At 43.9% G+C, this 249784-nt stretch overlaps 1 protein-coding gene across 3 annotated transcripts; it reads left to right on the top strand.

Annotated features, from left to right (window-relative positions):
• Positions 1 to 26743: 26743 nt before the first annotated feature.
• On the top strand, positions 26744 to 147952 carry LOC121280132 (constitutive coactivator of PPAR-gamma-like protein 1 homolog). Of its 3 annotated transcripts, none has more exons than XM_041191809.1 (17): positions 26748 to 27502; positions 58347 to 58593; positions 79428 to 79510; positions 86271 to 86399; positions 88473 to 88575; positions 89765 to 89865; positions 92250 to 92566; positions 95801 to 95933; positions 96458 to 96703; positions 105601 to 105775; positions 113733 to 113982; positions 116267 to 116381; positions 121757 to 121966; positions 126208 to 126391; positions 130124 to 130262; positions 134940 to 135042; positions 146007 to 147952. In XM_041191809.1, exons 1-17 carry the CDS (start codon positions 27029 to 27031, stop codon positions 146352 to 146354), a joined length of 3357 nt encoding a protein of 1118 aa, XP_041047743.1. In that variant the 5' UTR covers positions 26748 to 27028; the 3' UTR covers positions 146355 to 147952. The 3 variants fall into 3 exon arrangements, with proteins under 3 accessions (XP_041047744.1, XP_041047743.1, XP_041047742.1); XM_041191808.1 differs by having other exon boundaries at positions 96455 to 96703; XM_041191810.1 differs by lacking the exons at positions 105601 to 105775; positions 116267 to 116381; positions 121757 to 121966; ... (2 more) ...; positions 134940 to 135042; positions 146007 to 147952 and having other exon boundaries at positions 26744 to 27502; positions 96455 to 96703; positions 113733 to 113885.
• The last annotated feature ends 101832 nt before the right edge of the window (positions 147953 to 249784 follow it).

Raw genomic sequence — 249784 nt, 5'->3', positions numbered from 1 at the left:
CACATCTTCAAAGAACTCTAGCAAATTAGTCAAACATGATTTACTCTTCATAAAACCATGCTGACTCTGATGGATTGCATTTTGACTTTCCAAATGTCCCATTACTACTTCCTTAATAATGGATTCCAACAATTTCCCAACGACAGACGTTAAACTAACTGGTCTTTGGTTTCCTACCACTCTATCTCCAACCTTCTTTTCCTCTCAATGAACATGCTGCTTCCCAAATCCATGTCTATATTTCCCAGTACTCTGTTTAAATCCCTCCAACTGGTTCTCCGTCCCTGTCACAATTCTGAAGTGGCCCTTATCAAAGTCACAAATGACATATGACCATGACCGTTGTAAACTATTCATTTTTGAACTGCATGCAATCTTTGACATGGTTGATGATGTCATCCTCCTCCAATGGCTCTCCTCTGTTTCTAGCCAGGCAGGACTGCACCTGGTTCAATTATTACCAGGGAATCAGCTATGTAAGGACCAAAGTGGAGTTTTATTGGTGGAGACGGAAGGTATGGCTGAGATTCTAGATGAGTACTTTGTACTGGTGTTTACCATTCTAGAAGCAGAGTTATCAAAGCTATGATAAATTAGGAGGATTTCAGGATACTGAGTAAGATAAAAAATAAATAAAGAGGTATTAAAAAGGTTGGCAGTACTTAAAAGTAGATAAATTACCTGTTCCAGATGGGATGCATCCTAGCTTGAATAGGGAAGTAAGGGTAGAAATTGCCGAGATACGAACCACAAATCTCCAAACCTCCTCAAATACAGGGGTTGTACTGGAGGACAGGGGGATTGCAAATTTTACAACTTTTGTAAGAACCTGGCAATTACAGCCCAATTAATTTAATCTAACTTTTGATGTGGGGAAGGTATTGGAAACAAACTGCAAAAGAAAACTATCAGCCATTCGGGCAAGTATGGATGAATAAAGGGAGCCAGCATGAATTTAAGGGCATATCTTGTTTGACTAAATTTCATTGAGGGTGGATGTGCCCAGTGTAGTTGATCTTGGGTATAAGGACTTTCAAAAAGCTTTTGATAAAGTACCACATATTGGATTTGTTAGCAAAACTGAAGTCCATGGGATAAAAAGCAGTAGTAGAAGCATGGATACAAATTTGGCTAAGCGATCGAAACCACAATTTTATGTTTTCTGACCGGTAAACAGTGATGTTCCCCAGGATCAATACTAAGACCATAGCTGCTGTTGATACACACTAACTTGGGATACAGGGCAAAATTTTAAGATAGCATGAAAATTAAGAATGTAGTAAACAGTAAGGAATATGGTAATAGACTTTAAGAATGGGTAGGCATGTTGCAGGTCAAATTCAGTGCAGAAAATTGAGAGCTGATGTATTTTAGCAGGAAACACAAGAAACAATGAAAGCTAAATGGTACTATTTTAAAGGGGTGTAAGAACAGAAAGACCTCCGGATTTTTGGTGAACAAATCTTTGGAAGTAGCTGGACAGTTAGTAAAACACGTAGGAACCTGGGCTTTAAGAATGGAGACATAAAATACAAAAGCCAGGAAAAACACTAGGTTCAGCCGCAGATAGAGTATTGTGTCTGATGCTGGGTATCACACTTGAGGGAGGGTGTGAAGGCTTTGGGGAGGGCACAGAAGTGATTTCCTAAAATGGTTCCAGGGATGAGGAATTACAGTTAACTGGACAGACTGGAGAAGATGGGGCTGCTCTCCTTAGAGCAGCGAAGATTAAGGGAAGGTTTGATAGGTGTTCAAAATCTTGCATAGTTTAGGTAGAGTAAAGTGATATTGCTTATAATGGCTGATGTGCTGATAACCAGAAGGCATGGATTTAAGGTGATTGGTAAAAGTACCAGAGATATGAGTAAAATCTCTTATGCAATGAATGGTAAGGATTTGGAATGCACTGTCTGATAGGATGGTAGATACACATTCAATAGTGGCTTTTAAAAGGGAATTTGATAGAAGGTTAAAAATTGCAGGGATTTGGGGAAGAGTGGCGAGCTAACTGGATTGCTGTTTGAAAGAGCTGGTGCAAACTCAATGAGCCAAATAGCTTCCAATGCAATACTACTATGATTCAATGTTTTTTCTTCCCACTCCTGCATCGTAACCTCTGAAGTCCCCCCTATCCTAGCCTCCCATTTCCAGTCGACAGGCTGTCCCCAGCAACACGATTTAAAAACATAATGTCAGGTTTCACATATCTGCTGATGAAACCCAGCTCTAACTTGGCACACTCTCTTGATCCCTCCACTGTCTCTTAATTGTCTGACATCCAGTATTGGCTGAACAGAAACTTCTTCCAACTAAATATTTGGGAAAATTGAAGCCATTATTTTCAGTCCTGAATACAAGCTCTGTTCCCCAGCCACTGACTCCGTTCCTTTCCCTGGCAACTGCCTCGAGGCTGAACCATACCATTCATGATCTCGCTGTCATATTTGACCCAGAGTCAACTTTAGTTGTCTATGCCCTAAGCTTCCAACCACATATCTGCTCCATCAACAAGACCACTTACTTCTGCCTCCATAATATCATCAGTCTCCATTCCTCCTCAGCCCATCTGCTGAAACCCTTATCCATGCATTTGTTACCTCTAGATTTGACTACTTCAATGCTGTCCTGGCTGTCCTCCCACTTTCTATCCTCCATAAACTTGAGTTCATTGAAAACTTTGCTACCTGTGTCCTTACTCGCAAACATTTGCTTACCCCTTATTCTACCTCTCCCACCCCTGGCTTGCTGACTTGCATTGGCTCCCAATCCAGCAATACCTTAATTTATTTTAAAAATCCCCATTCTTGTATTCACATCCCTCCATGGCCTTGGCCTACCAATTTGTGTGACCTCATGCCGCCCAACAACCCTCTGGTTCTGACCTCTTGCACATCCCTGATTTTAATCACTTCATCATTGGCAGCCATGCCTTCAATTGCCTAAGCCCTAGGCAATGGAATTTCCTCTCTAAACCTTTCCATGTCTCTGCATTACACCACTGCAGTTATGGAAGGTCTGATATTAATGTATTTTTTTTCTTTTTACCCCTCTGTCCTCTTTAAAATTCCCCTTAAAACTTACCTCTTTCATCAAGCTTTTGCTCATATGTCTAATATCTCATGTGACTCTGTTGTTTGAAATGTCTTTGGGTGTTTTCCTACATTAAAGGCACTTTATAAAGCACGTTTTGCAGCATAAGCAACTTCCATTCAAGGTCTGAATTCTGCAGTGGGAAGCTCAGACTGCAGCTATTGTGGCTTTGGATGCCACTGTTCAAAGGAGCTCCTAGGATATCACATCAATATGTTCCCTAATAGATCAGCAAGATTGCTGAGGTGCCATTTTGGAGTGCATCAGTGGTTCCAGGGAACACAAACTTTCTTTCCCCCTCAGGATGAACTCCCAGCCTTGCCACTCTGCCAGTGCCTTTGCTGTTGCCAATCTGCCAAGGCCAAGATGGTGTAATTTGAAGCCAGGCCGTCTGGACACACAGCCACTTGAGGTCCTCTTCCAAGGTCGTTAGGTTTCTACCCCACATGCTGTAGCCATAGGAAGCACTGGGATAGGCAAAGGCACACAGAAAACGGACACTAAGGGAATTTGCAAGGGTGAATAGTCCAGTTTTGTGTGCATTATATCATTTATAGAACTGGAATAGAATGTGAATTTTCTGGGGTTTTTTTAGTTGTTTGTATTTTTGTGTTGGAAAGAGGACAATGCGATGGTCAATGATAGAGGATAGAAAGCACTTCGAGCTACTGCTTTAGCATGAGGAAACTAGGGAGGAGGGAGCTCCATCTCCATCGCCAGGAAATGGTCAGATCTTTTCATCATGTCTTGGACCCGTTTCCTCAGACACTACCACTCTGGCCAAGTGAAGAGCTGCCTCTTCCATGGCAGTCAGAATGACTAGATGTGTCACTCCACTACCTGCCTGAGCCTGTTCTCTTGTGTTGTGCATTCTTTACTCCTGCAAGGTTAAGAGGGTGAAAGTTAGGACCATAATATGCTCCTTCGCTACTTCCAGTTGTACTACCACATGTGATGTTACTGTTGTCAGTGTTGTTTCCTTCTGCTTGTGATGAGTTTTTCTCACAGCTCTGTATTGCTCCTGGGCACGCATTCTGGAGGACTACACACCCTCAGGCTGCTAATCTTGTTTGTATGTTTGTGACTGCAGAATTGGAGGCCTGTCATCTGGGTGCAGCGTTGCAGTCACCTTACCAGTTTGCTGGTCCTGGAAGTGTTTGCGCCACTGGATCCAGGTCCTACTCACCAAATTGCGACAGCTCATTTCCTCTGCCTCATCCAGCCAGACCTGCTTAGTCTGGTTGGTTCGCCATCTCTTGTCACAGTCTGGTAATAAAATAACACGACCTGATGTCACTGCCTCTACAATGATCTCAAGGGAGGCGTTGCTGAATCACGGGGCCGCTTTCACGTGGCTGCCTGTCGTTTGGCTTAGCTGCTCTTCTCCTTCCATTTCATACTGTACCAGCAACCACGAGCTTTTTAAATTGTGCGTGCCTCGCTGCTCTCCCACCTGTTCTGTGTTTCTTCTGCCACTAATTGAATGGTGACAGTGCGACCTAAGCAGGAATTGGACTGCAATGTTAAAAAGACCACCAATACAACTCAAGGTCAGAAACCAGAAATGCTTTCAATGTTGGGGTCCTGACCCCAGAACAAAAATTCAGGCTCATATGTTTAAATTCAAGTTGTGTGGTTTGGTTCCTCTCTCAAGAAAACTGCCTGAAGACAATCAACTAGTCATCAAATATTGTCCAGATTTAATTGAAGACGCATTTGCCAGTCTTTAAACTTATTACATCCTGTGACTGAATTGAAGAACCTCATGCTAAAACGTAGATAAAATGCTATATCTTTTCACACCTTGCTTAGGCCTCTTTTGCATTGCTGGGCACTGCCAGACTTTGAAACATATCAGCGTGTGAATCATCATAATTAATGTGCAAATAAGCTAGACGCTTCTGGCATTTTGCTGCAATAGTTTGGCCATTTGGCACTGTTCCAACATTCAAATTGACAGAAATTTTACAGTGCAGAAAGGGGCCATTGGCTCATTGAGTCTGCACTGGCTCTCTGAAAGAGCATTCTACTTAGTCCCACTTCCATGCCTTTTCCCCATAACCTTGCACATTCTTTCTTTTCAGATAGCAATGCAATTCTTTTTTGAATACCTTGATCAAACCTGCCTCCACCACCCTCTCAGGAAGTTCGTTCCAGACTCCAAGCACCCTCTGGATGAAAAGATTTTTCCTCACGTCACTACTACTCCTTTTGTCCGTTATTTTGAATCTGTGCCCTCTAGTTCTTGATCAAGCAGCATCACCCTTAACCACCTCATCACTTTTCATGAAGTTGCTGCAATTGCACATTAACAGAAAAAAAAAATCACAACTTCCCATTAAACTCTACGTGGAAAGTTGTTTTGTGATAAATAGCATATGGACCCTATTACTGTTAATTGTTGATGACTGCCAATCAACTGCTCTTGCTCAGAAAGTGAATAATTAAAAGATGGAATCTCATTCCTCCAGGTGATGATTTATTAAAGATTATTTAAAAAAATCACATTTTTAAATTTAATTTGACATTGAATTCACTCACTCTAATTCATCCTCCTTATCAGACCTTCCTCTGTGTATTTCTCAGTCATTTAATCTTATTGGTTAGAGAGAAACACTGTTTATTCCATTATTCACCAATTCACAGGTGCCCTGGTGCCCTCATAGCGCTGTTCTTAGCTCACACTTTCAGCGACTATGTGGGTAAAACATATTTAAACCCACCTACACAAGCAAGTCTCACTAACAGGGTGGACCAGGAGTGCAAAATTTGATTTGATTTGAAGCACTGTCTAAATAGGCTGGGTGGAAGCACACCCTTTTGTTTGACTCCATTGCAATGGCGAAAGACTCAGACAACAATATTAGCAGTTACAATACCAAGTATTCCTTCATAAAGGTGACTTGTCATTCTGATTGGAAATTGAGGTTTCTTTAGAAATTATGGATATATTTAAGATAGTACTTTTCAGTGATGTTCAGTTCTTAGCTTTCATCCCTTATTTTAGTTTTTTTTTTCTTTTAGTAGTCTTTGCAGTAGAAAATGTTGAAATTTCGTGTCTTACAGATTTAAAAGGGTTGTTTTTATAAATTCAGAAAGTGCATCAATGAGGGAGAGGAGGAGGGAGAAAATTAATACTGTTTGGCCATACCAACCAGGTACAGGCAGATATAACTGTATCACTTACACATACAAGTTTCCCTGAGACCAAGTGAGTCCAGGTAGAGTTACCAAAGTGAAAGGTGAATTTTCTGTGAAGCAAAGGGTTCAAGAGGAATGCATAGATCGTCTACTGAGTGAGTTTCATAACTAGAATGTCTCATTAGCCTAACATCATCTTCCCAGAGGAAGGCAAGACAACCAACTATTATGCCAGCATATACTCAAGCTTCTTTAAGCTCTGGAAAATTTGCTAACTACAAGCATATGGTCTTTAATCCATGCAATAGGTGGACTATTTGATGCTGTTGAGGAATATAATGTTAAATTAATCTCATCGATGTTCATCAACCTTGCACTGATCTCGACCATAAATATAAAAAAGCAAGCAGTTAATGCTGAATTATTATGACGTAACTGAATTGCCTTTTAAACATTTTTATTTAAGTAATCCCCCTGACCCTATGATTATTTGAATTTTCAATATTTAAATGTGATTCTAATGTTTATGAATAATTGTTAATTCATGACTTTGTCTGATTTCTTTAATTAGCAAGAAGTGGCTAATTTATTCACTCTGCTTTTGGGGATTCTGATGCTAGGTGAATAGTGTAAATGCTCATATAATATGTTGATGGTAAGACAGTTAAGTGAGTCAAATTTAAGGATCACTAGGTATAAAGCAAGTAATTAACCCCAGACAATTCTTAATAAGGAGTTAAAGTGAAGATTAAGGATTTGTCCAGAGCATTTGATGAATATTCTTATTGCGGTATTAATCCAATTGTTCTTACATGATCCTTAAAGGCATGATCAGAGAATGTTTCAAAACATATATATATTTGTGTAGCCAGGAGCATTAACTCTTCCGGCCCCACAGATATTGCCTCCTTCCATGCTCAACCAGCAGTGGCCCTTCCCTCAGATCGTTGCCCCATTCCAGCATATCTCACTTAGAATTTGCAGTGGGGCCATCAGACATTTGACCCTATCAGAATGGTGAGTTGTTACCAATGCAGAATCAGCTTGGGATAGAATGCTTGTGATTCTCCTACAACTTTCTGAAACACAGCCAAGCACAGGTAAACAAACAGTTGCTAGTTTACTATGATCAAGCATCACAAATGGAGTATATACTCTATTTGAAATGTTGAGATCCAATTCAATAAATAATAAATTGTTTCATGCAATTTAAAGTTATTTGGAGCATCATACTGATGCTATTTAGTGTAATTATGTTGTATTGCTTAAACTTTGGAAAATAAATAATTTTATATTTAATTTATCTCTGCAATGAATGTAGTGCTCTCGTAAATCTTAGTACTTTGATCATTTTTGCTTTTATCTTTAGTGCTGTTCCACTCTTTCATTCTCAGTAGAAAAATAACTTGTAGCCAATTGTTAAAATGGCTGAAACGCTTTCCGTGAAAATATTTTTAAACAGTTATTGACTTTTTAGTCCCTTTCCATTAAACAATGCACTCTGATATCGTGTATTTAAGTTCAAATGCAAAGGTACAGTTAAAATATTAAATGAGTGGAAAGATTTGTTTTACAGAGGATATACAGCAAATTCGATCCAACCAATCCATGCCTTTCAGTTTTAAAATTAACCATCCTTTTCTTTAGGTTTGATTTTAAAAACATAAGGAATTACATAACTTTCTGCTGATGAAGCACGGTATGTTTTGTATGGTCCCTCTGATCTGTGGACTGTCAGCATGGTTCTTGGTTATTGGTATGCGTGAGCTATCTTCCCATATACAGACAGTAGTCATACTCTGGCACTTGTTTAACACTTGTTTATTAGTACTGTGTCTAAATAGGTTACAGAGTAGGCATTACAGACTTCTGCTGAAAGGTCATGAGGACTCGAAACGTCAACTCTTTTCTTTGCCGATGCTGCCAGACCTGCTGAGTTTTTCCATGTAATTCTGTTTTTGTTAGAGTAGGCATGTTACTCCTAAGCATGATGTGTTCCAACCTCTCTCTCTCTCTCTCTCTCTCTCGAGAGAGAGAGAGAGAGAGAGAGTCTAACACATGACTGACAGATGATATATCACTGACATCAATCTCCTATATTAGCATATCCATTCTGTTAACACTACAGCTCCGCCCCCCCAAGTATGCAATCTACTTTTAAACAATAACATGAAACAGTGTCTTTAACTATTTACGTTGTATTTCTATAAATCCCTTTTTACAACTATAGATTTTACCCAAGTCCAACCCTTGCTCTTCCCCCCTTCCCAAGTCATGGTCCTGAGGGATTCAGTCTCCTATATTATTCTCCACCCTTAGTGAAAATGTCTTGAAAACATGAGAGCTTTCTTCTTTTTCTTGGAAGACGACATCATCAGCAGAATGGGACAGCAATTTTGCAGCAGGACTACTGAACTTGAGAATGAGGAGTCTTTTGCAATGAAAGACTGATCCAAGAGAGAAGACTGAAGGGCATCAATCTTTGGACTCTGGGACTAGAAGAGAAGAATTACGGCTCTCTGAGAAATGAATTGCTTCATTGCAACACACGGGGAAAAAATCTTTAGAAGACAAATGATCTTCAAGACCAAAGAAGAGCCTTACAGTGCCTCTTATTCACTGCTGCATCGAAGACAGAAAAGATATTGAAGATTCCAATGAATCTGGATGATGAAGGACAAAAAGACAAAATTCAAGTAAGCCTTTCAGGAAGAGGAAAAGAAATGATTTACCAATGATATTTTGGAAGGAATGTACTTTCTGTAAGTAGTGGTAACAGAGCCACACTTTTGTCTGCGTGAGGCTGCTCCACCATGGGCAATGGGAAGAATTGTTGAGGATATGGAGATAAGGCAACACCATTTTCTGCAATGGGATGAATTTCAACAAAATGAAAATGAATGTCCTGTAGATGAATAACTTTGAGATAAGTTTGCTGTATAGGATTGTAAAGCATTAAGAATGCTGAAGATTCTGCCTAAGCTTCTGAGCTGTCATACAGCTCTAGAGGGAAGATTATTTTCATCTGGGACTGAAGTATAGGTCTCAATTGACTTTCATCCCTGAAAATAGGTGCTACTGTCTCTGGCAATGTGATCCTCTATGGACTCTAACATGGGATCAGGCAAGGCCTTCTCTCTGGAAGACTCTTCATGGACAACCAGCACTAGACTAGGTATTACATTGATAGATTCAGTGGAATAAGGATCTGAATGCTGCTCAACCACCAGAAACATGACTGACTTCTCAAAAAAAAGACATTAGAGACTTCATATGGTGCGTCCACTGATTGGAATAATGGACCAACCTCTAGGACCTCATCTTCCAACTCAGTGCTGTACTGGCCTCTTCCTCATTACTTCAAGAAAGAGCCAGCTCAGATGGTCACCATCTGCCACAGTGCCTTCTGTATCCACCACCTCTGGCCTAGCTTCATAAAGAACTGAGAGATTCATAACCCCAATCTCTGCCCAGGGTCTAGTGATAGAAAGGAACTCCCTGTTGATTGAATAAACCTCCTCAGCTGCTATAGGCTGAAGTTCCAATGGTTGTAAATAAAAGGCTGAAGACTGTACCATGAAAGACATTGAGTTCAACTACTGGTGGTCATCTGTTTTTTCCAGAATTCCTAGAAGTACACCAACGTCTCCACACAATAAGGATGTGTGTTGATTGTGGACAACGTAGAGAGAAGCAACGATCTGTCACTCCTTATAATGAAGAGGAGCAATTATTCTGCCATTGATTGGGAGGTTTGTGCTACCTGGATCTTGCAATTTGATGTGTGATGAGTGAAGGGGTATTTGCTGAAGCCAGTCTAGATCGTCTGCTATTATGTTCACACCAGCTCCGGTATCAATTTTAAAGTGGTATCGAAGCCTTTAACTTGCACTGTAACTGACCAATAGTCTTGAATAAGACCATTAATTTCCTCACATACTAGTGTTTCATAAATATTTTCTTGTTTTCTACCTTGATTAAAGTTGTTGGATTTGCAGAAATGCTTGACATGTTCAGTCTTCTCACACTGGAAGCATTCCGCGACCCCTGCTGGGCAGGCCAGGCATGTGTTTGTTCCTCCCTCTGCAACGTAAGCATCGCAAAATGGCAAAATGCTGCTGTGGAGTTTCCTGCCCTTCTGCCCATTTTGACGGGGCTTTCTAGTGGGTGGGGCTGCTGCCCATGACCCTTCCCAATCTACAGAGTCATGTGAAGTCTCAGAGACACGCCACATTATATTTAGTTTATTTCTCTAATCTTGGCCTGCCTTGCATTTTGGACCACTTGGTCTAAAGTAAGGTCATCTTTGGTCTGCAGAAAGTTGGAGAGTTTTCATCTTGGACTCTGATCATGGATTGGCTTGTCTTTCAGCACCCCGTATCCATAAGAACTAGCTAGATGATGTAGGTTGTTGAGAAATAATTCATCTGATTGCCCACGTCTTTGGAACATTTGTTAAAATGTACTCGCACTTTTACTAAGTTTCACTTTGGGCTAAAATAGGCGTTGAAGGCCTTGACAATGGTCTCAAAGTTCACGACGGACTCCTCCACCCCCTGCCTCAGGAGAACATCGTCTGCCACTGGACCTACAACATAAAGAAAGAAACTGATTTGATGCTTTTGCTGTTTTGTGTGAAGGCCCGATGCTGCCTGATATTGAAGGAAATGGTGTTTTAATAACTCCCACTTTTGGCCTCTCTGCGGACCCTCGAGACAGGCGTAAGGGGACTGCTCAATGGGTAGAGTCATTGTTACCTCTCTCCAGTTTGCATCCTTCCGTTGAGTTGTATGAGCTGCTATCAAGTTCTTCTTCACGTTCTGGCTGCGTTTCCACTGATGGCGCCAATGTATTTCTTACATAGATGTCTCCACTGCTGCCACCATGTTTTGGATGGTCCCTCTGATCTGTGGACTCTCAGCTTGGTTCTCGGTATGCATCATCTATCTTCCTTAGACTGTACTCATACTCTGGCACTTGCTTAACACTTGTTTATTAGTACTACATCTAAACAAGTTACAGAGTAGGCAAGTAGCTCCTAGACATGATTCAACCTCTGTCTCTGTCTCTATCTCTCTCTCTCTCTCTCTCTCTCTCTCTCGTGTCTAACACATGACTGACTAGTGTCAGTGATACATCATCTATGTCATACATTAGCATATCCATTAACCCTTACAATACATAGTATAGGACCCCAGAGAAACTTTAGCATGACCTAATACTGTATCCTTTACAATGTATAGTTGATATAACGATTAGTTTAAGACGTTTTTGAATATCTAAATAATAGAGGTTTATTTGAAACGTTGTCTGCCTCCTGCTTATCATTAAATGGGGAACAGGTTTGAAAAGGTATTAAATCAACCATTAAGATTTTTAAAAATTCTTCATGGTTTTCCTACTCTACCAGAGATGTTGATTTGTTACTAAATGGCTTCCACGTAAGAAGTATATGGCTGAGCATTAGCAGGGCAGTTGCTATTGGTTACTAGGGGGTTACAGATACAAACCTATTTCTTGCCACTCCATGGCACCATATGCTCATGCTACATGCAGTGGGTTGCACAATCACATTAGCTGTGGATTCCTCTATATCTTTATATTTTACCTGATGAACAAAATCTGGAAGGAAGAAATTATTGCCAAATAACCCTAAACACAAATTAAACTGACTGTAAAACAAACTAATAAATAATAAGAAACAAAAACAGAATTACCTGGAAAAACTCAGCAGTTCTGTCGAAGGGTCATGAGGACTCGAAACGTCAACTCTTTTCTTCTCCGCCGATGCTGCCAGACCTGCTGAGTTTTTCCAGGTAATTCTGTTTTTGTTTTGGATTTCCAGCATCCGCAGTTTTTTTGTTTTTTAATAAATAATAAGGATGGATCTATCGTAATATGTAATAGTTTGATGATTCTTCCATTTAAAGTAAAAGGTCTTGCATACATGACTGGGATTTTTTGAGGGTGCACGATAGATAACTGCTGACAAAATGCTGGGCTTCAACCAGAGCTAGTATGATGCACAACTGTGATCATTTCTGCTCAAGTTTAGCAGTGATTAGGAAGCTGAATCATTGTAGCATATAAGAAAAGCTAAGCCAGAACTGTTAAGTATGAATCATTAGTTCGTTTTTAATAAGTCTAATGAGTAAGATTGGAACATTAGAATTTTATTATTTTATCCGTATTGGCTGTGTTTATTCAGATTCCAGTGCATGTCTCAGAGAGACATTAACTTGTTGCCAATCATTCCAAAAAAAAAGGAACTTTACCAGAGATGAGCTCATAGGTGCACATATCAGCATCATAACACCATGCACTATTCATAACCTATAGGGTAAGAGCATTCAGTTAAATCAAGTTATGGCCCAATTTTTAACAATATTTTTGTTTAGCTTTGAAATAGATAAACTAAAGGAGGTGTTTTAAAATTAGGGGGCACCCTTTTAGGAAAGAGATGAGAATTTTTTTCTGTGAGGGTTGTGCGACTTTGGAATCTGTCGCAGAATGTGGTGGAGGCGGGGTCATTGAATGTCCTTAAGGTGAAGGTAGATAGATTCTTGTTAAGTAAGGGAATCTCAGGTTATTTGAGGTAGATGGGAATGTGGAATTAATAATGCTAACAGATCAGCCATGATCTTATTAAATGGTGGAGAAGGCTCAACGGGCTGAATGGCCTACTCCTATTTTGTATGTTCACATTCCACAGAAAGTGTGATTGCGTGACCTAGTGAAGCACAAGCACATAGCACCATGAAGTGGCAAGAAATAAACTTGTACCTGTTACCCTCCAATTACTAACTGGCAACTGTCTTGCTAGTGTTAAGCCATGTACTTCCAGTGCTCAAAAACAGATCTTTCTATTGAGCTATCTAAATATCTATTATAAGAAGCTGTTGAGATCAGTGACTGATTTATATTTTGCTTTTGTTCCCTTTGACTTTTTAGTGGGTTTCCAGATGTTGCAGGCACAGTCTTGAATCCTGCTTTCTCATCAGAGCACACTTCGCTATCTATATGACTTAAACAAATGCAGCAGAGTTAGAATAAACTTGTCTGCTACCAGCCTGATTCATGATGCAACATAATCATCATTCACCTGAAAAACCAATAGACATTTGGATTTGTTCTTTTTGGCTCCACCAATTCCTGCATTTGCTGAGCATCTCCACACAGGGGGTGATGCTGGAAGTGAAGATTACAGATACAAACTAATTTCATGCCCTAAGCGTTTGTAATTCTGAAATAAGAAGGGTCATTCAGGCCCACAAGCTTGTTCCACTAATCAGATCATGACTGATCCATACCCCAACTCTACTTAGCCACCTTTCATCCATAGCACTTGATAATCTTATTCAACAGAAATCTATGAATCTCAATTGTTAAAATTTCAGTTGCCACACCATCCCACAATCTGATTTTTGCATGGAATGTTCTCCATCCAGAGGACATCAAATGACACATTGACCTAAGGACTGATTTGTTCTTTGATTTGTTTTGGATACTATTTTCTTTGGCTAGCTGGATATAATTTGCTTTGTTGTGTCCTGTGAACCATCTTTTGCCACTTTTTCTTGTCACAAGCGGCACGTCAGTTGAAATGCCACATTTTTTCCAGATTGGTCTTAACTTAATCTTTAGATCATTTGAGCTGGCTGTCACATACGTATTTACCAAACTTCACTCTATAGAATACCTTCCTGGGTGCTCTAGGAGCAATTGTTTTGAATAAGTGACCAGCCCACCTTAGCTATGTCTTTATCTTTATCTGTCATATTTACTCTCCTAAGGATCTCAATGCCATTACCAAATTTTCATGAACTGCTGAGGCAACCTGGGCGGGAATGATTGAGGCCTATTGGAAATTGAATGAGAAAGGGTAACTGAAAACATATGGGGTAAAAAGACAATGTGAAAACATGGAATAGTGAGTTGGCCTGCCAAGGAAGCCCGGCCGAATGAAGGAAAACTCACTCGTCTCAAGCCAGAACCAATTTTAGCTACAACGTAGGAGGGCTTTGCAATGGCCTAGAATAGAGTACCCCTGGATGATTTTCTGAGGACAAGTATTTGTATAATTCTCAAAGTAAAATGTTGAAAATATGCAACAGTTGGACAGCTTCTGAAAAAGTTGAACACTTTGACATTTAGACTGAACCCTCTTATTATAAATTCTTTATTTAACAACTAGTTATCTGAAATCATAGAAACCTATCTAAACGCTTTCAGCCAAGCCAGGTAGAAATGTGCACCGGTAGTGACCATAACATGATCGAATTTTACATTATGTTTGAAAGTGAGATAGTTCAATCTGAAGCCAGGGTGTTAAATTTGAACAAAGGAAATTATGAATATATGAGGGGCAAATTGGCTGAGGCGGATTGGGAAAATACATTAGTATGTAGGCAATGGACAGTCTTTACAAAATTATTACACAGTTTACAGCAATTATACATTCCTTATAGAAAAACCCAAAAAGGAGAGTCAGTCAACCATGGCTAACAAAGGAAGTTAAGAATTGTAAAAGATTAAAAGAAGAGACCTATAAAGTTGCCAGAAATAGTACTAAACCTAAGGATTGGGACAATTTTAGAATACAGTAAAGGAGGACCAAGAAACTGATAAAGGGAGAATAGAATATGAATGTAAATTAGCAAAAACATAAAAACAGACTGTAAAACCTTCTATAGGTATGTAAAAAGGAAACGTTTGGCTAAAACAAATTTGGATCCATTACAGGCAGAGTCAGGAGAATTTATAATGGGGAATAGAGAAATGGCAGAGAAGCTAAATGATTACTTTGTGTCTGTCTTCACGGAGAAAGATACAAGAAGTCTGTCAAAAATGGAGATCCTAGGGACTAGGGATAATGAAGAATTGAAGGAAATTAGTTAAAAAATTGTACTGGAGAAATTAATGGGACTGAAGGTTGCTAGGTCCCCGGAATCTGCTGTTTTGATAGAGGTAGCTATAGAGATAGTGGATGCATTGGTGATCGTCTTCCAAAATTCTGAAGATTCTGGAACAGTTCCTGCAGATTGGAATGAAGCAAATATCATTCCACAATTTAAAAAGGGAGGGAGAGAGAAAACACGGAACTACAGACCTGTTAGCCTTACATCAATAGCAGGGAAAATGCTAGGAACTATTATAAAGGATGTGATAAATGGACACCCGGATCATAATGATCTGATTGGGCAGAGTCAACATGGATTTATGAATGGGAAATCATGTTTGGCGAACCTGTTGGAGTTTTTTGAGAATGTTACTAACAGAATTGATAAAGGGGGAGTCAGTGGACGTAGTATACTTGGATTTTGAAAAGGCTTTTGATAAAGTCCCCTACAGGAGGTTGGTTAGCAAAATTAAAGCACATTAGGAGGTAATATACTGACATGGATTAAGGATTGGTTAACAGACAGAAAACAGTAGAAATAAACATGTCATTCTCACATTGGCAGGCTGTGACTAGTGGAGTCCCATAAAGATCAATACTCGGGGCCCCAGTTGTTCACAATCTTTATCAATTATTTGGATGTGGGGACCAAATGTAATATTTCCAAGTTCACAGATGACACAAAGCTGGGTGGGAATGTGTGAGGAAGATGCAAATTGGCTTCAAGAGGGTTTGGACAGACTTAGTGAGTGGGCAACAACATGGCAGATGGAATACACAGTGGAAAAATGTGAGGTTATCAACTTTGGTAGGAGGAACAGACGTGCAGAATATTTCTTAAATGGTAAGAGATTAGAAAGTGTAGATGCACGAAAACACCTGGCGGTCCTCATCAATAAGTCACTGAAGGCTAACATGCAGGTGCAGCAGGCAATTAGGAAGGCTAATGTTATGTTGGCCTTTGTGGCAAGAGGGTTTGAGTACAGGAGTAGTGAAGTCTTGCTTCAATTGCATAGAACCTTGGTTAGACAGCACCTGGAGTAGTCTGTGCAGTTTTGGTCCCCTTACCTTCGGAAGGATATTATTGCCATAGAGGGAATGCCACTAAGGTTCACCAGACTTGTTCCGGGGATGGCAGGTCTGTCCTATGAAGAGATGGGGGAAACTGGGCCTGTATTCTCTAGAGTTTTGAAGAATGAGAGGTGATCTTATCGAACCTACAAAATACCTAAAGGGAGAGCCGGGGTAGATGCAGGTAAGATTTTTCCCCTGGTTGAGAGTCTAGAACCAGGGAACACAATTTCAAAATAAGGGGGAAGCCAGTTAGGACCAAGATGAGAAGAAATTATTTTACTCAGAGGGTTGTGAATCTTTGGAATTCTCTACCCCAGAGGGCTGTGGAAACTCAGTCATTGAATATGTTTAAAGTAGAGATTGACAGATTTCGAAATGCCAATGATGTAAAGGGATATGGGGATAGTGTGGGGAAAAGGCATTGAAGTGGATAATCAGCCATGATCATATTGAGTGGTGGAGCAGGCTCGATGGGCTGAATGACCTATTCCTGCTTCTATGTTCCTATTGGATTTGTTTTTTGCTGATGTGGAGGGCTCATTTCCTCTCCATAGGGATATCCTAATTTACCTCAACTCGGAGATAGTGAACACAGGTTGGCAGGAGCCAAGGTGAAAGAACTCTCAAGTGAATGTGTACGTTGTGGTGGAGTTTATACAAAGAAATTGCATTAACATAAGCACATTTCACATTATGAAAGCAAGTGCCAACAAAATTTGAGATTCAAGTCCACCTGAGATGGCAGACATGTCTTCGGTTTAACATCTGAAAGATGACACCTCTGACAATCCAACAATCCCACAGTACTCTGCTAGAGTGACAGCTACATTATGTGCATATCTGGAGTGGGACTTGAATCCATGACTTTCTGCCTCTATGCTTTCACTGAGCTGAGGCTGAACCTGCTGAAGGCACACAGTTCACTAGTATATATCATTGGTAAACTTCTACCGTTTGTCCAGCCACAAGTATTACAAAACTGACTCGTAATGTTATCGGGATTTGGAGGAATAGATCACAGTCCACAGGTCTATCACTTCAGCTCCCATTAAAGAGTTTGGTTGACTGATCAATCTTGAGTTGTTCCCTGGTGTAGAATAGTCTAAGCCGCCTCCAGTATGCTGTATATTTGCAGAATTTCTATTATACCTTTCCAACATTTGCCATTTTTCTTTGCAATTTTAAAAATTGGTATCAGTGATATTTTTAGTATTCTGGAAATTACAAAAATAGAAGTTGCATTTACATAGCACCTTTTGCATTCTCAAAGTACCAAACTGCTTCATGCCAATGGCTTTTGAAGTGTCAATAAACATGGCTGTCAATCTGCACAGAGAGGTCCCACAAACAGCAGTGAGATCAATGACCAGTTAATCCCTTTATCATGGAGCTGGTTGTGGAATATCGAGTTGAACTTTAATCAGTGAATAAGGTCAATTCAGGGAAGAATGCTAAGTAAAAATTAAAGGTGCTTTTTCTGAATATACAAAGCATTCCTAGCAAGACAGGTGAATTAATGGTACAAATAGAGATAAATCTAAACAGAGTTTAATCTAATATCCATTACAGAGACATGGTGGAATGGTGACCAATGTTGGGGACTAAATATTCCAGGGTACTTGATGTTTTGACAAAAACAAACAAAATGGGAAATGAGGGGTGAGGTAGCCATAAAGACTGCAGTAAGGAAGGATCTTGGCATGGAGGATCTTTAAGTAGGACCGGTACAGATGACTGAAAAAATAACAAGGAACAGAAATCGCTGATGGAAGTAGGCCTCCTACACAGGGTATTAATCAAGAAATAATAGTTTGCAATGATGGCAAAGCAATAATCGTGGGTGGCTTTAATCTGTATATAGCCTGGACAATTCAGATTGGCAAAAGTAGTCTGGAGGATCAGCTCATGGAATGCATTAGAGACAGTTTCCAAAAACAACGTTGTGGAACCAACCAGGGAAAAGGCTAATCATATATCTTGTGTATATACACAGGGTTAATTAGTAAGGGAAATGCTATAATTTCAAATTGAGTTCAATGTGTTCATTGATGTACATAAGTCTGAAACTACATGAATTAAACTTGAATAAAGCCCACTATATGGGTATAGTTGGCTAAGGTAGATTAAAAATTTAGATTAAGGTACGATAGCGGATAAGCAGTGGCAACTATTTCATAGAATGCTTACAGTTCAGAAGGCAGGCATTTGGCCTATCATGTCTGTGCTGGCTCTCTGAAGGAGCAATTCACCTAGCGCCATTCTCCTTCCTTCTCCCTATGGCCCTGCACATTCTTCCTTTTTGATAATAATCCAATTCCTCCTCGAGTGCCTCGATTGAACCTGCCTCCACCACACTCTCAGACAGTGAATTCCAGATCCCAGCCGTACACTGCATGAAAAGTTTTTCCTCATGTCGCCATTACTTCTTTAGCAAATTACTGTATCTTAAATATCTGCCCTCTTGTTCTCAATCCTTCTACCACTGTTTGCTCTGTCCAGACCCCTCATGATTTTGAATACTTCTATCAAATCTTCTTGTAATCTCCTCCAATGAAAACAGTTTCAACTTCTCCAATCTATTGACATAGCTGTAGTTTCTCATCCCTGGAAACATTCTCATGAATTTTTTCTGTACACACTCTAATGCCTTCACATCCTTCCTAAGGTGTGGTGTGCAAAAATGGATGCAATACTCCAGTTGAGGCCGAACCAGTGTTTTATAAGTTTACAAGTTTAATGTTACTTCTTTGCTTTTGTACCCTGTGCCCCTATGAAAAAAGCCTAGGATGTTGTATGTTTTATTAACTGCTCTCTCAACCTGTTCTACCACCTTCAATGATTTATGCACAAGTACACCCAGATCTCTCTCCTCCTGCACCCACTGTAGAATTGTACCCTTTATTTTGTATTTTTTTCGTGTTCTTTCTACCATATGTCTGCCCATTCGACTAACCTGTCTGTCTTTTTGAAGTTTTACATTATCCTCCTCACAGTTCACAATACTTCTAAGTTTTGTATCTTCTGCAAATTTTGAAAATGTGCCCTGTACACCAAAATCTGTCCTTTATATATCTTGGGTCTTAATACTCACCCCTTCCTTCAGCATGAAAACCATCCATTAACTGCTGCTCTGTTTCCTCTCACTCAGCCAATTTCATATCCATGTTGCTACTGTCCTTTTTTCTCCCCATGAACTCTAACTTTGCTCACAAGTCTGTTGTGCAGCACTTTATCAAATACCTTTTTGGAGTCCATGTACACCACATCAACAGCATTACCTTCATCAACACTTTCTGTTACCTCAGCCCTTTAATCTGTGCTAGCATTCCTTAATTAACCTGCATTTGCCCAAGTGATTATTAATCTTGTCCCAAATTATTGCTTCCAGAAGCTTTACCAGCACCCAGATTAAACTGGCCTATAGTTGCTGGGCTTATCTTTACACCCTTTTTTGAACAAGGGTGGAATGTTTGCAATTCTCCAGACATCTGCCACCATCCCTGAGTCTAAGGAAAACTGGAAAATTATGGCCAATGCCTCTTCAATTTCCACTCTCACTTCCCTCAGTATCCTTAGTTGCATCTCAACCAGTCCTGTTTTTGTATAAATTTTTAAGTACGTACAGGCTATTGAATATCACCAAAAAACCATTCAAGTGTCTGAACTACCTCCTCTTTCACCATGACTTGCACAGCATGTTCTTCCTTGGTAAAGATGGATGTAAAGTATTCATTTAAAACTTCGGCTATGTTCACTGCCTCCATATGTTAACACCCTTTTTGGTCCCCAATCAGCCCTATTCCTCCTTTTACCACCTTTTGAGTATTTATATGCCTATGGAAGACTTCTGAATTCCCTCTTCTGTTAGCTCCCAGTCTCTTTTCATACACACTCTTTGCTTCTCTTATTTGCTTTTCAATTCCTCTCTGAATCTTTTATATTTGGTCTAATTTTCGGTTGTATTATCCACCTGGCATCTTTCATAAGCACCCTTTTCCTTCATCATCTTATTCTTTGTCATCCAGGGAACTTTGTATTTGTTTGCCCTACCATTCCCTTCATAGAAATATACCTTGCCTGTCCCTGATCTACCACTTTTTTAAAGGCACCCCAATTTTCAGTTAGTTTTGCCTGCCAACCTTTGGTTCCAATTTATCTTGGTCAGATCCAATCTTAACCCATTGAAGCTGGCTTTCCCTAGTTAATTATTCTTACTCTGGATTATTCATTATCCTTTTCCACAGCCAAACTAAACCCTATGATACAATGATCACTATCCCTTAAATGTTCTCTTATTGACACGATCCATTTGGCCTACCTCATTCCCAAGAACCAAATCTAGCAGTGCCTCCCTTCTCGTTCAACTTGAAACATACTGCTTTAGAAAATTCTCCTGAACACACTCGAGGAATTCTTGCCCTCTCTGACCTTTGCACTGCTATCCTAGCCTGTACTTGGATAATTAAAGTCCCCCATTATAAGTACTCTATAATTCTTGCACCTCTCTGTAATTTCTTGGCAAATTTGTTTCCCTATATCATTCCTACTAGTTGATGACCTATAGACTACACAGAGCACTGTAATTGCACCTTTTTTAATCCTTAGCTCTAGCCAAATAGATTATGTCCTCGACCCTCTATGACATGTTCTCTTTCCAGCACTGTAATGTTCTCCTTAATCAGTACTGCCATCCCTCCTCCTTTCCTTCAAAGAACAAAGATAAGTACAGCACAGGAACAGGCCCTTCTGCCCTCCAAGCCTGCACCGATCATATTGCCCGTCAACTAAAACATTTTGCACTTCCGGGGTCAGTATCCCTCTATTCCCATCCTATTCATGTATTTGTCAAGCTGCCTCTTAAACACCACTATCGTACCTGCTTCCACCTTTCATATCTTTCCTGAACACCCTGTGTACAGGAATATTTAATAACCAGTCCTGCCCATCTTTGAACCAGGTCTCCATTATAGCCACATTATCATATTTTCCATGACTGTCTGCACCTGTGCCTCCACAATCTTATTTATCATGCTTAGTGCGTTCATATACATGCACAGTAACCCTAATTTATTACTTCCCCCTTACCCTACCTAATAGCTTACTATTTCCTACACTGGTGCTATCTATCTCTCCCAGTATTCTGTGAACTTTGATATTCCTCTCTGATGTTACCTCCTGGTTCCCACACCCCTGCCAAGTTAGTTTAAACCCTCCCAACGGCACCAGCAAGGAAATTGGTCCCAGCTCTATATAGGTGCAACCCTCCCTGCTGGTACATGTCCCATTTCCCCCAGAGCTAGTTCCAATGTCCCAGGAATCTAAAGCTCTCCCTCCTGCACCATCTTTCCAGCTATGCGTTCATCTGTTCTATCCTCCTATTTCTATACTCGCTTGCGCATGGTATGGTGAGTAATCCAGAGATAACTACTTTTGAGGTCCTGCTTGCTAATTTCCTACCTTTGCTCCCTAAATTCTGACTGCAGGACCACATCCTTCTTTCTAGCTATGTCGTTGGTACTGCTGTGGACCGCAACTGCTGGCTGTTCACACTCCTCTCAGGGTGCTCTGCAGCCATTCAGTGAAATACTTAACTCTGTATCAGAGAGAGATAACATACCATCCTGGATTCGTATATGCAGCCACAGAAAGCCCTGTCTGTTCTCCTAATTTGGAATCTCCTATCACTACTCTTCCAGTCTTCTTTGTGCCCTTGTACAGTTGAGCCACCTGTGCTGCCATGGAGTTGGCTCTGGCTGTACTTTCCATATGAATTATCACTTCACCAGCACTCAGAATTAAATACTGGTTGGAGAGAGGCACTCAGGGGTCTCCTGCACTACCTGCCTGTTTCATCTTGACTGCCTGCTGGCCGCCCATTCCCCTTCCAAAACAAAGAGTTCAAGCTGCTGCAACTGACAACATTTCCTGCACATAAGATTATCTAGGACACAGAAAGCATCCTGCCATTCCCACACAGCACATGATGTGCACTCGAGGATGGAGCTGCCCTGCCATTCCTCTATAGGGTGATAAGCCTTGATACTAATAATAAACTAATACTGTAAAAAGAGACTCACCAGCTACTCATTTCCCTTCTGCTGACATTATAGGAAATTATAGCAAAACTGAATGCTTTACTTATTCCTTTTTTTGTAAATTTTTAAAAATTGCCAGATGCTTAGACTAACTCCCTAACATTGGAGTAAAAGAAAGACACCAACAATACTCACTGGCCAATCAACTAACAGCCTCCCTGCAATGTCACAGTTTGATTATTTTTTCACTTTTTCAAACCCTGGCTTGCCCAGGTCCACTCCAGCTCCCGATTCTCTCCTTAGGTAAGTGATGGGCCCTGAGTCTGGGCCTCAATTTATCCTCTCCCCGGTGCTCCCAATTTCTTTAGGAGTCACTCCAGCTCCTGATTCTCTCAGGTAACTCATAGGCTCCAAGGTTGGACCTCAATTTATCTTCTCCCTGGTTCTCCCCATATATTTAAATGAATATATTGTAATTCTCAATGAATAAATACTCCATTGAGAATAAAAACTCTGGAGGAAAAGTCATCCATCCATGACTAACTGATGATGTTAAGAGTGGTAATAAATTTAGAAGATGCTTATAATATTGGCAAAAGGCTGAGGATTGGGAGAGTTTTAGAAACCAGCAAAAGATGATCAAAAAATTCATAAAGAGGGGGTAAATAGAATGAGAATAAGCCAGCAGGAAATACAAAAAAAAAATTCTAAGAGGTTCAACAAGAATATTATAAGGAAGAGAGTTGTCAAAGTAAATACGGGTCCCTTGGAAGCTGAGACAGGAGACATTTTAATGGAGGAGAAGGAAGTAGCAGAGATATTAAACAAACATTTTGTCTATCTTCACAGTGGAAGATGCAATAAAATACAAGTAATGGGGAACCAAGGATCTACGGAGAGTGAGGAACTTCAATTAATTATTAGTAATGCAAAAGTACTGGAGAAATTACGGGGATTTAAAGCTGACAAATTGCCTGGATCTAATGGCCTACATTGTAGACTTTTAAGAGATGACTGCAGAGATAGTGGATGCACTGGTCCTAAATTTTAGAATGACTCCAGTGATCTGGAAGGCAGCAAATGCAATACCACTTTCAAGAAAGGTGGGAGAGACAAAACAGGGACCAAAGGCCAATCAGCCTGATATCAATCATCAGAAAAACGCTGGAATCCATTACTAAAGATGTGATCGGACACTTAAAAAAAAAAGTCATAATATGATTAGCAGCGTCAACATGACTTTATGAAAGGGTATTGTGGTTGACAAACTTATTTGAGTTTTTTTGAGGTGCAGCCAGCAGAGTAGATAAAGAGGAGCAGTGGATGTAGTATATTTGGATTTTTAGAAGGCTGCAAAAGCTAAAGATTCATGGGATTTGGGGTGATATATTAGCATGAATACAGGATAGAAAATAGAGAGTAGGAATAAATAGGTCATTTTGCAGTGTGTTTACTAATAGAATGTCACAAGGATCAGTGCTTGGGCCTCAGCTATTTACAATCTATATCCGTGACTTAGATGAAGAGACCGAGTGCAACGTATCTAAGTTTGCTGACAGTACAAAGCTCAGTGTGAATGTCAGCAGTGAGGAAGACCACACACAGTTAAAAATTCAACTAGGCCTGTTGGCGAGCACTGTTTGCTCCACAAACTTCCTGGTAGCAGGTTGACTGTCATAGGTGTGCTGTTCACATGTCATTGGGTGGTGGCATGGACACATAAGCCAGGTGCAGAGTGTATAGCCCTTGTCATGAAGCAGCCGACCTCTAGCTAGCTATGGTGGATCAAATGTGTCCAGTGTGGCTGACTGCCATGGTTTGAAAGCATTGTGGCTGCTGCCAGAATGATGGACATTCACCGACATGTTCTACACACTAACTCCACATTCAGGGATAGGACCAGTTGCAGTACATCTCCCCATTAATGTGGGGCTCGCGTTCAATCAATAGCTTCCTACGCTGTTGCAAATCCTGCTAGCCTGGCAAAGCCATGTGCCTGTTCTTCTTGCTTGTCTCTGATAAGAGTGAAGATTATTGTCTTCTCTGCTGGCATACAGGAAATCCATACCTCCTTGATAGAGTGATGCCACCATTTCATAGTTTTTTGTGCAGTCCTCTGGCCGATGGGATCTGTTGTAGAAATAGCGGGCTACCGTGCTCTTCATTGCCACTGGCAGCACCATCTTTGCCCGGCTCTGCGTCTGCTATTCCGGTTGTAGGAGGTGGCATAGTTCAGTCACCTTCTCCCTGGTGAAGTGTAGTCATCTTGGACACTGCTCCTGGTCGAGGTGGAGGTAGATGAAGTGCTCCCTAAAGGCTCTAGGTTGGGGTAGGGCTTTCAGTAAAGAGCCCTCCTCCTCCCTTTGTATACATATGCTTTGTAACTGGATCTGCAAGGTACAAAATGGCATATTGTGCACCAGATCAGTGTTAGATGCTGTTTGATGTCATGATCTGCCCACTCTGCCTGCTTCTGGTGCTTGCACAGCACGTCTGCACTAGCGCCCTTACAATCATTGAATGCTGGAAGCAATGCAGCTGCCATTTTACAAGCTCCAGGCTTTCATAGCTCCAGGCTTTCGTAGCACCAGCACAAGTAGTGCAATGGAATCAAATTTTGCAGCCAGTATGTAAAAGGATGTAGCTACTGCAGGTTAGTGTTCAAGAAGGTGGAAAATGGGGTATAATGTGGGGAAATGTGAAATTATTCATTTTGGAATGAAGAACAGAAAAAATATTTTTCAGTGGTGAGAAATATTAACTGTTACTGTTCAGAGGGATTTCGATGTCATTGTACATGAAATACGGAAAGTTAGCATGCAGGTACAGCAAGCAATTAGGAAGGCAAATCATGTGTTGGCCTTTATTGCAGAGAGGTTGGAGTACAAGATAAGGCTGTTTTGCTGCAGTTGAAGGACTTTGCAGGACTTCCTGAGAAGGTTTATAGGGTCGATGCTGAGAGGCTATTTCTCCATGTTAGAAGGTTTAGAGCTAGGGAATATTGTCTCAGGATAAGAAACCAGCCATTTAGGACTGAGATGAGGGGGTTTCTCAACTCAGAGAGTTGTGGATCTTTGGAATTCTTTACCCCGGAGCACTGTGAATGCTCAGTCATTGAGTATATTCAAGGTTGCTGAGATCAATAGATGTTTTAACTAAGGGAATCAGGACATGGGAACTGAGGCTGGGGTGGAGGAAGAAAGCAGAGCTGAGGTCAAAGGTCAGCCATGATCATCAAATAAAGGAGTATCCTTCAGGGTTGTATGGTCCACTCCTGCTTCTATATCTTAAGTTCGTAACTGTTGGCCAGGACTACAGGAGCAACCATTACCTTCTTTGAGTAGTATATCCAAGATCGTTTATGTCACTGTTAACCAGTAATTATGTCTGTCTTTAGCATTTTTTCCAAAAGAGAGCACCTCCAACAATACAGTACTCCTGTACTACATCGACATGTCAGCCTCAAATGAGTTCTCTACCTGGAATAGAACTCAATCTTAACTGAGCAATTCAAAAACAGCCTCACTTTCTATAAGCCATTTAGTTCTATAAGACACTCAGCTCTACTTCTCTACCACCACTGTCAACTATTTCCATCTGCATGACATTGCTCAACTCCACCCCACCTCAGTTCATCAGCTGCTGAAACCCTCATCCGTGCCTTTGTTGGTTCTAGTATTGACTATTCTAATGCATTTCTGGACGGCCTACCACATTCTATCCTCTGCAAACGAGGTCATCCAAGACTCTACTGACTGGTTCGAACTTGCACCAGGCTCACTCCTGGTGAAGCAGTATCCTGATTTTAAAATTCTCATACTTCTTCACCCCTTCCTATCTCTTAACTCCTCCAACCATACAATGCTCCAAGATATATGCACTCTTCTAATTTTCAATTGTCCTACTGTTGCTGACCATGCCTTTTAGTTGTCAAAGCCCTCTACTACTAAATTCCCTCAAGTGTCTCCTCTTTCTTTTTCTATTTAAGACGCTCCTTAAAACCTACATCTCTGACCAAGCTTTAGGTTATCTGATCTAATATCTCCTTATAGTGTTGAATTTTGATTTATAACAAAGCATTTGGGACGTTTTATTACCTGGGAATTAAAGCTTTTGTTCAAGGTGCTTTACAAATACAAATATGAGCAAGAGCATCGTGGATGCTGGAAACCTGACGGTGGCTTGACCCGAAAAGTTAATTCTTGTTTCTCTCTCCACCAATGCTGTTAGACCTGCTGAGTATTTCCAACATTTACTGTTTTTACATAAATGCAAGGTGCTGAAGAAGTAGTTAAAATAAAATATCACACTAATGTAATATATGCGTTATATACTTGCAATTGCCGTGTTGCTTTTATTTTGCTTTAAGTGTAAGGGTTGCGTGACTGCGTGTGTGTTGTTGTTGCTTGTGCCCTCAGTGCTGGATGATTGACAGCCGCCCCTGAACCTGACCTCCGAGTGGGTTAACGCTGACGTCAGGGAGGCGCGGGGAATGCGCCTGCGCGCCGGCTCTGACAGACATGGCGCCGTAACAGCACATGGCGGCGATCGGTGCGGTCACTCTCAGCGACTGGCAAAGTGCGGTCAAATCCCATCGAAAGCCTCCCTGCAGCACACGGAGCTCGGCCCAGGGACCGCGCCGGTGATCCGCTTCCCCCTGGGGTTTTTTTTTCCCTCTCTCTCTCTCTCTCTTTCCCCGGTTCCTTTTTTTTTTCCGCGGCCCTCCCTCCCTCGTTCCCTCGGCCGGCCGGGGCTGCCCCTCTACCTGGAGAGAGAGAGAGTGAAGGCCATGGGGGTGCAGGGCTTTCAGGAGTACATCGAGAAGCACTGCGCCAGCGCCGTGGTGCCGGTGGAGCTGCAGAAGCTGGCCCGGGGGAGCCTGGTGGGTGGAGGCCGCAACCGGCCTCCGCAGAGCCCGCTCCGCCTGCTGGTGGACGCCGAGAACTGCCTGCACCGCCTCTACGGCGGCTTCTACAATGACTGGGTGAGCGGCGGCCAGTGGAACCACATGCTCAGCTACCTGGCCTCACTCTCCAAGGCCTGCTTCAGCGGCAACATCGAGCTGGTGGTGTTCTTCAACGGCGCGCTGGAGAAACCCCGCCTCCACGAATGGGTGAAGAAGCAGATCAACGACAGGCAGACGGCCCAACAGATCATGAGCCACGTCCAGAACAAAGGCACCCCGCCGCCTAAAGTCTGGTTCCTGCCTCCCGTCTGCATGAGCCACTGCATCCGCCTCGCCCTCCTCCGCTTCCGTGTCAAGGTAAATGCCCCGGCAACGGGAAAAGCCCCGGACATTGTCAAATATTTCATTGTGTTAATTAGCCTGAAGGTTCAACCTAACTTGCTGGCGGAGATCCCCGCCCTCAGTTTACGTCTCTTTTTGCCCTGATCGTCCTTTGGTGTTTCAGGTACCGGTTAGGAGCCAAGATTGGATGCTCAGCATGTCATTCAATTGGAGGGGCTCACGGGACTTCCGCCGGAGGGTTAGTTGGTTAAAATACCACCCCCCTACTCGTGCCAAGGCCTGTGGAACTTAACTGGTCCTGACACAGATTAACATGCACAAAATCTCAGCGTCAGGCTATTGGAACTGATCAGTGAAAAATAAGTAATAATTTCACAGAAGGAAGAAATGGCAACTAAATAATGCCTTTCACGTCAGCAGGACGACCCACAAGGCTTGGTCAATGAAGTACTTGAAGTGTAGTTACTGTTGTAAAATAGGAAATAAGGCAGCCAACTTGAGCACAAACAGCTATCAGATAATGACCAGATAATCTCTCTTTCAGTGTTGCTTGAGGGATCAGTATTGCCACCTGTTCTTGGAAAAGTGCTGTGGGATCTTTTACATGCACCTGAAAGGCCAGACTGAGCCTGGGCTTAATGTTTCATTCAAAAGTCTGGCAGTACATTGAAGTTTGAGCCTAGATTTACACTCAAATCTTTGGACTGAGGCTTACAACTGTTACCTCTGATTTGGGCAAGAGTGCTACCAATTAGCCACAACTGACTTACATACCTAAATATGTTTATGCTGTTTGCTAAGTCTGTTGATATATTTATATATTTAAGGTTTCCAACTTGGTGAAGGAGATACCCTGTATGTAGATCCTAGAGTGTTGCATCTAGATTTTTGCACATTCAAAGCAGTACAAAGTGCATTTTTATGATACTGTTTAAGGCACTTTTGTTTGTGTAAACATTCATTTTCAGACAATTTTGTCTGGTAGGTGTAAGCACGATTGGCTGAATCCTAATTGTTGAGTAAGAATTAACTGGAGCAAGCCAAAAATAAAAATGGGAGGGACTTGTGGAATTAGAATATATTAATTTTTAAAAACATTTGAAGTAACGAGTGGTACATTTTGCAAAAATGTTGCAAAACTGTGAGATAGTCCAAGGCTCCTATAAGTCATTGAATTAGTCAATACTGTCACTATTAGGATGCAAAAATGTGGCAGCTAATGTGTGTAGCAAGACACCACGAACAGCAGTTTGATAATTACCAGATCATCTTATTTTAAAGTGATTTTGGTTGAGGGCTAAGTATCAGCCAGTTCACTGGTGGGAACTTTCTTTTTCTTCAAGTAGCACAATGGGATCTTTTACAGGCAGATGAAGTCTTAGTTTAATATCTCTGCTGAAAGATTACACCTCCAACAGTGCAGCACTACTTCAGTACTGCCACAGGAATGTTGGCCTCGATTTTATGTTTAAGTCTTTGGAGTGGTGCTTGAACTCAGCCTTCTGATGAGGGTGTTACGACTAAACTTTTGTTGGATATGCTGTGCGCAGCTTGCTCATTTTCTGAAACCTTGTGATGCACACTGCAGTATATGTAGACTCTTATAAGATCCTCCCTCTGCAACACATTTCTTAATGGCAATTTCTTGAAGAAAATCTTTTAATAACTTATGTGGCTACTAAAAAAAATCTTATTTAGGGACTGTATAGAATCTTTAATAGTTCTCCATATTTTCAGTGAATTATAGACCAGTTAACATTACATCTGTTGTTGGGAAATTACTTGTATCTATAATTAAGGATTGCTGGTGAAAGAGCCAGCATGGATTTGTAAAGCTATGCCATTTCTGATGAGCTTGTTTGAAATTTTTTGAAGAGTTGACTAAAGTAGTAGACTGGGGAATGTCTATGGATATTACTTGTATGAATTTCCAGAAGGCATTTGATAAAGTTCCCCATAAGAGATTGTTAGTTGAAGCTCATGAAATTGGAGGCAAAATATTGACCTGTATTAGAAATCGATGCAGTTTCAGGAAATAGAGATAATGAGCACGTACTCCAGTTGTCAGAATGTGACTAGTGATGTTTGCAAAGATCTGTGTTAGACCTCACCAATTCACCATATTTATTACTTTGCTGAGATAGAAAGGTACATATCCAGATTTGCTGATGACGCAGGTGCCAGTGTAGGTGGAAGAATAAAATTACAAAGATATTAATAGCTTAAGTGAATGGGCAAAGCTGGCAAATGGATTTTAATGTAGGCAAATGTGAGGTAATCTAATTTGGACTTAAAATAAATGATGGAAAGTTAGAAACAATGGAAGTCCAAGGAGACTTGGGAATCCAAGTTAATAGATCATTAAAACAGCATTGGCAGGTACAGTTAATAATCAAAGAAGGTTGCAGGCCTTTGTATCTAGAGGACTAGAATACAAGTGGCTAGAAGTCTTGCTTCAGTTCTATGAAACCTTGGTTAGACTACACCTGGAGTACTGAGAGTAGTTCTGGGTACCACAGAATATATTGGCCTTGGAGGGGTGCAGCATAGATTTACCAGAATGATAGCTGTGCTCCAGTGGTTAAATTGAGGGCAAATAGGTTTGTATTCCCTGGAATTTAGAAGGCTAAGGGATATTTGTTCAAAGTTTTCAAGATATTAAGGGAACAGTTTGTGTAGATAGAAGCAGTCTTCTGTTGGAGAATCTGAAAATTAGTCAGATCTTTCAGGAGTGAAATTAAGAAGCACTTCTAGATACAAAGGATTGTAGTAGTTTGGAATTCTCTTTCACAAACTGCTATTGGTGCAAGTTCACTTGTAAATTTTAAATCGGAGATTAATAAATTCTTGTTATCCAAAGGTATTAAAGGATATGGGGAAAGGTGGAGATATGGCATTAGATAACAGATCGGACAGGATCTCATTAAATGGCAGAATGGGCTTGGGGTTCTACCTGGCCTATTCTTGCTTCTATCTTCCATTCAAGTTGAGCATAAGAAATAGAAACAAGAGTAGACCATTCAGCCTCCTTGTCATTCAATAAGATCATGGCTGATCTTCCACCTTCTCTTCACCTTCCCATTATATCCACAAATTTCTTAATTCCTTTTGCGTTCACAAATCTATCGATCTCTCTCCTGAACATATACAACAACTAAGATTGCACTGCTCCCTGGGTAGAGAATTCCAAAGATTTACAATTCTTTGAATAAATTTCTACTTATCTTTGTCCTAAATGACTGTTCCCTTGTTATGAGTCCTTGACCCCTAATTTTTAATCCCCCAGGCAAGGAAAACATCCTCCTAGCATCAAACTTGTTAGATCCCTTATCAATTTTATGTTTCAATGAGATGACCACTGATTCTTCAAGGGAATAAAAACCTCATCTACTCTGTCTCTCCTCGTAGTATAATTCCCTCACCCCAGGAATCAGTTGAAGTGAACCTTTTGTTGCATTCCATCCAAGGCAAGTTTATCCTTCCTTTGTTTAGGAGTCCAGAACTGTACGCAGTACTCCAGGTGTGAGTGATATCATCAATGACCTTAATAATTGTAGTAAGAATTCTTTATTCTTATACTTCAGTCCTTTTGTAATAAGGGTTAAGGTCCCATTTGCTTTTCTAATTGCTTGCTGTACCTGCATACTAAGTTTGTGATTTGTGTTAAGAATACCCACATCTCTGAATACTGACATTTCCAGTCATTCGCTATTTTTAAAAAAATTCTGTTTCCCTATTCTTCCTTACGAAGAAGGAGCAGGAGGAGGCCATTCGGCCTTTCGAGCCTGCTCCACCGTTTAATAAGACCATGACTGACCTGATAGTAACCTCAAATCAGCATCCTGTCTACCCTGATAACTTATTACCCGCTTACTTATCAAAAATTTATGCACCTCTGCCATAAAATATATTCAAAGAACCTGCTTCCACCTTTTCAGGAAGAGTTCCAAAGACTCATGACCCTCAGAAAAACATTTCACCTCGTCCCTGTTTTAAATAGACATCCCCTTATTTTTAAACAGTGATCCCTAGTTCTAGATTCCTCCACAAGAGAAAGCATCCTCTCCACATCCACCCTGTCAAGACCCCTCAGGATCTTATATGTTTCAATCAAATCGCCTCTTACTCTTCTAAACTCCAGCAGCAAGCTTAGCCTGTCCAACCTTTCCTCATGCGACAACCTGCCCATTCCAGGCATTAAGATAAAAGCAAAAAAACTGCGGATGCTGGAAATCAAAAACAAAAATACCGGGAAAAACTGCCAGCAGATCTGGCAGCATCTGCGGAGAGGAACACAGTTAATGTTTTGAGTCTGAACAGAACTTCAACAGAACAGGCGTTAGTCTGGTGACCTTCTCTGAACTGCTTCCAACGCATTTACATACTTCCTTAAATAAGGTGACTAATACTGTACACAGTATTCCAGATGTGGTTTCACTAGTGCTCTGTATAACTGAAACAGAACCTCCCTGCTTTTGTATTTAATTCCTCTCACAATAAATGACAACATTCTATTAGCCTTCCTAATTATTTGTTGTACCTGCATGCTAGCCTTTTGCAAATCATGAGCTAAGGCACCCCGATCCCCCTGCATCTCAGAGCTCTGTAATCTCTCACCATTTAGATAGTGTGCTTCGCTTTTATTCTTCCAGCCAAAATGGACAATTTCACATTTTCCCACCCTGTACTTCATTTGCCAGATCTTTGCTCACTCACTTCACGTATCTATCTTTTTGTAGCCTCCTTATGTCCTCTTCACAACTTACTTTCCAAAGTGGGTAACTTCACCCCACATTTTATTCTGTCTACCACCTTCTTGCCCACTCACTTTTAAACTGTCTATATTGTTGTGCTGCCTCTTTGCATCCTTGCAAATTATTTTGCATCATACACTAATCTAAGTGATTGATTGATAAAGTATATGTAGCTGAGGCCCAAGTACTGATTCTTGTGGTATCCCCAAGTTACCGCCTGCCTCAGCATGGCCTGTTTATTCCTACTTTCTGTTTTCAGTCTGTTAACCAGTTATCAATTCATGCTAATATATTACTTTCAACCCCTAATTTTGCATATTAACTCATATATGCCTCTTTATTGAATGCAAAAATTACATACTCAGGACATTGGGAAGACCTACTCTACTTTTCCAATTTAGACCAAGCCTTGGTTTAACTAGAAATTTAAAATGTAACAAATTTAACCTAACTCACCAGCATGAATTTCCATGGGGTTGGGTAAGACACTGGTTTTTCACCCCGCCTAACTGTACTCTCCATTGATATACCCTCAACCTCTTTGAAAAATGGCTTCTCCTGCTACCTAGATTTGTTTTATGCTCAAGTCTGTAGTGTGGGACTTGAAACCCATAGCTCTCTAATTAAAGAATGCTGACCCCCCCCCCCCCGACACCTTGTAGTTACATATAATAGATATGATCATTTTCTTTGTACATTGCTTAGTGTTTAATTCTTTCAACACGATTCTAAAATTCCAATGCTTTTGTGTTTTTCTATAGTTTAGAGTATAAGTTGCTGACTGAAATAGTATTTAGACAGTGTTGGTCTTGGTTTGTGGGTTACAGTAAAATTCTTAAAACTTGAAATCTTTTCGTGTAATCCTTTCAGCCATTCAATGGAAGTTTGAAGCCTTAAAAAGTTATTGGTCTCCATGGGGTTTGTAACATTTTACAAGCTAGCAGATAGCGAAAATTGGCCAATGCCTTTGGTTACCCCTACTCATCCTCATTTGTCTGCCATACCTTTCTTTGGCCATTGTAGAGAAACCATATGATGAAATCTTGACTTTAAAAATGGGCTGCTTGTACTCATTTACAACTTGTATCAAGTGTGTTCGTTCATACGCAAGCATTTTTTGTCTCACTTTTTTAATCCAGATTTCTGTACAGCAGCGAGTAACATGAGTGGGAAGGAAAATGTTCATTGCAACAGCTATTTTTGTTTTCAAGATATGCAAGATTCAAATGAGGCATTCATGCATTTATTTACTGTCTTGTCCTTGGACCAAGCTGAGTTAATCTTGTTTGGAAATTGCAAACAGTAATGTCTAGAAATGGCTTGTTCACTGTATAGTGTAGTTGGTGTAGAACAATTTTAGTTATGTTCATGAATCAATGACCATTGACGGCAGGTTCAGCTATTTCATGATTTTGTAACCTTTCTTGAGCCATGCGATGGATTGCTACACTTACTTCGCCATCTCATAATCAGATGTGATTAGTATCATTTTCATAGTCATATTTGTCTCCATTACAACTGTGTGCATAAGGCCAAAACATTTTAATAAATTCTCTTGGACCATGGGTTCATTTTCACTCCGATTAATTTGAGTTTAAAATATTGATTTGGAGCTGTTCTTAACACTTGAAACTCAAAGGTTACAGCCATTTTGTCCTTATGTTTTGTAATATTTACAGATGCAGTGAATCTTAAAATTAGAATTTGTGGTTAGTTTCAAATTTTATTCTATTATTGTCTTCGCAGCAAGTTCCCAATCCCAGTTATATCATTTGGAGATAGTTTACTACATTAGTAACTAATTAACTAATCAAATCATTAAATAAGATGAGGTAGATGTGGCAGGACAGGTGATCTGCTGTACCTGCAGCATGTTGAGAGCATTGTGATCCTGGACAGCTAAGGAAGTGTCTGCAGTTCAGAGCTTTTGAGCTTGAGTCTGAGTTGCAGATATTGTTGGACGTTTAGGGAGGGGAAAAAGTTGCATGATACTTCGTTCCAAGGGGCAGTCACATCCCTTTGGTTAAGTAAAGCTTGAGAGCTGGTTAACGATCATGGCCAGGAGTGTGATACGGCAAGTATGGGGATCCAGGATGTAGTGATGGAGGTGCCTCGGCCCTTGATTATAGCCAACGTGTATAAGGTGCTTGTGATCTGTGTGGATGAGAACAAGGACTGCAGGGTAGGTGGGCAAAATGACACGATGCAGGAAGCCATGCAAGTGGGGGGAGTTAAAAGGAATGTGGCAGTGATAGGGGACAGTGTAGTCAAGGAGGTAGACATTGTTCTCTGCAGCCATAGCCTGGTGTTCCAAATGTTGAGTTGCCTGCTTGCTGCCAGGGTTAGAGACATCTCCTCATGACTGGAGATGAACATTGAGTGATCCAGCTGTCATGGTCCATGTAGGCACCAATCACATAGGTAGAACTAGGAAAGATGTTCTATTGAGAGAGGTGCGTCCAAATTAAAATGCAGAACCTTAAAAGGTAGTAATCTCTAAATGGTTATCTGAGCCACACGCCAGTTGACATAGGTCAAGCTAATTAGAGAATTAAATGTGTGGCTGAAATAGTGGTGTAGGTGAAGGGGTTTCGCATCATGGGACATTGCCGCCAGTACCAGGGAAAGACGGAGCTGTTCAATTGGAATGAGCTGCACTTAAACTGGGCTGGGGTCCATGTCCAGATGAAACATATAACTAAAGCTGTAAATAGCAGACGGAGGGAGGGGTCAGGTGGCTAACAACTTATGTTTATATAGTACCTTTAATGTAATAAAACATCCCAAGATGCTTCACAGGAGCATTTTAAAACAATATAGCATTGAACCACAAGAATTTAGGTTGGAATTTAGCTTGGCCAAAGAGCTAGGTTTTAAGGAGGTTCTGAAAGGAGGAAAGTGAGGTTGGGGGGGTACTCCAGAGCTTAAGGCCTAAGCAACTTTAGGCACCGTCACCAATGATCGAGCAATAAAAATCAGGGATGCTCAGAGGCCAGAATTAGAAGAGAGCTAGCTCGGAGGGCTATGGGGCTAGAGGAGATTACTGATAGGGAGGGGGGAGGCCATGGAAGGATTTGAAAATAAGAATGAGAATTGTAAAATCAACGTTGCTCAACCACTGTAGGTCAGCGAGTACAGCGGTGATAGGTGAATAGAACTTGGTGCAAGTTAAGACATGGGCAGCCAAGTTTTGAATGACCTTTATAGATAGAATATGGGAGACCAGTCAGCCTTGCGTTGGAATTGTCAAGTCTAAAGGTAATGAAGGCATGAAATGGGGGTTTCAGCAGCAGATGAGCTGAGACACGGCTGGAGTTGGCAATCTCTTGGAGGTGGAAATATGAGGTCGGAAGCTCATCTCGAGATCAGATATGATACCAAGGATGCGAACTGACCTGGTTTAATCTCAGACTGTTACTAGGGAGAGGAATGGAGTTGGCAGCTAGGGAATGAAGTTTGGAATGGGGACCGAAAATAATGGACTCAATCTTTCCAATGTTTAATTGAGGCATTATGGCACAGCCGATGGCAAATGCTGAGCTGCTCAAATCCCAAAGGGAAACTTGAAACAACTGCCACAACTGTTCTGCAATTTGTATATTTATTTCGGGATGCGTGCCTTGAATTCAGTAGTAATAAGTCTACTTAGTCTTAGGGGGTTTTTACAAACCAAAAAAAACATAAATAAAATAAATAATTTTAAGTATACATACAGAGGTCTACAAATTACTACTATGATAACTCCTAGCTCCCCTAATTAATCTGACTCCCAGTTACACCTCCGTTATGGCAACAGTAAAACACATTGAATTTAAAAGACCCAGGCAAAGTAACATGATATTCTGAACAGTCAAATTCAAAGTGAGTTTTCTTAACTTCAGTTCTTGTAGACAGTAATTTGGCGAATAGAGGCTGGAGACTTTTCACACTTGTTAGATCTTAGAATGCCTTCTCCTCACACACAACCTCATCTCCATTTTACATGTTTCTCCCTTTTTAATGTAGATCCCATTGTTTCAATATGTCTTTGGACTTTACCTTTCCAAGAATAAAAACCTTTCATAGTATCAATTTTATCAGTAAACTTTGGGAAAAATAAACACACTGTTTGGCTTAGCCTCTATTGGCTAGGTGTAACACCTTACCACCTCTTTGAAATTCACTACTCGGGTTTATATAAAAATGCAAATTTACCTTTTATGCCTCGCATTCTGAAACTTCAACCATGTTTACTTGTTTAGCATTTCAAACTTAGATTCTCTTCTGACACATCAAAGCCTTTAGACCAGCTGTCTTTAGTTCAATTAAGTCCCACACACACAGACTAACCCCACTATTCTTACTTTATAATAAATCCCAATAACATTATGAAAATTATTATATTTTCATGATATGAGAAAACCTTTGCTCATCTGGTGCTGGATAACGGATAGGCAGTCTGATAAGTTAGTAACAGTGGAGGAGTTGAGAGAGGTGGTGCTGAGGTAGAGCAGGTACATGTGAAAACTAATGCTGTGCTTTCGGATAATGTCACAGAGGGTCAGCATATAGATGAGAATTAGGTGCGGGGTGAAGGATAAATCCTTGGGAGACACATTACAGGAGTGCAGGAGCAGGAAGAGAAGCCATTCAAGTGATACTCTGGCTACAATTAGATATGAATGGAACTAGGTGACAGATCCACCCAGCTGGGTAACTGGAGAGGTGTTGGAGGAGGATGATGCGGTCGACCATGTCAAAGGCTGCAGACAGTTTGAGAAAGATAAGGAGGGAAATTTTATCTCTGTCACATAGGTGAAGGGAGATTTAGAAATTTACAGAGAGTCGAGGCAATAGAACAGTATAGAGATTTGAGTAAAGAAAAGCAGAAAGGGACAGATAAGTAACAGTGCACCAAGAGTAAGATCTATGCAAAGAATATTGGTTAAAAAAACAATTATAGGCTCTATCTAAATGCATAAATCGCTCGTCGCAAGATAAACAAACCAGCAGCAGCAATAGAGATAAGTGGGTTTGATGTAATCGCCAGTATAGAGACATGGTTGCAAGGTGATTGAGGTTGGGAAATAAATATTCCAGGGTGCACAACATTTCAAAAAGATATGTGGATTGGAGAAGGAGGAGAAGTAGCCCTGATAATATAAAAAATGATATAAGGGTAGTAGATAGAAGTTCAGGAATCAGTATGGGCAGAGATTAGAAATAACCAGGGTTAGAAAATGCTGGGAGTAGTTTAAAGGCCTGAAGAGTAGTTATACTGTTGAACAGAGCATTAAGCAAGAAATAATTGGATCTTGTAACAAAGGCAATGTGATAATTGTAAAGCTTTAATCTTCATATGGACGAGACAAATCAAATTAGCAATGGTAGTCTGCAGGATGAGTTTGAAGCATGCTTTCTTGACAGCTTCCTAGCATAATATGTTGTGGAATCATCTAGGGACAAAGCTATTTTTGATCTAGCATTGTGTAATGAGGCACGGTTAATGAGTAATCTCATAATAATAGACCTGCTGGGAAAAGGTGATCATAATACAATTGAATTTCATATTAAGTTTGAGTGACGCATTCAAGTTCAAAACAAGAACCTTAAATTTAAACAAAGCCACTTACGTAGGTATGAAGGGAGAGCTGGCTAAGGTTGATTAGATAAATAGACCAAAAGGTATGGTGGTAAATAAAAAGTAGGAAACGTAAAAAAAAAACAATTCAAGATGTTCAACAAAAATATATTCCATTCAAAAAAAGCTTGGTGAGATAAATCCACCTTTGGCTTACTAGGGAAGTTAGGATAGTACAGGATTAAAAGAAGAGGCTCAAGAAGGCATAGATTTAAAGTAATTGGCAGAAGAAGATTATGAGCAGTGAGTGGTTAAGGTCTGGAATGCACTGCCTGAAAGTGTGGTGGAAGCAGATTCAATTGAAGCATTCAAAAGGGAATTAGACTGTTACCTGAAAAAGAAGAACATGCTACGTTACAGGGAGCTTCTATGCTGTAACGTTTCTGTGATAATGTTGCAAAGAATAGTAGTAAGCCTGAGATTGGGGGGAATTTTAGAAACCAGCCAAGGGTGAATATGATGTTGATAAAAAGGGGAAAAAAGAATGTGAATAAACTAGCCAGGAATATAAAAGTGAATTGTAAGATTTTTTATAAATACATAAAAAGGAGAGTAGCTAAAGTAAGTATTTTCCTTACAAGCAGAGTCAGGAGAAATTATCCTGGGGAATGAAGAAATGAGAGAGACATTGAACAAATATTTTGCGTCTGTCTTCTACAGTGAAGACAGGCACAAGTAATAAATCAGAAATTTTGAGGCTAATCAAGGGGCTAATGAGAGCAAGGAACTTAAAATAATTAATATCTGTGGGAAAAAATGTTTATAGGAACCTAAGGGACTAAAATCTGTCAAATCCCCAAGACCTTTATGTGCCTACATCCTTGAGTTCTAAAAGAGGTGGCTGCAGAGATAGTGGATGTTAGTCAGGCTTTTCTAAATTCTAGAACAGTGCCAGGGGTTGGAAGTTAGCAAATGTAACACCACTATTCAAGAAAGGAGGGAGAGAGAAAATTGAACTATGAACTAGTTGTGCTGACATTGGTCACTGAGGATGTGCTGAAACCTATCACTGAGGAAGCCATTATAATGAACTTAAATCGTAGTATGATCAGACAAAGTTAGCGTGGTTTTATGAAAGGGAAATCTTGTTTGACAAACTTATTAAGAGTCTTTGAGAATTTAGCTAGCAGGGTAGTATAAGTGTAGCCAGTGGATGTAGTATGCTTGCATTTCCAAAAGGCATTCAATAAGGTGCCACGTGAAAGCTAATATGCTATTTAAGGGCTTATGGAGCAATGATTATTGGCATGGATGGGGGATTGGTTAATGGACAGGGAGCAGAGACTAAGGATAAAAGGCGCATTTTCAAGTTGACAGGCTGTAACTAGTGGAGTGCCACAAGGATAAGTGCTGGGGACTTAACTCTTTGAACCTGATTCCACCACATATTCAGGCAGTGCATTCCAGACCCTAACCACTCACTGCTCATAGTCTTCTTCTGCCAATTACTTTAAATCTATGCTGCATTAAGCCTCTTTTAATCCTGTACTATCCAAACTTCCTTTGTAAGCCAGAGGTGGATTTTTCTCACCAAGTTTTTTTAAAATATTATGTTAGATGGTAAGACCAAAAGTAACTCATCCAAGTTCACTGATGATACAAAGCTAGTTGGGAATGTAAGCTTTGAGGAAGATACAGGCTGCAAAGAGATATAGATAGGTTAGGTGAGAGGGCAACAATGTAGCAGGTGGAGTATAATGTGGGGAAGTGTGAGGTCATTCGCTTTGGTCATAGCAACAGAAAAGTAGAATGCTTTTTAAAAGACGCGAACCTTTTAAATGTTGATGGTCAGAGACTTCTGCATTCCTGTAAAGAAAGGAAGAGGACTGGAATATAAGAACAAATAAACCTTACTAAAATTGTTTTAAAGCTTTGGTGAGACCACACCTGGAGTACTGTGTGCCGGTTGGTCTTTATATTTAAGAAAGAATATACTTTCATTAGAAGTGGTAGAGTGAAGGTTCACTGGATTGGTTCCTGGCATTAGAATGTTACTCTATGATGAGACACCTGAGTAAATTGAGCCGAGACTCTCGAGTTTAGAAGGATGAGAGTTGATCCTATTGAAGCATACAAGATTCTGAAGGGGCTTGATAAGGTAGACACTGAGAAGTTGTTTTCCCTAAAGGGGGCACAGCCTCAGGATAAGAGGGCGATCTTTAGGACTAAGATGAAAAATTTCTTTACTCGAGGTTGTGAATATTTAGAGTTTTCTATTCCAGAGGGATGCGTATGCTCCATTGGAGGATATATTCAATGCTGGGATGGACAGATTTTTGACCTCTCGGAATCAAGGGATTTAGGAAGCAGGTAGGAAAGTGGAGATATGGCAGAAGATTCAATGATGGTCCAGTATAAGACCTGGAAGGAGGGTGGGCCTGCTCAGTATCGGAGATATTGATGAAGTCTGTGCTTGTAATCTATATTACAGTTCTAAACTTTACGATACAGTTTTGCATATATTTAGAAATTGTTTATATCTTTTCCTACATATGGAGGTTGTTTTTATAGTTTGTTCATGGCATCATCATCTGTGCTATTTTGTCCTTATTGGGCTCAATTATATATACACTTTGTAATTTTGGAGTAGATATATCTGTACAATCAGATACCAACTATGTACTACATCCTGACTTTCAGTCAGAAGTTGTTGCAGCTGTATCTTGTGAAGGATTGGATCAAACAGGAGGGAACAACATTTTTTATTAGTGATATGGATAAAATCTATTTTTTCTTTTAAAAGTATGTTGCACTTTTCTGAAGTGTATGCCACAGGCTGTAAGATGTTTCTAAAGATCATTGACAAAACATTATTATAATAAATGTTATCATAACATTAAGTCCAGAGTTAAGATTATTGGATATATTCAAGTTTGTTTTCCAAATTTTAACATTGGGGTAAATCATGCTGATCCTGTTAATTGCTTGTGGAGCTGTAGGAGTAGGCCAATTTCACCTCAAGGCTGTTCCACCACTCGAGATCATGGCAGATTTGCAGCTTAACTCCATTTACCTGGCTTTGCTCCACATCCCTTGTCACATTTGGCTAACAAAAATCTACCAATCTTATTTAAAATTAACAGTTGATCTACAGGGAGGCAGCGGCATAGTGGTGTTACCACTGGACCAGTATTCCAGAGATCCAGGGGCTCTGGGGACTCGTGTTCAAATCCCACCATGGCAGTTGGTGAAATTTGAATTCAGTAAAAATCTGGAATTAAAACTCTGATGATGTCCATGAAACCATTGCAGATTGTTGTAAAAACCCATCTGGTTCAGTAATGTCCTGGTAAGGAAATCTGCCACCTTGTGACTTCAGACTTAGTCTTATCCCAACCTATAGTTAAATTATAAAAGTTAAATCCCAACCCCTACTCCATCCGCCATTAAACCATTTTGCCTTTGCTACATGCTTGCACTGTCTCTGCATTTATACAACCTACTACTCCAAAGCTGTGCTACTAGCGGGCCTATACACAACTCTTGCTACAGTCTCAAATTCTCTCTATTTCTTAATTCTACCCATAAAGCGCCTATTGCTGAGGTGGCCAAACCAGGTCTCGCGAGCCATATGTGGCCCTTCTACACACACAAGAGCACAGCTCAGCTGTGAAACCCATTAAATTACATATTGGAGGGAGGTAAACAGCCGGATGTAGTTTGGCCATGAACAGCTTCAGAGGGAGAGAACCAGAGAGCAGGCAGCAGCACTGGGTGGAGGCTTAAGATCAACGATTCGTTCCAGCACCATCACGCGATTTCTTTCATGGTTTCCCGCCGGTCTCACATAGGGCCATGTGACCCTCAGCGACATTTTCTCTGGCTCCCTAACCCACCCTCTCACTGCTGATCCTCCAACTTGCAGCTTCTGTCTGGAAAGGGAGGAAACGGTTTAATACAGATCAGGATGTGAGAATGTATCATATTGGGAAACAGGTAATCTGAGATAAATTTGTTGTTTAGTAGGTGGTTGCAACTTTTTTTTCAAGTAAATCAATCTTTTAGTTTAGCAGTGAGCATGTGCTGGCTCTGATATGTGTCAGTAAAGCAGATTTGTTTTTCCTACAATCTGAATTGTGTGGGAAGGAAGCCTGGAAGATTAGAGAGGAAAAAGCTGAAGGTTTCCCCACAGAAGTGTGTGCAATAGTAATAAAATATGTATCTGTAAACTGTGCCCATGTCTTGCGGCTCTCAAATGTCTGAAGATTATCAAAATGCGGCTCTAAGGTTTAGAAGATTTGGCCACTCCTGTTAAATTGCCTGCTTACTTCTCATTACAATCTCTCTTATAATTAGAGTGATTTCATGTGTAATCATTAAGGCTATCCCTCCCCATCAACCATTTTCACTTTCTTTCCTGTAGACCTTATGACCTGGTATATTTAGTCCCCTGTCATGACTGCCTTGTGGTCATGTCTCAGTAATGGCTACCATGCTGTACCCTCCAGGTTGAATGTGCAAGTTAATTATTTCAGTTTGTTCTGAATACTCTTTGCATTTATATAAAGAATGCTTCTTTGGACCACACTCCACAACCTATCCTTCGTCCTGTTTTACTTGCATGTTCTGTTCTTCTTTCCCCTGGTTTTAGTTTTTTAGTTTTCCCTTTTATGTGTGATGCCCAAAGCACAATTTCTGATTGTTAACCTACTGTCTTCAGAGATTATAATCTTTGAGGATCTGTTTTTCAAGTTAGTTCCTGGTACTTCCCAAACAGCAGCTCCTGTCGACTCTTCCCGATGTTATTGGTTCCATTATGGATCACAATTGAATCTTCCCCCTCCCTATCCCATATCCTTTCAAGCCAGTTCAAGAAGTCTTTCAGCCTGGTGCCAGGTAGACATACATATGGGACGGTGGGTCCTGCTTATAAAGGATGCTCTGCAGCCCCCAATTACTGAATCTCCTACAAGCACCATATTATACTTCCACTCCACTTCCCCCCCTTTGGACAAGCAGCTGCTCCAAAATGCCATGGTCAACTTTCGGACTTTCCTTCCGACAGCAGTCTTTAAACTCACAGGTAGAAAATACATTGTACCTGTTGTATGGGATCAGTTTCTGCGGATCCTTGTTCTTCATCTCATCTGGGGTCCCCTTACTCTGTTCACTCAGTCACAACAACCCCATTCTGATTCCAAACCTCTACAAAGTGTGATCGGAGTCTGAAAGAAGCTGTCTCGATACTTCTGTCCTTCCCCTATATGTCAGAGCCTGTCTCCAATTTGTACTCCAGTGCAATGACTCTGAGCCTATGAAATGCAATGTGGAGACAACCTCTGCAGATGTATTCACTTGGGACAGTTTCACTGTCCACATCCTCCCACACACTGCAATTCATGTCCACAACCTGCTCTGCCATATTTTAATCCAAATCATTTTTATCTAGTTTAGTTTGCAAGATTTTTCTTTTTCCACACACTAATTTTCACTAAGCACTGAAATACTTTACAAAATTTTACATATTGAGTGTATTAAGCTTGTACAAACCACTACACTTATTGGAAACAAAAAAAAAAGTATCCCTCTCCACACACACCCCCCAAGACTGAATTCCAAACTTTTATACCCTATCTACCACGTACTCTGAGACCATGCTTTGAGTCAGTTGGAGGATTTCTGTTTCCGTGAGACTGGCAGGTGTCCATTCCACTGTAAATAGATCCATAGCACCCACTTTCCCCATCTTACTGAAAATTCTGAACTCTGGAACTTGCCAGTTATGTCAGAATGTCCAGCCCTCTCTGTAGACCTCACTTAGTCATCCATTCAGCTCTTTGTGAAAGGGGAATGATCCTAATGACAAAAAACAGTCCTCATTTTCAGGGCTTCAACTCTGTTTCTAAACTGGTGAAGCTAGCACTTTTCCTTCCGGAGATTGACGCTTCTCATCTGACATGCTGGGTTTGTTTTGGGCTAGCAAGTGGGAATTTCCAGTATAGGAAGTGTCTGGCTCTCCACCCACTGGTAGGGTTGGTCTTCCAAGTGACAAGTGGAGACTTTTCCTCTTAAAAGCTCATTCAAATTTCACACCTTAAGTTTATCCATTTCCTGGCCATTTTCTGAGCTGTCCTTTTGGACTTCACTTGTAATAGTGAGATGTCTGAGGAAATTTGGCACCTATATATTTATACATACATAGGTGACAAGAATGCCTTTTAAAAAATTTGTTCCTGGGATGTGAGCATCGCTGGCAAGACCAGCATTTATTGCCCCATCCCTAATTGCCATTGAACTGAGTGGCTTTCAGAGGACAGTTAAATGCCAACCACATTGCTGTAGATCTGGATTCACATGTAGGCCAGACTGGTTAAGGGCAACAGATTTCCTCCCCTGTAGGACATTGGTGAACCAGGTAGATTTTTATGACAATCTGATAGTTTCATGATTACTAACAATGAGACTAGGATTTTATTCCAGATTTGTTATTTACATTTAAATTCCCCTAGCTTCTGTGGTGGAATTTGAACTCATGTTTGCAGAGCATTTTCTTGGCTTCTGGATTGCTGGTCCATGCTATGTTACCATCCCCCTAATGTATTTTGCCTGAGAGAACAGTAGTTTGTGTGTTTTACACCCTGAATTGGTATGCTGAAGTTTTACAGTTGCAACCATAGATGATGATTTTTGTTAAGGCAACGCAATGTTAGGATCTGTTTTGCTGATGTAACAAATTTGAAGGCTGAAGTTCTATTAATTTAGTAGGACTCTGAAGTTGATGCTTTACTATTTAATTCCAGCTATTATAAGACAATCTACAGCTTGTCTTATAACTTTCATTTTGTTTACAAACCTGTTTTTGGAACCTTTGAATATGTTTTTCATCTATCTAATGGATACTACAGTACATTCAGCTTGAATGCTGTATCCAGGCCAATCAGGTGTAAAATCATCTGAAAATAATGCAATGTAATGCACCCATCCTATTTCAGTTTCTGTCAAAGGTAAATAAAGCTGCATCTTATTGCTAACTTCCTTCTCAAGCTTAATTCATGGCATTTTGTTATGGGAAAACTGAAATAGTCTCTTTTTCAGTTTTAGAAATGATTGCATCTATTCATTTTAAACTGTGTACACACATTCAAATTTAAAATAAATTTTAACAGTGGTCTTTAGAATTTTGGTCTTGATTTTCATTTATATAGTACTTTATCACATTGGTATAGCTCAAAGTTCATTGCTTGAGGTGAATTACTGTTATGTTGGCAAAAATAGCTTGTAGTGTAAATTGTGATTGTTTGAAATTTGGCATTCCTGCATTTGTCCTGATGAGTGCAAGATGAAAGGCTTCAGCAATATGTCTCTCTTTTCAGCAATATTCATGTTCTGTATTACCAAGTAAATAATGAGTGGAAAAGCAGTCATGTGAAATTACTAAAATGAGGGTCAGAAAACTTAAATTGACATGAAGTAAAGGTGTTTATAGTGAATTAAACTAAAAATAGTATGCAAAATCTTAGTCATGATAGAGAAAGGCTTTTAGTATATTGTATAGCATCATTGGGCTTTCTGTGACTTCGCATGTGGTGAATAGGAGGACATTCATTTAGAATGGAAGCATTGAAGCACAATACCGGATCCCCCATAGCCCTTGTTTGTGGTGAGTTGCAGCTTTCACTGTTTTATCAACAATGGGACTGTAATGTTAGACAAAGTAAATGTGACCACTTACAGAAAGTGCATGCTATATACAAGACTTAATATTACTGTTGTGTATGATGATTTGGAGGATATACTGTTTCCGAACAGGAATGTTAGGGGTGTGTAATGCATGAAATGTTACAGGAAGTAATTGTAACTTTAGGATCACATGCTGAGACTCATTTTTCAATAGTTAGAAGATGCAAATGTTCTAATTATTGACACTATAGAAACGGTGTTGTCTTCTTCCTAATTTGAGTTTTATAAACAATTCCGAGAAATAAAGACTACATCAACAGATTTATTGAAAACGTAAACATTCTAATGCTGTCACGTTTTAGCTAGAGGCAGTGACACAGAGAGGGTCAGTAAGAACTTCCACAAATAAACTTCACACAATACCAAATTTTTTCTGCAAAGGTCTCTTGGAGAGTTGCAAACCAATGCTGACTATCTGGAACATCCATCCTCCTTCACTGCTGACATGCACAAGGAGTCCACTAGTGAGGCAAACTCTATTCTCCTACAAAAGCAAAATACTGTAGATGCTTGAAACCTTAATAACAACAGAAAATGCTGGAAATAGCAGGTCTGGCAGCATCTGTGGAGAGAAAAACAAGAGTTAATGTTTCAGGTCTGTGACCTTCCGTCAGAACTGAGGAAAGGTGTTCTGATGAAAGATCACAGATCTGAAATATTAACTTATTTTGTTTCTCTTTCTGTCTCTCTCTGCTCCCTCGCTTCCCCCCCACCTCACCCACAGATGCTGCCTGAAGTATTTCCAGCATTTTCTGTTTTTATTCTACATTCCTCTCTATCGTTCTACCAAAAACCACATTGTACCTCCATGATGGTGACAGCCCAAAGGGTTCCTCGTGCTAGAAATCTTAGCAGCCCCGTTACAGTGTTGCAAGATTTCAGGATCTCTATCCCAAATTCTGCCATTGCCTAACATTGTTACCAGATGCTAGCTGTTTCCCTTTACAATAATAAAGTGAAGGATTGTCCCCATTCACCCTATTCAGCGCTGCTATATATTACCAGATATCTCACATCCAACAGGTACGTCTTGCACATCATCTTTTCTTTGTATCTTTGACTTTAAGACTAAATGCGCGTAAAGGGTTTATTTAATTATGAATATCGTTCATTTGATGGTTTTCATTGAGTTCCACCACTCTCCATTATCCTATTACCAAAGCAAGTTTTAAAAAAACATTTAATAAAGATAGAATTTGACTCGTATCATTTAATCAGCGACCCTGATATATTATATAGTTTGGCATATACACTCCTGTTGTTATAAAACCATGTATCTTCTGACTTTGAACAGTATCACAGGAGAGCTATAAATCTGAATATCTTTTTTAAATACTGGTTTGAAACTAACATTTCAGGTGAATTTCAAGCATGTGAAATAGTATAAAGTTGATAAACTTTAAACATTCACCAAATATTGGAACTCAAGGTTTTAGCCTAAAACTTTCTCATTTTAAAATAAGCAAAATAATTTCAATGAATTAAAAATTCTGAAATAGTAGTTTGTAAGGAACTATGCTTTCTTAAAAAAACTGTTTAGGTTGGCATATTTTCAACTACATGGAAATTCCATATGAAAAATCGACTTTTAACCTTGTAAAGTAGTTTAGAAACAATCACCAACAAAAATGTGCTGTTTTTAAAGAGTATTCTGAATTAAGCCCTGTGGTTTTCATTAAGTTAAAATTAGGTTAAAGTGTCCTTTGAGCTTTGGTAAGATTTTCTGGGCAAGGATGAAATCACAATTTTATTAGAGTCATTGTCCAAGTGGTTATGTTTATCAGCTAATTAGTCAATCAAATACACTGGTTCTGTAATTGTCAATCAGAGTAATGAAATGGAAGTACAATAAATATGTCAAGGCTACCTTTGGGTGATTAGATGATTGAACTTGTATTAGTAACAATACTGATACAAAATGATGATGTAAATGGTGCATTGGCAAATGGAGTTTAAATGCTATTTGCTCCCTAACTTGGTCTGTTTTGTGTAGAAGTGACAGGATGCTTTGATGAGTGTTCTGAAAAATTGTGGTTGAGCCAAGAGCAGCACACTGGAGTTAGGTGAAGTTTGGCTGCAACCCTTTTTTTCTGGCTACAGTTGGCTTTCATTACTGCCACAGTCAAAAGCAGCAGGAAAGCCAAGTCAGTACATTTTTGGATGTTAATTCATGAAATTCATCAAAAAATTTGATTTTTGCAGTAATTTTATTTACTGTGGCAGAAATGAGCTCATTTGGCTTTATGTTTGTTTCACGCTGCTCCTATGAACTGCCTTCCATGATTTATTATGTTAAAAGGCATTTATAAGTATATGTAAGTTGCTGTTGTTTGATTGCGCAGAACTATTAGGGTGAGATAAGTTCTGTAGTGTCACATTTCTGGCTGTGATGGAGTATGCAACAGTATCAGCCCTAAGGACCATTGATAATTTTGACATTGTGGGTCTCAATCCATCTGCTGCTGAAACCTTATCAATGCATTTATCACATCCTTATCTGGCTAGCTTCCCATTCTGTCTTCTGTAAACTTTAGGTCATTTAAAACTCTGCTGCTAGTATCATGTCCCATTCCTCTATTGCTGCCTCGTCCCTGATTTACTTTCGCTCCTGGCTCACCAATATCTCAAATTTAACATTCTCATTCAACACCCCTCCTGTGTTTCAGATCCTCACAGTGAACTCTTCATCCCTTTGACTGTATCCTTTGTTGCATCTCATTCTATTGACCGTCACCATTGACTTTCAGCCACCTTGCTCCCACCTCCTGGAAATCTTTCCCTGAACCTCTTTTCCTTTCCACCTCTCTCTCTTCCTTTAAGACCTCCTTAAAACCCAGCTCTTTTTCATCAAGCTAGTATTTGCTTTTAATACCTCTTCTTTCGAACTGGTATGATGTCATTGCTGTCACAGAGACATGGTTGAGAGAGGGGCAGGATTGGCAGCTCAATATTCCTGGATATAGGGTATTCAGGCGAGACAGGGAAGGAGGTAAAAGGGTAGGGGGTATCGCAGCATTGATCAAGAAATCAATTACAGCAGTAAGGAGGGGTGACATCTTAGAAGGCTCCTTAAATGAAGCCATATGGGTAGAACTTAAAAACAAAAAAGGAGCAATCACATTGCTGGGAGTGTACTATAGGCCCCCAAACAGTCAGAAAAATAGAAGAGCAGATATGTAGGCAAATCTCAGAGAAGTGTAAAAATAATAGGGTAGTAATAGTGGGGGATTTCAACTTCCCCAACATTAACTGGATTAGTCATAGTGTGATAGGTTTAGAGGGAGTGGAATTCTAAAATGTATCCAGGAGAGCTTTTTATGCCAGTACGTAGAAGGTCCTACAAGAGAGGGGTCCTGGACTTAATTTTAGGGATTGAAGCCGGGCAAGTGGCAGAGGTATCAGTGGGGGAGCATTTTGCAGATAGTGATCATAACTCCATTAGGTTCAAGGTTGTTATGGAAAAGGACAAGGATGGGCCAGAAATTAGAGTTCTAAATTGGGGGAAGGCTGATTTTAATAAGATCAGATATGATTTGGCCAGAGTGGACTGGGAGCAGCTACTTTTAGGTAAATCTGCGTCAGAGCAGTGGGACTTATTCAAGAAGGAAATAGGGAGAGTACAAGCCTACATATTCCAGTAAAGACAAAGGGTGGGACCAACAAATCCAGGGAACCCTGGATGTTGAGGGATTTACAGGATTGGATAAAGAGAAAAGGGGAGGCTTATGGCAGATACCAAGGGCTCAAAACAGTGGAAGCCCTAGAGGCGTTTGGAATGTATAGAGGGGAACTTAAAAAGGAAATTAGCAGAGCAAAAAGGGGGCATGAAAAAACATTGGCAGGTAAAATAAAGGAAAATCGAAAGTTATTTTACAAGTACATTAAGAGTGAGAGGATAACAAGGGAAAGAGCGAGGCCCATTAAGGACCATAGGGGTAATTTTTGTGTGGAGCCAGGAGACGTAGGTAGGGTTCTAAATAAATACTTTGTGTCGGTGTTCACAAGTGAGAGGGACGACGTGAATATAGAAATCAGGCAGAAGAACTGTGATATAATTGAAGAAATTAGCAAAGAAAGGGAGGAGGTTCTAAGTGGTCTGGCAGCCTTAAAAGTAGATTGGCCCGGATGAAATGTATCCCAGGCTGTTGAGTGAGGCAAGGGAGGAGATAGCAGGGGCGCTGGCAATTTTCACTACCTCCCTGGCCATAGGAAAGGTGCCAGAGGACTGGAGGACAGCCAATGTGGTACTGTTTAATCAAGAAGGGAGGAAGGGATAAACCAGGGAACTACAGGCCAGTCAGTCTGACCTCAGTGGTGGGGAAACTATTGGAAGCAATTCTGAGGGACAGAATTAATCTATACTTGGAGAGGCAGGGATTAATCAAGGACAGTCAGTATGGTTTTGTTAAGGGGAGGTCATGTCTGACCAATTTGATTGAATTTTTCGAAGAGGTGACCAGGTGTGTTGATGAGGGCAATGCATTTGACGTAGGCTACTTGGACTTCAGCAAGGCTTTTGAAAAGATCCCGCATGGGAGACTGATAATGAAGGTAAGAACCCATGGGATCCAAGGAAATTTGGCAAATTTGATCCAGATTTGGCTGAGTGGCAGGAAGCAGAGGGTGATGGTCGAGGGGTGTTTTTGTGACTGGATGCCTGTGTCCAGTGGGGTTCCAGAGGGATCGGTGTTGGGTCCCTTGCTGTTTGTGGTATATATAAATGATTTGGACTTGAATGTAGGAGGGTTGATCAGTAAGTACACGGATGACACGTAAATTGGTGGGGTGTTAAATAGTGAGGAGAATAGCCTTAGATTATAGGAGGATATAGATGGGCTGGTCAGATGGGCTGATCAGTGGCAAATGGAATTTAATCTGGATAACTGATGTGATGCACTTGGGCAGGAAAAACTAGGCATGGGAATACACGATGAATGGTAGGATCCTGGGAAGTAACGAGGATCAGAGGGACCTTGGTGTACATGCCCACCGGCCCTTTAATGTAGCGGGAGAGGCAGTAAAGGTGGTTAAGAAGGCATATGGGATACTTGCCTTTATTAGCCAAGGCATAGAATATAAGAGCAGGGAGGTTATGCTGGAACTGTATAAAACGCTGGTTAGGCTACAGCTAGAGTATTGTGTGCAGTTCTGGAATCCGCTATAGGAAAGATATGATTGCACTCGAGAGAGTGCAGAGGAGATTTACCAGGATGTTGCCTGGGCTGGAGAGTTTAATTATGAGGAGAGATTGGATAGACTGAGGTTATTTTCCCTGGAGCAGAGGGGAGACATGATTGAGGTGTATAAAATTATGAGGGGCATAGATAGGGTAAACAGGAAGGCACTTTTCCCCTTGGTGGGATCAAGAGCCAAGGGGGTATTGATTTACAGTAAGGGCCAGGAGGTTTAGAGAGGATGTGAGGAAGAATTTTTTCACCCAGAGGGAGTGGGAATCTGGAATTCACTGCTGAAAGGGTGGGAGAGGCAGAAACCCTCATAACATTTAAGAGGTATTTGGATGTGCACTTGCAATGCCATGGCATACAAGGCTATGGGATTAGAATAGTTAGGAACTTGTTTGACCAGCACAGACTCGATGGGCCTTTTTCTGTTCAGGTGCAACCTGTCTGCCTTGTACAGGTCCCACCACCCCCAGAAATGATCCCAATATCCCAGAAATCTAAAGTTCTCCCTCCTGCACCATCTCTCTAGCCACGCATTAATCTGGCTAACCTCCTATTTCTATACTCACTAGTGCATGGCACCGGAAGTAATCCAGAGATTACTACCTTTGAGGTCCTGTTTTTAAATCTGCTTCCTAGCTCCCTAAATTCTGCTTGCAGGACCTCATCCCTCTTTCTACCTATGTCATTAGTACCAAAATGTACCATGATCTCTGTCTGTTTGCCCTCCCCCTTTAGAATGCCCTGCAGCTGTTCAGTGACATCCTTGACCCTGGCACCAGGGAGGCAACATACCATCACATCTGCGGCCACAGAAACGCCTGTCTGCTCCCCTTATTATCGAGTCTCCTACCACTGTTGCTCTTCCCCTCTTTTTCCTCCCTGCTCTGCAGTTGAGTCACTCACAGTGCCATGAGCGTGCTGCACTCCCCAGAGGAACCGTCAGTCTAACCGTTTTCCAACACACAAAAATGGTTTTCGAGCGAGATGCACCCTGGGGATTTCCTTACTACCTGCATGACACCTTTCTTCTGACTGATGGTCACCCATTCCCTCTCTGTTTGCACTTCCATAAGCTGTGGGGTGACATCCCCTCTAAAAACGTGCTATCCATGAAACTCAGCCTCGCGGATGCACCTCAGTGCCTCCAGTTGCCGCTCAAGCTCTGAAATTCAGAGCTCAAGTAGCTGCAGCTGGTGGCACTTCCTGCACATGTGGCCGTTTAGACCGTAAGGAGCACCTAGGACTTCCCACGTGTTGCAGGTGGCACATAGCGCAGGACTGAGCTGCCCTGCCATGCCTCTAGTTGAAAAAAAACCCTTACTTTAAGTTAAATACAGTAAATAAACATTAAATTATTTATGTACTTTAAATAAAAACTAGAACTCTTACCTTTCCTTAGCTTAATCTATTTTAAACTGGAGAAAAACACTTACCCACTACTTGCCAACCAGCTCTCACCTTTGTACTGACATCACTTTTTGAAGCTTCCCCACACTCGAACTGGTTCTGATCTCTCCACCACTCTCTTGCACTGTCTTGTGATGTCACTCTTTTTTTTGCAAAAATATACTTTATTCATAAATCTTCAACAACATTTCAAACCATTTCAAAATCACCATCACAAAAATACAATGAGGTTCAACTTTTACAACATGAATCACAAGGTGTATCAGTACAAACAATGAATATTACTATCATTGGCAGACATTCATTTTGAGCTGTACATCCCGAGGGGCTTTACACAGTTCCCAGCCCCTCGGTGCACTACGGCAGAAAGGTCTTAGGCAGCGACCCTTCCCCATTGCGCCTTTGCGGTGGCTGCCCCAAGCTTTAGTGCGTCCCTCAGAACGTAGTCCTGAACCTTGGATGTGCCAGTCTGCAACACTCGGTCGTGGACAACTCTTTGCGCTGGAAGACCAACAAGTTACGGGCAGGCTAAAGAGCGTCTTTTACGGAGTTGATGATCTTCCAGCTGCGGTTGATGTTTGTCTCGGTGTGTGTCCCTGGGAATAGCCCATAGAGCACGGAGTCCTGTGTCACAGAACTGCTCGGGATGAACCTCGACAGAAACCACTGCCTCTCTCTCCAGACTTTATTTGCAAAGGCACAATCTACAAGGAGGTGAACAATTGTCTCTTCCCCCCCACAGCCACCTCGAGGGCAACGTGCCGAGGGGGTGAGACTCCTGGCGTGTAGGAAGGATCTGACGGGGAGGGCCTTTATCACCACCAGCCAAGCTACGTCTTGGTGCTTGTTGGAAAGTTCTGGCAATGAGGCATTCTGCCAAATGACTTTGTCAGTCTGCTCGGGGAACCATCCCACCGGGTCCACCCTCTCCGTTTCCCTCAGGGCCTTTAAGACGTTACATGCCGACCACTGCCTGATGGACTTGTGGTCAAAGGTGTTTCTCTGCATAAATTTTCCCACGAGGGACAGGTGGTGGGAAGCAATCAAGGGAAACAGCAAGAGGTTTTTCATCTTCAAAGGCACCCAGAAAGCTAGAAAGGAACAGAGGGAAATGTCCCGACTCCAGAAAAACACGCAGAATCTGCTCCGGCTGCAGTCAATGGGGGTCGATGTCAAGGAGGAACTCCAAGAGGTGAAGAGCCAGCAAGCCTCGCTCTTTGCCTCGGAGGCCTCCAAGATCATCTTCCGTTCCAGAGTCCTCTCCGTGGAGCAGGATGAGACGTGCTCACGTTTCTTCTTCCAAAAGGTACACAGAGAGAGCTCTGTGATCAGCAGCCTGAAGGAAGAAGACGGCTCAGTAAAGTCATCGCAGTCCGACATTTTGAGAATCAGCAAATCCTTTTATGCCGGATTGTTTGACGTGAAGCCCACAGACAGCATGGCCTCCCAGTCCTTCCTGTCCTCTATCACGGAGGTCTTAGACGACAGTACACGGGAGAGCCTGGACAAAGCGCTAACTCCTGATGAACTGACTAAGGCCCTTGAGTCCTTCAGGAAGAGTAAAACTCCCGGAAGCGACGTCTTGCCGGCGGAGTTGTATTCGGCTCTGTGGGTCTGGATTGGCCCGGACCTGCTAGAAGTGTACGAGAGTATGCTCCTGGCCGGCAGTATGTCAGAATCCATGAGGAAAGGCATTATCACCCTCATCTACAAGCACGAGGGGGAAAGGGAGGAAATTAGAAATTGGTGACCCATTTCACTGTTGAATGTGGACTATAAAATTCTGTCCAAGGTCATCGCCAGTCGGGTCAAATCCGCTCTGGAATTGGTGATCCACCCTGACCAGACCTGCACTGTGCCGGGCAGGAAGATCTCTGACAGTCTCGTGCTGCTCAGGGATACGATTGCCTATGTACAGGACAGGGGTGTGGATACCTGCCTCATCAGCCTGGATCAGGAGAAGGCCTTTGACAGAATATCGCACACTTACATGGTGGATGTGCTCTCCAAAATGGGGTTTGGGGAGGGAATTCACAATTGGATCCAACTGCTCTACACTAACATCAGTAGTGCAGTCTCAATCAATGGGTGGGCATCAGATAGCTTTCCGATTAAATCTGGAGTCAGGCAGGGCTGTCCTCTCTCGCCTGTTCTTTTCTTGTGTTGCATAGAACCCTTTGCTGAGTCCATCAGGAAGATCCGGGCATAAGAGGAGTGATGATCCCAGGCAGTGGAGGCAATCAGGTCAAAGTCTCCCTGTACATGGACGATGTCGCCGTCTTCTGCTCGGATCCCCCGTCGGTGCGCAGACTGATCCACATCTGCGACCAGTTCGAACTGGCCTCGGGAGCCAAGGTAAATCATGGGAAGAGCGAGGCCATGTTCTTTGGGAACTGGGCTGACCGATCCTTTGTCCCCTTCACTGTCAGGGCTGACGGCCTGAAGGTGCTGGTGATGTCACTCTTATTATTTTCAACAAGAACTAACTGCAGGACACTCTTCCTAGCCTGCTTCACAGTAATGCTGACTGCAGGACATGCTTCCCAGACGGCTTCACCATGATGCTGACTGCAGGACACTCTTCTCAATCTTTCATAGTACCAATTTTTTCAGTAAGTTTTGGGAAAAATAAACACACTGTTTGCCTTCTTCTGGATAAGTGTGACATTTCACCTCTTTTGAAATTCAACTACTCTGGTTTATCTAAAAATGCAACTTTTCCTTTACATTTCATATTTTAGAACTTCTGCCATGTTTACTTATTTAGCATTTCAAATCTAGCTTCTCTTCTGATACATCAAAGGCTTCGGACCACCAGTCTTTAATTCAATTAAGTCCCACACAACATACACACGTACACAAACTATCCAGACCCCACTATTCCCACTTTACAATAAATCCCAATAACATTATGGAAGTTATTACATTTTCATGGCAACATTCAGTTTGAGATTGAGAAACCTGGGTCTGAAGCTACTGTCTTAAACTTGAATAAAGGCAATTATAAAGATCTGAAAACAATTGGCTGAAGTCGATTGGGAAAATTGATTAAAAGGTATAATGGTAAAGAACAGTTGCAGACATAGTAAGTAAAAAGAGAGTAACTAAAGTAAATGTTAGTCTATTAAGGATGAAGCTGGGAAATTAATGGGAAGCAAGGAGATTTTGAGCAAGTATTTTGTATCTGTCGTCACGAAAGAAGACTTTAAAAGTATCCCGATAATAGTAAAAAAAAAAGATCAAGGGGCAAAATGGAGGATGGAACTTACAGCAATCATTTTCACTAGAGAAGAAGTACTAGGCAAACTTATTGGTCTAAAGGTTGACAAGTCCCTTGGACTTATGGCCTGCCTCCTAGGATATTAAAGAAAGTGGCTGTAGAGATAGTAGATGAATTGGTTGTAACCTTCCAAAATTCCTTAGATCACAGAAAAGTCCCAGTGGATTGGAAAAATGCAAATATTACACTCCCATTCGTGATAGGAGAAAGAGGCAGAAAGCAGGAAACTAGTTAGCCTAACATGAGTAATGCTGGGAATGGGAAAATGTTGGAATCCATTATTAAGGAGGCAGTATCAGGACATTTAGTAAATCATAATACAATGAAGCAGAGTCATCGTGGTTTTGAAAGGAAAATAGTCTTTGACAGATTTATTAGAGTTCTTTGAGATTGTGATAGATTTTTGAATTAAAAGGGGAGTCAAGGGTCATGGTGGAGATAATCAGATCAGCCATGATCATATTGAATGGCAGAGCAGGCTTGAGCGTCCCTATGGTCTACTCCTCCTATTTCTAATATTCTAATGGACAGTTTCAGGTGTGGTGCAGCTTGTACATCTTGTGGAAAAATGTTGCTTGGTTGTGCTTTATTAATTTATGTTTTTTTAAGATTTTCTTGAAACTTGGACTTCAGAAATTGTGGCATGTTAATGCACGCTTTACTGGATAAATTACTCATCGTGCTTAGGCCGTTGAGATAGTGAGTGGAACTGAGGTTTTCCTTAGGAGTGTTGCCCATTATTATTACAAGGCTTTTTTAAAGTATTGATATTTTGCTTTTCAGAATTTTTTGATATTTTTGGTTAAAATGAAAAAAGTGACTATTTGAATGTTTAAAGCAATGAATGGAATTCTTCAGGAAAAATAATGGCATGTTACCAACATATGCCATTTAAATTGGCCAGCAAATTGAGGGATTAAGAGATATGACCACAACTTGCTGCTGATTTACACTGCTCTGTTGTTTGCTTTGCATAAGCAGCATCTTGCCCCTGAGAACTTGCTGGATTTGTACACTAAACTCGCTGCAGAAAGTTAGAGCTGGTGATTAAGAGGATAAATATCCTTTTACTAACGTAATAATTGTTAATGCAATACCAATATCTCCGCTGGCTCCGAAAGGGAATAATTTAAACTCCTCAATGTAATTCCAGTGGATAGTAAATTGTTACACACTTTGAAAATGTCAAATTTTATTTTTTTTACTTTTCCTTTGTTTCGCTTTTTTCGCTCTCATAATCCAATCTATCTTTTTTCTGTATATTTCTCTTTCTGATTTGACTTTAATTCACTCTCCTTCTCTGTTGTTTCTTTCTTTCTTGCTTAATCCTTAAATCTCGTTCATTAAGGATATGTGCTGTTTACTAAGGTCCCAGATGCCATATTAGCGTTACCAGCTTGCACTCCAGAAAGTCACAGTGCAAAACAAAAGAAAATTTGTTCTGAAGAATGCAGGAAGAAGTCTAACTCATGTCATGTGCTGTGAGATGCCCCGCTCCAGGAAGATTTGGCCCCTTGTATATTCGGACATATTTTAAATCTAAGGTGCGAATGAGCTAGTGTTAATGTTGTCTCTCCATAGACTCTTTGTAATAAATAAGTTGATGCACTAATTTGGCCATCTAGACCATGGCCAAGTGATGAGCTCTTTTCTGCAATGGATATCATGCATAACTGTGCTGGTCATGGCTCAGTAGTTTCACTCTTGCTTCTAAGTCAGATGATGGTGGGTTCAAGTCCCATTCCAGAGCCTTGAGCAGAAAATCGAGGCTGGCACTACAGTGCAATACTGAAGGAGTGCTGAACCATTGGAACGGCAGGATGTGACATTTTACTGTGACCATATAATGCCCCCTCAGCTGGGCATTAACAATCCCGTGGCAGGAAAGGCAGAGGATTTATCCCTGGTGTCCTGGTCAGCATTTATTGCTCTTCAACCAGCATCACTAAAACAGATTATCTGGTCATTATTGCTATTTGTGAAACCTTATTGAATGCAAGTTGCCTGCCTGCTATGTTTCCAACATTATAACATCGACTACACCCCAAAAGTACTTAATTGGTTCCAAAGCACTTTGGAATATCCTGAGGTCATGAAAGGAGTTATATAAATGTAAACCTTTTTTCACAAAGCTGTTGTGCTTTGTACAGACAATTAATGTGTGTGCATTTTATTTTTTTAAATGTTAGCGGCTTATTGCAGTTCTTAAAAACGAATGACCTGAATTGTTTACGATCAGCTTAATTTCCCCAAGTATCATTTTTATCCCTGCTGTTTTTCCTTCCATCTTTCCCATCCCCAGCACATTGTGCCACCCAGTCAAAAAAAAATTGAGAGCAAGCTTAGATTTGGTAGGTCACTGAGCAGGACCGAGAAAAGTTGCAGGATTAATTTTCTCTGTCTGACTTTCCAATCAGCACCATTTGGGTAGCGGATTTGATATTTTGCTGGGGGAATAGAAAAATCAAATGAAGATTTATATTATTCATCTTGTGACAGTTAGCAGAGATGTATTTTATTAGAGTTAGACAACAAACCAACTGAGACCCTGGGGACCTGTAAAAGTGGGGAAAAAATTGGTGATGAATCTTGTTGCAGTGATGAATGCTGCAACCTAGAGGAAAAGTTCTTGCAGCATTTTAACATTAAACTCAGTTGTATTGCTGGTAACTATTTTGGAAACAAGTATTTTATAGATGCTTATTTATCATCATATTCTATGAAATGTATCAGAAATCTAAATTCAATTAAAATCTTGTCTATGGAATCTCAGGCACACTTGTTATAATCAAAAAATATACATGTGTTTATGATTTTCTGTAGTTCATCTCAGAATCCTTTAATCACCCTGTGGCTTATTCATATAATAATTTACTAACTGTTCATGTCCATTCCAGGTGATGTGTAGATAAAATGTCTGATTATTTTGCAGGTTGCACAGAGCATTGAAGATCACCATCAGGAAGTGATTGCCTTCTGCAGAGAGAACGGTTTCCATGGCCTACTTGCTTATGACTCAGATTATGCGTTGTGTAACATCCAGTACTATTTCAGTGCCCATGCCCTTAAACTGAGCCGGAATGGCAAAAGCCTCACTACCAACCAATACCTGATGCATGAAGTTGCCAAGCAACTGGATCTGAATCCTAGTCGCTTTGTTATCTTTGCTGCACTCTTAGGTGGGTGAACATATTTACTGTAAAAGCATTACTGAAAGCATGCTAATTTGGATGGGAAAATAATTTCTTGTCCATTGTTTGGGAATTTCATTGGAAATTATGCTGTCGAAATTGTTAAATTTAGATTTTATTGTAGTAGTTTAAATGTTTTGCATTTTTTGAAACATTTGAAGGCTAGTTTTTCTTTCTCTTAATGGACACCCATCTTTCTCTCTTTAAAATGACTGCTTTGCTCCACCCATGGGTTGCTTGCCATTCACTGTTTGTCCATTCTGTTTTCTTGGTGCCATTTTTTGGTTAGCACAAAAGCAACCCAGTGCAACTAACACTTACTGTCTCTATAATATATCCCTTCTTTAAAGAAAAAAGTTAAACAGTAATCTCTCCTTTCAGTTTTCCCTCTAAAAATTAAACATTTATTTCAGAATGATAACGTTCTGCATTTGCTTTGTAAAGGTAATTATTTTCCAATGACATAGCACTCTACATGTTGGTAGAATGGTAGAGTGCGAAGGTGCACCTGTTCTACAAACAGAGAATTTTTAATCTCAGCTGGGCTATAGAATCCAGATACTTTATCATAGTGGGTTTACGAAAATGTTACTATTAAAGAAAAATTACAGCTTAACTAATTTTTTAAAGAGTGGGTGTGTTATAGAATCAGTAAGCAAGCTTGAATTTGGCTTTTTTGTGTTGATTGCATTTTAATTGTGTTACACTGGGGAAGCATTTTAATTTATACATCTGTTACAAGTTACACAGCGTTCCATAAATATGCTAGTTTCTGTAAAATGAGAGCAATTTCCCCCACACCAAACACTAATTTATGATCTATTTGTATTTAACAGTCAAAATCTGATTTTAAGCAACTATCATTTACACTGATTTAAGTAATTGTGCTGAGGTTTGTGTTTTAAAATTAGAAAACCTATTATTCTATGTTGTATGGCTGCTAAGAAGCAGATGCGACTCACCAGTTTTAAAAAAGAGTATTTGTGACTAGCAATCATTAAGCATGGACTATTGTTAGGGGAGCATGTGTATTAGTAGGATGGATAGTAGGATGCTTAGTGGGCACTTAGTACAAATTGTAAGTAATATTAATACTGGACCAAGACTTTGAAGTTAGAAGAGTATATATTCTTAAACACAACTGTTTAACTATTTGTTGTAAATAGTTTATTCATTTATCTTTTACAGTTAAGAATGGCCCAAGTTATTATTGGGGGCAGGGGTGGAAAGGGGAAGGAAAAGAACATAAAGATCTTGTACTGATGAGATGTTTTGGTAGTATTGTTTCATGACTATCCTCTTCCTGCTGGACCTAATGAAACATTTAACTTTCTCCTTAGCATTTTCTTCCTTCGTCGCAATTATGTTTCTGAGTAAAAAAGTAAACTATACATGTCAAAAATAATTTGTTTGGCAAGCCACTTGTCCATAACACCTGACTTGTGAGATTTTGCAATTAAAGCATTTTATTTTGGGGCCATAGTCAACTGTTGCACATTTTGTTGCATATTTCAGAGGCCTCAAAATTGTGAACCCTTACAGCATTTTCCTCACCTCTACAAAAGATGGGGAGGAGGTGGCATAGTGCTATTGTCACTAGGCTAGTAATCCAGAGACCCAGGGTAATGCTCTGGGGACCTGAGTTCAAATTCCACCATGGCAGATGGTGGAATTTGAATTCAATAAAAATATATGGAACTAAAAGACGAATGATGACCATGAAACCACGTCAAATGTTGTAAAAACCCATCTGGTTCACTAATGTCCTTTAGGAAATCTGCCACACTTACCTGGTCTGGTCTGCATGTGACTCCTGACCCACAGCAATGTGTTGACTCTAAATACCCTCTGAAATGGTGTAGCAAGCCACTTAGTTGTATCAAACAGCTAAAAAACAAGACGTCAATAAGGAATGAAACTGGATGGATGGCCCAGCATAGACCGAGGCACCGGAAAGATAACTGCAACCTCAGCCCTGGCAACCCTGCAAAGCCCTCCTTACTAACTACTGGGGGCTTGTGCCAAAATTGGGAGAGCTGTCTCACAGACTAGTCAAGCAACAGCCTGACATAGTCATCCTCATAACCTACAGATAATGTCCTTGATTCCATAATCACCATCCCTGGTTATGACCTGTCCCACCAGTAGAACAGATTTAGCAGAGGTGGCAGCGCAGTGGTATACAGCCAGGAGGGAGTTTCCTGGGAGTCCTCAACATCGACTCTGGACCTCATGAAGTTTCGTGGCACCAGGTCAAACCTGGGCAAGGAAACCTCCTGCTTACCATATAGTGTTCCCCCCTCAGCTGATGAATCTGTGTTCCTCCATGTTGAACACCACTTGGAAGAAGCACAGAGGATGGCAAGGACACAGAATATACTCTGGGTGGGGGACTTCAGTGTCCATCACCAACAGTGACTCAGTATCCTACTACAGATTGAGCTGGCCGGATCCTAAAGGATATAGCTGTTAGATTGGGTCTGCAGCAGATGGTGAGGGAACCAAAAAGACTGAAAAACATACTTGACCTCATCCTCACCAACCTGCCTGTCACAGATGCATTTGTCCATGACAGTATTGGCAGGAGTGACCACCCCGCACAGTCCTTGTGGAGACGAAGTCTAACTTCATGTTGTGTGATGCCACCACCATGCTAAATGGGATATATTTAAGACAGATCTAGCAACTCAAGACTGGGTAACATTGAGGCGATGTGGGCCATCAGCAGCAGAATTATATTCAACTACAATCTGTAACCTCATGGCCTGGCATGTCCCCCACTCTACCATTACCACCAAGCCAGGGAATCAACCCTGGTTCAATGAAGTGCCAGGAGCCAGCACCAGGCACTGCGAGACAGCTCTTCCAATTTTGGCACAACCCCCCCAAAAGCTAGTCAACCTGATGAAACTACAAACAGGACTACTTGTGTGCCAAACAGCAAAAGCAGCAAGTGATAGAGCTAAGTGATTCCACAGCCAACGGATCAGAACTAAGCTCTGTAGTCCTGCCACATGCAGTCATGAATGGTGATGGACAATTAAACAACTCACTGGAGGAGGAGGCTCCACTACTATCCCCATCCTCAGTTACGGGGGAAATCCAGCACATCAGTGCAAAAGATAAAGCTGAAGCATTTACAAGAATCTTAAGCCAGAAGTGCCAAGTGCATGATCCATCTCTGCCTCCTCCAGAGGTCCCCAGCATCACAGATGCCAGTCTTCAGCCGATTCGATTCACTCCACGTGATATCAAGAAATGGCTGAAGGCACTGGATACTGCAAAGGCTATGGGCCCTGACAATATTCTGGCACAAGTACTGAAGACTTGTGCTCCAGAACTTGCCGCGCCCCTGGCCAAGCTGTTCCAGTACAGCTACAACACTGGCATCTACACAGCAATGTACACAAAAAGCTGCAGAAGTCCAACCCAGCCAATTATTGCCCCATCAGTCTACTCTCGATCACCAGCAAAGTGATGGAAGGGGTCATCAACAGTGCTTTAAGTGGCTCTTGCTTAGCAATAACTTGCTCACTGATGTTCAGCTTGGGTTCTGCCAGGGGTCACTCATCTCCTGACCTCATTACAGTCTTGGTTCAAGAATGGACAAAAGAGCTGAACTCCAGAAGTGGAGTGAGAGTAACTGCTTTTGACATCAAGGCAGCATTTGACCAAGTGTGGCATCAGGGAACACGAGCAAAACTGGTGTCAATGGTAATTGGGGAAAACTCTCCGCTGGTTGGAGTCATACCTAAGACAAAGGAGGTCAATCATTTCCGTTCCAGGGCATCATTGCAGGAGTTCCTCAGGGTGGTGCCCTTGGCCCAACCTTCTTCAGCTACTTCATTAATGATCTTCTTTCCATCATAAGGTCACAAGTGGGGATGTTCGCTGATGGTTGCATGATGTTCACTATTTGTGACTCCTCAAATACTGAAGCAGTCCATGTCCAAATGCAGCAAGACCTGGACAATATCCTGGCTTGGGCTGACAAGTGACAAGTAACATTTACGCCACACATGTGCCAGGCAATGATCATCTCCATCAAGCGAGAACTTAACCATAGTCCCTTGACATTCAATGGCATTACCGTTGCTGAATTCCCTGCTATCAACATCTTGGGGATTACCATTGACCAGAAACTGAACTGGACTAGTCATATAAATACTGTGGCTACAAGAGCAGGTCAGAGGCTAGGAATCGTGCGGTGAGTAACTCACGTCCTGACTCCCCAAAACCTGTCCTTCATCTACAAGTCAGGAGTGTGATGGAATACTCTCCACTTGCCTGGATGAGTGCAGCTCCAACAACACTCAAGAAGCTTGACACCATCTAGGACAAAGCAACCCGCTTGATTGGCACCCCACCCACAAACATTCAGTCCCTCCACCACTGACACACTAGCAGCAACGTGTGCCATCTACAAGATGCACTGCAGGAACTCACCAAGGCTCCTTAGACAGTGCCTTCCAAACCCATGACCAATAACATCTTGAAGGACAAGGGCAGCAGACTGATGGGAACACCACTCCCTAGAAGTTCCCCTCCAAACCACTCACCAACCTGATTTGAAAATGTATCGCTGTTCCTTCACTGTCACTGGTTCAAAATCCTGGAACTCCCTTCCTAACAGCACTGTGGGTATACCTACACCACATGAACTGCAGTGGTTCAAGGAGGCAGCTCACCACCAGCTTCTCGAGCAATTAGCGATGGGCATTACACCCCATGAATGAATAAAAACAGTGGTCACCTGCCAATCAGTTAATAACAGCTTTGGGAGCTGCCTGCATTGGTGCAGTTTTTGCTAGGGTCGAGTAAGAGCAGCTCAAAAGGTGGAGCAATTATTAGAAAGACATTAGGGGCAATATAAGGGTATTGTAATCCACCCTAGAGGCTGTAAAGAGCAAAGGCCTAGTTCAACATCATCTGCAAATGTGGGAGAAAAACATTCTCTTGTCATTGCCCCCCTCCCCCCCCCTTTGCCAATGTCAGTGTAACCCAAGTTTCATACTTCCTGTTCTAATGTACATTACACTTACATTTGTATTCAAATTTACTTAACATTAATTTGTTCAAGTCAGTCTGAATACTAGCAGCTGTGGCCATGCAACTTGGCGCAACCAGATTGTATGATAAATTGATTAGGAGTATTTTCCATATCATTTATGAATAGTGTGAAGAGCAGGAAAGCCAGAACAAATTTCTGAAACTGTACTAGATTATGTCTTTCTCTTCCTCCCTGACAAGAACTCCTAGATTTACCATCACTACCTATTTTGTTTTATCAAGCCATTTTTATGCCAAAGTAGCTAATTTATCACTGATTCCCGAACATTTATCATCTCAAATGCTTGCAGGTGGCTCATCGGGAAGCATTTTCTCAATAGCCCAGTGCATAGTGTTCACTTGATAGTCCTCATAAGCCTGTTTAGTTACACTCTCAATTCCAGAAAATTTCAGGCAAAATCTGTTGCTGCTAAATCAATGCTTACTTATGGCTGATGCTTTCTTTAATCGAATATAGGAGATGGCTGTCATTATTTGACATACCCTGTGCTGATGGTACCTGCCTTTTGATTTTTGGCCTGGGAAACAACTTTATAACTTTTTGAAACAAAAACAGAATTACCTGGAAAAATTCAGCAGGTCTGGCAGCATCGGCGGAGAAGAAAAGAGTTGACGTTTCGAGTCCTTATGACTCTTCAACAGAACTAGGTGAATCCAAGGAAGGGGTGAAATATAAGCTGGTTTAAGGTGTGTTTGTGTGTGTGGTTGGTTGGGGGGTGGGGGTGTGGTTGTAGGGACAATCAAGTAGTGATAGAATCAGATCATTGTGACATCTTTTGATGATCTGCTTCTATCACTACTTGATTGTCCCTACAACCACACCATCCCCTTCCACTTCTTTCCTCCCCCCCGCCCCCCACGCACACACCTTAAACCAGCTTATATTTCACCCCTTCCTTGGATTCACCTAGTTCTGTTGAAGGGTCATGAGGACTCGAAACGTCAACTCTTTTCTTCTCCGCCGATGCTGCCAGACCTGCTGAGTTTTTCCAGGTAATTCTGTTTTTGTTTTGAATTTCCAGCATCCGCAGTTTTTTGTTTTTATCTCTCTGTTTATAACTTTTTGTATTGTTTCATGTTTAGCCGGGTACTTTTCCAAATTCTAGGTTTTTAGTTGATCGTCTCTACTTTGACTAACAGGAGGGAGTTGTATATAGGTTCACAATTACTCAGCATATTTGTTTCAGAATGTCATATTTCAGGGAATAAACGTTCCTTCCATTTACCCATCTCATTCTTTAGAAAATTTATATGGATCCAAGCATGTGAATACAAAATGTTCCTTAGAATAACACACTGAGACAAGAGACTAATTTATGTAATGAGTAGTAAACTCAGCCTTGATGTCTAAATGGAAATGCACCCTATACATTGTGAAATATGCTCAGTCTCAAAAAAAAAACTGAATGAGTTGTATGAGTAGAATTTTCACTTGAAACACTCATCATTCGTATGTTTGCCAAACATTACTATTTGAATCTTTACATTGAATAGGATTTTCTTTCTGTTGGATTGTTTTTTAAGGCAAGTGTTTCCTTGATATATGGATTGCAGAAAAAATTAAGGTAATAATTTTATAGAAGTGTCTTCATTCTTGGACTGAAAGTGTCCTCTACCTACTACTTGGCTGTGCAATGTTTTCCTGAATGGAGAACATTGCACATTTAAAAATATATATTGCATTCACAATTTCTGTTTGGGATGATACACCATCCTGTGGTGAGATTGTCAGATTAGAGATTTTTTTTTTGTTTAAGGCCCATGCACACCAAGACCTGGATTCAGACTGTCCTAACTCCGTTAACACAGGACTTCAGCAACCAAAAATGTGGGCTGGAGTCGAATCCGGTTTTCATAATGGTTTCACCTGCACAAAATAACAGTTGAACTTATTCCTTGAGTGAGGAGTGATAAGCTTTAGTTTAATTTTTTAGCAACATGTTATCCAATATGTGGATAATTGCATTTTTGATTAAAAGGTAGATAAAATGAGAGTAATACACACTATCAATGCCCAAATGATTTCAGTACTCATGTTTGCATGACATATGCTTGTATACTTTAACTTCTTTTGTGTGTTTGTTGGTAAAATGTTGAGATGAAAAGCAGAATGCATGTTCTTTCTGATCATTGCGTATGCATTACTTCATTGGCTACTGATTGTTGGTTATCAGCTAAGGTGGTGTGTAAAATGGATAAAAAATGCCAGACTTTAACTCCATTGGAACACCAGCAACATTGTATGGATAGGGAAACAATCATCATGGTTGGCTCAACCAATAGAAATAATTGCTCCAGGCCAACAGAAGAAAGCCTGCCCAATTAATAAAGAAGAACTCTATCAGAGCATGTCAGGGCAAAGGGCAAGCACCAGCCACACATGTTCAGAATGGAGAGTAGGGGCAGGCCTGCTGCATCACAGTGCAAGTCAACGCTCTCAGCAGTCAAAGTTCCATTTGGAAATACCAGACAAAAACTGAGAAGCTGCAATGCCTGCTAAGCCCATACCTGGAAACCAAACTTTGTTGAAAGGGAAAGACTGCAAAACTTTACACTGAAAGGCGATAGATGTTCGCTAAGTAAATATACATGTGAGGTATTTTTACTGGTTTTCTATGTAAGGCGTTTCCTTGTAAAGTTAGTGCATGTGGCTAAAACAGTTTTGCTATAGCTACACCAGTGGCTAGTAAGTGATTTCTGGTGTAGTACTGCAGCTGCCTGTTTCAAGGCACTTTTGATTAGTGGGTGGTATGGCTGGGTTCAGATTACTATCCAATTTTCAACACATTAGCAGAACTCTATTTAGGGAGGCAAATTTACATCTTTGTCAAAATGAGGTTTGTTGTTGACATTAAATAGAACAATTATCTGTTGGGTATAGCATGGCTAGTTGCTAAGTATTCTATAATTCTTCCCAGCAAAATATTTTAACTAGAAACTTGGAAAAGCACCCTTTAGTATACAAGTGTGATTTTTTAAAAATCCCTTTATTTCATACCAATTATCTTAATGTCTGCTCTGAGATTAACAACTAGCTGTTTCTGCTGGGAGTCCATGGAGGCTGGAAACTGAGTTACAGTGACCAAAGGGATTAATGGATATGTTACAAAGACATGTATATGGAGTTCAGATGAAGATCATCGACATTCTCATTGACTGATGGAGAAAGTTTGAGGGACTGAATAGCCTAATCCTGTTCTTATGTTCCTTCCTATGTTCTCTGACTAACTTTGAGCGGTACTCCTACAACTAAGTGGATCCCTAAGCATTGGTTGTGCCAACCTATGCTTAAGCTCACTGAACTTTGAGGGGTGTATCTCTATAGGGAAAGGAGTGTGTGCTTTTTGCGGGGTTGCCAGAAATCCAGTCTACATGGACTTTTGAGTAGCTTGGAGACATTCAGAAATGGGTTTCCATATATATTGAGTATCTAGTTAACTTACAGAAGTTTATTGAATCATAAAGGTAGGGGAGGACCAAAGGCATAAAATTTTGGTACCTGGTAAAGCTGCACTATTGTCATGCATCTGGTTGCAAACACAATTCTGGGAACAGGCTTTTTACTGCCCTACGCCCTTGGCAGAGGAATGGTGTGCTCCGCATGGGGATCTAACAGTAATTATTTGCAAGCAAAGCGATTTAAGTAAAATGACATTTGGAATGCCATATTTAAATAGGTGCATAGCTAAACAGTGTAGATAGCCAATTCTCACCTTGTTGTAGGTAGGTTCCCAGAGATGACAGTGTTTCGAAGATCCTCCCTGTCCAAGATGGTGTTACAAGACTACACTGAAAACTCAGCAAGTTTCACTAGTTAAGGTTTCGTCTTCATGGAGGAGCTTGCTTCAGCAACAACCACAGTATTGTAAGTTGTCTGTTTTACTATCTGATAGTTGAAAGGAGAGATGTGTGGGGAAGTTTAAAACCGGGGAGATGATTGCGGTTGATGTTGATAAGCATAAGGCAATACATATAGATGTTTAACTTGTAATTGTCATTCTGAACTGAGGGAAGCAGGAGAATTGTAATTAATGTGATTAGTGAGATTGACAGTTTGTGGTTAGGTAAGGGTATTAAGGGGTATAGCACCAAGGCGGGTAAATAGGGTTGAGAAACAGATCAGTTGTGATGCAATTGAATGGGTGAACAGGCTTGAGGGGCTGAATGGCCATGTCCTATTCTTGTGTTCCTCTGAATATTATGGACAACTGAAGGACTGTCCGGCAGAGCCCCTCCCATTATCCTTAAGCAAATGTGGGACTTTGACTTTGTAGATCCCTATAGCTTCTTCTGAATACCAGCACAAACAACAGTGACTTAAATTTACATAATGCTATTAACGTAATAAAATGTCTCAAAGCACTTCACAGAAGTATTATAAAATATGACATTGAGCCACATAAAGAGATACCAGGGCAGGTGCCCTAAAGCTTGATCAGAGAGGTAGGTCTTAAGGATTGTCTTAAAGGGGAAAATTGAAGTAGAGAGGTGGAAAGTTTTAGACAGTAAATTACAGAATTTAGGACCTAGCCAGCTGACGGTGCAGCCACCAATGGGGGTGCAATCAAAATTGGGCATGCTGGGCATCTAAGTCTGGAATTAGAGACGCGCAGATGTCTCTGAGGGTTATCAGGCTAGAGGAAATTACAGAGATAGGGAGGGGCCAGGCCAGAGCAAAATAGTTGCAAGTAAGTTAGCTTTCCAATAGCCAGAGCTTAGCCTTAAATACATGAACGTAAACTGGTTGCCGTCTTGCAGCTTCATGTTGAGCGTTCAGGTGGCTTATGATTTCTATTAGAAATAAAAAATCTGCCACCACACCTTGTAACAGATATCTTGTCAATGGCCTTTCCTTTTAGACAAAGGCCTGGATTTTTCTGTCAGCGGTAAAATAATGGTACTTGACACTGACCTTGAAGAAAGCTGCCCACAAAGATCTAGTGTTCTCTGTGGCATGGTTTTCCCCTTTCCTGTCAACAGTTGAAATCTTGCGCCCAACTAAGTGGATCTCTTGGTGTACAGTAGCAGTGATGTCAGCAAGCAGGTAAGCAGCCAATCACATTGAAATATTGACATCCAGCAAAAAAAGAAGTTAAAGAACTTATTTAACCTTCAATTTTATTTCGCCATCTGAAACTTTAAGTTATATAGTTATATAATAAAGATTATAAAACTTTTTTATAAATAACGTATTTTTAAAATATATGAAATTTTTGCATGATGATGGAAAATCTGGCATTCCGCACACAACAATATTAACTCCTGGGACCAATGAACATGTTTAGCAGTAATTATGAAGTTAGTATGCCTTTAAAAACCCAGGTACCCCTCATTCAGCAGCATGTTGTAACTTTTTCAAGCGGTTTTACAGACTATCAGTGTAAGAATGGAAGTTCTGTCAATTTGATTGATTATACATTCCTTAGGGTGCCTCAACAGTGCATAGTGTGCTCTCTGGAGAAGTGTGGGAACATTGACATTCGGTTGCAGATTCTGGTGGATAGACTGCTGCTGCTGCTGATGGCCCACAGATCCTCATAGATTCTTAGTTTTCAGCTGATTAATCTGTTCTTAAATTATCCCACTTGGCAATGCGCTAGTGCCACACAACATGATAAAGTGTGCCTCAGTGTAAAGATGGGACAGATCTTGCAAGAACTGTGCTGTGGCCACTCCGACCCCCAATGCTGCCATGGACAGATGCATCTGTGACAGGACCTGTAACAAGACCAGCCTGTCAGTGGTGGTGCTCCCAAGTCACACTGGCAATGGACTTTGAAGTCCCCACCCCCCCACAGTATATTCTGTATCCATTGCTACCCTCAGTGCTTCCATCATGATCTGCAACATGGAAGAATACGGATTTATTCGCTGGCGGTCAGTGGTAATCAGCAGGACGGTTCCTTGCTGATGTTTGGCCCGAAACCACTAGACTTCATGTGGCTTGGAGTCAAGGTCTCCCAGGTCCACCCCTGTGGCTGTATATCACTGTGCCCCTACCTTACCTATAAGATAGGACATAAATACCCAGGGAAGATAATGGGACAATAAGTCACTTATCCAAATAGTGATGTTAATTAGCCTTTGAAGTGGCATCTTGCATATCAGATAGTGATTGTGTCTTCTCCCACATAGTAAAAGTGTAGTCAGCGAAAGACAGGTGGCTGAGAGACTCTTAGTATGTAGTATTCAAACTATCATAAATATATATAATTACAGAGGCTTCCTGAACAGTTGAAATGCAACCAGACCTCCATTCATAGATCTATCACTATGAAAGAGTCACGTAATGTGAATTACTGTATTTGAAAATATATTAGATCTGGGATGAGATAGTGGAACTTTTAAATAATTCCAGTGTATATTCTCAACCTGAAATAAACTTGATGGACTAAATTAAAGTTCAATTTTGTTCTTGATTGTGATCAATGTACCTTCATAGCGTTCTTCTTCGCAACTGTGTATGCCCATTGCGGACTATAAATGCTGCTGTTCCACAACTTATTTTTGCCTATCATAGTCCACCCTGCCTCACTGATTCTTCATTTAGGTAGAAAAATATAGCATTATCACCCAGTTAGGGTAGTTGGTAACCATCTAGCATTTTCTACCTTCCGTTGCGGAAAAGGCCATGTTGTTTCTTGGATTGAATTTAAAGCCATGTACTGGATTCAGTACAAAAGAAGTTTGACTTGGCATTGGTTACTTATAGCTTCATTTTTGTGAATATTTCGCAAGTTGTTTGGTTGAATTTCTGTTATGCTCACTTTATTATGAAGCCTTTATTCTTCCTTCATTATTTTCTTCAGCCAAGCTGTTCCATTGATTTAGTATTGTTCAGTTAAAGTCTTAATCTGATTTCCTTGACATTGATTATTGATTGAAACTGAAAAATAATCGTGAAAGATAGTATGGCATCACTTGATCAACCCACAACTAGCAGGACTGTGAAAGTTTTTGTGGTTGATGTGTAAGTTATCTTGGTCAAAATGTTTTGGCTGTTGTGCACAGTAGCTGATCATGTTAATTCAAAAACACTTCATAAGTACCTTGGAATATTTTTTCTCTTTTTAAGTTTCTATATGAATGTATGTTGTTGAATAATGTTACCTGAAAAGCTCAAGAAGGTGTTGGAGCTCCATGTAGTACACAGAATCAGCTTCAGGTGTTGCCAAAAGCTTTCTTTAGTTGTTTCAAAGTAACAAAAAATTGTACTGTTTCAAAGGGGTGCAATAACAGAAACACCTGAGAGTTTACATAAACAGAACTTTGAAGCTGGCACAGCAAATGATGCGATTGTTAGAAAAACATATAGGATCCTTGACTTTAAACATAAGTGTATAACAGCAAAGTAATGGCAAATCCTTATATATCATTACTTAAGCCTCAGCTGGAGAATTGTGTGCAATTCTAGAAACCACACCTTAGGAAGGATGTCAACACCTTGTAGAAGTTGGGAGGCGATTTACGAGAATGGTACCAGGGAAAGGAGAGGCTAGTGAAACTGGGATGTGTACCTTACAGCAGATATGGTAGAGGGGAGATTTGATAGAGCTGCACACAATTTTAAGGAATTTTGGTAGACACTGTTTCCTGTGGCAAGTGGGTCAGTAAAGGTCATAGATTTAATATAATTGGCAAAATGATGAGATGAGATTGTGTTTTACACAGCAACTTGTAATGACCTAGAATGCACTGCTTGAAATCTTGCTCAGAAATGCAAACCTGGAGCTCTTATACCACTCGAGAAAGCTCAATTAACTGTATTTTTTAGTGATTCATTGTTGATACTTTTTGTTCAGATGAAATGTGGCAAATAATTTAAAAAATGACACTGTTAGATGTCCAGGATAATGCTCATGGAACGCGAGAGATGTGAATGGCAACTTGCTATTGTTGGACAGTTAATTAGCATATATGGATTTTTTTCCAGGTTGCCCATTATTGCAACAATCAACAGTTGCAGATCTTGAGTCAGAATGCAGTCTTTAATCTGGGTTTTGATCTACAGAAATGATCTACAGCTCAGAATTTCATGCTTCCAGGATACGTCTCTTTTAGAAGAGATAGGCAAAATGGAAAAGGAGTAGGGTTGACCTGATAATAAAGGATGGGATGAAGACAGTAGAAAGGAAGACTTTTATAGTGTTGCCAAAAAAAAGGAGTAAGCCTGTGGATTGGGGTGACATTAGAATTCAACAAAGAAGTGCTGAAAAATTGATGGAAGAAAGAGAATATGAGAGTAGATCAGCAAGAGACATTAAGCAGATTGTAAATACGTCTATGGGAATGAAATGAGGAAGAGATAGTGAATGTAAGCATGGACGCATTGAAGGCAGAGTGAGATTAAATTATATCTGGGAGAAATGGCAGAAACATTAAACAAATATTTGGTGTCTTCACATTAGAAGACACAAAAAAAATTTAATAAATATTGGGGAATCAAGGGTCTAGTGAGAATGAGGAACTTAAAGAAATCATAAGTAAAGAAATAGTACTGCAAAATATGAAGTTAACACACAAAATTAGGGCTCCTGGAACTGAATGTAATATATTGGCACGGACTGAGGACTGGGTCATGGACAGAAAACAGTAGGAATAAATGGACATTTTTGGATTAGCAGGCTGTAATTAGTGGAGTACAGCAAGGATCAGTAGTTCGACTTCTTTATAATCTGTATTATTGACTGAGATGAGGGGACTGAGTGTAACGTATCCAAGTTTGCTGGCAATATGAAGTTAGGTGGGAAAATAAACGGTGAGTAAACAAGCTGGGCAAGCGGGCAAGACATCACTGATGGAATACAATGTGGTGAAGTGTGAAGGAAGGAATAAAGTGAAGGAAAAATAAAAAAAGGATACTGAGTGGTGAGAGACTGGGAAATGTTTATTTTCAGAGAAACCTGTATGTCTTTGTGCAGGAATCACAAAGTTAGCAAAGATACAACAGGCAATTACCAAGGCAAATAGTGTGTTAGTTTTTGTTACGAAAGGCTGGAGTATAAGAGTAAAGAAGCCTCAGTGCAATTATACAGGGTATTGGTGAAGCCACGTCTGAAATAATGTATGTAGTTTTGGTCGTCTTGCCCTAGAGGGAGTTCAACGAAGTTCACAAGACAGATTCTTGGGATGAATGTGTCGTCTTATAAGGAAAGATATGATAGACTCAGCCCATGTTCCTTAGAGCTTAGAAAAAAAGAGTGGTGATCTAATTGAAACGTATCAAATTCTGAAGGGCTTGACAAGATAGATGCTGAAAAAATGTTTGCCCTGGCTAGAGAATTTAGAATACAGGGTTGTAATCTCAGAGTAAATGCTCAGCCATTTAGGACAGAAATGAGGAGAAATTACTTCATTCGAAGAATTGTGAATCTTTGGCATTCTTTATCCCAGAGTGCTGTAGATGTTCAGTCACTCAAGACTGAAGTAGATAGATTTTTGGATACTAAGGGAATTAAGAGATATGGGGATAGTGTGGGAAGGTGTAGCTGAGGTAGAAGATCAATTGTGATGTTGCTGATTGGAGGAGCAAGCTTAAAAGGCCAGATGGCCTACTCCAACACTTAGTTCATTTGTTCTTATCTTCCTTATTAGTTTTCAAATGAGGCTGTTAGTGATTTCTTGCATGTAACATGCATAGATAACATGTTTTGGATTGGGAAGGGAGGAGGGGAAGTGTTGAGAAGATGATAGAGGTTGTGAAGCATAGTAAAATTACAAAATAGTATCAAGTACAAGGTCTAAGGGTGGTTTAGGAGTTGACAGAGCCAACAGTTGCAAAACTGGAAAGGTATTGCTTTTGAGGTAGCGAGGAATGCATTCATATCTCTTTTCAAGGACACAAACAGACACATCAGTGGTCAGTTGGGAAGATGACATCACTCCCTTTCTTTCCACAAAAATGTTTTATTGCAGCTTTCTGGAATGATGTAGTTGTATGTCTTGGGCCCACATGAACAAAAGAAAATGAGAGACGGAAAAAGACTTGGATCTAGATTTTGCGGTCTGTAATGGAGTGATGGCCCTTGCCTCTGACCTGAACGCTACCCAAAACACTGTAGAAATCTCTGTAGCCTGAATTTTTATTTTTCCTGACATTAATGTGAATCTGGCACCAGGGCAAGGTAATTTCCAGGTGTCCAGCAATAGTGATGTCATTAAGCAAAGTAGCTTCAATATTGAAGAGTTTTCTTAGAAACTGAAGAAAGAAGCAAAATGCAAAAATAACCTTTTTGCAAATTTTACAAAATGTAAAAATTGGGGCAGGCACATTAGATGCTGAACTATAAATGTAAAAATGTTATACTCTTAATCTGAAATTTTTATCATCGTGGAAAAAACTGATATTACACAATTATAAAATTGGTTTTCCAGGGCCAGAGAGATTGTTCAGCAGTAGTTATAACTTAGTACACCATTAAAAGCTGAATTCACCTCTTTCACAAAGATTCAACAGTTTGGGTGATGTGAGCGATTCTGTGTTTTTGAATTTAATTTGTATGTTTTTGAGGCTGGTCCTAACTAAATAGAAACTGGGCTGAAAAAGGAACAGAACAGATAAACGTAGATAGGAAACTGACCATCCCAGTTTCTAAAGAAACAAAAACAAACTCAGGTTTAGAAACCAAAAATATTTGGGCAAACTGACCCTGGTTGAAAGATGTGTAAGAGGACACAGATTAGTCAGTGCTGGACAGTAGCAGTTGATGAGTCCGATGATGCAGTTCAGGAGCTAAAGAACACAGAGGCACGACTGGAAGTTGAGAATAAACAAAGATATAGTTACTACAGCTGCTTCTGATACTTGAGCAAAGGTGGATAGATGCCATCCAGGTCAAGTTGAGCAGGTTCTGCAGATGTGTGCCGTTTGAAGACTGTGTCGGTAGAACTCTGGTTAGCTGTGCGCTGTTGTCAGTGAGGGATCGGTTTAGCTCCTAGAAGGAGAACTGAAATTCCTCATGAGGAAAACAGAGTTTGAATTACTTTGTGACTGAGTGTGACCACGGAAGTCTGAGTGGACTGATCTGTCTTAGTTGTATCTGTCACTGTGCAATTTATAGTTTATATTTGATCACAATTTGCCTTTTAATTCGTGTTTAATTCATGTTAATTCTGGATGTTAAGACTATAGGGTAGATAGTATTTAGTGTTTGCTATGTTGACTCTTGTACAGTAAAAATGTTTCTGTTTTAAATTGGAATCCTGTGGCTTATTGTTTTCGTAAATAACTGGGATTTCGAAGTTCATCTACCTTGCTAAAAATAAATTTACTGGTCTCTATTGAGATCGTAACAGTGTTTTTAAGAGCAATATAATACTGTCAGTTCAGTGATTTCTGAAGGTTGCAACCTGTGTAGATTTTAAAAGTGCACCTTGTGAAGGAAGAAGGAATCACAAATAGCAACTTCTGGGTTTCTGCATTTAACTGCACATGTATGGATGCCAGAAGTGGCTGTTGATTTCACAAGGTAATGACAGTGAAAGTTGACAATTTCATCATCATTGCAACCACAAAAAACAGCCTTCTTGTTATCTTCAGCCTTTCCCACACAGTTGTGATGTCTGATATATCACAATGCATACACTCACCATACTGAGTCATGTAATCTGGGAGAGGCAAAGAACCAGGTAAAAATGCAGGCCAATTTGGGACTGGAAAATTTCTCTCTGATCTCGTTAGTGATTCAACACAAGCCCACGAGATCACATTGACTTTGATTTACCTTGCAAGATACCTGTGTCTTGTACAAAGTGATCTATGCCCAAGCCAGAAACATACCCAGCTCTTGCTTAAAGGGATACAGTGAATCTGTGCGCACCCCACAAATCTGAAACCTACAGGTCCTTTATTCTCTTGGAAAAGGACTTCCTAACATCTAACCTAGTTCAACCCTGAAATTAATAGTGGCCATCTTTGTTGTGCTGAGCAAAGACATTTTTTGAGGCTGTTGTGGCTAAGCCTTCTTGCATAGTAGCCTGAAACATTCCAGTATCAAATTAAGGATCACTAAGAAGTTCGGTGATATTTCAAACTTGTCAGTTTCCTGATTGGATTCACTGAATTTATATGCATGAATTCAACAGACCCACTTGGAAAATTAGATGAAGATTTCTGAGACCAGTTTGCAGTTAGCTACAATAAATTAAAACATAGTAATGTGATGGCATCATATATTGGATTTTTCTGCACATTTAATGCTGTTTCAGTCATCTGCCCTTATATGTAGGATGCTCAAGGTTTCTTGTTAACAAGCTGCAAACAGAAATCCGTTTAAGCAAACCAATGTTGAGAGGAAACTTCAAGAGGCCATTGCTGAAGCATTTCTCTTGAGTTTTCCCTCCCCCTTCCCTGCTGTGACTGATCTCTTCGCAGCATCATAATGTAGTTTGTTGTTGTGCTGCCTTTTCCCTAGTATCTATTTTTCAGGAACAGAAGTGTTGTGCAGCACTTTAGTTGCTCTGTACCCTCTCTTTCAGCATCCCTGTTCCAGAATATACAGGTGTCAACTTACATATCTTGTCTCAGAAGCAATACTGATTCACTAGGGGCTAGTTATGGCTGTTAAAATGCATGATGGTTATTTCAAGTTGCCACTTGGTGAATATTTGCCTATCAGTTGTACATGATGGCGTGAAGTAAGTCATATGATTTTATTGCATGAGAGTCCGAGTTCATACCATTGGCCCAGGGACTGCAAGAAGAAGCATGAAAAGTCTACTACAGTTTTACCAAATGATAGAATTCAGAAAGCCTTCCCTTTTCTGTGAACTTCCCAAACCTGAGCTTCCTCACCAAATTTTGTATGCCTTGGTTGACTCTAACCCTACTTCCAGTCTTTGGCATGGTGGCTTCTGGATGCCAAGAGTTTGAGAGGTGACTGGCTGCTATGTAAGAGCTTCTTGGAATTTGTGCTCCTGCTTCTGGGAACCGAGTCCTGCGATGAACACTGCAGGTTGTGGCACTTCTATTATGTGGGTAACCTTGGCCTGTTGGCTTACTGACTTCTGGGTATGAATGGAGGTGCTTATGGGTGGGTCTCTATATGCTGGTGTCCCTACGATCATACCCTGACGATTAAGCACTGCTTCACCATTGCCACTGATGGAACAGACGATCTAATGGCAACGATGGATCAGTGAAGCTCTGATGTAAAGTTCCAACCGATCTTTCTTTAACTGGTCTCTTGTCGCAATCAGAAGAGCTTTCCTGTTTGACTGGTGCCCTAGGCCTCTGTGGCTGCAACCAAAGTATTGAAGGATAAACCCTTACTCGCTGGAGGGTCCCTGTCATGGGGGTAATAGTTAAATGTTCTTGGTATTTACCACACACTCCATAGTGATCTGCAATGTTACAAAGCTGTCCAACAAAGTAATTAGGCAAAAACAAAAATAGCTGGAAAAAATCAGCAGGTCTGACAGCATCTGTGGAGAGGAACACAGTTGATGTTTCGAGTCCGAATGACTCTTCATCAGAACTAAGGAAATAGAGAAATGAGGTGAAATATAAGCTGGTAAAGGGGGGTGGGACAGGTAGAGCTGGATAATGGGCCAGTGATAGGTGGAGGCAAAGAAGAGATTGCCAAAGATGTCATAGACAAAAGGACAAAGGAGTGTTGACGGTGGTGATATTATCTAAGGAATGTGCTAATGGGGACATTAAGGGTAGCAAGCAGGACAAGCAAGTGGCAAGAAGGCCCTAGTGGGGGTGAGGTGGGGGGAAGGGATCAAAATGGGCTAAAAGGTGGAGATAAAACAATAGATTGAAATAAATTTAAAAATAGATGGGAAAAGAAAAATATATTTTTTAAAAATTATAAATTATTGGAAACGGGATTGGGAAGGGGATGGAGGAGAGAGTTCATGATCTGAAGTTGTTGAACTCAGTATTAAGTCCGGAAGGCTGTAAAGTGCCTAGTCGGAAGATGAGGTGCTGGTCATCAACAGCATCTCCTCATCTTCAGATCATGAACTCTCTCCTCCATCCCCACCCCCTTTCCGAATCCCCTTTTTCCAATAATTTATGCTTGTCCTGCTTGCTACCCTTAATGTCCCCATTAGCACATTCCTTAGATAATATCAACACCCCTTTGTTAACAGTAGTGTTGAAGTAAACCCCATCCTGCGGGTGACATTCCAGAAATCTAGACGTCCCCATCTCAGATCCGGGCTGCTCTGTGACCTACCGTACTCCCTGCAAATAGTTTCGGCTGATATGCTCGCTGTTTACGACAAAATGTCTTTAAACTGTTGGAGGGCTTTAAATCCTGTAGCACAACCACTTCCCATCCTTTCCTCACTTGTGTGGGAAAATCTATATTTGGAGCTTACCACTTTGTTGCAGTCAGCCCAGAAATTTGAGAATGAAGGACTAATATAACCCTGATTCAAGTTTGCAAATGGAGCAGTCAGTGCTCCCAACCATTCAAATTGTGTTGTATACAATTTGTACAATGAAGTATTTTTGTATATTCAACAAGGTCCTAAAATGAAAATTTTTCACAAATAACCAAAAAGAGACAAACTATAGAAAAGGCCTGAAGTTTATTTTCATTCAAAACAAATAAATAAATGTATTTTTATTTGAGTTTTGATGAAAAAAGAGACATACTGTTGAAGCTCCTTGTCTTGTACTCATCAGGAAAGACACAAAAATGCCAAATTTCAAAAGGAACAGCAATTTATACTGCATGAGAAGAGGGTTGGTTGGCAAGTCAGCTCTGATTGGTTGCGACGTTGCCAGAGCAAATACACTAGGGAATTATTGTCCTTCATGCTTTTGTTTATTCAAAAAAGGTACAATGTCTGGATATTCCTTTTACCTCTAGAGGACAGGACTCTGCATATGAATATATGTAGCTTCTAGCAAGCATAAGTGAGATACATTATGATCTTAAATTGGTTGTTGGTGTAATTAGCACATTCAGGATTGTTCAGCAAGTGCTGTTCTATCACAGAATCACATCTAATGTTTGACATTATGATCTGAGCTTTGCGAGCACGGATTGGTTGAGTACGGTCAGTGCTCTGCCTGTTGTGAACAGCCAAAGGGATGTGCTTTTTGATATGATCCGCCAGTCATTGGGAGGTACTGCGTATGTCCCAATGGCTTTGCACTGGCACTGAAATTCATATACCACATTACTCATTTGTGTAATAAGCAGAATGCTGTTTTGGCTTGACGGCAGCATCCTGTTAGTGGAAAACACCACTCGTGTTGCTATTGCATAATAGCGGTGTATTCTCAAAATTTGAGATACTTTACCCTTCTAGGGTAATTAAAGATAGACTGACATTTCTCAGGTCAAAAAACTGGCAACCTTGGGCCCAACTGTGAGTGTGCGTAATGCACAACCAGTGGTGTTCTGATCAGGTTGACCATTATTCCACAGCTCGTGCTTGCTAGAAGCTACATATATCCATATTCAGGGACCTGTCTTCTGCAGGCAAAAGGAATATATCCAGACAGTGCACCTTTTTTGAATAAACAAAAGCATGGGGGACAATAGCTTGCTCGTGCATTTGCCATGGCAATGTCTCAACCAATTGGAGCTGACTTGTCAATCAATCAGCACCCTTTACTCATGCAGTATAAATTGTTGTTCCCTTTGAAATTTGGCATTCTTACATCTAGCTTGATGAATGCAAGATGAAAAAGTTCGACAGCTTGTCTCTTTTTTCATCAATATTCAAGTTTTGTGTTATCAAGTGACTATTTGTTTTAGTTTTAAGGTTTTTCTTCTTCTTTGACTTAGGCAACCATATCCTACCTGATGAAGATCTGGCTGCCTTTCATTGGAGTTTACTTGGTCCAGACCATCCTCTAGCTTCATTAAAGGTAAAGATAATCATGATGGTGGAAGTGTTGATATTAATGGATGCAGCGTGTTGAATCTCCCATTTTATGACTGAAAGTGCTAACATTTATTGAGAACTGTTGCCAGACTATTTCAGACTGAAGCTTTTATTTGACTAGAATTTTCAGTACATAAAACTTTCTGTGGAGCAGGCCCGAGGAACCGAATAGCCGACTCCTCCTAATTCTTATGTTTTGTTTGTTCGTAAAGCAATGGTGGTATTTCAAGTTTATTGTTATATTTCTACCTCCTTAAACTTATTTCTTTCAATCTTTCTCCCTTTTACTCTCCTCAACCTCCTGGTCTCTAGTGCTATGCACATTTCTTGGATAAAACCATTTTTTTTAGTAATTCACTTCTGCGAAGACTTTTGACGCTCTTGTCATTTGTCAGCTGCTCCAAGGCATAGATAAATGGCCATTTGGAGGTGAACGAGAATGAACTGAGTGATTCTCCTAATCTTTCCTCGCTTCACACTAGGAAAGAATTTAACTTTCATTCTGTCTCCTGGTGACATCAGTTAGAATTGAAAACTGACTGATGAATATACAGGAGAAACTTGGACAGTCTTGTTCTTTACAACTAAAGCCACCTTTGTTCTGCCATGGACTTGCATAATCTGTGGCACTGTTTGTTGCTGTAACAAAAAAGCTGCTGTAATCTGATTGGTATTTATCTTGTGATATCCAATGAGGAAAACCATTTAAATGATCTTGGTTCAGATATGCAGAAGAGCCTAAAGTTTCCTTGCCGCCATGTCCACTTCTCCCAGTCACGGCATTTAATTGTTACTTAACTGATTCCAGGTTTTTGCTTCCACAGTTCCAACCAGAAGTTTGTCCATTCTTATATCGATCACAAAACAAAAACAGAATTACCTGGAAAAACTCAGCAGGTCTGGCAGCATCGGTGGAGAAGAAAAGAGTTGACGTTTCGAGTCCTCATGACCCTTCGACAGAACTAGGTGAATCCAAGGAAGGGGTGAAATATAAGCTGGTTTAAGGTGTGTGTGTGTGTGTGTGTGGGGGGCGGGGGGGTGTGGGGAGAGAAATGGAGGTGGGGGGTGGTTGTAGGGACAAGCAAGCAGTGATAGAAGCAGATCATCAAAAGATGTCACAGACAACAGAACAAAAGAACACATAGGTGTTGAAGTTGGTGATATATCTAAACGAATGTGCTAATTAAGAATGGATGGTAGGGCACTCAAGGTATAGCTCTAGTGGGGGTGGGGGGAGCATAAAAGATTTAAAAATATTTAAAAATAATGGAAATAGGTGGGAAAAAGAAAAATCTATATAACTTATTGGAAAAAAACAAAAGGAACAGGGAAGAAACAGAAAGGGGGTGGGGATGGAGGAGGGAGGTCAAGACCTAAAGTTGTTGAATTCAATATTCAGTCCGGAAGGCTGTAAAGTGCCTAGTCGGAAGATGAGGTGTTGTTCCTCCAGTTTGCGTTGGGCTTCACTGGAACAATGCAGCAAGCCAAAGACAGACATGTGGGCAACAGAGCGGGGTGGAGTGTTGAAATGGCAAATGACAGGGAGGTTTGGGTCATTCTTGCGGACAGACCGCAGGTGTTCTGCAAAGCGGTCGCCCAGTTTACGTTTGGTCTCTTGTAGACCAAACGTAAACTGGGCGACCGCTTTGGAGAACACCTGCGATCTGTCCGCAAGAATGACCCAAACCTCCCTGTTGTTTGCCATTTCAACACTCCACCCCGCTCTGTTGCCCACATGTCTGTCTTTGGCTTGCTGCATTGTTCCAGTGAAGCCCAACGCAAACTGGAGGAACAACACCTCATCTTCCGACTAGGCACTTTACAGCCTTCCGGACTGAATATTGAATTCAACAACTTTAGGTCTTGAGCTCCCTCCTCCATCCCCACCCCCTTTCTGTTTCTTCCCTGTTCCTTTTGTTTTTTTCCAATAAGTTATATAGATTTTTCTTTTTCCCACCTATTTCCATTATTTTAAAATATTTTTAAATCTTTTATGCTCCCCCCACCCCCACTAGAGCTATACCTTGAGTGCCCTACCATCCATTCTTAATTAGCACATTCGTTTAGATATATATCACCAACTTCAACACCTATGTGTTCTTTTGTTCTGTTGTCTGTGACATCTTTCGATGATCGGCGTCTATCACTGCTTGTTTGTCCCTACAACCACAACCCCCCCCTCCACTTCTCTCCCCCCGCCACCCACCCACACACACACACACACACACACACACACACACACACACAGACCTTAAACCAGCTTATATTTCACCCCTTCCTTGGATTCACCTAGTTCTGTCGAAGGGTCATGAGGACTGGAAACGTCAACTCTTTTCTTCTCCACCGATGCTGCCAGACCTGCTGAGTTTTTCCAGGTAGTTCTGTTTTTGTTTTGGATTTCCAGCATCCGCAGTTTCTTGTTTTTATCTTGTATCGATCACATTGTGTTAAGAGCTTTCTGGAAAGAGCTGGAATCTATTATCAAGGAAGTCTTAACAATACACTTAGAAAATCTTAGTATTATCAGGCAAAGTCAGCATGGTTTCATTAAAGGGAAATCATGCTTGACAGATTTACTAGAGTTTTTTGAGACTAACTAGTAGGATAAATAAAGAGCAACCAGTGGATGTAGTATACTTGGATCTTCAAAAGGGCATTCAATAAGATGCCACACAAAAGCTTAATGCAAAAATAAGGAGTTGGGGGGGTTAATAGATTAGCATGGTTAGAAGATTGGTTAATGGACTATAATTGGTTAAAGCAGAGTATGGATTAATGGGGCATTTTCAAGTTGGCAGGCTGTAACTAGTGCAGTGCCACATGAATGAGTGCTGGGGCCTTAGCTATTTACAGTCTAAATTAATTACTTACAGACAGTGAGAGTAATGTATCTAAGTTTGATGATGCAAAGCTAGGTGGGAATGTAAACTGAGGAGGGCGCAAAGAGGCTGCAAAGAGATGCAGACAGGTTAAGTGAGTTAACAATAGGGTGATAGATGGAATATAATGTGGGGAAGTGTGATATTATTTTGGTGGTAAAAATAGAAAATCAGATTATTCTTTAAAAGGCGTGAAACTTGTAAGCATTGTTCAGAGGGAATTGGGTGTGATCGTACAAGGAACACAAAGTTAGCATGCAAGTGCAGGAAGAAATTAGGAAGATAAATGGTATGTTGGCCTTAATTACAAGGGGATTGGAGTACAAAAATAAAATTTTGCTGCAATTGTACAGGGCTTTGGTGAGACCCTGCCTGGAATACCTTGCGCAGTTTTGATCTCCATACTTAAGGAAGAATCCACTTATGTTTGAGGCTGTGCAGCAAAGGTTCACTAGATTGATTCCTGGGATAGGAGTGTTGTCCTATGAAAGGCTGAGTAAACGGAGCCTGTATTCTCTGGTGTTTAAAAGAACGAGAGGTGATCTCATTGAAACATATAAGATTCTGAAGGGACACCACAGGATAGACACTGAGAGGTTGTTTCCCCCTGCAAGGGAATCTAAAACATGGGGGCACAGTCCCAGTGTAAGGGACTCATCCTTTAGGATTGAGATGAGAAATTTCTTCATGCACAGAATTATGAATCTTTGGAATTCCCTACCCCAGAGGGTTGTGGTGCTCCATCGTTGAATATATTTAAGGCTGAGATGGACAAATCTTCGGCCTTTCAGGGAATCAAGGGATATGGGGAGCAAGCAGGAACACAGAGTAGAAGCCAAAGATCAGTCATGATCGCATAGAATGGCTTGCAGGCTCAATAGGCCATCTACTCCTGCTCCTGTTTCTTAAGTTCTTACGTCAGTTTGTGTTCCCTTTACCAGTATCAATTAGTCCTCTTGTCCTGCTGTTGAGATGCAAATTTAAGTTATTATGATGCTCTACGTTCTACTTAATTAACTATCAAAATACAAGGTCACCACCCTGTCACTTTTTTTATGGCTGAAAAGCTATGGTGTCTCCCGTCTATAAGTCCACCCAAGTCTTTTGGTGCCAGATAACCAGCCTTCTAGCTCTTAAAACTTCCTCCTTGAATGTCTCCTATTTTGATGTCCAGAATTTGAGACAAGTATTCATGATGTTTTCTGACTATATGTTATACAATTAGATTAAGACTCCTGCCTTGTATTCCTTGACTCTGAGCTCTAAAGACAACAGTAGCTGAATATAGTGCATGGTAGCCTTTCATCTTACCACCCAGATAAAATTAAGGCTATGGACAAATCTGCATTTAGAGTTTCTTTTCAAAAAGATAGAAAACATTTTATGAGTTTGTATTTGAAACTTTTGAAAGCAAACATAACTTTTGAACATTGTCAACACCGTTATATTATTACATTGAATATTACTGTTTATACTGCTGCTTTATTCACAGCAGCTAAGTCTTTAGTCTAAGATGGGTAAATCAAAGCTGTATATTTTAAATAGACAACTACCCTAAAGGTTATTTTTGGCTGTCTTCAATACCAGTTTATAAATTAAATAGGATTGGAAAGTACAGGAGTTAATTACAGCTGATGCTGGAAACTGAAATTTTAAAAAGTGCTGGGAATACTCAGGTCTGGCAACATCTGTGGAAAGGGAAACAGTTAACGTTTCAGGTCGAGAACTGAGAGCACTTAGAGATGTAGCAGTTTTTAAGCAAGGCAGGGAGAGAAAGAAAGAACAAAAGGGGAAGGCCAATGATAGGGTGGTAGGCAGGAGAGATTTAATAACAGGGATGATGGTGCAGGGCAAAAGGAATTGTAATGGGACAGTTAAAGAAATAAAAGGTGGGTCACGGGTTGTGTAAATGGAGAAAGCAGAATCACCAACAGCTGCTATTAAACAACAAAAACAAGTACAAAAAGAAAGAAAACTGAAAATAAGAGCAGAGGTCACAGTCTGAAGAAGAGTCATACGGACTCGAAACATTAACTGTATTCCTCTCCGCAGATGCTGTCAGACCTGCTCAGTTTTTCCAGCTATTTTTGTTTATGTTACAGTCTGAAATTGTTGAGTCTGAAGGTTATTAGGTGCCTAGCTGAAAGATAAGATGCTGTTCCTCAAGCGTACGTTGAGCTTCATTGGAATAGTAGAGGAGGCAGAGGGCAGGAAGGTCACAGTGGGAGGAGGGCAGAAAATTACAATGATGGGCGACTGGAAGTTTGGGGTCATGATTGTGGACTTAATGGAGATATTCTGCAAAGCAGTCATCCAATTGGCGTTTGATCTCCCGGTTGTAGAGGATTGGAAAGTAGTTGTTTTTAACAGGTATTAAGAAAGTTTTAAGACTTTATCCTGCTTGACGTAGATATGTTTTAAGTTTTGTTTAATATCTAGTATGTACCCCTGTATGTTTTAAGATTGGAGTTAACCTGATGTTCTTTCTCGGTGGATTACACCTAATGGGAAGTCCAATGTGGCAAATTGATCATTTAAATCTTACCTGCGCTCTTCCTGTTGCTTAAATCAAGAAAGCCTTAAAATGTTAAGACACTTAAGTGATTATTAGCAACATAATGCATTTTCAGTTAAGAACAAGAGTTTTACAAAATTGAGGTTTCAGGCACTTTAAAACAATAATGAGATGTTTAACTAAGGTCACTCAAGTGGAAGTAAAATGTCACATATCGCTATTTAAAGTCGAGCAGCAGAGTTCTTCCAGTGCCCTGGCCAATCCCTCAACCAACATCAGTAAATCAGATTATCTGGACATTTATCTTTGTTTGTGGGATCTTGCTGTGTTCCTCTACATTACAACAGTCACTACACTTCAAAAGTACTTCTTTGACTGTGAAACACTTTTTAGTGAAAAAAGTCTTTTTTTCACTGTGCGCATGCAAATTTATTCTTCTCTACCGCAATTACATACTGCCTGTTGGTGGCGACATCCACGTGTACACCCAGCCCCATCTCTCTCAAACGCTCCACTACCTCTGTGCTAGCAGGCTGCTTATTCAACACACAGTCTTGTGTGAACCTCAGTTTCCTCCATTTACCATTAGGATGACTGAAATCCACCTTTTGAGCCCTCCCACCAGATTTTTTCCCCCAGCACTTCCTAGTTCCTGTTTCACTTTGAATGTGACTGCTCACAGCCTCAGTGTCCAATCTATCCTTAGCAAGCTTCCAATTCCATGCACCCCTATCAGAAAGAGCACCTGCTACCACCTCCAAAACATCACCTGTTTCCACCCTGCGTCAGCACATTTGTTGCTGAAACTCTAATCTGTGCTTTTATTACTTCTATACATGATCACCCCACCAACCTCCATGCAAACATGTCTGCTCTTCCAAAACTCTGCTGCCTACGTTGTTTTCAGCAACACGTTTTTCTCACCAGTAAGTCATTTTCTTGCTGACCTACATTTGTTTCCATCCCTCCAGTTCCTCCAATTGAAAATTCTCATGTTTCAATCCTTCATGCTTTTGCCCCTCCCTATCTCTAACCTCTTCCAGCCCTACAATCCTTCCAGGTGTCTCGATCTCTCCGTTCCTCCCTCTTTTTGTCTGTCACTGGCAGCTGTGTCCCAATTATTAAGGCCCCATGCTCTTCCAAAACCTACCTCTTTGACCAACCTTTTGACATCCCTCCTAATACCTCCTGCTTTGGCTCCCTGCCCATTTTGTCTGAACCTGCTTCTATTACGTTTCTCTGTTAAAGGTGCTATGAAAATTCAAGTTGTTATGATAACGTGCTACGACAATGAGTCGGACAGTGGGAAATATTTTACATACTTAAATTTTGGATTTGTTTACTTTCAGGTACGTGCACACCAGCTTGTTCTACCACCTTGCGATGTAGTGATAAAAGCAGTCGCTGAATATGTTCGCAACGTTCAGGATATTGGTGATTTGGATGCAGTTGCAAGAGATGTTTTTAAGCGTTCTCGGGTATGTAGCAAATGAAAAAGCCGTCGAATGACATGTTCTAACTTAATGAATATGCAGTATTTATTCTTTTCTTTATTAATTTTCTCCCCTTTGCTACTTTTAATGTTGATTTCTTGTTAGGTTGCAGTACCATGAATGATAGTTGTCCATTGGTACCTTATTCAAGTGACCTTTATCTGTTAGGTGGCCATTTGGCTGCAGTATCACAATTAAACTTGATTGTCTCACTGGATGTTTGTGTGCATTCACAGCAAGGGCTTCTGGATTGTGTTAGGAACCCTCAGTAGAGGCCATTGAACAGTGTTCAGGAGTGGAAATCTTAGCGGATCCACCCCACCCCCCTCCCCCCACGACCCATTCTTTGAGGCCAATTGTAATCTGGCTGTAAAGCGGATGGATGGAAATCAGAAGGGAATTAAATAATATGAGTGATGCTAGTATGAGATAACGCTTAGGCATAATAACTGAAACGCAGTGGGCAAAAGGCTGAGGAAATGAGGCATGGCAGAAATGGAAGTATGAAAAAGTGACAAAGCAGAATAGGCTGTAACAGACCGGGAGCCGTGCTCTCTACTTTGAGGAAATCAAATGCAGATTAGGTGACCACTTTGTCAAGCACTTCCATTCTGTTCACAGGTGCAACCCTGAGCTCCCAGTCAACTGCTGTTTCATTTCCCTTTCCCTTCCCCTTCCCATTCTGATGTCTCCATCCTTGGCCTTCTACATTGCTCAAGTGAAACTCAACACAAGCTCATGGAAAAGCACATTTTTTTAGGTACATTATAGCCCTCTGAATAACTTTTTGTTAATTTTACTACATAACCCTAACCACCACTTTCTCTTAAACAGCTTCTGGTGGAGATGGGAGGGCAGTGTTGGCAGAAGGATTGGTGTTTGGTGTAGGGCCCCTCCAACAGAACACTATATTGGCAGAGGTAGATTCCTAGGACTGTTTGTATTTGTGAGAGTGTTTTAATATTTGTAAATTATGAAGAAAACATTGGAAATCATTGTTGTGCATTATTTTAAAAATAGTGCAACAAAAGGCTATTTAGAAAAATAAATTTTGAGAATGACGTGTTCATGAACCCTGTGCACCCATTGCAGAATTTGCATTGTTATGCAGCAAAATTTGGTTGGGCTTGCTGCAAAAATAGGCTTCGAGGTATCATGGAATAGTATAAATCCTGATCCGTTCTTTACCTATCTTTGGAATGCTTGGTGCTTGAGATTGTGCCATAGATGGAAGTAATGATCCATCTTCATTCTCACATTCTCTACAAGCACCAGGAGTAAGTTCAAGTTATTACAACAGTTATATGGACAAAAGTATTCTTTCTCTTTTCGATTACTTTATGTATTTTCTTTGAGCATGCACACCGATGATCTTATTCAGGGAGCTGGCTTGAAAGAGATGATTAACTGAACTGAATGGGAGAATTAAATTAGTATAATTTGTATGAAATCACAATAATTAGAGCACCCCGATGAATGCTCTCTGATGTGAATTCATACTCACCTTTCCTGATTCATTATCTCTATCAAGCTGGATCTCTAATGTATTATGCCACACAACTTAAGGTGCTACTCACAAAAAATACTATCTGTGAGCCATGAACTGGTATTTGGGGGAAAAAATCTGGGGTGAAGTGTTACACCTTTTAATGAAATGATCATCTCAAATGCTAGTAGCCCCAATAATTATCAGCTTCCTGCACTTTAATAAGCTATTTAAATAGTACCAGATAATGTGGGCATTCAGGACTGAGGCAAACAAAACTCTTATACACTGCCTTCCCAAGGGTAACTCTTTGCTCTTCATGAGACAAATCCAATGCTTAATATAATTTTGTGTCATTTTTAGGACCATATTCATTCGTATAGGAATAGCAATGGTTGCCATCATCCAGCTACTGACAGTGCCAGTTTATTTAAATTTAAATACCAAGTGTAGGCATTGGCTGAAAATATTTTTTTTGTGAGAATTTATTTAAATTGCAGGTGCTTATTTAAACAAAGAAGAAATAATCATGTATACCGTGGATTATTATGGCTTGTGTGATTTCTTTTCAGTCTAGGACAGAAGATAAAATTGAACAATTCAAGAGAGCAGTTGAATATTACTCTATCGCAAGCAAGCCTCCATTATTTCAACATGGTCCAACGCCTTTCCCAGGTACATACTTGAAGGTGATTCTGATGTATGCAAAAGTTTTTGAGAGTTATATCTTTATTTTGAAGTTTAAACATAGTTTAGCAGAAGTAAATTTTTCTTCATTTTTTATAAACTTAAAATATCATATTTACATTTTGTAGAAAATTTTCTTTGAGTCTACAACTTTCTGCTTAGGCTTTCTACTGAGTTTTAGAATGTCCTTATAAAAGAGCGAGCCCTTACCTCCTTATTTGAGTTTTGACCATTGTGTTGTGGTTTTACAGACAAACTGGTCCTGTGTTTGTGTCTTCCTTTAAAAAAATAAGAAATATCCTAATTAATAGGAAAGGCCCATATCTAAATGCGTGATTTTCACTTGCATAGCGATTTGATAATTCATGGTTCAGTTCCAGCAGAATAGTTTTCTGTAGCTGTCAATTGTGCTTGATCACCTCATAGCTTTACATCCTTCTTTTGTGAATCCATACCATCAATTCTGTACTGATTCATCAACTGAGTGCACAGAACTAATGCATTTAATTTTCAAATTTACATTTAAATAGTAAATGTATGGGAGGCCATTCAACAAATCTAGCTTATCCTTCCGTGGAAATCTATTATTTCCTGTCATGTATTTTTGACATATCTTCTAGATACTTTGAGTTACTCAAGTTTTTGGCACTGTTACCTTACTAATAAGACACTTACATGTGTGGCCATTCTTTGTGTGACCATCTGCTTCATGACATCATTAACTTGAAATAACATTCAGGAATGGCCTACTCTATCCTGTTTAGTATCTTGTATACTCTGAAAGCTTACCTGCTTTCAAGTTGGAAGAATCCAAGTTTTCAAGCCTTTTCTCACAGCTCAATCTCCTGCTATGAACAATCAGCCTTATGGCTCTTCTGTGCACTGCTTCAGGGTTAGCATCACATTGAAGCATCGTACTCTTATCCTCTTTCTCTCTTATTTCCCAATATACTTGAATATTTGCTTCAAGTTTTTGTTATAGTATTTCTTAAATACTGTGATGTAATTGGCTTCAGTAGCCATGTAGTTCACTGTTAGTGCACATGCAGTATGGACTTTCACAGAGTGTCAGATATCAAAGGTAAGAAAATGCTACTGCACCTTGAGAGCAGTTGTGCGTTTGTTGATCTGGTCACTGAAGTTGTTGCAACTTTTCAATTTTATTCCTGTACTTAAGGAATGCGACTGAATCAATTTGGAGTGCCCGCTGTTATACCACACTATCCACATCCACAGATGCTTAACATTCCACAACCCCATCTTCAGGCAAAGACTATGGTAAGTTTGATTAATTTGAATTATACCATTAAATCTAAGTTGCTTTGATAATGTTTGGTTCTACAATATGCCAAAATCTTAGTAAGAATGGTGAGCATGTTGGCAAAACATCTGTTACACTGTTTTCTTGACTGGGTTTAAATCCCAGGGGTAGTTGACATACGATTCAAATCAGCGCCTGTGATGTTTATCCACAGGAATGTTAGTGCTGGTAAATCATTTAGGGAAGTGGATTGAAATATTGTTTTTACCATCAAGCTTTGGATTAGGGTGGAGGGAGTGGGTGTAATTATTATTTAACACTAACTCCTGCCAACACAAGTTGGCCACTGACAGCATTTCTGTGCAGGTGCATGGCTCCATGCATCTGTGGAAATCCAATGTTGTCACAATGCTGCACCCAGCCTGCCAGGACCACTTTGCACATGCGCTGGTGATGCTGACTGCAGAAGGATCGTGCGTGCGCGAATTTCAAAATTCTGCAATTTTTTTTTAGCTGTGGAGGGAGAGGGGCCTGTGTGCGTGTTTTCTTTCTCCCTCGCTTTCTCTCTCTCTCTCCTCTTGGCAGGCTGTCCACAAGTTCACGACAAAAGAGCCAACCAAATGGTGCAACTAAGTTAACAACAGGCACTGTGCAAAGCCAACATGAAATCTGACACACTCCACATGGAGCCTTTCTGTGCCACCCTTATCTCTGATACTTTCTCCAGCCCCTACAACCCTCACTAACCTATCCCAGACTCCACACCTTTCCTTATCTCTGTGAACTCCTCCAATCCCTGCAACACCCTGTGATTTGTTTGTTAGTACAATTCTGGCCTCTTTAGCAGTCTTCATTGCTCCTAAATTGGCACCCATGTTTTAGCTGCTAAATCTCTCATGCCTAGAATTAACCTCCTATGCATGATTACAAATTCATATGTTTCACATTTCAGCTCTGAGTGCACATTTAAAGGATGCCACCGCCCAACTGTGATGATTTCAGCAGCGCCATCTTTGGTCCTGGCTGCTGCCTACTGTCGCTTAAAATGACTTCACAAAGCAATACCCTCAAACTACGCATGCACAGTATTTATAGGAAATGCAGGCATTGTTTAAAGTGACAAAATCTTTCGTTCCTATTTACTGCTGGATTTCATTTGTGATTTCTGATGCCACAGAAAGAAAAAGGAGATCGAACTTTATAGAGCGCTGTTCATGTCCACAGACTTACTCAGAGCACTTTAAAGCCAATGAAGCACTTTTGAAGTGATAATTTGTGCCCAACAGATTCCTACAAACAGCAATAAGGGAATAAGCGATCTCTATAAGAAGAGATATTCTGCCTTAGTGGTATTTGTTGAGGGGTAAGTGTTGGCCAGGACACTGAGAAGACCCACATTGTTCTTAGGATAGTGCCATGGGATCTACTGTGTTCTCCTGCCAGCAGATTAACCCTTAGTTTGATTACACCTCCATTAGTGCAGTGCTCCTTCAGTACTATTCTGAACTAAGTTTTCTACTTAAATTTTATTTTTATTATTGCCAATGCAGATAGTTATATAAATGTTGGTTGTTTCAAAATTTCGTAGAACTTGGATTTAATGTTTCCCCATAATGACATTTTATGAAACTAAGCTGAAGGCTCTAAATTCCAAGTTAAAGAATTGGGTTGGAAAATTCAGACAATGAAAACTAAATTGGTTACTGATTCTGAGTGTTTGCAAACTGTACTTTAAATTGGTAAAACTCTTCACTTATTCACCTTTGACATTTTATGTTTTCACTTTGGGAACATTTGCTGAGGGAAGCCAAATATGAAAAAGGGTTTAAAGTGACAGCATTATTATTGAAAGGAAGCTCAAGTGCAAATCCTCCAAATCTACAACCCTTAAAGTTAATTTTATAAAGAGAGGACCAGGTGGATGGGGAATAAAGCTTCTCATGACTGCAACTTTTTTATAATTCAGCTGTACATGGTAATTGAACACATGGCGGTTTCCACTTACATGCTTACATATCGTCCTTTCTTCCCTTCCTTGATTATTTTGCTGACTTGATACACTTTGTAGCATATTTATTTGTTTAAGCTAATGTATTGCTTTAACCTGCTGAGTCACCTGATGAAAAATTGATTTAATGTTCGTTATGCACTTGAGATTGGGAGCACCATCTGATCATGATGACTTTCTATAATCCCAAACTCTTAAATGGGTAAGGAAGAAGAAAGAGCTTGCATTTATATAATGTCCTTTCAGCCTCAAAATGTCCCAAAGCAATTTAGAATCACAGGATTACTTTTGAGCAATCAATTAAATAATGTAGGTTTCTGTATCTGAAACAATATGTATTTATTTGTGAAGCTCATTATTTGTTTCATGTTATTATTTGTTTCATTATGCCAGGGCCAACCATTAGCTGGCCAAGCTGCCACTTCAGGACCAGGAACTTCAGACTTGTACTCGATAAATAAAGATCAGCCTTCATCATTAAGTACATACCAGCCTGCCCTGCCTGACCCCAGCCTCACCCTGGAATCCAACAACAATTACAGTAACATTCCTCACGAAGGGAAGCATACACCTTTGTATGAGCGTTCCTCACCAAATATTTCTACGGCTTCAGCTGTGAGTCCAAATCACTGTGGCATAGAGGCTCCATTTTTCCCTGCTTCTTCAACATCTTCCTCGTCTGACAATGAGGAAAATAGGGGTGCTACTAAGTAAGTGTTTAATTCATTTTTTGGCAATGTTCCACAAGGTGTGGAATTAAAAGTAAGATTTTCTAAATAGATCTCTATTTCTGAAACAATGTTTTATTAAACAAGCTGAGTTTTCTGATGAAATGCAATTTCCTTGAATTAACAGATGAAAAACCTATGCCCAGCCATCTTCAGCTGCTTCACCAATGAGCTCCCTTCCATCATAAGGTCAGCAGTGGGGATGCTCGCTGATGATTGCACCATTCGCAACTCCTCAGATGCTGAAGCAGTCCATATCCAAATGCAGCAAGACCTGGACAATATCCAGGCTTGGGCCAGGCAATGACCATCTCCCAACGAGACAATCTAACCATGCCTCCTTGACTTTCAATGGCATTACTATCACTGAATCCCCCACCATCAACATCCTGGGGGTTACCATTGACTAGAAACTGAACTTGACTAGCTACATAAATACTGTTGGCTATAAGAGCAGGACAGAGACTAGCAATCCTGTGACGGGTAACTCACTTCCTGATTCCCCAAAGCCTGGTCCACCATCTACAAGGCACAAGTCAGGAGTGTGATGGAATGTTCTCCACTTTCCTGGATGAGTGCAGCTCCAACAATACTCAAGAAGCTTGATATCACCCAGGACAAAGCAGTCGACTTGATAGGCACCCCTTCCACAAACATTCACACCCTCCACCATTGTTGAACAGTAGCAGCAGTGTGTACCATCTACAAGATACACTGCAGAAACTCACCAGGGCTCCTTAGGCAGTACCTTCCAAATCCACAAGCACTACCATCTAGAAGGACAAGGGTAGCAGATAGATGGGAACACCACCACCTGGAAGTTATTCTCCGAGCCATTTCCCCATCCTGACTTGGAAATATACCACCGTTCCTTCACAGTTGCTGGGTCAAAATCCTTGAACTCCCTTCCTAAGAGCACTGTGAGTGTACCTACATCACAGGGACTGCAGTGGTTCAAGAAGGCAGCTCACCACCTTCTCAAGTGCAATTAGAGATGGGCAATAAACGGTGGCCTAGGCAGCAATGCCCGTACCCCATAAATGAATTAAAAAAAGAATTAACGATTGGAAACAGAAATTGAACGCTGTCCAATTACAGTGGAGAGAAATTTTTGAACCTTTTTTTTAATATTCGTCCATCGCTGGCTAGGCCAGCATTTATTATCCATCCTGAATTGCCCTTGTTCAGAGGGCAGTTAAGAGTCAACCACACTGCTGTGGGTCTGGAGTCACATGTAGGCCAGACCAGGTAAGAACAGCAGATTTTCTTCTCTTAAGGACATTAGTGAATCAGATGGGTATTTTCAACAGTCGACAATGGTTTCATGGTCATCATCACACTTTTAATTCCAGATTATTTTATTGAATTCAAATTTCACCATCTGCTGTGATGGAATCAAACCTGGGACCCAAGAGCATTACCCTTGGTCTCTGAAATACCAGCCCAATGACAAAATCATTATGCCGCCGCCTCCCTCAGTTCAAAAGTGTAGAAGCATTCATCGGTTTGTAAAAATGTTAATACAGTTGGATCAAAGAAATTAGTATATGGACCTGTCTATAAAAGTTAAATCGTTTCAAAAGTAAACTGCAGCGCAACTCAAAACTTGCTCAGTATTTTTCTGAAATTATCTGGTAAATATATAACATCATGTAAGAAAATATAGGCAAATTAAACCCATCAGTGCAGGGTATTTGGAGAAATTGGAACCTGGATCTGAGATGTCATAACTTTCAGTGGAAGCAATTTTATGGTGAGCAGAATGTACCTTTTTTTAATCTATTTATTCCATTATGTAAGAATTGTAGCACACATGAAAAGTTGGCTTTTCATTTGATTCATTGATGATAACATGCCCATTAATTCCCATGAACAGTATTTGGGCTTGATGTAAAATGTTACACCAACTTCCAGAAAACTTCGATGGTAGATTTGAATGCGCAATCATACTTTTGCTTGAAAATATCACGGTGAGAACAAGTCTCATGAAAAACTGATTGGGTGTTAATGAATAATTAACCGTTTTTCCACTTGTTAGTATTTGTGTGAACAACTATAATACTATTTGCTCCGAGGACGCTGTGGATGGATAAATTATCTTCAGTATGCATTTTTTAATTCTATTTTGTAACACTCAGCCTTTGAGATTTTAAAGCACTTTTTTATGCGTTGGATGGAAAAGTGCCTTGTTGTGATGATTTAAAACATTAATCACAGATATACAGCATTCAGAATTGAGCTACAAAACCTGATGAATTGCAAATATTTTGGTGCTGTATACGTCAGATGAATAACATGAAAAATGTTCACAGCTGACTATTTTTGATTTCTGAATAAATGTTGGCAATGTTTTTAATAAAATAAATCATGTTGAGCAAATGCGCAGAAAGCTACTGTAAGGTCCAAACTATGCTATAGTTTTATTGGCACTTTAATAGAGAAAATCTGCATTTGATGAATGATAGTGTTGCTTTTTGAAAACAAGTATAATTAAAATTAAAAAAAGCAACTACAATAATTTTAAGGAACTGGCTGTGCGACTTCTGAGCACAAAATTATTTTTAGAATTTATATTACATTTTACTTTGAAATTAGTATGCAATGAGATTTAGTCAATGAATGAACTTGGATACATTTGGTTTAATTGGTTTTTTGATTCTTTTGTGATTTATGGATGCTATATCGGGATTTATGTCATTGATTTATGAGGTTCTGCCACAAGATTGTTAGACCCAGTTGGCCAATATATCTATTCCTCTGATTTGAATCACATTTCTGCAATAAGATCAGCATAATCGAAACTTTATACCCTGAAACTTCAACCCAGATCAGCACTGACAAATCAGTGTCGCTAACTAGATATCTTCTCCACTCACTATGAGCAATGCTTCAGCATAACAGCATGTGCATGTCTACATTACTGAACAACTAAACTAAAGGAGTGTGATAGAGAAAGGGAAATAATGTGTTAGCTGTCTCAACATGTCTTTTTTGGAAAAGCTGGGACAATGTAAAAACTTTGTGGATTATGGATGGTGATCATCTCGATGAGGCAAAAGATTGTGAAAATAGTTAAGCGAGACAATGAAAAGGCACATGGAGATGGAAAATAGGGCTAGGGAAGACACAAAATAATGTTAAATTCATTTTTTTCCTAGATGCCTAGTGTTGAAAAGAGCAGTTTCAATGGCCATGTGTTGCTTTTTTTTCCTTTAGTCATGTTGCTGAACTACATCACCAAGTTGGGCATGTATTAGCTTGGGAAAAATCTGGAAATCAATCTGAAGCTCTAGAAAAAACTTCAGGAGGAGGGCATCAGAAAGGTGTTTGTATTCGCAATGAAACAAAGGTATTGTGGCCTTAATTAATGGCATTTCCATAAATACTTATTAGTACAAAAATACAAGATGTTGATTTTTCAAAATATTGCAGTGTCTATTATTCATTATCTTGGGCTACTAATATAACCTGCAATTTACAAAAATGAGAGTCAATAATCTTTTGTTTACAAGTAGAGTAACTAAGTACATTCTTCCCCACTTGGTCAGTGATATGCATATGGAAGAATAATCATCCATTTGCAAAATCACAGGACACTGTTCATTTTAAGGTCACATGGGCAGAGTTTGGCTTTGCTTGAATGTAAAGCACTGTAGAGCTGCCAATGTAAAATGGTGTTGCAGGAAGCTGGCTTGAAAGTGTTAATCTGATACTTGCAGCCCATGAGTACTAGCTTATTGACTCATTGTTTTTGTTTTTCGGTTTAGCTTTTTTATGGAAATGTAGATCTCTGTATTACTTAGAAAATATTATTAAAGAGGGATGTGTTCTTTGACCATGGCAGAATGTACTAATGGCTACTTTATGTAGCAGGTAGATGATCCCACTGGCAATCCAGGGAGCCAAGTAGATGCAAAAGTTTCCTCTGCGTCAGCTGGAAGCAGGCTAAGCCAAATCAACACTGAACAGATTCCATCTCTCCTATCGGTGCCTACAAGAAACCACATGGATATAACCACCCCTCCTGTGCCAATGGTAGCTCCAGAGGTACTAAGAGTTGCTGAACACAGACACAGGAAAGGATTGATGTACCCTTATGTATTTCAGGTGCTCACAAAGGTAAGCCCAAATACTGCCCATTATGTGCAATTAAGCTGTTTTATCTTAAAAGTTACTGCTTAGAAACCATGGATACCCTAGAAAACTGCAAATTGAATATATAGATATTAGGAATGCAATGGAGGATATATGTTTGGACTTCCAAAAAGCATTTCAACAGTGTCATTTAAGTGATTGGTTTAAAAAATGATGACCGATGATATCAAAAGAAATATATGGGGCCAGATCTTCCGATCAGTGGTGATTCTGTGCGCGCTTACCTTTTGGCGCCCTTTCAGCTGGGACATCCAATCCCGGCTGGAACAACAAAACCTTGGTGCAGTGATCCAAGAGAAGATTGATGAGGAACACTGCAGAGGGCACGCCCACTTTTTATGACATCAGCTGCCATGTCCAGGTAAGTTTTTATTTTAAGATCTCACGTCTTTCAGTTGGGTGGGTGGGGTGGGATGTGAGTGGCTCATCGGGTCAGGAAAGGAGAGTTGGGTTGGCGATTGGCCGGGTTTGGGGAATCGATGACTGGCTCATGGGCGGGGTATCGAGTCAATGGTTTTGGTTGCACTGTTAATCATTGATTTATACCAGAAGTTAAACAGTGTAACAATTCTTCAGTAGGTATGCAGTTAAGTAGCGCATATCTAGTCCAAGTCTTCAACATTCAGATCAGTATAAGAGATATTGGGGGAGGGCCCAAGGCAGTGCAAATCAGTCCTTCGGAAGTTTAAACTTCCCAGACGATTACAGTGCATGTTCATGCATTAAGAGTTCCTCAGGGCCTCAGTGTGCACCAGCAGCATAGGTTCAGTGCATTGCTGCTCCTGATGTTGGAAGATCTGGCCCATAATGTTTTCAGGGTTGGAAATGATGGATGAACAAGGTAGCAGTAAAGCATTGTTTCTGGATGAACGAAGTGTAATTAGTGGTGTGGCTCAGGGATCTGTGTTTGAAACTTTCCCCACACACAACAACTTGCATTTATTTGGTTGCGTTAATGTTTTAAAAAAAGCCCCAAGGTTACTGTAGCCATATAGGCCATTGGCGAGACCACATCTGGAATGCAGTGTGCAGTTTTGCTGTCCATATTTGGAAAAAGATATAATTGTGTTCGAAGCAGTACAGGGAAGGTTCATGCAACTCATTCCTGGGATGAAGGGCTTATCCTATGAAGAAAAGTTGAACAGCCTGGGCCAATGCCCAATGGAATTTAGAAGAAAGGGAGGTGATCTTATTGGAGCATATAAGTTACTGAGGGGACTTAATAGGGTAGATACCGGGAGGATGTTTCCACTCGTAGGGGAGACCTGAGTCACAGTTTAAGAATAAGAGGTCTCCCTTTTAAGACTCAGATGAGGAGAATTTTTTTCTCAGTGTCGGTAGTATGTAGAATTCTGTTTCCCAGAGAGCAGTAGAGGCTGGGTCATTGAATTTATTCAAGGCCGAGATAGACAGAGGTTTGATAAACAACGGAGTCAGGGGTTACAGAGGGCAGACAGGAAAATGAATTTGAGACCACAGCCAGATCAGCCATGATTTTATTGAATGGCGAAGCAGGCTCAAAGGACCAAATACCTACTCTTGCACATGACTGCTATGTTCCTATGCATTGCACAAGGTATAAGCAGACAAAAATAAATGCTGAAACAAAGAAGGCAACATTGGGAAATTGATAAAGGCAGGAATTCACCAAGGCTCCTTAGACAGCACCTTCCAAACCCACAACCGCTACCATCCAGAAGGATAAGGGCAGCAGATAGATGGGAACACCACCACCTGAAAGTCGTCACTCATCATCCTGACTTGGAAATATATTGCCGTTCCTTCACTGTCACTGGGTCAAAATTCTGGAACTTTTCCTAATAGCACTGTGGGTGTACATGGACTGCAGCGGTTCAAGAAGGCAGCTCACCACCACCTTCTCAACTAGGGAAGGGCGATAAATGCTGGCCCAACCAGCGAAGCCCACATCCCATGAATGAATTTTTTTTTTTAAATTAGGACTTGTAACCAAGCACTTTGTCTAAGGGATGGGTATTAAGGAAGACTTTAAGATGAAAACAGGGGTGAAGAGGTGCTAGGGGACAGGTTTAGTGAGGGGATTCCAGCATGTAAAGCCTTGAAAGGCTGAGATGTCACTGATATGGGATGAAACGGGGAGGATGTACAAAAGAATACAGTAAGAAAAATGTTGCATCCTCTCCATCACAAAAAGCTGTCTACTTCAGCCTCTGTTAATTTGCCCTTCTGTGCCCCTGCCTCAGCCGACTGCTGCTGAAATCCTCAACTGTGCTTTTGTTACCTCCAGACTTGACTATTTCAATACTCTCCTGATCAATCTTCTATCTTTTACGCTTCATAAAATTGAGATTATTCAAAACTCTCCTGTCCATATCCTGCCCTGCTCACCCATCATCTCATTGCTCGCTGACCTACATTAACTCCCAGCTCACCTGTACCTCAGATTTAAAATTCACTTCCTTGTTTTTAAATTCCTCCATTGCTTTGCATTGCCTATTTATATAACTTCCTCCATAACCCTTCAAGAACACTGTTCCTCCAACTCTAGTCTCTTGCATGTCCCTCTGCCCTTAACCCTACTATTGGAGCCATACTTGTAGTCATGTTGATCCTCAAATCTGTAAGATTTTTTAAGCCGTAATGGAAATAAATTTGAGCAGTCTAACCCCATCTTATTGTAATTCATGGGACAAAGCTACCAGTAAATTTACAGTCAGGTTCAGAAACCTTGTTCTGAGAAACTGGAAAAAGACAACATGATTGGATGGGTTCTTTTAAGGTTGGTGTTTAAACTTTGTTGGGAAAGTCACCTGGTAAGTACTGTGTTTTTTAAAAAATTCATTCATGGGATGTGGGTGTCGCTGGCCAGGCCAGCATTTATTGCTCATCCCTCATTACCCTTCTTCAGAGGGCAGTTAGAAGTCAACCACATTGCTGTGGGTCTGGTGTCATATGTAGGCCAGACCAGGTAAGGATGGCAGATTTCCTTCCCACAAGGACATTAGTGAACCAGATGGGTTTTTACACCAATCAGCAATGGTTTCATGGTCATCATTAGACTTCTAACTCCAGATTTTTTTTTATTGAATTCAAATTCCATCGTCTACCAAGTTGGGATTCGAACCCGGGTCCCCAGAGCATTACCCTGGATTTCTGGATTACTAATCCAGCGACAATACCACTATGTCATCAACTCTTCTCACCACCACTGCCACACACGCCCCCATTTGAGAACGGGATGGTTGATATTGATATCGGATGCCAAAAGTTGCTGTTCTCATCCCTCACATTGATTCTTTTACCTTGATTTCCCCCAAAATGTTGGAGAATGTGTTGAAAGTTTTTTTTTCTGGTATGACAATGATGTTAGCTCAATTTCTAAGTTTTAATGTTGCTGCAGCCTCTTTGTAACGTTTATGTCATGGTAAATAGTGTATCAGTGTGGTATAGTCATTAAAGTATCAAACTTAATTAAACCTTTCCTGTGGACAACTTGGAGTGTAAGGTTATTAAAGCAGATTCCTGGAAGCAAAGTTGCAAATGCAGGAATTACTTAGGCCTTAATATTTATCTAATTTAATTCTAATTTGATCAAAGTTTCTTATGAGAAATCGATAATTGTGGAAATTAAGATTTTGAAATAATGTATTCCAAATATCTTAATAAAATAATCTTGAGACTTTACCCATGGTTGTTTGAGAATGAACTTCTTTGAGTTAGGTTTCACAAGGTTGTGAAGTGTCAGGAAAGGCAAGGACTCGTTCTACTTGGCCAAAAATATCTCGAGGGCCAAAATGCACATTTTCTTCCAACATTTTTCTGCAGGTTGCTTTATGCTGTTCTTAACTAACATGCTTTCGTCAAGCTTCTGTAAGCCACTCTGGTGTCGATCAAGTCCCAGTTAAGCACCGCCACAATAGTATGATTTTGATGTTTGTGTCATTTATGCATGACTGATATTTTATAAGGAAATATATTTTCATGTTTACAACCAAATGATTCTGAAGACTATTTTAAATTTACCCCTGAACTGAAGGCTGGGTGCTACCTAAAAGGCAAGCCATGAAAAGAGTTAAAATAGAAAATGCTTATTATTTGCTGGTTAGTCAGCATCTATAATGATAAAAGGCAGGTTATGAGATCTTGACTGTATAACCCTTTGGAAAATAGTTGCAAGCCTGAAACTTTCTAAAGAAGGGTATGCACCCCAAATATAATAATTTGCTTCTCTTTACATATGCTCACTGTGCATTTGTAGCATTTTTTTTACTTCTTATTTCATTCTTCCTTTATTTTTCCAAAGGATGCAAAATGGCCCTAACCAAAGCCACAGATGACATCATCTTATAGCAGTGACTATAGTGCATTATCCAAGAGGGATAATTTTGGTGCTGTAATCAGGGACAGAAACCTGACTGGAGATTTCAAAATTGTGGAAAAGAGTGGCATGGATTTAGGAAGTGACAACGCTTTCAAGAGCATGGGAAAGGGAGGTTGGAAGTGGGACAAAAGTTTGCAAGGACTGAGGAATTGATGGTTATTATGTTGAAAGGGAGGAAGCCAATCACAATACCAGCTTGCATGGGGGGACCAAGAGGGAAGTTCAGTAGTCAGAAACTTAGTGCCTGCTAGGGTTAAGGGAGTGGGAGGTTAGGTATTTTGAACAAGAACAACTCTGGGCATGCGTGAGATTGGAGAGGAACTAGAGGTAGACACAGATTCATGATTAAGACGAGGGTCTGAGCTTGGTGAAGGAATGGTGGCCAATGGTTGCCCTGCTCTTCAACAATTACTTTGGATTTCATCAGAAGGTCACCATTGACCAGAAGCTTAACTAGACTGGCCATATCAATCCTGTATCTACAAGAACACATCAGAAAGAGGGCACTCTGGAATGAGTGAATGACCTCTCCACAGTCTACAAGATTCAAGTCTTGATTGTGATGGAATGCTCTCCACTCACTCTGCATGGGTGCAGCGATAATAACATTGGAGAAGCTCAGCACCATCTAAGAGAGCTTTGTGCTTGATCAGCACACTGTGCCTATGGACTCCACTCTGTTCACAACCAGCATACTATATGCACAGTATACACAATTTTTTATGCGTTCATGACATGTGGGAGTCAAGGGCAAGGCCATGGCCACACAAGAATTTAAAGATACTGTACATTGAAATTAACAGGCCACACACAAGGGAAAAAATTAGTGAGAATATTGGAATGGAGTGCCAGCAACAACGAAGGAATGTGATTGTAATTCCAAGTCAAGATGATATATGACTTGAAGGTGAACTTGCAGGTCGTGTTATTGCCATATTTTAGTCCTCGTAGATTGAAGACATTTCAAATTTGGAAGGAGCTGGGTGAGTTGCATGTTGTAGACGTTACGCGCTGTAGCCACTGTGCATCGGTGACAGAGGAGTGAATGTTTAAATGGTGGATGGGGTGTCAGCCAAGTGGACTGCTTTGCCCTGGGTGGTGCTGAGCTTCTTGAGTGTTGTTAGAGCTGGACTCATCCAGTCAAATGCAGAGTATTCTCTCACACTGCTGACTTGTAAGTGGTGAAAGGCTCTAGGGAGTTGGGAGGTGAGTTACTTCCCACAGAATACCCAGCCTCTATCCTACTCTTGTAGCTGCAGTGTTTGTGCCTGATCCAGTATGCTTTCTGGTCAGTGGTGACCACCATGCCCAGATGTTGATGGGGGAATTCAACAGCGATAACTCCATTGGGTGTCATTGGGAGGTGGTTAGATTCTCTCCTGTTGGCTAGCACTTGTGTTAAATGCCACTTCTCAGCCCAAGAGTGAATGTTGTCCAAGTTATCAGTGTACATCCCACTTCAGACCCTATGATGGAGAGCAGATCATTGATGAAGAGCATCTATAAGACACTGCCCTAAGGAACTCCAGCAGCGATGTCCTGGGGTTGAAATGATTGGCCTCCAAGAAGCATAATCATTTTCCTTTGTGTTAGCTATGACTCCAGCCAGTGGTGGGTTTTTCCCCTATCAAATGCTACCTTGATGTCAGGGGCAATCACTCTCACCTCATCTCTGGAATTCAGCTCTTATGATTCTATTTAGACCAAGGCTATAATGAGGTCTAGAGCCGATTGATCCTGGCAGAACCCAGATGTCACAACAGTGAGCTGATTATTGTGAGTAAGTGATGCTTGTAGCACTGTCGACGACACTCCGATTACGTGGCTGATGATTGAGAGTGGACTAATAGGGTGGTAATTGGCCAGACTGGATTTATCCAGCTTTTTGTGAACTGGATATTCATGAGCAATGTTTCACTTTGTCAGCAAGATGCCAATATTGTAGCCTTACTGGAACAGCAGGGTTAGAGATGCAGCTGGTTCTGGAAAGCACAAGTCTGCATTACTACAGCCATGATGTTGTTGGGGCCCATAGCCTGTGCTGTATCCAGTGCACTTGGCTGTTTCTTGATATCACATGGAGCGAATCTATTTGACTGGAGACTGGTATCTTTGATGGTGGGGAGCTTGGGAAGGATGCAGCAATGGGTCATTCACTCGACATTTCTGACTGAAATTGTTGTGAGTGCTTCAGTCTTGTATTTAGCACTAAGTGCTGGCTAGACCATTATTGAGGATGGAGATAATCATGAAACCTAATTGTCCATCACTATTTTGATTGGATTTGGCAGGACTGCAGAGTTTTGACCTGATCTGTTGATTGTGGGAATGCTTAAGTCTGATTATTCCATGCTGCTTCTGCTTTTCAGCATGCATGTCATTCTGTTTTGTAGCTTCACCAAGTTCTGGTGCTGCTCCTGGCATGATCCCCTGCTTGATGGGGTAATGGTAAGGTGAGGGTTATACTGAGCCATGAGATTAGAGACAGTAGTGAAATATAGTTCTGCCACTACTGATGCCACAGCATCTCGTGAATGTTCAGTTTGGAGCTGATAGATTTATCCCACATGGTACGGTTAAGGGTGTCTTCACTGAACAAGAACTACTTGTGTTTATAAAGCCCCTGTTTATAACATGGTATAGTGTCCCAAGTCACTTCTTGGAGTGTTATCAAACAAAATTTGACATGAGATATTATAGCAGATAACAAAAAGTTTGTTGAAAACTAAGTTTTAAGGTGCGCCTTAAGGAAAGAAAGAGAATTAGTTTTAGAGAAGGAAAGATCTAGGGAGGGAGTTCCAGAGCTTTGGGCCTTGGCAGCTGAAGATGTAGCTACCAGTGGTAAAGTAATTAAAATCAGTGGTGCTCAAGAAGCCAAAATTGAAGGAGCACAGATATCTTAGTGGGTTGTAGAGCTAGAGGAGATTACAGAGATAGAGGTGGAGCTTAGTCTTCATGAGGACTGTGTGGTGGTCACTCCTACCTATACTGGCTGGGAATGAGGCTTATGTGACATGTAGATTGGTGAGGCCAAGGGCAAGTACCTTCTTAACACTTGCTGCAAGCCTGGTTTGGCAACTATGTCCATGTTGACTCAGCAGTATTGGTGTTACCAAACCACTGCTGATGCATATTGAGGCTCTCCACCCAGAGTTCCTTCTGTGCCCTTGCTACGCTCAGTAGTGCTTCCATGTGGTGTTAACTTAGAGGAGTACTGATTTACCAACTGAGGGAGGGCAGTAAGAGGCTTCCTTGTCCATGTTTGTCCTGACATTACGAGACTTTATGGAGTCCAGAGTCAATGTTGAGGACTCCAAGGACCACTCCCTCCTGATTGTAGTCCAGTATGCTGCCACTTCTGGTGGATCTGCTCTGCTGATGAGTGAAGACATACCCACAGATGGTGTTGGAGGAGTCTGAGACATTGGCATATAGTCATGTTCACAGAATCGTACCTATGTGAGGCTATTGCTTAACTATCCTGCGGTATAACTCTGCAAATTTTGTCACAGATCCCCAGATATTAGTTAGGGGAATGTGGCACTGTTGACTAGGCTGGGTGTGTCTTTGTTGTGCCTGAATTTGATGCCTAGGACGATGCTGGATGGCCTGTCATGTTTTAATCTAACCTTTTGTAGTGGTTTGATGCAACTGAGTGGCTTGATCACTGATTTCAGAGGGCAGTTGAGTCCCATCATTGCTGTGGCTTTGAAGTCCCATATAAGCCATGCTGTGTAATGATGACAGTTTCTTTCCCTAAGACATTATCTATAGAATGCAGTGTAGTAACTCACCAAGCCAGCAGCATCTCCCTGAGCTGTGACCTTATTACCAGGAGCACTGTAACTTCCAAGTGTTATACAGTTGTGACTGGGAGATAACACTGCCATTCATGCTTTAATTGGTGGATCAAAAGCCTGGAATTCCCTATCTAATGTCATTGTGGAGTACCATCTCCACATGAATAACCACATCAGAATAGCTTAAGAGGAGCAATAAATGTGACCTTGCCAGCTTTGACAACATCCTGAGGATAAATCTGAAAGATAAGTGTATACGTTTTGGTACAGTAATGTCAATTAAAGTGTAGAATATTGTAAATGTTGGAATAAAATATCAACACCAAGTATGTAAACTTCAGTTGGCTTGCATTTAAGGATTCCTGTTGCTGTTCAGGGTGAATCATGTGATTTTTAAAACCTTTTGATGCCATGTGTTTACCAGATAGAGGTTCTGAGAAAGTACTACAGATGAATAAAAAACAGAAAATGATGGTAACACTCACTAGGCCAAGCAGTGTTTGTGGAGATACAAAGTTAATGTTCTAGGTCAATGACCATCATGATAACTGAAAGGAGTCAGAGATGTAACAGTCTATAAGTACAAAGCCAAGGGAAAAGGTGGGTGGGGGATGAGGGACGTGGAGAGGGAAGAATAAAAGGGAGAGACAATGGAAGTGGTTTCCTGTACCTAATGATGAATACTTTGTTTTTAATTATAGGGTGAAATTAAGATCTCCATTAGCATAGAAGATGAAGCCAATAAAGATTTGCCTCCTGCTGCTTTGCTGTATAGGCCAATTCGACAGTGTGTATATGGAGTCCTCTTTAGCCTAGCTGAGGCTAGGAAAAAAGCTGAAAGACTTGCACTAAGAAAAAATAGATTCCCTACTGAAAGTAAGTTACTTTTATGTTTTATGCTGGATAATTATAGCACAACATTTTAAAATTTATGCTGAGGTTTTGAAAAAATCCAGTATCTTGATCAAGCAAATGCTGGTCAAAAAATTGTTTTTGGATTCCAAACTGAAACAGCCTGCATTTGGAAGTGCAAAACATTTTGCTGGGCATTGAAACTAATTAGAATATCAAAACTGTGTAACATAAATAAACTATTTTTGAAACCGTATGACCCAAATTAAAAAATGCTTATTGTTTCTTTTGGTTGGCGAGTGGCATTGCATATAGGAGTGGGAGGAAATTCAGACCTTGTGTTGTCTTGAGGTAAGATGAGGTTAGAGGATGAGATAATTGGACCACGCAGATATATTTATTCTCACTATGTCCTTGTTGATTAATACTTCAGTTTCATATTTAAAGTTAACTTGCAAAACTAGAATTTGGGAATTAGAGAAGTAGAATTGGTTGGAGCATAGGAGTTGATTTGAATTAAAGGCTGAATAGCTGGGAAATGAAAATCTGAGATGTTACCATATCACCACTGCTGGGAGGGTGCCATTGCAACGTGACAAGTTTACTTAGCAGTTTACAGTATGAATACAGGCATCAGAATTTATAGAGGGCAGGAGTTGACAAGCAATTTCATTAAAATGTGTCACAGGAAACACGGCTTTGTGGATCTCAAGTATGAGCAGATAGATGGTTTTTAATATATTACTAGTATATTCGGTTTACTATATTGTTGTTTCTCTTTAATCCTGCTGTGCTTCCCCCCCCCCCCCCCCCCCCACCTCACCTGCTTCTGTCCTCTATTTAGAACAAAGAAAAGTACAGCACTGGCACAGGCCCTTCGGCCTTCCAAGCCTGCACCGATCATATTGCCCGTCATCTAAAACATTTTGCACTTCTGGGGTCCATACCCCTCTATTCCCATCCTATTCATGTATTTGTCAAGTTGCCTCTTAAACACCATTATCGTACCTGCTTCCACCATCTCCTCTGGCAGCGAATTCCAGACACTCACTACCCTCTTGCCCCGCACATCTCCTCTATAGTTTTCTCCTCTCACCTTAAATCTATGTCCCCTAGTAATTGACTCTTCCACCCTGGGAAGAAGCTTCTGACTATCTACTCTGTCCATAGTTTTGTAAACTTCTATCAAGTCGCCTCTCAATCTCCGTCGCTCTAGTGAGAACAATCCGAATTTCTCCAACCTCTCCTCATAGCTAATAACCTCCAGACCAGGCAGCATCCTGGTAAACCTCCTCTGCACCCTCTCCAATGCCTCCATATCCTTCTGGTAATGTGGCGACCAGAATTGCATGCAATATTCCAAGTGTGGTCTAACCAAGGTCCTATACAGCTGCAGCATGACTACCCAGCTTTTATACTCAATACCCCTGCCAATGAAGGCAAGCATGCCATATGCCTTCCTGACTACCTTATCCACCTGCATTGCCACTTTCAGTGACCTGTGGACCTGTACACCCAGATCCCTCTGCCCGTCGATGCACTTAAGGGTTCTGCCATTTACTGTATACTGTATTTCTTTGTTTTGTTTCTCTATATTTTTCTCCTTTCCTTTCTGACAGGTGGTGTGGTGGGGAAAGGAACCACCACTGGCTTCAGTTGCTGTTATGGTGGGAAATTAAAATACCCTCAATGCTTCCTTCCCATCCTTCTCCATTCACTCATGCTTCTATCCCACATCCTCACTCCATTCGTTTCTCCAACTCCCTCATGATGGCACTTCACATTCCCTTTCTTACTACATCCTCAAACACATCAGCATCTCCTCTGCTTTTAAGCCTGCTTATCTGCTACTGTATATCTACTATTTTTTCTCATTTTATGGTTACTGAGTTGAAGGATATCAGTCCACAGAAATAGAATGATCTTCCACTTTTAGCCTTCAATGTCATTAGAGGTTGAATTAAATATTCAATCAACAAACCCACCAACAAGCCTTAACCTCATTAAATAAATACATTCCTATACATTATTGGCAGCAGTTTTCCTGGCAGCCCAATGCTGACAGTTTGGGTCAGTGTTTTTAGTTTTTTGCCCTTTGAATTTGTATTTGCTAACATAAACACTATCCAAATTTCACTTGCACCTTCTCTGCCTGAAAAGGTTATAAGTTAATATTAAGTATGGTTAATGGATGTATGATACAGTGTTGAGTACATTCATTTCTGGGGCCTGTGTACAATTTTGATTGACTGAATAGAAGCATCTTCTGTACCTTCAAAGGTCGTAAGTGAAATTTGGATCAAAAAAACTTTCAGTAGGTCTTTTAAAATTTAAGCTTGTAATGACTTGAACAATACCTGCCTTCTCTAAGACCTGATAAAGTAACAGTCTGTGTTGGGTCTTGTAAAACTGTTTCAGTGGCTTTTCATAAGTTTTAGAGTTAATGACCAACTCCAAATGAGGACTTGTAAATTTTCATCAATAATGAAGCTGCAATCTGGGTAAACAGACATCTAAATCTACCTTGAGCGTACATTTTGAACTAAAATCATACTATTTAAAAATGAGGTCGTTAAGCCACTTGAAATCTAACTATCGCAGTGTGAAATGTAACTGCGTTTAATTTCCAGTATGGACGTGCAACCCTTTGATGAAACTTCTGGTTCATTCACATTCCTGGCTGAGGATCTCCAAAGGTACATTAATACTGCAAACTAAACATGTGAAACAAATTTTGGCTTTGCACCAACATTGAATTTGCAGAGCAAAGCTGGACTTCTGGGCTGACCTAACTCCAGAGAAAAGTTGAGTGAGACTTGGGTTGGAGTCTGCCACTTATTATGTTAGCTGTGTTGAGTTGAAGTCCAGTGTGGTGTCGAACTAGGTTCATTTAGTAATCCATTGGACTTCCCCCTCCCAAATACGTTTTAAACCTCCACCTTAATTAAGCTGTTAAGAGCATGAATTCTCTTCCCATTCTCTCCACGTTTACTTTTATAAAACTGTTGGGAGAGAGCTCTACTTGTGCCTGTATCCAGGCAGTTGGGTATTTGGATAATTAAAGTCTCCCAGTATCCCATTCTCTAATCCTTGCTCATCTCTGTGATTTCCCTGCAACTTTGTTCTTCTGTCTGTCTCTCTTCACTATTTGGAGGCTTATAGAATGCTCCAAGTAATGTCGTCTTACCTTTTTTGCTTCTCAACTCTTAACCAAATCAATTCTGCCCTTGCCCTTTAAGGAAATCCTTTCTTTCCAATACTACAGTGTCTTCCCTAATCATTACTGCTACCAGACCTTTTTTCCTTTTCTATCTTTTCTGAACACTTTATCCTTGTATATTGTGCCCAGTCTTAACTATTTTTAAGCCATGTAGTTATTGCCACTACATCATATTCTCAAACTGCTATTTGTGCTTGTAGCTTACCAATCTTGTTCACCATACTTTGTGCATTTACATGCATGCATTGTAGTTCTGTCTTTGCATTTCTTATAGTCCCTCAGCCCATTTCTGTCTAATATGGTACTACTTCCTTGTCTATTACTGTCCAACACTCACTTTATGCACCTTATTCATTTATATTTCTATATGCTGGTGCCCATTTAGTTTAATTTAAACCCTTCCCAACCACGCTAGTGAATCTCCACATGAAGAGTGAACCATATATGCATGGTTCTGTCATACTGGAATCCAGACTGCATGCTACTGTTCTCGGTCCAGATTATAGTTTAAATACACCCTAAAATGCCTAATGATATTTAGTTTATTGTAGCCAAATTCAAAATCTGAGGAATTCTCGACCTAAGATCAAACTACAATTACCTGGTCAGACTGTACCTTGAGTACAATGTGTGGTTCAGATTACCAAGAAACAAGGAAGACTTTCAAGCTCTGGTAGCAGCGAAGAGAAGGGAGTTTGATCCCTAGTGCCGTGTAATTGAGTTATGAAAAAAGACGAGAGAAACTTGGGCTTTATAACTTGGAAAGGAGATGTTGAAGAAGTGATCCTGGAGGTATACCAACAGTTAGGGGAATGGAAAAGATTTAACCTAGAATGCTGCTTTAATTTCAAACTTGTGAGTAGAATAAAAGTGCACAATTTGAAAATACTGTAGCAACTTTAGGATTGATAACAAACAGGAAGCTCTTCACACTGAGTGATCAACATTTAAAATGGATTTCCTGAGAATTATGCAGACAAAAGCTCTGGAATTCTTTAAGAAATGTTGCAGCATTAAGGAGCTATTGTATGATCATTACTGGGTGGATCACTTATGATAAGTCAGTTGACCATAATTGTACATAATTATCTTGTGATCATCAAACTGCACTTTAGTGAGAAATTCTTTGGGGGCCAGAATTGCAAACTGTCAATAAAATTGAAACAAATTTTAAAGGATATTCGGAGATTTCCAGAGCAGGGTTCCACAAAACAGTTACCGTTTTCCCCCATGGTAAAGCAGGATTTGTATGATGGGTACAAAACCCACTTCATTGCAAGACTCAATTATCACCAGTCAGGTCCGCAAGTGCTAATTTAGGCTAGAGTACTCCCTAGCTTTGCAAACCAGACCTTCCAATGATGGAGGGTAGATCTTTTAATTTTCAATGCTAAGATAACCTAGCTAATAAACTTAACAAATATGCTAATGTTGTGATAGCAATATTATTTCAAACCTATAGCTATGTTGTGTTGTCAGTTGTACAGTGTATGTCTTCAATGCAGTTTTGAAAACCTAGTGCCAGAAGGCCATGAGCAGTGTTGTTTTGACTCCAAACCTGAGCTTGGTAGTTTACAAAAAAATCAAGGTGGGCAAAATATTTTCATACAAGCAATCAGAAAATTAACATGAAGTATGCTCATTTTCACCTAGCCATTGGAAAGTCATAGATTGATCCTGTAGTTCAAATTGGTAAGTATCTATTGTTTGAACTGCCCTTTGGAACAGACCATGCTGCTGGAAATACACATTGATTATTCCTGCCCACCTACATTTGGAAGAATTGTATAGAAATGAATCTGAAGAAATTTCTGTTAGAACCCATCAGTACTTCACCTTATGATGCTGTTAAGTTTAATAAGTTTCGGACTTGTGCAGACTTCCTGCCAACTTTTCTATCATAAATTTCTGTGACTACATAATGGAAACTGACATGTGAACTTGTATTTGCATTTTATCTCATAAGCCCTGCCCGCCCGCCTCCACTTAGAGGTGGGGGTAGTGCAGCACTGCCGTGTGTAGGAAGATATGATTATAGTATGAGAAGTTTACAGAAGCAGTTCACATTTATAAAAGGAGACAAATAAATGTATAATGAAAATAAGGACTGAATACAGGATTTTACAATGGATACAGAATTAACTCTGTGTGCCTTGATTCAATTATACACCATACTGACTTGACTTGAAGAGCACAAATGGTTTTACAGATGGTACCTAAAGCCCAGAGGAATTTATTAGCTGGTGTAAAACTGCTTGTTTTTGCTGAAACACCTTACACTTTATTACAGTTTGTGCTGAAGAGTAGCAACAATTTTGCAATAACAAAACATGGGGAGAAAGCTGGTAAATCTGGTAATACGATAATCTATATGACTGACTCGGTCTGTATTTTACGCAGCAGAGCTATATCAAAATTAAATTTTTCTGTCAGGAATTATTATTGCTTTTTTGTTTTCTTGCATGAATGTCTCCCATGGCATTGCACATGGGAAACAAAGGCCAAGCCCAGGCGTAGAGGGTCAGGATAATTGGGCCAAAGCATGCAGATGTAACTTATTTCCCATTTAGAATTACTTTTTCTTTTGTAATTCCACTGTAAGTTTCTATGTCTGCATAGTGAGGGGCCACATTTCCATTTTTTTCTCAATCAAGAGGCTGATGATCAAATTTTGGAAAGCTAAGATTTGGCACAACATTAACATGGGAGAGGAATGGCCTTTGATCGAAAGAGCAGCTCCTTGCAGAGTCTTACCACCACTTACCCATCTTACTGGCATTTTGAACACTGGCTCCATGGGCCAGGATAGAGAGGTTTGGCACGTTGCATCTGGCCCACAGGTCAGGGGCTGGACAAGCCTGGCACATCCACATATTGGGGGTAAGGGTGCAGTTACACCCTGATAAGTTTACATAGGCAGTTTTATTCTAAATTTGGATGTACAAAATTATAATGTTAAAAAGTGGGCAGTGCAGGTATGTGAAAACGTAAACTTTTAAATATATAAGTAATCAGTTGCCTGTGTCATTGCCCATAATTCAAAACAAAGTTAATTTCCCTCAGTTGCTTAATGAAGTTGCAGATATAACTGTGCAAATAGCTCTGACTCACTTCTATCACTATATAGATCTGACCAGTTTATAACAATATAAATCTTCTTTGCCTCCCCACCCTCCCTCCTCTCCCCCACTCCCATGTAGATGGTCCTACTCCAAGGATGTGGTAGCTCCCTTCTGCACAGCTACCTTTAGTTGCTAGATTGCAGAATAGTATCTCCAGCATTCATATCTTTTTTGGCTTTTGATAGCTCTGAAACAGAACCAAATTTGAATAAATAATAGTAAAATACTTTTTATGCTGGAAATCTGAATTAAAAACAGAAAATGCTGGGACTCTAATGAGAGCTCTATGACCTGAAATATTGCCTGTTTCTCTCTCCACTGATGCTACCTGACCTGCTGAGTGTTTTCAGCATTTTCTGTTTATATTATAAATAATTAAAACTTGCATAACAGAACTCCAGTGGCTTAAAATGGAGCTCATGCTAAATAATTCAAAACTTAGCCCACCAAGCTCCTGCCATTCACAGCATTCTAGGTTCCACAGAATGGAACCGTATGAGGCCAGGAAAATACATTTCTGCTATCCATTTCATGCATCCAACGTCATATCTTCATCACTTTGCCAGTCCCATGGCTGCTTCCAAGTACTTGTTGACTGCCTGATTTTTCCGAGATGCTTAAACTGACACTGAGTGGTGAGTGAGACAGAATGTGATCGCTCAACGGCTGAAAAAGTGCATTTTAGTATTTAAAAATAAAAACTTTCATAGAGAGTCCTTTTAAAAAAAACATAATATTTAAATACATTATTTAAGGATTCATAGAAAGCCATAGTAAAAGGAGAAATGATATACAGTGCCTGCCGAATGTGACAGATTTAAAACTCTTAAAATACTTAGTTTAAAGAAGTGTTAATATTTGAAAACAAAGGACTAAGGTAACTCAAGCTGAGGAGAAAAATTGCTGTAAAAACCAAAGTGGCAGATAAGCTGGCAGAGATGGCTCAGAAAGCTGGTGCACCGTTGCCTGTGCTTTTGCATTTACGTAGGTGAACTTCATATTGATTATTATACATGGATTTATATGGAAATTATTAGGGACAAATGTTGATTCAAATTATGATGACATCAGGAATTCATGTGGTACAGGCAGCAAGTGCATGCAGAAACAAGATACAGGTTGAATACCCTTTATCGGAAACTCTTGGGGCCTATTGCGTTTCGGATTTCAGATAATTTCAGTTTTTGGATACCGCATGTAGGTCTACTTACGTTACAATGGCCGAAGCCTAGGCTAGCTATACTCCAAAGTAAATAAAATGACTAGAAATGCAAGATGTACCACTGAATAATAAATCCAGGGTGCGGTAAGCGAGGTTCGTGTTGGCTCGTGTCGTGCAGGCTTGGGTCACAGACTTCCTACACTCAAGGTTAATGAGGTTCAAAAAAAGTGCAGCTTTTGCATGTGTTCGGTTTTTGAATTTACAAATAAGGGATGCTCGACCTGGAGATCTAATAAACATGTACATGTGTACCTTGGGAGTTGCATGTTGTTTAGATTACAGTAGTGAAATATGTCAGTTTTTCTAACGGCACTTAAAAATAATGCTGCAAGTTCTTGTCATTAAGGATTGAAGTCAACTCTCAAGTCAGTAGCACTTATTGCAAAAAATTCACTCAATCTCATTTATGTTTTTCAGTTCCCCCAGTTTTAGTTAAAGAGTGGGCTGCTTACAAGGGGAAATCACCCCAGACACCAGAACTGGTCGAAGCACTTGCTTTTAGAGAGTGGACCTGTCCCAACTTAAAGAAGTTATGGCTTGGAAAAGCTGTGGAGGATAAAAACAGAAGAATGAGGGCATTTCTAGCCTGCATGAGATCAGACACACCAGCTATGCTTAATCCCTCAAACGTCCCAACGCATCTTCTGGTTCTTTGTTGTGTGTTACGGTAAGTAAAGTGCATTGAGTAACAGTGAAAGGGAACAGATTTTTTTTTTCTCTATTTAGCATTTTTAGTACATTTTTGTCCAGTGATTTAGTCACATTTGAATATGTACATCTGTAAACTATAATTGGATTATTAATTATTTTCCTAAATCTGTGATAAGTTTTTTGTTTGCTGCTCACTCAGCATTATGTTTTAAAAAGCACAGATAAATGCATAGTCTAGCTCTTTGCAATACACAAAGACATGGCTCTTTGAAGTGTGCACAATGTGTTCTGAGGAAGACTCATTACACTTTTTTCAGTGTCCTGCCTGTTAAGTTTTGTAAATGTTTGACATCCCAGTTTAAAAACCAAAGTTTATTAGTTTATTTTTACTGGTTGGTGAATCTACTAAGGGAACAAAAACTTAAGATTTGAAGCTTGAAGGGTGAGCTAAGAAATATGTTCCTGCAAATAGCTATTATAATATGGAATACATCAACACATGCACTTTAAAGTGAAGTCAACATGTAAGACAATTAAATTAGCGCTTGGGAAAATAATTAATGTTGCGGGGAAAGAATAGGGAAGTGGGATCGAATTTGGCGGTGGCTTTGTAGAGCTGGTATTGATGTAATAGGCCAAAATATAGTACTGTGAAATTTCTGTGTATAGTTTTGTCCCTATAAACTGCATATTTTATATCAGTGTGAAGATTACCTTTGTAGGATCTTGCACATTGTTAAAATGCTTATAATGTTTAGTCTGTAACACTACGTTCCCATTGCTTTTTTGTTTTGTTTTTCATTTGCAGTGTTCTTATTTCAATCTGGGGTCTAGATTAATTTCTAGACAGGAATGCAGTGAAATATTTGCTAAGGGTTATACCAAATACTAATAGTTAAAAGAATGTTTAGGAGCAAGTCATTTGTCCCACAAACCTTTTTCCTTTAATCTAAATCCCATGAATTTGTCGTCTTGCCACATTCCTCAAATCAGCACAAGAACGTCAAATGCCTCTTGAACTGAAAAGCTATTTATTTCACGTTTTGTACACTCACAACCTCTTCTTAAAGACAATATAAATATTTAGATATCATTACATCATGAGCATTTGGTTGGAAATGGTTAGAGTAGGCATGTTTTGTTTAAATTATAGAAGTGTTTGTCCTAAGAGACCCTTTATCTAAAGGAAAAGTAAATACGATCTACTGGATGGAATCCCATTGTGTTTTAAATAGTGTGATCTTATTTGAAAATTCCTCCTCTTATCCTGTTTCTCTTCTACAAGATGCCCTTCAGTGACATCATCTGAAAGCAATGTTAGTTTTCACATGCATGCTGACACCTCTACCTCATTGACATCTCCCTTGGCTCCTCCACAGTTGGTAAATTATAAGACTGCCTAGCTGCCATCCTGCACTGGATGAGCAGAAATTTCCTCCAATTAAATATCAAGAAGACTAAAACCATTATTTTGGTCCCTGCTGTTAACTAGGTTCCCTGGCTACTGACTCCATCCCTCTCCCTTGCAATAGTCTGAGACTAACCCAGTCAGTTCACAACCTTGGTGTCATATTTGACTCTGAGATGAACGTCAGCCCAGATACTGGTACCATCACTAAGACCCCCTGTTTCCACTACCCTAACATCAACCGCCTTTGCCCTTGCCTCAGGTCATCTGCTGCTGAAACCCTCATGCGTGCCTTTGTTATCTCTAGAGTTGATTATTCCAATGCACTCCTGACTCGTATACCTTCTATAAACTTGAGGCCATCCAAAACTCTTCTGCCCCTGTCCTAACTCACAAGTCCCTTCACCAATCAATCCTGCGCTTGCTGACCCTTTACTTGCTCCCATTTAAGCAATATCTTGATTTTATACTTACTCATCCTTGTATTCAAATTCCTTTGTAGCCTCTCTATCTCTGTAATCTCCCTCCATAATCCTCCAAGATATCTGCACTCATCTAATTCTGATCTCTTAAGCATCCTCGATTTTGATCGCTGCTCCATTGGTGGCTGTGCTTTCAGCTGCTAAGGCCCTAAGTTCTGGAAATCCCTTTCTACACCTCTCTGCTTCTTAATGTCTCTTCCTTTCCTTTCCTTTAAGACACTCCTTAAAAACCTATGTCTTTGACTAAGCTTTGGTTATCTGACCTAATATTATGTAACTCGGTGTCCTATTTTGTTATATAATGCTTCTGTGAAGCATCTTGAGATATTTTATATTAAAGGCGCTATATAAACTAAGTTTTTGTTTTTGTTAACTGAAAGTTGAAATGCACGTTTGTCTGTCCCTTATAGCTACTTGTTGCAATGGCCAGGGGTGAGAATCCTGCGTCGCCATGAACTTGATGCATTCCTTGCACAGGCTTTATCTCCTAAACTTTATGAACCAGATCAATTGCAGGAACTTAAGGTAATCAACATGGCTATCAATTCAATTAAAGATGATTGGAAACAAGGAGTATTTGATAAAACTGAATTTGTTTTTATTGATTTTGTATTGTGTTTGTGTTAGAACTATGAAATCAGCGGAGGCCAAAATAGGAAGTTAAAAAAGCATCTTTTTCTGAAGCATGCCATAATTGTAACTGCTGAAAAGTACTTTTGTTTCACTTTGTAAATTCATGTAAAAACTAAATTGTTATTTTCTTGAACAAGGTGGTGAAGGAACTGCTGCTGAATATAATTGAGTGAACTCACTTGAAGTTGCACCTGAATTTGCATGTGAAACTGCAGTTATTTTGCTTCAGTAAACTTGTTAGCAAAATTGAAGCCCATGGGATGAAAGAGGCAGTAGCTGCTTAGATAGGAAATTGTCTGAGTGACAAAGCAGAGAGTAGTTGTTAACTGTTTCAGTGATATTCCCCAGGTGTTGAGACCGCTGCTCTTTTTGATATATGTATTCATGACCTAGACTTGGGTATAAAGGGCATAATTCCAAAGTTTGCAGAGGCACAAAACTCAAATGCAGTACGTAATGAAGAGGTAATAACAGACTTCAGGAGGGCATAGACTGGTGAAATAGGCAGACACATGACAGCTAAAATTTAATGCAGAGAGGCGTGAAGCGATTCATTTTGGCAGGAAGAATGAGGAGAAGCAATATGAACTAAATGTTGCAATTTTGAATTTTGGGGGTGCAGGAATAGAAACCTGGGGTGTATTGTCACAAGTCTTTAAAGGCAACAGAACAATTTGAGAAGGCTGTTAGAAAGGTATATGGGCTCCTTGACTTTATATATGAGTAGAGGCAAATAGTACAAAAGCAAGAAAGTATATTCCTATTTTTTGCTAACCCTTCATGAAACACTGGTTGGACCCCAGCTGGAATGACCAATTTGGGCATCACACCAAGAAGGATGTCAAGACCTCAGAGGGAGGATGAAGAGATTTGCTGGAATATACTGGGGTGAAAGACGTCAGCTACATGGGGAGAGCAGAAAAACTGTGGTTGTTCACCTTAGAGCAGAGAAGGTTAATGGCAGATTTGATAGAGGTGTTCAAAACATGAAGAGTTTTGATTGAATAAATGAGAGAAGCTGTTTCCAGTGACAGATGGGTCAGAAGCCAGAGGTCACAGGTTTAAGATATTTGACAAATGAACCAGAGATGACTTGGAATTTTATTTTTTCGAGCTATGACCTGAAGTGCACTGCCTGGAAAGTTAGTGAAATAAGATTCAATGATAACCTTCAAAAGGAAATTGTTAAATGCGTGAAGTGAAAAAAAATGCAGGAAATTGGGGAAACAGCAAGAGACTTATTAAATAGCTCTTTCATGGAGCTGACACAAGCATAACAGGCAGAATAGCCTCCTGTGCTATATTATTCAATGATTCAAATGTCAAATTATACCTAAGTATCCTATTTGATTTAGAATCCTTCCAAATTTAAAATGGGCATAAATAAGTGTAAACAATCAGGATCAAAGAAAACGCCAAACCCATGCCATTATATTTCTTTGAGTCTAAAAATATTAGCTTCAGCTGTTTTTCAGGCACAACGTATTTTAGAACCTGCATTTGGGAAAACTTTTCAATTTTGAATGTGACTTATACTTGCAATTAAGAGATCAGAAACATGAGTTTGTTCTGTGGGACTTCAAATCTGTTGGCCAAGTTGAGAGACCTTTGAGCAAGTGCAATTGGAGAATACTCAGATTAGCGAATTGGGTTGAGGCCAGATTAGTGGCTGGAGATTTGTTTTGACTGCAGCAGAATATCGAGGAGGCTTGGGTGCATTGTAGTAACTTATTTGCACCCAAACTTCCACAACATTTTAAGCCACTTAATTTTTTTGAACCCAGATTATGGGTGCAGGGCAAAATCCTGGCCTGGAAATTTAGCTCTTCAGAGTGGAAGTCTGTTATCAATTTTGCCATCAAATCTACCTGGAATGATAGCTCTGGGAGGCATACAGAGACAGGCCTCTATATTAACCCATGTCCAAAGACAGGTGGGAGCAGGTTAGTGCTGTTAAACTTAAAAAAAATGGGGCTATTAAAAGCAAAATACTTCAGATGCTGGAAATCTGAAATAAGAACAGAAAATGCTGGAAATACTCAGCGCGTCAAGCAGCGTCTGTGGGGAGAGAAGCAGAATTAATGCTTCAAATAATTGACCATTTATCTGAACTTGGAAAAGTTAGAAATGCAATATATTTTAAACAGGTGAAATGGGAGAGAATGGAAAAAGAACAAAAGGGAAGACCTGTAGAAGGGCAGAAGACAGGAGACATATTTCGGTATTCTGGTGTTTCTCTTGTTTTAGCTTTTAGACAGCAGCTGTTCATTATTCTGCCGTTCACACCTCCTGTAGACACATCTTTTGTTCCTTTACTGTCCCGTTACCACTCCCTTTGGCTCAGCACCACCAACTCCAGGATCAAAGATTTTGTGATGTCAGTCAGATCAGTTTGCCCCCTTCGTTAATTTTATCAGTGCTAAACTTTCCACTTTGTCTCGCTCCTTTTGCTTAAATCATTCTCTCTTCCAGCCAGTCCTCGGGCATGATGGCAAGCACATTGACAAGATCTGCTACAGAAGAAAATTCTAATGGATAGGATTAGTCATTTCAAATTTGACTAGACATAAGTTTTCTGAAGTCGTAATGAAAGAATTTATTTGTTATACCAGGCATGTGGTTTGGATAGTTTCCTCCTAGAATGGCTTTTATCTTGTCCGCATTTAATCAGCTAATCTGAGATGTGGTAATAAGAAGTGTGTAATTATTAATATTTTAACATATGGAAGAAAATCCCTTGAAGAACTGTGTCTAGAAATGTATGTTGAAATAGCCTCAGTTGATACCTTGGTCTCAGTATTAATTCTGTGTAATTAGGGATTTGGCAGGGGTTGTTGTTGGTGGTGTTAGTGGTGGGGGACATGCAAGAATAGTGAAAGATAAGCCTTCCCCTTCAAAAGCTTTAAAAAGGAAAGGATTTCTCCAGTGAAATGAAAAAGCTTGCATTATTTAAACACTGAACATTGTTTGTATAAGTGCTGTATTCTGTATAAATAATTGACTGTGTCCGAATTTGTGTGGGCAATCCCAGCTTTGCATGAAGAGAAATAGAGCACCTGGCCCCTACTGGGAACATAGTTTTTCTTAACTTGGAGGCTAGAGTGCTGGATCAGGTTGCTGTATTGGAGAGGGGCAGTGGAGGTGGACAGCTGCCTGGAGCACATTACCCACCTACATTGGATTCCTATTTTGGGAGAACTTCAGCAAAGGTAAGTATTGATAAATGGGCATAATTTGATTGACAATTAAGCATTACAGAAATAGTATGAAGGCTCCCAAAACTGGAAATGTGTGCTTACACAAGACATAGTGATGTATGCTGAGAGCACTGATCTGTTTTAGTTCTGTTATGTAATATAATCTTTGCATTTAAATTATTATTGTTTAAGAAAAGTCTCCTGAGTTTTAGCTTGCTTTCAATGTTATGTCATTAAACTCCTCTGGATCTGTTATGATGCATATGTATAATCACTATTCTGTGGAATTTATATTGGTGGAAGTTAATGTTAAATACAAAATTCAAAGCAAATGTAAGGTTTTAAAATTTCCTTACATCTGCTCCAGAAATTGCTTTTTGCTTGTTCTTGGGAATGATTACAAACCATCAATTAATTAATCTCATACTTTGGGCCGGATGTTGCGGCCCTGAAATGGGACCAAACTGAGATGGGACATCAATAAAATGTCGCTGAGCAGTGTGGATGGAAATCCCATCTCCTTTTCTGCTGCCAACCATTTTATGGGGCACGAGGTGGAAGGGTTCTGGAAGCCCTCTGCAACCCCACCAAGTGAGAAGAGGCAGGGCAGAAGGATGGGAAACTTTCTGAAAGGTAAGATAGAGGATTTTTGGGGCTTAAGAGTGGCATTGGAGGCAAGTTAACTTTGAGGTCAGTAGTGGAAGGAATAGAGGCAGGGGGGGGCGGGGTGGTGACTCCATAGACAAGCAAAATTTTGGGCAGGTGTTGACTTTAATGGGCCTGGGACCAGAGGGCTCATATCTGCATTTTTAAGTGCTGACAGCTGAGGTTGAGACCTGTTGCTGGCACTTTTAAGGGATTATCAGAACGCTTGAAGAAGTGCTGGCCGCGGTGGCCCCTTTCCAGGGGCAGAATTTTCTGCAGGCCAGACCCAATCTCTGGTGGGCAGGGAGCCGATCGCTGCCGGAGAAGTGGGCCCTGCCGCCATTTTAAGTGGGCGGGCGAATTAAGGCCCACCCAATGTGACGTCCAGCGGGAAGCACGCTTCCTGTGCAGGCGGGGGGGGATTCCCCAAAAGTGAGAGTGTGCTCTTTTGCGCATGTGCATGAAAGAGCGCACATCTTCCTGAGGCTAATTGCTGCCTCAGGGAGATCGCTTACACTTGTACAAACATTAAAAATAGAAAAATAAAAAAATCCTTAACATGTTCCCCTCATGTGACAATGTCACATGAGTTGGGACATGTTAATAAATTTCACTCAAACTTTATTAAAGTTTTTTAAACCCTACATGAAACCTTATCCCACCGGTGGATGAGGTTCCATGTTTTTTCAGAAGCCCGCCGAGGCTCCTGGCCTGCCCACCAACCTTGGATGGGTAGGTCCTTTAATTATTTTAATTATCCTGTCAATGGCCTCACTTGGCCATTGTCAGGTCGGCGGGCGCACAGCTGATTTGGCTGTGCCCCAGCCTTCCTGAAAATTTAAATGGGGCGGGGTGATGTCGGGGGTTCCCCTTTGGGAAAGAAGACCTGCTGTCCTCAGATATTTTGCTCTATATGTGGTAGACTCCTATTGCCCTCTGTAGTGGCTACACAGTCATTTGAGAAAAAGACCCACCATTACCTGGTCAGGGCAGCTATGGGCAATAAATGATGACCTTGCCAGTGACACTCACATCCTGAGGATTCACTTTAATAATCTTAATGAGGCAGTAAGTTAGTGAAATTACCATGCAAGGCTACCTGTAAACACCAAAAGCAACTGGCTAAGCCAGCCCAACATCAGTGGATCAAAGTAAAGCTCAGCATCCATGCCACATTCAGTCAAGAATATGTGGGTGACAAACAGACAATGAACAGGAGAAGGGGGAAGCTCCATTAACATACCCATCCTTTACCATGGTGAAGCCCAGCATGTGAGTGCAAGAGATAAAGCTGCATCTTCAGTCAAAAATACCAAGTGAATGATCCTGTTGGCCTGCTCCAGAGGCCCCAACCATTATAGATTTCATTGACCATGCAATTCAGTTCACACATGTAGATTTATTCCTGTGTATTTTCTTTTCCAGATTGAAAACCTAGATCCCCGTGGTATCCAACTTGGCGCACTGTTTATGAGCGGGGTTGATATGGCACTTTTTGCAAATGATGCATGTGGGCAGCCAATTCCGTGGGAGCACTGTTGTCCATGGATGTACTTTGATGGCAAGCTTTTCCAAAGTAAGCTTATAAAAGTGAGCCGGGAAAAGGTGCCCTTGATTGACCTCTGCGATGGTCAGGTACGGATTGTCATAAATGTGCAGTGTGTATATTTTATATATACTTTTAACAGTGTAGTAATAAAAACTAGATTCGTTTAGATTATTGATTAGAATAGTTTGATCCGCTTTGGTTATTTATATAATTGTGTATTTCTTATTAATAGATAATGCAATGAGCTTGAAGAGATCAGCTTTAGAAAATATATACTAGTAGTTGAATGTTTTAATTGCATCTATTTAAACAATACCAGAGACGATTCTGAGCATGTTGCATTTGTTTAATGTGAAGCAAGACGAGTTCAATAAATTACAGAATGTAGGAGTGTTGCCTGGTTTGCTGCTTGAAGCTTCAGTGGGTAAGTGGACTGTTGTGAGTACTGAGCCATATACATCAGAATAATCAACAGTCTGATCCTTGAGCTGAAATCAGTTGAGCCAAAGTGGGGGGAAATTGGCGAAGGTTATTGCTTCAGGTTGATGACGAGTGATCCCTTTATGTAAGGGAGCATTTTGTGTGGGTCTTTGGTGAGGGCACATCAAGCTTGGCTATAAGATCTCCATTCCTTTGAACAGATCATGAATACTTATTATCTAAACTAGTTCATGAAGATGTTCATTGAATTAAGTACCGGAGGGCTGTAGGCAGCTGCAAAACTATTCGATGCATCACTTTCATTTGAAGTGAGAAAGGTTTTCACTGGTATCTTTTGTATATGCATGCTAAAAGACGTTCATGACGTGCAAACAAATTGTCAAATAACTTCAGTTTTCTTATGGCTGTCAATTTTTTTGGAATCAACTTAGCAGACTGTGATCTACTTTTTTCTCAAACTGATGAAATTAAAATTACAAATTAATTTTGAGAATAACTAGATATATTTAATCCAGAGCTGTATTAAGGCAGAGGTTCCCAAACTGGTACGGGGAGGGGGGGCACAAAGAGGACGCTAGTTGTCACTAATAGGTAATGCATGCAATTCATATCTTCTCCATTGGTATCGCTGTAGCATTCCCTTCAACTCTCTTGGGCTGATTCCCAATTGCTTTCTCCACTCCTGCATATCTCTCAGGTATTTTCAGTATTCCTCCGTATAAATGTGTTTCTTTAAGTTCAGAAGTTGAGTTGTTTTCCTCCTGATATTTGATAGTACTCATGATCCTTGGAGGGTGCCCGCTGCCATGGAGCAAAAAATAAATAACAGCAAGTCAGTGATCACCCGACTCTGCGTCAGAAAGTTGTTAAACTGTTTTTTGCCCCATGTTTTGTGGAGCATCCATTCTTTTTTTTTGTCCCAGTATTGAATTCCTCATGAGGCCATGGATTCTCGTTAATGTGTGGCAGGGGCGATGCATAAATTGCCCTCCTTTAAAAAAAATCATGTATCAGCATCAATAATTATTTTATTACCCAATGCTCTGCACTTTTCTGAAAAGTTTATTTTGCCCTGCTTGGACTTCATATTGCTGTTTGTTTGCAGTTATCTTAAGTTGAGGTATTAAGTTTATAATAACATCAGAACATGACTTCTTAATGTTTTCACAGCAGAAATAAGCTTAACTTATATTTAACTTCTTCCAAAGCATTCCAACGATTTATTAGACTCTGTTCTGCCCTGCCACTATCACATACAACTTGACCACACACCTATTCTACTCCTATTTGCAGGGAATTGTTCATCCTGCATCAAGTTCACAACTCCTACCCAGTGAGAGGAGTAGCGTGCAGTTTTCCTTTCAGTTGAAGTTCCTTATCCTATCATAATGGCCAAAAAGCTCCTCCAATCTGTTGACGCTTCATTTGCAATACTTAGAAGTGCGGCTGAGTTTCCACTGTGCTTTCGGCAAAGTAGTGCCAGTGAAATGATCAGATTTCACATTAAAGCTCAAAAGGTGTGTTGGGGTGGAGAATAAAAAGTTATTGGGACAGAACTGCTCAGGATTCTGGGTTTCCAGCTACATTTACAACAACATAAATGATGCAAAAACATTTTCTTAGAAGATGGTGTGCATGGTTCATGGAACTATGGCAGGGATGCTCAGTAAAAGGAATTTGAGAATCCCTATATTAGGGTGATGGATCAAATACTGTGGCACAGAGTGCTAAGATGTGGGTTTACATCTGAGCTTTCCAGTACGTAGCCCCAATTTTAACCAGGTGCAGATGAGGAATTTTACTATGGGAAGATGAAAAAAAAATTGTGGTTGACCACGGTGCTGTGTTGCATTTTCAAACAGTAATTTGGGTCATGGTGTAATGCAAATATTTCTAATTTTTTAATGCAGTGGAGCCTACCAAAAGGAATAACTCGTTCTCCAGCAAAACTTGTTTATCCAGGCAATTTGACTACACATTATGCCTTTGTTTCTGCTTGTACCAACTAAATTCTCTCTCAAAATATCACTGCAAATGACGGCTCAAATTTAGCTTGAGGTGGTGATTTACTATCAAATCCCTGACCAGTTCCTGCTACCAACCTGACATGTCTTCTGACACTCGGGCAATAGAACATCACAGTTCAGGCAGTTTAACACTCTGATTGCCATGCATTCCAGCAATCTCTGGTTTCAGAGACAGGTTGGATGGTAGAAATGGCAGAGCTGGCAGTACCTCAGATGTTTGAATTACATTTTAAATTTATTCTTGGATGTCGATGTTGCTAGCAATGCTGACGTTTTTACCTGTTCCTGGTTGCCCTAGCTGTTATGACACAGTTGAGTGCTTTGCTATTTCAGAATGCAGTTGAGAGTCAACCATAATAATGTGGGATTGAATTAAATATAACAGGTGAGCTAGAATTATGAAGTACACTGTCTAGGCTACTTAGTTTGCTTTACTGTAGAGAAACATTGGATAGCAAAGAAAATAATATGTGCAGCGATATTTCATAGAACCTTGCACACACAAGAGGCTATGCAGCCCATCATGTTTGTGCCAGCTCTTGGAGTTATCCAATTAGTACTGTAGCCCTGCAATTTTTTTTTTCCTTTTTCAAGTTCAGTTAATTTCTTTTAAAAGTTAAAAATATCATCTGCTTCAACCAAAGGATTCCAGATATTTATTAGGTATTTGGTTAACTGAGCTTTGTTGCATTTAATTTTTGATATTAATTCCTTTCTCTCTAATTATTTTGATGCACCTTTTTGAACAATATTTGTATCCTAGACAAGTATACAACTTATTGTAATTAATGTCAACTGCCATGCCTTCTAGCATTGTTTCAACTCTGCAAAGATTCACACAGTTTGTGTAATAATAATGTCCTGAGCAGTTGAGCAACCTTTTGCCATTCGAGTTTAGATTACATTTACTGGCAATAGCTCTTTAAGAAGCCACTAGTTTAATGGCATTAACGCACATTTTTTGATGCACTTATACAGGTGCAGATTGTAAGCCATAAAGCACACCATTTTTATCTGTTTATTCGCCATAATCTAACAGGGGCAACTGCAGGATCAGTTTCAAAGTATCTTGTAGGCAATCTTAGAATTTCAGAGATTTCTGAAGTATAGGAAGGCATATTCAGTTCCTGAGGAATGATTTCTAAATATGGCTGAAAAGACCCACTCTCTCATGAAATGGATCAGAATGGATGCAGATGATCCATTAATGTCTGTTTACTATTAACCATTTTTTGGCTTTAAAAATACTTTCAGTGCATCAAAAAGAAGAGTTAGACAGAAGTATAGTTTATATTACAAACACCTGCAAACAGGTTGTCAATCATTCCCAATGTCACCAGTTGACAAATGGAAAAGTAATTAGGCGTGACCTCCTTATGTTGACATTATTCCAAGTTTAACTGTGTAAATTTGTCTAAGCAGTCTAGTTTCTACACCAAGTGTACCAGATTTGTAGAAATAATTTTTGTATTAAACTTTTTGAAACTAATGAAAGTAGTTATAAATTGCAACATAAAATATTTCAAGTTTGTTAATTTTGACATTTTTTTTGTCAATTGGAAGCATTCCGTATACAAGATAATATATTTGGGGGAGGCAAATACTGCTTTGAGAATAGATACAAAATACTTCTTTTGAGATAGTAACACAATATTTGAGGTAGTTTTGGTTTTCATTATAAAGTAATAAAGAGCCATTAGTCTATTATCTTATTAGTGTGAAATTTTGTAGTTTATGCACCATTGTTTGGTTTATCTGCGTTATTAATGCTTTGGGGAATAAGCATAATATAGGCAATCCAGAGTGGAAAAATATGTACTCTATACTTAGAATCTGTACTATTTTGTGATTAATTATAGGCTGATCAAGCTGCAAAACTTGAGAAAATGCGTCAAAGTATTCTGGAAGGCTTAAATCTTTCTAGGCAAGCTCATCCTCTTGCTTATCCTCCTCCAGCAGCCATGCATTTTTATCCAGCTGCAGTTTATCCACGGCCTGTTGGACCAATCCTGACACATCATGGTAGAGGAAGAGGCTTGGGTGGTAAGGGGCATTACTGTTTTGTCTATACTGAAGTCTGAAATTTCAGCAAAGTTTTACCCAGCAATGACATTGTATAGTCTGATATTTAAACCTGACATGCGGGAAACTATTGTGTGTTTGGCATAACTGAATAGCTAGATTTTGGTTTTGATTTGTTCAGTCACATGATCAAAATTAATATGCTAAATAACTACCTTAGAAGCATGAAGTCTCGAATGATCTGAGTTAAAATTCCAATTTTTAAAAATTTCCATGACGCCCACCATTTCCTGGCTTAGCAGTTGGATAAATTATCACTTCCACACACCTAGTTTACATGTGAGGAGTCAGGGTGATTTTATCTCTGATCAGCATATTCCTTTATAATATAGTTTAGATTGCTGTGATGGAAACTGTAGCTACAAATTAGTTGGAGCTCTAACAGATTGTACTACCTCCAACTCTCAATTTTAAGTCCCCTCACAGTGGCAGTTATTCAGGCAATAACTAAATGTATCAGTAACCTGCTTTTCAAGATACTTTTTGATTTATCAAGAGGTCATCCCCATTTGTTACATTCAGAGCCTGAAAGCTTGCATTAAGCTGACTGTCATTTATTTTATTTGAGATTTAGGTATTAAATTTGAAATATTTTGACGAGGAAACTTGCCATGGAGTTTGTAGACTTGAGAAGAATATGATTTAATACCTTAACACAGAGGACATTTAAGGCCCCAAAAATGGGTGGGTTTGGTTTAGGTGGTCCTGCATTCCTTGAGCCTCCCCATTTCCACTTTTAATGGGGAGGGTGGGTTCGAGGGGCAGGTGACCAGTCCACTTCCAGGGCAGAGTTCTGTTGTTGAAACCTATTAAGGAGGTTGAATGCCTCCATTTAAGTGTTTCGATTTTTAACCACTGTGGATCGGGAAACCCTGTAGGCAAAAGGAGGTAAGATAGATCGGACCCATCAGGTAAGTCTTTTTACAACACTGCTTGTGGACCAGGATGAGTCGGAGTGCTTCTGCAGGCCCAACAAGCTTGCTTGTTAAACCCCATGCCTCTTATCACCGAACCCAATCCTTGTGATTTTCAATCTTCTTTGGGATCTCTGGCTCTCACCATGCCCCTCCCCCCATATCACTCCCCTCCCCTAAATAGCTCACATACATCTCAATCTTCACCCTCCCTACCATCAACCAGCTCCGTCTTGCAACTCCCACAATATCTCTACCACCAACAAACAGCAGACCTACCTGCTGGGTTTTTGGCACCACCTGAAGATCTATGATAGTTTTTGTACTGATATTAGTCTAGATCAATTCCAGCACCAGATCATTGTTGCACATAATCATTGCAGCCTTATGCCATAAGATTTACCTGCCTGACAGGCAGCCAAGCTCGTCAATCAGGCTGGCTTTTAGGCAGGAGATTTGCTTTTCAAAAAAAAAACACCATGCCATGATAAACCTCCATGGCATTCTGAGAAAATTACATTTCATGTTATAATCTTTCCCGACTCCTCCAACTCCAAAACACCACTACAGTGACCATTGTGCCTGCTCCAGCTCTTTGCTAGAACAACCCATAAAATCCTTTTGTTCTGTGCTTTCTACATTGCCTTGAGTCCCATCTGCTTCAGAAATTTATCCAGTTTTCCCTTCAAGGATGCAATTATCTCTGTTTAAACAAGTCCGTGTGACAAAGGATCCAAGCTCAAGCTTATTCTGTTGATGTTATTGCCTTCTGTAGCCTGCCTTGATAAGAGTGACCTTGGCACCAAAATAAGTTATTATTGAGAGTCCCTAATTCCCCTATTTGTTTAATAACGTGCATTCTTTGTGTGAGTAGACTTCCATGAAACCTTCCTGTGCAGTCTGACTTTTATGTCTGTTCAGTGGATTTAGTGTGATCGAGTCATTGGAATGGAATGCTGATACTCCATTTTGGTGCAGGCACACTGGATTTATCTCAGTGAAGGATTTTTTGCCTCCATATCAGAGAATCAAGCATGAGCAGGGAACACCCCTAAAGATGCTTGGCTGAATATCGTGCTCAATGTCAGTTTATAAAGGAAAGCTTGGGTTGGTGGGGGGAGGGGGTGCAGGGTGATAACCAACAGTTTCCATAAAGTGTCCCCCAGCACATGTTGCAGATTATCCTTCTTCGGGGAAGCCAATTCTGACTGAGTGACCAGGTTGTCCTGGTGTCTTTCTTGTGCCCAGGTAATTTAATCTGCACTGATTCCAGTCTTTTGGCACCATCTGAAGATCTATTATAGCTTTTTTACTGGTATTAATCCAGATCAATTCCCAGCATCAGATCGCTGTTGCATGTAACCATTGCATAACCCACAAACTATATGTTTGCTTCTGGAAGTGATTAGCTAATGTGTTATCAAGGATATTTGGTGGCCTTTCCATTTCCTCCCCTTCCTTACCTCACACTGAAACTATTTGGTAAAAGTTTTTTTTTGTTTTCATTTTAAGATAATAGAAATGCCAGAGAAGGGATGATGATGCATTGAATCACTGTGCTGATCTAATGGCTTTGGCTTTGATTGGGATTGAAGTTGTTTGTATTGAAATTATTTTATGTGGGTTTAACTCAGTTTCAAGTGTTAATCTGCAGTACAAAGCAACTTTTAATTGACTCAAAATTGTCAATCTCTCTCAGGCCTCAAGAATGACTGACTTTTTTTTCTTTTTTCTATTCATTCATGGCATGCGGGCATTGCTTGCAAAGCCAACATTGATTGCTCGTCCCTAATTTCCCTTGCGAAGATGGTGGTGAGCCGCTTCCTTAAACCACTGCAAACCATGTGGTGCATGTTCACACAATGCTGTTAGGTAGCGAGTTCCTGGATTTAGACCAGAGATTATGAAGGAACAGCGATCTATTTTCAAGTCAGAATGGTGTGTAACTTGGAGAGGAACTTGTAAATGGCAGTGTTCTCATAAGTCTGCTGCCTTTATCTATCTAGGCGATAGAGGTCAGAGGTTTGGGAGGTGCTGATGTGAGAAATAAAAATTTTATCGGTCCAGTAAAAGTGAGGCTTTCTCAGTTGAAGCTATGGCGTGCTGGAGTAAATTCTGTCACTCCTACCTAGCCTTTAAGTACTTAACGTAGCATACTATGTTATTTGTGAAAAATGAAAAAAAGGATCATATTCTCCAGTTCTCATTTTCAGCCTAATATTTTACCTGTTCTAAAAATAGCCTCCACTTTTAAGTAAATTTAAGGGTTTTCTTTTAGCTAGCAAATACTTGCCCATGTGAGGATAGTTGAAGCTTTGGGAAATGAAACACTTCATTGCTATATTTAACTAACTTTGGCAAAATCTGTCCATAGAAGTCCTTTTATTTAATATTTCTACATTGCTAAATTAACTGCATATAAATCGATAACCGCATGTTAACCCATTCTTGGGTATGGCTAGTGTAAGTAAGCAGCACTAAGCGTACTGGCAACTATTCTAAGGGTCAATATAATGTTTTTTTGAGTATATGAAAATATACATGAAATGTGCTACTGTGTTTATTTGAAGACAACAGTTCAATTTGTACTTAAGCAGTTAGTACAGACTTTTTTTGATCTCCAGGTAGTTTCTTATTTTCACATTGATAAATGTGATAAAATTGATAAATCATTAAAAAGTTTAGCAAAGATTTGTTGGTATGGTATTACAACATTCATCCTCATTTTGATTTACTGAAGAATTATGAGTAGTAGTAATTATTTCTCTACCATTTGCAGGTGTCCAGCCAATGCCCTCTCAAGGAGGTAAACTGGAGATTGCAGGGACCGTTGTAGGCCAATGGGCAGGGAGCAAGCGTGGGCGCGGCAGAACCGCTTTTCCCCTGCAGGTTGTATCTGTTGGAGGACCAGCTAGAGGGTATGTTGGCTACTAAATATGTTATAGAGCCCCCTTAATGTATCTCAATTTGCTCGCAGTTTGAACTCATGACGTCAAACCTTTAGTGGAATCAGAAATAAGAATAAAGAAATTGAGGATGGATTTCCCTGAGCAATGAGGATGAACTACCCCCTTCCCAATCAGATTGGGGAACCTCATCTAAATGTCCCTGAACTCATCCATAGTTACTAAAGCAGCCCTTGAAATGGACATTACTTACAATTGAGAAAGAAAGGTGGGCAGGAATCAGGAGCGATGTTGTCCAAAAGCAATAATTAGAAAGCCTGTAGCTCCACTAATCTTCCATGGTAGCCCTGAAAAGGAAGCACCTGCCTGTTTGGAGGTGCTATAAAGTTGCCGGCTGCCCTTCTTAGCTCCTACTATTGAGGTGTGGAGCGCAACTTCCAATGTTCACCTTCAATGAGACAAGGAAAGTTAGGTGGGAGGCACTCTGACATCAGATGAATGCAACCTTTGTACACTCTGAGAATACTGCTTAAATGGGAATGAAGTGTGCAGAACTAGGTCTTAATCCCAAGGAAGTAGGTGTGCAGCAGACACAAAACAAGGAAAGGTCAACTCTCTACTTTCACCAAGCACACCACAAGACATTGAGAGCAAGTGTAAAAATGTTGCATTACAGGTGAAAGTGTCTGTTCCACTAGGGAAAGGCAAAGGCGTGAATAACAATGTGGGTGCAGCTGAGAGCCCAGATTAAATGATCTTTTCTCCAGGAATTCATGTCAAAACAGAACCAATTTGGCTTGCAGCACAGCCATTTGCCATGTATTTTAAAAGTAAAACTATTGCCTAGAAGGTATAAATGCAGATAGAATACTGACTTATGTTCTAATAAGTAAAATGCAGAATAGGGAAATTAATATGTATGTAAATGTAACTCTTCAATGTGACAGTACAAAATAGTGTTTGAAAAGCAACGAGTATTTTTTTAAACTTTCATTTGTTTTCTGTATATTTTAAAATAAATGTCTAGAGTATGAAGTTTAACCATTGACTATTTTCTTTGAACTGGGTTTGATCTAGAAAATAAACATTTAAGTTTTTGATTAACTTGCTTAAACAATACTAGTTTTGCCATTGGCACAGCATTCTTCGCAATTATGCTAAAAATTAAAGAACTCCTTTATTTATAACCACATGTATCTCTACATATGTGACTTGAGAAAAAGCTTTGGTCTTTCATTTTATTCAAGAAGAAATATTTGTCTTAAGTAGCCAGTTATATTGACCCAAGGCAATTTGTTATGTTTGTTGTTCTTGCTTAACATATCAAATGTGTTGCTCAATAGAAAATTGCTGTCATTCATTTTTTTGAGAAATTTAGAAACATTATTAATTTCCATTTTCTAATGAGCTAGGAATGTTTCTAAACAGCAAGAATAATTCAGTGAAAACAATGTTCAAAAATAAAAGTCATGAGAAGAAGAAAAAATACTAATTTAACTTTTGGAACAGTAGGGTGGATTTATTTTTAGGTTCCATGCTATTAACAGGGCCACACAAAGAAGGCCTATGCACAGCCTGCAATTATCTGCTCATTAGTGTCAATGGATTGAAAATCGTAGGCATTTGCAATTTTCTGCTGTTGCGTAGAAGGCTTTGCCGATGGTTTGGTACTTGGGAAAATTCTGTCCATAGTAGCTGTTGTATATCAACTGCCTTTTGGCTATGCCCAACGGTTTTTTCTCCCCACCATAATTTTGTGGATAAAAATAAAATTAATTTGTGTGAAGCTGTTCTACCCTCCCAAGATGATATCTTCCTGATACTATTGTCCCAATCTGTGTGTCTGTTCTGATGAATTAACAAAGCTTTTTAGAGACAACTGCAAGAAGTCTGAACAACAAAATGGCTACATTATCTCAGCATAGACAACACAAACAGAGCATTCCAAATAATCTGTGACCAACATGATGGGAGATGATTTATTATCTTTAAATGATTGTGTCTAATATCATATAAACAGTATTGCCTATGTGCTGAGATTTTCAATCCTAAATATAGATTCTCAGACCAACTTTATAAAATGTTTAGCCTTTGGAGTCATGTTTTAGTTGCCTAGATTGGATACTGTTTCACCAGCCTATACTTTGTTCTTAATTATCTCTTGCAACATTTTAAATAAAGCAGACAAATCCCATGGAAATCTTTGTATGTGAAACTGTCACTTGATTGTACTTGAATCATATTATTTTCCTCATAGAATCACTTAATAGGGCAGCACAAAAGGAGGCCATTTGGCCCATCAAGTTTGTGCTGCCTCTTTTGAAGAGAAATCCAGCTAGCTCCACTCGCCTGAATCTTTCCTCATATCCCTGCAACATTTTTTCCAAGTATTTATCCAATCCCCCTTTGAAGGCTACTAGGGAAACTGCTTCCAGCCCCCTTTAATGCATCCCAAATCCTAACCACTCATTACATTAAAAGAAAGTTTTCCTTTGTGGGTTTTTCTAAATATGGATGATAATTAAAAACCAATGCATTAGGGGAATAATATAATGCATAATCTGAGGTTCTTGTCACCTGTTAGCAGCTTGATGTCACACTGCATGTAAAATGGTTGTAGAAACTTTGATAGAGGTGAGCGACAAATTCCCGTCATGGTGGACAAGATATAAATGATTTCTCTTAAAACCTACATAGGTTTTGACACCTCCACAGCAAAGTTGTTTGTTAAAAGTTTGTTTGCTAATTTCAAACCAGTTTAGATAACTAACTACTGTATCATCTCAGGTTGGAAGGCTATAGCTATATAGTGTGTACTGTAAGAGCACATCAGCTATAAAGTCAAGGGTCCTCTGTACTGGGATGGGTCAGGATTTGGATTTTAGAGCTAGGCTGCTTGGGTAAATTTTATGAAGAAACATTGTAAAATAAGTTATAAAGCAACATGGGTTTGTTCTGATTATTAGTCCTTCCATAACTTTGAGATTTAAGATGATGACAGCAGCCACCAATTTAGTCTTATTGTGCTAGATGTTTTGTAGAATCTCAATGTTCCACCTGCTAGGGCATATATCATTTTGTAGCTAGGAACAATGGAAAAGTAATCTGCAGAGGCTTTTTTGTGGCGGAAGGAAAGACAATATTCTAATTTTAAAAAACAGTTAATGTTTGAGTTCGTCACCCTTTTTTTTATCATTTCTCTTCTGGAAGTAGTTGCTTGATGGTTGCATCAACATCATCAACCTTTCAGTACCTTGCCCAATCAATTTTTATGTGAAGGCCTAAATATTGAGTGTTGGTAAGCTGTTTGATCATGGAAACAATTGGCGCGTGTTATCATGGAGTCAGGGCTGCCACCTTTCCAACTGATTTTCTGTTTACTTGAAAAGTTTTAAAATGCACAATCCAGCAGTGTTGTCATTGAATACCTACAGTTGGTCATTATTAGCTTGTTAAAAAGTTCAATGGGATAATTTTCATCCTTATTACATGGGTAGTGAATTGGGGGCACAGCTGTTTTAGAAACCCCTCGATTTTTGTTTGCATTGCTGGTTCACTGCCAAAGTGATGGTGAAAATTACCCCCAGTATCCAGAAGTTAGAATTGGAGAGATATTGAGCTCTGTCAACTATGAAATTATAGGATGTCCTGACAGCATCAAAACAAAATCTGAGATAGATGCCTCAGCTGCTTGTATCAAGTCTGACTATGGTGATTTTTGGAGCTAGAATAAAGAACAGTGTCTGAAGACTGAGCCAGCAAATACAACAGCAGGGGCTGTCTGAAACACTTATTGTATCAGACTAAAATGATTATCTGCAATGAATAAAATAGTTGCATTAAATCAAGCATGTATTGGGTGATAGCCTAGATGAAATGTGGTGTAACAAAAATTATTCTAATATGGCAGTTTGATGGCTGAGAGAGCAAATGCCTGCATTTGCAGTAAAGTGAGTGATACCATTGTTATAACCACCCAATAATGGCTTGACCACATGAAGAATCAAGTCCTGCATAGCCTTGACTTAGAGAACTCAGAAGCTGAAATATTAGATAACTGGCCACTTCACTTGTGCACTTAAACAGCAAAGACCATATGACTATTCGAAGCTCAACCAGACCCTCATACCATTCTATGGAAATTTTATGAGCTGCTAGTCTAATTCAATAAAATGGAATTGGTCCATGAATCAGGACCAGTGAAAACATACAGGATATTCTGAGAATAACATTCATCAGAACCATACATTTTCTCCAGCAGTGAAGATTGTGTCTCATTATGTTAAATCTTGCACTGATGTAGGTTACGAGATTTGGCATGGTAGAAGGATTTGAGACCATAAGTGCCTGGTCAACTTAAAATGAGGAATGCCTAACCCTTTATTTCTAAGCTCCACTTAGAGCCATGGATAAACATGTGGATCATAATATTCAGAGGAGAACTATTGCATCTAAAGTGGAGTATTTTGCTTTTACAGGGACTACTGGGGGTGCTACAGTTTGACTGTGTAATGTACAGTTTTGCCAAGTTTGGATCTGGTAAATAGTACTTAATAGGCTCAATTTATTAAAAATTATATAAGCAAGCATTTTTTAAATGTGCTTCTGATACTGTCCCATAGTTATTAGTTTGCTTTTTTAAAGCAAGTTCATACAGTTGAAATAACTGGTGCTGTTTCTCTTTTTAAGTCGTGCAAGAGGAATCATCTCCAGCCCAGCTGCTAGTCGTTTCAGCAGAGGAGCTAAGTACTACACTAAAAGTGCTGCTGTCTGGAATATCAGAAATCAGGGGGTGAGCCACAAAATGATTTATAAGACCTTTTTATTCCTTTCAGAAATGGATTTCAGATGTTTTGTTTTTGATGTAGTATTTGTTTGATATCATGTTCAATCTCAACCTAAAATTTTCATGGTACTGTTATATTGCCAGAAATGAGGCAGGGCAGGAGTTATATTTGCGATAATGTAGCGGCATTGACCCTGCTATAAATTACTTGGCCAGGTCATTTAAAATACTGACTTCTACATGTATGTAAATCACCTGCAATGTTTTAGAAGCACCAAGGGGCAGGATGAGATAGAAAAACCTAGGAGTAGAGTTAGACTTAAGTGTATACCTGATGGTTGCCAGACATGTATGCATCTTCTGCCAGCACCTAATTGTATCTGAATTTAGCTTTTATTTCAGAATAAATGTAACAAGCCAATCTGGTATGCCCAAATTCTTCTCACTTTTCTCCCCCCAATAAATGGAATTTCAGGCAGTTTGATAAACTTTGGGGCTGGATTTTACATTCCTCCGCCAATGGTTTATGGAGTTGATGTCAAGGCCAGAAGGTGGCCTTCCTGTCGCCCAGCCCGACCAGCCTACACTTGGGGCTATTGAGGTCCTTGGACTACACAGCTGCCGGCCATCTGATTGGCTGGTGGCTCTTAAAGTAGGATTTCCTCCCGAGATAGGGGCAGAGGCCTCATCCAGGAAGGAGAGATTTCCTCCATTTGTCGGAACTCTGACTCTGGGATAAAAGAATTCCACCCTTTTAATTTTTTTTCCTCTGGCCTCTGCTTCCAATGTGGCCAAAGCCGGGAGGAGAGGGTCTCCGCCTGGAAAATTGCCGTCAGTAACAAGGGTGGGAGCAGGACCTTGGGGAGACGCCACTCAGCCTTGCGCCAGCCCAGACCTGACTGACGTCACTCATCCTTCAGTAGGATTCCCTCTCGTTCCTCTAAACTTTAGAGAATACCAACCCAGTCTCCTGAATCTGTCCTCAGGACAGTCCCACCATCCCCGGAATCAATCTGGTGAACCTTCGATGCACTCCCTCTATGATAAGTATATTCTTCCTTTGGTAAGGAAACCAAAACTGTATGCAATACTCCAGGTGTGATCTTACCAAGGTCCTATACAATTGCAGCAAGACATCTTTACTCCTGAACTCAAATCCTCTTGCAATAAAGGCCAACATTTCATTTGCCACCTTAATTGCTTGTTGCACCTGAGTACTAACTTTTAGTGACTTATGAACAAGGACACCCAGATCCCTTTGGACATTAACACTTCTTAATCTCTCACCATTTAAGAAATACTCTGCATTTTTGTTTTTCCTACCAAAATAGATAACTTCGCATTTTTCCACATTATCTTCCAATAGCCATGCTCTTGCCCATTCACTTAGCCTGTCTAAATTCTCTTGAAACCTCTTTGCATTCTCCTCACAACTCACTTTCCCACCTAGTTTTATGTCATCAGCAAATTTGGAAATATATTTGGTCCCTGCGTTCAAATCGTTGAAATAGATTGTGAGTAGCTGGGGCCTAAGCACTGATCCTTGCGTACTCCACTGATCACAGCCTGCCAACCTGAGAATGACCCATCTTTCTTGCTTTCTGTCTTCTGTCCTTTAACCAGTTCTCAATCCATGCTAGTATATTACCCCCAATCTCATGTACTCTAATTTTCTTTACTAACCGCTTGTGTGGGACTTTATCGAAAGCTTTCTGAAAATCCAGATACACCACATTCACTGCTTTCCCCCTCATCTGTTCTGCTAGTTACACCCTCAAAACTCTAACAGGTTTATCAAACATGTTTTCCCTTTCATAAATCCATGTTGGCTCTGCCCAACTCTACCATTATTTTCCAAGTGTTTAGTTATTACGCCGTTTATATTAGATTCTAACATTCTCCCTACTACTGAGGTCGGGCTAACATGTCTGTAGTTCACTGTTTTCTCTCTCCCTCCTTCCTTAAAAAGTGGAGTTACATTTGCAACCTTCCAGTCTGCAGGAACCATTCCAGAATTTGTAGAATTTTGGAAGATGACCACCGGTGCATCAACTATCGTTACAGCTACCCCTTCCAACATTCCAGGATGTAGATCAACAGGTCAAGGGAATTTATCAACTTCCAGTCCCATTAATTTCTCCAGTACTACCTTTTTACTAATAAAAATTTCTTTCAGTTCCTCATTTTTGCTCGTCTCTTGGTTCTCGAGTATTTCTGGGAAGATTTTTGTATTTTCCTCCACGAAGACAAGCAGAAAGTATCTGCCATTTCCTTATTTTCCGTTATAAATTCTCTCGTCTCTGCTGTAATGGATCCACATTTGTCTTTGTTAATCTTAGAACCATAGAAAGGTTAGGGTGCAGAAACTCCATTCAGTCCATCATATCTGGGCTGGCCAAAAAGAAAAAAAAGAAACTAGCTGCTCATTTTAATCCTTCCAGCACCTGGTCCATAGCCTTGCAGATCCAGGTACCTTTTAAATGAGTTGAGTGTTTCAGCCTCAACCATAAACTTAGGCAGTGAATTCCAGATGCCCACCACCCCCTATGTGAAGAAGTTTTTCCTCATGTTCCCTCTGATCCTTCTACCAATCACCTTAAATCTCTGCCCCCCTGGTAATTGATCCCTCAGCTAGGAGAAACAAGTCTTTCTTGTCTACCCTATCTAGGCCCCTCATAATTTTGTACACCTCAATTAGGTCACCCCTTAGCCTCCTCTTGTTCTAAGGAAAGCAATCCTAGCCTATCCAAAATAAAAACAGAAAATGCTGGAAAAACTTAAGTAGGTCTGAAAGCATCTGTGGAGAGAGAAACAGAGTTAATGTTTCGAGTCTGTACGACTCTTTGGAGCTGAAGAAAAGTAGAAATGTGATGGAATTTATACTGTTTAAGGGGCGGTAAAGCAGGATAGAAGGTCAGCGATAGGTGGGGGCTAAGGAGAGATGTCATGGACACAAGACAAAGGGAGTGTTAATAGTAGTGGTAAGGGCTAAAAAAGGTGCTGATAGTGTCATAAAGGTAAGAAAGCACAATGTGTGAATAGCAGAACAAGGGTCAATGCTGTGAAAGAACAACATAGAACAAGTGACAGATGGCCCTTTTGGCAGGGGGTGTGTGGGGAGGGGGCGCTGGTTGGAGAAAAAGGATAGAAAAGAGATAAAATTATGAATAAAAATAAAATTTTAAAAAGGATTATAGAACAGGTGAAGACAGAGGAGAGAGTTCATGGTGTGAAATTGTTGAACTCCAAAATGCTGTAAAGTGCCTAATCAGAAAATGAGGTGCTTTTTCTCCAGTTTGCGTTGGGCTTCACTGGAACATTGTAGCAGGCCAAGGATGGACATGTGGGCATGAGGACAGGATGGTGTGTTGAAATGGCAAGCGAACGGAAGGTCTGGGTCATATTTGCCAACAGACCAAAAGTGTTTCACAAAGCGGTTATTCAGTCTGCGTTTGGTCTCTCCAATGTAGAGGAAATCACATTGGGAGCAGCGTATGGAGTAGACCAAACTGAAGCACTGCTTCACCAGAAAGGAGTGTTTGGGCCCTTGGATGGCGAGGAGGTAAAGGGGTAGGTGTTGCACCTTCTGCGATTGCATGGAAAGGTGCCATGGGAAGAGGATGAGGTATTGGGGATGATGGAGGAGAGGACCAGGATGTCCTGGTGGGAACGGTCCCTACAGAATGCTGATGGGACTGGGGAGGGGGGTTGAGGGGAAGATGTGTTTGGAGGTGGCATCACACTAGAAATGGTGGAGGATGACCCTTTGAATGTGGAGGCTGGTGGGGTGAAAAGTGAGGACAAAGGGAACTCTATCATGGTTCAGGGAGGGAGGGAAAGGAGTTAGGGCAGAGGTGCGGGAGATGGGTCAGAAACGGTTGAGGGCCCTGTTGGTTAAGGAAGAAGGAAGACATGTCAGAAGTGCCGTTTTGGAAGGTAGCATCATCAGAATGAATGGGATGGAGTCCTTACAGGAAGAATGTGAGGAGCTATAATTAAGGTAGCTGTGGGAGTTGGTGGGCTTGTAATGAATATTAGTGGACAATCTGTCTGGAGAAATGGAGACAGAGAGGACAAGGAAGTGAAGGGAAATGTTGGAGATGAACCACGTGAAGGTGATAGAGGGGTGGAAATTGGAATCAAAAATTATAAATTTTTCCAGATCCAGATGAGATATGCTAACAAAGGAGGATTGGCTTATCCAACCTCTCTTTGTAGCTGCAACTTTCAAGCCCTGGCAACATTCTTGTAAATCTCTTCTACACCCTCTGCAAAGCAATTATGTCCTCCTTGTAATGTGGTGACTAGAACTGTACACAAAATTCCAGCTGTGGCCTAACCAGCGTTTTATACAGTTCCATCATTACATCCCTGCTTTTGTATTCATTACCTCACCCAATAAAGGAAAGCATTCTATATGCTTTCTTGACCACCTTGTCCACCTGTTCTGCCACCTTTAAGGACCTGTGGACATGCACTCTAAGGTCTCACACTTCCTCAACCCTCTCAATAACGTCCCGTTTATTGAGTATTCCCTTGCTTTGTTTGCCCCTCAAATGCATTACGTCTCAGTTTTCCAGATTGAATTCCATTTGCCACTTCTGTGCCCACTCAGCCAAACCATTGATACCATTCTGGAGTCAACAGCTATCCTCTTCACTATCAACTACCCGGCCAATTTTTATGTCATCTGCAAATTTCCCAATCATGCCTCCCACGTTTAGATCTAAAGATATCAGATAAGCAAAGAGCTAATGGGAGGAAAGATCTTGTAACAGTCTCTATCACGAGGGACAAAGTATTTGACAAACTAATGGGACGAAAGACAGACAAGTCGCCAGAATCTGATGGCCTGTATCCAAGGGTTTTAAAGGAAGTGGCTGCAGAGATAGTTGAGGCACTGGTCGAAATATCCCAGAACTCACTTGATTCCGGTAAGGTCCCAGTGGATAAGAAAACCACTAATGTGATGCCCCTGTTCAAGAAAGGAGGAAGACAAAAAGCAGGAAACTAAAGGCTAATTAGCCTAACATCTGTTTTTGGGAAAATGCTAGAGTCCATTATTAAGGAAAAAAATGGGACATTTAGAAAAGCTTAACGCAATCAAACAGAGTCAACATGGTTTTGTGAGAGGGAAATCATGTTTGACAAATTTGCTAGAATTCTTTGAGGATATAACAAGCAGAGTTGATAAAGGGGAACCAGTTGATGTATTTGGATTTCTAGAAGGCGTTCGATAAGGTGCCACATAAAAGGTTATTGCACAAGTTAGGAGCTCACGGTATTGGGGGTAATGTATCAGCATGGATTGAGGATTGGCTAACACACAAAAGACAGAGTCGGGATTAATGGGTCCTTTTCATTTCCATGAGGATCAGTCCTACGGCCTCAGTTATTTACTATTTATATTAATGACATGGAGGAGGGAGTAGAATGTAATGTATCCAAATTTGCTGACGATACAAAAATAGGTGGGAAGGCATGTTGTGATGAGGACATACGGAATCTGCAAGTGGATACAGATAGGTTGAGTGAGTGGGCCAAAAATTTGGCAGATGGAGTTTAATGTAGGAAAGTGTGAGGTCATGCACTTTGGTAGGAAGAATCAAAAGGCAGACTATTATTTTAAATGGAGGGAGACTCCAAAAATAAAGTGCAGCACAGAGGGATCTGGGTGTTCTTTTGCATGAAACACTAAAAGTTAGTATGCAGGTGCAGCTAGTTATTAAGAAGGTAAATGGAATTTTGGCCTGTATTGGCAGTGGGTTGGATTTTAAAATTAGGGAAGTCTTGTTACGTCTGTACAGGGTGTTGGTGAGGCCACACCTGGAGTACTGTGTACAGTTTTGGTCCCCATATTTAGGAAAGGATATACTGGCTTTGGAGGCATTTCAAAAGAGATTCACCAGCCTGATTCCAGGGATGAAAGGGTTGACTTATCAAGAATGGCTAAACAGGTTAAGCCTTTATTAATTAGAGTTTAGGGAAATAAGGGGTGATCTTATTGAAACATATAAGATTCTGAGGGGGCTTGACAGGATGGAGGTTGAGATGTTTCCACTAGTGGAGGAATCTGGAACTAGGGGACATAGTTACAGAATAAGGGGACACTCATTTAAAACTGAGATGCGAAGGAATTTCTTCTCTGAGGGTAGTGAATGTCTGGAATTCTGTATCCTAGAGTGTTGTAGAGGCTAGATCACTGAAAGTATTTAAAGAGGAGGTAGATTTTTGAAATATCGGGGAGTCGAGGGCTATGAGGAGCTGGCACTAAAGAGGAGTTGAGGCCTAGGGCAGATCAGCAATGATCTTATTGAATGGCGGGGCAGGCTTGGGCCAAATGCTTACTTCTGCTCCTATTTCTTATGCTCTAAATCATTAATATCTTCAAAAAGACAGCAAGGGCCCCAACATTGAGCCCTGTGGAACACCACTGGAAACAGTTTTCCATTCGCAAAAACATTCTTCGACCATTACCCTTTGTTTCTGTCACTGAGCCAATTTTGGATCCAGTCTGCCACCTTCCCCTGTATCCCATGAGATTTCACTTTCCTGACCAGTCTACCATGTGGGACCTTGTCAAATGCCTTACTGAAATCAATGTAGACAACATCCACTGTACCACCTTTATCAATCCTCCTAGTCACTTCCTCAAAAAATTCTATTAAGTTAGTAAGAACGATCTTCCCCTAACAAAACCATGCTGACTTTCCCTGATCAGTTCGTGCCTTTCTAAAAGACAGTTTACCCTGTCTCTCAGAATTGTTTCCAATAATTCGCCCACAACTGAAGTCAGACTGACCGGCCTATAATTTTCTGGCCTATCCTTAGCACCTTTTTTAAATAATGGTACAACATTCGCAGACCTCCAATCCTCTGGGACCTCACCTGTATCTAGTGAGGATTGGAAAATGTGCCTCAGAGCATCCGCTAGTTCCTCTCTGGCTTCCTTCAACAGCCTGGGATAGAATCCGTCTGGCCCTAGTGATTTATCCACCTTCAAGGATGCCAGTCCCTCCAGTACTTCCTCTCTCACTATTCTTATTATATCTAATATTTTACACACCACCTCTTTAACTAGAATGTCTGCACCATACTCCTCCTTTGAAGACAGAGACAAAGTTCTCATTGAGAACCCGGCCACATCTGCATCAGTCCACAAGTTACCATGTACATCTCTGATAGGCCCTACCTTTTCCTTAGTGATTCTCTTGCTCTTAATGTACTGGTAGAACATCTTAGGATTTTCTCCGATTTTACCTGCCAATATTTCTTCATATCCTCTCCTTGCTTTCCTAATTTCCATTTTTACTTCACCCCTGTACTTTCTATACTCCTCTAGGCTTTCTACAGTATTAAGTTTTTTATGACTGTCATAAGCTTTCTTTTTCTGCTTTATCTTGGCCTGTATGCTTCTGGATAACCAGGGAACTCTATATTTGGCAGTGCCACCCTTTTTCTTTGTGGGGCCATGTCTACAGTGCGCCAATAGAATCTCGCCTCTGAATGCCTCCCATTGATTTGACACAGTTTTTCCTTCCAATAGCTGCATCCAGTCCACTCTCAGTAGCTAATCCCTCAGCTTTGTAAAATTTGCCTTCCCTCAATTTAGAACTTTTAATCCTGTTCTACCTTTGTCCTTTTCCAGATTGATGCTAAATTTAACCATATCATTGTCACTATCTCCAAAATGGATCCTCACTGCTACTTCATCCACTTGTCCAGCTTCATTTCCGAAGACTAAATCTAAAATTGTGCCCCCTCTCATTGGGCTTGTTATGTGCTGGCTAAAAAAGTTCTCTTGAATGCAGTTCAAGAATTTTGAGCCCTCTGCCCTTCACACTGTTCGTATCCCAATTGATATGAGGGTAGTTGAAGCCCCCAACGATTACTGCCTTATTGTTTTTGCACTCAGAAATATGGCTACATATTTTCTCTTCTAACTCCCTTCCACTATTTGGGGGTCTATAGTATACTCCAGTGTGGCTGCCCCTTTTTTATTTCTGAGGTCAACCCACATGGCCTCATTTTATGCTTCATTTAGTATTTCATCCCTCTTCACAGTTGTAATTGATTCTTTAGCCAATAATGCTACATCTCCACCTTTCTTATCCCCCTCCCTATCCTGCCTGAAAACTCTATATCCAGGGATGTTGAGTTGCCATTTATGCCCATCCTTAAGCCAAGTTTCCATTAAATAGCAATGATATCATGCTGCTGTGTGTCTTATCTGTGCCCTCAGCTCCTCAACTTTATTTACTAAGCTCCTTGCTTTTAACACTGCCAAATTCCTGTGCTGCACACTTATTAACCTGTGCTGTTCCTGTGTTTCAGAGTCACTCACTAATTCTCCATCTCCTGCTCCCCTCTCTGAATTTACCCTCGGGCCCCATACCCTGCCAATTTAGTTTAAACCCTCCCGCCCCGGCCACTACCAGAAGCACTACCAAATCTCCCTGCAAGGATAATTGCCCCAGTCCTGTTCAAGTGTAGACTGTCCGGCTTGAACAGGTCCCACCTTCCCCAGAATCGATCCCAATGCCTCAGAAATCTGATGCCTCCCTCCTACCCCAGCATTCCACCCACGTGGTTATTCGCTCACTTCTCCTATTTCTATACTCGCTTGCATGTGCGACTGGGAGTAACCCTGAGATTAATGCTTTAGAGGTCCTGCTTTTCAATCTCCTTCCTAGCTCCCCAAAGTCTGTTTTCAGGACCTCAGCCCTTTCCTACCTAAGACTGGTGCCAGCGTGGACCATGATGCCTGGCTGATCAGCCTCCCCCAGAAGAATGTCCTGCGGCCACTCTGTGACATCCTTGACCCTGGCAACAAAGAGGCAACATACCATTCTGGAGTCACGACTACATCTACAGAAACACCTATCTGTTCCCCTAACTAACAAATCCCCTATTACTACTGCTCTTCCCCTCTTTCTTCCCTCCTGTACACCTGTGGTGCCACAAACTTGGCTCGACTGCACTGGTCTGAGGAACCAACTGGTACCCAAAACAGAAAACCGATTGTTGAGCGGGACCCCAGGACTCCTGCACTACTAGCTAATTTTCTTGGACTGCCTAGCGGTCACCCATTCCCTTTCTGCTCCCAGGCTCCTAAACTGCGGTGTGACCGCCTCTCTAAACGTGCTATTCACATAGTGCTCAGCCTCACGGATAGGCCATGGAGTTCAAGGTTCTGCAACTGGTGACTCTTCCTGCGCATGTGGCTATTTAGGACACTGGTAGCATCCACAACTTCCCACATACTACAAGACACGCATTCCACACAACCAAGCTGGCCTGCCATGACTTCAATTTAAAAGGTTTTTTTTATCCTCAGTTACTTAATGACACTCCCTAACAGCAACTTCTCACCAACCAGTGAACTTATGTTTCTCCTATGATGTTAGGTGCTAGATGCTGTGGACTGCCTATCCCAGGACTGTTCTCTCTCACTCCCCTCTAGGTGCTGCTGACTGTCTATCCCAGGGTCATCCTCTCACACTTCTCCTCTAGGTGCTACTGTCTGCCTATCCCATGGTCCTCCTCGTACTCTCCTTTTTACATACCTACAGAAACTATTACAGTCCATTTTTGTGTTTCTCAGTAGTTTACTCTCATATTTTGTCTTCCCTTTCTTTCAGTTTCTTGGCCCTCCTTTGCTGAATACTAAAAAGCTCCCAACCTCAGGCTTCTCCTTTTTGGGCAACTTTACAAGCCTCTTCCTTTGGTGTAATACAATCTTTAACTTCCCTTGTTAGCCACGGTTGTATCACCTCTCTTGTTGGGTTTTTGTGTCTCAAAGGAATGTATATTTGTTATAAATCATGGATTCATTTTTTAAATGCTAGCCCTTGCTTTTGAATTTTTCTCGGAATATGGCCATACCACGGATTGAGCTCCTTAGTGCTTTTAAACTCGTCTGCCGCTCTCTGCGCTCTTTAAACTCAAATTTGAGGTAGCTACTTACTTGAACACCACCCCATCCCTCACTGCATAAACTTTGTTTCCTTCACTCACCAAATTTCCAAGCTCACACTCTGTGACTAGCTGTACTCAGTGACCAGCTGCTGTCTTCGTTCTTGCTTACATTGGCCTTCATCTCAAAGGGGTCGAAATACAAAAGTGAGAATATAATGCTTCAGTCATGCAGAGCTTTGATGAAATCCCATCTGGAATATTGCTTTCTGGTTGGACAATAACCAGATGCAGTGGCCTTGGACAGATTATAGTGTAAATGTACACCATAATCGTTCAAGGTTTTAAAGGGTTAAAACTTGAGGACAGGTTGTATAAATGTTGGTGTATTCCCATGAATTTAAAAGCTTGAGTGATCTAAATAAGTTATTTAAAATGATAAGGGCTTTATATAAGGTAGATATTACTTTGTTTGGTGGTGGACTGCAGTAAGTGAAGACATAGTAGAATTAGAGCTGGCCATTTATTAGAGAAATTAGCAAACATTTTACATCCAAAGGGCAGTGTAAATCTGGAACTTGCTTCATCAAAAAGTTGTGGATGCCAGATCACTTGGAATTTTAATGACTAAGATAGATTTGTGTTAGAATCAAGGGATACAGAACAAAGAAAGGAAATGGAGTTGAGTACAGATCAGCCATAATCTAATTGAATGGCAGAACAGGCTCAAGGGGCTGAATGACCTTCTCCTGTGTGATATTTCCAAAATTAGCATGACAAATGAGTGAATCTCACTTTTGGACATTTAAACCTGTGTAAAGGTTTTGACCTTGGTCAGCCTTTGTCATCAAAATACCAATTTCCACATCTACAAACAACATTTGAAAATGTTTGTAATTGAGTTAATCAAATAGTGGCTTACATCCATAGAAAATTATATTAGTCATAGAGCTGTATTTTAGGTCAGTAAATATATTGATCTGCTAGAATATCTCACTAAGCAACAAGTTTTTTTTGAAAAGCGTGTGCTCAGTGTTCTTTTCTGTATATGGCAGGGTCAACCAGCTTATGCTGCTTCGGCAGAAGAAATTGCTCAAGAATTGAAAGCGTCTGGGGATTCTGGAGACCGTGGTTCAGAGGAACATGAGAAGTCTCAAACAGGCCTTGCAGAAGACTCTTCAGATAGCTCTCCTGCTGAAAATGGAGTTTCAGATGAAAGTAAACTCGTTTCCGAGCTAAATGGAAACAAAGGAGACATCAGGGCTTCCAACCAAACTGAAAGTGCCTTGAATAATGACTCTAAAATGTGCAATACAACTCCTCACTTAAATGCACTAACTACAGATGGCAGTTGCAATAGAGATGAAAATCTTGGTACTGCTGTCTTGAAAAAGGAAGAGTAATGTGTATTTTTTGTTTTTTGTTGAGGGGGTGAAGGATGTTTGGAAGGTTACAGAATAGGAATATTTGAAAAGGAAGGCCTACAGTTGCATACAATATTTTCTTCTTCATAGAGAAACTAGGACATTGGAAATTCGGAACCCTCTTTGATGTCAGCTGTTTAACAAGCAATCTTTTCTAGCCAGTTGCAGTTGAATGCTACCAAATGAAATGAAGAGCATTTGACTCCCACATTTGAAATGGTATTACAAGACATTCAAACTGGTTATGACAATTTACATTTTCTTTTTCAGAAGGTAAAGCAAATATGGCTTTAATTTGGCAGTCTTTAATACATAGGTTAAAATACAGTACAGTACTTGGCACCATAACTTTGCCATCTTAATTGATTTTATGTGTTGTGTCAGTTGCTTATTTTAAGATTTAAATTTCATAAGCCTGCAAAAGGCACAGAACCACAAAAAATTCTACTATTTCAATGTCATTAGTTTTGGTGTGGTTATGTCAGCAAAAGTTTTTTAAAAATAAAATAATTCAATGTTAAGTTACTAGAAAGTAATATCGCAGCTTCAGTTTTGGCAATCTTTAAGAAAAAGCAAATATGTGTAAGAAGCAAATTACATGTCAAGAAACAACTGAAAACTTTCATTGAAGATGCAGATGACCTTTAAAAATAGTTAAACATCACCATATAATTGATACGTTTTGTGAATATGACAGCTCTTACCATGCATCCGTGAATCAATGAAATCAGTGGTTTTTGAATCAGATGTAGACATTAGTACTACTTCGGCTAAACTTCTGCATGGTTCATAATTTTTGAAGTGTGTAGTTAATATTATGCATGTTATCGTCCTCTTTCTTCCATCCTACAAGTACTGTGCCCATTTGCAAAATTTTAAAACAGTTAGTCATAGTCCTATAAAAAGATGTTAAAATATGTTTAGTCATTAACTGAACTTGCTCTAACCTTAAATTTTGTGGTTATTGACCTCTGTTGCATTTATTCTAAAACCTACAAAAAGTTATCTAGCCACTCTGAATGATTAATGTTAACCCTGGTGTACTCATCGCTACTGTATTCATATTGTTCTCTGTTGCTGTTTTATGCATTTGTATTAGCAAAGTGATCTTTCTACAAAATTCTTGAAAAGCTTCAATCTTCAAAAAAATTACCCCCTACGTAGCGGACAATTCAGCAAATTGCTCGTTTTTAAAAGTTTCCCATCAAGAGTTTAGTATAAGCAAATATACTTGTATCGTTCTGCTGTTTCTGTTAGTGTTTCAAACCTGATGTACTTTGAATCAGAATCCTTACTTTATTATTATTTCGTATAATTTTCCTGATGCTCTTCATCACACATTAGTGAACAGAAATAAAATGTAACAACCCCCCCACCCCACCAAATCCCTGCCCGCAACAGCTACATAGTACCTTTTCTGTAAGTTGAAAGGAATTCTACCTACATATGGATTGTGCAAGAATGAACTACTGTTGGGTTTGCTCGGTCGTTGATGGATTATGGTTTGGTGTAATACTGGAAGGCTATTGAATGCAACTTACAATGCTTAATAAAAATCTTTATTCTTTTAGTATAAACTATTGGTTGTTCTCTTTTTCCATTGATCAACTGAACTGTCTTTAATTTTGCTGGGAAGTTGGGAGTAACTTGTGTTTCAGTCTCTTGATAACTATACAAGCAATTTCGTAACTTACAGTTTTACATATTAGAACAAAAGTAATTAATAGTGTGCTAACGACCATTTTAATTTTCTTTGTTTTGAAATGATCTCATAAGTGTTTAAAAATGTAGTGAATTAACATGAATTTGAATAATTTTCAGAATATCAGCCTCTATTACGCAGAAGTGTTTACTTTTTCGGCAGTCCTTGGTATGTACCTTTGCCTGATACTATGCTGAAGTGTTTCACTCTTCTCATTAATTGATTAGCTACCAATAGCTTATTAATGAAGAAAATATCCTGAAGGTGTGGATATTTAAAATTAATTTATAAGCTGTGAATGCATATCTTAGTGGGTTTTCATTTGCTGAAATCAGATAAAACATTTTTCATGCAAAAATGACTGAAGAAATGTCTGATTTAGTATACATGAATTTGTAATATTTAAAATTATTGTGATGCAACTAATTTTCTTGACTCAAAGGATATATTTTCAGTAGGTATTCAAGTATCCTTCACTTACTAGGAATTTGACTAACTTCAGTATATTCTGACTAAAAACACATGCTAAGCAAACCTATAAAAACTTTTCAATAGCGAGTGCTAAGCACTGCCGCATATGGCTTCTCACTCGCATCTAATAACACTAGACGTGCACCATAGAAACTAGTTCACCTTCACCCCACGTTTTCTGCTCCTAATGTTGCAATTTCCTGACTTCTAGCAACAGGCCTGCATTTGTTAAATTCTTAAAGCAGAATACATTGCTTTTGAGCTGTTTAATTTGCGCACTCATGTTATAGAACTAATCAGCACACTTACTTGAGCTCCATGCTGCAAACCTTCCCTCTGCTGTAGATTAAATATTATCGAACCATAGCAGCAATGTCAGACACTTCTTCAGTTTTCATGAAAAATTTTCATTTCGGCAAATGGAATCTCATTACTAAAGTACATACACAGAGCTTATAAATTAGTTTAAAACATCACCTTTTGCATATCTTCATTTATAAACTGTTGGCAACTTATCAACTAATATGGAAGAGTGGTACTCTGTAAGTAGTATCAGGCAAGAGGATGTTCCAAGGACTGACAAAATGTGAAAAATATTAGCACAAAGAAAGCTTATTTTCTGGAAACTATTTGGGTTCAGTCCCTTGTATATCATCCAGACCCAGTAAACAGTATATTCATGTTTCCTACTAAAAGAGAGAAACTTTCTTTTAACCACCTAACCTGATTGCAGGAAGTGTTGAGATATAGTCCAGCCACACTCCTGTTGTGATCAAACAAAATTTTGAAGGAATTTAAAAATTTTGCATCATAATTGAGACCACTGATGAACTTAGAGGCTATCGTGTGTTGACATTAATGTTTTCCCTGTCCGTCCTGTTCCAAAGAAGTACTGTTTTAAGAGCAGCAAAGAATGACCATTCTGCTTTCAGCAGTGTAACAGTAAGCATGCTCTTCCAAATGGACATGAGAGTTGATTACGATTCTGTTACTGCATTCTGTAAAAGCCATTAGTGATGATCAAAACATACCTAATTAGAGTGCTTCACCACAAGTTAGACTTTAAAGTGGAAAATACAGCTGTAAGGATTGATAGCCTCAACACAAGTTTACTTCACGCAGTTCCTTTACACTTTTGAGCAAGGGTTATCAAGGCTAAAACACTGCCTGAGTTAGCAGAGATATTGTTAAATTCCTAGGCAGTTATCCACAATCTTTCCTCAGGTAGGTAGTTGCAATCCAAACCTGTCATTACAGACAACTTGGAACAGCCTTTTCAAGGATCAGAATCATGAGGAAGATTTGGTTGAGTCCTTCATGCGTACACTTATTTAGATCTATGGTTTCTCTAGGGCTGTATGCTTTTAATTTCCGGTCTGGATCCTGTAATTGATTCTTCAACCCATTACATTTGTTGAATACATTCCAAGCAAATGGGCCCATGCCTGCTTCCTCCTCCCAACCCTGCGAAATTTACTGGAACTATGAGAATTGGCTGTGTTTGGCTACATTGTATATATGCTCTTGGTCACTAACCTAGCTGGTTTCATTACATGTTACAAGTTGAGTGGATAACCATCTCCTCCATGGTTTAACTTCACAGTATTCTTTTTCAATTGACGCACACCAATCTTGCCCATCATGGAAAGGGCCTCTTGGAGGCAGACAATAATCCATGTTGGAAACTAAGCATAATAGAAACTGGCCCAAGGTATTTTATGCATTTATGATGCAATTGTTGGGCTCTGCACTCCGTAGGACTTATGCAGTCCACATTGAGTAGTTTTTCAGGCCCTCACACTGGTCCAACAGTGAGCTCACAACTTAGAATAGATTTCTCATTTACACCAGAGTTCACCAGAGCCCACAGATCATTCTGCAGAAACTGATTCTGCCCTAACATGAGAAATTTTGGGATGCAGTATTTGCTACCTTGTGGTTACACAGGCAGTAGCTTGATCTAACGAGGGATTCTTCAAATCAATCTTAACCATTGAAAATCAGATACAAGCTGCAAGAATGCAATAGTAGAACGTTGGCAGCTATAGAGCTGCAGTTTGGGAGGAACTTGCAGTAGAATCCCCACATCCCCTAAAATCGCATTTTCTGTTTAGTGGGCATGGGGAAATCCATCAATGCCTGCACCTTTGCTGCTCTGGGCAACATCTGCCCTTGACCAACAACATGCCCTACCTTGGTAGGGTTACCTGAGCTTTAGCAAACTCACTGTTTGCAAGGTTTACCACTAAATCTGCCAACTGTTACCTTGGAAGAGGGCTTCTAACTGGCCTAGGTAGTCCCTCCAAGTGTCACTGTACACTAGCAGGTCATTGAGGTACACTACACCATTGGCTAGGCCAGCCCACAAACTGGTTCATCAGCCTTTCGAAGGTGGCTGGGCATTTCTTAATCCAAATAGCATAACTTGGCCCTGGAATAAGCCTCCTGGGGTGATGAAAGCCAAGATCTCCTTAGCTCGGATGGTTAAGGCACCATGCAGTATCCTTTCAGCAAGTCTATTTCTGTTACATAAGTGGCATTAACTACTCTATTGATACAGTCTTCCTGGTGGGAAATTGGATAGGAGTCAGTTCTGATCACTGCATTACCATTCTGTGGTCAATGCAGAACTTGGTTGAGCCATCAGGCTTTGGCACAAGCACAACTGGGGAACGCCAGCTGCTTTGACTGGGCTTGGTTAGGTTGTGCTCCACATACTGAATTTATTCCTGAACCTGGGTCAGCTTCTTGGGACCTAGGCGATAGGGATTTTGCTTTATGGGAGGGGCCTCTCCTATATCCACATGGTGTAGGGCTAGCATCATGCATGCTGGTTTGTCCCTACAAATCTGTTTAAACAATGAGCAGCCTTGTCAGGTCTCCTCTCTTCTGCATTTAAATAGGACAGCGGAGCGTCTAATCTCCCTAACATTTGGCTGCTAGCTAACTGCATGATAGGGTGTTCAATTTGGGAATCGTCCAGGCCTCCCTCTTTGTCCTCACTGTCTCTTTTGCCCTCCTCTGCCCTGACAGCCCTGTGCTTGTTTGTCATCTTCCCGGCTGTGATATTGCTTCAACATATTGGCCTGACACAGCCTTTGCTTTGTCCTACGGTCTGGAATGTCAATTAAATAATTCACCTTGCTAATTCTCACTACCACTCTGTACAGGCCACTGAACCTGGCTTTCAGCGGTTCACCCTGTACTGGTAGTAGCACTGACACATGGTCTCCTGGTTGAAATGTTCTGGACTTGGCATGTTTATCTGTCTGTCTTTTCATAGCCGTCTGGGAAGTTTTAAGTTGCTCCTGAGCCACAGCACAGGCTCTTGTGAGCCACTCCTGGAACATGGATATGAAGTCTAACAAGGAAGATTCTTCCCTTTGCTCTAAAACTCTCTCCTTGATTAAACATAGAAACTAGGAGCAGGAGTAGGCCATTCGGCCTTTCAAGCCTGCTCTGCCATTCATCATGATCATGGCTGATCATCCAACTCAATAGCCTGCTCCTGCTTTCTTCCCATATCCTTTAATCCCCTTTGCCACAAGAGCTATATCTAACTCCTTCTTGAAAACATACAGGGCAGGATCTTTAGGTCAGTGAGCAGGGAGTGGGGCCCACTCGCTGATGCGTAAAATGACGCAGGATGACATTGGGTGGAACTCCCGACGTCACCACACATCATTTCAAGTTTCAGTCGGTGGGGGTGCAGCCGAATCAGCTGTGCACCCACCGACCTGTCAACGGCCAATTGAGGCCATGACAAAGTAATTAATGGACCTGCCCGTCCAACCTTAAGGTTGATGGGCAGGCCGGGAGCCCTGGCGGGCTTCAGAAAAAGCACAAAACCTCATCCAAACACAGGATGAGGTTTCATGAAGGTTTTTAAAAATTTAATAAATGTTTGATTTAAAGTGATGAACATGTCACAAGGAATGTGACAGTGTCACAGGAGGGGACATGTTAGGGAAATTTTGCTTTTGTACCTTTACCATTTTTAAATTTGGAGCCGATTTCCCTGAGGCAGCACTTAGCCTCACGGAGATGAGTGTGTTCTAACGCACGCATGCGCGAAAGCACAATCTCGGCTTAGGGAATCCACCCTCGCTCCAACCACACAGAGAGCGCATAGTGCTTCCTGGCAGACATCATGCTGAGTGGGCCTTAATTGGCCTGCCCACGTAAAATGGCGGCACACCCCCTATGGGGGGCACCGATCGGAGGCGCTCCTGCCTGCGCTCACTCCTGCACTTCCCCCCCGACGGGGTGAAAATTCTCCCCATACAATGTTTTGGCCTCAACTACTTTCTATGGTAGTGAATTCCACAGGCTCACCACTCTCTGGGTGAAGAAATTTCTCCTAATCTCAGTCCTAAATGGTCTACCCCATATCCTCAGACAGTGACCCCTGGTTCTAGACTTCCCCACCATCGGGAACATCCTTCCTGCATCTACCCTGTCTGGTCCTGTTAGAATTTTATAGGTTTCTATGAGATCCCCCCTCATTCATCTGAACTCCAGCAAATATAATCCTAATCGACTCAATCTCCTCATATGTCAGTCCCGCCATCCCAGGAATCAGTCTGGTAAACCTTCGCTGCACTCCATCTATAGCAAGAACATCCTTCCTCAGATAAGGAGACCAAAACTGCACACAATATTCCAGGTGTGGTCTCACCAAGGCCCTGTACAATTGCAGCAAGACATCCCTGCTCCTATACTCAAATCCTCTCGTTATGAAGGCCAGCATACCACTTGCCTTCTTAACCGCCTGCTGCACCTGCATGCTTACCTTCAGTAACTGCCGTACAAGGACATCCAGGCCTTGTTGCACATTCCCCTCTCTCAATTTATAGCCATTCAGATAATAATCTACCTCCCTGTTTTTGCTACCAAAATGGATAACCTCACATTTATCCACAGTATACTGAATCTGCCATGCATTTGCCCACTCACTCAGCTTGTCCAAATCACACTGAAGTATCTCTGCATCCTCCTCACAGCTCACCCTCCCACCCTGAAATAAGGTCACACTCCAGGTACACTCAGTATGCAAGTATGAGCATATACCTTCCTCTAATACTGTTCACTAATACTTTGGCATTCAATATGCTCTCTGGAGGAGAGGTTATGCCTTTCCCCAGCAGAAAGGATTAGATCACCCCTATATCCCCAAGTATGACCATGGGCTTACTTGCCCCACTCAAGGGCTATGGGGTCACATTTCCTTTAGGCAAAAAATCCTGGCAACTCTCAGGGATTTTGTAAAACTTATGTATATTCAGAGCGATATGTTTACAGGGACTTACTGCCCCTTAGTGCATCAGATTTGTCTGTTGTGTTTTCCATCAGGGCCCCTTTTTCTGCTTGTGTATAAAAACAAAAAACTGCGGATGCTGGAATTCCAAAACAAAAACAATTCCCTGGAAAAACTCAGCAGGTCTGGCAGCATCGGCGGAGAAGAAAAGAGTTGATGTTTCGAGTCCTCATGACCCTTCGACAGAACTAGGTGAATCCCAGGAAGGGGTGAAATATAAGCTGGTTTAAGGTGGTTGGGGGGGGGGGGTTGGTGTTGGGTGGGGGGAGAGAAGTGGAGGGGGGGTGTGGTTGTAGGCAAAAGCAGTGATAGAAGCAGATCATCAAAAGATGTCAGACAGCAGAACAAAAGAACACATAGGTGTCGAAGTTGGTGATATTATCTAAACGAATGTGCTAATTAAGAATGTATGGTAGGGCACTCAAGCTATAGCTCTAGTGGGGGTGGGGGGAGCATAAAAGATTTAAAAATATTTTAAAATAATGGAAATAGGTGGGAAAAAGAAAAATCTATATAATTTATTGGAAAAAAAACAAAAGGAAAGGGGAAGAAACAGAAAGGGGGTGGGGATGGAGGAGGGAACTCAAGACCTAAAGTTGTTGAATTCAATATTCAGTCTGGAAGGCTGTAAAGTGTTTAGTCGGAAGATGAGGTGTTGTTCCTCCAGTTTGCGTTGGGCTTCACTGGAACAATGCAGCAAGCCAAGGACAGACGTGTGGGCAACAGAGCGGGGTGGAGTGTTGAAATGGCAAGCGACAGGGAGGTTTGGGTCATTCTTGCGGTCTGTTACAGGATTTTCCCTGTAACTTCCAACAGTCAGCTCAAAGGTGACCTACCTTGTTCCAATGGAAACACACAGGCTTTTGAACTTCACTCCTAGTCTCAGCACCTTCCTCTTTGGTCTGAGGAGAGAGAACCCCCTTTGTTTCCAGCTTTCCCTGTCACTCATGGCTGCTCAGCCTCCTATCACCTTCCCATCTTCTGTCCTTTTCAAGTTTTTGTGGGGTACTAGGGAAGGCTTTCCCTTGGGGAAATCTCATAATCATTAGCCAGAGTTGCTGAATGCCTGGCTCTTGAAACTTTTTGTTTCTCTACATGGGTTTTTATGGAAAGAGGAAGCGAGTTTTTGAACTCCTCCATGAGGATCATCTTCCTGAAGCTTTTGTAGGCTGACTCTATCTTAATTGCGTGTACCCCCAGGTCAAAAGCAAGTTTCTTAACCCTTTAGAACTCAATGTAAGTTTGTTCTGGCTGTTTTTGGGGAGTTTGGAATTTTTGGCAGTTTGCTTCCAGTACAAGCTCATATGCACACAGGATAGCATTTTTGGTCATCTCATAATTTGATGAACTCTCATTGGACAATAGGGAATAAGCCTCATGGGTATTTCCTGTTAATTTGCTTTGCAGTAGCAGCGTCCAGCTCTCTGCTGGCCACTTCAGCTGGTTTGCAAGCTTTTCAAATGAAAAGGAAAAACGCTTCCACATCTCCCTCATCAAACATCGGTATTAACTGGGAGAACTTTAAGAGCTCCACACTCAGTCCTGAGCTAGGGGCAGTTCCCGAACTAGCAGTGCCTTCACTGGGTACAGTGGGTCTTTCCCTGCTTAGTTCGAGATGCCTGAAGTCCTTTTCTTGTCTCTCTCCCTGGAAAGCTTGATCTCTTTCCATTCCTTCTGGTTGGAATTTTTTTTCCTCTCTCTCCTTTTCTTCTCTTCTCTCTCTCGTTCCTCTCCTTTATTTCTCTCCATTCTTTCCCTTTCTTCCCTTGGCATTCTAGCTTTAATCTCCAATGTTCCAGAGGTACCCTTGGTTGGTCACAAGATTTAGGATTTTGGGTTTCTTAGCTTTTGCATGGATTTTTATCTTTAAATGCCTAGCTAGACTCCTTAACTCTTCAAGGGGATAGGACTTGTAAACTATCCCAAATTAACTAATTTTGTTCCAGGAAGATACTGGCTTTAAATGTACAAATTTGTAGTACTCTAGCACTGCAAACCACAAGAAACCAGAACTGAAGTTTTTTTTAAAAATTACTTCTAGGGATGAATTTGGTTCCCCACTTCCAATTTCTCATTTGTCTCTGGGTTAATCAAAGACGCAGCCCCCAAATTTCTGTTACAACCAGGTGAGGGGTCAAATGGTTCTTCTCCTTGTTTGACCGCAACAGGTTTTTTTGTTTGAAAAGGCTATACTTGCCAATTAACTCTATGTGCTGTGATCATAAAAGAACCAATAGGACATTTTTTCTGAGTTTAGCAAAGAAAGAGCTCAGCTTCACTATAGGGTTGTTGAAAAAAGACATTTTGTCAAAGCTTTTCATAGTTTTGCCATTGTGAGATTTGAACTCTTGATCTTGGGGTTACAAGCCCAGTACCATAACCACTTGGCTATTTAGGCCAAACTTTTGCACTCATCATGACAATCAGAGGAATACCAATGTCAGGGGCGCAACAACTTTATACTGTATGAAAGAGTGCTGATTGGTTGGCAAGTGGACTCTGATTGGTTTAGGCATTGCCATGGAGAATGCACCAACTAATAGGACATCACTTTTGTGCGCCTTGGGCAGCCCATATCTACTTGGACGCAGTGAGCCATCAGGACGAACCCTGTCATATATATCATGTGGCAGCTCATCACTCTTACACAAGTCCAGCAAGCGTTTTTTTTAAGCTTACTTTCGCGCAAGGCTGTCCAGTCATGTTAAATGGCAGGTCTAATGGATACGACTTTGAACCCGTTATTAAGAATGACGTTCATTTTGTTGATATAGTCACACTTGTTAAGGGTGACTGTTCCTTGGATATGTGGATGATATGTGTGCTATATTTGAATCCATAGCAGCATATAATAATTTCCTTGCATGTCTTAATGGGCTCCATCCTGCGCTCAAATTCACCTTCGAAATGGAGCAGTCAAATGAACTTCCTTTCCTTGATGTACTAGTTGAGAAAGTTGCCAGAGAGTTCTCTACCATGGTCTACCGCGAGCCTACCTTCACCGTCAATACACGCATTGGGATTCTTACAGTCTCAAGCGCTATAAGATTGGCCTTATTGGCAACCTCGTAAATAGGGCCTATGCTATTTGCTCACCATTTGATACTGAAATAGGGTGCACAGGATGTGGGATAATGGTTATCCTGATCAGATCATTTCCCGCTGTATATCGTGCAAGCTCATGAACAGACCTAAGGCCCTGTCACTTATGGCCCTAAAAAGTCAACCTGTCTACTAAGAGTACCTGGAAGGGCAAGGTATCTCACAAATTTGAGCAACAGGTGAATCTAGGTGTTTCACGTTGCTGCTATATGCTAGCAACACAAGTGGTATTCACCACTAACAGAGTGCTGCCATTAAGCCAAAAAGACGTTCTGCCTATCACGCAAATAAGTAATGTGATATATGAATTTCAGTGTTAGGTATGTAGGCCGTACATCCGAAAGACTGGTGGATTGTATCAAACAGACAGAAAGAACATGTACAGACACTACGCCTGTTTCAGTTAAACAAAATAAGTGACAACCATTCGCTGACTCATTCCTCAGGGCAATGCCTTGACCAATCTGAGTCAAGCTGCCTAGTTTAAATTTCAAACAATGCTTGGCAGTTTAAGTGTCAGTCACCATTAACAGGTGCATTCTCCATGGCAACACCCCCACTAATCAGAGTCCATTTGCCAATCAATCAGCACTCTCTTCTCATACAGTATAAAGTTGTTGCTTCCATTGACATTGGTATTCTTGCAATTGTCCTGATGATGGCAAGACAAAAAGCTTCAACAAAATGTCTTTTTTCAGCAATACTCAAGTTCTGTACTATCAAGTGACAATTAGCTTTTTATGGTTAAACCCACCTAAGTAAAATAATAAAATACATACCAATTTTCACACACACATCCACTTGAAGTTCACACTCATACAAATACAGATTACAAAGTGGGGAAATATAGGTTGGCCAAATTAGAGTCCCTAAAAAAGTTAAAGCGTATACAGTCTGTAGTTTGGTGACTCTGCTGGCTTCAGGCTGAATTTGATGGGCTCGATATTTCAGATTTAAAGTTGTAGACGGCTGAGCTGGTTGGTCCTTCATGAGATGGAAAAGCTGGGTTGGATTTTTTAAAGAAATCTCTGTCTGCAGCAGGTCGTCCCTGGATGCTCATAGCAAAAAGAGCTCAAAGCTTACCAAATGGGTCAGAAAAAAGAAGCAGAAGGGACACCCCTTAGGTCTTCTCCCTAAGCTGTTTGTCTTCAGTTCTGCTGAGAAAAGGTTCTTAGTGCAGACAAAGGGTGGGCTTGTCCTGTGACCTCCCTTCTCCAACTGCTAGGCAAATTAAAATAAAAAGACATTGTGTGTGCATTTTAAAGGTGACTTGATTAGCTCATGTCTGAAAGCTAACTTTTTAGTCAGGATCTCATTGCCCAAGTGATTAGACTTAATGGCCCATCTCCAACAGTTGACTACCTCAGGTGATTGCTAATGAAACAGGAGATGTGAGTCCTTTGTACTCCTCTGAAGCCATTGTCTTTAATGGGTTTGCAGACAGTCTGAATCCACTCAAATTAATTGGAATGTGGATCATTTGGTAATGCAAATTGGGGCTAGCCATCTTGGGCTGTGAATTCAAATCATTTTAGTCTCTGCTTTTTTAAAAAAGTTCAATTCAGGTTTCCAGCTGGTGGATTAAAAATCATTATTTGGCATAAAGTGCACCTTCATGACTCAGCAAGCACTCAAAGTCAAAGCAATTATTTATACTAAATGGTAACTTGGTGGGATTTACCTCCTCTCATGCCTCTCTTCTGCTGTCCAGCTGATTGGGACTGGCCTTAGTTGGTTCCACAGTAGTTTTTTCTGAACATTTTTTTCTGAGCCCTGAAGTTCCCCACTTTTAGCAACAAGTTCTTGTTGATCTACATTGGCACATGGCACCCAGTGCTTCACATTTAAAGTTATTCTCCTAATGCTTAAATCCCAGCATGGACCATCACTCCCCCTTTGTAACCTCCTCCAGCTCTCCTATTCCACTGCTCACCCTCCCCCACCTCACATTGATGAACTCATCACTCCTCTGGCGACTATTCCATGTATTCCCTAGCGTCCTAGTGACTTTCAGCTGCTACAACAAGGACCTTCCCTCCTTCAAAAGGTCAGAAGTGGGGATGTTCACAATGATTACAATGTTCAGCACCATTTATGACTCCTCAGATAGTGAAGCAATCCATGTCTATATACAACAGGACCTGGACAACTTTCAGGCTTGGGTTGATAACTGGCAAGAAACATTTGCACCCATACAATGCCAGGCAATGGCAACTTCCAACAAGAGAGAATCTAACCCTCTCCCCTTGACATTCAACTGCCCCAGAGTTGGCAGCTATACTTTCAATTTCTTAGGTCCCATATGTACTGGGATGCATTCCTTAATCTCCCCTACCTCTTTACCTCTCCTCATTTAAGACTAAACTTTCTATCACCCATAGAAATCTTTACTTCCTTCGGTTCAATATCCATTTTTTCCTTTTTCCTTTGTGAAGTAGCTTTGGGCATTTTTCCAGAAACGCAAGTAGTCTAAATATATTGAATGCATTGGCACATTCTGACATACAAATGCTAAGTTTGCCTTGTATTTAGCATAACTGGATATATTGAATTTTAAGAAATCACTTTTATGAAAGACTGCACAAAAGAGTTAATGTTTAATAAAGGTTCACAGCAGGACTGTGTAACTTCAGTGCAGCAGTAGTGAGATTGAGATTTTATCTACGCTGCTGATGACATTTTAAAGGATCCAGCAATATCACTCTAAGTAAGTCTACAATATTCAAATTATCAGAATATTTATTCAAAATTTAACAACTTAACATGAAACAAAAATCAGTCTTAAAGCAGTAGGCATTTGCAGAATAAGCGCTGCAATTCAAGTCAATACCCAGCATCTTTCTTGCACAGCAAGCTGCTAAAACATCCATCTGCTTAGCATTAATTGCAGACCCAGTTGTCAGCAGCATTAAAAGTATTAATTGAGCAGCAGCCTGAGATGTTTCTTGAAAGAATTCTTGGCCAGGGAATTTATTCTCTTTCTTGCTGGGAAAAGAGTTTTCCTGATGTCTACACTCACACCCACTTTCATCACTATCCACTTTCTGAAGTCTTCCTTTGTTCTTCTGTTTCATATACTGCTGGTGTTATTTTGGAAACTAATAAGCCATCACTTGCTTCCTTCAACCTGCTCCTCAGTCCTAACAATAACAATGCAATAAAGGCAGCAGCATCATTCCTCATCCTAGTCTATACTTACATATTAGTTTCTACACTTCCCATTGCCTTCCTCATTAACTGATCAGATAAAATTGGCTTTTTCAACCGTGAATTAGTTTTTGTAAAGGAGAGAAGATAATTTCTGTAATTTACTCTGAAGCAATATTAAGGGATGTGAACCATATGTTGCTACATTGTGCAGAAAGCTGGCTGTAATTTTGGAGGTAACGTTGCCTCTTCTTTATTGAATACACTGAAACTGTTATTCTCATTTTATGTAGTCTGATTTATACTACGAAATCTTTAAAATTTTTGTTTCTTAAAATGCATACTTCATTAAACTGAGTTTTCATCAAATTTCAGTTCCAAGTTAAAGTATTAATCATTAAGCTTTGTTGCTCTCTTTATGACTTCTAAGTGCTCCATTCCATTCAAATTCCTTTTAATTAACTAAGTCCTTCAATTACAATGTCCAAACATTACACTGATAGGTCATGCTCAATAATATATATGTTTAAAAGTGAATCCCCTGAGATAAGCTACTAGAACTTTCAAAATTCTCTTGTGGCAAAACTGGGAATTTCTGCCTATAACTTAGAATTGGGAGTTATGGGTACATTCCACTAGAATGTGAAATCCAAAGCACGTATCTTCAGAATGGAGGATTTAAGGATGATACTTGGGGAGCAAGTGTAATGTGATGATACTTAAGCATGATTGTAGGGCAGGTTTGTGTGAGGAAAGGTGCCATCATTTTTGTTTCATAACTGCTCTTGAGCACATGCCTGCTCATTGTTGCCTGACTTTGGGCTGCACACCAGTAGTAGAACTGTAGTTAGGATGAAACCTTGTATATCCATTGGTACCAGGGGTTATCACAATAGGATGCCCACTGCCTTCTCTTCCACCAGTCTACAGAATCACTGGAATAGAAATACATGCAACTGATATATGACAGACAAATAACACAAAACATCTAAGTCTACGGACAATGTCCCCTAGCATTGCAATGTACTTCTTCTCTACATGCTGAGAAGTGGTAGGAACAGTGTCTCAGTCATTCAAAATGAAAATATTTGGGGAGCTGCTTGATAAAAACACAGGCTGTACAAAGTAAATTCACTGGGAACATTTGGAAGTCAGATTCCTGTCAACAACTTTCACAACCTCACTGCCCTTGCAAAGAATAATTTTTTTGTTGGGGGAACCTTCGGGGATCCTAATTCAAAGCACCTAGAATGAACATGGTGAACTAGATAGAATGCCTATTTTTTGCACTTTGTCACAACATTCTATTCATTTAGCAGGTATATTTTGGTTGTCATTCTCTCTTATGCTGTAATAATTCATTAGGAAATACAGGGCTGCAATGTGAAGCAGGTGTTTATTTGTAATCTATGAAATGCTTCATGAGACAGAGAGGAGAACAATTACTTAAGGGATTAAAAACTAAAATTATTCAATTTTTAATGAATTATGTTCAGTTACCTGCTCTTTGTACTGGCTATTTGGACAAAGCTAGCAGATAATTTATCTAATCTTTCCCATCCCCAGAACTTTTAAATATTTTATTTCTATACCAATAATTGGAGAAATGTCAAGCAATTAAGATGGACGTGTTGAATTAGCTTTTGAAGGTAAAAAGTAAATGCATAATTTAAAGGTCACAACATAATATATTCGTGGGAGCAAAGTTTGTTTTCTGGCACTCAAAAAACATCCTTTCTCAAGTTGGGACCTACATTTCAGTTCCAGATTTTTGTAATTACAGCAAAAAAACTAAGTTGAAAGGTGTAGTAATTATGGTTTTATTTAGTATGTAATATATCTTTAAGAATAACACTTGTTAGGGAAGACCACATGATCTGTAATAACCAATAGGAGAATAGCGCAGGCTACCTCAGCAGTCAGTGTAGTGTTAGAGTTGGAGTTGAAAGCACATATGTAGTTGCAGCTGAGTATATTGTAAATAAACTTAATGTTTCTACCCAAGAAGTATCTGCAGATCAACTCTATCACTAATAGTACAACTCGGCCATACTACAACAAACTGGCGATGAGGATAAAATAGGATTGAACAGAAGAAATCAAGTTAAAAAAAATCAGCATTGTACCTCGCCCAGTGATTGTGAATAACAAGCTCTGTTAGAATTGAAGAAGGTATCCCCTCTCAAAATGTGACAGTTTGGGAGAATTGATCCTTTTGAACTAGCCACAGAGATTGATCTTATTACATAGAATTACGAGTGAACAAGATTACGGGGAAGAGAAGAGGTGAACGATCCTCTTGAGTGCTTGTGGGAGCAAAATCTATAATTTGATTTGAGGTTTGATGGCACCAAGTGTCTCAGACTCAAAGAATTTTGATGAATTGGTGGACCTTGTGAAGGGTCACTTTCAACCCAAGCCCTCGGTCATGACGCAAAGGCTCAGGTTTAATTTGTAAAATAGATCCTTGGGTGAGACTATTGCATGCTACATGACAAATTTGAAGCAGTTAATGGAACATTGTGAGTTTGGTACAACTCTGAATGACATGCTCAGAGATCATTTAGTGTGTGGTGGGAATGCAATAGTTATAGGGAATTCAATTGTAAGGAGAATAGACAGACGTTTCTGTGGCCTCAAACGAGACTCCAGGATGGCATGTTGCCTCCCTGGTGCTAGGGTCAAGGATGTCTCAGAGAGGCTACAGACATTCTGAAGGGGTAGGGCGAACAGCCAGTGGTCGTGGTACACATTGGTACAAACGACATAGGTAAAAAAAGGGATGAGGTCCTAAAAGCAGAATATAGGGAGTTAGGAAGTAAGTTGAAAAGTAGGACCTCAAAGGTAGTGATCTCAGGATTACTACCAGCGCTACATGCCAGTCAGAGTAGAAATAGCAGGATATATTGAATGAATACATGGCTGAAGAGATGGTGTGAAGGGGAGGGTTTCAGATTCCTGGGGCATTAGGACCGGTTCTGGGGGAAGTGGACGGGTTACACCTGGGCAGGACTGGAACTGATGTCCCAAGGGGGAACATTGCTAGAGTGGTTGGGGAGGGTTTAAACTAAAATGGCAGGGTGATGGGAACCTATGCAAGGAGTCAGAGGAAGGGGAATCAAAGACAAGAACAAAAGACAGAAAGCAGAATAAGAAAAGCGCTAGTCAGAGAAATCAAGGGCAAGAATCAAACAGGGCCTCAGTGGAAAATAATGGGACCGGGACAAGTAATGTTAAAAAGACAAGCCTTAAGGCTTTGTGCCTTAACGCAAGGAGCATTCACAATAAAGTGGATGAATTAATCGCGCAAATAGATGTAAACAGGTATGATATAGTTGGGATTATGGAGACATGGCTGCAGTGTGACCAGGGATGGGAACTGAACATCCAGGGGTATTCAGTATTTAGGAAGGACAGTCAGAAAGGAAAATGTGGTGGAGTTGATTAAAGGTTAAAGAGGAAATTAATGCATTAGTGAGGAAAGGTATTAGCTCCGATGATGTGGAATCTGTACGGGTAGAGCTGAGAAACACTAAGGGGCAAAAATCGTTAGTGGGGGTTGTATATAGACCCCCAAACTGTAGTGGTGATGTTGGGAATGGCAAATTAGAGATGCATGTAATAAAGGAACATCTGTAATTATGGGTGACTTTAATATGCATATAGATTGGGCAAATCAAACACTGTAGAGGAGGAATTCCTGGAGTGTATATGGGATAGTTTTCTGGACCAATACATTGAGGAACCAGCTAGAGAACAGGCCATCCTAGACTGGGTTTGCGCAATGAGAAAGGAATAATTGGCAATCTAGTTGAGGCCCCTTGGGGATGAGCAACCATAATATGATAGAGTTCTTCATCAAGATGGAGAGTGACATAGTTAATTCTGAGATTCAGGTCCTGGATCTTAATAAAGGAAACTATGATGGTATGAGGCGCAAGTTGGCTATGATGGATTGGGAAATGTTTCTTAAAGGGATGATGGTGGATAGGCAATGGCAAACATTCAAAGACCACATGGGTGAACTGCAACAATTGTTTATTCCTGTCTGGGGCAAAAGTAAAACAGGAAAGGTGGCCAAACCATGGCTTACAAGGGAAATTAGAGATGGTATTAGATGCAAGGAAGAGGCATACAAATTGGGCAGAAAAAAACAACAGGCCTGAGGATTAGGAGCAGTTTAGAATTCAGCAAAAGAGGACCAAGGGATTGATTAAGAAGGGGAAAATACAGCACGAGAGTAGGCTTACAGGGAACATAAAAACTGACTGTAAAAGTTTATATAGGTATGTAAAGAGAAAGAGATTGGTGAAGACAAATGTAGGCCCCTTACAGTCAGAAATAGGCAAATTTATAATGGAGAACAAAGAAATGGCTGACCAACTAAATACATACTTTGATTCTGTCTTCACAAAGGAGGACACAAATAACATACCAGAAATGTTGGGGAACACAGGGTTTAGTGAGAGGGAGGAACTGAAAGAAATCAGTTTTAGTAGGGAAATGGTGTTGGGGAAATTGATGGGATTTAAGGCCAATAAATCCCCAGGGCCTGATAATCTACATCCCAGAGTACTTAAGGAAGTGGCCCTAGAAATAGTGGATGCATTGGTGCATCTTCTGAGATTCTATAGACTCTGGAACAGTTCCTACAGATTGGAGGGTTGCTAATGTAACACCACTATTTAAAAAAGAAGGCAGAGAGAAAATGGGGAATTATAGACCAGTCATCCTGAAATCGGTAGTGGGGAAAATTCTAGAGTCCATTATAAAAGATATAATAGCTGAGCACGTGGAAAACAGTGGCAGAATCGGACAGAGTCAGCATGGATTAATGAAAGGGAAATTATGCTTGACAAATCTACAGGGATTTTTCGAGGATGTAACTAGTAGGGTTGATGAGGGGGAGCCAGTGGATGTGGTTTATTTGGACTTTCAGAAAGCTTTTGACAAAGTCCCACATAAGAGATTAGCATGTAAAATTAAAGCGCATGGGATTGGGGGTAGTGTTTTGAGATGGATAGAAAACTGGTTGACAGACAGGAAACAAAGAGTAGGAATAAATGGGTCTTTTTCCAAATGGCAGGCAGTGACTAGTGGGGTACCACAGGGATCGGTGCTGGGACCCGTTATTCATGATATATATTAATGATTTAGATGAGGGAATTAAATGTAATATCTCCAAATTTGCAGATGACAAAAAGTTGGGTGGGAGGATGAGCTGTGAGGAGGATGCAGAGATGCTTCAGTGTGATTTTGACAAGCTGAATGAGTGGGCAAATGCATGGCAGATGCAGTATAATGTGGATAAATGTGAGGTTATCCATTTTGGTAGCAAAAACAGGAAGTCAGATTATTATCTGAATGGCTATAAATTGAGAGAGGGGAATGTGCAACAAGACCTGGGTGTCCTCGTACAACAGTTGCTGAAGGTAAGCATGCAGGTGCAGCAGGCGGTAAAGAGGGCAAATGGTATGTTGGCCTTCATAGCCAGAGGATTTGAGTACAGGAGCAGTGATGTCTTGCTGCAATTGTACAGGGCCTTGGTGAGACCACACCTGGAATATTGTGTGCAGTTTTGGTCTCATTATCTGAGGAAGCATGTTCTTGCTATAGAGGGAGTGCAGCAAAGGTTTACCAGACTGATTCCTGGGATGGCAGGACTGACATATGAGGAGATATTGAGTCGATTAGGATTATATTCACTGGAGTTCAGAAGAATGAGGGGGGATCTCATAGAAACCTATAAAATTCTAACAGGACTAGAAAGGGTAGATGCAGGAAGGATGTTCCCGATGGTGGGGGAGTCCAGAACCAGGGGTCACAGTCTGAGGATATTGGATAGACCACTTAGGACTGAGATGTGGAGAAATTTCTTCACCCAGAGAGTGGTGAGCCTGTGGAATTCGTTACCATAGAAAGTAGTTGAGACCAAAACATTGTATGTTTTCAAGAAGGAGTTAGATATAGCTCTTGGGGGTGAAAGGGATCAAGGGGTATGGCGAGAAAGCGGGAGCAGGCTATTGAGTTGGATGATCAGCCATGATCACAATGAATGGTGGAGCAGGCTCGAAGGGCCAAATAGCCTACTCCTGCTCCTAGTTTCTATGTTTCTAATGTTTCTATGAAAGAGGACTCTATTCAGAAAAGATTATTGGCTAAAGTGAACCTGGATTTAAAGAAGGTGCTAGGAGATACCATTGGCCATGGGAAGCGAAGATATTCAAAAGCAATACAGGGCGCGCAAAATGGTGCCGTCCTCCACATTGGGCGGGAAAGCTTAACTGAAAGAGGTTTGCAAAAGTGAGACTGCCAAGAAGCAGGAAACAGCCTCACTAGCTGAAGAATAATGAAAAATAACTTAGCAGTGAAATCAAAGAATAATTTTAAAAGAGGTGGAAACAAGCAGTCTTTTAGCGATTGGCAGTTTAAAAAAATTGAATGCTACTATTGCCACAGAAATTAACATATGATGATGTAATGCAAGGAAAGATTCAAGCAGGCTTGTAAATAAAAGAAGAAGCCCAATGAAACCTACAATGTAGAAGAGCTTGAAACAACAAATTCAGACACTTACTCATTGTTTAATCTGAAAGTTGGAAAGACAGAACCAATATTTAACACAATGAAAATAAATGGCAAATCTGTTAGAATGGAAGTGGAAATGGGAGCTTCCAGTACTGTAATTGGCAAACATACCTTCAGATATTTGAATATCAATTAAGTTTAGAAGAAGGAGCCACCAAATTAAAACATATACAGATGAAGACATTCAAGTAAAAGGCATAAGCTGAGTAACTGTCCATTATGGAAGCCAATCGGCAAAGCTACCCTTGATGGTGGTAGCAGGTGAAGAGCCAACCATCCTGGGGCGAAATTGGTTAAAGGAGATCAGGTTAGAATGGGCTGAAATTTTCCAGTTGAGAGCAAGTGGGCCAACAGAGTTACTTAGAAAGTTCGCCAATGTCTTCAAGGGCCGACTGGGGAAAATCCAGGACCTGGGGCCAAGATTCACGTGGATCCGGAAGCAACTCCTTGCTTCATGAAGATGAGACCAGTACCATATGCCCTGTGAGAAAAAGTAGACATTGAACTGAACAGACTAGATACAACCTGTTCAGCTCTCAGAATGGGCAGCACCCATAGTCCCTGTCCCTAAACCTGACCAAAGTGTCCGAATTTGTGGAGACTACAAACTGACTGTTAATAAAGTAGCTAAGCTAGACAGACACCCCATTCCAAAAATCAAAGACCTGTATGCCAAGCTGGCAGGAGGGACAACATACACAAAGCTTGACTGGAGTCATGCTTATCAACAACTCAAATTGGATAATGCCTCCCGGGAATTTGTCACAATTAATATCCACAAAGGGTTGTACCAATATACACAGTTGCCTTTTGGTGTCTCCTCCGCTTGTGTCATCATTTAGAGAACAATGGAAAGCTTACTGCAGAGAGTACCCCAGGTTGTAGTCTATTTAGACGATGTATTTGTGACAGGATTCACTGAAAAAGAGCATTTGGCAAACTTAGAAGAAGTCTTAAAATGTTTCTTGCAAGCTGGAGTGCATTTAAAAAAAGATAAGTGCACATTCCAAGTGAGGGAGGTAATCTATTTGGGTCACCAGGTAGATTCACAGGGCCTCTACCCGTTGAGGGGAAACTGAGAGCCATAAGAGAGACACCTGCACCAAAGAACGCCCTGGAGCTCAAATCATTCCTAGGAATGATCAACTATTGTGAGCAGTTCTTACCCAATTTGTCTACAGTACTGGACTCCCTGAATTCTCTACTCAAAAAGAACCAATGTTGGTCTTGGGAGGTGCCCAAGAAAGAAGCTTTCACAAAGGTGAAACAATTGTTGCACTCATCCAATCTATTCGTGCATTATGTCCAGACGAAAGAATTGGTGCTGACATGTGACGCATTCCCCTACAGAGTGGGAGGAATGGCTCTGCCATTGTGTGGATGATGGCACAGAATGGCCAATAGGTTATGTATCAGGAATGCTCACCACAGTGGAATTGGGATACTCGCAGACTGAAAAAGAAGGCCTGTCCATCATCTTTGGTGTCAAGAATTTCACCAGTATGTACACAGCCGCCAATTTATAATCATTTCAGACCTCAAACCATTGCTAGGATTGTTTAGTGAGGGCAAGGCTATACCACCCATAGCCTCAGCAAGAATACAACGATGAGCTTTAATTCCGGCAGCATAAAAATACATTTTTGTACATAGGCCTGGCAATCAAATTGCAAACACTGATGTTCTTTGTCATATGCTTTTACAAGAAAATTATGAGCATGTCCCAATTCCACAGAAACTTGTTTTACTGTTAAACTTCTTAGATTCCTCGCTGGTATGTGCTCGACAGATCAGAGACTGGACAAGTCGGGACCCGGTCCTATCTCAAGTACGAGAACAATGCTACGTGGTTGTTCTCAGGAGCCCGTTTCTGATGAAGTGAAACCCTACTTCAACAGAAGATATGAAATAACCAGCCAGAATGACATCTTATTGTGGGGAGCATGAGTGATAGTTCCTCCAAAGGGAAGGGAGCCACTTTTAATTGAACTACACAATGCCCACCCAGGAATTTCCTGAATGAAGACCATAGCTATTTATGGTGGCCTGGGATGAATGGTGAAGTAGAGAGCTTAGTAAAGCACTGTGTGCAATGTCAGCAACTGAAAAAGTTGCCAGTGACAGCTCCATTACACCCATGGGAGTGGCCAGGTAGACCCTGGATGCGGTTACACATTAACTACATTGGACCTTTCCTGGGAACAATGTTTCTGCTCATTGTCGATGCCCATTCAAAATGGTTGGACGTATACGAGATGAAGTCACCAACGTCGGCCGCTGCAATTGAAAAACTATGTCAAAGATTTTCCATTCACGGACTACCAAAAGTAGTCACTTCCAATAACAGCACAGCACTTATGAGTGCTGAGTTTCAATGGTTTATCAGCCTCAATGGTGTCTCTCATGTGAAAACTGCACCGTACCACCCTTCCTCAAATAGACTGGCTGAAAGGGCGGTTCAGATGTTCAAGGCAGGCATGAAAAAGCTAACTGGTGATTCCTTGGCAACCAAGCTAGCACACTTTCTTTTTCATTACAGGACTACCCCTCACACAACAACAGATGTCACACCTGCGGAGTTATTGTTGAAACGCTGTCTCAGGACAAGATTGAGCTTAGTAATGCAGAATTTAGAAGGGAAAGGAGGCAGGGAAGCCAAAAAACTAGACACAATGGACATAGTCGCGAGAGGAAATTTACTGTGGGAGAGCTGATGTATGTGAAAAATTTCAGGGAAGGACCAAAGTGGTTACCGGGTGAAATAAGTGCCGTGACTTGGACCTCTGTCTTACCACATGGAGGTAGATAGATCATTCATAAACATGTGGACCATTTAAGGAACAGTGAGACAAATCACCAAGATTTGGTTCTACCAGTGATCATGTGTTTCCTGTTGAGGATAGTCAGCCCAGGACTGACATATCTGATTCTCCTGTAAGAGTTGAGGATACAGAACTGCAAGTGCCCACCATAGCACCTGATATTCAAGCAACTCCGGAAAAGAAGTTTCCTGACAAAGAATCTGAAGTTGCGGAGCGGTGACGTTCCACATGTACTAGGAAACTACCTGAAAGACTGAACTTGTAAATTCCTTACCCAGTGTACATATTCTGTTGTCTTGAAAAATATCTACTTGTAAATATAATATGTATAGCCAAGTTAAAGGGGAGGAATGTAGTAATTATGGTTTTATTTAGTGTGTAATGCACCTTTAAGAATAATACTTGTTAAGGAAGATCGCATGATCTATAGTAACCAATAGGAGAGTAGCGCGGGCTATCTCAGCAGTCATTGTTGAGTTAGAGTTGGAGTTGAAAGCATGTGTGTAGTTGCTGCTGAATGTATTGTAAAAAACTTAATATTTCCACCCAAGAAGTGTCTGCAGACCAACTCTATCATTAAGAACACAACTCGGCCGCCCTACACCAAAAGGTAATGAATCTTTTTAAAGACAAATAAAGTGTGGTATGTTATTTAAGTAGAAGATTGAGCACAATCTTGCTTCTGTACATAAAATGGGTCTTTCTCTAACAGTTCCTGCTATTAAGTAGCAGAATGAATGGAAAAGGAAATTGGTTCACTTTGAGAATTTTGTTGCTTTTTATAAGCAGCTCCACAAAGAGTTATATACAATGAGAGTTTTTTCTCCTCCTTACAGAAAGGGATGACCACAGAATTGCTATGGAAACAGGAATCATTGACGTAACACTGGGGTCTGTAATTATATTCCCTACAATTTGTCTGCAGTTGTTTAAATTGTGACTGGTTACTTTCTCATAAATTTTGTAATGGAGAGATTAATTCAGTTGTAATCTTACATAACCAAAATGCATATTTTGATGCTTAACATATTTTTTTTAAATATTCATGAGCGTAACACAAGCACCTGTTGGCAATGGAGTGGGCATTACTGGATGCTATCTGAAAGCATTCTGGAGCAGAGCTTTAAAATTCCCATTGGGAACACCATAGTTACTCAACTGGAGTCCGCGGAGCAATGTTTCTTCTAAGCCAAGCGGTTGTGCAGCATTTGGGAAATTGCTGTGCACAAGCAACATTCCCTTTAAGATGCTTGCACCAATCTTAAAGGGACCACGCAGTGCAACATGTAATTTGTGCACACTCAATGAAAGTTAGACAGAACACTGCCACGACTTTCCAGGTAGTCTGCAAAATAACTGAGCAGTGGTAGGAACTGGGCTTAATGGGAGGTGGGAACATATTCTAACCACCAAGTGTACAGCACAGAGTTGGTTGGAAGTCTCACCTAGGAGGTGAGCATGCCAGAGAACTAAGACTGACACAAATACCTCCGGGTATACCCAGTGGCATTGGGCACCAGGCAAGTTCAACCTTGTACAAAATTTGAATTCTATATATTGTGTAGCAAGAATCATGTTTAACAAACTTATTAGAGTTTTTTTAAGGAAGTAACTAGTAGGGTAGATAAAGGGGAACCAGTAAATGTAGCATACTTGGATTTTAAAAAGGCATTGATAAGGTGTCACACAAAAGATAAGGGCTCATGGAGTCCAGATAATACTTTAGCATGGATAGAGGATTGACAGGAAGCAAAAGAGTAGGGATAAATGGAGCATTTTCAAGTTGGCAGGCAGTGAATAGTGGAGTGCTGCAAGGATAAGTGCTGGGGCCTCAGTTATTTACAATCTATATGAAAGGCTTAGATGAAGAGACAGAGAGTAGCATACCTAAGTTTGCTGCTGATACAAAGCTAAGTGGGAATGCAAGTTGTGAGGAGGATACAAAAAGGCTGCAGAAAAACATAGACAGGTTGAGTGATTGGGTAACAAGGTAGAAAATGGAGTAAAATGATTGGGATGTGAGGTTATTCACTTTGGTAAAAAGAATGGAAAAGCAAAATGTTTTTTAAGAGGTATGAATTTTGTGAATGTTGATATCCAGAGGGACTCAGACGTCTACAGCACAGAAGGAGGCCATTTGGCCCATCGTGTCTGTGCCGATCAACAAAGATCTGACTACACTAATCCCATTTTCCAGTACTTGAGCCAAAGCCCTGGAGGCTATGGCAACACAAGTGAATATCTAAACACTTCTTAAGTGTTGCCAGAGCTTCTGATTCAGCCACCCTTTCAGGCACTGAGTTCCAGATTCCCACCACCATCTGGATGAAGAAATTTCTCCTCAATTCCCCTCTTATCCTTCTACCTCTTACTTTAAATCTATGCCCCCCTGGTTATTGACCCCTCTACTAATGGAAAAAGTACCTTTCTTTACACCCTATCTATGTCCCTCATAATCTTATACACCTCTATCAAGGGACTTGGAAGTACTCATACAAGGAACATTGTAAGTTAACAGACAGGCACAGCAAGCAGTTAGGAAGGCAAATGGCATGTTGGCCTTTATTGAAAGGAAATTGGAGTACTGTACAAGAATAAAGAAGTCTTGTTACAAATGTACAAGGCTCTGGTGAGGCCAAACCTTGAATACTGTGCACAGTTCTGGTTTCCATTTTTAAGGAAGGATACTCTTGCAGTGAAGGTTCACTATGTTGGCTCCTTGGGTGAGAGAGGGTTCTAGGATGAGAAGTTGTGTACATTAGGTCTAAACTCCCTGGAGTTTAGAAGAATGAGTGTTGATTGTATTGAAATATGAGATTCAACATGGGCAATACTGGATAGAGTGGATAGGGAAAAACTGTTCCCACTCATGAAAAGATTGAAAATGAGAGGGCACAGAGTTAAAGTAATTGGCAAAAGAAACAAAAGCGACATGAGGAAAATCTTTTTCACACAGTGAATGGTTAAGGTCTAGAATGCACTGCCTGAAAGGGTGGTGGAGGCAGGTTCAATCGAAGCATACAAAGGGAATTAGACTGTTATCTGAAAAGGAAGAATGTGCAGGGTTATGGGGTGGAGGTGAGGGAATGGGACTAGGTGAACTGCTCATTCAGAGAAGCCGATGCAGACATAATGGGCCGAGTGGCTGCCTTCTGCACTGTAAGATACTCTTTGCATGCGTTACTTTTATAGTATAAATATTATATAGTAGTATAATTTAAATGGGGTGGTCCATGATGACTAATCCATTTGAAAAGGTATCCTTCTACCAACAAATATTATTGTAAATACTTTCAATCATGTTAACATACAACATTTAGTGTCCTTGCTTTTTTTGGATTGAGGAACTGAATTAAAAGACATTAGCTTATGATATAAGTTTGAAAGATGTATGAGTGAAAACCAGGTAAATAGAGAAGTGGTGATTTCCTAACCCTAACCTTGGTCCAGACAGGAGACAGAAAAGCCAAGTTCACTTCCAATTTAAATTTAGTGTGGTGCCACCTGCTGGTTTGTTGGGGGAACACAGTGCTGTACACTGCATGGCCACCTAACATTAGTTTTATTTATAAATCCTTATCAAACCACTGTGAACGTTAACTGATCATGTCAGCAAACCTGTCTAATTTTAAAAAGAGAAATAATAACATAATTGCTTTATTCTCTAACTGTCAAGTAAAACCGTAAGTTCACTGTAATGTAGATGCTGTTGGCTTTCAGTTTATCACAGCCATGGAATAATTAAATGCTTCCAGGCGAAATAATTAAAACTGGAATAATAAATTCATCCCCACAGTGTCTCATTTGATTGATCCGCTACACGGTTTAGTACCGAACCATACAGGTGGGGAACATGCCAGACATAATCTCTGGTTCAGCCAACTGTACAACTGCCACAATTGGTCTGTGTGGGTGGAATTTTCCATTCCAGGATTATGTTCCCCTGTCGGGGGTGGGGATGGGGAGTGTGGGGGTGGGGATGGGGAGTGTGGGGGTGGGGATGGGGAGTGTTTCCTGCCGTGTCGGGGATGGGGATGGGGAGTGTGGGGGTGGGGATGGGGATGGGGAGTGTGGGGGTGGGGGTGGGGAGTGTTTCCTGCTGTGTCGGGGGTGGGGATGGGGAGTGTGGGGGTGGGGATGGGGAGTGTGGGGGTGGGGATGGGGAGTGTTTCCTGTCGTGTCGGGGGTGGGGATGGGGAGTGTGGGGGTGGGGATGGGGAGTGTGGGGGTGGGGATGGGGAGTGTTTCCTGCTGTGTCGGGGGTGGGGATGGGGAGTGTTTCCCGCTGTGTCGGGGGTGGGGATGGGGAGTGTTTCTTGCCGTGGAGGCCGCCGGGAATTTGCGCCGTATCGTGTGACCCTGGCCTCATTAATTATGCAGTTGGGGGTTTCCTGATGTTTTGTGCGGTAGGGCAGGCTGGCTGGCACGTGCCCCGCTCTCACGTACGGGTGCAATATTTAAAAGGCGCGCATTTGGCAACCAACCAACCCAACGCTGAGGGAGGAAAGGGGCCTGAAGAGGGCAGGGAGCTCCGACGCCCTAATTCAGCAACGCCTCCCCTGGGGTGCTGCTCAATCGAGTGCAGGCCGGGAGAGATGTCTTCTGTCCACTGGATGGGAGGGGGAGGTCAAACAGGGAGATGAAAACCGCATGGGGGCAAGTCTTCAGGGGCAGAACGTTGCACTCGTTGGGAGGGAATGCGCCCGACCCAAGCGAGCGTAAAATGACACGCGATATTTCAGTCAGCAGGCGCGTGCAGGAGTCGGCAGTGCGCTTGCCAACAATTGAGCAGCCTATTAAGGCCCTTAAGGAACTAATTGACCTGAATTTTTCACTGCCCGTCCAACCGATTGGCGGGTGGGTGGGCAAAAAGGCCAAGCTTCCTTTGCATTTTTGGCCAAACCTCATCCACAAGCAGGACGAGACTCCGTCCAGCGATTTAAAAAAAAACAAAACTTTTGCTCTCATATTTTACACGCCCCTGCTCATGTGACAGAATCACATGAGGGGGACATGGTTTCACTATTTTAAAATTCTTTATTTGTAACGTTAAAAACCTTCAGCTCCCTCAGACAGACAGGGAGATTTTACTGCATGCACCCCGGCACATGCATGAACCTCAGTGCTCGCGCTCCTCCTGCCCCCCCGCCCCCCCTCCGCCCAGGCTGCGCTGAGCGCTGCAGCGCCTGATTCACGCTGACTGCCCGCTAATTGGAGGAAAGTGAACCTGTAGAGGCGTCACAGCAGACACCTGCAACGTTCACCTGCCCCAGTGGCACACACACCTCAGTGGGTATTAGTTCTTGTTTAGGAAGGGCCTCACATTCTGGTGGTCACTGCGCGGACACATGTCTGCAGCAGGAGGAGGCGGAAGTGTTAGGGAGAGAAAAATTAAGAAACTCTGAATTCAGAAGCAGTTGTTACACATATCACACTTTTGTAAATATAGTTCACTTGCACTTTAATCATGTCTGATGTGGTTTATTTGCGATAGTCCCAAGCCTGTGTGCGCACCCCACCCGCACCCCCCAACCCACCTCCATCAAATTCCGTGGGACACTCCATGTCCCCCGGGATCAGGCATGTTCAGGGAGGTAAAGGTCTTTGCCAGGGCCCTTGTGAGCCACGTGCAAGAATTCTCCCACACGCTGAACCTTTCCACTTCATACTCTCATCTGTCCCAAGGCCCTAGCATTGTCAGTACTACATGCTGGGGTTCCCCTTCAATTATCCAGTTGAGCTGACCTGCGTCTCTGCCCACCCCCGATGACCCAACTCCCATGCAGCATCTCGAGGTCTCCACCTCGAAGCTCTGCACAGTTGCGAGCAGCCATGCTGTTAGTAACATTCGAAGTCCAGTTTAATGCCTTTACCCCTCCCCCCGCCACCCACTGATCCCTCCCTCTGAACCCCTTTCCCCTCTGCACACCACCCCCCCCATGGCTGTCTACACCCTCTGAACCCACCCATGCCTTTCCACACCTTTTCATCCCCCTAATGTCCATCTACAGACCTACTGCCCCCCAAGCCCCCACCCCCCCATCCCCCCGAACCGCCCACACTCCAACACAGCCCTTCCCACCGTCCTGCTCTGAAACACTCACCCATATCACAATCCCTGCACAATCCCTCTCTTTCCCATGTCACCCCCAACCCACCTCTAGGCCTGCACAGCCACCCCACTACTTCATTCTCTCCTCCATGTCTATGCCCCAGCCCCCTGCCCCCAGCTCAGACCCTTGCTGCCCACCAATACCTCCTGAAGCCTTCTGCCTACAGTGTGGAGATCCGAACCCTGGAACAATTCGCTGCTCTATGAAGAACCACCTCCTGGATGATGCTGCAGTGAACATCCACGTAGTTGATGCCCCACCCACCCACTGCTGCAAGCGATGTTCCAGGGTCCGGTCGCTGGGGGACCCCATCTTCTCCTCATCTCTGCAGGCTGCCCCAGGCCTTCTTAAGGTAAGTGCCGACATGTACATGCCATGTTGGTCCAGAGTGGTGGCACGGACAATCAGGCTGTGATTCCTGTCGGGCCTTCATCTGTATCAGGTAACCGGATGCAAATCAGTTTTATGCTGGCCTTTGGCGGGAATTGCGATCCATCATGGCAGGCGGGAGGGAAGATCCGCCTCTGGGAAATTGATTTTTCAGCTTCCATCGCATTGTTCCCCCCTAGCCCCCACCACCACTAAACTCCCTGCAGAGGGGACTGGCAAATTCCACCCTATGTCCCGGAACTACAGATAGGAAAACTCAACTGGCGTTTCTGTTCCTGATCACTGTCCAGTGACCTCCACTGGAAAGTGCCCATTGTTGGACAAAATATGAACAGGATTGGGATTATCAGTGATTTTTTTCCTGTAATTTAGTACTCTGTTAAACACTCACTGTAGACAGATATATGAAAAATAGTCATTGGAGTCTTTGAGCATGGTGTCCGCTTCAAATTACATGCCCATCTTTCCCCATATCTCCATGTTTGCACCTTTTCCCATGAACCTTTCCTCAACACAGAAATGGCCCTTTTCAAAGTCACAAATGCACCCTCTGTGACAGTGACCACAATGCACAATCCTTCCTCATCATTTTTGATTCCTCTGCAACCTTTGACATGGCTGACTATGCCAATCTTTTCCAGTGCTGCTTCTCCATTCTCCAACTAAGTAGTGCTGTGCTCTTGCCTATTCTTGCCTATGTAACCATGGCTTCTGTCTCGCCCTCACAGCATTACCTCTGGGGTTCCCCAAGGTTGTATTCTTGTGTCCCTTCCTCTCTCTCATCTACATTATGTCCTTGATGACATTGTCCAAAGACACAACATCTGGTACACATGTATGCTGAAGACACCCAGCTCTGCCTCACCATCCACTTTCTCTGTATTGTCAGTTCACATGTCTGGCATCCAGACCTGGGTGAGCTGCAGTTTCCTTCAGTTAAGCATTTAGAAGACTGAAGCCATGTCTTTGACAGCCCCGCCACAAACCCTGTTCTCTCACCTCAACATCCTATTTCACCCTGAACAGGGCTTTAGATCAAGGTCGCCTGATTCTGCTGCCATATGATTCCCTGATTCCACCTTTACCTTGGTCCATCTGTTCCTGAAACCTCTACCCAAGATTTAGTTACTTTCAGACTTGACTATTCAGACACTCTGCTGGCCAGTCTCTCAGTTTCCATCCTCCACAAAATCGTATTCATCCAAAATTCTCCCCATATCCTAACCTCATTCACACATCACCCCTGTGCTTCCTGATCTACGTTGGCCCCTTTTCACAAACACCTCCAATTTAAAATTCTCTTCCACATATTTCTTCATTCTAGCCCCTTACACATGCCCCACTTGCTCCATTGGTAGCCCTAAGCTCTGAAATTTCCTCACTAAACTTCTCCTCTTCCAGGACCTTCCTTATTCATTGATAAAGATTTACTCTCCTCTCCTACTTTTCTTTCTTTGGTTCGGTGTTAATTTTACCTGTTTACACTTCCTGTGCAGCACCTTGGGATAGTTTCCTATGGATAAGGCATTACATAAATGCAATTTTTTGTTGTTGGAAGTTTGATATCACCTCAAGGGCTATATTCCAGCAACAGTTATTGAGTTCCGGACAGAAAGGAAAATTTAAGAGCCGGGTGAGAAAACTTTTACAGTAATTCTATCTTTTAAGCTTTAAACATTGGGGCCTTTTGGTATCTGAAATGCCCCCTTTCTAACACTGTATAAATGACATATGGTTCTCCATACTTGCCTCTGCCTCTTTTATCTCTTTGGTGCCTTAATCACAGTCTACCTTCTAATCTTGTGTTTGTCCATCTTTTAGCCTTCACATCTCTATATTTTCCAAAATTGTGAATGTAACAGTTAACTCATAAAGCACCACCTGTTTCTAATTTGTGTCTGAATCCATTAGTAAGGTTATCGTTATAGTTATTTGTCAGGAACAGAAGAGACTGAGGAGCGCCTGTTTTGTAGACGTTACATGGTCTCTTAAGATACCAAAATAGCAGACAACAGGTACACATGCACTTCAGACCAGAATACACCACATAGGGAAAAAACAAAAAAGTAGCACCCTTTACCCACGTCAGAAATTCGCATTGGTTCATTTGCATATGCAAATAAGGGACCTAAAGCCTGTTTCTGGTCCCTGTTGCGACTTTGAATTGGCCTGAAGCAACCAGTGCTAGTTGACCCAGTGAAAACCAATTCTAATACACCTCCGCAGTAAATAAAATAGTAATTTAAGTGCTTACCATAACTGCCACCATGCCTGGTCTTGATCTCTGACCTCCTGCTGAGACCTGAATAGTATTTCCAATTCCTGCTATCTTCTCACCCGAACACCGCTCACAGGCTCCAAGGTCCACCCAATCCTCATCCAGACCCCTGAAATACAACCTGATCACTTACCTGGAACTAAGCTGTATTGACTGCATCTCCATCTACATTATGTTGAAGTCTGGGTCCCTCTGGCCCCACTGTTGTTAACACTGTGCAGATGAAGCACCCAAAAATGGACGCTCATGTATTGGTCTGCTGACGCTTCTTTGTTGTTGAGCTAAAAAAGAAAATGTTGCATTGTTTTTTTCTTGTTAAAATTAATGCTTTATTACTTTTTGTTTGTTTACTGTTTCGGAAAATTTTGGTAAAACTGACAGCCTCATCCAAGAGAAATCAGCAGAGGTTTCAATTGAATCTCAATAACATCACCGAACTGTACCCCTGCCTCAGCTCATCTGCTGCTGAAACATCATCCAAGCCTTTGTTACCTCTAGACTTGACTACTCCAGTGGATTCCTGGCCAATTTCCAAGATCCTACCTTTCGTAAACTTCAGGACTTCCAAAACTCTGCTGCCTGTGCCCTTGCCTGTGCCAAATCCCATTCACCTACCATCCCTTTGCTCATTGTCTACATTGGCTGCCAGTTAAGCTATGTCATGATTTAAAAATTCTCATCCTTGTTTTCAAACCCTCTATGATTTCGTCCTCTATTTCTGTAATCTCCTCCAGCTCCACAACCCTCTTGAAGATCCCCATTTTTAGTTGCTCCATTATTGGTGGTTGTGCCTTCATCTGCCCCAGTTCTATGCTGCGGAATTCCCTCCCTAAATCTCTCTGCCTGTCTACCTCTCTTTCCTCCTTTCAGAATTTCCTTAAAACCTATCTCCCTTTGACAAAACATTTGATCATATGCCACATATCTTTTTATGCGGGTCAATGTCATATTTAGTTTTACAATGCTCCTGTGAAGATCCTTGGACATTGTAGTACATTAAAGGCGCTGTATGAATGCAGGTTATCTGCACAGCAAAGGTGCTGACTGTTTATTAGACTTCAATTTAGCAGTTATTTTCCATCAGACCAGACTAACAAGTGTCAGCAGTACCACTAAAACCATTGCATTTTGCTAGCTTGACATGCCTTAATTGTTGTTGAGCCTGCATCATGAGTTAGTGGCAGTGTATTCAAATGTTAGAGATTTTGTATCATGCTGCTCCTAAATGTTATAAGGGGTACAGTCCAATTTACATATAAATACTAGTTAAAGGAAAATGTTACTAGCTTAGAGTAACCAAAAGCCAAATAGTATAGGAAATCTGAAAACAAAAACAGAAACAGTTGGACATATTCAGCAGATCAGGCAACATCAATCTCACATAGAAGCTGATGATTCAAGTTTTAAACCCTGCCTTAGGACTGGTATATATTACAGATGAGCAGCATTTAAAAAGGAACAGAACAAGGGAGGGAGGAAGAAAAAAAGAGGAAAAGAAATAGATGATCTGTGAAGCACTCAGGTGGAGAAAAGGAGATGGTTAAATGGCAGAAGTGATATTTGCAGGAGTCAAAAAATGGAACACTGTGAGCATTGAGGGAAATATGTGAGATTCAGGAAGTGTATGAAGAAGTGAAGGAAAATAGACAGTGGAACATGAAAAACTGGTATTGTATAGGAGGCTTCGTGGCCCAGGAAGAAACAAAGCAGGTCAACACATTAAAGATGCGACCATTGCACACAGTAGTGTTCTGACAAGGAGCAGTACTTCCCACCCCAAGCACCAACCTGTTCCCTTCCCTTGTAGTCGAAGGGTCTGGTATGTAAAAGGTCAATGTGGGACTGAATACAGGGCCGCCCAAACAGTGATGCGAGAAGACACCTGACCCAGAGCCAGGGTCAGTCTGGAGATGGACACAGTTAGGTTAAGACCTAGAATGGGATCAGCTCCACACCTGTACCTTCTACTGTAAAAATGTATATAGTTATGAGTTGCTAATAAATACTTGCTGTTAACATGCTCCAGATGGAAGCCTACTTCATGGTGTCTGAAGCAGGATTCTTCACGGTGGCAGCCTTGTGATTAAAACCCCACCCCCACAAGAATGCTGAGCAAGTAAGAAAAATGACATCTTCAGTGGATCCTGCACTGAACCAAACTCCCAACTGAAGCTGCAGACACTGAGAAAACGCAACAGAAAAAAACAGAGCCAGAGACACAAGAGCTTGGAAGTGGACAGGAAAGGTAGAGGTTTTACTCAAGCAGAAGACTCCATTGCATCCCCCCTGGAAGTCCAGCTTCCGCAAACAGCACTTGCAGCCTGCAAGGCTGAGGTAAAATTTTAAAATTCTAGGCCAGCTTGTCCTGATAAACCCCTTTAAGTCATTCAGTCATAAGTGCTGTTTGAAAGAAACTCGTCACTAAACACAAGAGCACATGGCTCCGGCAAGAAGAAAATCATTAATAATTCATTTTGTCTGCTCTGGGTACCCTGTGGTCGTCCAGGTTCAGAAACAGCAAGCCCACGGTTATTTTCCAAAACCCCTGAGTCATAACATGATATCACCAAATTAATTACATTGGCAGCCAGCCAACCTACACCACCATTGTGGTCCTGCCTTCTTCAGACAGAAGTACACCACTGCCATTTTGAAAAGGCTGCCAAAATCTGGCAAGTGCGGCTTACGAAGATCCTTTGTTCAGCAGTAATCAGCGACACCGTCTTGGAAGCCTGTAATCTCTTAAAGCTGTAACCCACGCATTTTAAAATCAAAACTGGATTACAGTTCCACACTTCCAGCACCACTGGGATTCACCATGGCCCAGACCAGTCACACAAGTGGAGTTTTTGGAGGAGAAGATTTTTAAGATACAACATTGCTGCAGGTCTAAATAAAAAATAATTGGCAGAACAAGTTAGTACACTTCTTTACTCCATTGGGCCAATAGCAGATGACATCAATTGCACAACAAGCTATTGATGAATCATCTGCCAAATTTGATGATGTTTTGAAATCTTTCGAGGCCTATTTCAACTTGAGATCCAATAAAAACTGGAGAGAGGTAAATTTATATAGAAACATAGAACATAGAAACTAGGAGCAGGAGTAGGCCATTCGAGCCTGCTCCGACATTCATTATGATCATGGCTGATCATCCAACTCAATAGCCTGCTCCTGCTTTCTCCCCATGTCCTTTGACCCCTTTCGCCCCAAGAGCTCCTTCTTGAAAACATACAATGTTTTGGCTTCAACTACTTTCTGTGGTAACGAATTCCACGGGCTCACCACTCTCTGGGTAAGGTAATTTCTCCTCATCTCAGTCCTAAATGGTCTACCCCATATCCTCAGACTATGACCCCTGGTTCTGGACTCCCCCAACATCGGGAACATTCTTCCTGCATCTACCCTGTCTAGGCCTGTTAGAATTTTATAGGTTTCTATGAGATCCCCCCTCATTCTTCTGAACTCCGGCGAATATAATCCTAACTGACTCAATCTCTCCTCATATGTCAGTCCCGCCATCCCAGGAATCAGTCTGGTAAACCTTTGCTGCACTCCCTCTATAGCAAGAACCTCCTTCCTCAGATAAGGAGACCAAAACTGCACACAATATTCCAGGTGTGGTCTCACCAAGGCCCTGTATAATTGCAGTAAGACATCCTTGCTCCTGCACTTGAATCCTCTCGCTATGAAGGCCAACGTACCACTTGCCTTCTTTACCGCCTGCTGCACCTGCATGCTTACCTTCAGCGACTGGTGTACAAGGACACCCTGGTCTTGTTGCATATTCCCCTCTCTCAATTTATAGCCATTCAGATAATAATCTGCCTTCCTGTTTTTGCTACCAAAATGGATAACCTCACGTTTATCCACATTATACTGCATCTGCCATGTATTTGCCCACTCACTCAGCTTGCCCAAATCACACTGAAGTATTTCTGTATCCTCCTCACAGCTCAACTTCCCACCCAGCTTTGTGTCATCTGCAAATTTGGAGATATTACATTTCGTTCCCTCATCTAAATCATTAATAAATATGGTGAATAGCTGGAGTCCCAGCACCGATTCCTGTGGTACCCCACTAGTCACTGCTTGCCATTTGGAAAAAGACCCGTTTATTCCTGCTCTTTGTTTCCTGTCTGCCAACCAGTTTTCTATCCATCTCAATACACCACCCCCAATCCCAAGCGCTTTAATTTTACATGCTAATCTCTTATGCGGGACTTTGTCGAAAGCCTTCTGAAAGTCCAAATAAAGCACATCCACTGGCTCCCCCTCATCAACTCTACTAGTTACATTCTCGAAAAATTCCAGTAGATTTGTCATGCATGATTTCTCTTTCATAAACCCATGCTGACTCTGTCCGATTCTTCCACTGTTTTCCACGTGCTCGGCTATTAAATCTTTTATAATGGATTCTAGAATTTTCCCCACTACCAATGCCAGGCTGACTGGTCTATAATTCCCTGTTTTCTCTCTACCTTCCTTTTTAAATAGTGGTGTTACATTAGCTATCCCACCAATCTGTAGGAACTGTTCCAGAGTCTATAGAATCTCAGAAGATGCACCAATGTATCTGATATTTCTAGGGCCACTTGCTTAAGTACTCTGGGATGTAGTTTAACAGGCCCTGGGGATTTATTGGCCCTCAGTGCCATCAATTTCTCCAGCACCATTTTCCTACTAATACTGATTTCTTTCAGTTCCTCCCTCTCACTAAACCTTGTGTTCCCCAACATTTCTGGTATGTTATTTGTGTCCTCCTTTGTGAAGACAGAACCAAAGTATGTATTTAGTTGGTCAGCCATTTCTTTGTTCCCCATTATAAATTCCCCTGTTTCTGACTGTAAGGGACCTCCATTTGCCTTCACCAATCTCTATCTTTTCACATACCTATATAAACTTTTACAGTCAGTTTTTATGTTCCCTGTAAGCTTACTCTCGTACTCTATTTTCCCCTTCTTAATCAATACACTGGTCCTCTTTTGCTGAATTCTAAACTGCTCCCAATCCTCAGGTCTGTTGTTTTTTCTGGCCAATTTGTATGACTTTTCCTTGGATCTAATACCATCTCTAATTTCCCTTGTAAGCCGTGATTTGGCCACCTTTCCTGTTTTACTTTTGCGCCAGACAGGAATAAACAATTGTTGCAGTTCACCCAAGTGCACTTTGAATGTTTGCCATTGCCTATCCACCATCATCCCTTTAAGTAATATTTCCCAATCCATCATAGCCAACCCACACCTCATACCATCGTAGTTTCCTTTATTAAGATTCAGGACCCCAGTCTCAAGGTCAACTATATCACTCTCCATCTTGATGAAGAATTCTATCATATTATGCTAGCTCATCCCCAAGGGGTATCGCACAACTAGATTGACAATTATTCTTTTCTCATTACACAATACCCAGTCTAGGATGGCCTGTTCTCTAGTTAGTTCCTCAATGTACTGGTCCAGAAAACCATCCCGTATACACTCCAGGAATTCCCCCTCTTCGGTATTGTAACTAATTTGATTTGCCCAATCTATATGCAGATTAAAGTCACCCATAATTACAGATGTTCCTTTATTGCATGTGTCTCTAATTTCCTGTTTAATGCCATTCCCAACATCAGCACCACAGTTTGGGGGTCTATATACAACCCCCACTAAAGTTTTTTGCCCCTTAGTGTTTCTCAGCTCTACCCATACAGATTCCACATCATCGGAGCTAATACCTTTCCTCACTATTGCGTTAATTTCCTCTTTAACCAGCAATGCAACTCCACCGTCTTTTCTTTTTTTGTCTGTCCTTCCTAAATATTGAATAACCCTGGATGTTCAGTTCCCATCCCTGGTCACCCTGCAGCCATGTCTCGGTAATCCCGACTATATCATACCTGTTTACATCTATTTGCATCGTTAATTCATCCACTTTATTGCAAATTCTCCTTGTGTTAAGGCACAAAACCTTAAGGCTTGTCTTTTTAACATTACTTGTCCCACTTCCACTATTTTTCACTGAGGCCCTGTTTGATACTTGCCTTGGATTTCTCTGCCTATCACTTTTCTTAATTCTCTTTCTGTCTTTTGTTCTTGTCCTTGATTCCCCCTCCTCTGACTCGTTGCATAGGTTCCCATCTCCCTGCCATTTTAGTTTAAACCCTCCCCAATCACTCTAGCAAATATTCCCCTTAGAACATCAGTCCCAGTCCTGCCCAGGTGTAACCTGTCCAGTCTGTACTGGTCCCACCTCCCCCAGAACCAGTCCCAATGTCCCAGGAATCTGAAACCCTCCCCCTCACACCATCTCTTCAGCCACCTATTCATTCGATATATCCTGCGATTTCAACTCTGACTAGCATGTGGCACTGGTAGTAATCCTGAGATCACTACTTTTGAGGTCCTACTTTTCAACTTACTTCCTAACTCCCTATATTCTGATTTTAGGACCTCTTTCCTTTTTTACCTATGTCATTTGTACCGATATATACCATGACCAATGGCTGTTCACCCTCCCCCTTCAGAATGTCCTCTAGCCACTCTGAGACATCCTTGACCCTAGCACCAGGGAGGCAACATACCATCCTGGAGTCTTGTTTGCGGTCACAGAAACGCCTATCTATTCCCCTTACAATTGAATCCCCTATAGCTATTGCATTCCTACACTTTTTACTCCTCTCCTGTGCAGCAGAGCCAACTGTGGTGCAGTGAATTTGGCTGTTGCTGCTTTGCCCTGAGAGGCCATTCCCCCCAAAGTATCCAAAGCGGTACATATGGAATAGCGACAGGAGATTCCTGCATTGCCTGCCTAATCCTCTTGCTCTGCCTGGTGGTCACCCACTCCCTTACTGCCTGTGGACTCTTAGCTTGCAGTGTGACCACCTCTCTATACGTGCTATTCACGATGCTCTCCACCTGATGGATGCTCCACAGTGTCCCCAGCCGACACTCCAGCTCCAAAACCCGGGCTTCCAGGAGCTGCAGCTGCAGACACTTCCCGCACACATGCTGGCCCCGAGCACTGGAAATGTTCCTGGCTTCCCACATAGAGCAGGAGAAGCACACCATGGCTTTGAGCTCTCCTGCCATGACTTACCGCTACAAATTAAATTAAACCTTTTGGAAGATACTTAATGTTAAGTAATCTCAATTACTTTAGGACCCCACTTCCCCACTCCTTGTTGTTACAGAATATAGCCCTTACAAATGATGAACCACAAAATAAGCAATTAGGAACGACAATGATAAAAGTTGTAAATACTTACCCGACTGTCCTTCCGGTACTCAAAGGATCACCTCATTCCCTCCTCACTGAAATCCCTCAGTCACCTCTGCTCTCCCAGCTCCTTTTCAACTCCCGGCTCCTCTCATGCTCCTTTTCAACTCTTGGCTCCTCTCGTGCTCCTTCTCAATTCCCGGCTCCTCTCATGCTTCTCTTCAACTCCCGGCTCCTCTCACGCTCATTTTCAAATCCCGACAACTCTCGCGCTCCTTTTCAACTCCTGACTCCTCTCGTGCCCTTCTTCAACTCCCAACTCCTCTCACACTCCTTATCAACTCCTGTATCCTCTCGCACTCCTTTTCAACTCCCGACACCCCTCGCGCTGCTCTTCAGCTCCCGACTCGTCTCGCGCTTCTCTTCATTTCCCAGCTCCATTTGCGGTCCCCTTCAACTACCAGCAGCTCTCGCGCTTCTTTTCAACTCCAGAATCCTCTTGTGCTCCTTTTCAGCTCCCGACTCCCCTCACGCTTCTCTTCAACTCCCAACTCCACTCTCGCTTCTTTTCAACTCCCGGCTCCTCTTGCATTTCTCTTCATTTCCCCGCTCCTCTCACGTTTCTTATCAACTACCGAGTCCCCTCGTGCTTCTCTTCAGCTCCCAACGCCTCTTGCGTTTCTCTCCAACTCCCGAATCCACTCGCACTCCTTTTCAACTGCTGAGTCCCCTCACGCTTCTCTTCTGCTCCCGACTCCTCTCGCGTTTCTCTTCAACTCCCGACTCCTCTCACGCTTCTCTTCAACTCCCAACTCCAATCTCGCTTCTTTTCAACTCCCGGCTCCTCTGGTGCTTCTCTTCAACTCCCGACTCCTCTCGTGCTCCTTTTCAACTCTGGAATCCTCTGGCGCTCCTTTTCAACTCCCGACTCCCCTCGTGCTTCTCTTCAACTCCCGACTCCTCTTGTGCTCCTTTTCAACTCTGGAATCCTCTGGCGCTCCTTTTCAACTCCCGACTCCCCTTGTGCTTCTCTTCAACTCCCGACACCTCTCGCGCTCCTTTTCAACTTCGGAATCCTCTTGCGCTCCTTTTCAACTTCGGAATCCTCTCGCGCTCCTTTTCAGCTCTGACTACCCTCGCGCTTCTCTTCAACTCCCAACTCCAATCTCGCTTCTTTTCAACTCCCGACTCCTCTTGTGCTTCTCTTCAACTCCCGACTCCTCTCATGCTCCTTTTCAACTCCTGACTTCTCTCGCGCTTCTCTTCAACGCCCGAATTCTCCCATGCTTCTCTTCTTTTCCCCGCTTCTCTCGAGCTCCTTTTCTACTCCTGAATCCTCTCACACTGATTTTCAACTCCCGGCTCCTCTTGTGCTTCTCTTCAACTCCCAAATTCTCTCACACTCCTTTTTGACTCCTGAATCCTCTCGCGCTTCTCTTCTTTTCCCCGCTCCTCTCGTGCTCCTTTTCAACTCCCGGTTCCCCTCACACTTCTTTTCAACTCCTGGCTCCTCTTGTGCTTCTCTCCAACTCTGGCTCCTCTTGACCTCTTCAACTCCCGAATCCTCTCGTGTTCCTCTTCAACTCCTGACTCCTCTCGTGCTTCTCTCCAACTCCCGACTCCCCTCGCACTTCTCTTCAGCTCCTGACACCTCTTGCGCTTCTCTTCAACCCCCGGCACCTCTTGCAATTCTCTTCATTTCCCTGCTCCTCTCGCGCTCCTATTCAACTCCTGAATCCTCTCATGCTTCTTTCAACTCCTGACTCCACTCACGCTTCTTTTCAACTCCTGGCTCCTCTTGCACTTCTCTCCAACTCCCGACTCCTCTCGTGCTTCTCTTCAACTCCCGACTTCCCTCACGCTTCTCTTCAACTTCTGATTCCTCTCGTGCTTCTCTTCAAATCCCGACTCCCCTTGCGCTGCTCTTCTATTCCCGACTCCTCGCGCTTCTCTTCAACTCCTGACTCCTCTCATGCTTCTCTTCAACTCCTGACTCCACTCTCACTTCTCGTCAACTCTCGACTCCTCTTGCGCTTCTCTTCATTTCCCAGCTCCTCTCGCGCTTCTTTTCAACTCCCGACTCCCCTCGCGCTTCTCTTCAACTTCCGATTCCTCTCGTGCTTCTCTTCAAATCCTGACTCCCTTCACGCTGCTCTTCTATTCCCGTCTCCACTCTCACTTCTCTTCAACTCCCTACTCCTTGCGATTCTCTTCAACTCCAGACTCTTCTCGCGCTTCTCTTCAACTCCCGACTCATCTCGCGCTTCTCTTCAACTCCGAGCACTTCTTGCGTTTCTCTTCATTTCCCGACTCCTCTCACTCTCCTTATCAACTCCCGTATCCTCTCGCGTTCCTTTTCAACTCCTGACTCCTATCGTGCTTCTCTTCAACTCCCGACTACTCTCGCACTTCTCTTCAACTCCCAGCACTTCTTGCATTTTTCTTCATTTCCCGACTCCTCATGCTCCTTTTCTACTCCCGAATCCTCTCACACTCCTTTTCAACTCCAGACTCCCCTCGCACTTCTTTTCATCTCCCGGCTCCTCTTGTGCTTCTCTCCAACTCCCGACTCCTCTCGCGCTCCTCTTCAACTCCCGACTCCTCTTGCGCTCCTCTTCAACTCCTGACACCTCTCGTGCTCCGTTTCAACTCCCGATTCCCCTCACATTTCTGTTCAACTCCCGGCTCCTCTTGTGCTTCTCTCCAACTCCGGCTCCTCTTGCGCTCCTCTTCAACTCCCGACTACCCTCGCGATTCTCTTCAGCTCCTGACACTTCTTGCGCTTCTCTTCAACCCACGGCACCTCTTGCATTTCTCTTCATTTCCTCGCTTCTGTCGTGCTCCTACTCAACTCCTGAATCCTCTCGCGCTTCTCTCCAACTCCTGACTCCACTCGCACTTCTCTGCAACTCCCAACTCCACTCACGCTTCTTTTCAACTCCTGGCTCCTCTTGCGCTTCTCTTTAACTCCCGGCTCTTCTCACGCTTCTCTTCAACTCCCGACTCCTCTTGTGCTTCTCTCCAACTCCCGACTCCTCTCACGCTTCTCTTCAACTCCCGATTCATCTCACGCTTCTCTTCAACTCCCGACTCCCCTCGCGCTTCTTTTCAACTCCTGACTCCCCTCGTGCTGCTCTTCAGCTCCCGATTCCTCTCGTGCTTCTCTTCGAATCCTGACTCCCTTCACGCTGCTCTTCTATTCCCGTCTCCTCTCTCACTTTTCTTCAACTCCCAGCTCCTTGCAATTCTCTTCAACTCCCGGCTCCTCTCACGCTTCTCTTCAACTCCCGACTCCTCTCGCGCTTCTCTTCAACTCCCAGCACTTCTCGCGTTTCTCTTCATTTCCCGACTCCTCTCACACTCCTTATCAACTCCCATATCCTCTCGCTCTCCTTTTCAACTCCTGACACCCCTCGCGCTGCTCTTCAGCTCCCGACTCCTCTCACGCTTCTCTTCAACTCCCAACTCCAATCGTGCTTCTTTTCAACTCCCTGCTCCTCTCGTGCTTCTCTTCAACTCCCGACTCCCCTCATGCTTCTCTTCAACTCCCGACTCCTCTCGCGCTCCTTTTCAACTCCCGTATCCTCTCGCGCTCCTTTTCAACTCCTGACTTCTCTCGCGCTTCTCTTCAACTCCCGAATCCTCTCATGCTTCTCTTCTTTTCCTCGCTTCTCTCGAGCTCCTTTTCTACTCCTGAATCCTCTCACACTGATTTTCAACTCCCAGCTCCTCTTGTGTTTCTCTTCAACTCCCGAATCCTCTCACACTCCTTTTTGACTCCCGAATCCTCTCGCGCTTCTCTTCTTTTCCTTGCTCCTCTCGCGCTCCTTTTCAACTCCCGATTCCCCTCCCACTTCTTTTCAACTCCCGGCTCCTCTTGTGCTTCTCTCCAACTCCGGCTCCTCTTGTGCTTCTCTTCAACTCCTGAATCCTCTCGTGTTCCTCTTCAACTCCTGACTCCTCTCATGCTTCTCTCCGACTCCCGACTCCCCTCGCGCTTCTCTTCAGCTCCTGACACCTCTTGCGCTTCTCTTCAACCCCTGGCACCTCTTGCACTTCTCTTCATTTCCCTGCTCCTCTTGCGCTCCTATTCAACACCTGAATCCTCTCGCGCTTCTTTCAACTCCCGACTTCACTCACGCTTCTTTTCAACTCCTGGCCTCTCTTGCGCTTCTCTCCAACTCCCGACTCCTCTCGCGCTTCTCTTCAACTCCCGACTTTCCTCGCGCTTCTCTTCAACTTCAGATTCCTCTCGTGCTTCTCTTCAAATCCTGACTCCCCTTGCGCTGCTCTTCTATTCCCGACTTCTCACGCTTCTCTTCAACTCCCGACTCCTCTCATGCTTCTCTTCAACTCCTGACTCCACTCTCACTTCTCGTCAACTCCCGGCTCCTCTTGCGCTTCTCTTCATTTCCCAGCTCCTCTCGCGCTTCTTTTCAACTCCCAACTCCCCTCGCGCTTCTCTTCAACTTCCGATTCCTCTCATGCTTCTCTTCAAATCCTGACTCCCTTCACGCTGCTCTTCTATTCCCGTCTCCACTCTCACTTCTCTTCAACTCCCAGTTCCTTGCGATTCTCTTCAACTCCCGACTCTTCTCGCGCTTCTCTTCAACTTCGACTCCTCTCGCGCTTCTCTTCAAATCCGAGCACTTCTCACATTTCTCTTCATTTCCCGGCTCCTCTCACTCTCCTTATCAACTCCCAAATCCTCTCGCGCTCCTTTTCAACTCCTGACTCCTATCGTGCTTCTCTTCAATTCCCAGCACTTCTCGCGTTTCTCTTCATTTCCCGACTCCTCTCACTCTCCTTATCAACTCCCATATCCTCTCGCGCTCCTTTTCAACTTCTGACACTCCTCGCGCTGCTCTTAGCTCCCGACTTCTCTCGCGCTTCTCTTCATTTCCCAGCTCCTTTTGCGCTCCCCTTCAACTACCAGCAGCTCTCGTGCTTTTCTTCAACTCCCGACTCCACTCACACTTCTTTTCAACTCCCGCCTCCTCTTGTGCTTCTCTTCAACTCCCGAATCCTCGTGTGCTCCTCTTCAACTCCCAGCTCCTTGCAATTCTCTTCAACTCCCGGCTCCTCTCACGCTTCTCTGCATCTCCCAACTCCTCTTGCGCTTCTCTTCAACTCCCAACTCCACTCACGCTTCCTTTCAACTCTCGGCTCCTCTTGCGCTCCTCTCCAACTCTCGAATACTCTCGCACTCCTCTTCGACTCACGACTCTTCTCGTGCTTCTCTTCAACTCCCGACTCTTCCCATCCTCCTTTTCAACTCCGGAATCCTCTCCCGCTGCTTTTCAACTCCCAAATCTTCTTGCGGTACTCTGTAACTCCTGGCTCCTCTCGCGTTCCTTTACAACTCCCGACTCCGCTTGTGCTTCTCTTCAACTCCCGAATCCTCTCACACTCCTTTTCAACTCCAGACTCCCCTCGCACTTCTTTTCAACTCCCGGCTCCTCTTGTGCTTCTCTCCAATTCCGGCTCCTCTAGCACTCCTCTTCAACTCCCGAATCCTCTCGCGCATCTCTTCTTTTCCTCACTTCTCTCGAGCTCCTTTTCTACTCCCGAATCCTCTCGCACTGATTTTCAACTCCCGGCTCCTCTTGTGCTTCTCTTCAAATCCCGAATCCTCTCACACTCCTTTTTGACTCCTGAATTCTCTCGTGCTTCTCTTCTTTTCCTCAATCCTCTCATGCTCCTTTACAACTCCCAATTCCCCTCACACTTCTTTTCAACTCCCGGCTCCTCTTGTGCTTCTCTCCAACTCCGGCTCCTCTTGCGCTTCTCTTCAGCTCCCGAATCCTCTCGCATTCCTCTTCAACTCCTGACTCCCCTCGTGCTTCTCTCCAACTCCCGACTAACCTCGCGCTTCTCTTCAGCTCCTGACACCTCTTGCAATTCTCTTCATTTCCCCGCTCCTCTCGCGCTCCTCTTCAACTCCTGAATCCTCTCGCGCTTCTTTCAACTCTTGACTCCACTCACGCTTCTTTTCAACTCCCGGCTCCTCTTGCGCTTCTCTCCAACTCCCGACTCCTCTTGTGCTTCTCTTCAACTCCCGACTTCCCTCGCGCTTCTCTTCAACTTCCGATTCCTCTCGTGCTTCTCTTCAAATCCTGACTCCCCTTGGACTGCTCTTCTATTCCCGACTCCTCGCGCTTCTCTCAACTCCCGACTCGTCTCATGCTTCTCTTCAACTCCTGACTCCAGTCTCACTTCTCGTCAACTCCCGGCTCCTCTTGCGCTTCTCTTCATTTCCCCGCTCTTCTCGCGCTCCTATTCAACTCCTGAACCCTGTCGCGCGTCTCTCCAACTCCCGACTCCACTCATGCTTCTCTTCAACTCCCAACTCCACTCACGCTTCTTTTCAACTCCTGGCTCCTCTTGCGCTTCTCTCCAACTCCGGAATCCTCTTGCGCTTCTCTTCAACTCCCGACACCTCTCATGCTTCTCTCCAACTCCTGACTCCCCTCGCACTTTTCTTCAGCTCCTGACACCTCTTGTGCTTCTCTTCAACCCCCGGCACCTCTTGCACTTCTCTTCATTTCCCTGCTCCTCTCGCGCTCCTATTCAACTCCTGAATCCTCTCGCGCTTCTTTCAACTCCTGACTCCACTCACGCTTCTTTTCAACTCCTGGCTCCTCTTGCGCTTCTCTCCAACTCCCGACTCATCTTGCGCTTCTCTTCAACTCCCGACTTCCCTCGCGCTTCTCTTCAACTTCCGAATCCTCTCGTGCTTTTCTTCAAATCCTGACTCCCCTTGCGCTGCTCTTCTATTCCCGACTCCTCGCACTTCCCTTCAACTCCCGACTCCTCTCATGCTTCTCTTCAACTCCTGACTCCACTCTCACATCTCGTCAACTCTCGGCTCCTCTTGCACTTCTCTTCATTTCCCAGCTCCTCTCGCGCTTTTCAACTCCCGACTTCCCTCGCGCTTCTCTTCAACTTCCGATTCCTCTCGTGCTTTTCTTCAAATCCTGACTCCCCTTGCGCTGCTCTTCTATTCCCGACTCCTCGCACTTTCCTTCAACTCCCGACTCCTCTCATGCTTCTCTTCAACTCCTGACTCCACTCTCACATCTCGTCAACTCTCAGCTCCTCTTGCGCTTCTCTTCATTTCCCAGCTCCTCTCGCGCTTTTCAACTCCCAACTCCCCTCGCGCTTCTCTTCAACTTCTGATTCCTCTCGTGCTTCTCTTCAAATCCTGACTCCCTTCACGCTGCTCTTCTATTCCCGTCTCCACTCTCACTTCTCTTCAACTCCCAGCTCCTTGCGATTCTCTTCAACTCCCAACTTTTCTCGCGCTTCTCTTTAACTCCTGAATCCTCTCGCGCATCTCTTCAACTCCGAGCACTTCTCGCGTTTCTCTTCATTTCCCGGCTCCTCTCACTCTCCTTATCAACTCCTGTATCCTCTCGTGCTTCTCTTCAACTCCCGACTCCTCTCACGCTTCTCTTCAACTCCCAGCACTTCTCGCGTTTCTCTTCATTTCGCGACTCCTCTCACTCTCCTTATCAACTCCTGTATCCTCTCGCGCTCCTTTTCAAGTTCTGACACCCCTCGCGCTGCTCTTAGCTCCCGACTCCTCTCGCGCTTCTCTTCATTTCCCAGCTCCTTTTGCGCTCCCCTTCAACTACCAGCAACTCTCGTGCTTCTCTTCAACTCCCAACTCCACTCACACTTCTTTTCAACTCCCTCCTCCCCTTGCGCTTCTCTTCAACTCCCGAATCCTCTCGCGCTCCTCTTCAACTCCTGACTCCTCTCGTGCTCCTTTTCAACTCCCGATTCCCCTCACACTTCTGATCAACTCCCGGCTCCTCTTGTGCTTCTCTCCAACTCCGGCTCCTCTTGCGCTCCTCTTCAACTCCCGACTCCCCTCGCGCTGCTATTCTATTCCCGACTCCTTGCGCTTCTCTTTAACTCCTGGCTCTTCTCGTGCTTCTCTTCACCTCCCAACTCCTCTCATGCTTCTCTTCAACTCCCGACTCCACTCTCACTTCTCATCAACTCCTGGCTCCTCTTGTGCTTCTCTCCAACTCCCGACTCCTCTCGCACTTCTCTTCAACTCCCGTCATCCCTTGCGCTTCTCTTCAACTTCCAATTCCTCTCGTGCTTCTCTTCAAATTCCAACTCCCCTTGCACTGCTCTTCTATTCCCGACTCCTCGTGCTTCTCTCAACTCCCCACTCCTCTCATGCTTCTCTTCAACTCCTGACTCCACTCTCACTTCTCGTCAACTCCCGGCTCCTCTTGCGCTTCTCTTCATTTCCCCGCTCCTCTCAAGCTCCTATTCAACTCCTGAATCCTCTCGCGCTTCTCTCCAACTCCCGACTCCACTCGCGCTTCTCTTCAACTCCCAACTCCACTCACGCTTCTTTTCAACTCATGGCTCCTATTGCGCTTCTCTCCATCTCCCGACTCCTCTTGCGCTTCCCTTCAACTCCCGACTCCTCCCGCGCTTCTTTTCAACTCCCTGCTACTCTCGTGCTTCTCTTCAACTCCCGACTCCCCTCATGCTTCTCTTCAACTCCCGACTCCTATCGCGCTCCTTTTCAACTCCCGTATCCTCTTGTACTCCTTTTCAACTCCTGAATTCTCTCGCGTTCGTCTTCAACTTCCGATTCCTCTCGTGCTTCTCTTCAAATCCCGACTCCCCTCGTGCTGCTCTTCTATTCCCGACTCCTCACGCTTCTCTTTAACTTCCGGCTCTTCTCGCGCTTCTCTTCAGCTCCCAACTCCTCTCATGCTTCTCTTCAACTCCTGACTCCCCTCACGCTTCTCTTCAACTACCGATTCCTCTCGTGCTTCTCTTCAACTCCCGACTCCCCTCGCGCTTCTCTTCAACATCTGATTGCTCTCGTGCTTCTCTTTGAATCCTGACTCCCTTCACGCTGCTCTTATATTCCCATCTCGTCTCTCGCTTCTCTTCAACTCCCAGTTCCTTGTGATTCTCTTCAACTCCTGACTCCTCTCGCGCTTCTCTTCAACTCCCAGCACTTCTCGCGTTTCTCTTCATTTCCCGACTCCTCTTACACTCCTTATCAACTCCCATATCCTCTTGCGCTCCTTTTCAACTCCTGACACCGCTCGCGCTGCTCTTCAGCTCCCGACACCTCTCACGCTTCTCTTCAACTCCCAACTCCAATCGCGCTTCTTTTCAGCTCCCTGCTCCTCTCGTGCTTCTCTTCAACTCCCGACTCCCCTCATGCTTCTCTTCAACTCCCGACTCCTATCGCGCTCCTTTTCAACTCCCGTATCCTCTCGTACTCCTTTTCGACTCCCGAATTCTCTCGCGCTTCTCTTCAACTCCCGAATCCTCTCGCGCTTCTCTTCTTTTCCTTGCTTCTCTCGAACTCCTTTTCTACTCCCGAATCCTCTCACACTGGTTTTCAACTCCCGGCTCCTCTTGTGTTTCTCTTCAACTCCCGAATCCTCTCACACTCCTTTTTGACTCCCGAATCCTCTCACGCTTCTCTTCTTTTCTTCGCTCCTCTCGTGCTCCTTTTCAACTCCCGATTCCCCTCACACTTCTTTTCAACTCCTGATTCCCCTCACACTTCTTTTCAACTCCCGACTCCCCTCGCGCTTCTCTTCAGCTCCTGACACCTCTTGCACTTCTCTTCAACCCCCGGCACCTCTTGCACTTCTCTTCATTTCCCTGCTCCTCTCGCGCTCCTATTCAACTCCTGAATCCTCTCGCGCTTCTTTCAACTCCTGACTCCACTCACACTTCTTTTCAACTCCTGGCTCCTCTTGCACTTCTCTCCAACTCCCGACTCATCTCGCGCTTCTCTTCAACTCCTGACTTCCCTCGCGCTTCTCTTCAACTTCCGATTCCTCTCGTGCTTCTCTTCAAATCCCAACTCCCCTTGCACTGCTCTTCTATTCCCGACTCCTCGCACTTCTCTTCAACTCCCGACTCCTCTCATGCTTCTCTTCAACTCCTGACTCCACTCTCACTTCTCGTCAACTCCCGGCTCCTCTTGCGCTTCTCTTCATTTTCCCGCTCCTCTCGAGCTCCTATTCAACTCCTGAATCCTCTCGCGCTTCTCTCCAACTCCCGACTCCACTCGCGCTTCTCTTCAACTCCCAACTCCACTCACGCTTCTTTTCAACTCATGGCTACTCTTGCGCTTCTCTCCAACTCCCGACTCCTCTTGCGCTTCCCTTCAACTCCCGACTCCTCCCGCGCTTCTTTTCAAATCCCTGCTACTCTCGTGCTTCTCTTCAGCTCCCGACTCCCCTCATGCTTCTCTTCAACTCCCGACTCCTATCGCGCTCCTTTTCAACTCCCGTATCCTCTCGTACTCCTTTTCAACTCCTGAATTCTCTCGCGTTTCTCTTCAACTTCCGATTCCTCTCGTGCTTCTCTTCAAATCCCGACTCCCCTCGTGCTGCTCTTCTATTCCCGACTCCTCACGCTTCTCTTTAACTCCCGGCTCTTCTCGCGCTTCTCTTCAGCTCCCAACTCCTCTCATGCTTCTCTTCAACTCCCGACTCCCCTCGCGCTTCTCTTCAACATCTGATTGCTCTCGTGCTTCTCTTCGAATCCTGACTCCCTTCACGCTGCTCTTCTATTCCCATCTCCTCTCTCACTTCTCTTCAACTCCCAGTTCCTTGTGATTCTCTTCAACTCCTGACTCCTCTCGCGCTTCTCTTCAACTCCCAGCACTTCTCGCGTTTCTCTTCATTTCCCGACTCCTCTTACACTCCTTATCAACTCCCATATCCTCTTGCGCTCCTTTTCAACTCCTGACACCCCTCGCGCTGCTCTTCAGCTCCCGACACCTCTCACGCTTCTCTTCAACTCCCAACTCCAATCGCGCTTCTTTTCAACTCCCTGCTCCTCTCGTGCTTCACTTCAACTCCCGACTCCCCTCATGCTTCTCTTCAACTCCCGACTCCTCTCGTGCTCCTTTTCAACTCCCGTATCCTCTCGTACTCCTTTTCGACTCCTGAATTCTCTCGCGCTTCTCTTCAACTCCCGAATCCTCTCGCGCTTCTCTTCTTTTCCTTGCTTCTCTCGAGCTCCTTTTCTACTCCCGAATCCTCTCACACTGATTTTCAACTCCCGGCTCCTCTTGTGTTTCTCTTCAACTCCTGAATCCTCTCACACTCCTTTTTGACTCCCGAATCCTCTCACGCTTCTCTTCCTTTCTTCGCTCCTCTCGTGCTCCTTTTCAACTCCCGATTCCCCTCACACTTCTTTTCAACTCCCGGCTCCTCTTGTGCTTCTCTCCAACTCTGGCTCCTCTTGCGCTTCTCTTCAGCTCCCGAATCCTCTCGCATTCCTCTTCAACTCCTGGCTCCTCTCGTGCTTCTCTCCAACTCCCGACTCCCCTCGCGCTTCTCTTCAGCTCCTGACACCTCTTGCGCTTCTCTTCAACACCCGGCACCTCTTGCACTTGTCTTCATTTCCCTGCTCCTCTCGCGCTCCTATTCAACTCCTGAATCCTCTCGCGCTTCTTTCAACTCCTGACTCCACTCACACTTCTTTTCAACTCCTGGCTCCTCTTGCGCTTCTCTCCAACTCCCGACTCATCTCGCGCTTCTCTTCAACTCCCGACTTTCCTCGCGCTTCTCTTCAACTTCAGATTCCTCTCGTGCTTCTCTTCAAATCCTGACTCCTCTTGCGCAGCTCTTCTATTCCCGACTCCTCGCACTTCTCTTCAACTCCCGACTCCTCTCATGCTTCTCTTCAACTCCTGACTCCACTCTCACTTCTCGTCAACTCTCAGCTCCTCTTGTGCTTCTCTTCATTTCCCAGCTCCTCTCGCGTTTCTTTTCAACTCCTGACTCCCCTCGCGCTTCTCTTCAACTTCCGATTCCTCTCGTGCTTCTCTTCAAATCCTGACTCCCTTCACGCTGCTCTTCTATTCCCGTCTCCACTCTCATTTCTCTTCAACACCCTACTCCTTGCGATTCTCTTCAACTCCCGACTCCTCTTGCGCTTCTCTTCAACTCCTGACTCCTCTCGCGCTTCTCTTCAACTCCGAGCACTTCTCGCGTTTCTCTTCATTTCCCAGCTCCTCTCACTCTCCTTATCAACTCCCGTATCCTCTCGCGCTCCTTTTCAACTCCTGACTCCTATCGTGCTTCTCTTCACCTCCCGACTCCTCTCGCGCTTCTCTTCAACTCCCAGCACTTCTCGCGTTTCTCTTCATTTCGCGACTCCTCTCACTCTCATTATCAAATCCTGTATCCTCTCGCGCTCCTTTTCAACTTCTGACACTCCTCGCGCTGCTCTTAGCTCCCGACTCCTCTCACGCTTCTCTTCATTTCCCAGCTCCTTTTGCGCTCCCCTTCAACTATCAGTAGCTCTCGTGCTTCTCTTCAACTCCCAACTCCACTCACACTTCTTTTCAACTCCCGCCTCCTCTTGCGCTTCTCTTCAACTCCCGAATCCTCGTGCGCTCCTCTTCAACTCCCAGCTCCTTGCAATTCTCTTCAACTGCCGGCTCCTCTCACGCTTCTCTGCATCTCCCAACTCCTCTCGCACTTCTCTTCAACTCCCAACTCCACTCATGCTTCCTTTCAACTCCCAGCTCCTCTTGCGCTTCTCTCCAACTCCCGAATCCTCTTGCACTCCTCTTCGACTCACGACTCTTCTCGCGCTTCTCTTCAACTCCCGACTCTTCCCATCCTCCTTTTCAACTCCGGAATCCTCTCGCGCTGCTTTTCAACTCCCAAATCTTCTTGCGCTACTCTTTAACTCCTGGCTCCTCTCGCGTTCCTTTACAACTCCCGACTCCTCTTGCGCTTCTCTTCAACTCCCGCAGCCTCTCATGCTCCTTTTCTACTCCTGAATCCTCTCACACGCCTTTTCAACTCCAGACTCCCCTCGCACTTCTTTTCAACTCCCGGCTCCTCTTGTGCTTCTCTCCAACTCCCGACTCCTCTCACGCTCCTCTTCAACTCCTGACTCCTCTCGTGCTCCTTTTCAACTCCCGATTCCCCTCACACTTCTGTTCAACTCCTGGCTCCTCTTGTGATTCTCTCCAACTCCGGCTCCTCTTGCGCTCCTCTTCAACACCCGACTCCCCTCGCGATTCTCTTAGGCTCCTGACACTTCTTGCGCTTCTCTTCAACCCACGGCACCTCTTGCATTTCTCTTCATTTCCTCGCTCCTCTCGTGCTCCTATTCAACTCCTGAATCCTCTCGCGCTTCTCTCCAACTCCCAACTCCACTCACGCTTCTTTTCAACTCCTGGCTCCTCTTGCGCTTCTCTCCAACTCCCGACTCCTCTTGCGCTTCTCTCCAATCCCGACTCCTCTCACGCTTCTCTTCAACTCACAACTCCTCTCACGCTTCTCTTCAACTCCCGACTCCTCCCGCGCTTCTTTTCAACTCCTGGCTCCACTTGCACTTCTCTCCAACTCCCGACTCCTCTCACGCTTCTCTTCAACTCCCGACTGCCCTCGCGCTTCTCTTCAACTTCCGATTCCTCTCGTGCTTCTCTTCAAATCCCGACTCCCCTCGCGCTGCTCTTCTATTCCCGACTCCTCGCACTTCTCTTTAACTCCCGGCTCTTCTCGTGCTTTTCTTCACCTCCGGACTCCTCTCATGCTTCTCTTCAACTCCCGACTCCACTCTCACTTCACGTCAACTCCCGGCTCCTCTTGCGCTTCTCTTCATTTCCCAGCTCCTCTCCCACTTCTTTTCAACTCCCGACTCCTCTCGCGCTTCTCTTCAGCTCCCGATTCCTCTCGTGCTTCTCTTCAAATCCTGACTCCCTTCACGCTGCTCTTCTATTCCCGTCTCCTCTCTCACTTCTCTTCAACTTCCAGCTCCTTGCAATTCTCTTCAATTCCCGACTCCTCTCGCACTTTTCTTCAACTCCCAGCACTTCTCGTGTTTCTCTTCATTTCCTGACTCCTCTCACACTCCTTATCAACTCCCATATCCTCTCGCGCTCCTTTTCAACTCCTGACACCTCTCGCGCAGCTCTTCAGCTCCCGACTCCTCTTGCGATTCTCTTCAGCTCCCGACTCCTCTCGCGCTTCTCTTCATTTACCAGCTCCTTTTGTGCTCCCCTTCAACTAACAGCAGCTCTCGTGCTTTTCTTCAACTCCCGACTCCACTCACACTTCTTTTCAACTCCCGGCTCCTCTTGCGCTTCTCTTCAACTCCTGAATCCCCGTGCATTCCTCTTAAACTCCCGAATCCTCTTGCGCTCCTTTTCAACTCCTGACCCCCCTCGCGCTTCTCTTCAACTCCCGACTCTTCCCGTCCTCCTTTTCAATTCCCAAATCCTCTGGGCAACTCTTCAACTCACGACTCCTCTCGCGCTCCTTTTCAACTCCCGAATCCTCTCGCGCTTCTCTTCGACTCCTGACTCCACTCACGCTTCTTTTCAACTCCCGGCTCCTCTTGCCCTTCTCTCATTTCCCTGCTCCTCTCGCACTCCTTTTCAACTCCCGAATCCTCTTGTGCTCCTTTTCAACTCCTGAATCCTCTCGCGCTTCTCTTCAACTCCCGACTCCACTCGCGCTTCTCTCCAACTCCCAACTCCCCTCGCGCTTCTCTTCAACTTCCGATTCCACTCGTGCTTCTCTTAAAATCCCGACTCCCCTCGCGCCGCTCTTCTATTCCTGACTCCTCACACTTCTCGTCAACGCCCGACTCCTCTCATTCTTCTCTTCAGCTCCTGACTCCACTCTCACTTCTCGTCAACTCACAGCTCCTCTTGCACTTCTCTTCATTTCCCAGCTCCTCTCCCGCTTCTCTTCAACTCCCGAATCCCCTCGCGCTTCTTTTCAACTCCCGATTCCTCTCGTGCTTCTCTTCAAATCCTGACTCCCTTCACGCTGCTCTTCTATTCCCGTCTCCTCTCTCACTTCTCTTCAACTCCCAGCTCCTTGCAATTCTCTTCAATTCCCGACTCCTCTCGCACTTTTCTTCAACTCCCAGCACTTCTCGCATTTCTCTTCATTTCCCTACTTCTCTCACACTCCTTATCAACTCCCATATCCTCTCGCGCTCCTTTTCAACTCCTGACACCCCTTGCGCAGCTCTTCAGCTCCTGAGTCCTCTCGCGCTTCTCTCCAGCTCCCGACCCCTCTCGCGCTTCTCTTCATTTACCAGCTCCTTTTGTGCTCCCCTTCAACTACCAGCAGCTCTCGTGCTTTTCTTCAACTCCCGACTCCTCTCACGCTTCTCTTCATTTCCCAGCTCCTTTTGCACTCCCCTTCAACTACCAGCAGCTCTCATGCTTTTCTTCAACTCCCGACTCCACTCACACTTCTTTTCAAATCCCGGCTCCTCTTGCGCTTCTCTTCAACTCCCGAATCCTCGTGCGTTCCTCTTCAACTCCTGAATCCTCTCGCGCTCCTTTTCAACTCCTGACCCCCCTTGCGCTTCTCTTCAACTCCCGACTCTTCCCGTCCTCCTTTTCAATTCCCAAATCCTCTGGGCAACTCTTCAACTCACGACTCCTCTCGATCTCCTTTTCAACTCCCGAATCCTCTCGCGCTTCTCTTTGACTCCTGACTCCACTCACGCTTCTTTTCAACTCCCGGCTCCTCTTGCGCTTCTCTCATTTCCCTGCTCCTCTCGCACTCCTTTTCAACTCCCGAATCCTCTTGTGCTCCTTTTCAACTCCTGAATCCTCTCGTGCTTCTCTTCAACTCCCGAGTCCCCTCACACTTCTTTTCATCTCCCGGCTCCACTTGTGCTTCTCTTCAACACCCGAATCCTCTCGTGCTCCTCTTCAATTCCTGACTCCTGTCGCGTTTCTCTTCAACTCCCGACTCCTCTTGCGCTTCTCTTCAACTCCCAACTCCACTCACGCTTCTTTTCAACTCTGGTCTCCTCTTGCACTTCTCTCCAACTCCCGAATCCTCTCGCACTCCTCTTCGACTTACGATTCTTCTCGCACTTCTCTTCAGCTCCAGACTCTTCCCGTCCTCCTTTTCAACTCCTAGCTCCTCTCGCACTCCTTTTCAACTCCCGACTCCCCTTGCGCTTCTCTTCAACTTCCGATTCTTCTCGTGCTTCTCTTCTGATCCTGACTCACTTCACGCTGCTCTTCTATTCCTGACTCCTCTCTCGCTTCTCTTCAATTCCCAGCTCCTTGCAATTCTCTTCAACTCCCGGCTCCTCTCGCGATTCTCTTCAACTCCCAGCACTTCTCGCGTTTCTCTTCATTTCCCGACTCCTGTCACTCTCCTTATCAACTCCCGTATCCTCTCGCGCTCCTTTTCAATTCCAGACACCCCTCGCACTGCTCTTCAGCTCCCAACTCTGCTCACGCTTCTCTTCAACTCCCGGCTCCTCTTACGCTTCTCTCCAACTCCGGAATACTCTCGCACTCCTCTTCGACTCACGACTCTTCTCGCGCTTCTCTTCAACTCCCGACTCTTCCCAAACTCATTTTCAATGCTGGAATCCTCTCACGCTGCTTTTCAACTCCCAAATCTTACTGCGATACTATTTAACTCCTGGCTCCTCTCGCGTTCCTTTTCAACTCCCGACTCCTCTTGCGCTTCTCTTCAACTCCCGAATCCTCTCATGCTCCTTTTCGACTCCCGAATCCTCTTGTGCTTCTGTTCTTTTCCCCACTTCTCTCAAGCTCCTTTTCTACTCCTGAATCCTCTCGTGCTCCTTTTGAACTCCAGACTCCCCTCGCACTTCTTTCCAACTCCCGGCTCCTCTTGTGCTTCTCCCCAATTCCCGACTCCTCTCGCGCTCCTCTTCAACTCCTGACTCCTCTCGTGCTTCTTTTCAACTCCCGATTCCCCTCACATTTCTGTTCAACTCCTGGCTCCTCTTGTGCTTCTCTCCAACTCTGACTCCTCTTGCGCTTCTCTTCAACTCCCGACTCCCCTTGTGCTTCTCTTCAACTTCCGATTCCTCTCGTGCTTCTCTTAAAATCCTGATTCCCCTCGCGCTGCTCTTCTATTCCCGACTCCTCGCACTTCTCTTTAACTCCCGGCTCTTCTCGCGCTTCTCTTCAACTCCCGACTCCCCTCGCGCTTCTCTTCAACTTCCGATTCCTCTCGTGCTTTTCTTAAAATCCAGACTCCCCTCGCGCTGCTCTTCTATTCCCGACTCCTCGCACTTCTCTTCAACTATTGATTCCTCTCATACTTCTCTTCAACTCCTGACTCCACTCTCACTTCTCGCCAACTCCCAGCTCCTCTGGCGCTTCTCTTCATTTCCCAGCTCCTCTCCCGCTTCTCTTCAACTCCCGACTCCCCTCACGCTTCTCTTCAACTCCCGATTCCTCTCGTGCTTCTCTTCAAATCCTGACTCCCTTCATGCTGCTCTTCTATTCCCATCTCCTCTCTCACTTCTCTTCAACTCCCAGCTCCTTGCGATTCTCTTCAACTCCCGAATCCTCTTGCACTTCTCTTCAACTCCCAGCTCCTCTTGTGCTTCTCTCCAACTCCTGACTCCTCTCGTGCTTCTTTTCAACTCCCGATTCCCCTCACACTTCTTTTCAACTCCTGGCTCCTCTTGTGCTTCTCTCCAACTCCCGACTCCCCTCGCGCTTCTCTTCAGCTCCTGACACCTCTTGTGCTTCTCTTCAACTCCTGTATCCTCTTGTGCTCCTTTTCAACTCCCGACTCCTCTCACGCTCCTCTTCAACTCCCGAATCCTCTCATGCTCCTTTTCGACTCCCGAATCCTCTCGCGCTTCTCTTCTTTACCCCACCCCGCTCGTGCTCCTTTTCAACCTGAATCCTCTCATGCTCCTTTTGAACTCCCGACTCCCCTCACACATCTTTTCAACTCCCAACTCCTTTCGTGCTTCTCTCCAACTCCTGACTCCTCTCGTGCTTCTCCCCAACTCCCGACTCCCCTTGCGCTTTGCTTCAGCTCCTGACACCTCTTGCGCTTCTCTTAAACCCCCAGCACCTCTTGCACTTCTCTTCATTTCCCTGCTCCTCTCACGCTCCTATTCAACTCCTGAATCCTCTCGCACTTCTTTCAACTCCTGACTGCACTCACGCTTCTTTTCAACTCCTGGCTCCTCTTGCGCTTCTCTCCAACTCCCGACCCCTCTCGCGCTTCTCTTCAACTCCCGACTCCCCTCGCGCTTCTCTTCAACTCCCGACTCCCCTCGCCCATCTCTTCACCTCCCAACTCCTCTCATGCTTCTCTTCAACTCCTGACTCCACTCTCACTTCTCGTCAGCTCCCGGCTCCTCTTGCGCTTCTCTTCATTTCCCTGCTCCTCTCGCGCTTCTTTTCAACTCCCGACTCCCCTCGCGCTTCTCTTCAACTTCCGACTCCCCTCGCGCTTCTCTTCAATTCCCGGCTCCTCTCATGCTTCACTTCAACTCCTAGCATTTCTTGCGTTTCTCTTCATTTCCCGACTCCTCTAACTCTCCTTATCAACTCCCGTATCCTCTTGCGCTCCTTTTCAACTCCTGACACCCCTCGCACTGCTCTTCAGCTCCCAACTCCTCCTGCGCTTCTCTTCATTTCCCAGCTCCTTTTGCACTCCCCTTCAACTACCAGCAGCTCTCGTGCTTTTCTTGAACTCCCGACTCTTCCCATCCTCCTTTTCAATTCTGGAATCCTCTTGCGCATCTCTTCTTTTCGCAGCTCCTTTCTCATTTCTCTTCAACTCCTGACTCCGCTCGCGCTTCTCTTCAACTCCTGTATCCTCTCGTGCTCCTTTTCAACTCCCGACTCCTCTCACGCTTCTCTTCAACTCCCGAATCCTCTCATGCTCCTTTTTGACTCCCGAATCCTCGCGCTTCGCTTCTTTTCCCCAATCCGCTCGTGCTCCTTTACATCCTGAATCCTCTTGTGCTCCTTTTCAACTCCCGACTCCCCTCACACATCTTTTCAACTCCCGGCTCCGCTTGTGCTTCTCTCCAACACCTGGCTCCTCTTGTGCTTCTCTCCAACGCCCGACCCATCTCGCGCTTCTCTTCAACTCCCGACTCCCCTCGCGCTTCTCTTCAACTCCCGACTCCTCTTGCGCTTCTCTTCAACTCCCGAATCCTCTCATGCTCCTCTTCAACTCCCGACTCCGCTTGCGCTTCTCTTCATCTCCCGACTTTTCCCATCCTCCTTTTCAACTCTCGAATCCTCTCACGCTCCTTTTCAACTCCTGAGTCCTCTGGCGCTACTCTTCAACTCCCGAATCCTCTGATGCTCCTCTTCAACTCCCGACTCCGCTTGCGCTTCTCTTCAGCTCCCGACTCTTCCCATCCACCTTTTCATCTCCTGACTCCACTCACACTTCTTTTCAACTCCCGGCTCCTCTTGCGCTCCTCTTCAACTCCCGACTCCTCTCACGCTCCTTTTCAACTCCGACTCCCCTCGCGCTTCTCTTCAACTCACGACTCCTCTCTCGCTCCTTTTCAACTCCGACTCCCCTCGCGCTTCTCTTCAACTCCCGACTCCTCTCGCGCTCATTTTCAACTCCTGTATCCTCTCGTGCTCCTTTTCAATTCCCGACTCCACTCGCATTTCTCTCCAACTCCTGACTCCTCTCGCGCTTCTCTTCAACTCCCGACTCCCCTCGCGCTGCTCTTCTATTCCTGACTCCTCGTGCTTCTCTTTAACTCCCGGCTCTTCTCGTGCTTCTCTTCACCTCCCGACTCCTCTCATGCTTCTCTTCAACTCCCGACTCCACTCTCACTTCTCGTCAACTCCCGGCTCCTCTTGCGCTCCTCTTCATTTCCCTGCTCCTATCGCGCTTCTTTTCGTCTCCCGACTCCACTCACACTTCTTTTCAACTCCCGGCTCCTCTTGCGCTCCTCTTCAACTCCCGACTCCTCTCACTCTCCTTTTCAACTCCGACTCCCCTCGTGCTTCTTTTCATCTCCCGACTCCACTCACACTTCTTTTCAACTCCTGGCTCCTCTTGCGCTTGTCTTCAACTCCCGAATCCTCACGCGCTCCTCCTCAACTCCCGACTCCTATCGTGCTTCTCTCCAACTCCTGATTCCTCACGTGCTTCTCTCCAACTCCCGAATCTTCTCGCGCTCCTCTTCAACTCCTGACTCCTCTCGTGCTTCTCTCCAACTCCCGACTCCACTCGTGCTTCTCTTCAGCTCCTGACACCACTTGCACTTCTCTTCATTTCCCCGCTCCTCTCACGCTTCTTTTCAACTCCTGAATCCTCTTGCGCTTCTCTTCGACTCCCGACTCCACTCACGCTTCTCTCTAACTCCTGACTCCTCTCGCGCTTCTCTCCAACTCCCGACTCCTTTCGCGCTTCTCTTCAACTCCCGACTCCTCTCTCGCTTCTATTCAACTCCCGACTCCCCTCGTGCTTCTCTTCAACTCCCGACTCCTCTCGCGCTCCTTTTAAACTCCTGTATCCTCTCGTGCTCCTTTTCAACTCCCGACTCCTCTTACGCTTCTCTTCAACTCCCGAATCCTCTCATGCTCCTTTTCAACTCCCAAATCCTTTCATGCTTCTCTTCTTTTCCCCACTCCGCTCGTGCTCCTTTTCATCCTGAATCCTCTCGTGCTCCTTTTCAACTCCCGACTCCCCTCACACATCTTTTCAACTCCCGGCTCCGCTTGTGCTTCTCTCCAACTCCAGCTCCTCTTGCGCTTCTTTTCAACTCCCGAATCCTCTTGCGCTCCTCTTCAACTCCCGACTCCTCCTGTGCTTCTTTCCAACTCCTGACTCCTCTCGTGCTTCTTTTCAACTCCCGACTCCCCTCGCGCTTCTCTTCAACTTCCGATTCCTCTCGTACTTCTCTTCAAATCCTGACTCCCCTCACGCTGCTCTTCTATTCCCGACTCCTCGCGCTTCTCTTTAACTCCCGACTCCCCTCGCGCTTCTCCTCAATTCACGGCTCCTCTCATGCTTCACTTCAACTCTTAGCATTTCTCGCGTTTCTCTTCATTTCCCGAATCCTCTAACTCTCCTTATCAACTCCCGTATCCTCTTGCGCTCCTTTTCAACTCCTGACACCCCTCGCACTGCTCTTCAGCTCCCAAATCCTCTTGCGCTTCTCTTCATTTCCCAGCTCCTTTTGCACTCCCCTTCAACTACCAGCAGCTCTCGTGCTTTTCTTCAACTCCCGACTCTTCCCATTCTCCTTTTCAATTCTGGAATCCTCTTGCGCATCTCTTCTTTTCGCAGCTCCTTTCTCATTTCTCTTCAACTCCTGACTCCGCTCGCGCTTCTCTTCAACTCCTGTATCCTCTCGTGCTCCTTTTCAACTCCCGACTCCTCTCATGCTTCTCTTCAACTCCCGAATCCTCTCATGCTCCTTTTTGACTCCCGAATCCTCTCGCGCTTTGCTTCTTTTCCCCAATCCGCTCGTGCTCCTTTACATCCTGAATCCTCTTGTGCTCCTTTTCAACTCCCGACTCCCCTCACACATCTTTTCAACTCCCGGCTCCGCTCGTGCTTCTCTCCAACACCTGGCTCCTCTTGTGCTTCTCTCCAACTCCCGACCCCTCTCGCGCTTCTCTTCAACTCCCGACTCCCCTTGCGCTTCTCTTCAACTCCTGACTCCTCTCATGCTTCTCTTCAACTCCTGACTCCACTCTCACTTCTCGTCAACTCCCGGCTCCTCTTGCGCTTCTCTTCATTTCCCTGCTCCTCTCGCACTTCTTTTCAACTCCCGACTCCCCTCGCGCTTCTCTTCAACTTCCGATTCCTCTTGTGCTTCTCTTCAAATCCTGACTCCCCTCGCGCTGCTCTTCTATTCCCGACTCCTCGCGCTTCTCTTTAACTCCCGACTCCCCTCGCGCTTCTCTTCAATTCCCGGCTCCTCTCATGCTTCACTTCAACTCCTAGCATTTCTCGCATTTCTCTTCATTTCCCGACTCCTCTCACTCTCCTTATCAACTCCTGTATCCTCTCGTGCTCCTTTTCAACTCCTGACACCCCTCGCACTGCTCTTCAGCTCCCGACTCCTCTCGCGCTTCTCTTCATTTCCCAGCTCCTTTTGCACTCCCCTTCAACTACCAGCAGCTTTCGTGCTTTTCTTCAACTCCCGACTGTTCCCGCCCTCCTTTTCAATTCCCAAATCCTCTTGCGCTTCTCTTCATTTCCCAGCTCCTTTCCCATTTCTCTTCAACTCATGACTCCGCTCGTGCTTCTTTTCAACTCCCGACTCCGCTTGCGCTTCTCTTCAGCTCCCGACTCTTCCCATCCTCCTTTTCATCTCCCGACTCCACTCACACTTCTTTTCAATTCCCGGCTCCTCTTGCGCTCCTTTTCAACTCCGACTCCCCTCGCGCTTCTCTTCAACTCCCGACTCCTCTCTCGCTCCTTTTCAACTCCGACTCCCCTCGCGCTTCTCTTCAACTCCCGACTCCTCTCTCCCTTCTATTCAACTCCCGACTCCCCTCGTGGTTCTCTTCAACTCCCGACTCCTCTCGCGCTCCTTTTCAACTCCTGTATCCTCTCGTGCTCCCTTTCAACTCCCAACTCCACTCACGCTTCTCTCCAACTCCCGACTCCCCTCGCGCTTCTCTTCAACTCCTGACTCCTCTTGCGATTCTCTTCAACCCTCGGCACCTCTTGCATTTCTCTTCTTTTCCCCGCTCCTCTCACGCTCCTTTTCAACTCCCGAATCCTCTCGTGCTCCTTTTCAATTCCCGACTCCACTCGCATTTCTCTCCAACTCCTGACTCCTCTTGCGCTTCTCTTCAACTCCCGAATTCTCTTGCGCTCCTTTTCAACTCCCGTATCCTCTCACTCTCCTTTTCAACTCCTAAATCCTCTCGCGCTTCTCTTCAACTCCCGACTCCTCTTGTACTTTTCCCCCGCTCCTCTCGTGCTCCTTTTCAATTCCCGACTCCATTCACGCTTCTCACCAACTCCCGACTCCTCTTGCGCTCCTCTTCAACTCCCGAATTTTCTCGCGCTCCTTTTCAAATCCCGATTCGACTCACGCTTCTTTTCAACTCGCGGCTCCTCTTGCGCTTCTCTTCAACTCCCGAATCCTATCATGCTCCTCTTCAACTCCCGACTCCGCTTGCGCTTCTCTTCAACTCCCGACTCTTCCTGTCTTCCTTTTCAACTCCTGAATCCTCTCGCACTCCTCTTCAACTCACGACTCTTCTCGCTCTTCTCTTCAACTCCCGACGCTTCCTGTCCTCCTTTTCAATGCCCAAATCTTCTTGCGATACTCTTTAACTCCTGGCTCCTCTCGCGTTCCTTTTCAACTCCCGACTCCTCTTGCGCTTCTCTTCAACTCCCGAATCCTCTTGCGCTTCTGTTCTTTTCCCCGCTTCTCTCGAGCTCCTTTTCTACTCCTGAATCCTCTCATGCTCCTTTTGAACTCCAGACTCCCCTCGCACTTCTTTCCAACTCCCGGCTTCTCTTGTGCTTCTCCCCAACTCCCGACTCCTCTCGCGCTCCTCTTCAACTCCTGAGTCCTCTCGTGCTCCTTTTCAACTCCCGATTCCCCTCACATTTCTGTTCAACTCCCGGCTCCTCTTGTGCTTCTCTCCAACTCCGGCTCCTCTTGCGCTTCTCTTCAATTCCTGACTCCTCTCGTGCTTCTCTCCAACTCCCGACTCCCCTCGTGCTTCTCTTTCAGCTCCTGACATCTCTTGCGCTTCTCTTCAACCCCAGGCACCTCTTGCACTTCTCTTCATTTCCCCGTTCCTCTCGCGCTTCTATTCAACTCCTGAATCCTCTCGCGCTTCTTTCAACTCCCGACTCCACTCACGCTTCTTTTCAACTCCCGACTCCTCCTGTGCTTCTCTTCAACTCCCGACTCCTCTCGTGCTCCTTTTCAACTCCCAACTCCTCTCACGCTTCTCTACAACTCTCAAATCCTCTCATGCTCCTTTTCGACTCCCGAATCCTCTCGCGCTTCTCTTCTTTTCCCCACTCCGCTCGTGCTCCTTTTCATCCTGCATCCTCTTGTGCTCCTTTTCAACTCCTGACTCCCCTCACACTTCTTTTCAACTCCCGGCTCCGCTTGTGCTTCTCTCCAACTCCGGCTCCTCTTGCGCTTCTCTTCAACTCCCGAATCCTCTCACGCTCCTCTTCAACTCCCGACTCCTCTCATGCTTCTCTCCAACTCCTGACACTTCTCGTGCTTCTCTCCAACTCCCGAATCTTCTCGCGCTCCTCTTCAACTCCTAACTCCTCTCATGCTTCACTCCAACTCCCGACTCCCCTCATGCTTCTCTTCAGCTCCTGACACCTCTTGCCCTTCTCTTCATCCCCAGGCACCTCTTGCACTTCTCTTCATTTCCCCGCTCCTCTCACGCTCCTTTTCAACTCCCGAAACCTCTCGCACTTCTCTCTAACTCCTGACTCCTCTCGCGCTTCTCTCCAACTCCCGACTCCTTTCGCGCTTCTCTTCAACTCCCGACTCCTCTCGCGCTCCTTTTCAACTCCGACTCCTCTCGCGCTTCGCTTCAACTCCCGACTCCCCTCGTGCTTCTCTTCAACTCCCGACTCCTCTCGCGCTCCTTTTCAACTCCCGAATCCTCTCATGCTCCTTTTTGACTCCCGAATCGTCTCGCACTTCTCTTCTTTTCCCCACTCCGCTCTTGCTCCTTTTCATCCTGAATCCTCTCGTGGTCCTTTTCAACTCCCCTCACACTTCTTTTCAACTCCCTGCTCCGCTTGTGCTTCTCTCCAACTCCGGCTCCTCTTGCGCTTCTCTTCAACTCCCGAATCCTCTCGCGCTCCTCTTCAACTCCCGACTCCTCTCGTGCTTCTCTCCAACTTCTGACTCCACTCGTGCTTCTCTCCAACTCCCGAATCCTCTCGCGTTCCTCTTCAACTCCTGACTCCTCTCATGCTTCTCTCCAACTCCCGACTCCCCTCACACTTCTCTTCAGCTCCTGCCACCTCTTGCGTTTCTCTTCAACCCCCGGCACCTCTTGCACTTCTCTTCATTTCCCCGCTCCTCCTGCACTCCTATTCAACTCCTGAATCCTCTTGTGCTTCTTTCAACTCCCGACTCCACTCACGCTTCTTTTCAACTCCTGACTTCTCGTGTGCTTCTCTTCAACTCCCGACTCCCCTCGTGCTTCTCTTCACCTCAAGACTCCCCTCATGGTTCTCTTGAACTCCTGACTCCACTCTCACTTCTCGTCAACTCCCGGCTCCTCTTGCGCTTCTCTTCATTTCCCTGCTCCTCTCGCGCTTCTTTTCAACTCCCGACTCCCCTTGCGCTTCTCTTCAACTTCCGATTCCTCTCGTGCTTCTCTTCAAACCCTGACTCCCCTCACGCTGCTCTTCTATTCCCAACTCCTCACGCTTCTCTTTAACTCCCGACTCCCCCCGCGCTTCTCTTCAACTCCCGGCTCCTTTCGTGCTTCACTTCGACTCCTAGCATTTCTCGCGCTTCTCTTCATTTCCCGACTCCTCTCACTCTCCTTATCAACTCCCGTATCCTCTCGCGCTCCTTTTCAACTCCTGACACCCCTCGCACTGCTCTTCAGCTCCCGACTCCTCTTGCGCTTCTCTTCATTTCCCAGCTCCTTTTGCATTCCCCTTCAACTATCAGCAGCTCTCGTGCTTTTCTTCAACTCCAGCTCTTCCTGTCCTCCTTTTCCATTCCCGAATCCTCTTGCGCTTCTCTTCATTTCCCAGCTCCTTTCCCATTTCTCTTCAGCACCTGACTCCGCTCGCGCTTCTTTTCAACTCCCGGCTCCTCTTGCATTTCTCTTCAAACCCCGGCACCTTTTGCACTTCTCTTTAACTCCCGAATTGACTCTCGCGCCTCTTCAACTCCCGACACCTCTTGCGCTTCTCTCCAACTCTTGACTCCTCTCATGCTTCTCTTCAACTCCTGACACCTCTTGCACTTCTCTTCAACTCCTGTATCCTCTCATGCTTCTCTCCAACTCCTGACTCCCCTCATGCTTCTCTTCAGCTCCTGACACCTCTTGCACTTCTCTTCAACTCCTGTATCCTCTCGTGCTTCTCTTCAACTCCCGACTCCCCTTGCGCTTCGCTTCAGCTCCTGACACCTCTTGAACTTCTCTTCAACCCCCGGCACCTCTTGCATTTCTCTTCATTTCGCCGCTCCTCTCGTGCTCTTATTCAACACCCGACTCCACTCACGCTTCTCTCCAACTCCCGACTCCTCTTGCGCTCCTCTTCAACTCCCGAATTTTCTCGCGCTCCTTTTCAAATTCCGACTCGACTCACGCTTCTTTTCAACTCGCGGCTCCTCTTGAGCTTCTCTTCAACTCCCGAATCATCTCATGCTCCTCTTCAACTCATGACTCTTCTCGCGCTTCTCTTCAACTCCCGACTCTTCCCGTCCAGCTTTTCAACTCCCGAATCCTCTCGCGCTCCTTTTCAACTCCCACATCTTATGGCGCTACTCTTTAACTCCTGGCTCCTCTCTCGCTCCTTTTCAAATCCTGACTCCTCTCGCACTTCTCTTCAACTCCTGACTCCTCTCGCACTCCTTTTCAACTCCCGAATCCTCTCACATTCCTTACCCGACTCCCCTCGCGCTTCTCTTCAACTTCCAATTCCTCTCGTGCTTCTCTTCAAATCCCGACTCCCCTCGCGCTGCTCTTCTACTCTCGACTCCTCGCGCTTCTCTTCAACTCCCGACTCCTCTCATGCTTCTCTTCAACTCCTGACTCCACTCTCACTTCTTTTCAACTCCCGACTCCCCTCGCACTTCTCTTCAACTTCCGATTCCTCTCGTGCATCTCTTCAGATCCTGACTCCCTTCACGCTGCTCTTCTATTCCCGACTCCTCTCTCACTTCTCTTCAACTCCCAGCTCCTTGTGATTCTCTTCAACTCCCAGCTCCTCTCGCGCTTCTCTTCAACTCCCGACTCCTCTCGTGTTTCACTTCAACTCCTGGCTCTTCTCTCATTTCTCTTCATTTCCCGACTCCTCTAACTCTCCTTATCAACTCCCGTATCCTCTTGCGCTCCTTTTCAACTCCTGACACCCCTCGCACTGCTCTTCAGCTCCCGACTCCTCTCGCGCTTCTCTTCATTTCCCAGCTCCTTTTGCGCTTCCCTTCAACTACCAGCAGCTCTCGTGCTTTTCCTCAACTCCCGACTCGACTCACGCTTCTTTTCAACTCCCGGCTCCTCTTGCGTTTCTCTTCAACTCCCAAATCCTCATGCGCTCCTCTTCAACTCCCGAATCCTCGCGCGCTCTTTTACAACTCCCGAATCCTTTCGCGCTCCTTTTCAAATCCAGACTCGACTCACGCTTCTTTTCAACTCACGGCTCCTCTTGTGCTTCCCTTAAACTCCCATATCCTCTCCTGCTCCTCTTCAACTCCCGACTCTTCCTGTCCTCCTTTTCAACTCCCGAATCCTCTCACACTCCTCTTCAAATCACGACTCTTCTCGCGCTTCTCTTCAACTCCCGACGCTTCCTGTCCTCCTTTTCAACTCCCGAATCCTCTCGCGTTGCTTTTCAGCTCCCAAATCTTCTGGCGCTACTCTTTAACTCCTGGCTCCTCTCACACTCCTTTACAACTCCCGAATCCTCTCTCTCTCCTTTTCAACTCCTGACTCCTCTCGTGCTTCTCTTCAACTCTCGAATCCTCTCGCACAACTTTTCAACTCCCGAATCCTCTCGCGCTTTTCTGCTTTTCCCCACTCCTCTCGCACTCCTTTTCAACTCCCCACTCCTCTCGCGCCCCTTTTCAACTCCCGAATCCTCTCGTGCTTCTCTTCTTTTCCCTGCTCCTCACGCGCTCCTTTTCAACTCCCAAATCCTCTCACGCTCCTTTTCAACTCCTGAATCCTCTCGCGTTTCTCTTCTCTTCCTCGCTCCTCTCAAGCTCCTTTTCAACTCCCAATTCCTCTTGCACTTCTCTTCAGCTCCTGACACCTCTTGCGCTTCTCTTCAACTCCCGACACCTCTTGCACTTCTCTTCATTTCGCCACTCCTCTCATGCTCCTCTTCAACTCCCGAATTCTTTTGCTCTTCTCTTCAACTCCCGAATTCTCTTGCGCTCCTTTTCAACTCCCGTATCCTCTCACTCTCCTTTTCAACTCCTAACTCCTCTCGCGCTTCTCTTCAACTCCCGACTCGTCTTGCACTTTTCTTTTCCCCGCTCCTCTCGTGCTCCTTTTCAATTCCCGACTCCATTCACGCTTCTCTCCAACTCCCGACTCCTCTTGCGCTCCTCTTCAACTCCCGAATTTTCCCGCGCTCCTTTTCAAATCCCGATTCGACTCACGCTTCTTTTCAACTCGCGGCTCCTCTTGCACTTCTCTTCAACTCCCGAATCCTCTCATGCTCCTCTTCAACTCCCGACTCCGCTTGCGCTTCTCTTCAACTCCAGAATCTTCCCTTCCTCCTTTTCAACTCCTGAATCCTCTCGCACTCCTCTTCAACTCACGACTCTTCTCGCGCTTCTCTTCAACTCCCGACGCTTCCCATCCTCCTGTTCAACTCCCAAATCTTCTTGCGATACTCTTTAACACCTGGCTCCTCTCGCGTTCCTTTTCAATTCCTGACTCCTCTTGCGCTTCTCTTCAACTCTCGAATCCTCTCATGCTCCCTTTCGACTCCCGAATCCTCTTGCGCTTCTGTTCTTTTCCCTGCTTCTCTCGAGCTCCTTTTCTACTCCTGAATCCTCTCATGCTCCTTTTGAACTCCAGACTCCCCTCGCACTTCTTTCCAACTCCCGGCTCCTCTTGTGCTTCTCCCCAACTCACGACTCCTCTCGCGCTCCTCTTCAACTCCTGACTCCTCTCATGCTCCTTTTCAACTCCCGATTCCCCTCACATTTCTGTTCAACTCCCGGCTCCTCTTGTGCTTCTCTCCAACTCCGGGTACTCTAGTGCTTCTCTTCAATTCTTGACTCCTCTCGTGCTTCTCTCCAACTCCCAACTCCCCTCGCGCTTCTCTTTCAGCTCCTGACACCTCTTGCACTTCTCTTCATTTCCCCATTCCTCTCGCGCTCCTATTCAACTCCTGAATCCTCTCGCGCTTCTTTCAACTCCCGACTCCACTCACGCTTCTTTTCAACTCCTGGCTCCTCTTGCGCTTCTCTCCAACTCCCGACTCCTCTTGCGCTTCTCTTCAACTCCCGACTCCCCTCGCGCTTCTCTTCAACTTCCGATTCCTCTCGTGCTTCTCTTAAAATCCTGACTCCCCTCGTGCTGCCCTTCTATTCCCGACTCCTCTCATGCTTCTCTTCAACTCCTGACTCCACTCTCACTTCTCGTCAATTCCCAGCTCCTCTTGCACTTCTCTTCATTTCCCAGCTCCCCTCCTGCTTCTCTTCAACTCCCGACTCCCCTCGCGCTTCTCTTCAACTCCCGATTCCTCTCGTGCATCTCTTTAAATCCTGACTGCCTTCACACTGTTCTTCTATTCCTGACTCCTCTCTCACTTCTCTTTCAACTCCCAGCTCCTTGCAATTCTCTTCAACTCCCGACTCCTCTCGCGCTTGTCTTCAACTCCCGGCTGCACTCGTGCTTCTCTTCAACTCCCAGCTTCTTGCAATTCTCTTCAACTCCCGTATCCTCTCGTGCTTCTCTTCAACTCCCGGCTCCTCTTGTGCTTCTCTCCAACTCCCGACTCCTCTCGCGCTCCCCTTCAACTCCTGACTCCTCTCGTGCTCTTTTTCAAAATCCTGATTCCCCTCACACTTCTGTTCAACTCCCAGGTCCTCTTGTGCTTCTCTCCAACTCCAGCTACTCTTGCGCTTCTCTTCAATTACTGACTCCTCTCGTGCTTCTCTCCAACTTCCGATTCCTCTCGTGCTTCTCTTCAGCTCCTGACACCCCTTGCGCTTCTCTTCAACCCCCGGCACCTCTTGGACTTCTCTTCATTTCCCCATTCCTCTCGTGCTCCTATTCAACTCCTGAATCCTCTCGCGCTTCTCTTCAACTTCCGATTCCTCTCGTGCTTCTCTTAAAATCCCGACTCCCTTCGCCCTGCTCTTCTATTGCCGACTCCTTGTGCTTCTCTTTAACTCCCGGCTCTTCTCGCGCTTCTCTTCAACTCCCGACTCCCCTCGCGCTTCTCTTCAACTTCCGATTCCTGTCGTGCTTCTCTTAAAATCCAGACTCCCCTCGCGCTGCTCTTCTATTCCCGACTCCTCACACTTCTCTTCAACTACTGATTCCTCTCATACTGCTCTTCAACTCCTGACTCCACTCTCACTTCTCGCCAACTCCCAGCTCCTCTGGTGCTTCTCTTCATTTCCCAGCTCCTCTCCCGCTTCTCTTCAACTCCCGACTCCCCTCGCGCTTCTCTTCAACTCCCGATTCCTCTCGTGCTTCTCTTCAAATCCTGACTCCCTTCATGCTGCTCTTCTATTCCCGTCTCCTCTCTCACTTCTCTTCAACTCCCAGCTCCTTGCGATTCTCTTCAACTCCCGAATCCTCTTGCACTTCTCTTCAACTCCCAGCTCCTCTTGTGCTTCTCTCCAACTCCTGACTCCTCTCGTGCTTCTCTTCAACTTCCGATTCCCCTCACACTTCTTTTCAGCTCCTGGCTCCTCTTGTGCTTCTCTCCAACTCCCGACTCCCCTCCCGCTTCTCTTCAGCTCCTGACACCTCTTGCGCTTCACTTCAACTCCTGTATCCTCTCGTGCTCCTTTTCAACTCCCGACTCCTCTCACGCTTCTCTTCAACTCCTGAATCCTCTCATGCTCCTTTTCGACTCCCGAATCCTCTCGCGCTTCTCTTCTTTTCCCCACTCCGCTCGTGCTCCTTTTCAACCTGAATCCTCTCGTGCTCCTTTTCAACTCCCGACTCCCCTCACACATCTTTTCAACTCCCGGCTCCGCTTGTGCTTCTCTCCAACTCCAGCTCCTCTTGCACTTCTCTTCAACTCCCAACTCCTCTTGTGCTTCGCTCCAACTCCTGACTCCTCTCGTGCTTCTCCCCAACTCCCGACTCCCCTTGCGCTTCACTTCAGCTCCTGACACCTCTTGCGCTTCTCTTCATCCCCCGGCACCTCTTGCTCCTTCTCTTCATTTCCCCGCTCCTCTCACGCTCCTATTCAACTCCTGAATCCTCTCGCGCTTCTTTCAACTCCCGACTGCACTCACGCTTCTTTTCAACTCCTGGCTCCTCTTGCGCTTCTCTCCAACTCCCGACCCCTCTCGCGCTTCTCTTCAACTCCCGACTCCCCTCGCGCTTCTCTTCAACTCCCAACTCCCCTCACCCATCTCTTCACCTCCCGACTCCTCTCATGCTTCTCTTCAACTCCTGACTCCACTCTCACTTCTCGTCAGCTCCCGGCTCCTCTTGAGCTTCTCTTTATTTCCCTGCTCCTCTCGCGCTTCTTTTCAACTCCCGACTCCCCTCGCGCTTCTCTTCAACTTCCGATTCCTCTCGTGCTTCTCTTCAAATCCTGAATCCCCTCGCGCTGCTCTTCTATTCCCGACTCCTCGCACTTCTCTTTAACTCCCGACTCCCCTCGCACTTCTCTTCAATTCCCGGCTCCTCTCATGCTTCGCTTCAATTCCTAGCATTTCTCGCATTTCTCTTCATTTCCCGACTCCTCTCACTCTCCTTATCAATTCCTGTATCCTCTTGCGCTCCTTTTCAACTCCTGACACCCCTCGCACTGCTCTTCAGCTCCCGACTCCTCTTGCGCTTCTCTTCATTTCCCAGCTCCTTTTGCACTCACCTTCAGCTACCAGCAGCTCTCGTGCTTTTCTTCAACTCCCGACTCTTCCCGTCCTCCTTTTCAATTCCCGAATCCTCTTGCGCGTCTCTTCATTTCGCAGCTCATTTCCCATTTCTCTTCAACTCCCGACTCCTCTCTCGCTCCTTTTCAACTCCGACTCCCCTTGCGCTTCTCTTCAACTCCCGACTCCTCTCTCGCTCCTTTTCAACTCCGACTCCCCTCGTGCTTCTCTTCAACTCCCGACTCCTCTCATGCTCCTTTTCAACTCCGACTCCCCTCGCGCTTCTCTTCAACTCCCGACTCCTCTCTCGCTCCTTTTCAAATCGGACTCCCCTCGCGCTTCTCTTCAACTCCCGACTCCTCTCTCGCTTCTAGTCAACTCCCGACTCCCCTCATGCTTCTCTTCAACTCCCGACTCCTCTCACGCTTCTCTACAACTCCCGTATCCTCTCATGCTCCTTTTTGACTCCCGAATCCTCTCGCACTTCTCTTCTTTTCCCCACTCCGCTCGTGCTCCTCTTCATCCTGAATCCTCTCGTGCTCCTTTTCAACTCCCGACTCCCCTCACACTTCTTTTCAACTGCCGGCTCTGCTTGTGCTTCTCTCCAACTCCGGGTCCTCTCGCGCTCCTCTTCAACTCCCGACTCCTCTCGTGCTTCTCTCCAACTCCCGACTCCACTCGTGCTTCTCTTCAGCTCCTGACACCACTTGCACTTCTCTTCATTTCCCCGCTCCTCTCACGCTCCTTTTCAACTCCTGAATCCTCTCGCGCTTCTCTTTGACTCCCGACTCCACTCACGCTTCTCTCTAACTCCTGACTCCTCTCGCGCTTCTCTCCAACTCCCGACTCCTTTCGTGCTTCTCTTCAACTCCCGACTCCTCACGCGCTCCTTTTCAACTCCGACTCCCCTCGCGCTTCTCTTCAACTCCCGACTCCTCTCTCGCTTCTATTCAACTCCTGACTCCCCTCATGCTTCTCTTCAACTCCTGACTCCTCTCTCGCTTCTATTCAACTCCCGACTCCCCTCGTGCTTCTCTTCAACTCCCGACTTCTCTTGTGCTCCTTTTCAACTCCTGTATCCTCTGGTGCTCCTTTTCAACTCCTGAATCCTCTCATGCTTCTTTTCGACTTCCGAATCCTCTCGCGCTTTTCTGCTTTTCCCCACTCGTCTCGCACTCCTTTTCAACTCCCCACTCCTCTCGCACCCCTTTTCAACTCCCGAATCCTCTCGTGCTTGTCTTCTTTTCCCCGCTCCTCTCGCACTCCGTTTCAACTCCCGAATCCTCCTGCGCTCCTTTTCAACTCCTGAATCCTCTCGCGCTTCTCTTCTCTTCCTCGCTCCTCTCAAGCTCCTTTTCAACTCCCAATTCCTCTTGCACTTCTCTTCAGCTCCTGACACCTCTTGCGCTTCTCTTCAACTCCGACACCTCTTGCACTTCTCTTCATTTCTCCACTCCTCTCATGCTCCTCTTCAACTCCCGAATTCTTTCGCGCTTCTCTTCAACTCCCGAATTCTCTTGCGCTCCTTTTCAACTCCTGTATCCTCTCACTCTCCTTTTCAACTCCTAACTCCTCTCGTGCTTCTCTTCAACTCCCGACTCCTCTTGCACTTTTCTTTTCCCCGCTCCTCTCGTGCTCCTTTTCAACTCCCGAATCCACTCACGCTTCTCTCCAACTCCCGACTCCTCTTGCGCTCCTCTTCAACTCCCGAATTTTCTCGCACTCCTTTTCAAATCCCGACTCGACTCACGCTTCTTTTCAACTCGCGGCTCCTCTTGCGCTTCTCTTCAACTCCTGAATCCTCTCATGCTCCTCTTCAACTCCCAACTCCGCTTGCGCTTCTCTTCAACTCCTGACTCTTCCCGTCCTCCTTTTCAACTCCTGAATCCTCTCGCACTCCTCTTCAACTCACGACTCTTCTCGTGCTTCTCTTCAACTCCCGACGCTTCCCGTCCTCCTTTTCAACTCCCAAATCTTCTTGCGATACTCTTTAACTCCTGGCTCCTCTCGCGTTCCTTTTCAACTCCCGACTCCTCTTGCGCTTCTCTTCAACTCCCGAATCCTCTCATGCTCCTTTTCAACTCCCGATTCCCCTCACATTTCTGTTCACCTCCCGGCTCCTCTTGTGTTTCTCTCCAACTCCGGCTCCTCTTGCGCTTCTCTTTCAGCTCCTGACAACTCTTGCGCTTCTCTTCAACCACAGGCACCTCTTGCACTTCTCTTCATTTCCCCATTCCTCTTGCGCTCCTATTCAACTCCTGAATCCTCTCGCGCTTCTTTCAACCCCCGACTCCACTCATGCTTCTTTTCAACTCCTGGCTCTTCTTGCGCTTCTCTCCAACTCCTGACTCCTCTTGCGCTTCTCTTCAACTCCCGACTCCCCTCGCGCTTCTCTTCAACTTCCGATTCCTCTCGTGCTTCTCTTCAACTCCTGACTCCACTCTCACTTCTCGTCAACTCCCAGCTCCTCTTGCACTTCTCTTCATTTCCCAGCTCCTCTCCCGCTTCTCTTCAACTCCTAACTCCCCTCGCACTTCTCTTCAACTCCTGATTCCTCTCGTGCTTCTCTTCAAATCCTGACTCCCTTCACCCTGTTCTTCTATTCCTGACTCCTCTCTCACTTCTCTTCAACTCCCAGCTCCTTGCAATTCTCTTCAACTCCCGACTCCTCTCGCGCTTGTCTTCAACTCCCGGCTGCAGTCATGCTTCTCTTCAACTCCCAGCTTCTTGCGATTCTCTTCAACTCCCGAATCCTCTTGTGCTTCTCTTCAACTCCCAGCTCCTCTTGTGCTTCTCTCCAACTCCCAACTCCCCTCGCGCTCCTCTTCAACTCCTGACTCCTCTCGTGCTCCTTTTCAACTCCCGATTCCCCTCACACTTCTGTTCAACTCCCAGCTCCTCTTGTGCTTCTCTCCAACTCCCGACTCCCCTCGTGCTTCTCTTCAGCTCCTGACACTCCTTGCGCTTCTCTTCAACCCCAGGCACCTCTTGGACTTCTCTTCATTTCCCCGTTCCTCTCACGCTCCTATTCAACTCCTGAATCCTCTCGCGCTTCTCTTCAACTCCCGACTCCCCTCGCGCTTCTCTTCTATTGCCGACTCCTCGCGCTTCTCTTTAACTCCCGGCTCTTCTCGCGCTTCTCTTCAACTCCCGACTTCTCTTGCACTTTTCTTTTTCCCGCTCCTCTCGTGCTCCTTTTCAAATCCCGACTCGACTCACGCTTCTTTTCAACTCGCCGCTCCTCTTGCGCTTCTCTTCAACTCCCGAATCTTCTCATGCTCCTCTTCAACTCCCGACTCCGCTTGCGCTTCTCTTCAACTCCAGAATCTTCCCTCCCTCCTTTTCAACTCCTGAATCCTCTCGCACTCCTCTTCAACTCACGACTCTTCTCATGCTTCTCTTCAACTCCCGACGCTTCCCGTCCTCCTTTTCAAAGCCCAAATCTTCTTGCGATACTCTTTAACAACTGGCTCCTCTCGCGTTCCTTTTCAACTCCTGACTCCTCTTGCGCTTCTCTTCAACTCCCTAATCCTCTCATGCTCCTTTTCGACTCCCGAATCCTCTTGCGCTTCTGTTCTTTTCCCTGCTTCTCTCGAGCTCCTTTTCTACTCCTGAATCCTCTCATGCTCCTTTTGAACTCCAGACTCCCCTCGCACTTCTTTCCAACTCCCAGCTCCTCTTGTGCTTCTCTCCAACTCCCGACTGCTATCGCGCTCCTCTTCAACTCCTGACTCCTCTCGCGCTCCTCTTCAACTCCTGACTCCTCTCGTGCTCCTTTTCAACTCCTGATTCCCCTCACACTTCTGTTCAACTCCCAGCTCCTCTTGTGCTTCTCTCCAACTCCAGCTACTCTTGCACTTCTCTTCAATTACTGACTCCTCGCGCTTCTCTTTAACTCCCGGCTCTTCTCGCGCTTCTCTTCAACTCCCGACTCCCCTCGCGCTTCTCTTCAACTTCCGATTCCTCTCATGCTTTTCTTAGAATCCAGAGACCCCTCGCGCTGCTCTTCTATTCCCGACTCCTCACACTTCTCTTCAACTATTGATTCCTTTCATACTTCTCTTCAACTCCTGACTCCACTCTCACTTCTCGCCAACTCCCAGCTCCTCTTGCGCTTCTCTTCATTTCCCATCTCCTCTCCCGCTTCTCTTCAACTCCCGACTCCCCACGTGCTTCTCTTCAACTCCCGATTCCTCTCGTGCTTCTCTTCAAATCCTGACTCCCTTCATGCTGCTCTTCTATTCCCATCTCCTCTCTCACTTCTCTTCAACTCCCAGCTCCTTGCGATTCTCTTCAACTCCCGAATCCTCTTGCACTTCTCTTCAACTCCCAGCTCCTCTTGTGCTTCTCTCCAAGTCCTGACTCCTCTCGTGCTTCTCTTCAACTCCCGAATCGCCTCACACTTCTTTTCAACTGCCGGCTCCTGTTGTGCTTCTCCCCAACTCCCGACTCCTCTCGCGCTCCTTTTCAACTCCTGACACCCCTCCCGCTGCTCTTCAGCTCCTGACTCCTCTCACGCTTCTCTTCAACTCCCAACTCCAATCGCGCTTCTTTTTAACTCCCTGCTCCTCTCGTGCTTCTCTTCAACTCCCGACTCCCCTCATGCTTCTCTTCAACTGCGGACTCCTCTCGCGCTCTTTTTCAACTCCCGTTTCCTCTCGCGCTCCTTTTCAACTCGCGGCTCCTCTTGCGCTTCTCTTCAACTCCCGAATCCTCTCATGCTCCTCTTCAACTCCCGACTCCGCTTGCGCTTCTCTTCAACTCCCGACTCTTCCCGTCCTCCTTTTCAACTCCTGAATCCTCTCGCACTCCTCTTCAACTCACGACTCTTCTCGCTCTTCTCTTCAACTCCCGACGCTTCCCTTCCTCCTTTTCAATGCCCAAATCTTCTTGCGATACTCTTTAACTCCTGGCTCCTCTTGCATTCCTTTTCAACTCCCGACTCCTCTTGCGCTTCTCTTCAACTCCCGAATCCTCTCATGCTCCTTTTCGACTCCCGAATCCTCTTGCGCTTCTGTTCTTTTCCCCGCTTCTCTCGAGCTCCTTTTCTACTCCTGAATCCTCTCATGCTCCTTTTGAACTCCAGACTCCCCTCGCACTTCTTTCCAACTCCCGGCTCCTTTTGTGCTTCTCCCCAACTCCCGACTCCTCTCGCGCTCCTCTTCAACTCCTGACTCCTCTCGTGCTCCTTTTCAACTCCCGATTCCCCTCACATTTCTGTTCAACTCCCGGCTCCTCTTGTGCTTCTCTCCAACTCCGGCTCCTCTTGCGCTTCTCTTCAAGTCCTGACTCCTCTCGTGCTTCTCTCCAACTCCCGACTCCCCTCGCGCATCTCTTTCAGCTCCTGACACCTCTTGCGCTTCTCTTCAACCACAGGCACCTCTTGCACTTCTCTTCATTTCCCCGTTCCTCTCGCGCTTCTTTCAACTCCCGACTCCACTCGCTTCTTTTCAACTCCTGGCTCCTCTTGCGCTTCTCTCCAACTCCCGACTCCTCTTGCGCTTCTCTTCAACTCCAGACTCCCCTCGCGCTTCTCTTCAACTTCCGATTCCTCTCGTGCTTCTCTTAAAATCCTGACTCCCCTCGCGCTGCTCTTCTATTCCCGACTCCTCGCACTTCTCTTCAACTCCCGACTCCTCTCATGCTGCTCTTCAACTCCTGACTCCACTCTCACTTCTCGTCAACTCCCAGCTCCTCTTGCACTTCTCTTCATTTCCCAGCTCCTCTCCCACTTCTCTTCAACTCCCGACTCCCCTCGCGCTTCTCTTCAACTCTCGATTCCTCTCGTGCTTCTCTTCAAATCCTGACTCCCTTCACGCTGTTCTTCTATTCCTGACTCCTCTCTCACTTCTCTTCAACTCCCAGCTCCTTGCAATTCTCTTCAACTCCCAACTCCTCTCGCACTTCTCTTCAACTCCTGGCTGCACTCATGCTTCTCTTCAACTCCCAGCTTCTTGCGATTCTCTTCAAATCCCGAATCCTCTCGTGCTTCTCTTCAACTCCCAGCTCCTCTTGTGCTTCTCTCCAACTCCCGACTCCTCTCGCGCTCCTCTTCAACTCCTGACTCCTCTCGTGCTCCTTTTCAACTCCCGGCACCTCTTGGACTTCGCTTCATTTCCCCATTCCTCTCGTGCTCCTATTCAGCTCCTGAGTCCTCTCGCGCTTCTCTTTAACTCCCGGCTCTTCTTGCACTTCTCTTCAACTCCCGACTCCCCTCGCGCTTCTCTTCAACTTCTGATTCCTCTCTTGCTTCTCTTAAAATCCAGACTCCCCTCGCGCTGCTCTTCTATTCCCGACTCCTCACACTTCTCTTCAACTACTGATTCCTCTCATACTTCTCTTCAACTCCTGACTCCACTCTCACTTCTCGCCAACTCCCAGCTCCTCTGGCGCTTCTCTTCATTTCCCAGCTCCTCTCCCGCTTCTCTTCAACTCCCGACTCCCCTCGCGCTTCTCCTCAACTCCCGATTCCTCTCGTGCTTCTCTTCAAATCCTGACTCCCTTCATGCTGCTCTTCTATTCCCATCTCCTCTCTCACTTCTCTTCAACTCCCAGCTCCTTGCGATTCTCTTCAACTCCCTAATCCTCTTGCACTTCTCTTCAACTCCCAGCTCCTCTCGTGCTTCTCTTCAACTCCCGATTACCCTCACACTTCTCTTCAACTCCCGGCTCCTCTTGTGCTTCTCTCCAAATCCCGACTCCCCTCGTGCTTCTCTTCAGCTCCTGACACCTTTTGCGCTTCTCTTCAACTCCTGTATCCTCTCGTGTTCCTTTTCAACTCCCGACTCCTCTCACGCTCCTCTTCAACTCCCGAATCCTCTCATGCTCCTTTTCGACTCCCAAATCCTCTCGCGCTTCTCTTCTTTTCCCCACTCCGCTCGTGCTCCTTTTCAACCTGAATCCTCTCGTGCTCCTTTTCAACTCCCGATTCCCCTCACACATCTTTTCAACCCCCGGCTCCGCTTGTGCTTCTCTCCAACTCCAGCTCCTCTCGCGCTTCTCTTCAACTCCCGACTCCCCTCGCGCTTCTCTTCAACTTCCGATTCCTCTCGTGCTTCTCTTAAAATCCTGACTCCCCTCGCGCTGCTCTTCTATTGCCGACTCCTCGCGCTTCTCTTTAACTCCCGGCTCTTCTCGCGCTTCTCTTCAACTCCCGACTCCCCTCGCGCTTCTCCTCAACTTCCGATCCTCTCGTGCTTCTCTTAAAATCCAGACTCCCCTCACACTGCTCTTCTATTCCCAACTCCTCGCACTTCTCTTCAACTCCTGACTCCACTCTCACTTCTCGCCAACTCCCAGCTCCTCTTGCGCTTCTCTTCATTTCCCAGCTCCTCTCCCGCTTCTCTTCAACTCCCAACTCCCCTCACGCTTCTTTCAACTCCCGACTGCACTCACGCTTCTTTTCAACTCCTGGCTCCTCTTGTGCTTCTCTCCAACTCCCGACCCCTCTCGTGCTTCTCTTCAACTCCCGACTCCCCTCGTGCTTCTCTCCAACTCCCGACTCCTCTTGCGCTCCTCTTCAACTCCCGAATTTTCTCGCGCTCCTTTTCGAATCCCGACTCGACTCACGCTTCTTTTCAACTCACGGCTCCTCTTGCGCTTCTCTTCAACTCCCGAATCCTCTCATGCTCCTCTTCAACTCCTGACTCCACTTGTGCTTCTTTTCAACTCCCGACTCCCCTCGCGCTTCTCTTCAACTTCCAATTCCTCTCGTGCTTCTTTTCAAATCCCGACTCCCCTCACGCTGCTCTTCTACTCCCGACTCCTCGCGCTTCTCTTTAACTTCCGGCTCTTCTCGCGCTTCTCTTCAACTGCCGACTCCTCTCATGCTGCTCTTCAACTCCTGACTCCACTCTTACATCTCGTCAACTCCCGGCTCCTCTTGCGCTTCTCTTCATTTCCCAGCTCCTCTCATGCTTCTTTTCAACACCCGACTCCCCTCGCGCTTCTCTTCAACTTCCGATTCCTCTCGTGCATCTCTTCAGATCCTGACTCCCTTCACGCTGCTCTTCTATTCCCGACTCCTCTCTCACTTCTCTTCAACTCCCAGCTCCTTGCGATTCTCTTCAACTCCCGGCTCCTCTCGCGCTTCTCTTCAACTCCCGACTCCTCTCGTGCTTCACTTCAACTCCCGGCTCTTCTCTCATTTCTCTTCATTTCCCGACTCCTCCCACTCTCCTTATCAACTCCTGTATCCTCTCGTGCTCCTTTTCAACTCCTGACACCCCTCGCACTGCTCTTCAGCTCCCGACTCCCCACGCGCTTCTCTTCATTTCCCAGCTCCTTTTGCGCTTCCCTTCAACTACCAGCAGCTTTCGTGCTTTTCCTCAACTCCCAACTCCACTCACGCTTCTTTTCAACTCCCGGCTCCTCTTGCGTTTCTCTTCAACTCCCAAATCTTCATGCACTTCTCTTCAACTCCCGAATCCTCGCGCGCTCTTTTACAACTCCCGAATCCTGTCGCGCTCCTTTGCAAATCCTGACTCGACTCACACTCCTTTTCAACTCGCAGCTCCTCTTGTGCTTCTATTCAACTCCCGTATCCTCTCACGTTCCTCTTCAACTCCTGACTCTTCCCGTCCTCCTTTTCAACTCCCGAATCCTCTCACACTCCTCTTCAAATCACGACTCTTCTCGTGCTTCTCTTCAACTCCCAACGCTTCCTGTCCTCCTTTTGAACTCCCGAATCCTCTCGCGTTGCTTTTCAGCTCCCAAATCTTCAGGCGCTACTTTTAACTCCTGGCTCCTCTCACACTCCTTTACAACTCCCGAATCCTCTCTCACTCCTTTTCAACTCCTGACTCCTCTTGCGCTTCTCTTCAACTCCCGAATCCTCTCGCACTCCTTTTCAACTCCCGAATCCTCTCGCACTTTTCTGCTTTTCCCCACTACTCTCTCACTCCTTTTCAAATCCCCGCTCCTCTCGCGCCCCTTTTCTACTCCCGAATCGTCTCTTGCTTCTCTTCTTTTCCCCGCTCCTCTCACGCTCCTTTTCAACTCCCAAATCCTCTCACGCTTCTCGTCTTTTCCCCGCTCCACTCGCGCTCCGTTTCAACTCCCAAATTCTACCGCGCTCCTTTTCAACTCTTGAATCCTCTCGCGCTTCTCCTCTCTTCCTCGCTCCTCTCAAGCTCCTTTTCAACTCCCAATTCCTCTTGTGCTTCTCTCCAAGTCCCGACTCCCCTTGCGCTTCTCTTCAACTCCCGACACCTCTTGCACTCCTCTTCATTTCCCCACTCCTCTCATGGTCCTCTTCAACTCCCGAATTCTTTTGCGCTTCTCTTCAACTCCCGAATTCTCTTGCGCTTCTTTTCAACTCCCGTATCCTCTCACTCTCCTTTTCAACTCCTAACTCCTCTCGCGCTTCTCTTCAACTCCCGACTCCACTCACGCTTCTCTCCAACTCCCGACTCCTCTTGCGCTCCTCTTCAACTCCCGAATTTTCTCGCGCTCCTTTTCAAATCCTGACTCGACTCACGCTTCTTTTCAACTCGCGGCTCCTCTTGCGCTTCTCTTCAACTCCCGAATCCTCTCATGCTCCTCTTCAACTCCCGACTCCGCTTGCGCTACTCTTCAGCTCCCGACTCTTCCCGTCCTCCTTTTCAACTCCCGAATCCTCTCGCACTCCTCTTCAATTCACGACTCTTCTTGCGCTTCTCTTCAACTCCCGACACTTCCCGTTCTGCTTTTCAATTCCCGAATCCTCTGGCGCAACTCTTCAACTCCCGATTTCTCTCGCGCTTCTTTTCATTTCCCAGCTCCTTTCCCATTTCTCTTCAACTCCCGACTCCACTCGCACTTCTTTTCAACTCCCGGCTCCTCTTGCGTTTCTCTTCAACTCCCGAATCCTGGCGCGCTACTTTACAACTCCCGAATCCTCTCATGCTCCTCTTCAACTCCCGACTCCACTTGTGCTTCTCTTCAACTCCCGACTCTTCACGTCCTCCTTTTCAACACTCGAATCCTCTTGCGCTGCTTTTCAACGCCTAACTCCTATTGTGCTTCTCTTCATTTCCTGGCTCCTCTCGCGCTCCTTTTCAACTCCCGTATCCTCTCGCTCTCCTTTTCAACTCCTAACTCCTCTCGTGCTTCTCTTCAACTCCTGACTACTCTCGCGCTCCTTTTCAACTCCCTACTCCCCTCGCGCTGCTCTTCAGTGCCTGACACCTCTTGTGATTCTCTTCAACACCCGGCACCTCTTGCACTTCTCTTCATTTCCCCGCTCCTCTCGCGCTCCTATTCAAATCCTGAATCCTCTCGCGCTCCTTTTCAACTCCCGAATCCTCTTGCGCTTCTCTTCGACTCCCGACTCCACTCACGCTTCTTTTCAACTCCCAGCTCCTCTCGCCCTTCTCTTCAACTTCCGACTCCTCTTGCACTTCTCTTCAATTCCCCGCTCCTCTCGCGATCCTTTTCAACTCCCGACTCACCTCACGCTTCTCTTCAACTCCCAACTCCCCTCACGCTTCTCTTCATCTTCCGATTCCTCTCATGCTTCTCTTCAAATCCCGACTCCCCTCGCACTGCTCTTCTATTCCCGACTCCTCGTGCTTCTCTTCAACTCCCGAATCCTCTCATGCTTCTCTTCAACTCCTGACTCCACTCTCACTTCTCGTCAACTCCCGGCTCCTCTTGCGCTTCTCTTCATTCCCCTGCTCCGCTCGTGCTTCTTTTCAACTCCCGACTCCCCTCGCGCTGCTCTTCTACTCCCGACTCCTCGCGCTTATCTTTAACTCCCGGCTCTTCTCGCACTTCTCTTCAACTCCCGACTCATCTCATGCTTCTCTTCAATTCCTGACTCCACTCTCACTTCTCGTCAACTCCCGGCTCCTCTTGCGCTTCTCTTCATTCCCCTGCTCCTCTCGTGCTTCTTTTCAACTCCCGACTCCCCTCGTGCTGCTCTTCTACTCCCGACTCCTCACGCTTATCTTTAACTCCCGGCTCTTCTCGCGCATCTCTTCAACTCCCGACTCATCTCATGCTTCTCTTCAACTCCTGACTCCACTCTCACTTCTCGTCAACTCCCGGCTCCTTTTGAGATTCTCTTCATTTCCCTGCTCCCCTCGCGCTTCTCTTCAACTTCCGATTCCTCTCGTGCTTCTCTTCAAATCCTGACTCCCTTCACGCTGCACTTCTATTCCCGTCTCCTCTCTCTCGTCTCTGCAACTCCGAGCTCTATGCGATTCTCTTCAGCTCCCAGCTCCTCTCGCGCTTCTCTTCAACTCCCAACACTTCTCGCGTTTCTCTTCATTTCCCGACTCCTCTCACTCTCCTTATCAAATCCCGTATCCTCTCGTGCTCCTTTTCAACTCCTGACACCCGTCACACTGCTCTTCAGCTCCCAACTCCTCTCATGCTTCTCTTCAACTCCCAGCTCCTCCTGCGCTTCTCTTCAATTCCCGACTGCTCTCGTGCTTCTCTTCAACTCCCAGCTCCTCTCGCGCTTCGCTTCAACTCCCGACTCTTCCCGTCCTACTTTTCAGTTCCCGAATCCTCTGGCACAACTCTTCAACTCCCGGCTCCTCTCGCTCTTCTCTTCACCTCCCGGCTCCACTCACGCTTCTTTTCAACTCCCGGCTCCTCTTGCGCTTCTCTCCAACTCACGAATCCTCTCGCACTCCTCTTCAACTCACGACTCTTCTCGCGCTTCTCTTCAACTCCCGACACTTCCCGTCCTCCTTTTCAACTCCCGAATCCTCTCACGCTGCTTTTCAACTCCCAAATCTTCTGGCGCTACTCTTTAACTCCTGGCTCCTCTTGCACGCCGTTACAACTCCCGAATCCTCTCGCGCTCCTCTTCAACTCCCGACTCCTCTCGTGCTTCTCTCCAAGTCCCGACTCCCCTCGTGCTTTTCTTCCGCTCCTGACACTTCTTGCGCTTCTTTTCAACCCCCGGCACCTCTTGCACTTCTCTTCATTTTCCAGCTCCTTTTGCGTTCCGCTTCAACTACCAGCAGCTCTCGTGCTTCTCTTCAACCCCCGGCACCTCTTGCACTTCTCTTCATTTCCCCGCACCTCTCGCGTGCCTTTTCAACTCCCGAATCCTCTGGCGCTTCTCTTCGACTCCCGACTCCACTCACGCTTCTTTTCAACTCCCAGCTCCTCTTGCACTTCTCTTCAGCTCCTGACATCTCTTGGGCTTCTCTTCAACTCCCGGCACCTCTTGCACTTCTCTTCATTTCCACACTCCTCTTGCGCTTCTCTCCAACTCCCGACTCCTCTCACGCTTCTCTTTAACTCCCGACTCCTCTCATGCTTCTCTTCAACTCCCAGCTCCTCTTGCGCTTCTCTTCCACTCCTGACCGCTCTCGTGCTTCTCTTCAACTCCCAGCTCCTCTTGCGCTTCGCTTCAACTCCCGACTCTTCCCATCCTACTTTTCAATTCCCGAATCCTCTGGCGCAACTCTTCAACTCCCGGCTCCTCTCGCTCTTCTCTTCACCTCCCGGCTCCTCTTGCTCACCTTTCAACTCCCAAATCCACTCACGCTTCTTTTCAACTCCCGGCTCCTCTTGTGCTTCTCTCCAACCCCCGAATCCACTCGCACTCCTCTTCAACTCACGACTCTTCTCGCGCTTCTCTTCAACTCCCGACACTTCCCGTCCTCCTTTTTAACTCATGAATCCTCTCGCGCTGCTTTTCAACTCCCAAATCTTCTGGCGCTACTCTTTAACTCCTGGCTCCTCTTGCACTCCGTTACAACTCACGAATCCTCTCACACTCCTTTTCAACTCCTGACTCCTATCGTGCTTTTCTTCAACTCCTGACTCCTCTCGTGCTTCTCATTTCCTGGCTCCTCTCAAGCCTCTCTTCAACTCCCGACTCCTCTCGTGCTTCTCTTCATTTCCTGGCTCCTCTCGCGCTTCGCTTCAACTCCTGACTGCTCCCGTCCTACTTTTCAATTCCCAAATCCTCTTGCGCAACTCTTCATCTCCCGGCTCCTCTCGCTCTTCTCTTCACCTCCTGGCTCCTCTCGCTCACCTTTCAACTCCCAACTCCACTCGCGCTTCTCTTCAACTCCTGACCCCTCTCGTGCTTCTCTTCATTTCCTGGCTCCTCTCGCACTCCTTTTCAACTCCCGACTCCCCTCACACTTCTATTCAACTCCCGACTCCTCCTATGCTTCTCTCCAACTCCCGAATCCTCTCGTGCTCCTTGTCGACTCCAGAATCCTCTGGCACTACTCTTCAATTCCCGGCTCCTCTTGCGCACATTTTCAACTCCCGAATCCTCTCTAATTTTTCTTCTTTTCCCCGCTCCTCTCGCGCTCCTTTTCATCCCGAATCCTCTCGTGCTCCTTTTCAACTCCCGACTCCTCTTTCTCTTCAACTCCCGGCACCTCTTGCGCTCCTCTTCAACTCCCGAATCCTCTCGCGTTCCTCTTCAGCTCCCGACTCCTCTCGTGCTTCTCTCCAAGTCCCGACTCCCCTCGTGCTTTTCTTCCGCTCCTGACACTTCTTGCGCTTCTCTTCAACCCCCGGCACCTCTCTCACTTCTCTTCAACTCCCAGCTCTTTGCGATTCTCTTCAACTCCCAGCTCCTCTCGCGCTTCTCTTCAACTCCTGACTCCTCTCACGCTTCTCTTCAACTCCCAGCACTTCTCGCGTTTCTCTTCATTTCCCGACTCCTCTCAACTCCGGCTCCTCTTGCGCTCCTCTTCAACTCCCGAATCCTCTCGTGCTTCTCTTCAAATCCTGACTCCCTTCAAGCTGCTCTTCTATTCCCGTCTCCTCTCTCACTTCTCTTCAACTCCCAGCTCTTTGCGATTCTCTTCAACTCCCAGCTCCTCTCTCGCTTCTCTTCAACTCCTGACTCCTCTCACACTTCTCTTCAACTCCCAGCACTTCTCGCGTTTCTCTTCATTTCCCGACTCCTCTCAGTCTCCTTATCAACTCCCGTATCCTCTCGCGCTCCTTTTCAACTCTTGACACCCCTCGCACTGCTCTTCAGCTCCCAATGTCTCTCGTGTTTCTCTTCATTTCCCAGCTCCTTTTGCGCTCCCCTTCAACTACCACCAGCTCTCGTGCTTCTCTTCAACTCCCGACTCTACTCACGCTCCTCTTCAACTCCCGACTCCTCTCGTGCTTCTCTTCAACTCCCGACTCCTCTCACGCTTCTCTTCAACTTCTGATTCCTCTTGTGCTTCTCTTCAAATCCCGACTCCCCTCGCGCTGTTCTTCTATTCCCGACTCCTCTCGCGCTTCTCTTTAACTCCCGGCTCTTCTCGTGCTTCTCTTCACCTCCCGACACCTCTCATGCTTCTCTTCAACTCCTGACTCCACTCTCACTTCTCGTCAACTCCCGGCTCCTTTTGCGATTCTCTTCATTTCCCTGCTCCTCTCGCGCTTCTTTTCAACTCCGGACTCCCCTCGCGCTTCTCTTCAACTTCCGATTCCTCTCGTGCTTCTCTTCAAATCCTGACTCCCTTCACGCTGCATTTCTATTCCCGTCTCCTCTCTCTCGTCTCTTCAACTCCGAGCTCTTTGCGATTCTCTTCAGCTCCCAGCTCCTCCCGCGCTTCTCTTCAACTCCCAGCACTTCTCGCGTTTCTCTTCATTTCCCGACTCCTCTCAGTCTCCTTATCAACTCCCGTATCCTCTCGCGCTCCTTTTCAACTCCTGACACCCCTCACACCGCTCTTCAGCTCCCAACTCCTCTCGTGTTTCTCTTCATTTCCCAGCTCCTTTTGCACTCCCCTTCAACTACCAGCAGCTCTTGTGCTTCTCTTCAACTCCCGACTCTACTCACACTCCTCTTCAACTCCGGACTCCTCTCGTGCTTCTCTTCAACTCCCGACTCCTCTCGCAGTTCTCTTCAACTCCGACTTCTCTCGCGCTTCTCTTCAACTCCCAACTCCTCTCGCGCTTCTCTTCAACTCCCGCCTCCTCTTGCGCTTCTCTTCAACTCCCGACTCAGCTCATGCTTCTCTTCAACTCCCAGCAACTCTTGCGCTTCTCTTCAACTCGCAACTGCTCTCGTGCTTCTCTTCAACTCCCAGCTCCTCTCGTGCTTCGCTTCAACTCCCGACTCTTCCCGTCCTACTTTTCAATTCCCGAATCCTTTGGCGCAACTCTTCAACTCCCGGCTCCTCTCGCTCTTCTCTTCACCTCCCGGCTCCACTCACGCTTCTTTTCAACTCCCGGCTCCTCTTGCGCTTCTCTCCAACTCACGAATCCTCTCGCACTCCTCTTCAACTCACGACTCTTCTCGCGCTTCTCTTCAACTCCCGACACTTCCCGTCCTCCTTTTCAACTCCCGAATCCTCTCGCGCTGCTTTTCAACTCCCAAATCTTCTGGCGCTACTCTTTAACTCCTGGCTCCTCTTGCACGCCGTTACAACTCCCGAATCCTCTCGCGCTCCTCTTCAACTCCCGACTCCTCTCGTGCTTCTCTTCAAGTCCCGACTCCCCTCGTGCTTTTCTTCCGCTCCTGATACTTCTTGCGCTTCTTTTCAACCCCCGGCACCTCTTGCACTTCTCTTCATTTCCCAGCTCCTTTTGCGTTCCGCTTCAACTACCAGCAGCTCTCGTGCTTCTCTTCAACCCCCGGCACCTCTTGCACTTCTCTTCATTTCCCCGCACCTCTCACGCGCCTTTTCAACTCTCGAATCCTCTGGCGCTTCTCTTCGACTCCCGACTCCACTCATGCTTCTTTTCAACTCCCAGCTCCTCTTGCACTTCTCTTCAGCTCCTGACATCTCTTGGGCTTCTCTTCAACCCCCGGCACCTCTTGCACTTCTCTTCATTTCCACACTCCTCTTGCGCTTCTCTCCAACTCCCGACTCCTCTCACGCTTATCTTCAACTTCCGATTCCTCTTGTGCTTCTCTTCAAATTCCGACTCCCCTCGCGCTGCTCTTCTATTCCCAACTCCTCTCGCGCTTCTCTTTAACTCCCGGCTCCTCTCATGCTTCTCTTCAACTCCCAGCTCCTCTTGTGCTTCTCTTCCACTCCCGACCGCTCTCGTGCTTCTCTTCAACTCCCAGCTCCTCTCGCGCTTCGCTTCAACTCCCGAATCTTCCCGTCCTACTTTTCAATTCCCGAATCCTCTGGCACAACTCTTCAACTCCTGGCTCCTTTTGCTCTTCTCTTCACCTCCCGGCTCCTCTCGCTCACCTTTCAACTCCCAAATCCACTCACGCTTCTTTTCAACTCCTGGCTCCTCTTGTGCTTCTCTCCAACTCCCGAATCCACTCGCACTCCTCTTCAACTCACGACTCTTCTCGCGCTTCTCTTCAACTCCTGACACTTCCCGTCCTCCTTTTCAACTCATGAATCCTCTCGCGCTGCTTTTCAACTCCCAAATCATCTGGCGCTACTCTTTAACTCCTGGCTCCTCTTGCACTCCGTTACAACTCACGAATCCTCTCACACTCCTTTTCAACTCCTGACTCCTATCATGCTTCTCTTCAACTCCTGACTCCTCTCCTGCTTCTCATTTCCTGGCTCCTCTCGCGCTTCTCTTCAACTCCCGACCCCTCTCGTGCTTCTCTTCATTTCCTGGCTCCTCTCGCACTTCGCTTCAACTCCCGACTCTTCCCGTCCTACTTTTCAATTCCCGAATCCTCCGCTCGTACTCCTTTTCAACTCCCGACTACTCTCGCGCTTCTCCTCAACCCCCAGCTCTTCTTGCACTTCTCTTCAATTCCCAACTCTTCCTGTTCTCCTTTTCAACTCTCAAATCCTCTCACGCTCCTTTTTAACTCCCAAATCTTCTGGCGCTACACTTCAACTCCCGACTCCTCTCATTCTTCTCTTCAACTCCCGACTACTCTCGTGCTTTTCTTCACCTCCCGACTCCTCTTGAGCTTCTCTTCAACTCCCAACTCCTGCTGTGCTCCTTTTCAACTCCCATCTCCGCTCGCTCTTCTCTTCAACTCTTGACTCCTCTCACACTTGTCTACATTTCCCAGCTCCTCTGGTGCTTCTCTTCTATGCCCAGCTACTCTCGCACTTCTCTTCAAATACTGGCTCATCTCGCGCTTCTCTTCAACTCCCATCTACTCACCCACTCCTTTTCAGCTCCCAGCTCCTCTCTCACTTCTCTTCAACTCCCAGCCCATCTCATGCTCCTCTTCAACTCCTGGCTCATCTCGCGTTACTCTTTAACTCCCAGCTCATCTTGCGCTCCACTTCAACTCCTCTCGTGCTTCTCTTCGACTCCCAGCTCCTCTCGCTCTTCTCTTCAACTGTTCTCATGCTTCTCTTCAACTTCCGACTCCACTCACACTTCTTTTCAACTCCCAACTCCTCTTGCACCTCTCTCCAACTCCCGAATCCTCTCGCGCTCCTCTTCAACTGCTCTCACGGTTCCCTTCAATTACTAGCAGCTCTCGCGCTTCTCTTCAACTCCCGACTCCACTCACGCTTCTTTTCAACTCCCGACTCCTCTTGCGCTTCTCTTCAACTCCTGAATCCTCTCGCACTTCTCTTCAACTCCTGACTACTCTCGCACTTCTCTTCAACTCCCAGCTCTTCTCGCGCTTCTCTTCAACTCCCGACTCTTCCTGTCCTCCTTTTCAACTCCTGAATCCTCTCATGCTTCTTTCAACTCCTGACTCATCTCATGCTTCTCTTCAACTCCCGACTCCTCTCACGCTTCCCTTCATTTCCCAGCTCCTCTCGCGCTTCTCTTCCACGCCCAGCTCCTCTCATGCTTCTCTTCAAATCCTGACTTATCTCGTGCTTCTCTTCAACTCCCATCTACTCACGCACTCCTTTTCAGCTCCTGGCTCCTCTCTCACTTCTCTTCAACTCCCAGCCCCTCTCATGCTTCTCTTCAACTCCTGGCTCATCTCGCGCTACTCTTCAACTCCCAGATCCTCTTGCGCTCCACTTCAACTCCTCTAGTGCTTCTTTTCGACTCCCAGCTCCTCTCACACTCCTCTTCAACTCCCGACTCCTCTTGCGCTCCACTTCAACTCGTCTAGTGCTTCTCTACAAGTCCTGGCTCCTCTCGTGCTTCTCTTCAACAGCTTTCACACTTCTCTTCAACTCCCGACACCACTCACACTTCTTTTCAAATCCTAACTCCCCTCGCGCTTCTCTTCAACTTCCGATTCCTCTCATGCTTCTCTTCAAATCCTGACTCCCTTCACGCTGCTCTTCTATTCCCGTCTCCACTCTCACTTCTCTTCAACTCCCAGTTCCTTGCGATTCTCTTCAACTCCCGACTCTTCTCGCGCTTCTCTTCAACTTCGACTCCTCTCGCGCTTCTCTTCAAATCCGAGCACTTCTCACATTTCTCTTCATTTCCCGGCTCCTCTCACTCTCCTTATCAACTCCCAAATCCTCTCGCGCTCCTTTTCAACTCCTGACTCCTATCGTGCTTCTCTTCAATTCCCAGCACTTCTCGCGTTTCTCTTCATTTCCCGACTCCTCTCACTCTCCTTATCAACTCCCATATCCTCTCGCGCTCCTTTTCAACTTCTGACACTCCTCGCGCTGCTCTTAGCTCCCGACTTCTCCCGCGCTTCTCTTCATTTCCCAGCTCCTTTTGCGCTCCCCTTCAACTACCAGCAGCTCTCGTGCTTTTCTTCAACTCCCGACTCCACTCACACTTCTTTTCAACTCCCGCCTCCTCTTGTGCTTCTCTTCAACTCCCGAATCCTCGTGTGCTCCTCTTCAACTCCCAGCTCCTTGCAATTCTCTTCAACTCCCAGCTCCTCTCACGCTTCTCTGCATCTCCCAACTCCTCTTGCGCTTCTCTTCAACTCCCAACTCCACTCACGCTTCCTTTCAACTCTCGGCTCCTCTTGCGCTCCTCTCCAACTCTCGAATACTCTCGCACTCCTCTTCGACTCACGACTCTTCTCGTGCTTCTCTTCAACTCCCCACTCTTCCCATCCTCCTTTTCAACTCCAGACTCCCCTCGCACTTCTTTTCAACTCCCGGCTCCTCTTGTGCTTCTCTCCAATTCCGGCTCCTCTAGCACTCCTCTTCAACTCCCGAATCCTCTCGCGCATCTCTTCTTTTCCTCACTTCTCTCGAGCTCCTTTTCTACTCCCGAATCCTCTCGCACTGATTTTCAACTCCCGGCTCCTCTTGTGCTTCTCTTCAAATCCCGAGTCCTCTCACACTCCTTTTTGACTCCTGAATTCTCTCGTGCTTCTCTTCTTTTCCTCAATCCTCTCATGCTCCTTTACAACTCCCAATTCCCCTCACACTTCTTTTCAACTCCCGGCTCCTCTTGTGCTTCTCTCCAACTCCGGCTCCTCTTGCGCTTCTCTTCAGCTCCCGAATCCTCTCGCATTCCTCTTCAACTCCTGACTCCCCTCGTGCTTCTCTCCAACTCCCGACTCCCCTCGCGCTTCTCTTCAGCTCCTGACACCTCTTGCAATTCTCTTCATTTCCCCGCTCCTCTCGCGCTCCTCTTCAACTCCTGAATCCTCTCGCGCTTCTTTCAACTCTTGACTCCACTCACGCTTCTTTTCAACTCCCGGCTCCTCTTGCGCTTCTCTCCAACTCCCGACTCCTCTTGTGCTTCTCTTCAACTCCCGACTTCCCTCGCGCTTCTCTTCAACTTCCGATTCCTCTCGTGCTTCTCTTCAAATCCTGACTCCCCTTGGACTGCTCTTCTATTCCCGACTCCTCGCGCTTCTCTCAACTCCCGACTCGTCTCATGCTTCTCTTCAACTCCTGACTCCAGTCTCACTTCTCGTCAACTCCCGGCTCCTCTTGCGCTTCTCTTCATTTCCCCGCTCTTCTCGCGCTCCTATTCAACTCCTGAACCCTGTCGCGCGTCTCTCCAACTCCCGACTCCACTCATGCTTCTCTTCAACTCCCAACTCCACTCACGCTTCTTTTCAACTCCTGGCTCCTCTTGCGCTTCTCTCCAACTCCGGAATCCTCTTGTGCTTCTCTTCAACTCCCGACACCTCTCATGCTTCTCTCCAACTCCTGACTCCCCTCGCACTTTTCTTCAGCTCCTGACACCTCTTGTGCTTCTCTTCAACTCCCGGCACCTCTTGCACTTCTCTTCATTTCCCTGCTCCTCTCGCGCTCCTATTCAACTCCTGAATCCTCTCGCGCTTCTTTCAACTCCTGACTCCACTCACACTTCTTTTGAACTCCTGGCTCCTCTTGCGCTTCTCTCCAACTCCCGACTCATCTCGCGCTTCTCTTCAACTCCCGACTCCTCTCATGCTTCTCTTCAACTCCTGACTCCACTCTCACTTCTCGTCAACTCTCAGCTCCTCTTGTGCTTCTCTTCATTTCCCAGCTCCTCTCGCGTTTCTTTTCAACTCCCGACTCCCCTCGCGCTTCTCTTCAACTTCCGATTCCTCTCGTGCTTCTCTTCAAATCCTGACTCCCTTCACGCTGCTCTTCTATTCCCGTCTCCACTCTCATTTCTCTTCAACTCCCAGCTCCTTGCGATTCTCTTCAACTCCCGACTCCTCTTGCGCTTCTCTTCAACTCCTGACTCCTCTCACGCTTCTCTTCAACTCCGAGCACTTCTCGCGTTTCTCTTCATTTCCCAGCTCCTCTCACTCTCCTTATCAACTCCCGTATCCTCTCGCGCTCCTTTTCAACTCCTGACTCCTATCGTGCTTCTCTTCACCTCCCGACTCCTCTCGCGCTTCTCTTCAACTCCCAGCACTTCTCGCGTTTCTCTTCATTTCGCGACTCCTCTCACTCTCATTATCAAATCCTGTATCCTCTCGCGCTCCTTTTCAACTTCTGACACTCCTCGCGCTGCTCTTAGCTCCCGACTCCTCTCACGCTTCTCTTCATTTCCCAGCTCCTTTTGCGCTCCCCTTCAACTATCAGTAGCTCTCGTGCTTCTCTTCAACTCCCAACTCCACTCACACTTCTTTTCAACTCCCGCCTCCTCTTGCGCTTCTCTTCAACTCCCGAATCCTCGTGCGCTCCTCTTCAACTCCCAGCTCCTTGCAATTCTCTTCAACTCCCGGCTCCTCTCACGCTTCTCTGCATCTCCCAACTCCTCTCGCACTTCTCTTCAACTCCCAACTCCACTCATGCTTCCTTTCAACTCCCAGCTCCTCTTGCGCTTCTCTCCAACTCCCGAATCCTCTTGCACTCCTCTTCGACTCACGACTCTTCTCGCGCTTCTCTTCAACTCCCGACTCTTCCCATCCTCCTTTTCAACTCCGGAATCCTCTCGCGCTGCTTTTCAACTCCCAAATCTTCTTGCGCTACTCTTTAACTCCTGGCTCCTCTCGCGTTCCTTTACAACTCCCGACTCCTCTTGCGCTTCTCTTCAACTCCCGCAGCCTCTCATGCTCCTTTTCTACTCCCGAATCCTCTCACACGCCTTTTCAACTCCAGACTCCCCTCGCACTTCTTTTCAACTCCCGGCTCCTCTTGTGCTTCTCTCCAACTCCCGACTCCTCTCACGCTCCTCTTCAACTCCTGACTCCTCTCGTGCTCCTTTTCAACTCCCGATTCCCCTCACACTTCTGTTCAACTCCTGGCTCCTCTTGTGCTTCTCTCCAACTCCGGCTCCTCTTGCGCTCCTCTTCAACACCCGACTCCCCTCGCGATTCTCTTAGGCTCCTGACACTTCTTGCGCTTCTCTTCAACCCACGGCACCTCTTGCATTTCTCTTCATTTCCTCGCTCCTCTCGTGCTCCTATTCAACTCCTGAATCCTCTCGCGCTTCTCTCCAACTCCCAACTCCACTCACGCTTCTTTTCAACTCCTGGCTCCTCTTGCGCTTCTCTCCAACTCCCGACTCCTCTTGCGCTTCTCTCCAATCCCGACTCCTCTCACGCTTCTCTTCAACTCACAACTCCTCTCACGCTTCTCTTCAACTCCCGACTCCTCCCGCGCTTCTTTTCAACTCCTGGCTCCACTTGCACTTCTCTCCAACTCCCGACTCCTCTCACGCTTCTCTTCAACTCCCGACTGCCCTCGCGCTTCTCTTCAACTTCCGATTCCTCTCGTGCTTCTCTTCAAATCCCGACTCCCCTCGCGCTGCTCTTCTATTCCCGACTCCTCGCACTTCTCTTTAACTCCCGGCTCTTCTCGTGCTTTTCTTCACCTCCGGACTCCTCTCATGCTTCTCTTCAACTCCCGACTCCACTCTCACTTCACGTCAACTCCCGGCTCCTCTTGCGCTTCTCTTCATTTCCCAGCTCCTCTCCCACTTCTTTTCAACTCCCGACTCCTCTCGCGCTTCTCTTCAGCTCCCGATTCCTCTCGTGCTTCTCTTCAAATCCTGACTCCCTTCACGCTGCTCTTCTATTCCCGTCTCCTCTCTCACTTCTCTTCAACTTCCAGCTCCTTGCAATTCTCTTCAATTCCCGACTCCTCTCGCACTTTTCTTCAACTCCCAGCACTTCTCGTGTTTCTCTTCATTTCCTGACTCCTCTCACACTCCTTATCAACTCCCATATCCTCTCGCGCTCCTTTTCAACTCCTGACACCTCTCGCGCAGCTCTTCAGCTCCCGACTCCTCTTGCGATTCTCTTCAGCTCCCGACTCCTCTCGCGCTTCTCTTCATTTACCAGCTCCTTTTGTGCTCCCCTTCAACTAACAGCAGCTCTCGTGCTTTTCTTCAACTCCCGACTCCACTCACACTTCTTTTCAACTCCCGGCTCCTCTTGCGCTTCTCTTCAACTCCTGAATCCCCGTGCATTCCTCTTAAACTCCCGAATCCTCTTGCGCTCCTTTTCAACTCCTGACCCCCCTCGCGCTTCTCTTCAACTCCCGACTCTTCCCGTCCTCCTTTTCAATTCCCAAATCCTCTGGGCAACTCTTCAACTCACGACTCCTCTCGCGCTCCTTTTCAACTCCCGAATCCTCTCGCGCTTCTCTTCGACTCCTGACTCCACTCACGCTTCTTTTCAACTCCCGGCTCCTCTTGCCCTTCTCTCATTTCCCTGCTCCTCTCGCACTCCTTTTCAACTCCCGAATCCTCTTGTGCTCCTTTTCAACTCCTGAATCCTCTCGCGCTTCTCTTCAACTCCCGACTCCACTCGCGCTTCTCTCCAACTCCCAACTCCCCTCGCGCTTCTCTTCAACTTCCGATTCCACTCGTGCTTCTCTTAAAATCCCGACTCCCCTCGCGCCGCTCTTCTATTCCTGACTCCTCACACTTCTCGTCAACGCCCGACTCCTCTCATTCTTCTCTTCAGCTCCTGACTCCACTCTCACTTCTCGTCAACTCACAGCTCCTCTTGCACTTCTCTTCATTTCCCAGCTCCTCTCCCGCTTCTCTTCAACTCCCGAATCCCCTCGCGCTTCTTTTCAACTCCCGATTCCTCTCGTGCTTCTCTTCAAATCCTGACTCCCTTCACGCTGCTCTTCTATTCCCGTCTCCTCTCTCACTTCTCTTCAACTCCCAGCTCCTTGCAATTCTCTTCAATTCCCGACTCCTCTCGCACTTTTCTTCAACTCCCAGCACTTCTCGCATTTCTCTTCATTTCCCTACTTCTCTCACACTCCTTATCAACTCCCATATCCTCTCGCGCTCCTTTTCAACTCCTGACACCCCTTGCGCAGCTCTTCAGCTCCTGAGTCCTCTCGCGCTTCTCTCCAGCTCCCGACCCCTCTCGCGCTTCTCTTCATTTACCAGCTCCTTTTGTGCTCCCCTTCAACTACCAGCAGCTCTCGTGCTTTTCTTCAACTCCCGACTCCTCTCACGCTTCTCTTCATTTCCCAGCTCCTTTTGCACTCCCCTTCAACTACCAGCAGCTCTCATGCTTTTCTCCAACTCCCGACTCCACTCATGCTTCTCTTCAACTCCCAACTCCACTCACGCTTCTTTTCAACTCCTGGCTCCTCTTGCGCTTCTCTCCAACTCCGGAATCCTCTTGCGCTTCTCTTCAACTCCCGACACCTCTCATGCTTCTCTCCAACTCCTGACTCCCCTCGCACTTTTCTTCAGCTCCTGACACCTCTTGTGCTTCTCTTCAACTCCCGGCACCTCTTGCACTTCTCTTCATTTCCCTGCTCCTCTCGCGCTCCTATTCAACTCCTGAATCCTCTCGCGCTTCTTTCAACTCCTGACTCCACTCACACTTCTTTTCAACTCCCGAATCCTCTTGCGCTTCTCTCCAACTCCCGACTCATCTCGCGCTTCTCTTCAACTCCCGACTCCTCTCATGCTTCTCTTCAACTCCTGACTCCACTCTCACTTCTCGTCAACTCTCAGCTCCTCTTGTGCTTCTCTTCATTTCCCAGCTCCTCTCGCGTTTCTTTTCAACTCCCGACTCCCCTCGCGCTTCTCTTCAACTTCCGATTCCTCTCGTGCTTCTCTTCAAATCCTGACTCCCTTCACGCTGCTCTTCTATTCCCGTCTCCACTCTCATTTCTCTTCAACTCCCAGCTCCTTGCGATTCTCTTCAACTCCCGACTCCTCTTGCGCTTCTCTTCAACTCCTGACTCCTCTCACGCTTCTCTTCAACTCCGAGCACTTCTCGCGTTTCTCTTCATTTCCCAGCTCCTCTCACTCTCCTTATCAACTCCCGTATCCTCTCGCGCTCCTTTTCAACTCCTGACTCCTATCGTGCTTCTCTTCACCTCCCGACTCCTCTCGCGCTTCTCTTCAACTCCCAGCACTTCTCGCGTTTCTCTTCATTTCGCGACTCCTCTCACTCTCATTATCAAATCCTGTATCCTCTCGCGCTCCTTTTCAACTTCTGACACTCCTCGCGCTGCTCTTAGCTCCCGACTCCTCTCACGCTTCTCTTCATTTCCCAGCTCCTTTTGCGCTCCCCTTCAACTATCAGTAGCTCTCGTGCTTCTCTTCAACTCCCAACTCCACTCACACTTCTTTTCAACTCCCGCCTCCTCTTGCGCTTCTCTTCAACTCCCGAATCCTCGTGCGCTCCTCTTCAACTCCCAGCTCCTTGCAATTCTCTTCAACTCCCGGCTCCTCTCACGCTTCTCTGCATCTCCCAACTCCTCTCGCACTTCTCTTCAACTCCCAACTCCACTCATGCTTCCTTTCAACTCCCAGCTCCTCTTGCGCTTCTCTCCAACTCCCGAATCCTCTTGCACTCCTCTTCGACTCACGACTCTTCTCGCGCTTCTCTTCAACTCCCGACTCTTCCCATCCTCCTTTTCAACTCCGGAATCCTCTCGCGCTGCTTTTCAACTCCCAAATCTTCTTGCGCTACTCTTTAACTCCTGGCTCCTCTCGCGTTCCTTTACAACTCCCGACTCCTCTTGCGCTTCTCTTCAACTCCCGCAGCCTCTCATGCTCCTTTTCTACTCCCGAATCCTCTCACACGCCTTTTCAACTCCAGACTCCCCTCGCACTTCTTTTCAACTCCCGGCTCCTCTTGTGCTTCTCTCCAACTCCCGACTCCTCTCACGCTCCTCTTCAACTCCTGACTCCTCTCGTGCTCCTTTTCAACTCCCGATTCCCCTCACACTTCTGTTCAACTCCTGGCTCCTCTTGTGCTTCTCTCCAACTCCGGCTCCTCTTGCGCTCCTCTTCAACACCCGACTCCCCTCGCGATTCTCTTAGGCTCCTGACACTTCTTGCGCTTCTCTTCAACCCACGGCACCTCTTGCATTTCTCTTCATTTCCTCGCTCCTCTCGTGCTCCTATTCAACTCCTGAATCCTCTCGCGCTTCTCTCCAACTCCCAACTCCACTCACGCTTCTTTTCAACTCCTGGCTCCTCTTGCGCTTCTCTCCAACTCCCGACTCCTCTTGCGCTTCTCTCCAATCCCGACTCCTCTCACGCTTCTCTTCAACTCACAACTCCTCTCACGCTTCTCTTCAACTCCCGACTCCTCCCGCGCTTCTTTTCAACTCCTGGCTCCACTTGCACTTCTCTCCAACTCCCGACTCCTCTCACGCTTCTCTTCAACTCCCGACTGCCCTCGCGCTTCTCTTCAACTTCCGATTCCTCTCGTGCTTCTCTTCAAATCCCGACTCCCCTCGCGCTGCTCTTCTATTCCCGACTCCTCGCACTTCTCTTTAACTCCCGGCTCTTCTCGTGCTTTTCTTCACCTCCGGACTCCTCTCATGCTTCTCTTCAACTCCCGACTCCACTCTCACTTCACGTCAACTCCCGGCTCCTCTTGCGCTTCTCTTCATTTCCCAGCTCCTCTCCCACTTCTTTTCAACTCCCGACTCCTCTCGCGCTTCTCTTCAGCTCCCGATTCCTCTCGTGCTTCTCTTCAAATCCTGACTCCCTTCACGCTGCTCTTCTATTCCCGTCTCCTCTCTCACTTCTCTTCAACTTCCAGCTCCTTGCAATTCTCTTCAATTCCCGACTCCTCTCGCACTTTTCTTCAACTCCCAGCACTTCTCGTGTTTCTCTTCATTTCCTGACTCCTCTCACACTCCTTATCAACTCCCATATCCTCTCGCGCTCCTTTTCAACTCCTGACACCTCTCGCGCAGCTCTTCAGCTCCCGACTCCTCTTGCGATTCTCTTCAGCTCCCGACTCCTCTCGCGCTTCTCTTCATTTACCAGCTCCTTTTGTGCTCCCCTTCAACTAACAGCAGCTCTCGTGCTTTTCTTCAACTCCCGACTCCACTCACACTTCTTTTCAACTCCCGGCTCCTCTTGCGCTTCTCTTCAACTCCTGAATCCCCGTGCATTCCTCTTAAACTCCCGAATCCTCTTGCGCTCCTTTTCAACTCCTGACCCCCCTCGCGCTTCTCTTCAACTCCCGACTCTTCCCGTCCTCCTTTTCAATTCCCAAATCCTCTGGGCAACTCTTCAACTCACGACTCCTCTCGCGCTCCTTTTCAACTCCCGAATCCTCTCGCGCTTCTCTTCGACTCCTGACTCCACTCACGCTTCTTTTCAACTCCCGGCTCCTCTTGCCCTTCTCTCATTTCCCTGCTCCTCTCGCACTCCTTTTCAACTCCCGAATCCTCTTGTGCTCCTTTTCAACTCCTGAATCCTCTCGCGCTTCTCTTCAACTCCCGACTCCACTCGCGCTTCTCTCCAACTCCCAACTCCCCTCGCGCTTCTCTTCAACTTCCGATTCCACTCGTGCTTCTCTTAAAATCCCGACTCCCCTCGCGCCGCTCTTCTATTCCTGACTCCTCACACTTCTCGTCAACGCCCGACTCCTCTCATTCTTCTCTTCAGCTCCTGACTCCACTCTCACTTCTCGTCAACTCACAGCTCCTCTTGCACTTCTCTTCATTTCCCAGCTCCTCTCCCGCTTCTCTTCAACTCCCGAATCCCCTCGCGCTTCTTTTCAACTCCCGATTCCTCTCGTGCTTCTCTTCAAATCCTGACTCCCTTCACGCTGCTCTTCTATTCCCGTCTCCTCTCTCACTTCTCTTCAACTCCCAGCTCCTTGCAATTCTCTTCAATTCCCGACTCCTCTCGCACTTTTCTTCAACTCCCAGCACTTCTCGCATTTCTCTTCATTTCCCTACTTCTCTCACACTCCTTATCAACTCCCATATCCTCTCGCGCTCCTTTTCAACTCCTGACACCCCTTGCGCAGCTCTTCAGCTCCTGAGTCCTCTCGCGCTTCTCTCCAGCTCCCGACCCCTCTCGCGCTTCTCTTCATTTACCAGCTCCTTTTGTGCTCCCCTTCAACTACCAGCAGCTCTCGTGCTTTTCTTCAACTCCCGACTCCTCTCACGCTTCTCTTCATTTCCCAGCTCCTTTTGCACTCCCCTTCAACTACCAGCAGCTCTCATGCTTTTCTCCAACTCCCGACTCCACTCATGCTTCTCTTCAACTCCCAACTCCACTCACGCTTCTTTTCAACTCCTGGCTCCTCTTGCGCTTCTCTCCAACTCCGGAATCCTCTTGCGCTTCTCTTCAACTCCCGACACCTCTCATGCTTCTCTCCAACTCCTGACTCCCCTCGCACTTTTCTTCAGCTCCTGACACCTCTTGTGCTTCTCTTCAACTCCCGGCACCTCTTGCACTTCTCTTCATTTCCCTGCTCCTCTCGCGCTCCTATTCAACTCCTGAATCCTCTCGCGCTTCTTTCAACTCCTGACTCCACTCACACTTCTTTTCAACTCCCGAATCCTCTTGCGCTTCTCTCCAACTCCCGACTCATCTCGCGCTTCTCTTCAACTCCCGACTCCTCTCATGCTTCTCTTCAACTCCTGACTCCACTCTCACTTCTCGTCAACTCTCAGCTCCTCTTGTGCTTCTCTTCATTTCCCAGCTCCTCTCGCGTTTCTTTTCAACTCCCGACTCCCCTCGCGCTTCTCTTCAACTTCCGATTCCTCTCGTGCTTCTCTTCAAATCCTGACTCCCTTCACGCTGCTCTTCTATTCCCGTCTCCACTCTCATTTCTCTTCAACTCCCAGCTCCTTGCGATTCTCTTCAACTCCCGACTCCTCTTGCGCTTCTCTTCAACTCCTGACTCCTCTCACGCTTCTCTTCAACTCCGAGCACTTCTCGCGTTTCTCTTCATTTCCCAGCTCCTCTCACTCTCCTTATCAACTCCCGTATCCTCTCGCGCTCCTTTTCAACTCCTGACTCCTATCGTGCTTCTCTTCACCTCCCGACTCCTCTCGCGCTTCTCTTCAACTCCCAGCACTTCTCGCGTTTCTCTTCATTTCGCGACTCCTCTCACTCTCATTATCAAATCCTGTATCCTCTCGCGCTCCTTTTCAACTTCTGACACTCCTCGCGCTGCTCTTAGCTCCCGACTCCTCTCACGCTTCTCTTCATTTCCCAGCTCCTTTTGCGCTCCCCTTCAACTATCAGTAGCTCTCGTGCTTCTCTTCAACTCCCAACTCCACTCACACTTCTTTTCAACTCCCGCCTCCTCTTGCGCTTCTCTTCAACTCCCGAATCCTCGTGCGCTCCTCTTCAACTCCCAGCTCCTTGCAATTCTCTTCAACTCCCGGCTCCTCTCACGCTTCTCTGCATCTCCCAACTCCTCTCGCACTTCTCTTCAACTCCCAACTCCACTCATGCTTCCTTTCAACTCCCAGCTCCTCTTGCGCTTCTCTCCAACTCCCGAATCCTCTTGCACTCCTCTTCGACTCACGACTCTTCTCGCGCTTCTCTTCAACTCCCGACTCTTCCCATCCTCCTTTTCAACTCCGGAATCCTCTCGCGCTGCTTTTCAACTCCCAAATCTTCTTGCGCTACTCTTTAACTCCTGGCTCCTCTCGCGTTCCTTTACAACTCCCGACTCCTCTTGCGCTTCTCTTCAACTCCCGCAGCCTCTCATGCTCCTTTTCTACTCCCGAATCCTCTCACACGCCTTTTCAACTCCAGACTCCCCTCGCACTTCTTTTCAACTCCCGGCTCCTCTTGTGCTTCTCTCCAACTCCCGACTCCTCTCACGCTCCTCTTCAACTCCTGACTCCTCTCGTGCTCCTTTTCAACTCCCGATTCCCCTCACACTTCTGTTCAACTCCTGGCTCCTCTTGTGCTTCTCTCCAACTCCGGCTCCTCTTGCGCTCCTCTTCAACACCCGACTCCCCTCGCGATTCTCTTAGGCTCCTGACACTTCTTGCGCTTCTCTTCAACCCACGGCACCTCTTGCATTTCTCTTCATTTCCTCGCTCCTCTCGTGCTCCTATTCAACTCCTGAATCCTCTCGCGCTTCTCTCCAACTCCCAACTCCACTCACGCTTCTTTTCAACTCCTGGCTCCTCTTGCGCTTCTCTCCAACTCCCGACTCCTCTTGCGCTTCTCTCCAATCCCGACTCCTCTCACGCTTCTCTTCAACTCACAACTCCTCTCACGCTTCTCTTCAACTCCCGACTCCTCCCGCGCTTCTTTTCAACTCCTGGCTCCACTTGCACTTCTCTCCAACTCCCGACTCCTCTCACGCTTCTCTTCAACTCCCGACTGCCCTCGCGCTTCTCTTCAACTTCCGATTCCTCTCGTGCTTCTCTTCAAATCCCGACTCCCCTCGCGCTGCTCTTCTATTCCCGACTCCTCGCACTTCTCTTTAACTCCCGGCTCTTCTCGTGCTTTTCTTCACCTCCGGACTCCTCTCATGCTTCTCTTCAACTCCCGACTCCACTCTCACTTCACGTCAACTCCCGGCTCCTCTTGCGCTTCTCTTCATTTCCCAGCTCCTCTCCCACTTCTTTTCAACTCCCGACTCCTCTCGCGCTTCTCTTCAGCTCCCGATTCCTCTCGTGCTTCTCTTCAAATCCTGACTCCCTTCACGCTGCTCTTCTATTCCCGTCTCCTCTCTCACTTCTCTTCAACTTCCAGCTCCTTGCAATTCTCTTCAATTCCCGACTCCTCTCGCACTTTTCTTCAACTCCCAGCACTTCTCGTGTTTCTCTTCATTTCCTGACTCCTCTCACACTCCTTATCAACTCCCATATCCTCTCGCGCTCCTTTTCAACTCCTGACACCTCTCGCGCAGCTCTTCAGCTCCCGACTCCTCTTGCGATTCTCTTCAGCTCCCGACTCCTCTCGCGCTTCTCTTCATTTACCAGCTCCTTTTGTGCTCCCCTTCAACTAACAGCAGCTCTCGTGCTTTTCTTCAACTCCCGACTCCACTCACACTTCTTTTCAACTCCCGGCTCCTCTTGCGCTTCTCTTCAACTCCTGAATCCCCGTGCATTCCTCTTAAACTCCCGAATCCTCTTGCGCTCCTTTTCAACTCCTGACCCCCCTCGCGCTTCTCTTCAACTCCCGACTCTTCCCGTCCTCCTTTTCAATTCCCAAATCCTCTGGGCAACTCTTCAACTCACGACTCCTCTCGCGCTCCTTTTCAACTCCCGAATCCTCTCGCGCTTCTCTTCGACTCCTGACTCCACTCACGCTTCTTTTCAACTCCCGGCTCCTCTTGCCCTTCTCTCATTTCCCTGCTCCTCTCGCACTCCTTTTCAACTCCCGAATCCTCTTGTGCTCCTTTTCAACTCCTGAATCCTCTCGCGCTTCTCTTCAACTCCCGACTCCACTCGCGCTTCTCTCCAACTCCCAACTCCCCTCGCGCTTCTCTTCAACTTCCGATTCCACTCGTGCTTCTCTTAAAATCCCGACTCCCCTCGCGCCGCTCTTCTATTCCTGACTCCTCACACTTCTCGTCAACGCCCGACTCCTCTCATTCTTCTCTTCAGCTCCTGACTCCACTCTCACTTCTCGTCAACTCACAGCTCCTCTTGCACTTCTCTTCATTTCCCAGCTCCTCTCCCGCTTCTCTTCAACTCCCGAATCCCCTCGCGCTTCTTTTCAACTCCCGATTCCTCTCGTGCTTCTCTTCAAATCCTGACTCCCTTCACGCTGCTCTTCTATTCCCGTCTCCTCTCTCACTTCTCTTCAACTCCCAGCTCCTTGCAATTCTCTTCAATTCCCGACTCCTCTCGCACTTTTCTTCAACTCCCAGCACTTCTCGCATTTCTCTTCATTTCCCTACTTCTCTCACACTCCTTATCAACTCCCATATCCTCTCGCGCTCCTTTTCAACTCCTGACACCCCTTGCGCAGCTCTTCAGCTCCTGAGTCCTCTCGCGCTTCTCTCCAGCTCCCGACCCCTCTCGCGCTTCTCTTCATTTACCAGCTCCTTTTGTGCTCCCCTTCAACTACCAGCAGCTCTCGTGCTTTTCTTCAACTCCCGACTCCTCTCACGCTTCTCTTCATTTCCCAGCTCCTTTTGCACTCCCCTTCAACTACCAGCAGCTCTCATGCTTTTCTTCAACTCCCGACTCCACTCACACTTCTTTTCAAATCCCGGCTCCTCTTGCGCTTCTCTTCAACTCCCGAATCCTCGTGCGTTCCTCTTCAACTCCTGAATCCTCTCGCACTCCTTTTCAACTCCTGACCCCCCTTGCGCTTCTCTTCAACTCCCGACTCTTCCCGTCCTCCTTTTCAATTCCCAAATCCTCTGGGCAACTCTTCAACTCACGACTCCTCTCGATCTCCTTTTCAACTCCCGAATCCTCTCGCGCTTCTCTTTGACTCCTGACTCCACTCACGCTTCTTTTCAACTCCCGGCTCCTCTTGCGCTTCTCTCATTTCCCTGCTCCTCTCGCACTCCTTTTCAACTCCCGAATCCTCTTGTGCTCCTTTTCAACTCCTGAATCCTCTCGTGCTTCTCTTCAACTCCCGATTCCCCTCACACTTCTTTTCATCTCCCGGCTCCACTTGTGCTTCTCTTCAACACCCGAATCCTCTCGTGCTCCTCTTCAATTCCTGACTCCTGTCGCGTTTCTCTTCAACTCCCGACTCCTCTTGCGCTTCTCTTCAACTCCCAACTCCACTCACGCTTCTTTTCAACTCTGGTCTCCTCTTGCACTTCTCTCCAACTCCCGAATCCTCTCGCACTCCTCTTCGACTTACGATTCTTCTCGCACTTCTCTTCAGCTCCAGACTCTTCCCGTCCTCCTTTTCAACTCCTAGCTCCTCTCGCACTCCTTTTCAACTCCCGACTCCCCTTGCGCTTCTCTTCAACTTCCGATTCTTCTCGTGCTTCTCTTCTGATCCTGACTCACTTCACGCTGCTCTTCTATTCCTGACTCCTCTCTCGCTTCTCTTCAATTCCCAGCTCCTTGCAATTCTCTTCAACTCCCGGCTCCTCTCGCGATTCTCTTCAACTCCCAGCACTTCTCGCGTTTCTCTTCATTTCCCGACTCCTGTCACTCTCCTTATCAACTCCCGTATCCTCTCGCGCTCCTTTTCAATTCCAGACACCCCTCGCACTGCTCTTCAGCTCCCAACTCTGCTCACGCTTCTCTTCAACTCCCGGCTCCTCTTACGCTTCTCTCCAACTCCGGAATACTCTCGCACTCCTCTTCGACTCACGACTCTTCTCGCGCTTCTCTTCAACTCCCGACTCTTCCCAAACTCATTTTCAATGCTGGAATCCTCTCACGCTGCTTTTCAACTCCCAAATCTTACTGCGATACTATTTAACTCCTGGCTCCTCTCGCGTTCCTTTTCAACTCCCGACTCCTCTTGCGCTTCT

This window comes from Carcharodon carcharias, chromosome 7 (genome assembly GCF_017639515.1).
Source record: "Carcharodon carcharias isolate sCarCar2 chromosome 7, sCarCar2.pri, whole genome shotgun sequence".
Taxonomy (NCBI): domain Eukaryota; kingdom Metazoa; phylum Chordata; class Chondrichthyes; order Lamniformes; family Lamnidae; genus Carcharodon; species Carcharodon carcharias.
The sequence above is the reverse complement of the archived record's forward strand: the minus strand, read 5'-3'. Positions and strand labels throughout refer to the sequence as shown.

What these genes read in the sequence shown, in the direction of transcription:
- LOC121280132 (XM_041191808.1), top strand. Translation starts at nt 27,029, where the DNA reads ATGGGGGTGCAGGGCTTTCAGGAGTACATCGAGAAGCACTGCGCCAGC. An exon ending in AAATAGATTCCCTACTGAAA is followed by an intron (nt 105,776 to 113,732) that starts GTAAGTTACTTT and finishes TATGTTTTTCAG; the next exon opens with TTCCCCCAGTTTTAGTTAAA. An exon ending in TAGAGGAAGAGGCTTGGGTG is followed by an intron (nt 126,392 to 130,123) that starts GTAAGGGGCATT and finishes TACCATTTGCAG; the next exon opens with GTGTCCAGCCAATGCCCTCT.